The 288358-nt window shown below is 40.2% G+C and overlaps 1 protein-coding gene across 1 annotated transcript; it reads left to right on the top strand.

Moving 5' to 3' along the window:
- Nucleotides 1-75784: 75784 nt before the first annotated feature.
- Nucleotides 75785-203984, top strand: CHAF1B (chromatin assembly factor 1 subunit B). Its single transcript, XM_053705943.1, has 14 exons — nucleotides 75785-75878; nucleotides 80046-80169; nucleotides 114914-115046; nucleotides 121448-121565; nucleotides 128956-129059; nucleotides 129423-129519; nucleotides 130381-130465; nucleotides 138783-138876; nucleotides 139170-139239; nucleotides 139326-139414; nucleotides 158649-158811; nucleotides 158900-159331; nucleotides 201115-201212; nucleotides 202637-203984. Exons 2-14 carry the CDS (start codon nucleotides 80047-80049, stop codon nucleotides 202768-202770), a joined length of 1740 nt encoding a protein of 579 aa, XP_053561918.1. The 5' UTR covers nucleotides 75785-75878; nucleotide 80046; the 3' UTR covers nucleotides 202771-203984.
- The last annotated feature ends 84374 nt before the right edge of the window (nucleotides 203985-288358 follow it).

Raw genomic sequence — 288358 nt, 5'->3', positions numbered from 1 at the left:
GTTATGCTCTATCGGAAACACGAAAGAAAAAATTTGGGTTCAGTGTCCCTTTAAATACCAAAACTGAGCCAACTAATAGTTAGCTGGAATTTACATAGCACCTTGCAGATATAACGTTACATAAAAGGAAGGGAGATGCCTGTAATATAAAGTGGAGTGTGAAAGAACAAAGAGGGAGGTGAAATATAATATTTGAAATGATGGATAAGAGGAAACTAACCGTCTCTCAGGCTACTTTAGTGTGATTATATTCTCTGGTATAGCTTTGCTGCCATCTGGTGGTCTAGAGAGGTGAATAGCACGTTACCAAAAATTAAGAAAAATTCTTCTTGTGAATTATATAACAGAAAAAAAGTAGGTAACGTTAGTATCGAAAAAGTTGAATATTAATAAACAAAGGAAGGTTAGTGTTTTAATAGTGGATGCATAAATGAACAAATAACCTCTTCTGCATTTAGGCATGTTATGGAACTCTGTACATGGAACATATCATTTTATCCCCCCGCAGCTCCGGACGATAGCCGCGAGGTAAAGAACAAAATGCCATATAGATACTGTATATATGCCACCTTTGCCAATAATAATATAGCGACCATCAGGAAAACCATATGAAAAGAGATAATATATCTCCTATTACCACTACGTTAAAATTTAAGGTTGTAAGCTTTAAAGGGACACTCAAGTCAAAATAAACTTTTATGATTCAGACAGAACAGCAGTTTTAAGACACTTTCCAATTTACTTCCATTATCAAATTTTGCACAGTATTTTTATATTCACACTTTCTGGGGAACAAGATCCTACTGAGCATGTGCACAAGATCACAAGGTATACGTAGACTAGTCTGTGATTGGCTGATGTCTGTCATATGATACACGGGAAAAATTGGAGAAAAAATCAATTTGTCAGATAAAAAAAATCAGCTGCTTATTTGATATTAAGAGTAAGTGCTATTGCATTGTCTTTTTATTATGTACTTGTTAATTATGTAATTCTACTGCATTGAGTGGTCCTTTAAGAACAGTTTGTTATTACATGGAAATAATAAGTTTTAAATTAAAGAAGAATGTAAAAAAAAAAAAAAATTAATAAAATATATAATAAATTAATAACAAATAAAACACTGTAACTACACCTCCCTCCTGCAGCTGTGGCTCTCTGGGCTGTTTTACAATCGACAGTGTGTGTTCAGCATGTGACAAGAAACTCCCTATGCTGTCAGCCAATGAGTCCTTTTCTTTTTCTTAAAGGGACACTGAACCCAATTTTTTTCTTTCATGATTCAGATAGAGCATGCAATTTTAAGCAACTTTCTAATTTACTCCTATTATCAATTTTTCTTCGTTCTCTTGCTATCTTTATTTGAAAAAGAAGGCATGTAAGCTAAGAAGCCAGACAATTTTTGGTTCAGACCCTGGACAGCACTTGTTTATTGGTGGGTGAATGTATCCCCCAATCTGCAAGAACAACACAGGTTGTTCACCTAAACTTACATTCTTGCTTTTCAAATAAAGATACCAAGAGAATGAAGACAATTTGATAATAGGAGTAAATTAGAAAGTTGCTTAAAATTGTCTGCTCTATCTGAATCACGAAAGAGAAAATTTGGGTTCAGTGTCCCTTTAAGGATGTCTGTTCTTAAACATTCATATTGAAACTGAATAGCTGACGACGTCAGAAGTCTCTGATAGGGACAGGCTGAGGATGTGCAGTGCTCTCAGACATTGGATCATTTTGACATTATTTTCTGTTTTTTTTGGGGGGGTTTTAAGCATTTTTATTAATATTTTAAACTAACCCTCACCCCCTCTCCTAAAAAATAACTAGTAACCTACCTGACTGTCCCACTTTACAAAAACATTTTATTTATTTATTTTATTGTCGCCCAAAAAATCTGGTGCAACGCTACACCTAATGCTCCTATTGAGAAGCCTCCACTGATGTGTACATATGTATATGCACACATACATACACGTACATATGAACACACAAACACATATACACTACACACCTTTGAGCCCTTTCCAGTCAAACACTTGTCAAATACCATATCCCTTTAAAATACTTTTAACAAACTATCATTATTAATAAATATATATATATCAAAATATGCAAGATACATCAACTATGCAGTAATGCACATGACCCCCTGTTTCAAACCTCTTAAAGCGTGAGTGAGACGGCAGATAGAATAGCAGTCAAGCAGGGCACAAAAGCGGGTAAAGGTAGTGGCAAAGGGACAGATAAATCAACTGGGTGTGTTAGAGACAGGCATAGATCGTCAGGCAGTATAGAACAACTTATGTCCAGAATAGCCCAGACCGGCCGGGACAATGGGGACACTGTGGGAAAAAAAGCTATGAAAGCTTACCAACCCGGCGACTGGCTTGAAGCCGAACCCCCGGGTGTAGCTAGGCCTCGATTCCAGGTCCACACACCTCCTCCTGAGACTGCCAAATGTTTAAGCCCGATGATCCGTCTTCCTTAGCCGCTCTAGCCCCTTAACGGCACAGGGAACACCCCCTCTATTCAATACTGTCAGCTTCCAGCTCTCGATTGGACATAGCGCCCGCAGTGACTGTTCTTCGATCCAGGACTTGTAGTAAATGAGAGGTGCCTGGCAAAGGGAGAAAGTTTGTTTGTACAAAGCAGAAACAGCCGGCACCCTCTTCAACTAATAAAAAGTAAAACTTTAATGGTTACATTTAAAATAACAGCCAGGTAGCGTCTGACATGTTTCGGCTGGAATACCCTTAATCATAGACTTTTTATCAGTTGAAGAGGGTGCTGGCTGTTTCTTCTTTGTGTATATGTATATGTATATATATATATATATATATATATATATATATATATATATATATATATATATATATATATATATATGTGTGTATGTATATATATATATATATATATATATATATATATATATATATATATATATATATATATATATAAATAATTTATACTGTGTGAAGAACAAAACTATTTTTAATACACCTTCTGCTTAGCACACCTTTGGGTTAGTGCGCGAGTGAAAGCCAGGACCTGAGTTTTGTAGCTTGCATCTAGCGCCTCTAGCGACTCTATACAACCTCCACATTTTAGGGCACCAGAGGCTTTTGTTCCAGAGCTACCATTTATGCTTCAACTTGTAATATGAACACACAAATAAGAAGGCCATGGATTTAAATTGAGAGGTGTTCTCTAGACCATAATTAAAAAAGAGGTCAACATTCACTATTATATTAAATATCTCATTAAAAAAATGAAAATATATCATGAAGGGAGCATTAACAGTACGATAAAGTCAAAAGCCCCCAAAAAGACTGTACAATAGGTACTTGATTTCGTAATCTATATTACTTGGGTCCTACAGCCAAATAGTTAAAAACTATTCCATAGGTCTGAACTAATAAAATTAAGTATAAAATGCTTGAAAGCACAACAAAGATTGTATGATCTACATGAGGTACATACACTATAATGACTAATAGACTGTAGCTGGTGTAGAACAATGTGTTGTTCTAACAAATAACTTAATCTATTTAGTATCTCCAAATTATCTGCATTACTCATACTGGTTCAGTGTTTAATAACAGCACAATGAGTCACAATAAGCCACAGGAAAATAGAGAATATAAACACTGATGACTATGTGATTATAGATTCAAAGATAGTGTATCTGGAATATTATAAGAATAGAGTTAGATCACATGATTTATTGGGGGATAGTAATGAAATAATTCTAGTTGAGGATGTTGTTTCTTAATTAAGGACTCTAGAGAAGCTTTTAATTGCTGATACAAAAGGATTTGATCCTCCTAGATAATTATGTGATGTATAATATTATCCCAAGAGGGTTGAGAATATTCAAATACCCTGCTTTTAAATTGAAAGAAGTGGAATTTTCCACTAACTGGGATACTATTTTGCATGAGTGCTCGATGAAATGAATCAAGTTGCTAATCAAATATAGAGAATCGAGTGTAGAAAATTTGAAAAGTAAAATTGAAGAAGTAAATTAAAAAAATCATTCCACATTTGAAAGATGAAAAACTAGGAACTCTAACACATAATGGCACGTACTAGTAAAGTAGACAATTAATTAAGAGCTAATAAGGCTTTAAAACTAAAAATGTATGTAGAGGATTACAAAAATGACATTTTCCATTTAAAAAAATAACGCCTAGATTTAGAGTTCTGCGGCCAAAGGGGTGCGTTAGCTATGCGTCTATTTTTTCCTCCGCACCTTTTAAATAACGCTGGTATTTATAGTTCACAGAAGGGCTTGCGTTAGGCTCCAAAAAGGGAGCGTAGAGCTTAATTTACCGCCACTGCAACTCTAAATACCAGCGTTGCTTATGGACGCGGCCAGCTTCAAAAACGTGCTCATGCACGATATCCCCATAGGAAACAATGGGGCAGTTTGGGCTGAAAAAAAACCTAACACCTGCAAAAAAGCAGCTTTCAGCTCCTAACGCAGCCCCATTGTTTTCTATGGGGAAACACTTCCTATGTCTGCACCTAACACCCTAACATGTACCCCGAGTCTAAACACCCCTAACCTTACACTTATTAACCCCTAATCTGCCGCCCCCGCTATCGCTGACCCCTGCATATTATTTTTAACCCCTAATCTGCCGCTCCGTACACCGTCGCAACCTACGTTATCCCTATGTACTCCTAATCTGCTGCCCCTAACCCCCGCCGACCCCTATATTATATTTATTAACCCCTAATCTGCCGCCCCCAACGTCGCTGCCACCTACCTACAATTATTAACCCCTAATCTGCCGACCGGACCTCGCCGCTACTCTAATAAATGTATTAACCCCTAAAGCTAAGTCTAACCCTAACACCCCCCTAAGTTAAATATAATTTAAATCTAACGAAATAAAATAAATCTTATTAAATAAATTATTCCTATTTAAAGCTAAATACGTACCTGTAAAATAAACCCTAATATAGCTACAATATAAGTAATAATTATATTGTAGCTATTTTAGGAATAATATTTATTTTACATGCAACTTTGTATTTATTTTAACCAGGTACAATAGCTATTAAATAGTTCATAACTATTTAATAGCTACCTAGTTAAAATAATTACTAAATTACCTGTAAAATAAATCCTAACCTAAGTTACAATTAAACCTAACACTACATTATCAATAAATAAATTAAATAAACTATCTACAATAAAAAAAAAACACTAAATTACAAAAAATAAAAAAAGATTACAAGAATTTTAAACTAATTACACCTACTCTAAGCCCCCTAAAAAAATAACAAAGCCCCCCAAAATAAAAAAATGCCCTACCCTATTCTAAAATAAAAATTGTAAAGCTCTTTTACCTTACCAGCCCTTAAAAGGGCCTTTTGCGGCTTTGTTATTTTTTTAGGGGGCTTAGAGTAGGTGTAATTAGTTTAAAATTCTTGTAATCTTTTTTTATTTTTTGTAATTTAGTGTTTGTTTTTTTGTAATTTAGTGTTGGTTTGTTTTTGTAGTTTAGTTGATATAATTGTAGATAATTGTAGATAGTTTATTTAATTTATTTATTGATAGTGTAGTGTTAGGTTTAATTGTAACTTAGGTTAGGATTTATTTTACAGGTAATTTTGTAATTATTTTATCTAGGTAGCTATTAAATAGTTATTAACTATTTAATAGCTATTGTACCTGGTTAAAATAAATACAAAGTTGCCTGTAAAATAAATATTAATCCTAAAATAGCTACAATATAATTATTATTTATATTGTAGCTATATTAGGGTTTATTTTACAGGTAAGTATTTAGCTTTAAATAGGAATAATTTATTTAATAAGATTTATTTTATTTTGTTAGATTTAAATTATATTTAATTTAGGGGGGTGTTAGTGTTAGGGTTAGACTTAGCTTTAGGGGTTAATACATTTATTAGAGTAGCGGCGAGGTTTGGTCGGCAGATTAGGGGTTAATACTTGAAGTTAGGTGTTGGCGATGTTAGGGAGGGCAGATTAGGGGTTAATACTATTTATTATAGGGTTTTTTAGGCGGGAGTGAGGCGGATTAGGGGTTAATAACTTTATTATAGTAGCGGTGAGGTCCGGTCGGCAGATTAGGGGTTAATAATTGTAGGTAGGTAGCGGCGACGTTGGGGGGGGGCAGATTAGGGGTTAATAAATATTATGTAGGGGTCGGCGATATTAGGGGCAGCAGATTAGGGGTACATAGGGATAATGTAGGTGGTGGCGGTGTGCGGTCGGCAGATTAGGGGTTAAAAAATTTTAATAGAGTGGCGGCGATGTGGGGGGCCTCGGTTTATGGGTACATAGGTAGCTTATGGGTGTTAGTGTACTTTAGAGCACAGTAGTTAAGAGCTTTATGAACCGGCGTTACCCCAGAAAGCTCTTAACTCTTAACTTTTTTCTGCGGCTGGAATTTTGTCGTTAGATTTCTAACGCTCACTTCAGCCAAGACTCTAAATACCAGCATTAGAAAGATCCCATTGAAAAGATAGGATACACAATTGGCGTAGGGGGATCTGCGGTATAGAAAAGTCGTGGCTGGAAAGTGAGCGTTAGACCCTTTCATGACTGACTCTAAATACCAGCGGGCGGTAAAAACCAGCGTTAGGACCCCCTAACGCTGGTTTGGACGGCTAATGCAGAACTCTAAATCTAGGCGTAAGAAAACATAAATAAACAAAAATAGAAACTAAATTATTCATAGTAATAAAAAGGTTAAAATGATTGAGCCAATTAAGGGAAGAAACATTACACTTGACAATAAAGAACGTTATAATAGGGAAGTTATCCCCAGTACTAGCAATAAAAGTGGTCTAAAAGACAGGGGGAATATAAAGAATATAGCTATCTATGTGCATCCTAATAATTTTGAACCATTCTCTTCTAATGCAGAGGATAGTATCAATCGATGGACTACAGAAGGGGCAAAGCCAAAAAAACTTATAGGCCAGAGTCTATAAACCCTAGGAACCAGAGTGGTCAATCACCTCCGAATCACTCTCCTTTTTTAGCCAATGTGAGACCCCAGTGAGAACCCCCAAAAAGATATCAGGATCCCTCAGGGATGTGGAGCCAAAACAGGGGGGGGGCAAGAGAACCAATCAAAAGGGGACAAGAACCCAGATAGGATGTAGAGGAGGACAATTGGTACAGAGAAAGAAAGAATGCAAGAAGGAATTAGAATTTGCAAAAATAGTAGACATGTGCGTTTTGTTTTGGACAACTTTGGAATTCATCCGAATTTCCAAATCGGCACATCCCGAAAAATTCCAAAAAATGTAATTATGTTTATTGAATTCCGAAAATGAATTATGTTTTCGAATTTTGTGATCCATTATTCATATTCAGAATTTTTCATGGTTCCTTCCTAAACCGCAGTTCCTCGACACTAACTCTAAGTCTATGATAAAGGTATTAACCCCTAAACCACCGTTCCCCGACATCGCCAACACTAACTAAACCTATTAACCCCTAAACCGCCATTCTGAAACATCGCCGACACAAACTAAACCTATTAACCCCTAAACCGCACCCCCCACATCGACTACATGAACTAAACATATTAACCCCTAAATCACACCCCCCCACATTGCCAACACTAACTAAACCTATTAACCCCTAAACCGCCGTTCCGAAACATTGCCGACACAAACTAAACCTTTACCCCTAAACCGTAAACCCCCCCCAGATCGCCGCCACTAACTAAACCTATTAAGCCCTAAACCGCCATTCTGAAACATTGCCGACACAAACTAAACCTATTAACCCCTAAACTGCACCCCCCACATCACCGACATGAACTAAACCGCACCCCCCACATCGCTGACATGAACTAAACCTATTAACCCCTAAATCGCACTCCCTCCACATCGCCAACACTAACTAAACCTATTAACCTCTAAACCGCTGTTCCGAAACATCCCCGACACAAACTAAACCTTTACCCCTAAACCGCAACCCCCCCACATTGCCGCCACTAACAAAACCTATTAACCCCTAATCATCGCAGACACTAACTAAAGCTATTAACCCCTAAACCACCGTTCACACAAATCGCCAATACTAACTAAACTTATTACCCCTAAACCGCAGGCCCCCACATAACCAGCAGCCTAAATTAAACTATATTAACCTCTAAACCTAACACCCCCTAACTTTAAACCTAACCATAAACCTAAACATAACACCCCCTAACTTTAACATAATTAAAATATAACTAAATTAAAGTTACAATTATTAACTAATAATACCTATTTAAATCTAAATACAAAGTAACTTACCTATATTAACCCCTTAACCTAACATCCCCTAACTTTAAACCTAACCTTAGCCCTAAACCTAACACCCCCTAACTTTAAGAAAATTAAAATATAACTAAATTAAAGTTACAATTATTAACTAAATAATATCTATTTAAATCTAAATACAAAGTAACTTACCTGTAAAATAAAATCTAAGCTAGCTACAATATAACTAATAGTTATATTGTAGCTAGCTAAGGTTTTATTTTTATTTCACAGGTAAGTTATTTATTTTAACTAGGTAGACTAGAATTACTACCTAGTTAAAATAAATACAAACTTACCTGCAAAATAAAACCTAAGCTACTTTACACTAAAACCTATCATTACAAAATAAAAAACCTACTGAAATTACAGAAACAAAAAAAAAAACTACCATTACAAAAAATAACAAATGAAATTAAATTATCCAAAACAATAAAAAATATTCCTATTCTAAAAAAACACCCCAAAATAAAAAAAGATTGTGAGAAAAAGAGCTGTTTAATTTAGGGCAATGCCCTACAAAAGGCCCTTTTAAGGGCTATTGGTAGTTTATTATAGATTAGGATTTTTTTTTATTTTGGGGTGTGTTTTTTTAATGGATATTAAAATAGGAATAATTTTTATTATTTTTGATAATTCGTTTGTTATGTTGTGTAATGTTTTTTTTTTTTTCGGGGTGTTTTTTTTTTTAGATTAGGGGTTGGGCATTTCTTAAAAGAGCTGAATGCCATTTAAGGGCAATGCCCATAAATGCCCTTTTCAGGGCAATGGGTAGATTAGATTTAACTTTATTTGTATTTTGTGAGTTTGGGGGTGGGGGTTTGTAATGTTAGTGGGTCTTTGTGTTTTTCTTTTTTAGCAAAAGAGCTGTTAACTTTAGGGCAATGCCCTACAAAAGGTCCTTTTAAAGACCCTTGGTAGTTTACTATAGATTATGGATTTTTTTTATTTTGGGGTGTTTTTTTAAAAAAAAGGGGTATTAAAATAGGAATAATTTTTATTGTTTTGGATCATTTCGTTTGCTATTTTTTTTAATGGTAGGTTTTTTTATTTTTTATAATTTTAGTGTTTTTTATTTTTTGTAATAGTAGGTTTTTTATTTTGAAATGTTAGGTTTTAGTGTAAGGCAGCTTAGGTTTCATTTCACAGGTAAGTTTGTATTTATTTTAACTAGGTAGTTAGTAAATAGTTAATAATAACTATTTTTACTAACTAGTCTACCTAGTTAAAATAAATAACTTATCTGTGAAATCAAAATAAAACCTAAGCTAGCTATAATATAACTATTAGTTATATTGTAGCTAGCTTAGGTTTTATTTCACAAGTAAGTTACTGTGTATTTAGATTTAAATAGGTATTATTTAGTTAAGGTCTATTTAAATTATGTTAAAGTTAGAGAGTGTTAGGTTTAGGCTTAGGGGGTTAATATAGTTTAATTTAGGTTGTTGTGATGTTGGGGCTGGCGGTTTAGGGGTTAATTAATAGGTTTAGTTAGTGTTGGCCATGTGTAGGGAGCTGTGGTTTAGGGGTTAATAGGTTTAGTTAGTGTTGGCAATGTTTTGGAATGGCGCTTTAGGGGTAAATAGGTTTAGGTAGAGTTAGTGATGTGTGGGGTGCAGTTTAGGGGTTAATAGTTTGTTAATGTCGGCGATGTTAATACTTTAGTTATTTATTTAGTGTTGCCGATGTATGGGAATGGCGGTTTAGGTAGCGTTGTCGATCTGAGGGGGATACGGTTTAGGGGTTAATAGTTTAGTTGATGTCGGGGAACTGCGGTTTCGGGGTTAATAACTTTATTTAGTTATTTACTTAGTGTCGGCGATGTGGGGGGTGGCGGTTTAGGGGTTAATAGGTTTAGGTAGTGTTAGTGATGTGGGGGGACGGAGATTTAGAGGTTAACAGCTTTATTTAGTGGCGGCGGTTTAACATAATTTTGTTTCGGCAATTGCCGGAACATTAGTTAGAAATAAAGATTCAGTCTGACATTAATAATAATTTGGTAACGGTTTCGAATGCATCCAAATTTCAAAATTCATAACAACACAAATAAATTCCGAAACCGTATTACTGACACATACCGAATTATTACGAATGTCTCAAACCAAATTTTTTCACGACCTGAATCGAAACGAAACAAACCAAATTTTTCAATCACGCACAAGTCGAAAAAAGAGATATTTTTAACTTATACCATAGAGAATTGAATGATAATGAAATCAAATTATTAGGGAAAGGTTTAAAATTCGCTCCAAAACAACCCCCGAATAAATTCTAAATGTATGTGGATCTACAAAAATGAATACGTAAACTAACACTCGAGAAAAAAAAATTACCTTAAAGATCAGAATTCTAGATCCACTATGCAGATCGAATCAGCAGATATTAAATAAATGTCGGTATTAAGATCATTAGAGGAAGAACAATATGAGACTATTAAGAATTTCCAGGTGAATGAATCAGACTTACTAGACTTGAGTGTATATGAGTATCAGCCTGAAATACTACATAGTGGACTCAAACGAAAATTGACGTTTTTTTCCTGTACATGCTCAGGGGGAACACATTAGAGTCTTTAATGAATTAGGATGCAAAGAAAAGAAAAGTTCGCCAAACAGTCAAAGTAAAATAAAAGTCTATTGTATATGGAAAATACAATCCGTGGAGTAGTACAACAGCAACCGGACATGCAAACACACACCCTGGCGCAGCACTGGATGGCTTACGCGTTTCGGCTTACACAGCCGTAGTCATAGCCTGATATGCTGTAATACTAATGAGTTTAAAACAACCCTAAAGGTTCCTAATTGGTTAAAAATTACAAGGCCCTTTGTAAGTGATGTCCAATAGAAAGTAAAAAAATATGACATGTATATTATACGTTGTGCCCATAATACCATAAACACTATCTGCATTTGCAAACTACCACATAGGATTAATGTCAATAGAAGGCTGGGCAATAAATACCTCCAAATTACCTGTAATATGCAGCACAAAGCAAAGGCAGATATAAAGCACACTGGGAATACAAAACATAACAGAAAATAAATGATGGAGATAATTATGTAGATAATATATATATATATATATATATATATATATACATATATATATATATATATATATATATATATATATATATATATATATATATATATATATATATATATATATATATACTACACTACATATTAATTTGGTAGGAGATACCACTTAAGAAATGTGTATATGTGTACTACAACATTTGGCCGATTTTTTTTCTCCGCTCGGGAGGCCATCTCTTGGTTACAATCCTTGCACTTTTGAGACTGTCTCACTGTGAATTGCTTTACTTAGCTGCTTACTTTATACAGCAGTCTTAAAGGAGTTTCTGGGTTCCCTTTTTTTAAATTTCTCTTTAATGAATTAGTCATAAAAGATTTCAACAAAGTATTTAACCAGAAGGCAGACATTTTTGTACATAAGTATAATGGCAACATGCCAGTACCGGAAAGGTCATCTTTGAGAGATCTGTCCAAAGATAATAGCATAATTATCAGGCAGGCGGAGGTGGGATTGTCATACAAGATAAGGAGGACTACATTAAGGAAGCTTAGAAGCTCCTAAACTACGGATCAACCTATATCCGGTTGGCACAGGATCCAACCAATGAATACAATAGAGATCTGAGGGGAATACTGACACAAGCCAAGGATCAGGGCATTATAAATATAGATACATTTAATTTCATATACAACCCTTATCCACCAATCCCTAACTTTTACCACCTCCCAAAAATCCACAAAGACCCCTGCAACCTACCGGAAAGGCCTATAGTGTCAGATTTAGAATCATTGACCAGTAATCTATCAGTATATATTGGCTGGTATTTATTTTGGGTGGAATATCCCAGAGATGCATACAACATTTTTGATGGAAACTATAAATGTTGTACTCAAGTACAATTATTTCCAGATTGTTGTCAGAATATGGCCGGGTTATGATACTATATATTTAATAATTATCCTTTGAAATAAACCTCCAATAAACATGCATATACCAAACAATACAATTAATGTAAATTCCTAAATTCTTTATATTAGTTAAAATTTATAGACACATTGAAATATATTTGTAGAAAACCAGATATGAATCAAAACTATACACGTTTAAACTGTTATAATATGCTATGCAAAGATCATAAAAATTACCTTATTTATTAACCTTATTCACAATTGCATTTCATTCATACCACAATGAGATACCAAGGTATGGTTTGCTTAACTTCCAGACAAATATATTTAGACAACTTAGCTCACAAAATATTCTATTTAACTCTAATTAAAACACCAGGAGTTATATATATTCTTAATGTAAACAGACAGTTTATATGCCAATCTATCTAAGCTGAAACAAATTCTTTAGCAGCAATAAGGTAAATATTAAAATATATTTATATGGCTACAGTTATAAATTACTTGGCAAACAAAAGACAAGCTTAAAACTATGCAAGACTATGGATGCAAGCTGAAATACAAGTTGCTCTTCTAAATCTATTAACTGCAGTTTAGTTATAGTTACTAAATACCTTTGATTTAAATATTATATATATATTTAACAATCGCATATACTTCACCCAAAATGACCAAATTGATAATTCAGCTTCCAAAACTTCTTTGTTTCACCTCATATGAAAAATAAGGGTATTTGCAATCTGGATAAGAAAAGGTAGACCAATTTGCTTAAAGTAACTGTGTTCCAACGCATCCAATTATTCAGTTACTAGTCCTCCAGCAAAAGTCAGCAGCCTCCGCTTGCATTCAGCTTATATTCTCTTAATCATTGCTGAAACAATATGATTGGCCCTTCAGATCTGAACATCTCATAGGTCAACTTGGGAGACGCCTCCCTGAGCTTTAATACCGTCTCTGATCTATAGGTGGCAGCAGACACCCAGGAATGCAGCCCCATCATCAAACATTGTTAACAATTTAATACATTCTTATAAAGTGATTATTTATCATACTATAACTTTTGCATTAATAAAACTCTCTTTTCAGCATCTATATTTCATTTAGCATAACAGAAAATGTACAATTTGATACCAAACATCATTATTTTATCAATTTCTATGTTAAAATAGAAAATATCCACATATGTCTGTTTATGACTACTATTCATAGGACATCTTGTCTGAAAAACAAGGGACAGATATTATTTAGAAATTAGTCTAACATTTATACATTTATTATATAGATACTTATTTAGAGATCCCATCTCCACATCAGCTCCTCCTGTAATTTTCACTAGATTTCTGGAAAACAGAGAAAAATGTTTATCTTGAAATCAATGGGTCAGTATTTATATATACCAATGTAGTTATTATTCAATACAGCAAATATTTATTTAATATGTTGCTATTTGTCACTGCTTCTTAGGTCCACAAATACACATTTCTATACAGTATTTAAAATTATACAGGCAGTATTTTAAAAATGAATTTGATAGTTAAAATACAAGACATGTGCTTTTGCTTAGCTAGCAATACAGACATGTATCTGAGTTTCAGGGGTAATTAACATGTAGTTGGTAAACAGCTGCAACTCCTTGAAAATGTTTGTAAATTCAGCCATTTCCCCAGACATGGGCCTCTATTTAACAAGGTCTGGCGGACCTGATCCGACAGTGCGGATCAGGTCCGCCAGACCTCGCTGAATACGGAGAGCAATATGCTCTCCGTATTCAGCATTGCACCAGCAGCTCACAAGTGGGGGGGTGTCAATCAACCCAATTGTACTCGATTGGGTTGAATTCCGGCGATGTCTGTCTGCCTGCTCAGATCTTCACGTTTGATCTAAGATTTACAATTTACAAAATATAGATGGCCATCTCTTTTGAAGTAATTTGCCTTTCTTTGAAATGACTGTCTTAAATTTACTAGACCAACTGTCTTTTCTAAGATTACTTTGAAAACAATTTCTTTTGATGAATTGGGACACAGGCCTGTGATGCATTCTGATAGGTACCATGTTTATCTTTGTTTGAAAAGATCTAATCTCCTTAAGTGGTGAGGTAAAGATCTGAGATGTGTATTTAAATTGATAAAAACATGGCTTCATATATAAACAAATTATTTTGTTTTATTATATATATATATATATATATATATATATATATATATATATGTTAGTACATATATATATATATATATATATATATATGTCATTCACCTGTACCCTGACATAATTATCCCTTCTAATTCAAATAGATGTAGGACACATGTATTTGAATTGGCTTAAAGTCAGTGGTACTTGGTGAGTGTATTGACGGTATCCATCATAGACAGTCTTCTGTGAGGGGAGTGCGTTATTTTTGAGCCCTTATCCTCATCAGCTAGGCATCTTTAAACTACAATATTTCTTTAGTGCATTTGGGGATATGACACTTCATTCTCCCTCTATGACTTGTAGTTGGGATCTAGGATGGCACGCTCGCAACTGATTAATGTGGACCCACTTATTCATAAAACTATAATTTTTGGGTACCTAATTTTATAGGCGACTGGAGATATTTTGTCAGTAATGACAAAAGGACCTTTCCACGATGGAAGAAATTTCTTCTCCTTAACCTGATCTCTTCCAAAGTTATAAAGATAAACTCTATCATTTATTTCATATTCCTTTTTGGACGTTTTGAGATCATAATAGGTTTTAGTGGTAGTTGCAGCTTTCTCTAAGTTCCTTTGAGCAAATGCGAAGGCACATTGCAGGTGCTTTCTTAGGTTCTCCACATATTGATGTGTACTGGCAGTGTTTATCAAGTTCTGGTCTGATGTACATTACAGTAGATGCTGAGGTAGAACCATTCTTCTACCAGTCATCAGTTCAAAAGGTGAAATCTTGGTAGCACTACTTGGAGTTGCTCTTAATGCCATTAGACTAGAGGTAGTTTTACATTTCAGTCTTTACCTGTTTCACTCACAAACTTTTGGAGTATTTTTATAATGGACTGGTTGTAACACCACCACTTGAGGCAGCTCTATATGCAATATGGAGCTTTCTTTTAACCTCTAGTATTTTCCACATTTTGGTCATCACTTCACTAGTGAAGTGGGTTCCCCAATCTGATTCGATTCTTTGGGGCAAACCAAATCTGGAAAACACGTGGTTGATGAGCAAAGCTGCGCATGTTTCAGCACTATTGTTAAGTGCACTGATGCACTTTATCCATTTAGTGAACAGGCATGTCACTGTTAACACGTATTTGTTACCTCTTGATGACCTAGTTACTGGACCAATAAAATCAATTTGTATATCTGATCATGGCATTACCATCCCCTTTTCTGCAATGGTGCCCTATGCGTTGGTGCAGTGGGTTGAACTGTGGACAGATTAAACAACCTTGACAGTAAGTTTGAACATCTTTCAACATGTGTGGCCAGAAGGTGTAATCATGCAATATTTCATACTTTAATTTGGCCCCATGATGGCCAGATGTGGGAGCATCATGGGCATGTTGAAGCATTAGACCTCTGAACTTGGTGGGTACCACTTATTGCTGGATGCCAGTTTTGGAGGTTCTAGTTAACAAACCATCCTGTAACTTGAATTGTGATCTGGAATTCATTAGAATTCTAAGATCTTCCTTGCCAATATAATCATCTTTTGAGATAGGGTTACTTTCAGGATCTTCTATGTGTTTATAGAAGATGCCTACAATGGGGTCTTCTTTTTGACTAGTGATCAGGTCCTCACTAGGAGAATCCTGACTCCATTGTACCAGGTTAGGCTCACTCTGTTGTTTTGCCTGGTTTCTGGTAATGGCTTCTACCTGAATTGCACCCATTAAGTGGTTGATATAAGGAGTTCTCCAGTTATGGCTCCTTGTTTGTCTAATGAATCCGCAAGATCATTGCCTTCCTTATCTGGACCTAGAACCCTGGACTGACCCTTGGTCTTTTTCCAGTGGATGGTTAAATCATTGGACACCACCAGATTATCAATCTCGCAGAACAACTTGCCATGCTTGACTGGTTTGTTGTTACTTTTCTGCATGCCATTTCTTTTCAAGTTGAGAAAACTTTTTTAGGAGGTGAATAACCTCCTAATGGAAGTATACACATATAGCACTCAGGAAGTTCAATGAGACAATAATATGATCTTCCATGAGATCTCTGACTGTGATATACAGCTTTTACACTATTGCCAATCTCATACAAGAAATGGACAGGTGAAAATAATGATTAAAATATAACTTTTTAAAAAAAAAAAAAAAAAAGATTTTTATTGAGGTTATGTATATAACAAACAATAAACAAAAGTTCAGTAGCATGTATACATTAGGTACAGTAATAATTATTTAGCTTTCACATTCATATAGAAAGAATTGAATTACCATGTGTATGACAGCGCATAATTAAAAAGACAGAACAGTACTTTTGAACAAAACACTAAACATGCATATGGGAACCTCATTTTCTATTTTTTTTGTAGGAAATGAAAGCACCTCCACAAGACCTGCAGGCCACTCATGGGCCTAAGTACTTTAAATGAATAGGAAGAGGGGCTCTAAAGTTACATACGGTCACTTTCGGACCCTGAAATTAAGTTAATATCTTATGACGAGTTGTGTCACATGAAATTATATTCAAGAACAGCAATATGTACAACAATATATGGATGTCATAAGTAATGAGAGTATAGGTCATTACATAGAGTGTTGCAAAATTAAGATTACATAGGTATGGTCAGAACTCTTACTTGAAAATATATACAGTATGAAACCTCACATTATAGAATTTAGGGCTAGGAAAACTTATATCAAGCAAAGCTCCACTTTACTTACTGATCTAATGGGCCACGAAATGTACTTATGAACAATTAACACATCTGTATTACCATCTAATAAGAGTAAAAAGAATAAAAGGACATTGCATAGCACAGCTCTCTTCAGGTCACCATCACTCCTCCAAGTTAAATACTGCATAGCAAACATATCTATTACAGACTTAGAAGTTTCTGTTCTAGTTAATGTGCTTGTTATAAAGCTATGGAACTTAGTAGCTCAGTCTAGACTACTTATTAAGTAATGCTAATGTAAGCAGAAGTATATGTCAGAAAAGCTCTCCTAGACAAACATAGTGAAACATACATTATTGGACAAGGTTATCAAGCTGTTCATACCCATACATTAAACTACTCTGATCAGGACTAGTAAGCGTATAAAACCTCCTGCACTATGCAAGCATATAAACAGAAACTGCCTGAGGTAAATAAATTAATGTACAATATACCAAAGGACGAGTGCTAATTAACAGTGTTGTGTCAGGTAGTCAATGCATGTTTAGACCAAATCTAGTGTTCTATGCTTATGGGCAGGTTATAGTGCTATCTTTAGATATACATTCATATATGCACAATCCAAATGAGCTGGTATAAATCAACTTATCAAACATAAAGGTAGCAGTACTTCTCTAGGCAGAACAAAACAAGTGACTTTGTATAGAACAAACGTTAAAATGCTGAATATAGATAGTAAAGTTCTGCGGCTTTAGGGCTTGAACTCGTCTGTGAACTTCAGACCACCAAGTCGTCATAAACAGTTCCACATTGAAGAACAGCATATTAAAAAGTCTCCTTAGAATGATTTTGAGGAGCATTCCGGGGCAAATAAAGTTTGCAGCCTTACCCCACTCCAGCCCTGTGGGCTGCTGTAGGTTGCGATATATGTGTCCCAGGCAGGCTACTTTCACACTGCTGCACAGCACAGATTTCTGATATGTAGGCTGTGAATAAGTGCTGCGACTCTGATAACATTTCCCCTACCCCGCTCTCACCCATGGCCCCTACTATAAGGGCAGTAGATAACGATTCTCCACAAGACTGGTCACACATAATTTCACTCTGTCTCACCGAAGGTCTCAGACTGCCCTCCGTCGCAACCACTGCACCAGCGGCTTCCTTCAAAAGTGTGTTGTCGACCAAAGCGGGTGGGTTTATTGTCGCCAGAGGCACATATTCATTGGGATTCATCCCCCCTTGAGGCGGCATAGGGTTTCTCTGTAGGGAGTTACACTCCTCAGTTGCATCTGTGTTTCCCCATGCTAATTTCAGTTGAGTCACCATGAGGTCAAGACGATCCGACAGCCACTTGTCCAAAGTAGTCACCAGGGATTTTTCTGTGCATCAAAGGGAAGGAAAAATAACACGTATTGGTTATTGAGGTTGGAAAGTATGCAGCCGATACAGCTGTTCGTCCTGTGTCTGCAGGATAATGGGGAGGGCTAGATGAGGGCTCAGGCCGCAAGCAAGCCTCCGCTACGCACCACATCAATCCAGATCTTCCGGGCTGAAATCTGTATATAAAAGGTAGCTTTTCCTGTGCAGTCAGTCTTGAGCTGTAAAATATTTTGAAAATTTCCTCAGATTGTAGATTTTTAGAGCAGTAAATAGTGGTTTTATCTGCTCCTGTGGTCAGCCTTTAAAAAGAAGCAGCCATCTTGGCCACTGCTTCAACACGCCCCCCCTTAAAATATAACTTTTAATAGAGTTGTGTTTAAAATAGGGAAGAAAAACTTTAATTTAAAAACACACACACAGAATCAATGTGTTGCAATAACACATTCATAAATATAATTGGATATGTTGCAACGTGGTTGTCTGGAGGGGCAAATAAGTATTTGTTGATTAACTATCACAACTAGGAAGATGTATATGTGGCTGACCACAGTGTTTGCTGAGTACCTTAATAATACTGAGTCTAGTTCAGTATAATATAAACCACAGTGTATAATGTCACTGATCTCAACACGAGTAACAGTGATGATCAATGTAGTAAGTCACATGAGTGTGATTTGGTAACCATAATGAATACTGTTATGATTGCAGTGTTTGAGAGTAAAAATCTGAAAATATCACTGAGTCTACAAAGAGATTTTTATATATCAGATGTAAGCCTGTTATAAATAATAATTTGTTTTTCTATAACTCATGTGAAGGTAAACTACTAATGTACACTCAACTGCGTTCAAGTGAACTTGGGTATTGAAAAATTATGAATTGTAGCTTGTATACTGTATTGCTTATTATAGCTATAAATACAGTTGTTCATTAATTGTAACAATCTTTACTGGTCATAATAAAGATACAACGTTGATGCTTATTGTAGCTATAAATACAGTTGTTCATTAATTGTAACGTTCTTAACTGGTCATAATGAAGATGCAACGTTGTTACTAGATACTGTGCAGAAATTTGCACAAATGTTTATGAGTTGCTTATGTCTATAAAAAGCGTAATGCTGTGACCTAGCACAATCTGCTGAATGTTTAAGATTTAAAAATGATCTACCTCTTTGCGATAGTAATAGCAGATGTTTATTTTATCTATACGCAATGCTGGTTTTAGCTTTTAGCCATAATGATCACACTTGATTGTTGTTACTATTATTGTGCCCAGATTTGCTTAAAGTATATTCTGAATTAGATATATGTGTTAACGTGAAAATCACGAAATAGCAGCAAAAAAGTAGCAGCAAAGTCTGGCAACAAATACCACATATGAGAACAAATAGCTCTTTTGTACTTTGTAATAAAATAGTGTCAAAGTGGTCTGGCCAGAGTTATTGAGTGTAAGAGCATTTACTTCTTAACACAAATATAGACAATTTTGTAAATCTTTATGATGAAATTCACACTTGTTTATTTTTGCTGTGTAACATTAGGCAACAGTGTTTTGTGTTTCTTTATGATAAAGTTAACTCTTATTTATTTGAACTTTGCAGATGTCTGCACAATCACTTGGTAGTTTTTGCTTAGTGAGAATCGTAACACTGTACAATAGTGGTTGAAACGTTTGGAACAAACTACTGAAAAATAATAGTTGTTGTTTGTTATAATTGTTTTTCAGATTAATGCCAGTAATGTCAATACACTTTGACAATATTAAAACTAGTATTCAATATTAGGCTGATTTTGAATATTGCGCTTACACTGTTTTAGTGTTCAATATTAGGCTGATTTTGGATATTACGCTAACACTGTTTGATGGTTTAATAAATTAGTTGTTAATAAATTCACAACATCATGAAATACTTTCTGCGATAATATCCAATGCTCATAAGGTTAATATCTGAAACCTATTGAAAATATCACTCATAAGGTCAATATGTTTTCCGGAATATCTCTCACATTCCTTTTATGTCGCTCAGTCTAATAGTTTAGGATATGTATCCTACACACATATGTGACTATGAATTAAGGTTAAATATCAACTGCAAATATCAAGAAAGTAAATGATTTTTGAACTCCTCCGGTTCACAACAAACACATTTCCGTGTGGGGTCAGCAACAGATTGCTGCTACAGCTTGCAAGCTGTGATAGTTTGAGTAAGTTAAACGCCCCTGTGTATTACAATTAAGTTAGCACCAAAAACTATTGCAAAGTATATAAAGATTGTTATTACAGAGCGCAACACTTGATTGAGGTGGCGGTTAAAAGCTTAGGAGTTACATTAACTCCTCAACAGGTCTCTTTTTTTCCAAGTTGGCAGGTATTCAACAAAACTGTCATGCACATAATTTGAGTCAGTAATGATCACAAATTCGTGAATATCATGTTCAATAGCCATTTCAATGGTTTTTAGAACAGCAGTGAGTTCTGCAACTTTACTGGATCTTGGTCCAATGTTGAAACCTACAGAAATGTTTGGGAATCCATTTGCCCAAGTTATACCAATGCCAGCGACTAATCTGCGCTCATTTTCAATAGTGGCATGGTAAGAGCAGCCATCAACATATACCCAAGGTAATGTTTGACACTGGTCCTCATTATACATTTTATATGGGGAAACTCTTCCCCAGGATCCTTAGCAGTACAGTCGTGGAGCTCAGTGAGTCCCTGTGCAACTGGATTCTTTTTATTCTGCTTGTTGCAAATTTCTAAGGGCCAGCCTTGTAAGGAAAGAGTCCACGCTGTTATGCGACTATTAGACAAATTCCCATCTCTTATTCTCTTACTTTGCAAATATAGCAAAGGCTGGTGGGCCGTTTGTACAATAATTTTCTCGCCCTGTATATAGCTGCGGAAATTTTGTAGAGCCCATACAGTGGATAAGAGGGCTTTTTCACATTTGCTAAATTTTATTTCTACTGGGGATAGAGTTTTGCTTGCATAAGCAATGACTTTGCTTAAATTATCATGCTTTTGGTATAAAACAGCACTCATGCTTACATCTGTATAACCTGTTTCTAAGAAGAAAGGTTTACCTCCCTCAGGGTATTCTAAGCAAGGTACTTGAGTGAGTTTCCTCTTCAGCTCTCTGATGGCTGTCTCTTGAGTCTCACTCCAGTGCCATTTCACATAATTCTTTAGAAGAAGTAGAAGTGGTTTAGCTAATTCTGCATAATTATCAATGAATATGCATGAATAATTTGTCATACCCAGGAATGATCTCAATTCTTTTAAGTTAGTTGGGATTTTAGAATTTGTTATAACTTCCACCTTTTTCTTCTGAGGATTTAGCCCTTCAGAAGTAACATCATGTCCTAAGAAGTTTACACAAGTGCGGCACCATTGAGCTTTTTGTAGGGATAATTTGACACCTGCCCTTTTAAGTTGGCTGAGGACGAGTTTAAGCTCTGCAATGTGTTTTTCAAAGTCTGTGCTTTTGATTAAAACATCATCAACATAAGATAAGGTTCCCCTTCCCAGTGCATCAGGCATAGCCTTATGCATGAATACAGCAAATTCATGTCCAGAATGTATGTATCCAAATGGAAGTCTCTGGAATGCATACTGGACCTTTTGGAATGAGAATGCCAGCTTATACTGGTCCTCCTCATGTACCTTTATGGTCCAATACCCCTGTGCACAATCAATGGCAGTGGATATTTTGGATCCCTGCATCTGCGCTAGGCACTGGTCAATATATGGCACAGGCCAGCCAGACATGTACACAACGCCATTGTCCATTGGGTTTAAGAATACCTAGAATAGGATTGTTATACGAGCTGTGCACCTGTCTGTTAATACCTCTTTCTTCCAGGTTCCTTATGATTTCTGCGAGAGAATAAAAAATGAGGCTAAAGGAAGTCTGTATTGTTTAACAAAGACAGGGGGTGCATTGGGATCTGTTTGGATTCTTGCAATGTGCAAGTCTGTAGTACCACAGTCATAAGAATCCCTAGCAAAAATATCCTTGTACTCCATCAGGAGCTCTCGTAGCTGTTGGCGTTCATCATCGAACAGCCATTAGCTAAAGATATTTGCTCTTCGACTATTTGCTGAAATCCTGGAAAGATTTCAGGCTGTCCTATTTCATAGGCTTCTTCCAACCTACTAGTGAGATCCCCTTGATTATAATTTACATTGCCCCCATGACTCTGGGTATTGGGGTAATCTTGCTGTTTGATCGGCTGATCAAACACTAGAGAGGCTTCTTCAATTTTACAGATACCTTCCTCTGAGCTGAAGGGATAAATAGACTGAATAGTAAATAGTCCCTCTGGCATAGATGCAAAGGATTGTTCTATTAATTGTTCTTCAGTTAAGTATCCTTTAGGTATGAGCCCAATTATATTATTTTAGAATCCAAAAGTGTAATAACTTGATTCCAGCGCGTATCCTATGGTAGTTCCCTTGGATAAGGTTATATACTGTGGGGTCATGTTATGCACAATAACATGTATTGGAATAGTTCCAATATTTACCATAGGAGTATAGGTTATTGTAATACCCAGATTTTGTATTCTATAAGAGAGGCAAATTAGTGTTTCAGAAGTTTTTAATGTCTGACCTCTCTTTACCTGTAAGGGTAAGAGGAATCTATTAGCCCCAGCAGGGATCATAACATCGTTAGACACCTGCAAATTCACAGCATATGGCAATTGCTGGTTTGATTTCAGGGCTGCGTTTTCATCCTGAAATACTTCAGGGTCCCCCCTTAACCTGCTCCAGAGGCAAGAGTTAATCAAATCTATTTGTATGGCATATCTATGTAAGAGATCATTGCCAATGTATATTTGATTATGGGGAGTATTTAAAACTAAAAACATGTGCTTTGCTGATTTATTACCTATATATATAGATAATAAGCACTTTGCTGTGACGTTATACCTTTCAGACTTGTCATCCAAGCCATGGACATAGTGGTCTTGGGGAGAAAGATATTTAATCACTTTAGGTTCAGTTATCTGCGCTAATAAGCCTTCGCTTATATAGCTAGCTTCCTGTTTTAAGTTCAATTTAGCATATTTGGTTTTACCAAGGTCATGCACTTTAGGGGATTTAGGGTCCCCCTTGTGGAGAGATATTGTTAATACATCGCCATCTAAGGAAATATTGGCTATTTTTCCAGGCGGAATTTTAAAAGTATGATCATCAGAGCCACTTAGGGGAGTCTGATCATTTATCTGCAGGATAGTTACTTCAGGTACAGAGATATTCCTGAAATGAATCTCTACAGCATCTGGCTTTTCTTCCACCACGTGACAGTGATGTCTGTGTCAGGGTTTTTCCCTGTTGTGTTTGCCATGTGCTGCTGGCAGCCATTTTACTCACCTCTCTTCCTGACTTGGTGCATTGTGGGGGATGCTGCTAACTCCCTGCACTTCCTTTTATGGCCAGACTGTTGTGCATCATCCATGTGAGACAGGATGCAGTCTCAGAATTGTGATGTCATCATTTATTATTTAAAGGGCCTCTGTTCAGTATGCTTTGCCTTTGCGTTGTCTCAGACCTGTTTGTGAGAGTTCCTGTGTATTACCTGGCTGCCTGACGTCCTTCCTGGTTCCTGATCCCTGGCTTGTTCCTGACTCTGCTGTTCTCCTTGTTCCTGATTCCGTCTCGTCCGACTATTCGCTTTGGCTCCTGACTCGGCTCGTCTGACTACCAGCTCTGGTTTTGACTCCTGGCTTTTTATTTAACTTGTGGACATTTTATAATTTTTTGCTATTAATAAAGGTGTGATTATTTTTGCACTTCTCGTCTCAGTCTGATTCCTGGCACCCTGACATTACACAAAGGCCATGAATCCTGATGCTGCTAATTATCCACCTTTACCTGCCATAATTTCCAGGATGGATGTACAGGATCACCGCTTGGAACAATTTGCACTAGCCCTGCAAACCCTGCTGACTCGCACTGCACATTTGGACCAAAGTGTCCTGCATGTTATGGCTGCTCCTGTTTCCGCTGCTGCACCTTTGCCTACCAGGAGCATGTCCGGTTCTGCACCTCTACCTCAGCGATATGGAGGCGATCCTATTCAGTGCAGAGGGTTTTTGAAACAGGTGGGCATTTACTTTGCGATGTTACCTCAGACGTTTCCCTCTGACAGAGCTAAGGTTGGATTTCTCATTTTGTTACTCTCTGACACAGCTCTTGCCTGGGCTAATCCCTTGTGGGAGACTAATAAACCTGTGATTTCAAATTACCCTGAATTTGTGGCCTCCTTTCGAAGGGTATTTGATGTTCCGGCTCGCTCCACCTCTACTGCTAAACGACTCATGTCCATTCAGCAAGGTACAAGATCTGTTGCTCAGTATGCTATTGAGTTCTGTACGCTTGCCACAGAGGTAGGTTGGAAGAATGAGGCCCTTGTTGCCGCCTTCTTTCATGGGCTCTCTGATGCAATTAAAGACGAAGTTGCTGCCAGAGATTTACCAGAGGATCTCGAGGCATTGGTGTCTTTTTTGATCCTAATTGACATCAGACTCAGAGAGAGGCCCTCTTTCAAGGAGCGCTTGCGGAAGCCTCCTGTTCCGTTGTCTCCTACGTGTTCATTCCCACCCATGCCTCCCTCTCCTCCCATGCCTCCTGGTCCCGAGTCACCAGGTACTGCTGAGCCGATGCAGTTGGGATTCACGCGTCTCTCCGCGGTGGAGAGGGCCTTTAGGAGGAGGGAGGGGCTCTGCCTCTATTGTGGGTTACAGGGCCACCTTTTGAAGTCTTGTCCTACACGGCCGGGAAACGCTCACACCTAAGGTCCTGTCGGGGGCAGACCTTGGGTGGTTTATCCTTGTCCCCGGAACCACTTAAGGAGAAACCTTTGGTCACGGTTGTCCTTTCCTGGGTGGACTCCTCCATAGACACTCAGGCTCTTGTTGACTCCGGTGCTGCTGGCTATTTCATTGACAGTGCTTTTGTATCAAAGCACTCCATTCCTGTTTTGCCTCGGTCTGTTCTGCTTGCTATTGAGGCCATTGATGGCAGGCCTCTTCAGCCCGCACTCATTACTCAACTCTCTGCATTTTCCAGTTGTTCTGGGTTATCCCTAGCTCCAAAAGCTCAATCCCAGTCTCGACTGGCGCAGGTCTGAAATTTTGTTGTGGTCCCCGCAATGTATTTCTACTTGTCTTCGGAAACCAGTTAAAGTCTTGTGCACTTCTTCGGTATCTCAATTGCCAGAGGAGTACCGAGAGTTCCGAGATGTGTTTGACAAGGTGTGTGCCGGTACGTTGCCTCCTCACCGGTCTTACGATTGTGCAATAGACCTGCAACCCGGAGCCATTCCTCCTCGGGGCCGGGTGTACCCTCTGTCTGTTGCAGAGAATTGTGCTATGGAGGAGTATGTTGCTGATGCTCAGGAGCGGGCATTATGAGTATCTTGTAATGCCCTTTGGCCTATGTAATGCTCCTGCTGTTTTTCAGGAATTTATTAATGATGTCCTACGAGATATGTTGCAACAGTGTGATGTGGTGTACTTAGACGACATCCTCATACACTCACCCACACTTGAGGCTCATCGTTTTGGTGTTACACGGGTACTTCAGAGACTACGTGAGAACGGCCTGTTTTGTAAACTTGAGAAATGTGAGTTCCATCAGACTCAAGTAACCTTCCTAGGTTATGTTATCTCTGTTGCAGGGTTCTCCATGGATCCTGACAAGTTATCTGCAGTTCTGAAGTGGCCTCGCCCAGTTGGTCTTCTGTCTATTCAACGTTTTTTGGGGTTCGCCAATTACTATAGAAAGTTTATTAAAAACTTTTCTTCCTTGGTCAAACCTATCACAGACATGACCCGTAAAGAGAATGATCCACTCCATTGGTCACCTACTGCCATTGTGGCCTTTGATAGTCTTAAGACTGCCTTTGCTGCCGCTCCAGTTCTGGCTCATCCTAACCCTGTCCTGCCTTTCGTTCTTGAGGTCGATGCGTCTGAGACTGGAGTAGGTGCCCTCTTGGCTCAACGTCCTACGCCTGACGGTCCCTTGCATCCGTGTGGTTTCTTCTCTAAGAAATTGTCTCCAGCGGAGTGCAATTATGAAATTGGCGACAGGGAATTACTGGCCATAATTTTGGCACTCAAGGTATGGAGGCATCTTCTCGAGGGTACTAGCGTGCCAGTGCTCATTCTTACTGACCACAAGAATTTAACTTATCTATCTGAAGCAAAACGTTTGTCGCACGAAAGGCCAGATGGGCGCTATTTTTGTCTCGATTTAATTATGTGGTCTCCTACCTGCCTGGTAGTAAGAATGTTAGGGCTGATGCCCTCTCTCGAAAATTTTCGCCTCTGTCCAAAGAGGAGTCTGTACCTACTCCTGTTATACCTCCTGACCATATTTTGGCTACCATATGTACTAATTTGACTTCTCCCTTGGGGGAGGAGATCCTGGCTGCACAAACCAATGCACCGCCTGAGAAACCTAGTGGTAAGTGTTTTGTTCCTGAGAATCTTCAAACTAAACTTTTGCACACTTACCACTATCCTAAAGCCGCAGGTCACCCAGGCAAGAACCAAATGATTTGGTCTGTCACTCGACAATTCTGGTGGCCAGGTCTTCATTCTGATGTTGCTGCGTATGTTGCCTCCTGCTCAGTTTGTGCACAGAATAAGACTCCTCAACGTCTTCCTGTGGGTCTTCTTCAACCTATTGCTAATGGTGAGCGTCCTTGGACACATCTTTCCATGGACTTCATTGTCGAGCTCCCTGTTTCCAATGGCAATACTGTTATCCTTATGGTGTTTGACCGTTTTTCTAAAATGTCACATTGCATTCCCTTGATGAAGCTGCCTACCGCTCAGGAGCTTGCTTCAATTTTTGCCTGGGAGGTCTTCCGTTTACATGGGTTACCCAAGGAGATAGTGTCGGACCGGGGTAGCCAGTTTGTCTCCAGATTTTGGCGTTCCTTTTGTGCTCAAATGGGGATCCAGCTTTCCTTCTCCTCAGCATATCACCCTCAATCCAATGGGGCTGCGGAACGGTCTAATCAAGCTCTGGAACAGTTCCTCCGTTGCTATGTCTCAGATCACCACAATAATTGGTCTGAACTGTTACCTTGGGCAGAGTTTGCTCGTAATAGTGATATTAATGCTTCCTCCAAGTTATCCCCGTTCATGGCGAATTATGGGTTTCAACCATCCTTGTTGCCCGATTCATTCATGTCTCAGGGTATTCCGGCTTTGGAGAAGCATCTCTGGCAACTCCGTTCCACGTGGGTGCAGATTCAGAATTGCCTTCATCATTCTATGCAGCACCAAAAGTTCCAGGCTGATCATAGGCGTCTGCCCGCACCATCCTACCAGGTTGGTGAGAGAGTTTGGCTGTCCTCCCGCAACTTGAACCTTCGTGTGCCTTCCAATAAATTGGCTCCCCGTTATGTTGGTCCTTTTCGAATACTCTGACGGGTTAATCCTGTGGCCTACGCTCTTGACCTTCCTCCGGCTATGCGCATCTCCAATGTTTTTCATGTCTCCCTCTTGAAATCATTGGTTTGTAATCGGTTTACCACTGTGTTGCCTCATCCCCATCCTATATTTGTTGACAACCATGAGGAGTATGAGGTCAGCAGCATTATTGACTCTCGTATGTCCAGGGGCCGTGTACAGTATTTGGTTCACTGGAGGGGCTACGGTCCAGAGGAGCATTCTTGGGTTCCCTCCTCTGATGTTCATGCTCCCGCCCTCCTCCGTGCCTTCCATGCCCGTTTCCCCAATAAGCCTTTTGTCCTCCCGCGGGGGAGGGGTCGTTGAGGGGAGGGTACTGTCAGGGTTTTTCCCTGTTGTATTTGCCATGTGCTGCTGGCAGCCATTTTACTCACCTCTCTTCCTGACTTGGTGCATTGTGGGGGATGCTGCTCACTTCCTGTACTTCCTTTTATGGACAGACTGTTGTGCATCATCCATGTGAGACAGGATGCAGTCTCAGAATTGTGATTTCATAATTTATTATTTAAAGGGCCTCTGTTCATTATGCTTTGCCTTTGCGTTGTCTGAGACCTGTTTGTGAGAGTTCCTGTGTATTACCTGGCTGCCTGACGTCCTTCCTGGTTCCTGATCCCTGGCTTGTTCCTGACTCTGCTGTTCTCCTTGTTCCTGATTCCGGCTCGTCTGACTATTCCCTTTGGCTCCTGACTCGGCTCGTCTGACTACCAGCTCTGGTTTTGACTCCTGGCTTGTTATTTGACTTGTGGACATTTTATAATTTTTTGCTATTAATAAAGGTGTGATTATTTTTGCACTTCTAGTCTCAGTCTGATTCCTGGCACCCTGACAGTCTGGTGTGAGACATAATGGATCGCTCATAATTAAGAGGTCTTTTTACTTGTGACCAAATTATATTATTTATGCAATCAATTATGGTGCTTAATCGCTTCAGGAGATCAATACCAATGATTAAACGATCAGTTGGCAGATCCACTATAATGACAGGGTGTCTTATGACCCTGTTCCCTAGCTTTAGCTTTAACCATGCCGTACCCCAAACTTTGAGGGGATCACCCCCAACACTTATTAGCAAACCATCAAATTCCCTTAGCTTAGGTTTGTGGGGCGTTCGCTCATTTAGCTGTGTGTAGTACCTGTGGGATAGAATAGTTGCCTGAGATCCAGTATCAATTAATCCCATGATAGAGTTTGAAACTGAATCCTGGAGCTCAGCTAATACATAATATCTCCCTGCAGTTTCTACCATTTCACACATAAAATTGGCATGATCATACATCTGTGGGCTTTGCCATGTGTTACCTGAATCCACTGCGTTACCTGATGCAGAAGAAACTTCATTCTTACCGGTCCCCTCTATAATAGGGTCGACTGGGTTCTTGTGTACTGCATCTGTGGAAATAAGGTTAAGATAATGCTGCAAAGTAAGAGATTGGTTAGAGCTTTCAGGCCGAGGTTGCTCGTCATCACAGCTAAATCGTCCGTTTCCGGTCTGTAGGGAGAGAATATGATTAGTACCATTATTGACATTTATCATTTCATTTGGAATATCTCTTCCCCCTCTTTCAGATAATATCTGAGTACTTATGATTGTGCCTGTGGCCCCCAAAAAAAAAGTATTATTCGGTGGCTGAGCCGTAAACGCTTGACTCAAATTAGCGTATTGTTCGCTCAACTGATTTAACTGGGTACTAAGCTGATCTACTTGATCGTACAGGTTACCTCTACCCCTGGGCCTATTTCTTGATGCCCCATTGTAGTGATTCCTGAACCATTGGGTCCCCTCAGAATCAGGGCTGCTATTTCTATCCTGGCGTGGTTGCCACTGGGGTTCAGCTTGTCTTACATTATTTTCTTGGTGTGCACTATTTAACTGGGGCGACTGGTTACCCTGAGAATATCTGCACCACTTATTGTATCTACTTTTACGAGGATACCTATTACCGTGTGGGTATTCTCTTTGGGAATAATTATTTACCTGGGTATGCCCCCCATCTTGAGCATAGTTTCTCTGCCCCTCAGCCCGTGTTGGGGGAGGGGCAGAGTTAAAATTTTGTGGGGATGGCCTGTTTTCTCGGGCCACTTCTGCATACGTTTTCTTTTTGGACTCTAAATTTAGGGGGCTAGGTGACACCCTAGTTTCGGCCACTACTGTAGGATTGGGCTTTCTCTTCCTTTTATCCCCATGGTCATTTGTTTGCTGTATGGCATATAATTTTGTACTTTCCCTAACGAACAATTTTCATCAAAGTCTCTAGCTAAATTTACTTTGATATGAGGGGGTAGGGCTTCGTAAAATAAATTAACAAATTCTGAGCTCTCAAATTTGGGATAATTTTCAGCCATATTGTAAGCTCCTTTCAGTGTAAAAAGGAATTCAATTGGGCTCTGATTGGAGCCACCTTTCAAATGATATATTGCTGCCTTAGCCGCGGTTGCTGTACGGTATGGGCCAAATTCTCTTTTACACCGTTGCTTTATTTCACTCTAAGATCTGACATTCATATCTTTTAGTGAAGCAAAGTATTTATGATGCTTAACCTCAAATACCCATGGCAGAAATTCAATTTTAGATTAACCATCATTTATATTTAATACAGCTAAGGCATTTACATAAGCCTCTAAATGATCAATTATGGAAGTGGTCACCCCTTTGGAAAATGGGTGTGCTGCTCTACTTAGGACCTTGATTATCATAGGGGTGTCATAGACTTTATTAAGTACATTACCGGATTTCATTGGGAACTTATTATTTGGGTTAGAGCATCTTTTATCTGTCCTATCTTTACTATGCTGAAATTTCACCCGTTCATTTTTATATGGGCTGTCTGAGAAGCTAGTCCCCAATTCTGACTCGCTATAGTAACTGACCTCTTCCTCTGAGGTGTAATAATCATCTTGTCCTCCAGAGTTAGGTAGTTGCCTAAGGGGAAAAGTTATCTCTGGGCCTGAATTATGGCTATAATTTGGGGACTTTTGTCTATCCTCCTGCCTGGTATTTTGAAACTCATTTCTGACCCAATCCTTAATTGAGTTAATCATTTCAGCAATAGTGTTATTATTCAAAGGTTCCTTATTACTGCTGATTTGTCTTTTTAATTAATTTATTTCTTGTTCATATCCTTTTTCAGCCCCACGATTTCTAACTTTTAAAGTTTTATTTTCGTTTTGTCATTTTTCATAGTCTTCTTCTAAAGCTTTAAATTCAGCCACTAATTTCTGATTATATTTATTTAAGTCAGAAACCTTTTTATTAGCTTCTAGAACCTCTACCTTTCCGTTAATAAAGGCCTCTTCAAATTCTCGTAATGAATATTTTCATCCCTTAGCTGTCCTAATTGTCTGTCTTGTCCTGCCATTTGGCTAGACATCTCACAGCTCAAATACATTAGGATCGGCCAAGTTTTGAAAATTAATTTGTCACACCCTCTAAATTCCAAGCATTTACTAAGTTGCAGTAAAATTTGGTATAATTCACCATCTTTAACCCACATATCTTTAACTAAATCTTTAGCCTTAGCTTTATACCCCTTAATATACATGGAGACATCGTCCCCAATATCAAGCCTGCTCACAAGGTGGCTCATGGCTTCGAATCTAAGAGTTTCTGCATGAGCCATTTCATGAACAGAGGATCTTGGGGAGGGCTTTCATCATATACAGAAACGCTAGTGTTGCTTTTTGTTTAAGACATAGTTTTTTTTTTTTTTAGTATGGTATTTAATAAAATAAAAACGCTAATACAATTTTGACCAATAATTCAGCTTCCAAAACTTCTTTGTTTCACCACATATGAAAAATAAGGGTATTTGCAATCTGGATAAGAAAAGGTAGCCCAGTTTGCTTAAAGTAACTATGTTCCAATGCAGCCAATTATTCAGTTACTAGTCCTCCAGCAAAAGTCAGCAGCCTCCTTTTCTTCTCTTGCATTCAGCTTATATTGTCTTAATCATTGGTGAAACAATATGATTGGCCCTTCGGATCTGAACATCTCATAGGTCAACTTGGGAGACGCCTCCCTGAGCTGTAATACTGTCTCTGATCTATAGGTGGCAGCAGACAACCAGGAATGCAGCCCCATCATCAAACATTGTTAACAAATTAATACATTCTTATAAAGTGATTATTTATCATACTATAACTTTTTGCATTAATAAAACTCTCTTTTCAGCATCTATATATAATTTAGCATAACAGAAAATGTACAATTTGATACCAAACATCATTATTTTATCAATTTCTATGTTAAAATAGAAAATGTCCGGGGGGCGGAGCCAAGCCTTGCTGGGACATGGCTGCTTTTCTGTGAAGCTCCGGAGCTGTTGCCGCTCACATAACAGGAGCCGATGTGATGGGGACCTAATCTAGCACTTGCTTATACCTACAACGACCCCTACCAGTCAAGGGGATACCCCGACCCCTTAATTTACCTCCCTCCCTCTTCTCTTTCCACCTGAACTTAATGAGCCTCAGAGCGCCACGAAAGTCCGGTCGCCATCTTGGACCGGATCATTCTCTGCTTACAGCCTTCAGTCCTCACCTTAATCAAGCCTAGCCCAGCATCATCAGCGGAGCGCTCGGTGCAGACCCCGGCCTCACTCATCTCCCGGTGGTCACGGGTGCCCGCTGTTAAATTGTACACGCTGCACCCACGTGGTGCGCCTCTCAGAAGAAACAAGGGGACCGACGGCGACAGTCAAGGCTCCAACATCCAGACTACGGGTAAAGTAGTAACGTACTGACACAGGCTCTACACCATAAAGGGGGTCAGGAGGGAGGGAGCTCCTTGCTTGCTGGGCTATACACAAAGGAAGAACCCATAAAGGCCTGTCACCCCTTATATGGCCTCGCAGACAGATGACTTTCTCAGAGGCTTAATTTATTATTAACGAAGCAACATTAGGATATCAAACTAAAGCTGCAAACCTACTCCATTCACACAGCTAGATGAACTACATCCCATAAACAACCATATAATCAGTTGCCAGACTGAGGCCTAACAGTTCCGAATATTAAAGGAGAAGGAGACATCTCTTTTTGCAGAGTCATTATATATCCAATAGGTTTGGGTCTAATATAGACCAAATTAGAACCTTCTCACATATTATTTCTACTGAGCCGCACGCAGGGGGCAAGCTCACAACAACCTGACAATCCTTCCTCAACTTCCTAAATTAACGGCCCTTACAGAGGTCAAAACCATAAATAATAAAGCCACACTGTGTTACCATACTAAAGCTGCCAACCCACTTTATACATGCAACGGGTTGAACTATACTTTACAAACAGCCATAGAATCTGCTGCAAGACTGAGGCTTACTGACTTCAGACACCCAGAGAAAAGAAAAGACACGCTTCTTTACATAAAGTTACCCCTAATTTAAAAGGGAGCAGGCCTAGTACAGAACAAATTAGAACTTTCTCAAATAATTCCTGTCTAGGAGGTATAGGACATTGGGGACCCTGCACTGTTCACTTCAGGCAGACCAGGATGTCACAGCGCAAGGGGCCTAAACCAGAGAAGGGCAACAAATGGTAGCAACCACACCCTCAGTATCTGCCTTTTTCCAACCTTCAGATTCCAACCCAGTAGAACTCTCTCATTCACAAGAATTACCTTCTACAGAGATGCAAATAGAATATACCCCTTCACAATATAAATCATTACTGACTCTACCGTCACAAATTGCAGGTCTCCCCTCTAAATCAGATTTCGAGTCATTGAAGTCCTTTATAAAGGGCGAAATGAGAGACCTGAAAAAGGACCTGAATGATATGAGCTCCAGACTTGATTATATTGAAGAGGGTCAGGAAGCGCTCAACTCTATGGTTAGCACTAACTCCCAACAACTCTCCATATAGGACTCAATGGTACATACCTTACAGGAAAAACTTGAGGACCTCGACAACCGTGGGAGGAGAAATAATCTTAGGATTAGAGGAATACCTGAGGAGGTATCACCAGAGCAACTGAAACCCTATGTTACAGACCTGTTCCACTTTCTAAATCCCAGATCATCTCCACTACTAAACGACGACATTGAACGGATCCACAGAGCGTTGAGACCTCCATCTAAGCCTCCTGCCCCACCAAGAGACGTGATCCTCAGGTTTTTGAGGTTTACTACCAAAGAAGAGATCTGGCAAGCTGCGAGATCTAGAAGATCTATAAATTTTAGGGATCACACCTTACAAATTTTTCAAGACCTTTGCCCACAAACTATACAGAGAAGAAGAGAGGTCAGGTTTCTCACTAAAGCCTTGCAAGACCACAACATTAGATATCGTTGGGGATTCCCATTCAGTCTGATCATTAACCACAACGGATCACAAATCATCTATAGAACTTTTCAAGACCTGGACAACGTGTCCAAGAAACTGAATATCAACATTGAACCTCCAGATGAAGATGTCCTGGAAACTGCTACAAGACCCACAGACAAAATTAAAGACCCACCCAAAGAGCAACGCTCCCAATGGAATAAAATCCAATCCAAGAGAAGGAAGACGGACAATGCAGTTTCAGGTCCACCATGTCCTCAGGACCCTTAAACATACTACTAACTGGCAACAAATACCAAACCCCAAATTCCATGCTGCCAGAGTTAACTGGATGTGTCAGGGAGCTTCTCCTGACCTATACTCACCCGGACTGTTCCTGGTCGTAGGTAGTGGGTAAGAACTTCCATTTAGTCAAAACAACTGTGAGTTTGTCTCTGAGACTTTTGTTGCTGTGACCCTGTTGAATATTGTTGCTTGCTTCTTATCTTCCCATTTATAGCCTCTTTGCATGGATAATCGGACTAGTTTCATGAATAATGGACAAAACAAAGCTTAATACATGTCATGTTAGTAATGTTGGGACTAAGTACTGACAATATCAGCTAATAATGATGCTATGATTTTGACCATTACGATCTCCATGTCTTATTCCTGATGTCTTCACTCCCCTTCCATATCTCCCTTCCCCTCTCTTCTCATACCCCCCTCTCTCCTCTTCCCATCCCCTTTTCCTCTTCACAGGTCCCCGCCTGAAACTCCTACTTACTTTTTGGTAATTGATTTAGAGCAATATGCAACACCAGTTACTCCCCAAACAAGGTGTATAGTTTTACAAATACACTTTATGTTGGATTAGTTAAAATTATTTACATTGTTTATGCGATATCTCTTGCCTTTTACTGGACAAAGTTCAGATCTACCATGATATACAAAATAGAATTGTGCCTGTCATTTGTATTGTTACACGTACAGAAATACTCTAATGTCGATGGATAAATCACATTTTAAAATACTCTCTCATAATGTAAAGGGGCTCAATATCCCACAAAAGAGAACTATTGCTTTTAAAGATTACAAACGACTTAAATGCGACATTGTGATGTTACAGCAGACCCATTTTAAAAGGGGACGGGAGCCCCGAGCTTCCTTTAAGAAATTTGGGTCAGCTTATTTCTCTTCCAATAACTCCAAACATAATGGGGTATGCACAATGATTAACAAGAATTTTCCTTTCCAGGTGACCTCAATAGATAAGGACAAACAGGGCAGGTACTTAATTATCTCAGGGCTATTGAATCATAAACCCTTAACCTTAGCCAATGTTTATGCCCCCAGTCTGAATGCCCCTATTTTCTTCAACCAGCTTTGCAATAAATTACTAGAATCCACTAGGGGTGGTTTGGTCATTGGGGGTGATCTCAATGCTGCCCTAGACCCAACACTAGATTGCTCAGCTGGCAAATCAGCCATTCCCACTAAGACCCTGAAACTAATTAGGTCCAAGTTTACCACACTAGCCATACACAATGTCTGGAGGCTCCACCACCCGTGTGAAAGGGATTTCACCTTTTACTCACACCCACACCCACACCAAAACTATTCAAGAATAGACTATATACTTACAGATGTTAACAGTTTAGCACATGCAAGCCACTCGGAGATACACCCCATAACATGGTCTGACCATGCTATGGTCAGCTGCACATTTAGTCTCCCTATAGACGCCAAACAATCACGGTCATGGAAATTAGACGAATCCCTTTTAAAGGACCCATTAATAAAGATTCACCTAACTAAGGCTATTGAAGATTACTTCAAGATAAATAACACCCCAGATGTGTGTCAGCAAAACATATGGAATGCCCATAAGTGCGTTCTTAGGGGTGAGTTGATTGCTCTAAAAGCAGCCAGATCTAAGCAACAGCAATGCTACTTAACGTCACTACTTACTGACTTATACAAACTCCAGGAAATACATAAAGTATTTCCAAAAGACCGTTCTCTCCTAGATAGTCTAGAACATAAGCGACTGCAGCTCAATTGTTACTTAGGAAAAGAGGCTAAACGCAATGCTCTCTTCCTTAAAAAAACATATTTTGAAGGTGCTAACAAACAAGGTAGGCTCTTAGCCAGGCAGCTCAGAAGAAAAACTCTCAATAGATACATTCTTCACATTAAGGACGAGACAGGGAAAGACTGGCACTCATCAAAAGATATTGCAGATTGCTTTAGGTGCTACTATCACTCATTATATAAGTTGTCAGTAGACATTCATCCTCCAGCACAGGTGGCCATTCAAGACTATCTGACTCAGTTACACCTGCCCCAAATCAGCGATGAACAGAGGACTAATTTAGACGCCCCCATATCAACTGAAGAAATCAAACTAGCCATAAAATCACTAAAATCAGGTAAATCTCCAGGCCCAGATGGATTTAGTAACACCTACTACACAACCTTCAAAGATATCCTGATCCCACACCTTCTGACATACTTTCAAAGTATAGAACAAGATAAGGTCTCTCCCCTACGGCCCTACAAGCTAACGTTACACTAATTCCAAAGCCAAATAAATCTTCTCTATCTATCTCTAACTATAGACCGATTTCCCTTCTGAATTCAGATGTGAAGATTTTCGCTAAAATCATTGCTAACAGACTCAACTTAATATTGCCTACTATTATACATCGCGGCCAAGTTGGCTTTGTACCATATCGAGAAGCAAGGGACAACACAGTGCGTAACCTGCACTTGCTATGGTATGCTAAGACAAATCATATCCCCTCTCTCTGGGTTTCCACTGATGCTGAAAAGGCCTTCGACAGAGTCTGATGGCCTTTTCTAAAAGCAACACTACAGGCATATGGATTTGGCGATACAATATTACATAAGATCTTTGCGTTATATAATGAACCCAGTGCTAGAATTGCCCTTAATGGAGTCCTATCACCCCCATTCCAGATTACAAATGGTACTAGGCAAGGTTGTGCCCTATCCCCCTTGCTCTTCACTTGTCTCATTGAAACTTTAGCTACTAAAATTAGATCCAATAACAAAATCCAGGGCCTGAGGGTGGGGGGGGGGATTACAAATTGTCACTTTTTGCAGACGATATCTTGTTTTCTTTATCATCACCAATGGAATCAATTCCCCACTTACTTGAGGAATTGGAGACATTCCATAACCTCTCTAATTATAAAATTAATCAAAATAAATCCAAGATGCTAGGGGTGGCCATCGACTCTAAAACGAAAGATTTGATCACTCAAATTTGCCCATTTAAATGGAGTAAAGATTCATTAAAATATCTGGGAATTCACTTAACAGACTGCCCTGATCTACTGCACAAGCTGAATTACTCAAACATAAAAACAGATTTAACGAGAGACCTCTCGTCCTGGACCAGGAAACGCCTTTCCTGGTTAGGGAGGATAAACTCAATTAAAATGAATATCTTCCCAAGATTGCTTTACATCATGCAGACCCTCCCTATCCAACTCCCTAGCACATACATCCCACAGATGCAGCAGCTGTTCAGCTCGTTCATCTGGAATAGACGTCCCCCTAGGATAAATAAACTTACAATGTTCCGCCCCACGTCCCAAGGAGGCCTAGGAGTCCCGGACATTGATTCGTACCGTAGGTCTATATTCCTCCAAAGAATTCTCGACTGGAGAATCCATAGGGAACACAAAAGATGGGTCCCATTAGAAGAAGCACTTAACCCTAGTCTTCATCTTCCTTCTTTATGTTGGAACCCAGATTTCCAGGCATTTTTTAAACGAATCAATAACCCAATTACCCAGGAAACATTGAAAATCTGGGAATCATCCAACAGGATGAACCCATATATCTCTTCTTGCCCAGGCCCTTTGACATCACTCCTACACAACACTGAATTCTCCTTACTCAACCTAGCTAAGGGCTTAGAGACACAATATAAAGATTCTGACGTCCAACTCCTGACTTTAGCTACTAATGACCAGATAAAATCCCAAGGACAATTAATTGATACAGGCCACGATTGGGCCAGAAATTGGTTCACGTATAGAAAGGTACACCACTACATCACAACACATCAGCAACACCTTAACATGTTGCGACCACTAACCAACATCGAGAAGATATACACCTCAACACCACCGGTTAAGCATAGTCTTTCATATATTAATAGCATTATTACCCAGTGGCCTCCAAGCAACCTGCCACGCTCCATAGAGATGTGGGAGAGGGAACTAGGGATCGTCATTACACCTCAGACTGCGACAAATATCTTTCATAACATCAAGTCAGTCTCAGTGTCTGCATCTATTAAGGAACTCAACTATAAAATACTACATGGGTGGTACCTGACTCCTAGGAGACTCCACAAGCTCTTTTCGCAGACCAATAATCGCTGCTGGAGGTGTGGACATGTTGGTAGTGGCATGGGTCACATGTGGTGGTGGTGCTCCCAGATAAACTCACTGTGGTGAACAATGATTTTAGAAATAGAACACATTTTTCAAACAAAAATTCCATTGGACCCTCTTGTGTGGTTACTAAATAAACCATTTAAACTACTCCAACTTCACTTCAAACCTCTGCTAAAAATTATGACGAATAGCCTGAAAGTCCTAATAGCGCAAAATTGGAGATCATCAGAGATTCCCTCGCTGGCTATGTGGCGTAGCAAGGTCACAGATTTGATTGATCTAGAGGAATATGGCTCCTTTTTACATGATAAAAGGGAACAATTTATAGAACATTGAGCCCCAAACTAGCCCACCCGACACATGTAGAGTCCTTCTGGCCAGTAAATAACGTTAGATTCTGTCCAAACACAAGCGCAGCCTCTGAATCACATTTCTAGGTAGACTTATGTACATGAAGAGATAAGCATTGAGATGTCCTTATTTATCACTGTCAGATTGATATTGTTTTAGAAAAACGGTTAAAACAAGAATCTAAGATGCACAGTAATTATTTTTTTTTTCTTGTGAGATTGATATTGCAACTGTTATTATTGCATTTCATCTTGTTCATGTTTTTGATTTGACTGTATCATGGATTCTTAATAAAAAGTATTGAAAAAAATAGAAAATATCCACATATGTTTGTTTATGACTACTATTCATGGGACATCTTGTCTGAAAAACAAGGGATAGATATTATTTAGAAATTAGTCTAACATTTATACATTTATTATATAGATACTTATTTAGAGATCCCATCTCCACATCAGCTCCTCCTGTAATGTTCACTAGATTTCTGGAAAACAGAGAAAAATGTGTTTATCTTGAAATCAATGGGTCAGTATTTGTATATACCAATGTAGTTATTATTCAATACAGCAAATATTTATTAAATATGTTGCTATTTGTCACTGCTTCTTAGGTCCACAAATACACATTTCTATACAGTATTTACAATTATACAGGCAGTATTTTAAAAATGAATTTGAGAGTTAAAATGCAAGACGTGCTTTTGCTTAGCTAGCAATACAGATATGTATCTGAGTTTCAGGGGTAATTAACATGTAGTTGGTAAACAGCTATAACGCCTTGAAAATGTTTGTAAATTCAGCCATTTCTCCAAACATGGTGTCTGTATATCACTGCATGGGGTCATACATCTGATAATCTTGTTCTTAGATGTTCTATTAATCAGTAAAGGGGATCTTCATGTTTGATCTAAGATTTACAATATACAAAATATAGATGGCCATCTCTTTTGAAGTAATTTGCCCTTCTTTGAAATGACTGTCTGAAATTTACTAGACCAACTGTCTTTTCTAAGATTACTTTGAAAACAATTTATTTTGATGAATTGGGACACAGGCCTGTGATGCATCCTGATCTAGGTACCATGCTTATCTTTGTTTGAAAAGATCTAATCTCCTTAAGTGGTGAGGTAAAGATCTGAGATGTGTATTTAAATTATTTGGGATTTAAGCACAATTTCTGACATCAGAATAGTAATATCTGATAAAAATATGGCTTCATATATAAACAAATTCTTTTGTTTTATTATATATATATATATATATATATATATATATATATATATATATATATATATATATATATGTCATTCGCCTGTACCCTGACATAGTGAACATATTCTATAAGCAAATTCGAGGGACAGCCATGGGCACAACCATGCCTCCCTCCTATGCACACATATATATGGGAAATTTTGAGAATACGATGATATGGAATAATAATCCCTTCAGGGAAAATCTGCGGAGATATTATAAATATATTGATGATATCCAAATCATTTGGAAAGGGACTAAAGAACAAGCCCTGTTGTTTGTTAATTATATTAACCAAAATTATTTTTATTTAAAATTTACAGATAATATAATTCCAGACAATATGGACTTTTTGGATGTCACATTTTTTACCAAGGAAGGGAGGATAGCCGTAAAGAACTTTAGGAAGGCTATGGATAGCAATGGCTTTCTGAATGCGACAAGCAGTTATATGGATAAATGGAAATCAAATATCCCATATGGAAAGTTTTGTAGGATACGAAGGAACTGTACATATGAGGATTACCACAGGGAAGCAAATATTTTAAGATACAAGTTCCTGCAAAAGGGTTATAATATGGCTTTGGTAGATCAAGCCAAAGATACGTATTTTGGAGTGGCTATGTCTGACATTTTAAGCATTCGCAAAAAACCTGTTTGGGGTAATAAGAAGTCGGATGATTGACTGATCAGATGGTTCAAGCCTAGGGCAGCGGCACACTTCTAGGCAACGTTCCCCCCTCCGGATATTCCGGGTAACTTTAGCACCTCTGGACTGCTCATCTCTAAAGCATTCATCTGCATCCTCAATTTTTAATATTACAATTGATCGTAAATATCTAAATATGACATCGTCAGCAACAATGATGATAGCTGGGGCGCTTACACACCGTCTGAACGCCATCTACCTAAAGCTGGAAAATATTCTACAGTCCTTGATGGACAGAGCACTACCGGATCAGTTTTAAGACAATTAAAAGAAGACTATAAAAGGTGATACTACCCCTCTAGCAAAGTCGAACCTGCAAAACAAGGATCACCCTTCAAATTAACCACGAGGCTCATTATGGAACAGCACCACAGTAACGGATCACATTCCAACACGGATCAATGGATCAGGACAGAAGCGATCCTGTCTTGACGCCTTCAACTAAAATACTGGCAGAAGTACAACAGATATCACCATCTTCTCATGAAGGAAGCGGCAACCAAGGTAAACAAAAAGTCTATTCTAAACCACTCATCCTCATGGCCATAAAACTGGATCTCGCTAAAGCTGGTGTACACCCTTGGGTTGTACATCCCTCACAGACCATTTCTTTTGACAACACTCTTGATCCCTCATATTACCAAACAGTATCTCCCAAACAGGATCGATATAGTGGTCGCTTCTATACCTTGCAGAATGTTACAGAAGAGTACTATTCTATGGCGACTATGCTACCAGATAAACTTCCCTTTTTTATAACAGATGGAGCACATAGCCCGACAAATATATCTACTCCTGACAGACTTTGGACCCAGGATTGGCAATTTAACAACGATCCAACCACCCGCTCTTTGGTTGTCTTACATTGTCATACTGGACATTTATCTTTGAAACATCTCCACTTACAAGTGAGTACAGAGGGGGAATATTTATGTGGAACTTCCACAAGCCATGCTCACTCCTACAGGGATACTGTAATGGAACTGGGGTGACAGGATTGTTTTTGTCCTACACTATTCTCAGGACCTTTTTTGCTGACTCTTCTTGCTATATGCTGACAATATCTTTCAGTTTAGGGCACTAGTTTAACATTGAATGCCATCACATTCTTATAATTTAATGTTTGCTGTTTTTTCTTTTTATGGGTTAAGCTAACAGTGGTTAATATATTTGCTGGTTACCCTTGCATACATAGTGTGGTACTTGTTCTCAACCGCTCAGTTTTGTGACTGCTTAACAGACCTTGTTAAAGTTATATTTTTAGTTACTGCTTTCTATTTGCTAGAGTAAATAGCAGGAACATTAAAATGCCAGGTTAAACTCTTATCTCACTAGTTATAAATATTACAGTTTAGTCTGCCTATTATAGTAAGCTTGATCGAATAGATCCTGTTTGTTCAATGTTGTTCCACAGTTCTATAAGTGGTACTGCTATATCAAATTCTACATATTCCCTTGTTTTTCCATGAGGAACACACAGATCTTGGAGCTGAACCTATTATAATGCATGCACAGTAAATACTGTTGTTCTTCCAGTACCCTAAACCATACTTAAGTATTTTCTACATGGGGTTTGTGGCAGGATACCCCATATAACTCATTTAAAGCTAAGGTCCCTAAAGCCATTATACTGTTGTTCCTATATACAGGGCAGATAACATGCTGGTGTCTCCATCCATTTAAAGAGGTTGAAGCCATTACATACTTAGGTATAATACTACATAAAAATCCAAAAAATTGGTATCGGCTTAATTTCTCGCCATTGTTTCTAAAGGTTAAATCGGATTTGGAGTTATGGATAGCATTTCCATTATCCATTACGGCTCGCATTAATTTAATTAAGACAATAATTTTCCCTTATTTACTTTATCCTCTTCAGAATCTTCCGCTCTTTATTCTTAGTAAGGATCTGCGTAAATTATATTCCTGCTGTTCCAAATTTATTTGGAACAACAGGAAATCGCGTATCTCTTTAGACAGACTCATGCAAAACTTTGAAGCAGCTGGCCTTGCTTTTCCTAATTTTAAATTATATAACTGGGTTTGTCTAATTAAAACGGCAGTGGATTGGATTGTAGAAAAGGAGTTAGTGTCATCTTTAGAGATGGAGACTTATATGGTTTCTCCCTGTGCTTTAAAAGCAATATTACATTGCCCTCTACAACTCTTACCACATAATGTATCTTCTTTAATCTCTATTAGAAATGTTGTGGCGGCTTGGCAGAAGTGTTGTACAACATTGGAAGTGGATTTTACATTCTCGGCATTCTTACCGATTATTGGAAATCCTCAATTCTCTCCAGGGCTTAAACAATTAGTATTCAGAGAGTGGGCTGAAAAAGAGCTCAAATACATTTGTCAGATTCTTCCTCAAGACGGGCAAATAATTTCCTTTGGTATTCTTTCTCAACATTTTCAGTTAGCTAGATCTAACTTCTTTGCTTATCTACAGGTGCGCCATTTTATTAACACAAGAAAGTGGGATATGAGTAGATTGAATGCATGGTCGGATCTCAATTTATGTTTTCAAAAATTTGCGTCAGGAAACTCGCCCATTTCTCTCATGTATGACATTATGCTCTCCAAACAGACTTTGATGTTTTTAGATAAGTTGACTTTATCTTGGACCCCCTCTTTTCCTTCAATTGACCCTGGTAAAATTAAACGTAGCATGGTAAGTGTAAAAAAATGTGAAATTCCCAGGAGTTGGAGAGAATCTCATTTAAAACTTATTAATAATTACTACATATCCCCCATAAGATTATCTAAGTTTTATTCTATCTGCAACCTAAAGTTGATACCTTGCATATGTTTTGGTATTGCCCAAAAATTATACAACTGTGGCGCAAGATGGAATATTGGTTCAATATACATTACAAGACAACTATCATATTATCACTCGATGAGATAATCTGGTTGGATGTTGCCAGCAATAGGGGCTTCCATGTTCATATCTTAAATACTATTATCCTAACTGTTAGACATCAAATTCTTAAACATTGGAAATCTACTGCAGCTCTTGGATTATCTCAGATCCTGCAGGAGATTCAAACTCAAATCATATACGAATCATTTCATCTAAAAACTACATCAGAAAAGAGAATAAAAGCTTTTATGGTAGGATGGCTACCAATTATTAAATCCTACCCCTTAGCTATACAAAAAGCTATTCTGACCCCATTTCTGTCCTCAAATTCCTTTATGGATCTTGTAGCTCTAGATCTTTTCCCACATTCATGGATAACTAATTACAGAGAAGCATAAGGCGAACTGTAGTATTGGGATGTATGATAACAGGAAAGGTGGAATTGCTGAGAGAGCGGTAGATAGGGGGAAGAGAAGACGAGAGAGGAAGGAGGGGAGAGAGGGGGGGTACGGATGGAAGGATGAGAGAGAGGAGAGGGAGAAGGGGAAAAAAAAGGAATAAAAAGATAATACAGAGAAGATAAGGATTGTCCTTAGTGGGTTTCCTTTTTTTTTTTCCTTGTGTGTTAGCATGTGGTTAGGTTTAATGATGAATGGTGTTTTATTTAGTTCAGTAAAAGTCCAACACTTGGTACAATTCCGCTATATGAGAGTACCTTTCTTCTTTGCCAGTTAATTTACTTATGGAAAAGTAATCTTTTTTCTGTTGCTCGTTTTGTGTTTTATGCTTTTCTGTTTCTGTGACACCTGACCCTGTGTGGTTTGTAAAGGTGGAAATTTGATTGATTGTAACTTTTATTGGATATATAAATAAATGATTTAAAAAAAAAACAAAAAAAACATGCTGGTGTCTCCCTTGTGGCCAGCGGCCGGGGCCCTGGAGGGGGACAATAATAAGAAATGGTTCATATATTATAGTAGGAGCTATGCTTCCAGAACAACCTAATATATCGCTTTAACATTTATACATTACATAGCTGGTACCCATTTATACTACTAATGTAGAACATAACATTACATCAAGATAGATAAGACACAACTGCTTGCATTAAATTTAGAAGTCAATATCAAGCTGTCACCTATTACTTGTTATATATCATAAATTTCCTTAATATAACCCTTAAACACATAATATAAACACTTGTACACCTGAATCTAGAAGGTTTATTGAGGGTTGATATCCCTACACAATCCCTATAACTGAGCTTTCCAAACTTTTCATGTTGGTGACACACTTTTTAGACCTACATCATTTTGCAACACAGTAATTAATTCAGTTGTACTAGCATAAAGGAGGTTAAACTAACTTGTTTTAAGAGATACGGACACATACATAAATTATATAATAATGAAATTTGCAAGTAACAGTATGTATGTGCAAGAATTAAAAAAAAGTTTAATAACACCAATAGCTACTTACTATTTTAATGGGATGTATGAGGTTGATGGGATGAAGAGTTTCTAAATATTTGGTGGAATATTAGATAAAGACACTCACATTTCATCATCAAGCATTTTTAAGTTTCCACTTCCTATCCATATATCAAGAGCAGGAGCAGCAATGCACTACTGGGAGCTAGCTGCAAAAAAACCCCCACTGACTTCTGACTTCAGCTCAGCGTTTAAGCTGCTGCCCTCAGAGCTCGGTGAGTCCAACTGACTACTGCCCACGCTGCAAACACACTGCTGTCCCACTCAATGACTACACATGCAGTCACGAGCCAATTAAGGAGACTACACGTGCAATCAGGAGCCAATGTGCCGCCAAAGCCGCCAATGCGAATAGTTTCAGTTCCCACTGAGCTCCGCTAATTGGTTAAGATGATCTGTGACCCACAAGGTATCAATCATGTGTCAACCATGTGATATGCGTAGCAGACAGGCGGAAACTCAGAAACCAAAAAAATAAATAAATGTAAAAAAAATTGTGCTGAAGCAGGGACACACCTAAACACTGCTGGCGACACACTAGTGTGTCCCGACACACAGTTTGGAAAGCACTGCCCTATAATATCTTTTTATCGTCTTTAGTTACAAGGACCCAAACGAGACCCACAGTCCTGATGCAGGGGACTAAGATGAATAATTATGCTCTCCGTATTAATACCTGTTTTAATGTTTACTGTATAATCATATGTACCAGTGTTGGCACGTGCATCCTTAAAGCATAACAGCTTATGTTACTTTTACATTTACCTTCCTACAGATGCAACCTTTCTTTTCATGTTTATTTTTCTTTCTGCTTAACATAAACCCCTGGACTCTGAATACAACAACTCAACTGGTCCAAGAGTGACTTATTCTATTGAAATTAGGGGAATGAAAAAAAGAGGACTTTATCCTTTCTTGCGCATTTCAGACCGAATATGATGTGAATATTTGGTATATTGTTTTCACCTTGTATTGTATAAGATTTTTTGTTTGTCCTCAAAAAAAAAGAAAAAAAAAAGAAGTTGGATGATTAAGTTCACTTCAATGAAGGGACCAAAACAGCTAGTTTCATTTTAACCCCTTAATGACCACAGCACTTTTCCATTTTCTGTCCGTTTGGGACCAAGGCTATTTTTACATTTTTGCGGTGTTTGTGTTTAGCTGTAATTTTCTTCTTACTCATTTACTGTACCCACACATATTATATACCGTTTTTCTCGCCATTAAACTAACTTTCTAAAAATACCTTTATTTTCATCATATCTTATAATTTACTATAAAAAAAAATATAAAATATGAGGAAAATTGAAAAAAACACACTTTTTCTAACTTTGACCCCCAAAATCTGTTACATATCTACAACCACCAAAAAACACCCATGCTAAATAGTTTCAAAATTTTGTCCTGAGTTTAGAAATACCCAATGTTTACATGTTCTTTGCTTTTTTTGCAAGTTATAGGGCCATAAATACAAGTAGCACTTTGCTATTTCCAAACCACTTTTTTCCAAAATTAGCGCTAGTTACATTAGAACTAGGGTTGCACCGATACCATTTTTTTAAGACCAAGTACAAGTACCGATACTTTTTTTCAAATACTCACCGATACCAATTACCGATACTTTTTTTATGTCATAACAGTACCAAGCACAATACAGACTAATGATTTATCACTTCTTTAGAATTATGAACTGTATCTTAAAAGACATTTTGAAATAATAAAACAGTTTTATGTGCTTGTTGTCACAAAGTTCACAGAACATGTTTATAAATAAAATTATTACAATAAAATATATTAATAACAACAACAATAAATAACAGCTGCTGGGGCTGGAAAGCTACAATTTAAAGGGGCGATTACTGGATGCAATTGGGTTGTAGGGTGCCTATATAACTGATAAATCTGACATTTGTATTTAATACAAAGTAATATAATTTAATTCTTCCAGCTGTAAAGTAGCAGCTTTTAAAGCACTGCTCTGACGTAAAATAATACAAATAACAGCAATTTGTTTTGGCAGAACAGAAGTGAACAAATTTTAGTTAAGTCTCCACTCCCGCTTAAAATGAAATGGGAACATACAGTTTGAAAAACGCCACAAGATGGCATATGGGTAGGAATTGGAGGTATCGGTTTAAGTATCGGTGCATTTGCATGAGTACAAGTACTCATGCAAATACTTGGTATCGGTACCGATACCGATACTAGTATCGGTATCGGTGCAACCCTAATTAGAACACTAATATCTTTCAGGAATCCCTGAATATCCCTTGACATGTATATATTTTTTTTTAGTAGACATCCCAAAGTATTGATCTAGGACAATTTTGGTATATTTCATACCACCATTTCACCGCCAAATGCGATCAAATACAAAAAATCGTTCACTTTTTCACAAATTTTTTCACAAACTTTTGGTTTATCACTGAAATTATTTACAAACAACTTGTGCAATTATGGCATAAATGGTTGTAAATTCTTCTCTGGGATCCCCTTTGTTCAGAAATAGCAGACATATATGGCTTTGGCATTGCTTTTTGGTAATTAGAAGGCCGCTAAATGCCACTGCGCACCACAAGTGTATTATGCCCAGCAGTTAAGGGGTTAATTAGGGAGCTTGTAGGGTTAATTTTAGCTTTAGTATAGTATAGTAGACAACCCCAAGTATTGATCTAGGCACATTTTGGTATATTTCATGCAACCATTTCACCGCCAAATGCGATCAAATTGGAAAAAAAGTTAAATTTTTCACAATTTTAGGTTTCTCACTGAAATAATTTACAAACAGCTTGTGCAATTATGGCACAAATGGTTGTAAATACTTGTCTGGGATCCCCTTTGTTCAGAAATAGCAGACATATATGACTTTGGCGTTGCTTTCTGGTAATTAGAAGGCCGCTAAATCCTGCTGCGCCTCACACGTGTATTATGGCTAGCAGTGAAGGGGTTAATTAGGGAGTTTGTAGGGAGCTTGCAGGGTTAATTTTAGCTTTAGTGTAGAGATCAGCCTCCCACCTGACACATCCCACCCCCTGATTCCTCCCAAACAGCTCCCTTCCCTCCCCCACCCCACAATTGTCCCCGCCATCTTAAGTACTGGCAGAAAGTCTGCCAGTACTAAAATAAAATGGTTTTTTTAAAAAAAATAAAAATTTTTTTTAGCATATTTACATATGCTAGGGTGTAGGATCCCCCCCTTAGCCCCCAACCTCCCTGATCCCCCCCAAAACCGCTCTCTAACCCTCCCTCTCCCTCATTGGGGGCCATCTTGGGTACTGGCAGCTGTCTGCCAGTACCCAGTTTGCAAAAAAAAGTGCTTTTTTTATTTTTGTTTGGCTTTTTTCTGTAGTGTAGCTTCCCCCCCCACACAGACAAACCCCCACCACCTTGCTGATCTTTTTTTTTTTTTAAATATTTAGACATTTATAAGCTTTTTATTAATACATTTTCTTTCATGTAATTAGCAAGAGTCCATGAGCTAGTGACGTATGGGATATACATTCCTACCAGGAGGGGCAAAGTTTCCCAAACCTTAAAATGCCTATAAATACACCCCTCACCACACCCACAATTCAGTTTTACAAACTTTGCCTCCGATGGAGGTGGTGAAGTAAGTTTGTGCTAGATTCTACGTTGATATGCGCCCCGCAGCAAGTTGGAGCCCGGTTTTCCTCTCAGCGTGCAGTGAATGTCAGAGGGATGTGAGGAGAGTATTGCCTATTTGAATGCAGTGATCTCCTTCTACGGGGTCTATTTCATAGGTTCTCTGTTATCGGTCGTAGAGATTCATCTCTTACCTCCCTTTTCAGATCGACGATATACTCTTATATATACCATTACCTCTGCTGATTCTCGTTTCAGTACTGGTTTGGCTTTCTACAAACATGTAGATGAGTGTCCTGGGGTAAGTAAATCTTATTTTCTGTGACACTCTAAGCTATGGTTGGGCACTTTGTTTATAAAGTTCTAAATATATGTATTCAAACATTTATTTGCCTTGACTCAGAATGTTCAACTTTCCTTATTTTTCAGACAATCAGTTTCATATTTGGGATAATGCATTTGAATTAATCATTTTTTCTTACCTTTCAAAAATTTGACTCTTTTTTTCCCTGTGGGCTGTTAGGCTCGCGGGGGCTGAAAATGCTTCATTTTATTGCGTCATTCTTGGCGCGGATTTTTTTGGCGCAAAAATTCTTTTCCGTTTCCGGCGTCATACGTGTCGCCGGAAGTTGCGTCATTTTTTTGACGTTATTTTGCGCCAAAAATGTCGGCGTTCCGGATGTGGCGTCATTTTTGGCGCCAAAAGCATTTAGGCGCCAAATAATGTGGGCGTCTTGTTTGGCGCTAAAAAAATATGGGCGTCGCTTTTGTCTCCACATTATTTAAGTCTCATTATTTATTGCTTCTGGTTGCTAGAAGCTTGTTCACTGGCATTTTTTTCCCATTCCTGAAACTGTCATTTAAGGATTTTGTTCAATTTTGCTTTATATGTTGTTTTTTCTATTACATATTGCAAGATGTTCCACGTTGCAACTGAGTCAGAAGATACTACAGGAAAATCACTGCACAGTGCTGGAGCTACCAAGCTAAGTGTATCTGCTATAAATTTTTGGTATCTGTTTCTCCAGCTGTTGTTTGTATTGCATGTCATGACAAACTTATTAATGCAGATAAAATTTCCTTTAGTACTGTTATATTACCTGTTGCTGTTCCGTCAACATCTAAATTTCAGAGTGTTCCTGATAAACATAAGAGATTTTATTTTTTAAATCCATTTAGAAGGCTATGTCTGTTATTTCTCCTTCTAGTTTACATAAAAGTCCTTTAAAACTTCTCTTTTTTTCAGATGAATTTTTAAATGAACATCATCATTCTGATACTGATAATGGTTCTTCTGGTTCAGAGGTTTCTGTCTCAGAGGTTGATGCTGATAAATCTTTGTATTTGTTCAAGATGGAATTTATTCGTTCTTTATTTTAAAGAAGTATTAATTGCTTTAGATATAGAGGATTCTGGTCCTCTTGATACTGAATCCAAACGTTTAAATAGGGTTTTTAAATCTCCTGTAGTTATTCCAGAAGTGTTTAATCTCCCTGATGTTTTTTCTGAAGTAATTTCCAGGGAATGGAATAATTTGGGTAATTCTTTTACTCCTTCTAAACGTTTAAGCAATTATATCCGGTGCCATCTGACAGATTAGAGTTTTTTGGGACAAAATCCCTAAGGTTTGGGGCTGTCTCTATTCCTGCTAAAATGTACTACTATTTCTACGGCAGATAGTACTAAATTTAAGGATCCTTTAGATAAGAAAATTGAATCCTTTCTAAGAAAAGTTTACTTATGTTCAGGTAATCTTCTTAGACCTGCTATATTTTTACCGGATGTTACTGCAGCTTCAACTTTTTGGTTAGAAGTTTTAGCACAACAAGTAACAGATCATAATTTTATAGCATTATTATTATTCTATAACATGCTAATAATTTTATTGGTGATACCATCTTTTGATATCATTAGTGTTGATGTCAGGTATATGTCTCTAGCTATTTTAGCTAGAAAAGCTTTATGGATTAAACTTGGAATGCTGATATGTCTTCTAAGTCAACTTTGTTTTCCCTTTCTGTCCAGGGTAATAATCATTTTTTCGTTCTTTTTTTCATAATAAGGAACAAAAGCCTGATCCTTCATCCTCAGGAGCGGTATCAGTTTGGAAACTTTTTCCAGTTTGGAATATATCCAAGCCTTATAGAAACCTATAGTCAGCTCCTAAGTACCCATGAAGGTGCGGCCCTTTTTTTCCAGTTCAGCTGGTATGGGGCAGATTACGTTTTCTTCAAAGGAATTTGGATCAATTCCGTTCTCAATCTCTGGTTTCAGAACATTGTTTCAGAAAGGTACAGAATTGGCTTCAAGTTAAGGCCTCCTGCTAAGAGATTTTTTTCTTTCCCGTGTCCCAGTTAACACAGCAAGGCTCAGCATTTCTGAAATGTGTTTCAGATCTAGAGTTGGCTGGAGTAATTATGCCAGTTCCAGTTCTGGAACAGGGACTAGGGTTTTATTTTATCTCTTCATTGTACCAAAGAAGGTCAATTCCTTCAGACCAGTTCCGGATCTATCAATATTGAATCGTTATGTAAGGATACCAACATTAAAGATGGTTACTGTAGGACTATTCTGCCTTTTGTTTAGTAAGGGCATTATATGTCTACAATAGATTTACAGGATGTGTATCTGCATATTCCGATTCATCCAGATCATTTTTAGTGTCTGAGATTCTCTTTTTAGACAAGCATTACCAGTTTTGTGGCTCTACCATTTGGCCTAGCCTCAGTTCCAAGAATTTTTTTCAAAGATTCTCGGTGCCCTTCTTTCTGTATTCAGAGAACGGAGTTTTGGTATTTCCTTATTTGGACGATTATCTTGGTATTTGCTCAGTCTTCTCATTCGAAGAATCTCATGCGAATCGATTTGTGTTGTTTCTTCAAGATCATGGTTGGAGGATCAATTTACCAAAAAGTTCATTGATTCCTCAGTCAAGGGTAACCTTTCTGGGTTTCCAGATAGATTCAGTGTCCATGACTCTGTCTTTAACAGACAAAAGACGTCTAAAATTGATTTCAGCTTGTCGAAACCTTCAGTCACAATCATTCCCTTCGGTAACCTTATGCATGGAAATTCTAGGTCTTATGACTGCTGCATCGGACGCGATCCCCTTTGCTCATTTTCACATGCGACCTCTTCAGCTCTGTATGCTGAATCAATGGTGCAAGGATTACACAAAGATATCTCAATTTATATCTTTAAAAACCGATTGTTCGACACTCTCTAACGTGGTGGACAGATCACCATTGTTTAATTTAGGGGGCTTCTTTTTGTGCTTCCGACCTGGACTGTAATTTCAACAGATACAAGTCTCACAGGTTGGGGAGCTGTGTGGGGATCTCTGACGGCACAAGGAGTTTGGGAATCTCAGGAGGTGAGATTACCGATCAATATTTTGGAACTCCGTGCAATTTTCAGAGCTCTTCAGTTTTGGCCTCTTCTGTAGAGAGAATCGTTCATTTGTTTTCAGACAGACAATGTCACAACTGTGGCATACATCAATCATCAAGGAGGGACTCACAGTCCTCTGGCTATGAAAGAAGTATCTCGAATTTTTTTGGTTTGGGCGGAATCCAGCTCCTGTCTAATCTCTGCGGTTTATATCCCAGGTGTAGACAATTGGGAAGCGGATTATCTCAGCCGCCAAATGTTCCATCCGGGCGAATGGTCTCTTCACCCAGAGGTATTTCTTCAGATTGTTCAAATGTGGGAACTTCCAGAAATAGATCTGATGGCGTCTCATCTAAACAAGAAACTTCCCAGATATCTGTCCAGATCCCGGGATCCTCAGGCGGAGGCAGTGGATGCATTTTCACTTCCTTGGAAGTATCATCCTGCCTATATTTTTCCGCCTCTAGTTCTTCTTCCAAGAGTAATCTCCAAGATACTGAAGGAATGCTCGTTTGTTCTGCTGGTAGCTCCGGCATGGCCTCACAGGTTTGGTATGCGGATCTTGTCCGGATGGCCTCTTGCCAACCATGGACTCTTCCGTTAGACCAGACTTTCTGTCGCAAGGTCCTTTTTTCCATCAGGATCTGAAATCCTTAAATTTATAGGTATGGAGATTGAACGCTTGATTCTTGGTCAAAGAGATTTCTCTGACTCTGTGATTAATACTATGTTACAGGCTCGTAAATCTGTATCTAGAGAGATATATTATAGAGTCTGGAAGACTTATATTTTTTGGTGTCTTTCTCATCATTTTTCTTGGCATTCTTTTAGAATGCCGAGAATTTTTTTCAGTTTCTTCAGGATGGTTTAGATAAGGGTTTGTCTGCAAGTTCCTTGAAAGGACAAATCTCTGCTCTTTCTGTTCTTTTTCACAGAAAGATTGCTATTCTTCCTGATATTCATTGTTTTGTACAAGCTTTGGTTCGTATAAAACCTGTCATTAAGTCAATTTCTCCTCCTTGGAGTTTGATTTTGGTTCTGGGAGCTCTTCAAGCTCCTCCCTTTGAACCTATGCATTCATTGGTCATTAAATTACTTTCTTGGGAAGTTTTGTTCCTTTTGGCCATCTCTTCTGCCAGAAGAGTTTCTGAATTATCTGCTCTTTTCTTGTGAGTCTCCTTTTCTGATTTTTCATCAGGATAAGGCGGTGTTGCGAACTTCTTTTGAATTTTTACCTAAAGTTGTGATTTCCAACAACATTAGTAGAGAAATTGTGGTTCCTTCATTATGTCCTAATCTTAAGAATTCTAAGGAGAAAGCATTGCATTCTTTGCATGTTGTTAGAGCTTTGAAATATTATGTTGAAGCTACTAAGTCTTTCCGAAAGACTTCTAGTCTATTTGTTATCTTTTCCGGTTCTAGAAAAGGCCAGAAAGCTTCTGCCATTTCTTTGGCATCTTGGTTGAAATCTTTAATTCATCTTGCCTATGTTGAGTCGGGTAAAACTCCGCCTCAGAGGATTACAGCTCATTCTACCAGGTCAGTTTCTACTTCCTGGGCGTTTAGGAATGAAGCTTCGGTTGATCAGATTTGCAAAGCAGCAACTTGGTCCTCTTTGCATACTTTTTCAATTCTACCTTTTTGATGTATTTTCTTCTTCTGAAGCAATTTTTGGTAGAAAAGTACTTCAGGCAGCGGTTTCAGTCTGAATCTTCTGCTTATGTTTTTTATTAAACTTTATTTTGGGTGTGGATTATTTTCAGCAGGAATTGGCTGTCTTTATTTTATCCCTCCCTCTCTAGTGACTCTTGTGTGGAAAGATCCACATCTTGGGTAATCATTATCCCATACGTCACTAGCTCATGGACTCTTGCTAATTACATGAAAGAAAACATAATTTATGTAAGAACTTACCTGATAAATTCATTTCTTTCATATTAGCAAGAGTCCATGAGGCCCACCCTTTTTGTGGTGGTTATGATTTTTTTGTATAAAGCACAATTATTCCAATTCCTTATTTTATATGCTTTCGCACTTTTTTATCACCCCACTTCTTGGCTATTCGTTAAACTGAATTGTGGGTGTGGTGAGGGGTGTATTTATAGGCATTTTAAGGTTTGGGAAACTTTGCCCCTCCTGGTAGGAATGTATATCCCATACGTCACTAGCTCATGGACTCTTGCTAATATGAAAGAAATGAATTTATCAGGTAAGTTCTTACATAAATTATGTTTTCTGTAGTGTAGCGGTTCCCACCCGCTCCCTCCCCGTGCACGCGCCCGCCCCCGCCCTCCCGTGCACGCACGCGCGCGCGTCCGTGCGCGCCCCCGCTCATCCCCGCCCACGATCCCGCCCCCCCTGCACATAACCAGGGCCATCGATGGCCGCCACCCGCCTCCCGGTCCGGCTCCCACCCACCAACGCAGGGAGCCACCGATCTCCGGTGCAGAGAGGGCCACAGAGTGGCTCTCTCTGCACCGGATGGCTACCAAAGGTTATTGCAGGATGCCTCCATATCGAGGCATCACTGCAATAACCGGAAAGCAGCTGGAAGCGAGCAGGATCGCTTCCAGCTGCTTTCCACACCGAGGACGTGCAGGGTACGTTCTCAGGCATTAACTGCCTTTTTTTTGAGGACGTACCCTGCACGTCCTCGGTCGTTAAGGGGTTAAATAAACATTGGAACATTTTGTTGGAAGATCCGGTATTTAATGATAACATAGGAAATAGGCCTCAGATGGTATACAGGAGAAATAAGAACCTTAAAAATATTTGTCTAGTCCAAAAAAAACTTTAATGATTCAGATAGGGCATGTAATTTTAAACAATTTTCCAATTTACTTTTATCACCAATTTTTCTTTGTTCTCTTGGTATTCTTATTTGAAAGCTTAACTTAGGAGGTTCATATGCTAATTTCTTAGACCTTGAAGGCCGCCTCTTAAGAATGCATTTTAACAGGTTTTTCATCACTAGAGGGTGTTAGTTCATGTTTTTTCATATAGATAACACTGTGCTTGTGCACGTGAAGTTACCTGGGAGCCATCACTGATTGGCTAAACTGCAAGTCTGTCAAAAGAACAAATAAAGGGGCAGTCTGCAGAGGCTTAGATTCAAGATAATCACAGAGGTAAAAAAATATATAAATATAACTCTGTTGGTTATGCAAAACTAGGGAATGGGTAAACAAGGGATTATCTATCTTTTAAAACAATAACAATTCTGGTGTAGACTGTCCCTTTAACGGTTCAAACAGGAACATACAAATGTGGAAGGCAAGGCTACATTATGTGTGCACATATAGCCAAAGGAGAGTCAGTCCAAAATTGGGATGGGTCCCAGAGCTATAAATTAGAATTCAGAGGAACTTGTCAAGTTACATATGAAGTCTATCGATTGTTATGTGAATGTGGAAAAATCTATGTGGGGCGTACAAAAAGTAGGGTGAAACGGAGATGGTATGAACACATGGAAAATATCCAACTGGGTTTTCGAAAAACATAGTGTTTCCAACCATTTCCATATTAAACACAATCGAGCTAACCCTAGGAGGTTCATATGCTAATTTCTTAGACCTTGAAGGCCGCCTCTAAACTGAATGCGTTTTGACCAGTTTTTCACCACTAGAGGGCGTTAGTTCATGTGTTTCATATAGATAACATTGAGCTCACGCACGTGAAGTTACCTAGGAGTGAGCACTGATTGGCTAAAAGGCAAGTCTGTCAAATAAACTGAAATAAGGGGACAGTTTGCAAAGGCTTAGATACAAGGCAATTACAGAGGTAAAAAGTGTATTATTATAACTATGCTGGTTATGCAAACCTGGGGAATGGGTAATAAGGGATTATGTATCTTTTTAAACAACAAGAATTCTGGTGTTGACTGTCCCTTTTATGATCAGGATCCTTGAATAAGTAGCATCAGGACCATGTGGAAGTAGAAGGTTATTGCTCTTGAGGAAATGTGAGACTAAATGGATGCATAGGTTGGACGGTCTTCACCGCAAAGGCCTCAATATCGACCTAGATTTACAAGCATTCATGAATTGAGTGTGATAATAATGTTGTTACAAAACTAGGATGATACAAATTGCAGCTGAAATAAAATCAACTAGCGATACAAATTAAATAACCACATATGTTGGAATAGATTTTATTGTTTTATACTTACACTTATTACTATGTTTTGGTTAGCATACTTTGATAGATGCACTTACATTTTATGTATATGTAAGGGTTTATATAGAGAGAAGTAGACTCATATCACAATGATTAACATAAGTTCTCACCATGTATTTTTGTTATCATATATATATTTTACATATGCATAATGGTATAGAAAATTGTTGAGTTATGAATAATATAAGGTTTACACATTGTGATTATCGCCCAATAGTAATATGGATACGCCAGCCAAGGTGTTATTTACACGCATATAGGGGTGGGATATCACAATGGGTTTAAATAGCGTCCTAATACCCTTAGGGTCCAGCCTGCTTTCATTTGTTAACCCTTGAGCAAGTCCACCTGAAATGCGTAAAGTAGTTGGAGCCTAAGAACGGTGTGTATGAGAACATTCGTAGCGGTGACGGTCCTGTGATACGGTAATACCTTTTCAGCTCAACCAGAAGCCGTTGGTCAGCACACAAGAGAATAGTCTGTCAAGGGTGGAATGTATGGTGGTCATCTACATGAAAAGTTATTTTATACTTTTAATCATGTAAATGCAATATAGTGTGTCTGTGCAATATCAATAAAACAACGCTGTGAATCGCAGCTGCGCTCTATTGTTTTTTCTATTGATTCAGAACGTGTCTGAGACTTAATGCTGCTGAAGTTTGTCTTTTTGAGGAGCAGCCTCACATCCAGTGGAGTTTTAATGTTTTTTTTTTTTTAAATTTTTTTTTTTATTGAGACAACATATTAAACAACAGTATGCCAATAGATATAAAATTGGAGGTACAATGTAATGTCATTGAATAATACAATTAAATGTCAAATATTGCATACTTTTATATAACAAAAAAAGAAAAAGTGAATAAGAAGCATGGAAATAAGGATGAAAGCAAGTCTATACGGTAAATGGGTCTCTTTTCTGGAAGTAACGCTTTGTAAATACAGGTTTAGATATTGAGTCTGTGTTTAAAGATGATATTGGTACTCAGCATGATAGAGACATAGAATACAGGGATTTATGTAAGACGGACATAATGGGTTATAGAGGGGAAGAGAGAGGAGAAGAGAAGCAGGGAGAGAGGAGAGAGAGAGAGAAAAAAAAAAAAAAAAAAGGGGAGAGGGGGTGAAGGAACGGGAAAGCAGAAGATGATTAATGAGTCTATGGTGTGGTTTAAGGGCTTGAGGACCAGTTGGGGAACCTAGTGAGCCATGGGAGCCAAATTTCATAGAAGGCATTAGTGCTATCATGTACTCTGAACGAGTATTGTTCCATTTGGCCAATGTAATGTGTAGATGAGATTACCTGAGAGAGAGTTGGCGACCTCTCCTCTCTCCAAGCTCTAGCTAGGGTCAGTTTTGTGGCCATGAGGACATACATCGTGAGTGCTTCTCCAGAGGTGGTAAGGTCAGACATTCGCATGTGTAAAAGGGCAACCTCAGGGGTAAATGGGGGGGTGAGGCCTAATGCCCGAAGGAGTGTAAATACTTTCTTCCATAATGGCTGAATTATTGGGCAAGACCACCATATATGGAGTGGGGAACCAAGCATCTTGCATCCTCTCCAGCACTCTGGAGATTGGGAGTGATAGATCTTGTGTAGGATGGTTGGTACATGGTGCCAACGGACCAAAATCTTATAATGTAGTTCCCACAGTGTGGCACAATGGAGGATCTTTTTGGTTGTTTTAATTCTGGCATGCCAATCCTCTAGAGTAAGGGTGAGACCGATTTCTCTCTCCCACGCCTGATGCTGTGAGATTTTTTGCGAAGGAGCCGGGTTAATAAGTAAATTGTAGTGAAGGGTCAGGAGATGTCGTAGAGCGTGAGCTCCCCGCCACGCTTTCTCCCATGTGGTTAAAGGGCGTAGAGTTTGTTTAGGGTAACCCCAAGTGCGTAAGCGAGTGCTCAATCGGAATCCCTCAAAGTGTAATTTAGGTGGAAGTTGGAATTTCGCACACATTGCTGGGTGTGAGAGCCATGTGTCTAGCTCATAGAGGTCGGAGACCTGTAGTGCGTGTACCTGTGGCCATAGGTCATGGTGGGAGTCTGGAAGGCAGAAGAGAGCGGCAGAGATTGTCATGGCTGGAGAGGGGTGGGGGGAGATGTCTGATTGGTGTCTGATTTGGTCCCAAAATCGGAGTGTGTGTCTGAAAATAGGATGCAGGCCATCAACGTCTCGTCTGTGATGGGGGGGGATCCAGATTATGTCGGGGAGGGTTATATTTGAGGGCAATAATGAGGATTCTAGAGAGTACCAGCAGAGATGTCTCTCAGGATCATTCCAGCGAAGGATATGTGAGAGTCTTGCGGCATTGTAATATGTGATCATATTCGGGAGAGCAAGGCCTCCCTGTAAGATCGGTTTTTCGAGTGTGCGGCCCGAAGTCCTAGGACGACGGTCTCTCCAGACATACGAAGTGATTAGACTTTGAAATCTATTAAGGAGTGGTCTCGGGATGTTGTAAGGAATAGATCTAAACAGATATGTGACCTTGGGGAGGAAGGACATCTTTATCGCGGCAATACGGCCTGTCCAAGAGATCTCCCTAAACTCCCATGAATCTAGCAACTTCCTAAATTCCGGAAGTCTATCTGTATAATTCTGTGATATCGTGGTCAGGGGATCTGGGCTGAGGTGAACTCCTAGAATCTTAAGCGAAGAAGATTTCCATTGGAAGTGATAGGTGGACTGTAGGATAGAGAGGGTTTGCGGAGGGATGTTTATGGGAAGGGCCTCAGTTTTAGTTACATTCAATTTATAGAAGCATAGTGAACCGAATTTCTCGAGGAGAGTAAAGACTGCAGGGAGAGAGGTGTCAGGAGAAGTGAGGAAGAGAGTGATGTCATCTGCATAGAGGGAAATTTTATGGGTATGTGGACCTATTGTTAATCCTAATGTCTGAGGGTCTGATCTGATAGATTGAGCTAAGGGCTCTATAGTGAGGGCAAACAACAGTGGGGATAGGGGACAGCCCTGTCGGGTACCATTTGCAATCGTGAATTTGGGAGATTGGAACCCCACCCCGCGAACAGTAGCCGTGGGGCGGTTATAGAGATTTTGAACCGCACCTACAAAGGAGGTAGGAAAACCAAAAATGGTCATAGCCTCCCAAAGGAACTCCCACCTGACCCTGTCGAACGCTTTTTCTGCGTCTAGTGACAGGGCCAGGAAGGGGATTTGCCGGGAGTCCGCAAGATGTAGAATATCCAGGATTCGTCTAGTTGCATCGACTCCTTCTCTATTCGGGATAAAACCAACTTGATCGTTCGCTATAAGGGAGGGAATAACTTTTGCAACCCTATTGGCAAGGAGTTTAGCATATATTTTGGTGTCAGTGTTAATCAATGAGATTGGTCGATAGCTGCTGCACAAATCAGGGGGTTTACCCAGTTTTAAAATGGTAACTATTGTAGCTTCTAAAAATTCAGTTGCTAGAGGGGTACCTGATAGTACGTCTTGGAAGAACTTACCGAGGATAGGGAGGATCTGAGGTAAGAAAGTCTTGTAAAACCTTGCTGTGAATCCGTCTGGGCCAGGGGCTTTCCCTAATTTTAGGTTGCGTATAACGTTTGAGATTTCTTGTGTGGTGAACGGGGATGTCAGAGGGGAGGAGTCCTCGGGAGATAATGTGGGGAGGGCAAGGGATCTAAGGAACTCAGAGATATGTTGGACTGAAGAGGCCGGAGATTCCAGATTGGACTCTATATTGTAAAGGTCAGAGTAATATTGCCTGAAGGTGTTGCCAATTTCACAAGGGGCAGTAGCCTGTGTCCCTAGGGGAGTGCGTATGGACATGATTCTGGCTTGGGCTGTGCGGTTTTTAAGTTTGTTGGCTAGAAGCGTGGAGGCTTTGTTAGCAAAATGGTAATAAATCCTTTTATACTTCTCTAACATGGATTGGGTTTTCTTGAGTTCAAGAGTTTGGATTTGTTTCATAGTGTCTGAGATTTTGTCATTGAGAGAGGGGGAGTATGTGTGAGATAGATCTGCTCTAAGTTGGCGAAGCTGGATATTCAAAGAGGATAAGGAGGACTTGCCTTTTGCCCGAGCCTCCCATTCGAATTGGATGAGGTGGCCTCTCACCACTGCCTTCAGGGCGGCCCACTGGTTTTGTGCTGAGGTCTGATCATTGTCATTAAGGGAGATATAATCTGTGATTATGTTCTGTAGGGAAGTCTTAAGATGTGGGTCTGTAAGAGTCCAGTCCTGTAGGCGCCAAGTGAGAGGAGGTGGGCGGGTGTATGGGCCTATTTGCATGTGGAGTGAGTCATGATCTGACCACGAAACTGGGGAGATAGTAGTAGAATAGACATTGTCAAGGAACTTGGCACATACAAAAAAGTAGTCTATGCGCGTATGTGATCTATGTGGAAAGGAGTAGAAAGTGAATTCCTTATCTTGTGGGTGTAGAGCACGCCAAACATCATATAAGTCATGTAGTGCTATTAGTGATTGGAGGGCTGAGGATAGGGAGTGGGTTGCTCTATCATTTCTAGAGAGTGGAGGTCCTAATCTGTCTAATTGTATATCCCATATGAGATTGAAGTCCCCTCCTATTATGAGGTCTCCCTGCTGTATAGAAGCTATAGACTTAAGTAAAGTTCTAAGGAAGTTGACTTGTTTACTATTCGGTGCATATATGTTAAGGAGGGTAACTAGGTGGGTATTTATTCTACAGACAGCAATAATATAGCGTGCTTGAGGATCTAACTCGGTATAGATCTGATCATAATGGACATTCTTGCCTATATAGATAGCTACCCCTCTAGATTTCGATGGGAATGTTGCATCTAGAAGTGTTGGGTAGTGTTTGGAGGTGTATCGTTTGAAATATACGTGAGTCCAGTGTGTCTCCTGAATGAAGGCGATGTCTACGTGGTTTTTACGTAAATAGTTAAAGAGGAGGCTTCGTTTGGTAGGGGAGTTCAAACCCTGAACATTAAGAGTTAGAAGATGTAGGCCTTTCATGGTGCATTTGGGTTGTGATCAGTGGATGGGGGTAGAGGGAAGAGAGAGAAGGACAAAGAAGGGGAGAGAGAAAAAAAAAAAAAAAAAAAAAAAAAAAAGGGGGGGGGGGGAGGGGTCGGGTAGAGTCCGAAAAATGTGGATGAGTACCAATTATAGAGATAGGGAGCAAGAGTTAACTTCACTTATAAAGATATATATTTCGGGAAAAGGGAAACAGCGGGCCAGAGCCGCTTTGTATAAAAGGAGGAAAGGGATATGGGTAGGAAGGGGTGAGGAGATATGTTAAGAGGCCTTGAGTTGAGCTATCGTAAATAGAGGAGTATATGGTGAAGGGAGAGGGGGGGATTGAGGAAGGGGGGGGGGGGCGGAGCCTTGAATGTATATTCAGTGGGGGGTTAATATGAGGACGGGTAGACGGAGCTGTAAGTCGTGGAAGTGAGAGGTGGGGACAAATGGTGGAATAAGTATTGGGGGAGGGAGGTAGATGGGAGGAAATAGGAGAAGAGAAAAAAAGTGCAATCCTGTAGAAAGGGGTAGAAATAGTGGCAGTGTTCGAGTAGGAGGTAAGAAGGAGGCGTGGGAGGGAGGGCCGAGAGGAAGCGGGGGTTTGAGTCCCCCAATGTTGGATGGAGAGGTGGGTGAGATGATTCAGTAGAGGGTGATGATGTGTAGAATATTGAGAACTGGATAAGTAGATATTTGTATAAGGACTATCCTATATAGAAAGGTATGATTTAGCGTATGTGGTGAGAGGATAAGTAGTAAGGGAGGAAGAGGAGTTGGATGGAGGTAAATGTAAAAAGAACATGAAGGTTAATGGAGGTATCATGACAGTTGTGGATATGAGAATAAGAGCTTGAGGGTGGTATAGAAAACTTATAAGAGAGAGTAAACATGGCCTTGTTGACCTGGACATTTAACCTAGAGCATAAATTCTGATAACAACTTTTTAGTTAGCTAAGTGCAATGGTGATAGAGGAGAATAAAGGACAAAAGGATACTAAGAGAAGGGTGAGCTAATAATATTAGACCAATAATACCTGTGTTAAGTTTGTATACATTGAATCCTAAATTTCCTTTAGAGAGAACAAAGACTGAATGCAATAACTTAATGAGCAAAATCAACAAGATAAATAACATTTCGGACATTTAACAAATCACAAGTAATAAGAGCTTGAGGGTGGTATAGAAAACTTATAAGAGAGAGTAAATATGGCCTTGTTGACCTGGACATTTAACCTAGAGCATAAATTCTGATAACAACTTTTTAGTTAGCTAAGTGCAATGGTGATAGAGGAGAATAAAGGACAAAAGGATACTAAGAGAAGGGTGAGCCAATAATATTAGACCAATAATACCTGTGTTAAGTTTGTGTACATTGAATCCTAAATTTCCTTTAGAAAGAACAAAGACTGAGTGCAATAACTTAATGAGCAAAATCAACAAGATAAATAACATTTCGGACATTTAACAAATCAAAAGTAAACTTGCGATATATAAACTTGTCATAATAAGACTTTATCAGAACTGTGTAGGAAAATAAGGAGCCGTGAGCCAAGAGTAGAGTAAGATATGTACCCGTGTGTGGGCTCTAGGCTTACCTGTCCGTCGAATGTTCATAATAAGCGTCCAGGTAGGGAGACCTAGGATAGGGGGGTGAAAAAAGAGTAAGATGTGTACCCGTATGTACACCCCCAATCCCAAAATAACCCCTGGAGGTAAGTCCAATAGTGGAGTTTTAATGTTGACATATAAACATACATTTTAGTGGGAGAAAGATTCAGGAGCAGACACGGACGCAGGGAACTGTGTTTTCTATTGAGCTAAATGTGACCATATATAAACACTGTTTTATTATTGTCATTATCAAGGATTTGTATTAAGGAGTTCTTTCTTTTCTTTTACAGTTTTCTCTTATCAGTGACATCAGCATTTTTGGTTTGGCGTGTATAGTCTGGCTGTGCTATTGATTAGATTGTGAATTACTTATACTGTACTAAACTAAGTCTAAGGGGTAGATTTATTATGCAGCGAATGCTGATGTTTCTGCGGAAGCCTTCCGGCTCGCCAGAAACATAAGTTAAGAAGAAGCATTCGTAAGACCGCTACTCCTTAACTCATCTGCCACCTCTGAGGTGGCGTACTGCAATCATGATTGACACCCCCTGCTATCTGCCGATTGTCTGTGAATGTGCAGGGGGCAGCATTGTAAAAGCATTTCACAAGAATGCTGTTGGCTTTTATTGATGTTGGGCAGACATGATCCGCTACAGTGGTTCATGTCTGCCCGACACTTGATAGTCATCGTACACAACATAATCAATACATCAATATGAAGTGGAATATATTTAGTTATCCTGTAACAGTATCTTTTCATAAGAAACCCCAAGGGGATATCTTATTAAAACAAGAACCCAGTGTTTATTGTTTGTCTTATTTCCTAGAGGCAGAGGGTTTTCAACAGAATCCATAATTCAACCCCCTTCTACAATATTAGGTCCCAGACACCAGATCTCATCGCATAAGAAGTCTTGGGGGTCTATTTATGTAGGTGCGGACAGACATGATCCTCTATAGCGAATCATGTCCGCCGCACATTTATCATTGCACCAGCAGTTCTTGCGGCCAATCTGACGCTAGCAGGGGGTGTCAATCAACCTGATCGTATTGGATCTGGCTGATTGCTGTCCGCCACCTCAGAGGTGACGGGCGAGTTAAAGAGCAGCGGTCTTAGGACCACTGTAGAGAGGGTCGGAAGCAGCATCCACTGCTTCATAAATAGACCCCTTAGACAGCTCACAACCCTCTCCAGACTTACTCACTGAGACACAAGGAGATAAGTGAAAGGCAAAGAAATTCTGGAAACTCTAATAGTCCTGCACTTGTACCTCTTCATACAGCAAAGGACGCCCCTTCAAAAAACTCCTGGTTGTCTCCTTCAGACCGGCTGTCACCATCTTTCGTCTCTACTAGAAAAACACCATAGCCAGAATTGTTAAGCGCCAGAGCCTATGTGATTGAATCTCATTTCACCTGGGTCACCAGGACCTCCATCTAGTGATGACTCCTCCTTGGCTCCAACCCCATCAATATCATGTCATCCCTCCTAGCAAATAACAACAGCAAACAGCTATCTGCAAGCACTGGGGGAATTCTATATAGGAATGCATTGCACACCACAGAAGAGGGCTCTTAAAGGGCCATAATACCCAAATGTTTAAACACTTGAAAGTGATGCAGTATAGCTGTAAAAAGCTGACTAGAAAATATCACCTGAACATCTCTATGTAAAAAAGAAAGATATTTTACCTCAAATGTTTCTCAGTAGCCACATCCCATTGTAAAGGACTTCTAAGCAACAAATCAGTATGTATGTCCCGGGGCAGCGGAAGGAGCAAGCTTACGTGCACTCTCATCTTATTTGCCTATTCAGCTTAAGGAAGTTTACAATGAAATCTCATGAGAGTTAAGTCAAATCTCATGAGACCACAGTAAAAGAGTTCATGACCTCAGCACTGCTGATGCTGATTGGCTGCTGTTTATTTCTTCATTTTTTTTATTTTTTTTACCTGCAGCTGGACAGCAGCTGAGTATAACTTTTTACACAGAACTTACTCTGCTGAGCTGAGGAAATTGTGAGGTAAAATATATTCCTTTTTACATAGAGATGCTCAGGTGATATTTTCCTGTCAGCTTTTTACAGTTATATTGCATCAGTTTCAAGTGATTTAGCATATGAGTATTATGTCCCTTTAAGTATTATCAGAATTTTCTACAGTCTCACAAAACTTTCAAATTAAAAGCTCCAAAACCTCAAACAATACGATAATATACTTCATCTATCAGCACAAATGGTTAATTGTCAGTAGATATAAGGTGTACAGTAGTATTTCACTGCTGAACCAAGGGGATATGCTCATTGTCAGAGGCCTCACTGCAATGCCAAAGCAGTAGTCTCTAATGCTCCAGAATACTGCAGTTATTAAAGGGACAGTCCAGACCCAATACTTATTGTTACATACCAGACACGCATAAGCTTGTAAGAAGTACATGAAACTTTTAAATAATCATTGTTTGTTAGCAGTTTAAAATATCCTCCAAGCTCCGCCCACAGTTTTCTTTTTTTATGTCCAGTTAGCTGTTTTCTTGTATAGCAGTGTACGTTTAATATTTTTCAGTTAAAATTGCACATGCACAAATCAGCATTTAACAGTAGGAAAACTTATTTAAGAGTAGATAGTGATTTGAGAAACTTAACATACCAAAATATACACACAATTGGTGGGCGGAGCTTGGTGGCCATTTTTGGCTCCTAACAAACAAATATTTAAATGTTTAATGTACTTTTTACAAACTTTTAGATGTGGGACCAGTTGCAGGATGCTTCTCTGGTATGTAACCATAAGTAATCAAAATTATGTATTGGGCCTCGACTGTCCCTTTAACTAAAGTTCAACCTGTCAATTAGACTGCTGACTGTATCGTCAATCCTGAGATATCAATCTGGTTGTTACCTTCTGCCATGGAGCCACCAGTATCAGCGACCAGTCCTGGTCTCCTCCAGGAACTTCCCCTACATTTTACTGTGTATGCCAATAAATAAAGGAAATGTGTGCATATGAATTAAACAAATGCAAATTTGCAAAAACCAGGTGCTAGCATTGGATGATGTGGCCAGCTTGTTCCAAAGCTCACTGTACTGTGACATTTTACATTTTGCAAATATTAGGTGGGTTGAGTGCCGGCATTAGCTATGGAACATGTTTGTTCTGGAGACTGCTGCACTGTGCAAATCGGCAAACAGTAGAGGCGCTGAGTGTAAGCAATGTCTTTAGCAGCAAACTAAATACACCTCTGCCGGCTATGCAGTGGCAACTCAAATAAAAAAGATCACAAAGACAACATAGGCAACATCTCTATGTATCTGTTATTCTTTTATGTTAAATTCTCATTTTCTTTTACTTTTATATCATTGTTGCATTGCAGTTACATCCATTACATCTTCCTGTGATTGTGTATATAATTGTTTTTGTTAAAAATCAATTTACGTTTAAAGGGACTTTGTACACTAGATTTTTCTTTGCATAAATGTTTTGTAGAGGATCCATTTATATAGCCCATCTGGGAGTATTTTTGTAACAAGGTATAGTTTTGCTTATTTGTTAATAACATTGTGCTGATTTTCATATTTCTAACCAAGCCCCAAAGTGTTTGCGGTATACACACGTTTACAGACTCCTGCTGGCTCTTTTTTGTGTAATCTGTCTTTTCATATGCTGGGGGGGGGGTCTGCTCTTCTTGTTTACCCAGCCCCTTTCATTGTGTGTCCCAGCCTAACCTCATCAACAGTGCTACAATGAGAGCTTCTAAGTAACTTTTTAAAAGATTTTATACTGGATTTTATATCAGTATCTGTGCATATTCTTCTTTACAGTAATCTATATTACATGCAGTTATATGAAAATTGGTTTATGCTGTCCCTTTAAAGGAACTGCAAAGTCAAATTAAACTTTCATGATTAAGAGAATAAAATCTTAAACAACGTTCTAAATTACTTATATTACCAAATATGCTTTGTTATCTTGGTATCCTTTGGTGAATAACAGGTTCATGAACAGAAATGCTCCCCGGACCCCCGGATGGTCTCAGGTTAAATACTTGAGCCACTGATTGCAAACACAGCTGCCTGTGAGTGCCAGTGAGCACACATGGCTGTGAGTTTTGCTAGTGGCTTGGGGTGTGCACTCACTCTCTCTGGTTTGAGAATGAAGTAAAAATATGCAACTCATTGACGTTTGCAACAAAGCTGTTCTAGCATATATCAACATATACCCTTCAATGTCCGTGTATTTTATTTCATAAGCCTCCCAATCTGCTGACAGCGGCTAAGTCAGAGTTACATGGGAAATAATCAAATTGCATATGTATATAGGTTAATAAAGATTAAAAAACAAAACCTTGGTGACACATTTTTGTGAAATAATATACTAAATAAAGGATTACATTGTACTGAAATCAATATTATTTTTAAAATAGTATGAATCTTTTTTTCTATACTGACAAAATATGTGTTTATGTAGAAGTCCTCCACAAAAAAACTTCTTAAAGGGCAAGAAGCAGCTTTACTAATCACTCCCATTGCGCATGCACCGTTCTCATAACACTTCCCTTCTTTGATACAGCCTTTCGCTTTCTTATTGTGTATTACCAAGATGAAGATACCACATCTATATAAACACACATTTTGTCAGTAAGTAAAATAAGATTGATACTATTTTAAAAATAATATTGATTTCGATACAATGTAATCCTTTATTTAGTATATTAAAAACGTGTCACCAAGTTGTTTTTATTAACCTATATACACAATTTGCTTCTTAGCCATGTAAAGCTGATTTAGCTGCTGTCAGCAGATTGGGAGGCAGGCTTTTGAAGTAAAAAACACGGACATAGAAAGGTTATATGTCGAAATATGCTACCAGTCAAAATGTGTTCAGCCCATGCGCAGAACAGCTTTGTTGCAAATCTTTGATGAGTTGCATATTTTGACAAAACACCGGCCGCCACATAAATTAAATATGAGCTTCCTCTCTATGAATGAGTCCTCCTTGGTTAGTCTGTGCCAGTGGATATGTGCAGCCTTCCTGTACAAATATGGCAGCAGGTTTTTCTGTACAGAATTACAATATGGCAGCAATCCGGGAAAGGTCAATCCTTACACTTTCTTTAAGCTTGATTTGCAGGGGTAAGACAAAGAGGCCGGACATGATGCTAATGGAGTTATGCCAGTACTGATTGTAGACTCCTGATGGACCCTCTTGACGTGTGGGTCCGGTCTCCACTGAGACCTCTGAGACCCCTATAGTTAAACTCCTGCACTAGAGAATAACTTTTTTTTTTTAAAGCATTTAACATAAACAAAATAGCGATCACAATTAAAAAAATAACAAATTTGGTTCAGAGTAACAAAACAAAAGAAAAACAGGAAAACAAAGTTGTCTTTGTATATTACATTCTACTGATAGTTCCCTCATAATGGTGGCTAGAGAGGACACAATAAAACTAAACCCTTGTCCAAATTTGATATTTAATAATATTTCCCTTTATATGATCTTCTACAGAATCTAAACACCGACACCAAAGAACAAATGTATTCTCTTAGATCTATCTACCCTGAAGTTATAATGTTCATTGACTAATTGTGGCCACAGGACATTCAAATACTTAGTTGTGACCTTGAGTATTGTATTGCTTTTATCTCCTCACTCATAGAAAGCTTTGTTTTTAAAGAGACGTATTGTATAAGTGATACTTTTATTGGCTAACAAAAAGGAATTTGTTTGCAAGCTTTCAGGGCACTATTGCTCCTTCATCAGGCTTGTTTATTTGAAGGTGAAGTTCAAAATATTTATATTTACCACTATATTCTCTTCAAACCCCTTGCGAGAGATCCCTAGGCTTTTATCCTTATTAGACACCTTCAACGATCTCTCTTATTATAGACTAAATCAAAACATATAGAAAATCTATACGTATGGTATCTTAGAGAATATTTCTAGGACCCTACGAGATAAATATAATTTTGTTATTAATAATGCATATATCTCCCATTTAGGAGTTAAGTTGTCTAATTCCATTCCTAACTTAATAGCGGATAACTGTAAGCCCCTCCTGACTGAACTGCATACATGACCAAGCAGTGGAACTATAGATGTATCTCCTGGCTGGGTCGTATAGGAGCCCTTAAAATGAGCTATCTCCCCAAACTAACGTACATTATGAGGTGCCTACCCGTCAGAGTGCCTAGATCCCTCCTCACCCAGTTTCAAAGTGCATGCACCAAATACATATGGCAGAATAAACCCCCCAGAGTCGCTCATAAACTTCTACAGTACCCCGGAATGCATGGTGGGGTGGCTTCTCCATCTATTTCCAGGTATTATGAGGCTGCCATGCTCACGCACATTTCCCAGTGGGGGTTAAAGGACTCTGATAGTAAGTGGAGGTCGATTGAACAGGCCTCCCTGCCTTTTGACCTCACCCTGAGGGATTTGATAAGGACTCCTCCGCATTGCAGGGAATCCCTCCCAAGAGAATCAGTTGGTTCGGGAAAGCCTAGCTATTTGGGAGCAGCTGAGACATTATCCTCAGGTGGCCCCTCATCCGTCCCCTATCACTGCCGTTACTGGCCTCCTCGACTCACACCCAACCGCATGGCTGAGACTGGGCGTCTCGAGAGTGGCAGACCTCTGGTCGTCGTCCACTCGTGATTCATTTGTCCCTTTCGATTTTATAGGGGGCTCCTCGCCCTCTCCACCTTACATGAACTTTGAATATGTCAGGGTCATCAGCTTTTTGACAAGCTGGGGATTCAAGCCGTCTCTTTCTCGTCCATTAACCATCTGGGAGTGCAGATGGCAGCAGGGGTTGAGATTGGGAAAGCCCTTATCTCTTCATTACTCTATCATGGAAGGTGCGGGTCCGGCGGATAAAGCAATACATATCCTTAAATGGGAGCAGAAGCTTGAGTTTACTGCCCCCGCTAAAGAATGGCACCGTACATTACTTCTCACGAATAAAACCCTTCATTGCGTTACTATGTATGAGACTTACATTAATTTGCTCACACAATGGTACTATGTTCCTGTTAGACTTGCTGCAATCTTCCCTGGGGCATCTCCTACTTGTTGGAGGGATTGTGCAAGGATAGGCGACATGACCCATATTTGGTGGAGCTGTCCCAAACTGAGGCCCCTCTGGAGTAAGTGCTTTACCACACTTGTGAACATGGGTATCTCTCTCCCCAGAACCCCGGTAACTGCCCTATTCCACATAGATACTTGCAAATTACCTAGACACTACGCTTCACTATGTATATACCTTTTTTCAGCTGTTAAGCTTAACATTGCCAGAGCCTGGAAGAGAGCTAGCCCCCCTCTTGGTCTGACATTATTCTAACCATGGCTTACATTTACTCTATGGAGAAGAATATTTATTACACTATGGGTAGAGTTGACTTCTTTGAATTAATTTGGGCAGAATGGAAGAATAAGTTCGACACTTTGTGGCTCCCTAGCTTTGAGACCTAAGATAACCTCTCTCTTCCCTGTAGGAATAGTCCGCTGTCCCACGCCTATTCTGCTAAGCCTGGAGTCCCTACTGGGTTCCTAACCTTCGCCCTAGGTCCTGTTCCCCTCCCTCCTTTCCAGGTGTTCCCCTCCCCCCTCTCCCTTTCCTATTCACATCAGATTAATGGGAACGACTTTGATAACCCCCCATACTGGAGACAGGGGTAGTGTATGTATGTTTATTTGTCTTACACATTGTATTTCCTTAAGTTTCCACTGTTTATGTTATGATGTTGAAATTGTACACACTGGTCGTACTACTGCTGAACTTGCTTATTTTATTTGAAAATCTAATAAAAATCTTTTAATTTTTTTTTTTTTATTTTTTTTTAATATTTTACAGAAATAAAAAATAAATAACATCTTGCCTAGTGACAGTTATCAAGTAAACATTACAGGTTGCTGCTCCTAGTCACATAACTACAGAATACAAACGATGTGATGTGCATTATACAGGATCAAAGCTAGCTGTATTAGCCATCTACTCCACCTGTGAAACCACATCTAGCACAAGTTAACCACTGAATATTTCTAAGTGCCTTGGGTAAAATATTTCTGGCCCTTACTTCAGAGGTTAAGACTTCATATTTTTTAATTTTTGCAAGTGCATTTGGTAAAATATTTCTGTCTTCTAGTGCCATAGGGGTTAACTTTAAGACTTCATATTTTTTTTCTAATATTTCCAAGTGCCTTTGTCAATATATTTCTAGATCCTAGTATCAAACATCCGAATTTGGATCTGAGCTGCCCTGAATTTGGATCTGAGATATCTGGTTCACTTAGTAAATAGCTGATACCAGATTTGCAGCATTGGAAGCTACATAATTTCCTTTTGGCCTCCCAGGAAACATGGGATAAGTGCAGGTTTTTACACTAAAGTAAGGTGTCTTTAAAGGGACATGAAACCCAAAATTTTTCTTTCATGATTCAGATAGAGAATACCATTTTAAAAAGTTTTCAATTTACTTCTATTATCAAATTTGCTTCACTTTCATGTTATTCTTTGTTGAAGAGATATCTAGATAGGTAGCGTGCACGTCTAGAGCACTGCATGACAGGACAGTGCTGCCATCTAGTGCTCTTGCTAATGTATAATTGTTGCAAAACTGCTGCCATATATAGTGCTGCAGACACGTGCACACACCTGAACTTATAGTGCATGTGCATACCTCCCAACATTTCAAAATTCAAAAGAGGGAGAGCCCCCCCCCAAGGCAAAAATTTTAAATGTGGTGGGCAGGAGCGGGGGCGGGGCTTAAAAATATCATAAGACCAAAGTAATATAAATAAAATTCTAAATAAAGTCATATCTCTTAATACTCTTAGGCAGCAAATCAAACACAAGCTCAAACCACTGGTATAGCTATGTGAGCTCTGTATTTAATTAAAGGGACACTGAACCCAAATGTTTTCTTTTGTGATTCAGATAGAGCATGCAATTTTAAACAACTTTCTAATTTACTCCTATTATCAATTTTTCCTCGTTCTCTTGCTTTCTTTATTTGAAAAAAAAAGGTATATAAGCTATTTTTTTGGTTCAGACCGTGAATTTACCCACCAATCAGCAAGAACAACACAGTGTGTTCACCAAAAATGGGCCGGCATCTAAACTTACATTTTTGTATTTCAAATAAAGATGTCAGGAAAATAAAAAGAATTTGTTAATAGGAGTAAATTAGAAAGTTGCTTAAAATTGCATGCTCTATCTGAATCACGATAGAAAAAATTTGGGTTCAGTGTCCCTTTAACCTTTGCAGAGACAATGCTAAATATTTTTTAACTTAATTGGACATTTAATAATAGATTATTTAAAACTGCTCTCTGCTTTCCTCATTAATATTCTAGATTCTGGCCTTTAAAGTCAGCAAAAATGCACAGTAGCACACTACATAGCATACACTTACACATGCAGATACACACACACTACATAGCATACACTTACACATGCAGATACACACACACTACATAGCATACACTTACACATGCAGACACACACACACTACATAGCATACACTTACACATGCAGACACACACTACATAGCATACACTTACACATGCAGATACACACACACACACTACATAGCATACACACACTACATAGCATACACTTACACATGCAGATACACACACACACTACATAACATACACTTACACATGCAGATACACACACACTACATAACATACACTTACACATGCAGATACACACACACACTACATAGCATACACTTCACATGCAGACACACACTACATAGCATACACTTACACATGCAGATACACACACACTACATAACATACACTTACACATGCAGATACACACACACTACAATACATACACTTACACATGCAGATACACACACACTACATAGCATACACTTACCGATGCACATACACACACTACATATCATACACACACACTACATAGCATACACTTACACATGCAGATACACACACACTACATAGCATACACTTATACAGACAGATACACACACACTACATAGCATACACTTACACATGCAGATACACACACACTACATAGCCTACACTTACACATGCAGATACACACACACTACATAGCATACACTTACACATGCAGATACACACACACACTACATAGTATACACTTACACATGCAGATACACACACACTACATAGCATACACTTACACATGCAGACACACACTACATAGCATACACTTACACATGCAGATGCACACACACTACATAGCATACACTTACACATGCAGATACACACACACAATACATAGTATACACTTACACATGCAGGCACACACTACATAGCATACACTTACACATGCAGATGCACACACACTACATAGCATACACTTACACATGCAGATACACACACACACTACATAGTATACACTTACACATGCAGGCACACACTACATAGCATACACTTACACATGCAGATACACACACACTACATAGCATACACTTACACATGCAGACACACACTACATAGCATACACTTATACATGCAGATACACACACACACTACATAGCATACACTTCACATGAAGACACACACTACATAGCATACACTTACACATGCAGATACACACACACTACATAGCATACACTTACACATGCAGATACACACACACTACATAGCATACACTTACCGATGCACATACACACACTACATATAATACACACACACTACATAGCATACACTTACACATGCAGATACACACACACACACTACATAGCATACACTTACACATGCAGAAACACACACACTACATAGCATACACTTACACATGCACACAATGCATAGCATACACATATACATGCAGATACATACACACACTACATAGCATACACTTACACATGCAGACACACACTACATAGCATACACTTACACATGCAGACACACACACTACATAGCATACACTTATACATGCAGATATACACACACACTACATAGCATACACTTATACATGCAGATACACACACACTACATAGCATACACTTATACATGCAGATATACACACACACTACATAGCATACACTTATACATGCAGATATACACACACACTACATAGCATACACTTATACATGCAGATATACACACACACACTACATAGCATACACTTATACATGCAGATATACACACACACTACATAGCATACACTTATGCATACAAATACACACACACACTACATAGCATACAGTTATACATGCAGATACACATACACACTACATAGCATACACTTATACATGCAGATACACACACACTACATAGCATACACTTATACATGCAGATACACACACTTATACATACAGATACACACTACACAGCTTACACTTATACATGCAGATACACACATACACACACACACTACATCATATATGGGTATCTGTAACTCATTGTATGGGGTCCTGGGGTTGGCAAGCACATTAGCTGTCAGTCTGAGGCTGCCACTGATCGTTACCCTAGTGCAGAGCTTTCCAAACTTTTTATGTTGGTGACACACTTTTTAGACCTACATCATTTCGCGACACAGTAATTCAGTTGTACTAGCAAACAGGAGGTTAAACGAACTTGTTTTAAGAGATACGGACACATACATAAATGATATAATAACGAAATATATTTACAAGTAACAGTATGTAATTATGTGCAAGAATTAAAAAAATGTTTAATAACACTAATAGCTACTTAATATTTTAATGGGATGTATGAGGTTGATGGGATCAACACAATTTCTAAATATTTGGTGGAATATCAGATAAAGACACTCGCATTTCATCATCAAGCATTTTTAAGCTTCCCCTTCCTATCCATATATCAGGAGTAGCAATGCACTACTGGGAGCTAGCTGCAAAAAAACCCCACTTTGACTTCTGACTTTAGCCCAGCGTTTAAGCTGCTGCCCTCAGAGCTCTGCGAGTCCGACTGACTACTGCCCGCGCTGCAAACACACTGCTGTCCCACTCACTAACTACACGTGCAGTCACAAGCCAATTGAGGAGACTACACGTGCAGTCAGGAGCCAATGTGCCGCCAATGGGAATAGTTTCAGTTCCCACTGAGCTGCGTCAATAGGTTAAGCTGATCTGTGACCCACTAGGTATTAATCACGTGTCAACCACATGATATGCGTAGCAGGCAGGCGGAAAGTCAGAAACCAAAAAAAAATTGTTGAAAAAAATTAAATTTAAAAAAATTTGTCCTGAAGCAGGGACACACCTACACACTGCTGCCGACACACTAGTGTGTCCCGACACACAGTTTGGAAAGCACCGCCCTAGTGTTAGCACTGCTCATTGTATAAAACTGAAGGCATGCTAGTATTATCACCAGGGGTTAGACAGCATCACTATCAGAGGTTAGAGGTCACCATTACCTGAGGTCAGAGGTTATACAGCCTTCCTACTCCTGCTTAACCCAAACACCATCATTTTTCAACACACCATTACTTTTTTATAACCCTGTGTACAGTTATGCTTTGTCCCACATTCCCAAGAAAGCCCAAAAAGCAAAATCTATAACTTAGGTTTATGCTGCATATTGTCTAAAGCAGCTGAATTGCAGCATTTGTAAGTTACAGAACTCATAAGGAGCTACGGACAAGCACAAGACTTAGAAAAACCCCGCAAGAACAGAAGTGTACTTATATCAGCATTTGAAGTACGTCTGTGGATTCGCTGTCTCCTCCCTGTCACCAGGTGGCGCTGCAGTGCGTTCGTGTAACCATTAGGTCACTGTGTGCTAGATACGGGGCGCGCGCGGGAAAACCAAAAGTTACTTCAGCGATTAACACTGACACAGCGTATCCTCCCTGGCAGGTAATTATCCCGGTAGTTACCGCTGTTCGGTACCGTAATATACCATGTTGTCACTAGTCAATGAATATCAAAGTTACACGGCGCTGGGGCTCATGGTTAATTGCTAGTGCCTGCAGCCGATCGTTGTTTTAGGTAGCAGTAATAATGTGGTGCTTGTCATTTAGGTATATGTGACACTGTATTATAGACCTGTACAACTTTATTGTTCTCTGTGGTTATGTGATACGTGTAATGTTGTGTTTAGTGATTCCCGGTCTTTTTCTCTTCATGTTACGGATTTAGTGAGATCTGAACACAAAACAGTATGATATATCCACTGGGCAAGACCAGTTTGCACAATATAAAAGTTTAGTTAACACAGAAATCCCCTCACATTAAATTGTTTACTGTGTAAATCAATAACAATATATCACAGCCAAGGTAAAATACCAAACAAAAAATAAAATACAAAGTGATACCGTGTAACATTGTGAACTCAAAAAAAGAAACAAAAATATACTCGGTCCTGGTATTTGTATTTGAGAAAAAGCTATTTAAAATCAAACAGATTTCTCCTCAGAGTTAATTGTTTACATATACAAATTCAGTCAAGGATCACAAGAGGTTACATATTAAAAACCTTTTTAACGTGTATATATACTTTTGCTTTAAACATTTTTTTTTTAAATTATGCAATTAAACTTTTATACATATTTATAAACTCATGCATTATTAGTTTGCTCCTGTTAGTTTTTGTCGGTTTTATGTATCTGATGAATTGGTGACAATTTACCCAGCATTCCAGAATAAAGTGGCACTTTACAAATTATTTATATCTCTACCAACACATCCCCTCAATATACATGCAAAACAAATATATGGGAAAATACAATATGTTTGTATATTAAATGCTTTTTGCACATCTAGCAGAGCAAAGCTATCATTCTGTAGGTGAAGCAAAGACCCTCTAAGTATATCGCCAGTTATAGGGTTAACATGATACAACAGGGTTATAAAGATGTGTGTGCAATGAGGCAGTATAGCTGCTGCTTCAACAAATGATACCAAGAGAATAAAGCAAATTTGATAATAGAAGTAAATTGGAAATTTGTTTAACACCTGATTTATCTGAATCATGGAAAAAAGTTTCCTGTTGCTTTAGGTTAACGCTGTTTAAATTGAAAGCAATACTGCAGTATATTTTTGTACTGGCTGATCAGGACAACTGTCACTGCTTTATTGGTGGAGGAGGACACACCTCCTGCAAGTATTACAAGAAAGTGTTGGTTTATTGAGGACAGAAATGAGAGTTTGAAGGGACAATAAAGTCAACATTTTTCTTTCATGATTCAGATAAGCATGCCATTAAAAAAAAAAAAAAATCAAATTGCGCCTAGTATTTGTATGTGCACACTTTCTGAGGCACCTGCAAATACTGAGCATATTGTAAGAGTTCAGTATATACAGTACATATGAGTCAGTGATTCACTTATGGCTGTTACAGGGGGCAGGGAAATGGAAGACGTTTTAACTTTTTATTATGCATTTCATTATTCCATTCTAACAAATTTAAAGGGACATTATACACTAGAATTTTCTTTGCATAAATGTTTTGTAGATATTCCATTTATATAGCCTATACTGCTTTTTTTTTATTAAAAAAAAAAAAAAAGTATTTTTGCTTATTTTTAAATAACGTGCTGATTTTCAGACTCCTAACCAAGCCCTAAAGTTTTAGGAGAATACTGATGTATACCTACTCCAGCTTGCTCCTTTTTGTGTAAAACGTCTTTTCATATGCAAGTGGAGAGGGGGTGTCTGATTTTTTTGTTGTTGTTGCTATAGAACCACTTTCAGTGGGTTTTCCAGCTACCTTTTCAACAGAGCTAAACTGTGAGCTTCTAAGTAAGTTTTTAAACAGTTTTATACTGGATGTTTATATCAGTATATGTGCATATTATTTTTTTTATAGCAGTGTCTATTACAGGCAGTTAAATAAATTGTATTCTGTCCCTTTTAATGGTCATTTTAATACAATACCATCTTAAAGGGATATCAAAACCATATTTGCTCTCATGATTCAGACAGAAGTAAATAGGTAAGTGTTTTAAAATTGTATGCTCTGTTATCAGATAGATCACTACTGTGAGCTAGCTGATTGGTTGCACACATTCCTCTTGTCATTGGCTTACCGGTGTGGTCCCATTTGTGCATTGCTGCTCCTTGAGCAAAAGATAATAAAACACTTTTGATAACAGAAGAAAATAGCATACACTAAAAAAAAAACATTTGTCCCGCCTGAACCGTGAATGGGGAAAAAAAATGGGTTTCATGTTCCTTTAAAACATGAAGCAATTGAAAGGGACACTCAAGTCAAAATAAACTTTTATGATTTAGATAGAGCAGCAGTTTCAAGACACTTTCCAATTTACTTCCATTATCAAATTTTGCACAGTATTTTTATATTCACACTTTCTGGGGAACAAGATCCTACTGAGCATGTTCACAAGATCACAAGGTATACATATACTAGCCTGTGATTGGCTGATGTCTGTCACATGATACAGGGGGGGGGGGCGTAAAATGGGAGAAAATATACATTTGTCAGAAGAAAATCAGCTGCTTATTTGATATTCAGAGTAAGTGTTCCTGCATTGTCTTTTTATTATGTACTTGTTAATTATGTAATTCTATTGCATTGAGTGGTCCTTTAATGACCTTTCACTAAAGCACTATGCAAACATGTTAACTTTTTTTGTGCAAAATGTATGTTAATACTGCTTATTTTGGTTTGAAACTAATGAGTGCATTGCTGCTCCTGAGCCTACCTATGTATGCTTTTGAACAAAGGATATCAAGACAACAAAGCAAATGAGATAATTATATTACACCACTAAATGCAGTAGATTTGCATAATTCCCAAGGCAGAACATACAGTGATCTAAGATGTAATCGTAGAAAATGCAGCATGTCTGCAGAAAGAAAAGGACACCTTGCAGGAACTGTTGGTGCTTTAACTTTATATTGCTGCTCCACATCAGGCTGTTCTATTCAAACAGAGCTGTGCTCTGGCTGCACTGTATACATTTTCCTTAACACAGTGCATCCAGAGCATAGTGCTGTTTGGAGTGAACAGTAAAATATTCAATCGCACGCATTGTTGACTGGAGATTTTGTCCAAACCTGCCCCCAGCCTTTCCCAGTCTGCAAAGCTGTTTATTCATATGAGCATCTTTTTTTATTACTACATCTATGTTAGACCAAGAGAAAAGGAAACGGTTATTCAAGAGGCATTTAAAAATGTTTTATTTTTTTGCAGCTAATTTGCAATGCAATTTTTAATTACTGAACTATATTATACAATGTTAAAAATTGCTTTATTCGTCAGTTAACCAACACATTGCAATTGAACTGGTGCCTAAGTGTAACTGCCTTATTTAAAATTTAATTTAATTTAAAAATGACCTGCAGAATTTTTTTTACAAAACAAAAATCATCACAGAAAGTGAAGACCAGTTCTGCCTCTGGGTGCATAATCAACAAATACATAAGACAATGCAATAGTACTGAGTTTGAACTACAAATAAGTAGCTTTTTTTCTAACTATTTTCAATGTTATGTCCATTTCCGCCACTCCTGTATCATGTGACAGTCATCAGCCTATCACAAATGCATATACATATATTCTTTGAATTATTGCACATGTTCCGTAGGAGCTGTTGGTTTAAAAAGTGTAAGTATAAAAACACTGCACATTTTTTACACTAGCATGTTCCTTTTAATTAAAAGCCTTAATTTTGTATGGCAATCTCCTAGATCCTTAACAAATCTATCCAGCTCTGCTCTTGTGAAAGAGCAACAATTATATATTAAACTGTTTAAATTGAAACAAAAAAGAAATGCTTCTTTTTCAAAACTGATACTGCTGTAAATACTATGAATACAGTGGCTGATGGGAGAAACTTGCAAAGTGAAGGGGCAAGCTTCAACACAAAAATTGGTTTATTTAGCACAGCAACATAAATATGTAATTTGAAACTCTTTTGGATGGAACAAATAAATAATTGTTGTCTCTTTAAATATGACAAAGAAGGTACTTGAGATTATCATGCAAGTGAAGGTTCTTGACCGTCAATTAAACTAATAGTTATGCTTTCTATATGTGTTTTCCTTTATTTTTTTCCACAGAATGAAGGTCATTACATGTGAGATTGCTTGGCACAATAAGGAGCCTGTGTATAGTGTGGATTTTCAGCATGGCACTGATAACAAAAACAGAATGGCGTCTGCAGGGGTGGACCTTGCTGTGCGAGTGAGTTTGTAATTATGTTGTTAAGCTCCTCTGATTTGAACTAATATCCTGAAGTGTTTTACAGTATTTACACATACTTGAATTATGAATGTGTCCAAAAAGATATGCATGTTCTCTGCAGAGAGATGTTGTTTATTTTGTGTATATGTATGTATGTATGTGTATATGTATGTATGTATATACACACACCATTCAGTAGATTGCAATTCTCACAGCTTGTTGAACATAGGTTTGGAATTTGACTCGCTGTGTGTAACAGCAGAGATTTACCCCTTGTGCCAAATGGATATGGGTACTACATCACACAGCACTTTGCCTAGTAACAAAGGTGACAATAGGAGCCACAATCAAGGGCAGAAGGTATCTTCCTTTATATGCTAAGGATGAACTGATTGTGCTCTGTTACCATATGAAGGCATTTCCGATAGAGGCAGTCACTTCCTGTATCGGATACTGCCTTTGTTTGGAGGGGTGTGATTGGAGGCGGTTGGGAGGGATGGAGCATGTCCCTACACTATGGAACAGTATTTTCCAGGGGTAGGGAAGTTCCCTTACCTACAGAAAATATGCTAAAAACGGTTATGGGTTTTGGTGGACAGGGAATCCCTACACTACAGAATACCCTTTGCAAGAGGAGAGGAAGAGTCCCTACACTACAGAAAAAAGTAGACGCAACTGTTAAGGGGGAGGGTGGGCAGGGATACCTACACCACAGAAAAAAATAGAACTGGTGATTGTGGGTGGCAGGAGGGATGGGGCAGTTCCCCCTACACTGCAGAATAAGGTTTAGCAGGTAGGAGGGAGAGTCGGTTCCCTACACTACAGAAAGAAAATGAAAACGGTTAGGAGGAGGGTGTACAGATATCACTACACTATAAAAATAAAATAAACTGCTGAGGGGGTGGAGAGGGATTCCTACATTACAGAAAATGGGGACTAATAAAATAAAAAAATACAAATTTCCCCTATTTTTATGTATGTATCACACAACTTCTTTTTTGGAAAGCTTTAATTTCAGAAAAGGCCTTTTTGTTTGGAATGTTTTGCTGCCCAGTGGGGATGTCTGCTGACACCAAAGTTTGCAGTTATTGGCCTGTAATTGGACTCCCCTCTAGGAAAAGCATAATTTTTTTTTTTTTTTTTTGTAAAATGTAATTTGTTTTTCCTTGCGGCAATAAAAATTGAAAAAAAAAAAGGTTTGACTTGAAGATGACCCCCCCCCCCCCCCAAAAAAAAAACAAAACAAAAAAAAACTCCTTTAGATCAATTGTCCAACCTCCTCTAGAAAGCACTTTAATTTGGAATCTCCGGTATCATATTGCCCAGAAAATCCTGGTTTTGTGAAGTCTGGTGGTATAAAATATAAATGTCACTAATTTCACTTTAGCAACTACTACATGACTGAAAAAATATTTGGGGTCTCAATCTTATTATGGCATTGTACGTAAGCAATCTATAGAATTCTATTGGTCTGCCAACTCTCCATATTTAACCTCCCTTTTTTTTTTTTTTGGTTGCATTTTTCAGATAACTCGTTTGAATAAATTATTTCCAGAAGTTTATCCCATGTAAGAATATATGTGTTGACAATTCCCTGGTGCTATTCAAAGGCAGACTAATTCTTAAAGGGACACTGAACCCAAATTTTTTCTTTTGTAATTCAGAAAGAACATGCAATTTTAAGCAACTTTCTAATTTACTCCTATTATCAATTTTTCTTCGTTCTCTTGCTATCATTATTTGAAAAAGGCATCTAAGCTTTTTTTTGGTTTCAGTACTCTGGACAGCACTTTTTTATTGGATGAATTTATCCACCAATCAGCAAGGACAACCCAGGTTGTTCACCAAAAATGGGCCGGCATCTAAACTTACATTCTTGCATTTCAAATAAAGATACCAAGAGAATGAAGAAAATTTGATAATAGGAGTAAATTAGAAAGTTGCTTAAAATGTCATGCTCAATCTGAATCACAAAAGAAAATTTTTGGGTACAGTGTCCCTTTAAACAAATATATCTCCTCCAAAAGATCACATTACAGGGTCATTGAGAAAGTTCAGTATGAGAAAAACTAAACCTGTTCTACATGTGATGTGTACTTATTTTGAAGATGTCCAATAAATAAGTGCTTTTATTACTTTGAGTCCTGTGGTTGTCTGGAGGCTGGATGCTTTTTTTTTTTTTTTTTGGGATGTTTTTTTGCAATTAACTTAGCCATACTTTGCCATATAAAATTGTAGTCCATTTGATTAAAATGGCAGTTTTTAATTTTTGTACTGTACAGATTAGCTGTATCATCTAAGGAAATGTAATGTGAAACACGACCACTTCAGGGGTCCTTTGTGTTCAATTTTAATGTGCTCTCTTTGTTTTCGTTACAATTTCATGTTTGTTCATCCAGAAGGGAATGATGGGAGTGGGAATTAACATGGAGGGAAATTTTTCTGAACATTTATTTAATCCTAGGGGTTTAAATTACGGACAAGTGCTGAGTTTGCACCATGGTCTATTGATTATTATACCCCAATTTACCTCCTAATTTTACTCCAACAGCTGTAGCTATCTAGCAGCACCCTTCAATATATTTACTATATTATACAAACCAGGGAGAGATGTGTTTTTAAATTTGTCAGTCGAGCAGCAGATTTCTGTAATTTCTCCCAAAGCGGTGTGGACATAAAAGACCATTCCCCTGACTACCTATTAAGGTAATCTGGACCCATTCCTCTTATCCGCTTAGTTCTGTTCAGCCTTCAAGGTGGACAGGACTAGGAGACCATCTTCGATCCTGGGCCGTGGGTGGCTGCCAGAACTTACCTGGGGACCGATTGTTGTTTCTCCTTCAGATTCGTCCTGGCTGGTGGGAGCGGCTGTAAAGGTTTTCCTTAGAGAGGCCTTTGATGGGAGCCGTCATTTTCCGTGATGTCACCGGAAATTACGTCACGGGGTTTCTGTCCTCGGAAGCGTGCGCACACTTCAAATTGATCTCGGCGTGGGCCTGGCAGTATAAGTTGCCTTCGTTGGTGTGCAAATCTTTCCTGAAGCGTTGCTGGATGATCTTAGTTGCCTACCTTCCCATTGTGAGTCCCTAGGCTATATGCCGGTTGTGCTGTTGTGTCAGAGCACTTTTTTTTTTATATAACTTTGTAAATTTTGGGCTTCTTTATTGTTTAAGTAGTTTTGCCTTACTTTTTTATTTTTAGCCCTGAGCCCGAGCCTGTCTGTGCATATGTGATAAACCCTGTTGGCAGAACAAGAAATTATGTAAAGATTGCCTTTTTCAACTTTTTGGTGGAAGTGCTAATGCAGCCGCATTTTCTGGTGAACATGGTTCTGAGGGTAAGAAAGGCACTTTGGCTACGTTACTGGGAGGCCGTTCTCCGTTCCAAGATTAATTTGCTGGGCCTATCATTTGAAGATAACATGTTATTTGTTAAAGAGCTTGATACCTTGATTTCAAAGCGTTCAGGGGGGAAAAGTTAATTTCTTCCCCAGGCACCAAGATTTAACAAGTCTTTTTCTTATGGCCATAGATAGAAAAATCAATATCAACATTTTAAAACTTCTTTCAGAAGGGAGTCCTTTCGTAACCAAGACTGGAAAACACAGGTACAGGTGAGAGGTAGAGGTCGTACCAGGGCGACGGATTTTCATCAGAACAAGAAACAATGAAGGTACGCCTGTCCAGATGCCTTTGGGAGGAAGGCTTTCAAGATTCGTTGACATCTGAACAAAGGTATTTTCAGACAGATGGTTGTTACAGATCCTCAAGTGTGGGGATCTACACTGGAGTTCAAGAAGAAACCTCCAATTCCTTGCTTTGTATTGTCATCACTCCCAGAGAACAAAATGAAACCTCAGGTAATTCTGGAGTTTGTTCAGAAACTTCTGGAACAGTAGGTAATTCAAGAGGTTATGTCATGCCTTCGATTTCAAGGTTTCTTTTCTCTGTTTCTAGTGAGAAAGAACACGTTCTGGATCTCAGGCATTTAAATTCCTTTCTGGAGGTCAAGATGTTCAAAATGGAATCACTCATTAGTTATAAATGCAGTGCTTCCTGTGGCATACCTGTTATCAGTGGATCTAAAGGATGCCTATTTCCACATTCCTATCAGAAGTTTACAGGCAATTTCTAAGATTTGCCGTTGGAAGAGGACACTACCAGTTCACTGCTCTTCCATTTGGCATATACACATCACGTCGAGTATTTACAAAGACCCTAGTTCCTCTTATTGCAGAACTAAAGGTCAGGGGTCTATTTGTGATACATTATCTAAACGACATTCTCTTGATCTCCAACACTGTTCAACAGGCAGAGTGTCACAAAGAACAGCTACTTCATACCCTACAGGAGTTTGGATGGTTGAAAAATATACAGCTTCAGCCAATTCAGTCCATTTTCCTGGGTGCACAGTTCGATACGAAGAATGCGCTAGTCTGTGTCCCTGCAAAGAAGGAAAAATTTGATAATTTTCTTTAAAATGCTTCAAAAATCATCTTGTTTAACAGCTCAAATATGGATGCAACTATTAGGTCACGTCTTCCTTCATCCATTTGGTGAAATTGAAGATGGAGAATGCGTCATTTTCAAATTCAGTTTTTGAAGATTTTACTTAAGACACCTGGGACTCAGTCAGCAGATTCAATTTCTAGTGGAGTTAAGAAGATGTCTACATTGGTGGTTTCAGAAAGAGAACCTTTCTCGAGGCTTCCCTCTGGTGGAACCAGATTGGATAATTATACAGACAGATTCCAGCAAGCTTGGCTGGGGAGCTATGTGCCATAATCCCTGTGCGTATTTTTCCTGGCAAAGAAGTCTTCAATCCCTTCGTGCAAATGTTCTGGAAATAAAAGCAGTCTATCAGGCATTACTTCACTTTCGGAAACAACTCCAGGGAAATTCAGAAAAAGTTCTAACCGACAAAAAGGTCCTACATTTGCTTTCAGGGAGGAACAAGGAGTTTACAAGCTCTCAAGGAAGTATCACCCATTTTCATTTGGGCACAGAAGAATCTGAAGTGGAAATCCGCCTCTCACCTTCCCGGTCAACACAATGTACAGGCAGATTATCTAAGCAGAGTTGATCTTTCTCAAACAGACTGACAGTTAAACACAAATCTTTTCAGAATGATTGCGACAGATGGGGTCTGCCAGAAATAGATCTGATGGCTTCCAGACGCAATTACCAGTTGCCTCTATTCTTCAGTTGCCAGCCAACACCACAAGCTCTGGGAATGGATGCTTTCTCTCAGGCATGGAGATTCAACCTAAAATGTCTTTCCACCACTCCATCTTATTCCTCATCTACTCAGGATTCAGAGGGAAATATTGGTGGCAGTGATTCCCTTTTGGCCTTGCAGACGATGGTTCCCCCTTCTACTGCATCTTTCAGTGGAACCTCCATGGCTCCTTCCAATTCTACATCCAGCACCTCAACGCTTAAACCTGACGGTATGGTTGCTGAGATCACAAGATATAGACAACTGTATAGGTTTGATTCAGTTATTCAAACTTTAATACCGACTATAAAGGTTGCTTCTTCAGCCTATTACAGAGTATGGAGTACATTTTCAGCATGGATGATTCAGCATAATACTTCTACTGCCAAAATAAGATTACATCACTTATTGGATTTATTACAAGAAAGATTCTTGAGGTCTTTGCGCTAGGACATTGAAGGTTCAAGTGTCTATCTCGGCCATTTCTGGTGTCAAGTGGGCACACAGACCATTGGTTCATCAATTCTTTCAGGCCTTGGCTCATATTCAACCATTTTCAAAATCTATCATTCCAACATGGGACCCTCCTTTGGTCTTGGAAGCTTTAATGGAAATACCCTTTGAACCCGTTAGAGAAATCTCTCTCTGGTTTCTCACATTAAAGACCATCTTTCTGATTGCAGTTACATCTGCAAGAAGAGTCTCTGAATTACAAGCCTTATCTGTCAAGGAACCTTTTCTATCTTTTCATAAAGAAAAAGTTGTTTTGCGCACAGTTCCTGAGTTTTTACCAAAGGTAGTCTCTGATTTTCATAAATTGCAGGACATTGTGTTACCATATTTTTTGTCCAGAGATGCAAGATTCCCCAGGAAGCCATTATACCTACTTGATGTGGTACATTGTCTTTACACATGTTTCTAGGACAAAGTCTATTTGGAAAACAGTTTGTGGTACCAAGGGGTCTACGACAAGGTCAAGCTCCTGCAAAATCAACTTTGGCAAGTTGGGATCGTTCATACCATCTTTTGAGCCTATAAACAAAAGAATCAACCAGTTCCAGTTGGGCTTAAAGGTATAGTAAACAAAATTTTATTTTTTGATTCTGATAGAGCATGCAATTTTAAGCAACTTTCTAATTTACTCCTATTAATTTTTCATTGTTCTCTTGCTATCTTTATTTGTAAAGCAAGAATGTAAGCTTAGAAGCCGGTCTGTTTGGCTGAGAACCTGGGTTGCACTTGCTAATTGGTGGCTAACAGTTAGCCACCAGTCAGCAAGTGCAACCCAGGAGCTCAACCTAAAATGGGCCAGTTTCTTATCTTAGATTCCTGCATTTTCAAATAAAGATAGCATGAGAACGAAGAAAATTGATAATAGGAGTACATTAGAAAGATGCTTTCTCTATCTGAATCATGAAAGAAAACATTTGGGTTTACTATCCCTTTAAGGCACATTCTACAAGGCCAGTGCCAACATCATGGGCTTTGCAAGCAGATGCTTCACCTATGGCGGCAGTCTGGAGTTCTCCACATACTTTTATTTTACATTACAGACTAAAAGTCTTGTCTGGTTTCCTAATAAAGTTCTTATGCAGCATTTTTTTCTTTGGCTTATTTTTATCCCACCTAATGTTTACTTATTTATATTGCTTTATGTTTTTCTCACTGGTAAGCATTACCTGGGAGGGCTAAGATAACTAGAAATTAACAAATATAAGCAATTTCTATATCTTGACTCATATCCCTGGGTAATGCTTACCAGGTTTCCCTTTCCTTTTTACCTTTTCCACCTTTAAGGCTGGACATCTCTAAGAGGATAAGGGTAATGACTCCAGATTACCTTTTATAGGTAATTAGGGGAGTGGTCGTTTCTGTCCAGGCCTCTTTGGGAGAGGGCTTCTCACTGGTAAGCATTACCCAGGGATATGAGCCAAGATATAGAAATTGCTTATATATGTTAATTTCTAGTTATAATAGGTATTTTTGTAAAAATTATGTTGTAGCACACTTTTGGATGTTTACCTCAAAAACAGTATTATATGAAGATCATCCAAAAATGTTAAAAATCTAGTTTATTTCAATATATATGACCACTTTTCTTATTTTTTTCTTAGATAAGATTCCATAGCTTCATAACGTGGTATATATTCCAGTCAGGAGGAGGTCGTCAAGAACCCTCATAGATCTTTAGTCCCTCGCACTTCCTTGCCCTCTCCAGTTTGTTCTTGTTCTCTGAGGATAGAGGTTGAAGAGTTCAGCGGTTGCTTAAAGGGACAGTCTAGGCCAAAATAAACTTTCATGATTCAGATAGAGCATGTAATTTTAAACAATTTTCCAATTTACTTTTATCACCAATTTTGCTTTGTTCTCTTGGTATTCTTAGTTGAAAGCTAAATCTAGGAGGTTCATGTGCTAATTTCTTAGACCTTGAAGCCCACCTCTTTCAGATTGCATTTTAACAGTTTTTCACCACTAGAGGGTGTTAGTTCACATATTTCATATAGATAACACTCTGCTCGTGCACGTGAAGTTATCTGGGAGCAGGCACTGATTGGCTAGACTGCAAGTCTGTCAAAAGAACTGAAAAAAGGGGCAGTTTGCAGAGGCTTAAATACAAGATAATCACATAGGTTAAAAGTATATTATTATAACTGTTGGTTATGCAAAACTGGGAAATGGGTAATAAAGGGATTATCTATCTTTTAAAACAATAATTCTGTTGTAGACTGTCCCTTTAAATCAACTGTGGTGGTGGTGGGGGGGGGGGTCACATCTCCCTTGTCATGCTAGAAGTGTCTCTCATCCTGTTCTGAATAGAGAAGAAAAGCTGTTTTCTATCATGTTCATATTCATGGAGTGAACATTTAAGAAGCAGACTGCTTTAATCTGTTCAGTCATTAGAATAGGTTCTTCATCAAGACATATTTGACCAGCTTATTCTAAACTGGGTTCTTCCATGTTTAGATCTTATAGTGTACAAGCTGAATCACAGCTTCATGCATATTGTGCCGTATAAAGACCCTCCAGTGCTTTATGATAGATGCCTTTGTTTGTCCCCTGAATATTTCATTTAGCATTCTTGTTTTCCCAATTTGTTCTTTTTTCAATTTGTTTCTTTTTTCAAGAATCAAACAGGATTCAGCTTCAGTAATTCTCATAGCTCAGGCCTGGGCCTGCAGAACTTAATATGCTGACCTAATTCAGAAGTCTTCTTTTCCTTCATGGACCCTTCCCCTAAGGAAGGATATATTCTGTCTCAAGGATCTCTGTTTCACTCGGATCTCAATTTGCTGAATTTCACGGTGCGAAGGTTAAACGCTTAGACCTCAAAATCAGGAGTTTCTGTGACTCTGTCTATACTTTGCTTCATGCAAGTAAGCCAGTTAAGCAAAGAATTTAAAAAAAAAAAATTTCTCTCGGAAATCCTTTAAAATTCCCAGAATAGTTCAGTTTCTTTAGGATGGACTAGATTTGGCCTAGATCGGCTAGTTCTCTAAAGGGTCAGATATCTGGCATCCTGGCTCAAACAGATTATTCGCAAGGCTTAGTTGGTTGCAGTAAAACCACCATGGAAAGAGTAACTGCTCATTGTACAAGATTAGTATATACTTCCTGGGCTTTCAAGGATGATGCTTCCTTGGAACAGATTTGCAAGGCGGCAACTTGGTCTTCAAATAATGAAAATAAACATAGAAAAAATACGGCAAACCCATACACATAGCGCTAGGAGATACAACAATACAGTCCCTCCAATACTCTCAATCTGCTCTGGATATACACTGGTGGGGTATACATTATAATCTTAGCAAGCAAACAAACCGTATGTAACCCAATTGTAGGTGAAACACCATACGGCTGCACAGTTTATGTTATGCAAAGTCCGGTATACGCTGGCCTGCCATATACATAAAAGACCCTTCAAAAGAGACTAGCAAGTCCCCATACCTCATTAGAAACCGCCTCAGGCTCTGAGACCATATACAGTTGTTCTAATGTTACAAAGCAGGTGCACCATACATAGTTAAAAAAAAAAACATTTTTATACGCTGATGCATACACCCCTAAAAGTGGTAAGCCAACCAGGCACCACCTCTTAAGGAGACAAATCCCCATTATAAGTCAGTTAAAACATGTGCCCTGCTACCCGATCCATCAAGCTGAACCGAGTTCTAGAGAGCCTTAGCCTGATAGTATCACAATATACGTACTTAGACGCAAGGAACAAACCATAGCACACACAATGATTGTATCCACAAGTGTCAAAGGCTAACACTATAGTAACCTGCCTATACAACATTTAGACCAGGGTTATACATTTAGCAACGAAAAGGCACTATATCACTATTCCTGATGCTCATTTATCTCGCATCTGACAACCTGACATTGCGTGCAGTAGTCACGCTGGACCCTTCCTTCAAAGAAAACCACAACCACGTATACAAGCATGTGCACATCTTAGTATTGCACTCGTAACACTTTCAAAAGACTCAACTACGCATGTACCTTACCAGCATTTGACAGTAGTTACAACATTGCAAATCCACACTGCCGTTAATACGTGCCCCACATGGTATAAGCTCAATAGATAGTCTAACTTTCCAGTCCACAAATATAGATTAAACTCGGGCAGTATGTAAGCAGACCGCACTATAGCAAGATTATTGTCCCATGTCAGCTGCATGTCTTATGCGTTACACACCCACCGTTGACAACATGTGGCGCCCACGTGGCGCCCACAGCCCTAGCAAAAACATAAACAACCCCCATGTTTTGGGCCACAATATTAAGAAGCAGACAAATTATATTACCTCACAACGGCGACTAGCAGCCGCACACAACACCACCGGCAAAACAAAATGCCATTAACAGTAACCGGAAACTATTTAAGCCCTGATCACCAGGCTCTCATTGGTTGGCAATAGGGGTGTGTTAAAAACACACCTGTAGCAGCTGTATCAACTACAGAGAAGTGCAGACAGTGCTGGATACTCTAACTCAATTATAACCATGTTCAGCTGCTACCACAACAGCAGACACTATAGATGCTTAGAATTGGCAAGTGCCACAGATGTATATAACATAGTAGATAAAGAATGGAAGCCATAATAAACCAGAGGTAACTGCATTCAGCTGCTGTATAAACCAGAGTATACAACAAAATAAGGATGGGATCGCATATTCTCATTATAATGCAGAGCAAATTAACGTTCCTCAAACGACCATAAATACATAGTCAAAGACATGACTAACAGTGTACAGATGTGAAAACCCAGAAATTAACGTTCATCAAACGACTATAAATACATACACTATGGATGCTTAGAATTGGCAAGTGCCACAGATGTATAAAACATAGTAGATAGAGAATGGAAGCCATAATAAACCAGAGGTAACTGCATTCAGCTACTGTATAAACCAGATTATACAACAAAATAAGTATTAGATTGCATATTCTCATTATAGTGCAGAGCAAATTAACGTTCCTCAAATGACCATAAATACATAGTCAAAGACATGACTACCAGTGTACAGATGTGAAAACCCAGAAATTAACGTTCCTCAAACGACCATAAATGACTATGTATTTATGGTCGTTTGAGGAATGTTAATGTCTGGGTTTTCACATCTGTACACTGGTAGTCATGTCTTTGACTATGTATTTATGGTCATTTGAGGAACGTTAATTTGCTCTGCACTATGAGAATATGCGATCTCATCCTTATTTTGTTGTATACTCTGGTTTATACAGTAGCTGAATGCAGTTACCTCTGGTTTATTATGGCTTCCATTCTTTATCTACTATGTTATATACATCTGTGGCACTTGCCAATTCTAAGCATCCATAGTGTCTGCTGTTGTGGTAGCAGCTGAACATAGTTATAATTGAGTTAGAGTATCCAGCACTGTCTGCACTTCTCTGTAGTTGATACAGCTGCTACAGGTGTGTTTTTGACACACCCCTTTTGCCAACCAATGAGAGCCTGGTGATCAGGGCATAAATAGTTTCCGGTTTCTGTTAATGGCATTCTGTTTTGCCGGTGCTGTTGTGTGCGGCTGCTAGTCGCTGTTGTGAGGTAATATAATTTGTCTGCTTCTTAATATTGTGGCCCAAAACATGGGGGTTGTTTATGTTTTTGCTAGGGCTGTGGGCGCCACATGTTGTCAACGGTGGGTGTGTAACGCATAAGACATGCAGCTGACATGGGACAATAATCTTGCTATAGTGCGGTCTGCTTACATATTGCCCGAGTTTAATCTATATTTGTGGACTGGAAAGTTAGACTATCTATTGAGCTTATACCATGTGGGGCACATATTAACGGCAGTGTGGATTTGCAATGTTGTAAATACTGTCAAATGCTGGTAAGGTACATGCGTATATACTTAGGGGGTACTAGTGCAATACTAAGGTGTGCACATGACTGTAGACCTAGTTGAGTCTTTTTAAAGTGTTACGAGTGCAATACTAAGATGTGCACATGCTTGTATACGTGGTTGTGGCTTTCTTTGAAGGAAGGGTCCAGCGTGACTACTGCACGCAATGTCAGGTTGTCAGATGCGAGATAAATGAGCATCAGGAATAGTGTCTTTTCGTTGCTAAATGTATAACCCTGGTCTAAATGTTGTATAGGCAGGTTAATATAATGTTAGCCTTTGACACTTGTGGATACAATCATTGTGTGTGCTATGGTCTGTTCCTTGCGTCTAAGTACGTATATTGTGATACTATCAGGCTAAGGCTCTCTAGAACTCGGTTCAGCTTGATGGATCGGGTAGCAGGGCACATGTTTTAACTGACTTATAATGGGGATTTGTCTTCTTAAAGGGACATTAAACACTAAATACATGCTAGTTAGAATGATGCATTCAAAGAAAAGATTAGTCCATGACTAACATTTAGATGTATTTTTTAAAGTTTCATTAGTTGTTTAAAAAGTGACAAAATAAGTGTAAAGTTTTAGTGTCTATAAAACACTGGGAGCTGCCATGTTGTAACTTGTGTTACCTTCTTTGCTGTAGCCAATTAGGGTCAGTTATAAATAGGTCACTAGAGTGTGCAGCCAATGGTTGTGCTGGATTTAAGTGTTCTGCACTCACAATTTCAGAATGGAATTACAGGCAAAGAGGACAAAATAAATAATGAAAGTATATTACAGAGTTGTTTTTATTATATACAATTTATCATTTTATATTACCATCTCAAAGTGTTTAATGTCCCTTTAAGGGGTGGTGCCTGGTTGGCTTACCACTTTTAGGGGTGTATGCATCAGCGTATAAAAATGTTTTTTTTTTTTAACTATGTATGGTGCACCTATCTGCTTTGTAACATTAGAGGGAGAGGGGGGATATATAAGCGCCTACTGTGTACCTGTAGCCTAGGGGAGGTGCGTCTAGCAAGCACCCAAAAATACAATAGATATAGGAAAATACCCAGGCGCCAACTGTACGAAGGCAGGTAAATGCATATACTGATGAATTAAATAAAAACAATTTATTACATCCAGTTGTGTTATATACAGTACAATAGAATACAATATGAACCAAATTTCATGGATCCATGATGGTTTTACAATAAAAAATATAGAAATAAAACAATGTATTGTCACATAAAATGTATAATATAGAGGATTAAAATAAAGTATTGGTTTAAAACAATATGAGCCTTCTAATAGAAATGTATCAACCGCAATAGAATACTCAATGGAATATAAAGTCAATTTGTGATACTGCTGGTGTTAAAGGATGAAGAAATAAATCAGCTGAAAGTAGTGATCTCCAATATGTGTGGACTGTGTTGATCCAAAAATGACATACTTATAAATCAAATAGAAGAAATCCAAGTGATGTGTATTAAAAATATCAAAAAAATGTCAATATCAAAAATTATGCGAAATATGCTTGTGCAAAAAATATGAAAAATATATTGAGGTAAGATTCAAATGTGGAAAAGCCAAATGTCAACCGGTGTACAAATGAACGAAGTTAAAAAATCAAACGATGTAAAAGTCAGAACCAAATGCGAAAAAAATAGTGCTTCAAATTCCAATGTCTATGTCTAAGCAAACACCCCAGAGTAGATGAGGAACCGTGATATATGCAAAAATAAAAAGTTAGTCTAAAAGTATTATTAGAATCCTAGTCCCCTTGATAGATGAAAGTCCCACCACCATCGTTTGATTTTTTAACTTCGTTCATTTGTACACCGGTTGACATTTGGCTTTTCCACATTTGAATCTTACCTCAATATATTTTTCATATTTTTTGCACAAGCATATTTCGCATCATTGTTGATATTGACATTTTTTTGATATTTTTAATACACATCACTTGGATTTCTTCTATTTGATTTATAAGTATATAATTTCTCCTGTTAAGTGTGGTCAGTCCACGGGTCATCATTACTTCTGGGATATTAACTCCTCCCCAACAGGAAGTGCAAGAGGATCACCCAAGCAGAGCTGCTATATAGCTCCTCCCCTCTACGTCACACCCAGTCATTCTCTTGCACCCAACTAATAGATAGGATGTGTGAGAGGACTGTGGTGATTATACTTAGTTTTTTATATCTTCAATCAAAAGTTTGTTATTTTAAAACAGCACCGGAGTGTGTTGTTCCTTCTCAGGTAGAATTTGAAGAAGAATCTACCTAAGTTTTTGTATGATTTTAGCCGGCGTAGTTAAAATCATTTTGCTGTTCTCGGCCATTCTGAGGAGTGAGGTAAACTTCAGATCAGGGGACAGCGGGCAGGTTAACCTGCAAAGAGGTATGTAGCAGTATATTATTTTCTGAGGAATGGAATTGACTGAGAAAATACTGCCAATACCGATATAATGTAAGTTCAGCCTTAAATGCAGTAGTAGCAACTGGTATCAGGCTGTCATGTATGTATATTTACACTTCAGTATTCTGGGGAATGGCACTTCACTGGGATTATACTGTATGCATGAAACTTTTAGCCTAACTTGCAGTGGGAACGACTAGCAGCAGGCTTTCTAATGACACTTCATTTTATTTGATGTTAAACGTTTTTGCTGGCATGTTAAATCGTTTATCTGAGGTACTGGGTGAAAAATTGTTTTTGGGCACTGTTTTTCCACTTGGCTGTCGTTTATTTTAAGTTTAGTCAGTTTACTGATCTTCCCTCACTGTTGTGTGTGTGAGGGGGAGGGGCCTATTTTGGCGCTTTTACTACGCATCAGAAATTCAGTCACAAGTCTGTTTTCTTCCCTGCATGATCCGGATCGTCTCTACAGAGCTCAAGGGTCTTCAAAAATTATTTTGAGGGAGGTAATCACTCACAGCAGACCTGTGAGATTGTGCTTTGACTGTGATAAAAAAACGTTTATTTTACTGTACATTTTTTCTGCTGTTTAAGGGTTAGTTATCCATTGCTAATGGGGGCAATCCTTTGCTAAATTGTGTTTTGTACCGGGAAAAATTTGATTTTATAGTTTTTCCTGTTCATTGCTACTCAACTGTCATAATTTTTTTCTGTGCTTCTTAAAGGCACAGTACGTTTTTTCTATTACTTGTAAATTGAGTTGAAAAGTATTTCCAAGTTTGCTAGTTTAATTGCTAGTGTGTTAAACATGTCTGACTCAGAGGAATATCTCTGTGCTATATGTGCTAAAGCCAAGGTGGAGCCCAATATAAATTTATGTACTAATTGCATTGATGCTACTTTAAATAAAAGTCAATCTGTACAAATTGAACATCATTCACTAAACAGCGAGGGGAAAGTTATGCCGACTAACTTGCCTCACGTGTCAGTACCTGCATCTCCCGCTCGGGAGGTGCGTGATATTGTAACGCCGAGTACTTCAGGGCGGCCATTACAAATCACATTACAGGACATGGCTAATGTTATGACTGAAGTTTTGTCTAAATTACCAGAACTTAGAGGTAAGCGAGATCACTCTGGGGTGAGAACAGAGTGCGCTGATAATAATAGGGCCATGTCAGATACTGCGTCACAACTTGCAGAACATGAGGACGGAGGGCTTCATTATGCAGGTGACGGTTCTGATCCAAATAGAGTGGATTCAGATATTTCAAATTTTAAGTTTAAACTAGAAAACCTCCGGGTACTGCTAGGGGAGGTATTAGCGGCTCTGAATGATTGTAACACCGTTGCAATCCCAGAGAAATTATGTAGGCTGGATAGATACTATGCGGTACCGGCGAGTACTGACGTATTTCCTAAACCTAAGAGGCTTACAGCGATAATTACTAAGGAGTGGGATAGGCCCGGTGTACCCTTTTCCCCCCCTCCTGTATTTAGAAAAATGTTTCCAATAGACGCCACCACACGGGACTTATGGCAGACGGTCCCTAAGGTGGAGGGAGCGGTTTCTACTCTGGCTAAGCGTACCACTATCCCGGTGGAGGATAGCTGTGCCTTTTCAGATCCAATGGATAAAAAATTAGAGGGTTACCTTAAGAAAATGTTTGTTCAACAAGGTTTTATATTGCAACCCCTTGCATGTATTGCGTCTGTCACGGCTGCGGCCGCATTTTGGTCCGAGTCTCTGGAAGAGACTCTCGACTCAGTAACTATAGATGAGATTTCAAATAAGCTTAAAACCATTAAGCTAGCTAATTCATTTATTTCAGATGCCGTAGTACATTTAACTAAACTTATGGCTAAGAATTCCGGATTCGCCATTCAGGCACGTAGAGCACTGTGGCTAAAATCCTGGTCAGCTGATGTTACTTCTAAATCTAAATTACTTAACATACCTTTCAAGGGGCAGACCTTATTCGGGCCCGGTTTGAAAGAAATTATCGCTGACATTACAGGAGGTAAAGGTCATGCCCTGCCTCAAGACAGAGCCAAACCTAGGGCTAGACAGTCTAATTTTCGTACCTTTCGTAACTTCAAGGCAGGAGCAGCATCAACCTCCTCTGCACCAAAACAGGAAGGAGCTGTTGCTCGCTACAGACAAGGCTGGAAGCCTAACCAGTCCTGGAATAAGGGCAAGCAGGCCAGAAAACCTGCTGCTGCCCCTAAGACAGCATGAATTGAGGGCCCCCGATCCGGGAACGGGTCTAGTGGGGGGCAGACTTTCTCTCTTCGCCCAGGCTTGGGCAAGAGATGTCCAGGATCCCTGGGCGTTAGAGATCATATCTCAGGGATATCTTCTGGACTTCAAATCCTCTCCTACAAAAGGGAGATTTCATCTTTCAAGGTTGTCAACAAACCAAATAAAGAAAGAGGCGTTTCTACGCTGTGTACAAGATCTTTTACTAATGGGAGTGATCCATCCGGTTCCGCGGTCGGAGCACGGACTGGGGTTTTACTCAAATCTGTTTGTGGTTCCCAAGAAAGAAGGAACCTTCAGACCAATCTTGGATTTAAAGATCCTAAACAAATTCCTAAGAGTTCCATCGTTCAAAATGGAAACTATTCGGACAATCTTACCCATGATCCAAAAGGGGTCAGTACATGACCACAGTGGATTTAAAAGATGCCTACCTTCACATACCGATTCACAAAGATCATTACCGGTATCTAAGGTTTGCCTTCCTAGACAGGCATTACCAGTTTGTAGCTCTTCCATTCGGATTGGCTGCGGCTCCAAGAATCTTCACAAAGGTTCTGGGCTCTCTTCTAGCGGTACTAAGACCACGAGGAATTTCTGTGGCTCCGTACCTAGACGACATTCTGATACAAGCGTCAAGCTTTCAAACTGCCAAGTCTCATACAGAGTTAGTACTGGCATTTCTAAGGTCGCATGGGTGGAAGGTGAACGAAGAGAAGAGTTCTCTCTTTCCACTCACAAGAGTTCCCTTCTTGGGGACTCTTATAGATTCTGTAGAAATGAAGATTTACCTGACAGAAGACAGGTTATCAAAGATTCAAAATGCTTGCCGTGTCCTTCATTCCATTCAACACCCGTCAGTGGCTCAATGCATGGAGGTAATCGGCTTAATGGTAGCGGCAATGGACATAGTACCCTTTGCACGCCTGCATCTCAGACCGCTGCAATTGTGCATGCTAAGTCAGTGGAATGGGGATTACTCAGATTTGTCCCCTACTCTGAATCTGGATCAAGAGACCAGAAATTCTCTTCTATGGTGGCTTTCTCGGCCACATCTGTCCAGGGGGATGCCCTTCAGCAGGCCAGACTGGACAATTGTAACAACAGACGCCAGCCTTCTAGGTTGGGGCGCTGTCTGGAATTCCCTGAAGGCTCAGGGATCATGGACTCAGGAGGAGAGTCTCCTTCCAATAAACATTCTGGAATTGAGAGCAGTTCTCAATGCCCTTCTGGCTTGGCCTCAGTTAACAACTCAGAGGTTCATCAGGTTTCAGTCGGACAACATCACAACTGTAGCTTACATCAACCATCAAGGAGGGACAAGAAGCTCCCTAGCGATGATGGAAGTATCAAAGATAATTCGCTGGGCAGAGTCTCACTCTTGCCACCTGTCAGCGATCCACATTCTGGGCGTGGAGAACTGGGAGGCGGATTTCCTAAGTCGTCAGACTTTTCATCCGGGGGAGTGGGAACTTCATCCGGAGGTCTTTGCCCAAATACTTCGACGTTGGGGCAAACCAGAGATAGATCTCATGGCGTCTCGCAAGAACGCCAAGCTTCCTTGTTACGGGTCCAGGTCCAGGGACCCGGGAGCGGTTCTGGTAGATGCTTTGACAGCACCTTGGACCTTCGGGATGGCTTATGTGTTTCCACCCTTCCCGATGCTTCCTCGATTGATTGCCAGGATCAAACAGGAGAGAGCATCAGTGATTCTAATAGCGCCTGCGTGGCCACGCAGGACCTGGTATGCAGATCTAGTGGGCATGTCATCCTGTCCACCTTGGTCTCTGCCGCTGAGACAGGACCTTCTGATTCAGGGTCCTTTCAAACATCAAAATCTAAATTCTCTGAAGCTGACTGCTTGGAAATTGAACGCTTGAGTCAGTAATTGATACCTTGATACAGGCTAGGAAACCTGTTACCAGAAAGATTTACCATAAAATATGGCGTAAATACCTACATTGGTGTGAATCCAAGAGTTAATCATGGAGTAAGGTTAGGATTCCTAGGATATTGTCTTTTCTACAAGAAGGTTTAGAAAAGGGTTTATCTGCTAGTTCCTTAAAGGGACAGATCTCAGCTCTGTCCATTCTTTTACATAAACGTCTGTCAGAAGTTCCAGACGTTCAGGCTTTTTGTCAGGCTTTGGCCAGGATTAAGCCTGTGTTTAAAACTGTTGCTCCACCATGGAGTTTAAATTTAGTTCTTAACGTTTTACAGGGTGTTCCGTTTGAACCCCTTCATTCCATTGATATCAAATTGTTATCTTGGAAAGTTCTGTTTTTAATGGCTATTTCCTCGGCTCGAAGAGTCTGAGTTATCGGCCTTACATTGTGATTCTCCTTATCTGATTTTTCATTCAGACAAGGTAGTTCTGCGTACTAAACCTGGGTTCTTACCTAAGGTGGTCACTAACAGGAATATCAATCAAGAGATTGTTGTTCCATCATTGTGTCCTAATCCTTCTTCAAAGAAGGAACGACTTCTGCACAATCTAGATGTAGTTCGTGCCCTGAAATTTTATTTACAGGCAACTAAAGATTTTCGACAAACTTCTTCCCTGTTTGTCGTTTATTCTGGACAGAGGAGAGGTCAAAAAGCTTCTGCTACCTCTCTCTCTTTTTGGCTTCGTAGCATAATACGTTTAGCTTATGAGACTGCTGGACAGCAGCCTCCTGAAAGAATTACAGCTCATTCTACTAGAGCTGTGGCTTCCACTTGGGCCTTTAAGAATGAGGCCTCTGTTGAACAGATTTGCAAGGCTGCAACTTGGTCTTCTCTTCATACTTTCTTTCATGTAATTAGCAAGAGTCCATGAGCTAGTGACGTATGGAATATACATTCCTACCAGGAGGGGCAAAGTTTCCCAAACCTCAAAATGCCTATAAATACACCCCTCACCACACCCACAATTCAGTTTTTACAAACTTTGCCTCTGATGGAGGTGGTGAAGTAAGTTTGTGCTAGATTCTACGTTGATATGCGCTCCGCAGCAAGTTGGAGCCCGGTTTTCCTCTCAGCGTGCAGTGAATGTCAGAGGGATGTGAGGAGTATTGCCTATTTGAATGCAGTGTTCTCCTTCTAAGGGGTCTATTTCATAGGTTCTCTGTTATCGGTCGTAGAGATTCATCTCTTACCTCCCTTTTCAGATCGACGATATACTCTTATATATACCATTACCTCTGCTGATTCTCGTTTCAGTACTGGTTTGGCTATCTACTATATGTAGATGAGTGTCCTGGGGTAAGTAAGTCTTATTTTCTGTGACACTCTAAGCTATGGTTGGGCACTTTGTTTATAAAGTTCTAAATATATGTATTCAAACATTTATTTGCCTTGACTCAGAATGTTCAACTTTCCTTATTTTCAGACAGTCAGTTTCATATTTGGGATAATGCATTTTAACATTTTTCTTACCTTAAAATTTGACTTTTTCCCTGTGGGCTGTTAGGCTCGCGGGGGCTGAAAATGCTTCATTTTATTGCGTCATTCTTGGCGCGGACTTTTTTGGCGCAAAAATTCTATTTCCGTTTCCGGCGTCATACGTGTCGCCGGAAGTTGCGTCATTTTTTGACGTTATTTTGCGCCAAAAATGTCGGCGTTCCGGATGTGGCGTCATTTTTGGCGCCAAAAAGCATTTAGGCGCCAAATAATGTGGGCGTCTTATTTGGCGCGAAAAAATATGGGCGTCACTTTTGTCTCCACATTATTTAAGTCTCATTTTTTATTGCTTCTGGTTGCTAGAAGCTTGTTCTTTGGCATTTTTTTCCCATTCCTGAAACTGTCATTTAAGGAATTTGATCAATTTTGCTTTATATATATGTTGTTTTTTCTCTTACATATTGCAAGATGTCTCACGTTGCATCTGAGTCAGAAGATACTACAGGAAAATCGCTGTCAAGTGCTGAATCTACCAAAGCTAAGTGTATCTAACTGTAAGGACTATCTTACCTTTTGTTCAGCAAGGGAATTATATGTCCACAATAGATTTACAGGATGCATATCTGCATATTCCGATTCATCCAGATCATTATCAGTTTCTGAGATTCTCGTTTCTGGACAAGCATTACCAGTTTGTGGCTCTGCCGTTTGGCCTAGCTACAGCTCCAAGAATTTTTACAAAGGTTCTCGGTGCCCTGCTGTCTGTAATCAGAGAACAGGGTATTGTGGTATTTCCTTATTTGGACGATATCTTGGTACTTGCTCAGTCTTTACATTTAGCAGAATCTCATACGAATCGACTTGTGTTGTTTCTTCAAGATCATGGTTGGAGGATCAATTTACCAAAAAGTTCTTTGATTCCTCAGACAAGGGTAACCTTTCTGGGTTTCCAGATGGATTCAGTGTCCATGACTCTGTCTTTAACAGACAAGAGACGTCTAAAGTTGATTACAGCTTGTCGAAACCTTCAGTCACAATCATTCCCTTCGGTAGCCTTATGCATGGAAATTCTAGGTCTTATGACTGCTGCATTGGACGCGATCCCCTTTGCTCGTTTTCACATGCGACCTCTTCAGCTCTGTATGCTGAAGCAATGGTGCAAGGATTACACGAAGATATCTCAATTAATATCTTTAAAACCGATTGTTCGACACTCTCTAACATGGTGGACAGATCACCATCGTTTATTTCAGGGGGCTTCTTTTGTGCTTCCGACCTGGACTGTAATTTCAACAGATGCAAGTCTCACAGGTTGGGGAGCTGTGTGGGGATCTCTGACGGCACAAGGAGTTTGGGAATCTCAGGAGGTGAGATTACCGATCAATATTTTGGAACTCCGTGCAATTTTCAGAGCTCTTCAGTTTTGGCCTCTTCTGAAGAGAGAATCGTTCATTTGTTTTCAGACAGACAATGTCACAACTGTGGCATACATCAATCATCAAGGAGGGACTCACAGTCCTCTGGCTATGAAAGAAGTATATCGAACTTCCAGAAATAGATCTGATGGCGTCCCATCTAAACAAGAAACTTCCCAGGTATCTGTCCAGATCCCGGGATCCTCAGGCGGAGGCAGTGGATGCATTATCACTTCCTTGGAAGTATCATCCTGCCTATATCTTTCCGCCTCTAGTTCTTCTTCCAAGAGTAATCTCCAAGATTCTGAAGGAATGCTCGTTTGTTCTGCTGGTAGCTCCGGCATGGCCTCACAGGTTTTGGTATGCGGATCTTGTCCGGATGGCCTCTTGCCAACAGTGGACTCTTCCGTTAAGACCAGACCTTCTGTCACAAGGTCCTTTTTTCCATCAGGATCTGAAATCCTTAAATTTAAAGGTATGGAGATTGAACGCTTGATTCTTGGTCAAAGAGGTTTCTCTGACTCTGTGATTAATACTATGTTACAGGCTCGTAAATCTGTATCTCGAGAGATATATTATAGAGTCTGGAAGACTTATATTTCTTGGTGTCTTTCTCATCATTTTTCCTGGCATTCTTTTAGAATTCCGAGAATTTTACAGTTCCTTCAGGATGGTTTAGATAAAGGTTTGTCCGCAAGTTCTTTGAAAGGACAAATCTCTGCTCTTTCTGTTCTTTTTCATAGAAAGATTGCTATTCTTCCTGATATTCATTGTTTTGTACAAGCTTTGGTTCGTATAAAACCTGTCATTAAGTCAATTTCTCCTCCTTGGAGTTTGAATTTGGTTCTGGGAGCTCTTCAAGCTCCTCCGTTTGAACCTATGCATTCATTGGACATTAAATTTCTTTCTTGGAAAGTTTTGTTCCTTTTGGCCATCTCTTCTGCCAGAAGAGTTTCTGAATTATCTGCTCTTTCTTGTGAGTCTCCTTTTCTGATTTTTCATCAGGATAAGGCGGTGTTGCGAACTTCTTTTGAATTTTTACCTAAAGTTGTGAATTCCAACAACATTAGTAGAGAAATTGTGGTTCCTTCATTATGTCCTAATCCTAAGAATTCTAAGGAGAAATCGTTGCATTCTTTGGATGTTGTTAGAGCTTTGAAATATTATGTTGAAGCTACGAAATCTTTTCGTAAGACTTCTAGTCTATTTGTTATCTTTTCCGGTTCTAGAAAAGGCCAGAAAGCTTCTGCCATTTCTTTGGCATCTTGGTTGAAATCTTTAATTCATCTTGCCTATGTTGAGTCGGGTAAAACTCCGCCTCAGAGAATTACAGCTCATTCTACTAGGTCAGTTTCTACTTCCTGGGCGTTTAGGAATGAAGCTTCGGTTGACCAGATCTGCAAAGCAGCGACTTGGTCATCTTTGCATACTTTTACTAAATTCTACCATTTTGATGTATTTTCTTCTTCTGAAGCAGTTTTTGGTAGAAAAGTACTTCAGGCAGCGGTTTCAGTTTGAATCTTCTGCTTATGTTTTTCGTTAAACTTTATTTTGGGTGTGGATTATTTTCAGCAGGAATTGGCTGTCTTTATTTTATCCCTCCCTCTCTAGTGACTCTTGTGTGGAAAGATCCACTTCTTGGGTAGTCATTATCCCATACGTCACTAGCTCATGGACTATTGCTAATTACATGAAAGAAAACATAATTTATGTAAGAACTTACCTGATAAATTCATTTCTTTCATATTAGCAAGAGTCCATGAGGCCCGCCCTTTTTTTGTGGTGGTTATGATTTTGTATAAAGCACAATTATTCCAATTCCTTATTTTATATGCTTTCACACTTTATCACCCCACTTCTTGGCTATTCGTTAAACTGAATTGTGGGTGTGGTGAGGGGTGTATTTATAGGCATTTTGAGGTTTGGGAAACTTTGCCCCTCCTGGTAGGAATGTATATTCCATACGTCACTAGCTCATGGACTCTTGCTAATATGAAAGAAATGAATTTATCAGGTAAGTTCTTACATAAATTATGTTTTTTCCAAATTTTACAAATTTGACACTTTTGCTTCTTCGGAGGCTGTTTTTGGGAGAAAGGTTCTTCAGGCAGTGGTTCCTTACGTATAAAGATCCTGCCTGTCCCTCCCGTCATCCGTGTACTTTAGCTTTGGTATTGGTATCCCAGAAGTAATGATGACCCGTGGACTGACCACACTTAACAGGAGAAAACATAATTTATGCTTACCTGATAAATTCCTTTCTCCTGTAGTGTGGTCAGTCCACGGCCCGCCCTGTTTTTTATGGCAGGTCTAAATTTTTAAATTATACTCCAGTCACCACTGCACCCTTTAGTTTCTCCTTTCTCGGTCGAATGACTGGGTGTGACGTAGAGGGGAGGAGCTATATAGCAGCTCTGCTTGGGTGATCCTCTTGCACTTCCTGTTGGGGAGGAGTTAATATCCCAGAAGTAATGATGACCCGTGGACTGACCACACTACAGGAGAAAGGAATTTATCAGGTAAGCATAAATTATGTTTTTTGGATCAACACAGTCCACACATATTGGAGATCACTACTTTCAGCTGATTTATTTCTTCATCCTTTAACACCAGCAGTATCACGAATTGACTTTATATTCCATTGAGTATTCTATTCCGGTTGATACATTTCTATTAGAAGGCTCATATTGTTTTAAACCAATGCTTGATTTTAATCCTCTATATTATTCATTTTATGTGACAATACATTGCTTTGTAACATTAGAACAACTGTATATGGTCTCAGAGCCTGAGGCGGTTTCTAATGAGGTATGGGGACTTGCTAGTCTCTTTTGAAGGGTCTTTTATGTATATGGCAGGCCAGCGTATACCGGACTTTGCATAACACAAACTGTGCAGCCGTATGGTGTTTCACCTACAATTGGGTTACATACGCTTTGTTTGCTTGCTAAGATTGTAATATATACCCCACCAGTGTATATTCAGAGCAGATTGAGAGTATTGGAGGGACTGTATTGTTGTATCTCCTAGCGCAGTGTTTTTCAACCAGTGTGCCGTGGCACACTAGTGTGCCGTGAGAGATCCTCAGGTGTGCCACGGCAGACTGACAACAGTGTGACATATTTTTTAAACTTTGCTTGTTTTTTACTCCCAGTGCAGGGGTAGTTTGTAGGAGGCATGGCATAACAGCGCAATACATACAGTATGTGTGTGTTTGTGTGTATGTGTATATATATATGCTGTATTAGGCTACAATGTGTGATTTTTTTTAAAATTTTGGGATGGTGGTGTGCCACAGGATTTTTTATAATAAATGTTTTTATTGAGTTTTCCAATTTCTTGTGTACAAAACAAGTTATCTGGATACACATATACAAGCATCTTACAATAAACATGAACATATGTATATTTGTGGAGCAACCAGTTCGCCCTAGAATGGTAGAGTATTGTGATTATCTACCGACCTCATATAAATGTAGCATCTGTAAGGTATATAATGACCTTGGTGCAAATTTAAGTAACATTAGTAGGGTCTATCTCCCACAGGAATATGACCTCTAGTATGAAATCTTTTTTTCCTAAGTAAGTATAATGCATTTTTTCTAACTTTAGGACCATGGTAACTTCTTTGATCCATTGTGTTAATGTTGGGATTTCTTGTTTCTTCCATAGCCTAGGGATTAGTCTTTTCGCACAGCTCAACATACAAGACAGTAGTTTTCTTCTATATGCACAGCCAAGGTTGGGTAGTTGATTCAGGAGAACTATAGTGGAGTTTAGTGTGAGATTGAGTTGTAATTTATTTTTTATATATGTAGTGATCTGGTCCCAGAACGGTTTCAGTTTGGGGCATGACCACCACACATGGGTCATGTTTCCTATTTCTCCGCATAGTCTCCAGCATAAAGGGGACGATGATGGAAAAATCTTGTTTAATCTATGTGGAGTGAGATACCACCTGGAGAGAATCTTATAATTAAGTTCTACTAAAGTGGATGAAATGGAGGATTTCCTAGTAGAGGAAAATGTGTAAGCCCATTGAGTGTCAGTAAATTCTAATTGCATCTCCCTTTCCCATTGCTTTGTGTAGGACGGTGTTGTTTTGGGAAACCTTTTACACAATATAGCATATATCAAAGAGACATGTGATCTTATTATGCTCGTAGTTGTACATAGTTTTTCAAATGGTGTAAAGGGTCTTAAGAGTTCGTGTTTTTGTGTATCTGTCATGACTGAATGTTGAGCTTGTAGATATAAATACCATTTGTCAAAAGGGGTCCCTATTTCCTCTTTTAATTCCTGTTGATTCCTGAACAAGCCCTCCCTTGTAAGTGTGTGTATTGGGACACTTGCGTGTGTAGGGGTAGAGTGCGTCAGGCCCTCTAATTGATCTGGAAAGAAGTAAGGATTTTGAAACAGGGGGGATAGGGGAGAGATTGTAGTTGAAAGGTTATTCTGTTCTTTAAGTGTTTTGTCCCAAATATCTAATGTGGCTTTTATTAAGATATTAGTCCCTACCTGATTTGGTCTATGTTTTTTCAATAGCCAGGGTAAAGTGGATAAATTTAGTATTCCTGTTAATTGAGATTCCATATGAACCCATGGTTTTGATGGGCTGTTGTGGCACCAAGCTACAATTCGTGCTAATAGGGATGCTGTATAATAATTTCTAAGGATTGGGACACTCAGTCCCCCATCCTCTTTAGCTAGGTACAAGGTTTTTCTTGCCACTCTTGGTCTACTGTGTGACCATATAAACGACTCTAGTAACTTTTGATGAGAATTAAAGAAGTGCTGGGGTAGATTAATAGGCAGCGTTTGAAACAGATAAAGGTATTTCGGTATGATAGACATTTTGATCGCATTTATACGGCCTATCCATGATAGGTGTCCCTGTTTGTGCCATGTGTTTAGTAGTTGACTAATTTCTAAGTATATAGGCACAAAGTTCTTTTCATATATCTCTGATGGCTTGTTTGGGATTATTGTCCCTAGGTATTTAACTGAGTGGACTACATCAAATTGTGTATGTGTAGTCAGATACTGGGTAGATGGCCGGTTTAGATTGATGGGCATCAACATAGACTTATCCAAGTTAATTGAGAAATTTGAGACCTGTTTATATTCCTGGAAAGTTTGTAGTAATTGAGGTATTGAGGATTTAGGCTCTGTCAGTGTGAAAATTATGTCGTCTGCGAAGAGTAAACATTTCTGGGTGTGTGGGCCATATGTAAAGCCTTTGATTTCAGGGTGTGTCCTGACCATGGTCGCAAGAATTTCTACCGTTAAAATAAATAGTAGGGGCGAGAGGGGACATCCCTGCCTTGTACCATTCCTAATTGGAAAGGTTTGTGACTGGGTGCTGTTGACTATCACTTTAGCAGAGGGGGTTGAGTAGAGAGCTTTAATCCTATTTATGTAACTGTCGGGAAAGTTAAATTTCGTCAATGTCGCCCACATGAAGTCCCAGTCGACCCTGTCAAATGCCTTCTCGGCGTCCGTGGAAAGGAAAGTCATTGGGGTATTGTTGTCCGTCGCGTATTGTAATGTATGTAGTATTCTGGTAGTGTTGTCTTTTGCTTCTCGTCCTTGCACAAATCCTACTTGATCGGTATGGACAATTTGGGGTAGTATATTGTTTAGTCTGGTGGCTAGTAGTTTTGCATATATTTTCATGTCTATATTGATTAGGGAGATTGGGCGATAGTTTTGGACTTTGTCGTCTGCTTTTCCTGGTTTTGGGATTACGGTGATGGATGCTTCTAATAGTGGTTGAGAGAATTTTGAGCCCTTATCTATATCTTGGTATAGTGTTAAGAGATGTTTACTTAATTGGAAATTGTATAGTTGATAAAACTTAGATGTAAGGCCATGCCACAGGATTTTTTAATGTAAAAAAGTGTGCCACGGCAAAAAAAAAAAGGTTAAAAATCACTGTCCTAGCGCTATGTGTATGGGTTTGCCTTATTTTTATTTGTATTTTTTCTATGTTTATTTTCATTATTTGTGGGTTTATTTTTCTACCTGCAAACAATTTGGTGGTGGGATTACGTATTGATGCTGTGTTTTGTGTTTTTAAATCTGCTATTTTTTCTTCTTTGTTTAACAGTTGTTCATCTGTCTTGATGAAGGCTTCTATGTAAGCCGAAACGTCGACCTATCCTTATGACTTTCTAACGTTGTTGTTATAAACAATAAACTAACTTTGATGTATATAAATCCTGAGAGTGCCCTCCCTTTCCTAGCTCATATATATATATATATATATATATATATATATATATATATATATATATATATATATATATATATATATATATATATATATACGCACACACACACACCGTATTGTTCTGAGTATAGGCCGACCTGATCATAGGCCCCACCCTTAAAGTTTGGTGCCATTTTAAAGAAATTCAATTTTTAATTTTTTTAAAGAAAATATACACATTAGTAGAACAGTAGGGATAGGCTATTGAAGCAGGAAGAAAAACAATAGATTAGCACTAAACAGGCAACTTAGGCAAGCAGCACATTTCTCCAACATAGGTGTGTCCGGTCCACGGCGTCATCCTTACTTGTGGGATATTCTCCTCCCCAACAGGAAATGGCAAAGAGCCCAGCAAAGCTGGTCACATGATCCCTCCTAGGCTCCGCCTACCCCAGTCATTCTCTTTGCCGTTGTACAGGCAACATCTCCACGGAGATGGCTTAGAGTTTTTTAGTGTTTAACTGTAGTTTTTATTATTCAATCAAGAGTTTGTTATTTTGAAATAGTGCTGGTATGTACTATTTACTCAGAAACAGAAAAGAGATGAAGATTTCTGTTTGTATGAGGAAAATGATTTTAGCAACCGTAACTAAAATCCATGGCTGTTCCACACAGGACTGTTGAGAGCAATTAACTTCAGTTGGGGGAACAGTATGCAGTCTCTTGCTGCTTGAGGTATGACACATTCTAACAAGACGATGTAATGCTGGAAGCTGTCATTTTCCCTATGGGATCCGGTAAGCCATGTTTATTACGATCGTAAATAAGGGCTTCACAAGGGCTTATTAAGACTGTAGACTTTTTTTGGGCTAAATCGATTCATTATTAACACATATTTAGCCTTGAGGAATCATTTTATCTGGGTATTTTGATATAATAATATCGGCAGGCACTGTATTAGACACCTTATACCTTAGGGGCTTTCCCAAAGCATAAGCAGAGCCTCATTTTCGCGCCGGTGTGGCGCACTTGTTTTTGAGAGGCATGGCATGCAGTCTCATGTGAGAGGAGCTCTGACACTTAGAAAAGACTTTCTGAAGGCGTCATTTGGTATCGTATTCCCCTTTGGGCTTGGTTGGGTCTCAGCAAAGCAGATACCAGGGACTGTAAAGGGGTTAAAGTTTAAAACGGCTCCGGTTCCGTTATTTTAAGGGTTAAAGCTTCCAAATTTGGTGTGCAATACTTTTAAGGCTTTAAGACACTGTGGTGAAAATTTGGTGAATTTTGCACAATTCCTTCATGTTTTTTCGCAATTGCAGTAATAAAGTGTGTTCAGTTTAAAATTTAAAGTGACAGTAACGGTTTTATTTTAAAACGTTTTTTGTACTTGTTATCAAGTTTATGCCTGTTTAACATGTCTGAACTACCAGATAGACTGTGTTCTGAATGTGGGGAAGCCAGAATTCCTATTCATTTAAATAAATGTGATTTATGTGATAATGATAATGATGCCCAAGATGATTCCTCAAGTGAGGGGAGTAAGCATGGTACTGCATCATTCCCTCCTTCGTCTACACGAGTCTTGCCCACTCAGGAGGCCCCTAGTACATCTAGCGCGCCAATACTCCTTACTATGCAACAATTAACGGCTGTAATGGATAATTCTGTCAAAAACATTTTAGCCCAAATGAACACTTGTCAGCGTAAGCGCGGCTGCTCTGTTTTAGATACTGAAGAGCATGGCAACGCTGATACTAATATCTCTGAAGGGCCCCTAACCCAGTCTGATGGGGCCAGGGAAGTTTTGTCTGAGGGAGAAATTACTGATTCAGGGAACATTTCTCAACAGGCTGAACCTGATGTGATTGCATTTAAATTTAAGTTGGAACATCTCCGCATTCTGCTTAAGGAGGTATTATCCACTCTGGATGATTGTGACAAGTTGGTCATCCCAGTGAAACTATGTAAAATGGACAAGTTCCTAGAGGTGCCGGGGCTCCCAGAAGCTTTTCCTATACCCAAGCGGGTGGCGGACATTGTTAATAAAGAATGGGAACGGCCCGGTATTCCTTTCGTCCCTCCCCCCATATTTAAAAAATTGTTTCCTTTGGTCGACCCTAGAAAGGACTTATGGCAGACAGTCCCCAAGGTCGAGGGGGCGGTTTCCACTTTAAACAAACGCACCACTATACCCATAGAGGATAGTTGTGCTTTCAAAGATCCTATGGATAAAAAATTAGAAGGTTTGCTTAAAAAGATGTTTGTTCAGCAGGGTTACCTTCTACAACCAATTGCATGCATTGTCCCTGTCGCTACAGCCGCATGTTTCTGGTTCGATGAGCTGATAAAGGCGGTCGATAGTGATTCTCCTCCTTATGAGGAGATTATGGACAGAATCAATGCTCTCAAATTGGCTAATTCTTTCACCCTAGACGCCACTTTGCAATTGGCTAGGTTAGCGGCTAAGAATTCTGGGTTTGCTATTGTGGCGCGCAGAGCGCTTTGGTTGAAATCTTGGTCGGCTGATGCGTCTTCCAAGAACAAGCTACTTAACATTCCTTTCAAGGGGAAAACGCTGTTTGGCCCTGACTTGAAAGAGATTATCTCTGATATCACTGGGGGTAAGGGCCACGCCCTTCCTCAGGATCGGCCTTTCAAGGCAAAAAATAAACCTAATTTTCGTCCCTTTCGTAGAAACGGACCAGCCCGAGGTGCTACGTCCTCTAAGCAAGAGGGTAATACTTCTCAAGCCAAGCCAGCTTGGAGACCAATGCAAGGCTGGAACAAGGGAAAGCAGGCCAAGAAACCTGCCACTGCTACCAAGACTGCATGAAATGTTGGCCCCCGATCCGGGACCGGATCTGGTGGGGGGCAGACTCTCTCTCTTCGCTCAGGCTTGGGCAAGAGATGTTCTGGATCCTTGGGCGCTAGAAATAGTCTCCCAAGGTTATCTTCTGGAATTCAAGGGACTTCCCCCAAGGGGGAGGTTCCACAGGTCTCAGTTGTCTTTAGACCACATAAAAAGACAGGCATTCTTACATTGTGTAGAAGACCTGTTAAAAATGGGAGTGATTCATCCTGTTCCATTAAGAGAACAAGGGATGGGGTTCTACTCCAATCTGTTCATAGTTCCCAAAAAAGAGGGAACGTTCAGACCAATCTTAGATCTCAAGATCTTAAACAAGTTTATCAAGGTTCCATCGTTCAAGATGGAAACCATTCGAACTATTCTTCCTTCCATCCAGGAAGGTCAATTCATGACCACGGTGGATTTAAAGGATGCGTATCTACATATTCCTATCCACAAGGAACATCATCGGTTCCTAAGGTTCGCATTCCTGGACAAGCATTACCAGTTCGTGGCGCTTCCTTTCGGATTAGCCACTGCTCCAAGGATTTTCACAAAGGTACTAGGGTCCCTTCTAGCTGTGCTAAGACCAAGGGGCATTGCTGTAGTACCTTACTTGGACGACATTCTGATTCAAGCGTCGTCCCTTCCTCAAGCAAAGGCTCACACGGACATCGTCCTGGCCTTTCTCAGATCTCACGGATGGAAAGTGAACGTGGAAAAGAGTTCTCTATCTCCGTCAACAAGGGTTCCCTTCTTGGGAACAATAATAGACTCCTTAGAAATGAGGATATTTCTGACAGAGGCCAGAAAAACAAAGCTTCTAGACTCTTGTCGGATACTTCATTCCGTTCCTCTTCCTTCCATAGCTCAGTGCATGGAAGTGATCGGGTTGATGGTAGCGGCAATGGACATAGTTCCTTTTGCGCGCATTCATCTAAGACCATTACAACTGTGCATGCTCAGTCAGTGGAATGGGGATTATACAGACTTGTCTCCGAAGATACAAGTAAATCAGAGGACCAGAGACTCACTCCGTTGGTGGCTGTCCCTGGACAACCTGTCACAAGGGATGACATTCCGCAGACCAGAGTGGGTCATTGTCACGACCGACGCCAGTCTGATGGGCTGGGGCGCGGTCTGGGGAGCCCTGAAAGCTCAGGGTCTTTGGTCTCGGGAAGAATCTCTTCTACCGATAAATATTCTGGAACTGAGAGCGATATTCAATACTCTCAAGGCTTGGCCTCAGCTAGCGAGGGCCAAGTTCATACGGTTTCAATCAGACAACATGACAACTGTTGCGTACATCAACCATCAGGGGGGAACAAGGAGTTCTCTAGCGATGGAAGAAGTGACCAAAATCATTCTATGGGCGGAGTCTCACTCCTGCCACCTGTCCGCTATCCACATCCCAGGAGTGGAAAATTGGGAAGCGGATTTTCTGAGTCGTCAGACATTGCATCCGGGGGAGTGGGAACTCCATCCGGAAATCTTTGCCCAAGTCACTCAGCTGTGGGGCATTCCAGACATGAATCTGATGGCCTCTCGTCAGAACTTCAAAGTTCCTTGCTACGGGTCCAGATCCAGGGATCCCAAGGCGGCTCTAGTGGATGCACTAGTAGCACCTTGGACCTTCAAACTAGCTTATGTGTTCCCGCCGTTTCCTCTCATCCCCAGGCTGGTAGCCAGGATCAATCAGGAGAGGGCGTCGGTGATCTTGATAGCTCCTGCGTGGCCACGCAGGACTTGGTATGCAGATCTGGTGAATATGTCATCGGCTCCACCTTGGAAGCTACCTTTGAGACGAGACCTTCTTGTTCAGGGTCCGTTCGAACATCCGAACCTGGTTTCACTCCAGCTGACTGCTTGGAGATTGAACGCTTGATCTTATCGAAGCGAGGGTTCTCAGATTCTGTTATCGATACTCTTGTTCAGGCCAGAAAGCCTGTAACTAGAAAAATTTACCACAAAATTTGGAAAAAATATATCTGTTGGTGTGAATCTAAAGGATTCCCTTGGGACAAGGTTAAGATTCCTAAGATTCTATCCTTCCTTCAAGAAGGATTGGAAAAAGGATTATCTGCAAGTTCCCTGAAGGGACAGATTTCTGCCTTGTCTGTGTTACTTCACAAAAAGCTGGCAGCTGTGCCAGATGTTCAAGCCTTTGTTCAGGCTCTGGTTAGAATTAAGCCTGTTTACAAACCTTTGACTCCTCCTTGGAGTCTCAATTTAGTTCTTTCAGTTCTTCAGGGGGTTCCGTTTGAACCCTTACATTCCGTTGATATTAAGTTATTATCTTGGAAAGTTTTGTTTTTAGTTGCAATCTCTTCTGCTAGAAGAGTTTCAGAATTATCTGCTCTGCAGTGTTCTCCTCCTTATCTGGTGTTCCATGCAGATAAGGTGGTTTTACGTACTAAACCTGGTTTTCTTCCAAAAGTTGTTTCTAACAAAAACATTAACCAGGAGATTATCGTACCTTCTCTGTGTCCGAAACCAGTTTCAAAGAAGGAACGTTTGTTGCACAATTTGGATGTTGTTCGCGCTCTAAAATTCTATTTAGATGCTACAAAGGATTTTAGACAAACATCTTCCTTGCTTGTTGTTTATTCTGGTAAAAGGAGAGGTCAAAAAGCAACTTCTACCTCTCTCTCTTTTTGGATTAAAAGCATCATCAGATTGGCTTACGAGACTGCCGGACGGCAGCCTCCCGAAAGAATCACAGCTCATTCCACTAGGGCTGTGGCTTCCACATGGGCCTTCAAGAACGAGGCTTCTGTTGATCAGATATGTAGGGCAGCGACTTGGTCTTCACTGCACACTTTTACCAAATTTTACAAGTTTGATACTTTTGCTTCTTCTGAGGCTATTTTTGGGAGAAAGGTTTTGCAAGCCGTGGTGCCTTCCATTTAGGTGACCTGATTTGCTCCCTCCCTTCATCCGTGTCCTAAAGCTTTGGTATTGGTTCCCACAAGTAAGGATGACGCCGTGGACCGGACACACCTATGTTGGAGAAAACAGAATTTATGTTTACCTGATAAATTACTTTCTCCAACGGTGTGTCCGGTCCACGGCCCGCCCTGGTTTTTTTTAATCAGGTCTGATAATTTATTTTCTTTAACTACAGTCACCACGGTATCATATGGTTTCTCCTATGCAAATATTCCTCCTTAACGTCGGTCGAATGACTGGGGTAGGCGGAGCCTAGGAGGGATCATGTGACCAGCTTTGCTGGGCTCTTTGCCATTTCCTGTTGGGGAGGAGAATATCCCACAAGTAAGGATGACGCCGTGGACCGGACACACCGTTGGAGAAAGTAATTTATCAGGTAAACATAAATTCTGTTTTTCTTAAATTGCTCTGTGCGCAACAGGGTATTGTGGATGAGGCGGCGCCAGCGGCTGGGACTCCGTGACCATCACAGTCGGACCAGCACCATGTATAACAGCATGATTGTCAGAGCGGAAATAATACTATTAAAAAGAGTCTCTGATTTTAACACCGGTAACTTGTCCCATGCAGCGGCTGCCGCTTAAGATGAACGCTGGCTTTAGCAGTTAAAATACTGTTTCTCCTCCACCCTCCATACTCTGTTGATATGAAAATAGTGGTAGGAGAACAGGGAGTGACTTGCCGGAGAAAAGGGTTAAAGCTTTAGTAAACCTAAATTCTTTGTCATGATTCGGATAGAGCATGCAATTTTAAGCAACTTTCTAATTTATCCTATTGTCAATTCTTCTTCGTTCTCTTGGTATCTTTATTTGAAAAAGTAGCAATATAAGCTAAGGAGATGGCCCATTTTTGGTTTCAGCACTCTGGCTAGCGCTTGTGATTGGTGGCTACATTTAGCAAACCAATAAGCAAGTGCAACCCATATTCTATACCATAAATGGGCAGACTCTTAAGCTTACATTCCTGCTTTTCAAAGAAATATACCTAGAGAACGAAAAAAAGATATTGGTAAATTAGTGCACGCAATTTTAAGCAACTTTCTATCTGAAACATGAAAGAAAAAAATTGGGTTTACTATCTCTTTTAAGAAGGAATATAAGCCATAACTAATCGGCAAGATTCGTATAAAAAAAAATCAGCTTCTTACCAGATAACTGCAAACGAATACGGTGCTAACTTCATAAGACTCCTACACTGCAGCTCACATGCGACATCGTGTACGCCACCCACTTCCTCCCTCCTCATTCATAAGCCGTGCCAGCACTTCCTTACAGAAGACTTTTACACCTATACCGTAAAAAAAAACACAAGTATCAGTAAATAAAACTTCTTCTCAATACACTGTTGAGCATAAGGCACCACCGGTCCGTCCTCAGTGTGAGTGCGACATAACCGACGGATAACTTACCGACTCGTCTGATTATAGGCCGCACTTCCCTTTGTGTTTGTTACTGGCAATGTAGTTCCAACACAGTTTATATAAAGAATATATGTAATTTTATATATTAGGGCATCATCATGAATTTCAGTATTGCATTTTATAGCAATAGTTTTTTTTATTTTTTTATTTATTTAGTAATAAAAAAACATTTCATGTTTCTCTAAAAAAAAGCTCATCATGAGCTTCATGGTAAGTCTACAATAAATACAAAACTGATTTTGTAACGCTATCTTTGTTAGATGTGGAAAATAGAAAATGGACCAGAAGGAAAAGCTATTGTAGAATTCTTGGCTAGCCTTGTTCGCCACACCAAAGCTGTCAATGTTGTTAGATTTTCCCCACATGGTGAGATATTGGCCTCTGGAGGTGATGGTAAGTAGGATTATTGGTCTACACTACATTTAAAAGATAATTGGAGGAGGGCTGTACAGGTACATATTCCCAAATCCAGAATTCCAAAATCCAAACTTTTTTTTTTAATTTTATTTTTTTAAAACAAAATTATCAAACTATTTTTCCCTGCCTGTAAGTCACAATCTTCTCTGTCTGTGACTTTTTTTCCGTTTTTTGTGTTATAAAACGCAAGTAAATCTATATTTATTTGAAACAACAAATATTACCTCTCTGATTACATTACTGTACTATCTCTGAGGGTAATGTGCATACAAACGTATTAAACAAAATTATATAAAAACTACCTTTAGCTTACATGAATAAGCTGTATTATGACGTGTAAATATTGCCTAAATGACATAAGAAATTGTTGTTACAATTGGTTCCATTCTCTCTTCAAAACTGCCCCATTTTGCAGATGCAAATATTCCAAAATTCAAACCCTTTCCGGTCCCATGCAGTTTGGATAGAAGGGTTTTCTACCTGTAAAAGGAAAAAAATAAAACCTATATTATATATAACCCACTTTCTTTGATTGCTCATGTACCCACCAATTTAGTACCCGTGTAAAAATATATATAGAGAGAGAAGTAAAAATGTTACTAGTCCACTCAATGTTCAAAATAGGAAAAAGTAACATTTGTGTTTTAGTAGTCTGCTTCAATTCCTTCCTACTCAAGGACCAATGAAAAATAAATAAAAAACATAATTTATGTAAGAACTTACCTGATAAATTCATTTCTTTCATATTAGCAAGAGTCCATGAGCTAGTGACGTATGGGATATACATTCCTACCAGGAGGGGCAAAGTTTCCCAAACCTTAAAATGCCTATAAATACACCCCTCACCACACCCACAATTCAGTTTAACGAATAGCCAAGAAGTGGGGTGATAAGAAAAAAGTGCGAAAGCATATAAAATAAGGAATTGGAATAATTGTGCTTTATACAAAAAAATCATAACCACCACAAAAAAGGGCGGGCCTCATGGACTCTTGCTAATATGAAAGAAATGAATTTATCAGGTAAGTTCTTACATAAATTATGTTTTCTTTCATGTAATTAGCAAGAGTCCATGAGCTAGTGACGTATGGGATAATGACTACCCAAGATGTGGATCTTTCCACACAAGAGTCACTAGAGAGGGAGGGATAAAATAAAGACAGCCAATTCCTGCTGAAAATAATCCACACCCAAAATAAAGTTTAATGAAAAACATAAGCAGAAGATTCAAACTGAAACCGCTGCCTGAAGTACTTTTCTACCAAAAACTGCTTCAGAAGAAGAAAATACAACAAAATGGTAGAATTTGGTAAAAGTATGCAAAGAGGACCAAGTTGCCGCTTTGCAAATCTGATCAACCGAAGCTTCATTCCTAAACGCCCAGGAAGTAGAAACTGACCTAGTAGAATGAGCTGTAATCCTATGAGGCGGAGTCTTACCCGACTCAACATAGGCAAGATGAAATAAAGATTTCAACCAAGATGCCAAAGAAATGGCAGAAGTTTTCTGGCCTTTCTAAAACCGGAAAAGATAACAAATAAACTAGAAGTCTTTCGGAAAGACTTAGTAGCTTCAACATAATATTTCAAAGCTCTAATAACATCCAAAGAATGCAACGATTTCTCCTTAGAATTCTTAGGATTAGGACATAATGAAGGAACCACAATGTCTCTACTAATGTTGTTGGAATTCACAACTTAGGTAAAAATTCAAAAGAAGTTCGCAACACCGCCTTATCCTGATGAAAAATCAGAAAAGGAGACTCACAAAGAAAGAGCAGATAATTCAGAAACTCTTCTGGCAGAAGAGATGGCCAAAAGGAACAAAACTTTCCAAGAAAGTAATTTAATATCCAATGAATGCATAGGTTCAAATGGAGGAGCTTGAAGAGCCCCCAGAACCAAATTCAAACTCCAAGGAGGAGAAATTGACTTAATGACAGGCTTTATACGAACCAAAGCTTGTACAAAACAATGAATATCAGGAAGAATAGCAATCTTTCTGTGAAAAAGAACAGAAAGAGCAGAGATTTGACCTTTCAAGGAACTTGCGGACAAACCCTTATCTAAACCATCCTGAAGAAACTGTAATATTCTCGGTATTCTAAAAGAATGCCAAGAAAAATGATGAGAAAGACACCAAGAAATATAAGTCTTCCAGACTCTATAATATATCTCTCTGGATACAGATTTACGAGCCTGTAACATAGTATTAATCACAGAGTCAGAGAAACCTCTTTGACCAAGAATCAAGCGTTCAATCTCCATACCTTTAAATTTAAGGATTTCAGATCCTGATGGAAAAAAGGACCTTGAGACAAAAGGTCTGGTCTTAACGGAAGAGTCCACGGTTGGCAAGAGGCCATCCGGACAAGATCCGCATACCAAAACCTGTGAGGCCATGCCGGAGCTACCAGCAGAACAAACGAGCATTCCTTCAGAATCTTGGAGATTACTCTTGGAAGAAGAACTAGAGGCGGAAAGATATAGGCAGGATGATACTTCCAAGGAAGTGATAATGCATCCACTGCCTCCGCCTGAGGATCCCGGGATCTGGACAGATACCTGGGAAGTTTCTTGTTTAGATGAGAAGCCATCAGATCTATTTCTGGAAGTTCCCACATTTGAACAATCTGAAGAAATACCTCTGGGTGAAGAGACCATTCGCCCGGATGCAACGTTTGGCGACTGAGATAATCCGCTTCCCAATTGTCTACACCTGGAATATGAACCGCAGAGATTAGACAGGAGCTGGATTCCGCCCAAACCAAAATTCGAGATACTTCTTTCATAGCCAGAGGACTGTGAGTCCCTCCTTGATGATTGATGTATGCCACAGTTGTGACATTGTCTATCTGAAAACAAATGAACAACTCTCTCTTCAGAAGAGGCCAAGACTGAAGAGCTCTGAAAATTGCACGGAGTTCCAAAATATTGATCGGAAATCTCACCTCCTGAGATTCCCAAACCCCTTGTGCCGTCAGATACCCCCACACAGCTCCCCAACCTGTAAGACTTGCATCTGTTGAGATTATAATCCAGGTCGGAAGAACAAAGAAGCCCCCTGAACTAAACGATGGTGATCTGTCCACCATGTCAGAGAGTGTCGTAAAATCGGTTTAAAGATATTAATTGAGATATCTGTGAGTAATCCCTGCACCATTGGTTCAGCATACAGAGCTGAAGAGGTCGCATGTGAAAACGAGCAAAGGAGATCGCATCTGATGCGGCAGTCCTAAGACCCAACATTTCCATGCATAAGGCTACCAAAGGGAATGATTGTGACTGAAGGTTTTGACAAGCTGATATCAATGTTAAACTTCTCTTGTCTGACAAGGACAGAGTCATAGACACTGAATTTATCTAGAAACCTAAAAAGGTTACCCTTGTCTGAGGAATCAATGAACTGATTGGTAAATTGATCCTCCAACCATGAACTTGAAGAAAACAACACAAGTCGATTCGTATGAGATTCTTCGAAAATGAGAAGACTGAGCAAGTACCAAGATATCGTCCAAATAAGGAAATACCAAAACCCTATTCTCTGATTACAGAAAGAAGGGCACGAGAACCTTTGAAAAAAATTCTTGGAACTGAGGCTAGGCCAAACGGTAGAGCCACAAAACTGGTAATGCTTGTCTAAAAAGAGAATCTCAGACACTAAAAGTGATCTGGATGAATCGGAATATGCAGATACACATCCTGTAAATCTATTGTAGACATATAATGCCCTTGCTAAACAAAAGGCAGGATAGTCCTACAGTAACCATCTTGAATGTTGGTATCCTAACATAACGATTCAATAATGATAGATCCAGAACTGGTCTGAAGGAATTGACCTTCTTTGGTACAATGAAGAGATAAAATAAAACCCCAGCCCCTGTTCCAGAACTGGAACTGGCATAAATACTCCAGCCAACTCTAGATCTGAAACACATTTGAGCCTTTGCTGTGTTAACTGGGACACGGGAAAGAAAAGAATCTCTTAGCAGGAGGCCTTAACTTGAAGCCAATTCTGTACCTTTCTGAAATAATGTTTCTGAAACCAGAGATTAAGAACGGAATTGATCCAAATTTCTTTGAAGAAAACGTAATCTGCCCCATACCAGCTGAGCTGGAATAAGGGCCGCACCTTCATAGGTACTTAGGAGCTGGCTATAGGTTTCTATAAGGCTTGGATATATTCCAAACTGGAAATAGTTTCCAAACTGATACCGCTCCTGAGGATGAAGGATCAGGCTTTTGTTCCTTGTTGTGAGGAAAGGAACGAAAATGATTATTTACCCTGGAAAGAAAGGGAAAGCAAAGTTGACTTAGAAGACATGTCAGCATTCCAAGTTTAATCCATAAAGCTTTTCTAGCTAAAATAGCTAGAGACATATACCTGACATCAACTCTAATGATATCAAAAGATGGTATCACCAATAAAATTATTAGCATGTTATAGAATAATAATGCTATAAAATTATGATCTGTTACTTGTTGCGCTAAAGCTTCTAACCAAAAAGTTGAAGCTGCAGCAACATCCGCTAAAAATATAGCAGGTCTAAGAAGATTACCTGAACATAAGGAAGCTTTTCTTAGAAAGGATTCAATTTTCCTATCTAAAGGATCCTTAAATGAAGTACTATCTGCCATAGGAATAGTAGTACATTAGCAGGAGTAGAGACAGCCCCATAACCTTAGGGATTTTTGTCCCAAAAAACTCTAATCTGTCAGATGGCACAGGATATAATTTGCTTAAACGTCTAGAAGGAGTAAATAAATTACCCAAATTATTCCATTCCCTGGAAATTACTTCAGAAATAGCATCAGGGAGATAAAACACTTCTGGAATAACTACAGGAGATTTAAAAACCTTATTTAAACGTTTACATTTAGTATCAAGAGGACCAGAATCCTCTATTTCTAATGCAAATAACACTTCTTTAAGTAAAGAACGAATAAATTCCATCTTGAACAAATACAAAGATTTATCAGCATCAACCTCTGAGACAGAAACCTCTGAACCAGAAGAACCATTATCAGTATCAGAATGATGATGTTCATTTAAAAATTCATCTGAAAAAAAGAGAAGTTTTTAAAAGACTTTTATGTATACTAGAAGGAGAAATAACAGACATAGCCTTCTTAATGGATTTAAAAAATAAAATCTCTTATGTTATCAGGAACACTCTGAAAATTAGATGTTGACGGAACAGCAACAGGTAATGTAACAGTACTAAAGGAAATTTTATCTGCATTAATAAGTTTGACATGACATGCAATACAAATAACAGCTGGAGAAACAGATACCAAAAGTTTATAGCAGATACACTTAGCTTGGTAGCTCCAGCACTGTGCAGTGGTTTTCCTGTAGTATCTTCTGACTCAGTTGCAACGTGGAACATCTTGCAATATGTAAAAGAAAAAAACAACATATAAAGCAAAATTGATCAAATTCCTTAAATGACAGTTTCAGGAATGGGAAAAAAATGCCAGTGAACAAGCTTCTAGCAACCAGAAGCAATAAATAATGAGACTTAAATAATGTGGAGACAAAAATGACGCCCATATTTTTTAGCGCCAAAAAAGACGCCCACATTATTTGGCGCCTAAATGCCTAACAGCCCACAGGGAAAAAGTCAAATTTTTAAAGGTAAGAAAAAATGATTGAAACAAATGCATTTATCCCAAATATGAAACTGACTGTCTGAAAATAAGGAATGTTGAACATCCTGAGTCAAGGCAAATAAATGTTTGAATACATATATTTAGAACTTTATATAAAAGTGCCCAACCATAGCTTAGAGTGTCACAGAAAATAAGATTTACTTACCCCAGGACACTCATCTACATGTTTGTAGAAAGCCAAACCAGTACTGAAACGAGAATCAGCAGAGGTAATGGTATATATGAGTATATCGTCGATCTGAAAAGGGAGGTAAGAGATGAATCTCTACGACCGATAACAGAGAACCTATGAAATAGACCCCGTAGAAGGAGATCACTGCATTCAAATAGGCAATACTCTCCTCACATCCCTCTGACATTCACTGCACGCTGAGAGGAAAACCGGGCTCCAACTTGCTGCGGAGCGCATATCAACGTAGAATCTAGCACAAACTTACTTCACCACCTCCATCGGAGGCAAAGTTTGTAAAAACTGAATTGTGGGTGTGGTGAGGGGTGTATTTATAGGCATTTTAAGGTTTGGGAAACTTTGCCCCTCCTGGTAGGAATGTATATCCCATGCGTCACTAGCTCATGGACTCTTGCTAATTACATGAAAGAAAGGTTATTTAAATTTGTTTCAAAATATTGTACTTCATATTCTCCGTTTAGTTGATGGTAGATTTTGAAGCCATTTATAGAATGCCTATTTCTTTTGTTACTCAGATGCTGCAATATTATTGTGGAAGCTCAATGACAGCAAAGAGCCAGACCAAACTCCATTTCAGGAGCAAGAGGAAGTTGAACCAAATAAGGAAAACTGGACTGTAGTTAAAACTCTGAGGTAGGTACCGGTCTCATTCTGTTGCGTAACTATTTGAATCTCTTGCTACAGTAATAACTTTTTCTCCTGTTAAGTGTGATCAGTCCACGGGCCATCATTACTTCTGGGATATTACTCCTCCCCAACAGGAAGTGCAAGAGGATTCACCCAGCAGAGCTGCCATATAGCTCCTCCCCTCTACGTCACTCCCAGTCATTCTCTTGCACCCAACGACTAGATAGGATGTGTGAGAGGACTATGGTGATTATATTTAGTTTTATACCTTCAATCAAAAGTTTGTTATTTTATAATAGCACCGGAGTGTGTTATTTCTTCTCTGGTAGAATTTGAAGAAGAATCTACCAGAGTTTTTACTATGATTTTAGCCGGAGTAGTTAAGATCATATTGCTGTTTCTCGGCCATCTGAGGAGAGGTAAACTTCAGATCAGGGGACAGCGGGCAGATTAATCTGCAAAGAGGTATGTAGCAGCTTTTATTTTCTGACAATGGAATTGATGAGAAAATCCTGCCATACCGATATAATGTCATGTATGTATATTTTACACTTCAGTATTCTGGGGAATGGTACTTCACTGGAATTACACTGTGTACATAATTTGCAGGGACTAGCAACAGGCTTTTTAATAACTCTTAATTTATGTTAAACGTTTTTGCTGGAATGTAAAATCGTTTTCATTTTCTGAGGTTCTGGGTGAATAAAATGTTTGGGCACTATTTTTCCACTTGGCAGTTGCTTGATCTAATTTCTGACAGTTTACTGATCTCTCTCACTGTTGTGTGTGAGGGGGAGGGGCCTTTTTTGGCGCTTTTGCTACGCATCAAAAAATTCAGTCAGAAGCTCATGGTATTTCCTGCATGATCCGGTTCATCTCTACAGAACTCAGGGGTCTTCAAAACTTGTTTTGAGGGAGGTAATCATTCACAGCAGAGCTGTGAGATTGTAGTTGACTGTGATAAAAAACGTTTATTCTTTAACTTTTTTTCTGCTATCAGGGTTAGTTATCCTTTGCTAATGGGAACAAACCTTTGCTAAAATTGTGTTTTTTTACAAAAATTGATGCTATAACCTTTTCAGTTTATTAATTTTCAACTGTCATAAATCTTTCTGTGTTTCTTATAGGCACAGTACGTTTTCATAGTATTTTACTTGAATAGTATTTCCAAGTTGCAAGTTTAGTTGCTAGTGTGTTAAACATGTCTGATTCAGAGGAAGATAGCTGTGCTATTTGTGCTAATGCCAAAGTGGAGCCCAATAGAAATTTATGTACTAACTGTATTGATGCTACTTTAAATAAAAGTCAATCTGTACAAATTGAACACATTTCACCAAACAGCGAGGGGAGAGTTATGCCGACTAACTCGCCTCACGTGTCAGTACCTGCATCTCCCGCTCGGGAGGTGCGCGATATTGTGGCGCCCAGTACATCTGGGCGGCCATTACAAATAACATTACAAGATATGGCTACTGTTATGACTGAAGTTTTGGCTAAATTACCAGAACTAAGAGGTTCTGGTAATTTGTGAGAACAGAGTGCGCTGATAATGCTAGGGCCATGTCAGATACTGCGTCACAACTTGCAGAACATGAGGACGGAGAGCTTCATTCTGCGGCTGACGGTTCTGATCCAAACAGATTGGATTCAGATATTTTAAATTTAAGCTGGAAAACCTCCGTGTATTACTAGGGGAGGTGTTAGCGGCTCTGAATGATTGTAACACAGTTGCAATACCAGAGAAAATGTGTAGGTTGGATAAATATTTTGCTGTACCAACGAGTACTGACGTTTTTCCTATACCTAAGAGACTAACTGAAATTATTACTAAGGAGTGGGATAGACCCGGTGTGCCGTTCTCACCCCCTCCGATATTTAGAAAGATGTTTCCAATAGACACCACCACACGGGACTTATGGCAAACGGTCCCTAAGGTGGAGGGAGCAGTTTCTACTTTAGCTAAGCGTACCACTATCCCGGTGGAGGATAGCTGTGCCTTTTCAGATCCAATGGATAAAAAGTTAGAGGGTTACCTTAAGAAAATGTTTGTTCAACAAGGTTTTATATTGCAACCCCTTGCATGCATTGCGCCGGTCACGGCTGCGGCGGCATTCTGGTTTGAGTCTCTGGAAGAGACCATTAGTTCAGCTACTCTGGATGACATTACGGACAAGCTTAGAATCCTTAAGCTAGCTAATTCATTCATTTCGGAGGCCGTAGTACATTTAACTAAACTTACGGCTAAGAATTCCGGATTCGCCATTCAGGCGCGCAGAGCACTGTGGCTAAAATCCTGGTCAGCTGATGTTACTTCTAAGTCTAAATTACTTAATATACCTTTCAAAGGGCAGACCTTATTTGGGCCCGGTTTGAAAGAAATTATCGCTGACATTACAGGAGGTAAAGGCCACGCCCTGCCTCAAGACAGAGCCAAACCTAAGGCTAGACAGTCTAATTTTCGTTCCTTTCGGAATTTCAAAGCAGGAGCAGCATCAACTTCCTCTGCTCCAAAACAGGAAGGATCTGTTGCTCGCTACAGACAAGGCTGGAGACCTAACCAGTCTTGGAACAAGGGCAAGCAGGCCAGGAAACCTGCTGCTGCCCCTAAAACAGCATGAATTGAGGGCCCCCGATCCGGGATCGGATCTAGTGGGGGGCAGACTTTCTCTCTTCGCCCAGGCTTGGGCAAGAGATGTCCAGGATCCCTGGGCGCTAGAGATAATATCTCAGGGATACCTTCTGGACTTCAAATACTCTCCTCCAAGAGAGAGATTTCATCTGTCAAGGTTGTCAACAAACCAAACAAAGAAAGAGGCGTTTCTACGCTGCGTACAAGAGCTTTTGCTAATGGGAGTAATCCATCCAGTTCCACGGTCGGAACAGGGACAAGGGTTTTACTCAAATCTGTTTGTGGTTCCCAAAAAAGAGGGAACTTTCAGACCAATCCTGGATTTAAAGATCCTAAACAAATTCCTAAGAGTTCCATCGTTCAAAATGGAGACTATTCGGACAATTTTACCCATGATCCAAAAGGGTCAGTACATGACCACAGTGGATTTAAAGGATGCTTACCTTCACATACCGATTCACAAAGATCATTACCGGTACCTAAGGTTTGCCTTCCTAGACAGGCATTACCAGTTTGTAGCTCTTCCATTCGGATTGGCTACAGCTCCAAGAATCTTCACAAAGGTTCTGGGTGCTCTTCTGGCAGTACTAAGACCGCGAGGAATCTCGGTAGCTCCGTACCTAGACGACATTCTGATACATGCCTCAAGCTTTCAAACTGCCAAGTCTCATACAGAGTTAGCACTGGCATTTCTAAGGTCGCATGGATGGAAGGTGAACGAAAAGAAAAGTTCTCTCTTTCCACTCACAAGAGTTCCCTTCCTGGGGACTCTTATAGATTCTGTAGAAATGAAGATTTACCTGACAGAAGACAGGTTAACAAGACTTCAAAGTGCTTGCCGCGCCCTTCATTCCATTCAACACCCGTCAGTGGCTCAATGCATGGAGGTAATCGGCTTAATGGTAGCGGCAATGGACATAGTACCCTTTGCACGCTTACACCTCAGACCACTGCAATTGTGCATGCTAAGTCAGTGGAATGGGGATTACTCAGACTTGTCCCCTTCTCTGAATCTGGATCAAGAGACCAGAAATTCTCTTCTATGGTGGCTTTCTCGGCCACATCTGTCCAGGGGGATGCCATTCAGCAGGCCAGACTGGACAATTGTAACAACAGACGCCAGCCTTCTAGGTTGGGGTGCTGTCTGGAATTCTCTGAAGGCTCAGGGACAATGGAGTCAGGAGGAGAGTCTCCTACCAATAAACATTCTGGAATTGAGAGCAGTTCTCAATGCCCTCCTGGCTTGGCCCCAGTTGACAACTCGGGGGTTCATCAGGTTTCAGTCGGACAACATCACGACTGTAGCTTACATCAACCATCAGGGAGGGACAAGAAGCTCCCTAGCAATGATGGCAGTATCAAAGATAATTCGCTGGGCAGAGTCTCACTCTTGCCACCTGTCAGCAATCCACATCCCGGGAGTGGAGAACTGGGAGGCGGATTTCTTAAGTCGTCAGACTTTTCATCCGGGGGAGTGGGAACTTCATCCGGAGGTCTTTGCTCAAATACTTCGTCATTGGGGCAAACCAGAGATAGATCTCATGGCGTCTCGACAGAACGCCAAGCTTCCTCGTTACGGGTCCAGATCCAGGGATCCAGGAGCAGTCCTGATAGATGCCTTGACAGCACCTTGGACCTTCAGGATGGCTTATGTGTTTCCACCCTTCCCGATGCTTCCTCGATTGATTGCCAGAATCAAGCAGTAGAGAGCATCAGTTATTCTAATAGCACCTGCATGGCCACGCAGGACTTGGTATGCAGACCTGGTGGACATGTCATCCTGTCCACCTTGGTCTCTACCTCTGAAACAGGACCTTCTGATACAGGGTCCTTTCAAACATCAAAATCTAACTTCTCTGAAGCTGACTGCTTGGAAATTGAACGCTTGATTTTATCAAAACGTGGGTTTTCTGAGTCAGTTATTGATACCTTAATACAGGCTAGGAAGCCTGTTACCAGAAAGATTTACCATAAGATATGGCGTAAATACCTATATTGGTGCGAATCCAAAGGTTACTCTTGGAGTAAGGTTAGGATTCCTAGGATATTGTCTTTTCTACAAGAAGGTTTAGAAAAGGGTTTATCTGCTAGTTCATTAAAGGGACAGATCTCAGCCCTGTCCATTCTGTTGCACAAACGTCTGTCAGAAGTTCCAGACGTTCAGGCTTTTTGTCAGGCTTTGGCCAGGATTAAGCCTGTGTTTAAAACTGTTGCTCCGCCATGGAGTTTAAACCTTGTTCTTAACGTTTTACAGGGCGTTCCGTTTGAACCCCTTCATTCCATTGATATAAAGTTGTTATCTTGGAAAGTTCTATTTTTAATGGCTATTTCCTCGGCTCGAAGAGTCTCTGAGTTATCAGCCTTACATTGTGATTCTCCTTATTTGATTTTTCATTCGGATAAGGTAGTTCTGCGTACTAAACCTGGGTTCTTACCTAAGGTAGTCACTAACAGGAATATCAATCAAGAGATTGTTCCTTCTTTGTGTCCAAATCCTTCTTCGAAGAAGGAATGTCTTCTGCACAATCTGGATGTAGTTCGTGCCCTAAAATTTTACTTACAGGCAACTAAGGAATTACGACAAACGTCTTCCCTGTTTGTCGTTTACTCTGGTCAGAGGAGAGGTCAAAAGGCTTCTGCTACCTCTCTTTCTTTTTGGCTTCGTAGCATAATTCGTTTAGCTTATGAGACTGCTGGACAGCAGCCTCCTGAAAGAATTACAGCTCACTCCACTAGAGCTGTGGCTTCCACTTGGGCCTTTAAGAATGAGGCCTCTGTTGAACAGATTTGCAAGGCTGCAACTTGGTCTTCGCTTCATACTTTTTCCAAATTTTACAAATTTGACACTTTTGCTTCCTCGGAGGCTATTTTTGGGAGAAAGGTCCTTCAGGCAGTGGTTCCTTCTGTATAAAGAGCCTGCCTATCCCTCCCGTCATCCGTGTACTTTTGCTTTGGTATTGGTATCCCAGAAGTAATGATGACCCGTGGACTGATCACACTTAACAGGAGAAAACATAATTTATGCTTACCTGATAAATTCCTTTCTCCTGTAGTGTGATCAGTCCACGGCCCGCCCTGTTTTTTTTAAGGCAGGTAAATATTTTTTAAATTATACTCCAGTCACCACTACACCCTTTGGCTTCTCCTTTCTTGTTGGTCCTTGGTCGAATGACTGGGAGTGACGTAGAGGGGAGTAGCTATATGGCAGCTCTGCTGGGTGAATCCTCTTGCACTTCCTGTTGGGGAGGAGTAATATCCCAGAAGTAATGATGACCCGTGGACTGATCACACTACAGGAGAAAGGAATTTATCAGGTAAGCATAAATTATGTTTTTGAACATGAAATTAAGGATTGTTTAGTAAAATGCTGTTAATCTTGTTTTTCCTAGTTATGCCAACAAAATTTGTATTTGAAGTTTGAGTCGCTTTTTAAAGTAGTAATTGCTAACTTTGTTTCTTTGAAAGATTTAAGTCTCTCTTAATGGAAGTTGCTGCACTTCATTTGACAAATTACTTCACTTAAAGGGACATGAAACCCAATTTGTTTTCTTTCATGATTCAGATACAGCATGTGATTTTTGTTTGATTATTATTGTTTTAAACAACTTTACAATTTACTTCTATTTAATTTGTTTTGTTCTTTTCGTATATTTTATCTTTAATGTTCCTTTAAATCATAGGCAAACCATTATTTTTGTTATTACTAAATACATTTTATTATGATTAGAAGGATGCTGCAAATATTTTATTTATTCAATAAAACGTTCATTGTAAATCAGTTGGCATAATTGTTGATGCAATATACACATTTCAGTTTTGACTTAACCAATTCACACTAAGGGGGCCTATGTAACAAATGTATGTCCAACATGATCCGATCAGCGGATCATGTCCGTCAGACATCACTGAATGCGGAGAGCAATACACTCTCCGCATTCAGCATTGCACCAGCAGGTCTTGTGAGCTGCTGGTGCAACGGCGCACCCTGCAGATTTGCGGCCAATCAACCCGATTTGTATTTGATCGGGTTGATTTTCCGCGATGTCTGTCCGCCTCCACAGAGCAGGCAGACAGATTATAGAGCATAGGTCTTTAGACCGCTGCTTCATAAAGACTCGCCTGAAACAGGGCCCTTCAAGCTTGATAAATGGGCCCCTTAGTGTTAAGTAAAAAGCTTTCACTAAAACGGCGATAGCGTCCATAAGCATTTTTGTTAGTGTTTTTTGTAGAAAAGGTTAAAAAGATAGTAAACACCAAAAATGTTATTGTTTAAAAAGAGATAATCCCTTTTTTATTTCCCGTTCCCCAGTGTTGCATAATTAACACTGTTATAGAAATATACTTTTTACCTCTATAATTACCTTGTAGCTAAGCTTCTGCTTACGGTCTCCGTATCTCAGATCTTTTGACAGACTTGCATTTCAGGTTATTAGTGCTGACTCTTAAATAACTTCATGTGCACGAGCACAAAGTCATCTATATGAAACACATGAACTAACGCCCTCTAGCGGTGAAAAACTGTGAAATGCATTCAGATAAGAGGCTACCTTCAAGGGCTTGAAATTAGCATATGAGCCTACCTAGTATTAGCCTTCATCTAAGAATAACAATAGAACAAAGCAAATTTGAAAGTTGTTTAAAATGACATCTCTTATCTCAATCATGAAAGTTTAATTTGGATTTTACTATCCCTTTAAGTTGATGTATTATGCTAAGAAATGTCACTTTGGGCCATCTTCTTGTCAAGTTTTGATGCGTTATTTCCAGGGGTCACTTGGAGGATGTATATGATATCTGCTGGACACTTGATAGCAACTTTATGGCATCTGCATCTGTGGATAATACAGCGATTATGTGGGATGTTAATAAAGGTACATCATATTGAAAATTTTTATCATAATTTATTAAAGGGGAATAAATAACCATTTTAACGGATTTACACAAGATTTGTTATTATACATTATTTTTTAAAATGCCCTTTTGAAATAAAACAAATATAAAATATACGTTTGCTCTTATCCATGACAGTGCACTCATAGTCATAACATCACTATTGGGAGATAAGGTTTTATTAGGGGAATGTTTCCAGTAATATGAGCCCAGTAAATATTTTTTTGTAGGTTAGATTAGATTTTCATCTTTATTATATAAAAATGTGATTATTCACTGATGAATGTTAACCTATTTTCTCTAAATATTGTTGTCAAAATTATGTTCGCTTTTTCTTTCTGCAGGTCAAAAGCTTTCTATATTTAATGAACACAAAAGTTATGTTCAGGGTATAACCTGGGATCCTCTAGGGCAATATATTGCAACGTTAAGCTGTGACCGGTATGGCTTTTATTTATTTGTATTATAAATATATATTTTTTTAAAGGATGTGGTTATGTAAAATATTTATTTTTTCAGGTTTCCACCAATTGCGTTTTTTAAGGTTTATGAACAATTTTTTTTGCACATTGTAAAGCCAAAAACAAGTTTCTTCCTATTTAATATTTACTTCACTAGTAAAGGGACTGTCTACACCTTAGTCATCTTAGAGTCTTACTTTAGATTAAGTTGCACGTATCCTCCTGCACCCTTTTTATATCATGCATCGGTAACTAAAAAAGTTATTTTAAAATGACTATTTTTTCTGGTCACTTTGAAATGGCTGCAAAGCTCCACCCACTGATGACATCACAATCTGGGCTATATCTACACTCTGCTGAAAAGCATTGACAGTCTGTTGATTCCAATTAGTGAGTCTCTTGTAACTAGTGAAGCATTTAATGCAGCCCAGATCGTGATGTCATAAGTGGGCAGGACTTGACAGCCATTTCAAAGGACCATTACTGCTGCATGATATAGAAAGGGGTGCAGGACAATATTTGCAGTTTAAATTTAAGTAAGACTTTAAGATGACTAAGGTGTAGACTCCCTCAAACTTCAAAAGTCGTCTTTCAGCAAGCACTGAGATTTTAAAGGAGCTTGTCTATTGATTTGTGCTCTAAAATGTTTTACTTTACACTAAAGCAAGTGTTGTGGTGTTTTTTTTGTTTTTCCTGGGGGGGGTGGGTTAAAAGGAAATATACAGTTCAATATAAGGGCAAGATGCACAACTGCTGTTATGATAGGCGGCTATCAAAAGAATAAATTTTGTGGAACTTATCAGTGAAGTACAATATTTGATACCCTTTTTGTTTTATTTAGTGTTATGAGAGTATATAGAACAGAGACAAAGCGTGTAGCATATAATGTTAGCAAGATGACATCAAGCACTGGAGCAGAAGGAGAGGTAATTGTTTTAAGCTATCTTGTGTTTCTTCATGTGTGATGCTTCTTATTACTTTTGTCCTGTGCACTGCTCTTTTTTTTATTTTTTATTTCAACTTCATTTTATTATTGCACAAATGTGTGCCTCAAACTCTATTAAATATTGTTAAAGGGATATGAAACTTAAACATTTTCATGATTTAGACAGAGCATGCGATAATAGTTTCCAATTTATGTCTTATCAAATTTGCTCCGTTTTCATGATATTCTTTGTTAATGAGATACATAGGGTGGGTGGTTAGCATGTGTTAAGAAATGCATAGCTTGCTGCCACCTAGTGCTTTTGCAAATGTATAACATTGTTAAAAGTATTCTTGCAAAACTACTGCCATATTGTTCTCCAGACACTTGCACGCCCCTGAGTCTACATATCTGCTTTTCCACAAAGGACACCAATAGAATGATGTTAATAGAAGTAAATTAGAATTTATTTTTTTTTTTGTACATTCTATCTGAATCATAAAAGAAAATGTTGGTGTTTTTATGTCCCTTTACTATCTTGCAGTGTCTAGTAGTAAGCATATACACTGTGCGGCCACTTTTATTAGGTACAGCCCTGCTGTGCACACAAATGGTTTGTTCCACTACATTGCACATCACGTTGCCACAGTTTTGGTATAAATACAGCAGAACAACCTTCCTAGTATCAGTTAAACATACAAACCTCAGCGAGAATGGGGAAGAGCAGTGATCAAATGGACTTTGAATGTGGCATGATAGTAAGTGCAAGATGTGCTGGCCGAAGCGTATATGAAACTGCAGTACTCCTGAACTTTTAACGTACCACAGTTTCAAGAGTGTATTGAGAATAGTGCAATGAACAAAAAACATCTCGACAGCGGCAGTCCTGTGGAAGAAAATCGCTTGTTGATGAGAGGCTAGATTTGTGCAAACAGACAGGTCACAATTTCATGAATCCCTTTAGAATGCAACCTTGATGCAGAGAAAAACATATTGCAACACATCTCTAGGCGCACCTTGTTGCGGATAGGTTACAACAGCTGGCGGCCACAGAGAGCACACCTTCTGTGAGCACTGGACCATTGAAAACTGGAAAATCACTTGGTCTAACGAGTTGAAAGGTGTGTGTGGGGGGGGCAATGTTATGGTGGGGGGAGTGTTTTCCTGGCACTTGTGTCCATTGATACCCCTAGATTCACGTCTGAATGCCACAGCGTACGTAAACATTGCTGACCAAGTGCATCCGATGACTACTTCCAGCAGGATAATGCGCTGTTGCACAAAGCCCACATCACCATGGGATGGTTTCTGGAACATGACAATGACTTTTTCTCCTGTTAAGTGTGGTCAGTCCACGGGTCATCATTACTTCTGGGATATTATCTCCTCCCCTACAGGAAGTGCAAGAGGATTCACCCAGCAGAGCTGCTATATAGCTCCTCCCCTCTACGTCACCTCCAGTCATTCTCTTGCACCCAACGAATAGATAGGATGTGTGAGAGGACTGTGGTGATTTAATTAGTTTATTACCTTCAATCAAAAGTTTGTTATTTTATAATAGCACCGGAGTGTGTTATTCATTCTCTGGTAGAATTTGAAGAAGAATCTACCTGAGTTTTTTCTATGATTTTAGCCGGAGTAGTTAAGATCATATTGCTGTTTCTCGGCCATCTGAGGAGAGGTAAACTTCAGATCAGGGGACAGCGGGCAGATTAATCTGCAAAGAGGTATGTAGCAGTTTGTTATTTTCTGACATGGAATTGATGAGAAAATCCTGCCATACCGTTATAATGTAAACTCAGCCTTAAATGCAGTAGATGTAGCTGGTATCAGGCTGTCATGTATGTATATTTTACACTTCAGTATTCTGGGGAATGGTTCTTCACTGGATTTATACTGTATGCATAGACTTAACCTAATTTGCAGGGACTTGCAATAGGTTTTAAATAACAATTAATTTATTGAGGTTAAACGTTTTTTTGCTGGCATGTAAAAACGTTTATTTCTCTGAGGTACTGGGTGAAAAAATGTTTTGGGCACTATTTTTTCCACTTGGCAATAGTTTTGTTTAAATTAAAGCAGTTCACTGATCTCTCTCACTGTTATGTGTGAGGGGGAGGGGCCATTTTTGGCGCTTTTACTACGCATCAAAAAACTCAGAGGTTCATTTTCTTCCTGCATGATCCGGTTCATCCTACAGAACTCAGGGATCTCCAAAGCCTTTTTTGAGGGAGGTAATCATCACAGCAGAGCTGTGAAGATTGTAGTTGACTGTGATAAAAAACGTTTATTTGTGTATTTTTTCTGCTGCCAGGGTTAGTTATCCTTTGCTAATGGGAACAATCCTTTGCTAAAATTGTATATTTCTTACAAAGATTTGATGCTATAACTTAATTATTTTCAACTGTCATAATTTTTTCTGTGCTTCTTATAGGCACAGTTCGTTTTCATATTATTGTAAACTACTTGAAAAAGCATTTCCAAGTTGCTAGTTAATTGCTAGTGTGTTAAACATGTCTGATTCAGAGGAAGATACATGTACTATATGTGCTAATGCCAAAGTGGAGCCCAATAGAAATTTATGTACTAACTGTATTGATGCTACTTTAAATAAAAGTCAATCTGTACAAATTGAACATATTTCACCAGACAACGAGGGGAGAGTTATGCCGACTAACTCGCCTCACGTGTCAGTACCTGCATCTCCCGCTCGGGAGGTGCGTGATATTGTAGCGCCGAGTACATCTGGGCGGCCATTTCAAATCACATTACAGGATATGGCTACTGTTATGACTGAAGTTTTGGCTAAATTACCAGAACTTAGAGGCAAGCGTGATCACTCTGGGGTGAGAACAGAGTGCGCTGATAATATTAGGGCCATGTCAGACACTGCGTCACAGGCGGCAGAACATGAGGACGGAGAACTTCATTCTGTGGGTGACGGTTCTGATCCAAACAGACTGGATTCAGATATTTCAAATTTTAAATTTAAGCTGGAAAACCTCCGTGTATTACTAGGGGAGGTGTTAGCGGCTCTGAATGATTGTAACACAGTTGCAATACCAGAGAAAATGTGTAGGTTGGATAAATATTTTGCGGTACCGGCGAGTACTGATGTTTTTCCTATACCTAAGAGACTTACTGAAATTGTTACTAAGGAGTGGGATAGGCCCGGTGTGCCGTTCTCACCTCCTCCGATATTTAGAAAAATGTTTCCAATAGACGCCACCACACGGGACTTATGGCAAACGGTCCCTAAGGTGGAGGGAGCAGTTTCTACTTTAGCTAAGCGTACCACTATCCCGGTGGAGGATAGCTGTGCCTTTTCAGATCCAATGGATAAAAAATTAGAGGGTTACCTTAAGAAAATGTTTGTTCAACAAGGTTTTATATTGCAACCTCTTGCATGTATTGCACCTGTCACGGCTGCAGCAGCATTTTGGTTTGAGTCTCTGGAAGAGACACTTGAATCATCTACACTAGATGAGATTACACTCAAACTTAGAACCCTTAAGTTAGCTAACTCATTTATTTCAGATGCCGTAGTACATTTAACTAAACTTACGGCTAAGAATTCCGGATTTGCCATTCAGGCACGCAGAGCGCTGTGGCTAAAATCCTGGTCAGCTGATGTTACTTCTAAATCTAAATTGCTTAATATACCTTTCAAAGGGCAGACCTTATTCGGGCCCGGTTTGAAGGAGATTATCGCTGACATTACAGGAGGTAAAGGCCATGCCCTGCCTCAGGACAAAGCCAAACCTAGGGCTAGACAGTCTAATTTTCGTTCCTTTCGTAATTTTAAAGCAGGAACAACATCAACTTCCTCTGCACCAAAACAGGAAGGAGCTGTTGCTCGCTACAGACAAGGCTGGAAACCTAACCAGTCCTGGAACAAGGGCAAGCAGGCCAGGAAACCTGCTGCTGCCCCTAAGACAGCATGAATCGAGGGCCCCCGATCCGGGACCGGATCTAGTAGGGGGCAGACTTTCTCTCTTCGCCCAGGCTTGGGCAAGAGATGTTCAGGATCCCTGGGCGTTAGAGATCATATCTCAGGGATACCTTCTGGACTTCAAATCCTCTCCCCCAAGAGGGAGATTTCATCTGTCAAGGTTGTCAACAAACCAAATAAAGAAAGAAGCGTTCCTACGCTGCGTACAAGATCTTTTATTAATGGGAGTGATCCATCCAGTTCCGCGGTCGGAACAAGGACAAGGGTTTTACTCAAATCTGTTTGTAGTTCCCAAAAAAGAGGGAACTTTCAGGCCAATCTTGGATTTAAAGATCCTAAACAAATTCCTAAGAGTTCCATCGTTCAAGATGGAAACGATTCGAACAATTTTGCCCATGATCCAAGAGGGTCAGTACATGACCACAGTGGATTTAAAGGATGCTTACCTTCACATACCGATTCACAGAAATCATTACCGGTATCTAAGGTTTGCCTTTCTAGACAGGCATTACCAGTTTGTAGCTCTTCCATTCGGATTGGCTACAGCTCCAAGAATCTTCACAAAGGTTCTGGGTACTCTTCTGGCGGTACTAAGACCGCGAGGAATTTCGGTAGCTCCGTACCTAGACGACATTCTGATACAAGCTTCAAGCTTTCAAACTGCCAAGTCTCATACAGAGTTAGTACTGGCATTTCTAAGGTCGCATGGATGGAAGGTGAACGAAAAGAAGAGTTCTCTCTTTCCACTGACAAGAGTTCCCTTCTTGGGGACTCTGATAGATTCTGTAGAAATGAAGATTTACCTGACAGAAGACAGGTTAACAAAGCTTCAAAATGCATGCCGGGTCCTTCATTCCATTCAACACCCGTCAGTAGCTCAATGCATGGAGGTGATCGGCTTAATGGTAGCGGCAATGGACATAGTACCTTTTGCACGCCTACATCTCAGACTGCTGCAATTGTGCATGCTAAGTCAGTGGAATGGGGATTACTCAGATTTGTCCCCCACTCTGAATCTGAATCAAGAGACCAGAAATTCTCTTCTATGGTGGCTTTATCGGCCACACCTGTCCAGGGGAATGCCATTCAGCAGACCAGACTGGACAATTGTAACAACAGACGCCAGCCTTCTAGGTTGGGGTGCTGTCTGGAATTCTCTGAAGGCTCAGGGGCTATGGAATCAGGAGGAGAGTCTCCTTCCAATAAACATTCTGGAATTGAGAGCAGTTCTCAATGCCCTTCTGGCTTGGCCCCAGTTAACAACTCAGGGGTTCATCAGGTTTCATATTGTAGAAATTGTGTGATTGGTATTACTCAAAGCGCCAGCACAGCACCTATTTGCCTGGGAGAGGTGAGACCTAGCTCTCACCTAAAGAGAATTAAGATAATGAAGAGGTGCCCAGGCGCCAACTAACGGAGGCTAGGTGTACTAAAGGATCTAGATATGATTTGTTACAATCAATATAAAATTTATTACATTCAAATAAAAATTCTTTAAAAATCTAAATGCAGTAAATCCACCGGACTGTCTTTGAAAACTTCTACTTAAATTTTGTGATCACTTTTTTTCTAAAGGACACTTATTTTTTCTTATCACATTTATCCTTGATATCCCCTGGTCCAACCAGACCTTATTGGAACAGACTATCAGCTAGAGGTCACATTGTACAAGCCAGCACTATATCTGTAAAAATCCTCAATTGTTTTTAATCATGTTTTAAATGTCGTTTATATTATTATGTATGTCACTAACCATGGATCCATGAGTATATGTATACACTGATTTTTAAAGAATTTTTATTTGAATGTAATAAATTTTATATTGATTGTAACAAATCATATCTAGATCCTTTAGTACACCTAGCCTCCGTTAGTTGGCGCCTGGGCACCTCTTCATTATCTTAGTTCATCAGGTTTCAGTCGGACAACATCACGACTGTAGCTTACATCAACCATCAGGGAGGGACAAGAAGCTCCCTAGCAATGATGGAAGTATCAAAGATAATTCGCTGGGCAGAGTCTCACTCTTGCCACCTGTCTGCAATCCACATCCCGGGAGTGGAGAACTGGGAGGCGGATTTCTTAAGTCGTCAGACTTTTCATCCGGGGGAGTGGGAACTTCATCCGGAGGTCTTTGCCCAGATACTTCGACGTTGGGGCAAACCAGAGATAGATCTCATGGCGTCTCGTCAGAACGCCAAGCTTCCTCGCTACGGGTCCAGATCCAGGGATCCGGGAGCAGTTCTGATAGATGCTTTGACAGCACCTTGGACCTTCGGGATGGCTTATGTGTTTCCACCCTTCCCGATGCTTCCTCGATTGATTGCCAGAATCAAACAGGAGAGAGCATCAGTGATTCTAATAGCACCTGCATGTCCACGCAGGACTTGGTATGCAGATCTAGTGGACATGTCATCCTGTCCGCCTTGGTCTCTACCTCTGAAACAGGACCTTCTGATCCAGGGTCCATTCAAACATCAAAATCTAACTTCTCTGAAGCTGACTGCTTGGAAATTGAACGCTTGATTTTATCAAAACGTGGTTTTTCTGAGCCAGTTATTGATACCTTAATACAGGCTAGGAAGCCTGTTACCAGAAGGATTTACCATAAAATATGGCGTAAATACTTATATTGGTGCGAATCCAAGAGTTACTCATGGAGTAAGGTTAGGATTCCAAGGATATTGTCTTTTCTACAAGAAGGTTTAGAAAAGGGGTTATCCGCTAGTTCTTTAAAGGGACAGATTTCAGCTCTGTCCATTCTTTTACACAAACGTCTGTCAGAAGTTCCGGACGTTCAAGCTTTTTGTCAGGCTTTAGCTAGGATCAAGCCTGTGTTTAAAACTGTTGCTCCGCCATGGAGTTTGAACTTAGTTCTTAATGTTTTACAGGGTGTTCCGTTTGAACCCCTTCATACCATTGATATCAAGTTGTTATCTTGGAAAGTTCTGTTTTTAATGGCTATTTCCTCGGCTCGAAGAGTTTCTGAGTTATCTGCCTTACATTGTGATTCTCCTTATCTGATTTTTCATTCAGACAAGGTAGTTCTGCGTACTAAACCTGGGTTCCTACCTAAGGTGGTCACTAACAGGAATATCAATCAAGAAATTGTTGTTCCATCTTTGTGTCCTAATCCTTCCTCGAAGAAGGAACGTCTGCTACACAATCTAGATGTAGTCCGTGCCCTGAAATTTTATCTACAGGCAACTAAGGATTTTCGTCAAACGTCTTCCCTGTTTGTCGTTTATTCTGGTCAGAGGAGAGGTCAAAAAGCTTTGGCTACCTCTCTCTCTTTTTGGCTTCGTAGCATAATACGATTAGCCTATGAGACTGCTGGACAGCAGCCTCCTGAAAGAATTACAGCTCATTCTACTAGAGCTGTGGCTTCCACTTGGGCCTTTAAGAATGAGGCTTCTGTTGAACAGATTTGCAAGGCTGCAACTTGGTCTTCTCTTCATACTTTTTCCAAATTTCACAAATTTGACACTTTTGCTTCTTCGGAGGCTGTTTTTGGGAGAAAGGTTCTTCAGGCAGTGGTTCCCTCCGTATAAAGAGCCTGCCTGTCCCTCCCGTCATCCGTGTACTTTTGCTTTGGTATTGGTATCCCAGAAGTAATGATGACCCGTGGACTGACCACACTTAACAGGAGAAAACAAAATTTATGCTTACCTGATAAATTCATTTCTCCTGTAGTGTGGTCAGTCCACGGCCCGCCCTGTTTTTTATGGCAGGCTAAAAAAATTTTTGGATTATACTCCAGTCACCGCTACACCCTTGGGCTTCTCCTTTCTCGTTGGTCCTTTGGTCGAATGACTGGAGGTGACGTAGAGGGGAGGAGCTATATAGCAGCTCTGCTGGGTGAATCCTCTTGCACTTCCTGTAGGGGAGGAGATAATATCCCAGAAGTAATGATGACCCGTGGACTGACCACACTACAGGAGAAATGAATTTATCAGGTAAGCATAAATTTTGTTTTTTTGCTGCAGTGGATCTCAATTGTATTAAACATTTTTGGGATGAGCTGGAAAGGGCTATTCTCACTGCAGGCCTACATCTCAGTGGACTCTCCAAGATTTGCATGATACACTCATGTCTGCATGGTACACAATACCTCCACAATGTTTTCAGAATCTTGTTGAATCTATGCCTAGACAAATTCAGGTTGTTTTGAAGACTAAAGGAGGCTCAGAACACTACAAGGTAGCCATACCTAATACAGTGGCCTCACAGTGTATATGTAGCTGCCAATACTTGGCCATATGTTTTATTGATACTGCACATTGTCTTCTACAGCAGACCTACTTTTGTTGAAAATTATTTGTGTATGTTCTAGGTAAATATTTTATAAACAAATCTTATTCTTTAGGTTAAAACTTACCGGATGTACCATGATGATAGTATGAAGTCCTTTTTTAGGAGACTCACATTTACTCCTGATGGATCTCTGCTTCTCACTCCTGGTGTGTACCCTTTTATAAGTAGATACCTTACATATCTACCTTAATCACTGCCTGGGTGTTATATACATTTAGCTTTATGTATGAGTGATTGAGATTGCATCTAGTTAGATTGAAAAATCATTTCATTATATTTTAAATGAAAACTATATGTACAGTTCTCCAGTATCAGTGCCTTCAAAGCAGTCATTGTATTGAGTTGGGAGATATTTTAGTTCCTATAACTTACAAATTGTACTTGTACAAGTGAATTTTCCAACATGTATCTTACTCTAGAAATCCTTTCTCAATTTTAGCTGGTTGCGTTGAAGCTGGGGAGAATGTAATTAATACAACATATGTCTTTTCAAGGAAGAATCTCAAGAGGTAAGAAGATGTTTTCTAATTTTTTTTTTTAATTTTTTGTTAGTTAATTTCTCAAACCATACTTACTACTTTATTCCCCCTATCAGGCCACTAGCTCACCTTCCCTGCCCTACAAAGGCTACACTAGCTGTGCGTTGCTGTCCGGTCTACTTTGAGCTTCGACCACAGAACAAAGGTACTTTTTTTTTTTTTTTTTAAATATTTGCATTTGATTTATCATTTATTGATTTTTTTAAAAAAAATAAGTTTTAGGGCTAAATTAAGATTCTTTGTGATGGACGTCCTTTAATGATGCTCAGTGTTGGAACAGTGCTAGATACTGTACATATAGTTTCTTTAAAAATAATTGATTAGGGTTTAATAAATGACATTGGATAGATTTACAAACTGCAAATAATTATTCAGTAACACAATGTTCTGATTGTCACACTACGAATGTATTGAAATAGACAAATTTTCATTTTGATAAAAAAAAAAAATTGCTGTCCCCTTGTATATAGAAAATTTATTTTTCTTCATAAATGGGAAGAGTCCACAGCTGCATTCATTACTTTTGGGAATTCAGAACCTGGCCACCAGGAGGAGGCAAAGACCCCAGCCAAAGGCTTAAATACCTCCCCCCACTTCTCTCATCCCCCAGTCATTCTTTGCCTTTCGTCACAGGAGGACGGCAGAGAAGTGAAGATCGGAGTAGTCTCTTATGGAGGGTAGTACTCTTCTCATTGGGACTGGAGTTTTAAGTAGTCCTGTCAGCCTCTCAGTGAGAGCCTGGGCAAAAGTTGAGTCCGGAGATGCAGGGAGTCTTTCTGTGAAACCATCCCGACTCATATTAACAGCTCCACAAGCAATCGGCGTTGACGAGTTTCGCTGCCTGCTTTCTTCTCTCACGTCCATGTCAGAAGCTATGCTACTATCTGTCACACTTGAAGGGCCGTGTTCCTGTTCCATTGCGTAGATTCTTTTTACTTTCGTCATGATTGTATTGTAATACGAAGTTTTCTCGAGAGGCTACCACCTTTCGGGACGAACTATAACTCAGGGTCTCAGTGAGGCTCCTTTTGTATCTTGGAATCAAGGGTTAATATCCCCTGAGGGGGGGTTATTGAACAGGGTTTTTTTTTTTTAATCATGTTTGTGATTCGACCTGCTTATGTGTAGGTGTTACTTAGGCTCATGGCTTGTGGAACATATCAGCCTTTGGAAGTGACACAGCCTTTACCGTCGGCATGCTTTTTCTGGACTGTACGGTTCACCTGGTGATCAGGGCGTGGTTACGTTTCGGCTCTCCATTTCCGCATTCCTGACCATGTGGCGACGGAAAAATTCTGGTTCGCTGATGTCTGGTTCATAGGAGTTGGTGAGTGCCATCTACATTTTTTTTATTTGGTCTGTTTTTTGTATTCAATATCCAGTTTTGGAGGATTCTGATAATGTTGAAACTGACATCTCTAATTCAGATTCTGCTTCTTGTGAAGAATACGAATTGGCCCGGATGATACATGCCTATCAGTTATGTTCCAAATGCCGTTTTAGAGTGCTCAATTCCTTTCCTCGGGATCGGGGAATCAAGGGGTTGTTGAGCTGTCCGCCTCTGGGGGTTCTGTACCCCGAATGGTGAGTTCCCTATCACCATCTGTTACTACCCATGCAGGTAATCTAGACTTTGCTTATCCTTCTCTGAAAGGTGACTTGTTCCCTCCGGAAGTTCGGGCACGGTTCCGCATGTCCATAATTATGGCGCTGGCGCATCTGCAGCTCCAAGAAGTGTGCTTAAGATATTGTACGTGTTTCGTTACCCGGAGCTCCTCAGGCGTGGGATGGCCTGGTCCGCCCTTCCGGAGGAACGACTGTCCCTGAGGCTTCAAGGGGTCAACCTTCGGGCCGGGGTCGTCTTTTGCTCTGGTGAAGGTATGCTGTGACTTTCGTTATAGACTGGCGAGCCTTCGTGTCCTACTGAGGCACGTTTTGGCGTTTCAGTATCCCATCCTTAATGGATCTGGGAATTCTCAGTCTTCTCCTTCGAATGTCGGGCAGAATTAGATATGATAGAAGCAAGAGAAACACTATCTCTCTAGACAGTGTGAGTTAATAGGTGCGCCAAGTATTAAAAAAAGGGTTTACAGATCAGAGATTGTATAACAAGTGTGAACAGTTAGTATACTGCAATAGCAATACAAATAGTAATAAAATGTATTGACCTAAATGATAAAAAATAAAAACTATAAAAACACAATCAATTAAAATATAAATATTGTACAAGTAGAAAAGAAATGTATCTGGGAGTAAGTTAGATGGTAAATAAATCCATAAAATCCCTTTATAATCCTTTTTAATTAGGCAAAAATGGCTTGAAAATCCAAAGGGTATGAAAAAAGATATACAGGCAGCTTTTCAGAAGTGAGATGGCCACTCACTATGATGGTTTACCTAAAAATACACAGAAAAGAAGGCGCCCATAGCGTAATAGGTTTCAAAAGTATATAATGTGTACAAAGGTGAATAATTCGCACTCACATTTATGAAAGCACTATCAAGTGCTATACGGACTGGCCAGAAATTCAAGAGTAAACGGGCTAACTCTTCTCCTGTGACAACAATAGGTGTAGAAGTATTCTCTTCTTCCTTGGAATAAATCTGAGCAGAACATCCATAGCGCAATATGTTTATGTATGATGCATAGATAATAAACAAAACAAATGCACTCACATTTGGTGAAGCACTACCAAGTGCTTTATTCGCAGGCCAGGTAGCGATTCTAGAGTAAACTGGCTAACTCGTGTTCTTGATTAACTGTTTTATCAGATGTTTTCACTAAACACTGCTCTCCTTCCCTCAGCACACTTGGAAGTGCTTCACCAAATGTGAGTGCATTTGGTTTGTTTGTTTATACATCATACATAAACATATTGCGCTATGGATGTTCTCCTCTGATTTATTCAAAGGAAGAAGATAATACTTCTACACCTATTGTCACAGGAGGAGAGTTAGCCAGTTTACTCTTGAGTTTCTGGCCAGTCTGTATAGCACTTGATAGTGCTTTCATAAATGTGAGTGCAAATGATTCACCTTTGTACACATTATATACTTTTGAAACATATTACGCTATGGGCGCCTTCTTTTCTATGTATTTTTAGAATTAAATATGATGATGAAGTAATCTGGTATCCTTTTCCAGTTCTGAGCTTGGAAGAACTGGATCCCTGTTGGGGTGTTCCTGCGGGACTGTCTGTTCTTCTTGGGCGTTCACCTACGGGGGTTGCCTTAGCTTTATTTTAATCCGGCTAGGATGATTTTTTATTTGGTTGAGCTCAGGTTAATTGTATATTTCCTGTGGGAATTTTTTTTCTGGAATCGATACTCGCGATTTTTGATCGCACTGTTTACTTCTACAAAAGTTTATTCTAGTGTGAGGACATGTTAGTCCTACGTTTGTCTGTTTATTTCTCCATCTCTGGGGGTGACTATATGGGGCCTTGACAGTGATGCCCTTGGTTTCAGGCGGGTCCTGATTGGGTTCAGATCCTTCTGTCTTGCGGCCTTTTTCAGACAAGTGGCGCCTGTTCTACCTGGCTGGTCCGGTTAGGGCGCCGATTGCTTAACATTTTTATTTGTGTTATTTCTTATTTTTTTTTTTTTTTCCCAAGTCTTCAACTAAGCATTCTAAGAGGACCTGAGGGTCAGTGAGGCATGGGGGATTGGTTCAGTCCTTATTTGCCTTTCCAGCTGGTCGACTGGGACTCAGGGAAGTTCCGTTGCTACACACTCAGTTTTCGATATTTTGTTGGGACTTAAGTGTTCCTTCCCCGCGTGGGTTGGAGCTTTGGAGGACTTGGGCCTCCTGGCCGCCGTTTTCTGGCTGTTTTGCCTTTTAGGGGCTGTTTGGAATTGTTCGTTTTTTTTTTTGTTTTTTTTTTACTTGTTCCTTTTGAAGTTTTCTTCCTTCGGGTCGAGACATCTGGACTTTGTCGGTTACCCCTTAGCGACTTTGACCGTCTTATGGGGAGGGCCGTGTGGCTTTTTCCTACTTCAGGGAGTTTGTTGTTTCCCTATCAGGGACGTTAGGCTGTGTTGTCTCCTTCTCCGAGCTTTGCTTAGGGTTTTTTTCTACCGGGGTTTGGGATGCTCTGCATTCTTTTTCCTTGGGTATGGTCCTCCGGTTACGTACTCTGAGGAGATATGGGGACTAGCCTTTGTTCTACTCGCTCTTCAGGTGACCTTGTTCTCAATGTTCTCCCTTGGTCTCTAGAGTCTTGACGTGCCTCTGTCGTACCTTAGCTCCTTTTTGGAGTGTGGGACTCCTGCGGGTTAGTCTGGTTATTCCCCTGTGAGGTCTGAGTCTTCAGACGGGGTATTTGTGTTCCCTGGGTGGTTGTTTGTTTTAAACTATTCTGGGGCTCGGGCCTATAGTTTTTGTTTGGGATCTTTCTGGATGTCCAGAAACTTAGATCCTGTGGCTGGTTCAGGCAAAATCAATTTTTTTCCAGGGAATATAGGCTATGGCCTAAGGACTGTCTAGTTGAGCCTGCTAACAGCTTGCTCAGGTTTCTGTGTGCTTTCGGATACGCTCCTTATGGCTTGCCTTGTCCTTTGAACAACGTATGCTCCCCTTCAAGGGGAGTTCTTTCTGTGTTCTTCAGGACGTCTGGATGATTTTCATTCGGCTTTTGTTTTCATCAGGCTATGTCCCGTGTCTTGTGGGCATGTGTGCTGTTCTTATATATGCTTTTCCTTTGGGGGGGTAGTTTGCCTCCTTATGGAGGGGGGGGTTCCTCTCTCAGGAGGGTTGCTGTCCTGTGTGCAGGAGATTGGAACAGGGTTTTTATCCTGTATAGGAGAGCAGTCTGCTCTTCTGGGGTTGTTCTGTTCCATCTGTGGAGATAAAGTCTCCATGTTGAGACTGTCATAGAGGGTTGTACTAGGTCTTCATAAAGATCTACTGTATTTTTCTATGTTCGTCTCCTATGGGGTTCTCCTTGGGAGTACCTATTTGAAGGAGCTTTTTGTGTTGGCACCCGAGCTCTGTTTGGGTGGCCAAGTTCACCCAATTCCGTCCTTTCCTGGGCGCTGATGATTGTGGTCCTTTCTGTTCCCTTGTTTTTTAGACCTGCCTGTCGCTTGGGCTGGTCCGGTGTTGGAGCAGGATCCGAGATTTGTTACTCGTCAAGTTTTTTGAGGTTCTGTGCTTTCTCCATGTTCAAGATATGTGAGAAGGACCGAGTGGCTTTTGGATAGCCTGTGATGTGCCCACTGTTTAGTGGATGTTTAGCAGTCTGACGGTTTAGTGTGATATCTATCTTCAGCTGCTTTTAACTTGCTTGCATGTATTCTATTTTCAGAGTTATCTTGGAATTACTGTGGGGTGTGGTGTTGACTCAGGTATTCGCTTATCTGGATTTTTGCTGCACGTATTTCGATGCCTGAATATTTTGATATTCTGAGTTATCTTGTGACTTGAGGACTTTGTCTTCAGTTGTTTTTAGGGTGCAGTTGCACTGCATTTAGAAGAGGGTTTTCTTTTCTGTTCAGATTCCTGGTCTTAACCTCATGGTTTCTGTACAATCTGGGGTCTGGCTGTTGCCTTCCTTGTTTCTTGAGACCGGTTAGGGTCTCTGTGACCTTGGCTCGTTTCTCGAGGTTCCTTATTTTTATTTGGAACTTGTTGCTCCCTATTTAGGGTCCCTTCGGGAATCCTTGATTATTTTTTTTTTCTCCATGTCTTTTTCCTTTTGGGAGTTTACAGTAGTTGATCCCTTTCTCTAGTAAGTGGTGTGTTGTTGGGGACTGACTGCTGGGCGACGGTGTCTCTAGCAAGGCTTATGGACTATCTGCGGGTCAGTATCCTTGGAGGTTTTTTTCCTTTTTCAAAGTTTCCTCGGCTTCGGATGAAGCGGGTTTTTTGTGCGTAGGGATTGTAGGCCTGGTGCCCTCAGAATGGGCTGCCTTTTGTACCCTCCCGTTTTGGCGTTCAGTGTCCTCTATAGCAGTGGTCGCCAACCAGTGGTCCATGGACCACTGGTGGTCCACAAGAAGATTTTGTTGGTCCTTGACACCGTCAAACAGGAATGAATCTCCTCTGATGGTGTCACCCCTGTCGTGCCGCAACTCCCTACAGTGTCTGGCTGGACATCAGTGAAAACCAACGGAGGAGGTGTTAAATTACAATCTCCCTACGCACAATGTGTAGTACTGCGCAACTTGCGTAGCTAGGTGGTATTTTTATCTTCACCCGCCCGGTGCGCTGCTCAGAGGAAGACGATTCCATTCTAAAGCCAGCAGAGGTTGGTATAGTCTTGGCTTGAAATAGTGGAATTAAAGTATATAAAAAAGAAAATCTTAAAAAAAAAAAAAAAATTCTCATATTTCATTTATTTTCTTCCCTTTACCTGTCTCTTTGTAGTAGTTTTCCTATTTCCTTCAGATGGACTTACATCACTGTTCGTCTTCCTCCCCTCCATCTTCTTCTTTTATTTATTATTTTTCAATCTAATAATTTTCCTGTGCACAAAGCCATTCCACCTGAATTCCAGTAATTGCCATCCAGCAGATCAACCATATCCCACCAGTATTATAGTAATTGACCGTAACATCAGTCGTGGTTAGCTCACATCCATATTGAGAACTTTCTGATATAAACTTAATTTATGACTCCGATGTCTGTAAATGATTATAACTAGTTTTGAATAATTCCTAACTGGGGAGGTGATTTGGAAGTCTTGTGGCCCTTTCTCTTGTTAAGTGTAGTCAGTCCACGGGTCATCCATTACTTATGGGATTATATCTCTTCCCCAACAGGAAGTTGCAAGAGGATCACCCAAGCAGAGCTGCTATATAGCTCCTCCCCTCACATGTCATATCCAGTCATTCTCTTGCAACCTAACTAAAGATAGGTCGTTGTGAGAGGTCTGTGATATTTTTAAACTTAGTTTATTTCTTCAATCAAAAGTTTGTTATTTTAAATGGCACCGGAGTGTGTCGTTTGTTCTCAGGCAGCATTAGAAGAAGAATCTGCCTGCGTTTTTCTATGATCTTAGCAGACGTAACTAAGATCCACTGGCTGTTCTCATACATTCTGAGGAGTGAGGTAACTTCAGAGAAGGGGAATAGCATGCAGGGCCCCCCTGCAAACGAGGTATGTGCAGTAAATTATTTTTCTAAGGAATGGAATTGACTAAGAAAATACTGCTAATACCAATGTAATGTAAGTTCAGCCTTAAATGCAGTGGTAGCGACTGGTATTAGGCTGATGAGTGTGTGCACACTGAAGTATTTTTCTAGGGAATGGAATTTGACTCAGAAAATACTGTTAATACTGAAGTAATGTATGAGCCTCCACTGCAGTAAATGCGACTGGTAGCAGGCTTATTAATAACACTTCATAGCTTTTAAAACATATGTTCAAAACGTTTACTAGCATGTTAATCGTTTTTTGTGAGGTACTTGGTGATAAAACTTATTGGGGCATGATTTTTACCACATGGCTATCTTTGTTTTCTGCATAGAAACAGTTTACCGAGCTTCCCCACTGTTGTAATATGAGTGGGAGGGGCCTATTTTAGCGCTTTTTTTGCGCAGTAAAATTTCAGTCACAATCTTCCTACTTCATCCTCCATGATCCAGGACGTCTCTAGAGAGCTCAGGGGTCTTCAAAATTCGTTTTGAGGGAGGTAATCAGTCACAGCAGACCTGTGACAGTGTGTTTGACTGTGATAAAAATGTTAATTATATAATTGTTATCCGTTTTGGGTATTAAGGGGTTAATCATCCATTTGCAAGTGGGTGCAATGCTCTGCTAACTTAATACATTTACTGTGAAAATTTGGTTGCTATAACTAATTTGGTTCATTGTTATTTCAACTGTGACAGCTTTTTGTGCTTCTTAAAGGCGCAGTAGCGTTTTTTATATTGCTTGTAAATTTATTGTAAAGTTTTTCCAAGCTTGATAGTCTCATTGCTAGTCTGTTTAAACATGTCTGACTCAGATGAATCTCTTTGTTCACTATGTTTAAAGGCCAATGTGGAACCCAATAGAAATTTGTGTACTAATTGCATTGATGTCACTTTAAATAAAAGTCAATCTTTACATGTAAAGAAATTATCACCAGACAACGAGGGGGAAGTTATGCCGACTAACTCTCCTCACGTGTCAGTACCTTCGCCTCCCGCTCAGGAGGTGCGTGATATTGTGGCGCCAACAGGGAGGCCCATACAAATCACTTTGCAAGACATGGCTACTGTTATGACAGAAGTATTATCTAAATTGCCAGAATTAAGAGGCAAGCGCGATTGCTCTGGGTTAAGGACAGAGCGCGCTGATGATGTGAGAGCCATGTCCGATACTGCGTCACAATTTGCAGAACATGAGGACGGAGAGCTTCATTCTGTGGGTGACGGATCTGATCCAGGAAAACCGGATTCAGAGATTTCTAATTTCTTCTGTTAAGTGTGATCAGTCCACGGGTCATCATTACTTCTGGGAATATTACTCCTCCCCAACAGGAAGTGCAAGAGGATTCACCCAGCAGAGCTGCATATAGCTCCTCCCCTCTACGTCACTCCCAGTCATTCTCTTGCACCCAACGACTAGATAGGATGTGTGAGAGGACTATGGTGATTATACTTAGTTTTATATCTTCAATCAAAAGTTTGTTATTTTAAAATAGCACCGGAGTGTGTTATTACCTCTCTGGCAGAGTTTGAAGAAGAATCTACCAGAGTTTTGCTATGATTTTAGCCGGAGTAGTTAAGATCATATTGCTGTTCTCGGCCATCTGAGGAGTGAGGTAAACTTCAGATCAGGGGACAGCGGGCAGATGAATATGCATAGAGGTATGTAGCAGTTTTTATTTTCTGACAATGGAATTGATGAGAAAATCCTGCCATACCGATATAATGTCATGTATGTATACTTTACACTTCAGTATTCTGGGGAATGGTACTTCACTAGAATTACACTGTAAGAAATACATAAAGCTGTTTAATAACTAGAGATTATGTTTAACGTTTTTGCTGGAATGTAAAATCGTTTTCATTTGCTGAGGTACTGTGTGAATAAATGTTTGGGCACTATTTTTCCACTTGGCAGTTGCTTAATCTGTTTTTCTGACAGTTTCTGTTCTCCCTCACTGCTGTGTGTGAGGGGGAGGGGCCGTTTTTTGGCGCTTTTACTATGCATCAAATATTTCAGTCAGCAACTCATTGTATTCCCTGCATGATCCGGTTCATCTCTACAGAGCTCAGGGGTCTTCAAAACTTATTTTGAGGGAGGTAATTTCTCTCAGCAGAGCTGTGAGAATTATAGTTTGACTGAGATAAAAAACGTTTATTCTGTAATTTGTTTCCTGCTTTCAGAATTTATCTTTGCTAATGGGATTAAACCTTTGCTAAAGTTGTGTTGTTTACAAGGATTGAGGCTATAACTGTTTCAATTTATTAATTTTCAACTGTCATAGATCTTCTGTGCTTCTTAAAGGCACAGTACGTTTTAATATTATTCTAATTGAATTGTATTTCCAAGTTGCAAGTTTATTTGCTAGTGTGTTAAACATGTCTGATTCAGAGGATGATACCTGTGTCATTTGTTGCAATGCCAAAGTGGAGCCCAATAGAAATTTATGTACTAACTGTATTGATGCTACTTTAAATAAAAGTCAATCTGTACAAATTGAACAAATTTCACCAAACAACGAGGGGAGAGTTATGCCGACTAACTCGCCTCACGTGTCAGTACCTACATCTCCCGCTCAGAGGGAGGTGCGTGATATTGTAGCGCCGAGTACATCTGGGCGGCCATTACAAATCACATTACAGGATATGGCTACTGTTATGACTGAGGTTTTGGCTAAATTACCAGAACTAAGAGGTAAGCGTGATCACTCTGGGGTGAGAACAGAGTGCGCTGATAATATTAGGGCCATGTCAGACACTGCGTCACAGGTGGCAGAACATGAGGACGGAGAACTTCATTCTGTGGGTGACGGTTCTGATCCAAACAGACTGGATTCAGATATTTCAAATTTTAAATTTAAACTGGAAAACCTCCGTGTATTACTAGGGGAGGTGTTAGCGGCTCTGAATGATTGTAACACAGTTGCAATACCAGAGAAAATGTGTAGGTTGGATAAATATTTTGCGGTACCGACGAGTACTGAGGTTTTTCCTATACCTAAGAGACTTACTGAAATTGTTACTAAGGAGTGGGATAGACCCGGTGTGCCGTTCTCACCCCCTCCGATATTTAGAAAAATGTTTCCAATAGACGCCACCACAAGGGACTTATGGCAAACGGTCCCTAAGGTGGAGGGAGCAGTTTCTACCTTAGCTAAGCGTACCACTATCCCGGTGGAGGATAGCTGTGCTTTTTCAGATCCAATGGATAAAAAGTTAGAGGGTTACCTTAAGAAAATGTTTGTTCAACAAGGTTTTATATTGCAACCCCTTGCATGCATTGCGCCGATCACGGCTGCAGCGGCATTCTGGATTGAGTCTCTGGAAGAGAACATTGGTTCAGCTACTCTGGACGACATTACGGACAGGCTTAGAGTCCTTAAACTATCTAATTCATTCATTTCGGAGGCCGTAGTACATCTTACTAAACTTACGGCGAAGAATTCAGGATTCGCCATTCAGGCACGCAGGGCGATGTGGCTAAAATCCTGGTCAGCTGATGTTACTTCTAAGTCTAAATTGCTTAATATACCTTTCAAAGGGCAGACCTTATTCGGGCCCGGGTTGAAAGAGATTATCGCTGACATTACAGGAGGTAAAGGCCATGCCCTGCCTCAGGACAAAGCCAAAGCCAAGACTGGACAGTCTAATTTTCGTTCCTTTCGTAATTTCAAAGCAGGAGCAGCATCAACTTCCTCTGCACCAAAACAGGAAGGAGCTGTTGCTCGCTACAGACAAGGCTGGAAACCTAACCAGTCCTGGAACAAGGGCAAGCAGACTAGGAAACCTGCTGCTGCCCCTAAAACAGCATGAATTGAGGGCCCCCGATCCGGGATCGGATCTAGTGGGGGGCAGACTTTCTCTCTTCGCCCAGGCTTGGGCAAGAGATGTTCAGGATCCCTGGGCGCTAGAGATAATATCTCAGGGATACCTTCTGGACCTCAAATACTCTCCTCCAAGAGAGAGATTTCATCTGTCAAGATTGTCAACAATCCAGACAAAGAAAGAGGCGTTTCTACGCTGCGTACAAGAGCTCTTGTTAATGGGAGTAATCCATCCAGTTCCACGATCGGAACAGGGACAGGGGTTTTACTCAAATCTGTTTGTGGTTCCCAAAAAAGAGGGAACTTTCAGACCAATCCTGGACTTAAAGATCCTAAACAAATTCCTAAGAGTTCCATCGTTCAAGATGGAGACTATTCGGACAATTTTACCTATGATCCAAGAGGGTCAATAAATGACCACTGTAGATTTAAAAGATGCTTACCTTCACATACCGATTCACAAAGATCATTATCGGTACCTAAGGTTTGCCTTCCTAGACAGGCATTACCAGTTTGTGGCTCTTCCATTCGGATTGGCTACAGCTCCAAGAATCTTCACAAAGGTTCTGGGTGCTCTTCTGGCGGTACTAAGACCGCAGGGAATCTCGGTAGCTCCATACCTAGACGACATTCTGATACAAGCTTCAAGCTTTCAAACTGCCAAGTCTCATACAGAGTTAGTGCTGGCATTTCTAAGGTCACATGGATGGAAGGTGAACGAAAAGAAAAGTTCACTCGTTCCACTCACAAGAGTTCCCTTCCTGGGGACTTTTATAGATTCTGTAGAAATGAAGATTTACCTGACAGAGGACAGGCTAACAAGACTTCAAAGTGCTTGCCGCACCCTTCATTCCATTCAACACCCGTCAGTGGCTCAATGCATGGAGGTAATCGGCTTAATGGTAGCGGCAATGGACATAGTACCCTTTGCACGCTTACACCTCAGACCACTGCAACTGTGCATGCTAAGTCAGTGGAATGGGGATTACTCAGACTTATCCCCTTCTCTGAATCTGGATCAAGAGACCAGAAATTCTCTTCTATGGTGGCTTTCTCGGCCACATCTGTCCAGGGGGATGCCATTCAGCAGACCAGACTGGACAATTGTAACAACAGACGCCAGCCTTCTAGGTTGGGGTGCCGTCTGGAATTCTCTGAAGGCTCAGGGACAATGGAGTCAGGAGGAGAGTCTCCTGCCAATAAACATTCTGGAATTGAGAGCAGTTCTCAATGCCCTCCTGGCTTGGCCCCAGTTGACAACTCGGGGGTTCATCAGGTTTCAGTCGGACAACATCACGACTGTAGCTTACATCAACCATCAGGGAGGGACAAGAAGCTCCCTAGCTATGATGGAAGTATCAAAGATAATTTGCTGGGCAGAGTCTCACTCTTGCCACCTGTCAGCAATCCACATCCCGGGAGTGGAGAACTGGGAGGCGGATTTTTTAAGTCGTCAGACTTTTCATCCGGGGGAGTGGGAACTTCATCCGGAGGTCTTTGCCCAAATACTTCGACGTTGGGGCAAACCAGAGATAGATCTCATGGCGTCTCGACAGAACGCCAAGCTTCCTCGTTACGGGTCCAGATCCAGGGATCCAGGAGCAGTCCTGATAGATGCTCTGACAGCACCTTGGGACTTCAGGATGGCTTATGTGTTTCCACCCTTCCCGTTGCTTCCTCGATTGATTGCCAGAATCAAACAAGAGAGAGCATCAGTGATTCTAATAGCACCTGCGTGGCCACGCAGGACTTGGTATGCAGACCTGGTGGACATGTCATCCTGTCCACCTTGGTCTCTACCTCTGAAACAGGACCTTCTGATACAGGGTCCCTTCAAACATCAAAATCTAACTTCTCTGAAGCTGACTGCTTGGAAATTGAACGCTTGATTTTATCAAGACGTGGATTTTCTGAGTCAGTTATTGATACCTTAATACAGGCTAGGAAACCTGTTACCAGAAAGATTTACCATAAGATATGGCGTAAATACCTATATTGGTGTGAATCCAAAGGTTACTCTTGGAGTAAGGTTAGGATTCCTAGGATATTGTCTTTTCTACAAGAAGGTTTAGAAAAGGGTTTATCTGCTAGTTCATTAAAGGGACAGATCTCAGCTCTGTCCATTCTGTTACACAAACGTCTGTCAGAAGTTCCTGACGTCCAGGCTTTTTGTCAGGCTTTGGCCAGAATTAAGCCTGTGTTTAAAACTGTTGCTCCACCATGGAGTTTAAACCTTGTTCTTAATGTTTTACAGGGCGTTCCGTTTGAACCCCTTCATTCCATTGATATAAAGTTATCTTGGAAAGTTCTATTTTTAATGGCTATTTCCTCGGCTCGAAGAGTCTCTGAATTATCAGCCTTACATTGTGATTCTCCTTATTTGATTTTTCATTCGGATAAGGTAGTCCTGCGTACTAAACCTGGGTTCTTACCTAAGGTAGTTACTAACAGGAATATCAATCAAGAGATTGTTGTTCCTTCTTTATGCCCAAATCCTTCTTCAAAGAAGGAACGTCTTCTGCACAACCTGGATGTAGTCCGTGCTCTAAAATTTTACTTACAGGCAACTAAGGAATTTCGACAAACGTCTTCTCTGTTTGTCATTTACTCTGGGCAGAGGAGAGGTCAAAAAGCTTCCGCTACCTCTCTTTCTTTTTGGCTTCGTAGCATAACTTGTTTAGCTTATGAGACTGCTGGACAGCAGCCTCCTGAAAGAATTACAGCTCATTCTACTAGAGCTGTGGCTTCCACTTGGGCCTTCAAGAATGAGGCCTCTGTTGAACAGATTTGCAAGGCTGCAACTTGGTCTTCGCTTCATACTTTTTCCAAATTTTACAAATTTGACACTTTTGCTTCCTCGGAGGCTATTTTTGGGAGAAAGGTTCTTCAGGCAGTGGTTCCTTCTGTATAAAGAGCCTGCCTATCCCTCCCGTCATCCGTGTACTTTTGCTTTGGTATTGGTATCCCAGAAGTAATGATGACCCGTGGACTGATCACACTTAACAGAAGAAAACATAATTTATGCTTACCTGATAAATTCCTTTCTTCTGTAGTGTGATCAGTCCACGGCCCGCCCTGTTTTTAAGGCAGGTAAATATTTTTTAATTTATACTCCAGTCACCACTTCACCCTTGGCTTTTCCTTTCTCGTTGGTCCTTGGTCGAATGACTGGGAGTGACGTAGAGGGGAGGAGCTATATGCAGCTCTGCTGGGTGAATCCTCTTGCACTTCCTGTTGGGGAGGAGTAATATTCCCAGAAGTAATGATGACCCGTGGACTGATCACACTACAGAAGAAAGGAATTTATCAGGTAAGCATAAATTATGTTTTTAAATTTAAGCTTGAGAACCTCCGCGTATTGCTAGGGGAGGTATTAGCGGCTCTGAATGATTGTAACACGGTTGCAATTCCAGAGAAATTATGTAGGCTGGATAAATACTATGCGGTACCGGTGTGTACTGACGTATTTCCTATACCTAAGAGGCTTACAGAAATTATTAGCAAGGAGTGGGATAGACCCGGTGTGCCTTTTTCCCCCCCTCCTATATTTAGGAAAATGTTTCCAATAGACGCCACCACACGGGACCTATGGCAGACGGTCCCTAAGGTGGAGGGAGCAGTTTCTACTTTGGCTAAGCGTACCACTATCCCGGTGGAGGATAATTGTGCATTTTCAGATCCAATGGATAAAAAATTAGAGGGTTACCTTAAGAAAATGTTTGTTCAACAAGGTTTTATCTTACAGCCCCTTGCATGCATTGCGCCTGTCACTGCTGCGGCGGCATTCTGGTTTGAGTCTCTGGAGGAGGCCATTCGCACAGCTCCATTGGATGAAATTATGAACAAGCTTAAAGCACTTAAGCTAGCTAACGCATTTGTTTCTGATGCCGTCGTACATTTAACCAAACTTACGGCTAAGAACTCTGGATTCGCCATTCAAGCGCGCAGAGCGCTGTGGCTTAAATCATGGTCAGCTGATGTGACTTCTAAATCTAAATTGCTTAATATTCCTTTCAAAGGGCAGACCTTATTCGGGCCCAGCTTGAAATAAATTATCGCTGACATTACGGGAGGTAAGGGCCATGCTCTGCCTCAGGACAGGGCCAAATCAAAGGCCAAACAGTCTAATTTTCGTGCCTTTCGTAACTTCAAGGCAGGAGCAGCATCAACTTCCTCCGCTCCAAAACAGGAAGGAGCTGTTGCTCGGTACAGACAGGGCTGGAAAGCTAACCAGTCCTGGAACAAGGGCAAGCAGGCCAGAAAACCTGCTGCTGCCCCTAAGACAGCATGAAGAGAGGGCCCCCTATCCGGAAACGGATCTAGTGGGGGGCAGACTTTCTCTCTTTGCTCAGGCTTGGGCAAGAGATGTCCAGGATCCCTGGGCGTTGGAGATCATATCTCAGGGATATCTTCTGGACTTCAAAGCTTCTCCTCCACAAGGGAGATTTCATCTTTCAAGGTTATCAGCAAACCAAATAAAGAAAGAGGCGTTTCTACGCTGTGTTCAAGACCTCTTACTAATGGGGGTGATCCACCCAGTTCCGCGGACGGAACACGGGCAAGGATTCTATTCAAATCTGTTTGTGGTTCCCAAGAAAGAGGGAACCTTCAGACCAATCCTGGACTTAAAAATCCTAAACAAATTCCTAAGAGTTCCATCATTCAAAATGGAAACTATTCGAACCATCCTACCCATGATCCAAGAGGGTCAGTACATGACCACTGTGGACTTAAAGGATGCCTACCTTCACATACCGATTCACAAGGATCATTATCGGTACCTAAGATTTGCCTTCCTAGACAGGCATTACCAGTTTGTAGCTCTTCCCTTCGGGTTAGCTACTGCTCCAAGAATCTTTACAAAGGTTCTGGGCTCACTTCTGGCGGTACTAAGACCGCGAGGCATAGCGGTGGCTCCGTACCTAGACGACATTCTGATACAAGCGTCAAGTTTTCAAACTGCCAAGTCTCATACAGAGATAGTTCTGGCATTTCTGAGGTCGCATGGGTGGAAGGTGAACGTGGAAAAGAGTTCTCTATTGCCACTCACAAGGGTTCCCTTTCTAGGGACTCTTATAGATTCTGTAGAGATGAAAATTTACCTGACAGAGGCCAGGTTATCAAAACTTCTAAATGCTTGCCGTGCCCTTCATTCCATTCCACACCCGTCAGTAGCTCAGTGCATGGAAGTAATCGGCTTAATGGTAGCGGCAATGAACATAGTACCATTTGCGCGACTGCATCTCAGACCGCTGCAATTGTGCATGCTAAGTCAGTGGAATGGGGATTATTCAGATTTGTCCCCTCTACTAAATCTGGATCAAGAGACCAGAGATTCTCTTCTATGGTGGTTTTCTCTGTCCCACCTGTCCAAAGGGATGACCTTTCGCAGGCCAGATTGGACGATTGTAACAACAGACGCCAGCCTTCTAGGTTGGGGCGCAGTCTGGAATTCCCTGAAGGCTCAGGGATCATGGACTCAGGAGGAGAGACTCCTCCCAATAAATATTCTGGAGTTAAGAGCAATATTCAATGCTCTTCTAGCTTGGCCTCAGTTAGCAACTCTGAGGTTCATCAGATTTCAGTCGGACAACATCACGACTGTGGCTTACATCAATCATCAAGGGGGATCCAGGAGTTCCCTAGCGATGATGGAAGTCTCAAAAATAATTCGCTGGGCAGAGTCTCACTCTTGCCACCTGTCAGCAATCTACATCCCAGGCGGGGAGAACTGGGAGGCGGATTTTCTAAGTCGCCAGACTTTTCATCCGGGGGAGTGGGAACTTCATCCGGAGGTCTTCGCTCAACTGCTTCATCGTTGGGGCAAACCAGATCTGGATCTCATGGCGTCTCGCCAGAACGCCAAGCTTCCTCGCTACGGATCCAGGGACCCGGGAGCGGTGCTGATAGATGCTCTGACAGCCCCTTGGGTCTTCAACATGGCTTATGTGTTTCCACCATTTCCGATGCTTCCTCGACTGATTGCCAAAATCAAACAGGAGAGAGCATCGGTGATTCTGATAGCGCCTGCGTGGCCACCCAGGACCTGGTATGCAGATCTAGTGGACATGTCGTCCTGTCCACCGTGGTCTCTGCCTCTGAGGCAGGACCTTCTAATTCAGGGTCCTTTCAACCATCCAAATCTAATTTCTCTGAGGCTGACTGCATGGAGATTGAACGCTTGATTCTATCAAAGCGTGGCTTCTCGGAGTCGGTTATTGATACCTTAATACAGGCTAGGAAACCTGTTACCAGAAGAATTTACCATAAGATATGGCGTAAATATTTGTATTGGTGCGAATCCAAGAGTTACTCATGGAGTAAGGTTAGGATTCCTAGGATATTGTCTTTTCTACAAGAGGGTTTAGAAAAGGGCTTATCCGCTAGTTCGTTAAAAGGACAGATTTCTTCTCTGTCTATTCTTCTGCACAAACGTCTGGCAGCAGTTCCAGACGTTCAGGTTTTTTGTCAGGCTTTGGCTAGGATTAAGCCTGTGTTTAAGACTGTTGCTCCGCCGTGGAGCTTAAACTTAGTTCTTAACGTTCTGCAAGGTGTTCCGTTTGAACCCCTTCATTCCGTTGATATCAAGCTGTTATCTTGGAAAGTTCTGTTTTTGATGGCTATTTCCTCGGCTCGAAGAGTCTCGGAGTTATCCGCCTTGCATTGTGATTCTCCTTATCTGATTTTTCATTCAGACAAGGTAGTTCTGCGTACTAAACCCGGGTTCTTACCTAAGGTAGTTTCTAACAGGAATATCAATCAAGAAATTGTTGTTCCATCATTGTGTCCTAACCCTTCTTCTAAGAAGGAACGACTTTTGCATAATCTGGACGTAGTCCGTGCCCTGAAGTTCTATTTGCAGGCAACTAAAGGTTTTCGTCAAACTTCTTCCCTGTTTGTCGTTTACTCTGGACAGAGGAGAGGTCAAAAAGCTTCGGCTACCTCTCTCTCTTTTTGGCTTCGTAGCATAATACGTTTAGCCTATGAGACTGCTGGACAGCAGCCTCCTGAAAGGATTACAGCTCATTCTACTAGAGCTGTGGCTTCCACCTGGGCCTTTAAAAATGAGGCCTCTGTTGAACAGATTTGCAAGGCTGCAACTTGGTCTTCCCTTCACACTTTTTCAAAATTTTACAAATTTGACACTTTTGCTTCTTCGGAGGCTGTTTTTGGGAGAAAGGTTCTTCAGGCAGTGGTTCCTTCCGTTTAAAGTTCCTGCCTTGTCCCTCCCATCATCCGTGTACTTTTAGCTTTGGTATTGGTATCCCATAAGTAATGGATGACCCGTGGACTGACTACACTTAACAAGAGAAAACATAATTTATGCTTACCTGATAAATTTATTTCTCTTGTAGTGTAGTCAGTCCACGGCCCGCCCTGTCTTTTACGGCAGTTCTAAATTTTTAATTAAACTCCAGTCATCACTGCACCCTATGGTTTCTCCTTTCTCGTCTTGTTTCGGTCGAATGACTGGATATGACATGTGAGGGGAGGAGCTATATAGCAGCTCTGCTTGGGTGATCCTCTTGCAACTTCCTGTTGGGGAAGAGATATAATCCCATAAGTAATGGATGACCCGTGGACTGACTACACTACAAGAGAAATAAATTTATCAGGTAAGCATAAATTATGTTTTTAAATTCTTTTTTCCCCACTTTCTGCCTCTCTGTTTCCAGCTCAAACGTTGGCACTCACACATCATCTGTCATTTGGAAGTATTCTCTGTTCTCTCATTCAGTTAGTTAATTCCCAAAAATAATTCTTAAAAATGAGTAAATATATACATAATGTAAACTTAGCTATGGTTATACTAGTTATGTACAGTATGTGTTTGTGTATGTGTGTGTGTGTGTGTGTGTGTATTTGTATGTATATATATATATATATATATATATATATATATATATATATATATATATATATATACATACACACACACACACATTATACAGGTTTGTACTTTTTCTAAAAAAAAATAAATCATCTTAGTGGTCCATGGAATTCAAAATTGTGAGTTTAGTGGTCCCTGAGGTCTGATTGGTGACCCCTGCTCTATAGCTTGGGTATTGTTTCCCAAAAGTAATGAATGCAGCTGTGGACTCTCTCCATTTTTGAAGAAACTTAAATTATGTTTATCTAATTTTCTTTTCTTCAGATGGAAAGAGTCCACAGCTCCCCGCCCGTGTTTTTTCTGTGGGGCGTCTGTTATTTTTATTCTTCTGGCACCTTTTCACCCTGATATTTCTTCTACTGGGAGTGGGAGGGGTATTTAAACATTTGGCTGGGCGTGTCTTTGCCTCCTCCTAGTGGCCAGGTTCTGAATTCCCAAAAGTAATGAATGCAGCTGTGGACTCATTCCATCTGAGGAAAAGAAAAGTATCAGGTAAGCATAATTTAAGTTTTACTCTTTGATCTTCTTAGGTGATTCTGGTGAGGCTCCATGTCAGGGTCTCCTTACTCAGCCATATCGCATTGTGTTTGCTGTTGCCTCTGAGGATGCAGTTCTATTTTATGACACTCAACAACTGTTTCCCTTTGGTTATGTGTCTAATGTGCATTATCATACCCTGAGTGATATTTCATGGTGAGTTATTTTTGTTACACCATTAAAGGTTTTTTTTTTTTTTCTTTTAAGTAACTCACACTGGTTCATTGTGTCTTGCATTTGATAGGTCCAGTGATGGAAGCTTCTTGGCAATATCTTCTACTGATGGTTACTGTTCATTTGTTAGTTTTGAGAAAGGTGAGCTTGGTGTGCCACTAAAGGATAAACCAGTATTGATTATGAAAACCCCCTCAATCATGGAAAAAAAGATAAAGAAAGCTCAGGCTCGGAAAGTTTCTTCCCCAGTGCCAAGACCAGTAGAACCGACTCCTGCTAGCAGACCCGTTGAGCAGTCCAATCCCTGCACACCTGTTAATGTCAAAACCGCAAATACTCCTGTCACTAAGGATTCCCCTTCAACACCAGTAGCTATTAAAATTATCCCTGCAACTCCAACTTCAGAGGACAAGAAAAATGGACAAAATAAAGCCGGGCAGCCTAGAAGGATTACTTTAAATACTTTGGAAGCATGGAGCAAACCAACCACACCCTCCCCAAGGTAACCATAAAGCTTGAGAAGTAAATAAAAGCAATTAGTCCTGCTTTTTAAGTAAGCCCATGTTTAAGCAGCAGAAACAAATCCTGGTTTTAATTTTGAACCACCTTTTTTTTTTTTTTTTTTTTTTTTTTCTTCTCCCTCCTTTTTTTTCTCTCCCATATTACTGTTTCATCAGTATCATTAAAATGCCACTTTGTGGGTGAAAATATTCTAGTTAAAACATTTTTATAAAAATGTTTAGCATGTTTTCCATGTATCTCACACAACTACATTTGTTTTTTCCTCTTAACTGATTTGTTTTCCTTCCATAAGACAGGGAGAGTCCACAACTTAATTCCTTACTGTTGGGAAATACAACTGGCCCCAAGGAGGAGGCAGACATCCCAGCCAAAGGCTTAAATATCCCTCCCACTTCCCCCAGTCTTTGCCTTTTGTCAATATAGGAGGTGGCAGAGAAGTGTCAGAAGATTTGGATAGTCCTGTAATGGGTATGTTCCCTTCAAGAAAAGACTGGAGTTTTAAGTAATCATGTCTACCTCTCAGTGAGAGTATTGATGAGTTAGCCCATGTCAGAGGCGTCGCTGCAAGACTGTCACACTTGAGAGGCTGTGCCTGTTCCACAGCATGGATCCTGAAAGTAAGAGTTTTATATATGCTCTTTTGCTATACAGGGTCACAGTGTGGCTCCTGTATGCCTCAATAGGATCAAGGGTTAATATCTCCTTCAGGGAGATTTTTTTTGAACTGCAAGGGGTTATTTATAACTGCTTTTATGTGAGTTTTTGGGCTCATAGACTGTGTGCTTTTGGCTTGGAACAAACAGTTTTCACTTTCGTTTTGGTGTGTTGCGCAGCTCATAATAGCTTGGCGCCTTTTTCATAGCAGGGGAAGTCCTGTCCTACACAGTACGTGACCGGGTGCGGTTTTTTCGTTTTTCCTACGATCCTGCTGCGAACATCACTCCTAAGGAGAGCGTTTTCTCTGTTAGCTGTCTGGGTCTAGGAGGTGGTGAGTGCCCCGGCCATTGGGATTATATAAGGTGCCGTTTTTTTTTAATAAAGTGTACCTTTTGTCTGTCCTTCTGTGAATATATCCTAGCTATGGAGGACTCTGATATTACATTAGGTTTCGCTCCTTCTGTACTGATTAATCATTCCTATTTCTATTGTGAGGAGGCTGTATTTTGCCCGCCTGCTCAATTTTGTTCCATTTGCCTAAGCACTGTTCTAAAGTCTAAGAAGGGGAGACAAGCCTGCTAATACTCATAGCACTAATAGCCTCTCTGAGCCATCTACCTCAGGAATCTGGGTCCCGAGAGATTACTACCCTTTCTACTCTACCTGCTCCACATGCAGTTCTCCGCGGCTCATCTAATCCTTCATCTGGAGGGGGCTTTTTTCCTGCAGACATTCTTTACCGCACAGTTACAATCGGCGGTGTCTGCGACCCTGAGTCAGGGATGTGCAATTTCTATTGTCCGATGCCCCGGACATGCAGTTTCTGGCTCCGTGCATGTGTTTTATTTTTACATTTAGCCCTGCTGTGGGCAAGCAGACCACATAAGGGATAAAGCTTATTTTATTTATTTTTCTTCTGTGCTATAAGCACTAGGAGCGTGGTTACACAGTGCAGCCAGGTACGGTGCTTGCATAATGCAGGCAAGGCAGCTGGGGCTCTCCTTGTGAGTACTAAATGTCACAGACCGGCTCCTGCAGACCTGCACACTGACACTTGCCCCTCCCTCCATAGGGCAACACTGGAGTGCTATATTTTCTAAAATGTATGAAGTGTTAAGCATATGGAATGCCAGGGTTTTGTGTTTACTATATTTGGGGGATGGAATGCCAGGCTTTCAGATGAGTAGAGTCTATATGGTTGCATCATTTTGAACACTGTGTATTGGGCACAGGTTATGATCATTTCTTGACTCCAGAAGGCACCATAAAAAAAGAAAGGGGTTCATGCACTATAGTATTAAAATTTGAAATTTATTTTCTTTCATGTAATTGGCAAGAGTCCATGAGCTAGTGACGTATGGGATATACAATCCTACCAGGAGGGGCAAAGTTTCCCAAACCTCAAAATGCCTATAAATACACCCCTCACCACACCCACAATTCAGTTTTACAAACTTTGCCTCCTATGGAGGTGGTGAAGTAAGTTTGTGCTAAGATTTCTACGTTGATATGCGCTTCTCAGCATTTTGAAGCCTGATTCCTCTGAATACAGTGAATGTCAGAGGGATGTGAAGGGAGTATCACCTATTGAATGCAATGTTTTTTTCTCACGGGAGATCTATTTCATAGGTTCTCTGTTATCGGTCGTAGAGATTCATCTCCTACCTCCCTTTTCAGATCGACGATATACTCTCATATTCCATTACCTCTACTGATAACTGTTTCAGTACTGGTTTGGCTATCTGCTATATGTGGATGGGTGTCTTTTGGTATGTTTTCATTACTTAAGACACTCTCGGCTATGGTTTGGCACTTTATGTATTTATATAAAGTTCTAAATATATGTATTGTATTTATATTTGCCATGGTTCAGGTTTCAGTATATTTCCTTTTGCAGACTGTCAGTTTCATATCTGGGTAAAGCATTTTTTAGGAAAAATGTATTTCTTACCTGGGGTTTAGTCTTTTTTTTCAATTGACTGTCATTTTAAATTTGGCGCAAAGTTACGTTCGATGACGCAAATTCGTAATTTCCGGCATGTCTGTCGACGCCGAGTCCTTTCACAAGGTTGCGTCTTCAATGACGTGAGTGTGTCATTTCCGGATGTTGTTAGCGCAAATTATTTTTCAATGTTTGTTTGTGTCGTCACACTTGCCGCCAAATATTTTCATTATTTTAAACCCCATTCCTATATGCCTCTTGCCTTTTTTCTCTATCGGAGGGCAATACTGTTTGCATTTTTTTCCCATTCCTGAAACTGTCATATAAGGAAATTGATAATTTTGCTTTATATGTTGTTTTTTCTTACATTTGCAAGATGTCTCAATCTGATCCTGTCTCAGAAATCACTGTTGGAATCCTGCTGACTTATATCAGTTCTACCAAAGCTAAGTACATTTATTGTAATCTTGTGGAGATTATATCTCCAGCTGTGGTTTGTTATAAGTTGTCATGATAAACTTTTACATGCAGAAAATGTGTCCATCAGTAAGGGTACATTGCCTGTTGCTGTTCTTTTAACATCTAATGTACAAGATATACCTGTGAATTTATATGAATTTATTGCTGATTTTATTCAGAAGGCTTTGTCTGCCATCCCACCTTCTAATAATTGTAAAGGTCTTTTAAAACTTCTCATAAAGTTGATGAAATTTCAAATGACCGACAACATACTGAATTATCCTCCTCTGATGAGGATCTATCTAGTTCAGAAGATCCTTCCTCAGATATTGACACTGTCAAATCTACTTTTTTATTTAAATGGAGTACATTTGTTCTTTGTCGAAGAAGTGCTGATTATATTGGATAATGAGGAGACTAGTCCTCTTGATATTAAACTAGTAAACGTTTAAATTCTGTTTATAAACCTCCTGTGGTTATTCCAGAGGTTTTTCCAGTTCCTGATGTTATTTCTGATATGATTTCTAAGGAATGGAATAGGCCTGGTACTTTTATTCCTTCTTTAAGGTTTTAAAAAATTGTATCCTTTGCCAGCAGTTAGATTGGAGTTTTGGGAAAAGGTCCCCAAAGTTGATGGGGCTATCTCTACTCTTGCTAAACGTACTGCTATTCCTATGGAAGATAGTACTTCTTTTAAAGATCCTTTAGATAGGAAACTTGAATCTTATCTAAGGAAAGCTTATTTATTTTCAGGTCTTCTTCTTCTTAGGCTTGCAATTTCTTTGGCTGATGTTGCAGCTGCTTCAACTTTTTGGTTGGAAACTTTAGCGCAACAAGTATCGGATCATTATTTATCTAGCATTGTTAACTTGATTCAACATGCTAATAATTTCATTTGTGATGCCATTTTTTTGATATCGTCAAAATTGATGTTAAATGAATGTCTTTAGCTATTTTAGCTAGAAGAGCTTTGTGGCTTAAATCTTGGAATGCTGATATGACTTCTAAGTCCAGATTGCTATCTCTTTCTTTCCAAGGTAATACATTATTTGGTTCACAGTTGGATTCAATAATTTCAACTGTCACTGGGGGGGGAAGGGAGTTTTTTTGCCTCAGGATAAAGATCTAAGGGTAAATCTAAAGCTTCTAACCGTTTTCGTTCTTAAGGACCAGAAACTTAAGGAATCTGTTTCCAATTGGAAGCCTTCTTCAAATTGGAATAAATCCAAGCCATTTAAGAGCTCAAAGTCAGCCCCCAAATCCGCATGAAGGTGCGTCTCTTATTCCAGCTCAGCTGGTAGGGGGCAGATTAAGATTTTTTTTTAAAGATGTTTGGATCAATTCGGTCCAAAATCATTGGATTCAGAATATTGTCTCTCAGGGGGTACAGAATAGGATTCAGAGTAAAGACCGCCTGTGAGAAGATGTTTTTTCTGTCATGCATTCCAGCAAACCCAGTAAGGCTCAGGCTTTCCTGAAGTGTGTTTCAGACCTGGAGTTATCTGGGGTAATCATGCCAGTTCCGTTTCAGGAACAGGGTCTGGGGTTTTATTCAAATCTATTCATTGTCCCAAAGAAAGAAAATTAATTCGGACCAGTTTTGGATCTAAAATTTTGAATCGATATGTAAGAATACCAACTTTCAAAATGGTGACCATAAGGTCTATTCTGCCTTTTGTTCAGTAAGGGCTTTATATGCCCACAATAGACTTACAGGGTGCATATCTTCATATTCCGATTCATCCAGATTGTTCTGTTCCTGAGATTCTCTTTTCTAGACAAGCATTTCCAATTTGTTGCTCTTTTTTGGCATAGCAACAGCTCTAAGAATCTTTTCAAAGGTTCTCAGTGTCCTATTCTCTGTTATCAGAGTGGGGTGTTGCAGTGTCAACTTATTTGGGCGATATCTTGGTACTTGCTCAGTCTTTACGTTTTGCAGAATCTCGCACGAATCAACTACTGTTGTTTCTTCGAAGACATGGTTGGAGGATCAATTTACCAAAAAGTTCCTTGATTCCTCAGACAAGGGTAACCTTTTTAGGTTTCCAGATAGATTCAGTGTCCATGACTTTGTCTCTAACAAACAAGAGACGTTTGAAATTGGTTGCAGCCTGTCGAAACCTTCAGTCTCAGTCATTACCTTCAGTAGCTTTGTGCATGGAAGTTTTAGGTCTCATGACTGCAGCATCGGACGCAATCCCCTTTGCACGTTTTCATATGACACCTCTCCAGCTTTGTATGCTGAACCAATGGTGCAGGGATTATACAAGGATATCACAATTAATATCCTTAAATACCAATGTTTGACTTTCTCTGACTTGGTGGTTAGATCATCATTGTATAATTCTAGGGGCCTCTTTCGTTTATCCAAACTGGATTGTGATCACAACAGATTCAAGTCTTTCACGTTGGGGAGCTGTTTTGGGATCTCTGACAGCATAAGGGGTTTGGAAATTTCAAGAGGCGAGATTACAAATAAATATTTTGGAACTCCGTGCGATTCTCAGGGCTCTTCAGTTTTGGCCTCTGTTGAAGAGAGAACCGTTCATTTGTTTTCAGACAGACAATATCACAACTGTGACATGTCAGTCATCAGAGTGGGACTCACAGTCCTCAAGCTATGAAAGAAGTATCTTGGATACTTGTTTGGGCGGAATCCAGCTCCTGTCTGCGGTTCATATCCCAGGTATAGACAATTGGGAAGCGGATTACCTCAGTCGGGAGAATGGTCTCTCCATCCAGATGTGTTTTTTCAAGTTGTTCAGATGTGGGGGCTTCCAGAAATAGATCTGATGGCATCTCATCTAAACAAGAAACTTACCAGGTACCTGTCCAGGTCCAGGGATCCTCAGGCGGAAGCATTGAATGCGTTGACACTTCCTTGGTGTTATCAACCTGCTTATATTTTCCAACCTCTAGTTCTTCCAAGTGTGATCTCCAAAATCATAGAGCAATCGTTTGTGCTGCTCGTGGCTCCAGCTTGGCCTCACAGGTTTTGGTATGCGGATCTTGTTCGGATGTCCAGTTGCCAACCTTGGCCACTTCCATTAAGGCCAGACTTTCTATCTCAAGGTCCGTTTTTCCATCAGTATCTCAAATTATTATATTTAAAGGTATGGAAATTGAACGCTTAGTGCTTAATCATAGAGGTTTTCCTCACTCTGTGATTAATACTATGTCGCAGGCTCGTAAATCTGTTTCTAGAAAGATTTATTATCGAGTTTGGAAGACTTGCATTTCATAGTGTTCTTCTCATAAATTCTCTTGGCATTCTTTTAGAATTCCCAGAATTTTACAGTTTCTTCAGGATGGTTTGGATAAAAGTTTGTCTGCAAGTTCCTTGAAAGGACAAATCTCTGCTCTTTCTGTTTTATTTCACAGAAAGATTGCTAAACATCCTGATATTCATTGTTTTGTGCAGGCTTTAGTTCGTATCAAGTCTGTCATTAAATCAATCTCTCCTCCTTGCAGTATTAATTTGGTTTTGAAGGCTTTACAGGCTCCTATGTTTGAGCCTATGTATTCTTTGGACATTAAACTACTTTCTTGGAAAGTGTTGTTTCTTTTGGCCATCTCTTCTGCTAGAAGAGTTTCTGAATTATACGCTCTCTCTTGTGAATCTCCTTTTCTGATTTTTCATCAGGATAAGGCAGTTTCGTGGACTTCATTTAAATTCTTACCTAAGGTTGTGAATTCTAACAACATTTATGGAGAAATTGTTGTTCCTTTGTGTCCTAATCCTTAGAATTCTTTGGAGAGATCTTTACATTCTTTGGATGTGGTGAGAGCTCAAAAATATTATGTTGAAGCTACTAAAGATTTCAGGAAGACTTCTGGTCTATTTGTTATCTTTTCTGGTTCTAGGAAAGGTCATAAGGTTTCTGCCGTTTCTTTGGTTTCATGGTTAAAGCTTTTGTTTCATCAAGCCTATTTGGAGTCGGGTCAAGCCCCGCCTCAGAGAATTACAGCTCATTCTATTAGATCAGTTTCCACTTCCTGGGTTTTTAAGAATGAAGCTTCAGTTGATCAGATTTGCAAAGCTGCTACTTGGTCTTCTTTGCATACATTTACTAAATTCTGCTATTTTGATGTATTTGCTTCTTCAGAAGCAGTTTTTGGTAGAAAAGTTCTTCAGGCAGCTTTTTCAGTTTAATTCTTCTGCTTTTGATTTAAGGTTTTTCCTTTCATTTATGAGAATAAACTTATATTTTGGGTTGTGGATTAATTTTTTCAGCTGAAAATGGCTGTTTTTATTTTTATCCCTCCATCTCTAGTGACTCTTGCGTGGAGTTCCACATCTTGGGTATTGCTATCCCATACGTCACTAGCTCATGGACTCTTGCCAATTACATGAAAAAAACCATAATTTCTCCTGTTAAGTGTGATCAGTCCACGGGTCATCATTACTTCTGGGATATTACTCCTCCCCAACAGGAAGTGCAAGAGGATTCACCCAGCAGAGCTGCCATATAGCTCCTCCCCTCTACGTCACTCCCAGTCATTCTCTTGCACCCAACGACTAGATAGGATGTGTGAGAGGACTATGGTGATTATATTTAGTTTTATACCTTCAATCAAAAGTTTGTTATTTTATAATAGCACCGGAGTGTGTTATTCCTTCTCTGGTAGAATTTGAAGAAGAATCTACCAGAGTTTTTACTATGATTTTAGCCGGAGTAGTTAAGATCATATTGCTGTTTCTCGGCCATCTGAGGAGAGGTAAACTTCAGATCAGGGGACAGCGGGCAGATTAATCTGCAAAGAGGTATGTAGCAGCTTTTATTTTCTGACAATGGAATTGATGAGAAAATCCTGCCATACCGATATGTCATGTATGTATATTTTACACTTCAGTATTCTGGGGAATGGTACCTCACTGGAATTATACTGTGTACATAAGAATTTAGCCTATTTTGCAGGGACTAGCAACAGGCTTTTTAATAACTCTTAATTTATGTTAAACGTTTTTGCTGGAATGTAAAATCGTTTTCATTTTCTGAGGTACTGGGTGAATAAAATGTTTGGGCACTATTTTTCCACTTGGCAGTTGCTTGATCTAATTTCTGACAGTTTACTGATCTAGGTTGTCAACAAACCAAACAAAGAAAGAGGCGTTTCTACGCTGCGTACAAGAGCTTTTGTTAATGGGAGTAATCCATCCAGTTCCACGGTCGGAACAGGGACAAGGGTTTTACTCAAATCTGTTTGTGGTTCCCAAAAAAGAGGGAACTTTAAGACCAATCCTGGATTTAAAGATCCTAAACAAATTCCTAAGAGTTCCATCGTTCAAGATGGAGACTATTCGGACAATTTTACCCATGATCCAAAAGGGTCAGTACATGACCACAGTGGATTTAAAGGATGCTTACCTTCACATACCGATTCACAAAGATCATTACCGGTACCTAAGGTTTGCCTTCCTAGACAGGCATTACCAGTTTGTAGCTCTTCCATTCGGATTGGCTACAGCTCCAAGAATCTTCACAAAGGTTCTGGGTGCTCTTCTGGCGGTACTAAGACCGCGAGGAATCTCGGTAGCTCCGTACCTAGACGACATTCTGATACAAGCTTCAAGCTTTCAAACTGCCAAGTCTCATACAGAGTTAGTACTGGCATTTCTAAGGTCGCATGGATGGAAGGTGAACGAAAAGAAAAGTTCTCTCTTTCCACTCACAAGAGTTCCCTTCCTGGGGACTCTTATAGATTCTGTAGAAATGAAGATTTACCTGACAGAAGACAGGTTAACAAGACTTCAAAGTGCTTGCCGCGCCCTTCATTCCATTCAACACCCGTCAGTGGCTCAATGCATGGAGGTAATCGGCTTAATGGTAGCGGCAATGGACATAGTACCCTTTGCACGCTTACACCTCAGACCACTGCAATTGTGCATGCTAAGTCAGTGGAATGGGGATTACTCAGACTTGTCCCCTTCTCTGAATCTGGATCAAGAGACCAGAAATTCTCTTCTATGGTGGCTTTCTCGGCCACATCTGTCCAGGGGGATGCCATTCAGCAGGCCAGACTGGACAATTGTAACAACAGACGCCAGCCTTCTAGGTTGGGGTGCCGTCTGGAATTCTCTGAAGGCTCAGGGACAATGGAGTCAGGAGGAGAGTCTCCTACCAATAAACATTCTGGAATTGAGAGCAGTTCTCAATGCCCTCCTGGCTTGGCCCCAGTTGACAACTCGGGGGTTCATCAGGTTTCAGTCGGACAACATCATGACTGTAGCTTACATCAACCATCAGGGAGGGACAAGAAGCTCCCTAGCAATGATGGAAGTATCAAAGATAATTCGCTGGGCAGAGTCTCACTCTTGCCACCTGTCAGCAATCCACATCCCGGGAGTGGAGAACTGGGAGGCGGATTTCTTAAGTCGTCAGACTTTTCATCCGGGGGAGTGGGAACTTCATCCGGAGGTCTTTGCTCAAATACTTCGTCATTGGGGCAAACCAGAGATAGATCTCATGGCGTCTCGACAGAAAGCCAAGCTTCCTCGTTACGGGTCCAGATCCAGGGATCCAGGAGCAGTCCTGATAGATGCCTTGACAGCACCTTGGACCTTCAGGATGGCTTATGTGTTTCCACCCTTCCCGATGCTTCCTCGATTGATTGCCAGAATCAAGCAGGAGAGAGCATCAGTTATTCTAATAGCACCTGCATGGCCACGCAGGACTTGGTATGCAGACCTGGTGGACATGTTATCCTGTCCACCTTGGTCTCTACCTCTGAAACAGGACCTTCTGATACAGGGTCCTTTCAAACATCAAAATCTAACTTCTCTGAAGCTGACTGCTTGGAAATTGAACGCTTGATTTTATCAAAACGTGGGTTTTCTGAGTCAGTTATTGATACCTTAATACAGGCTAGGAAGCCTGTTACCAGAAAGATTTACCATAAGATATGGCGTAAATACCTATATTGGTGCGAATCCAAAGGTTACTCTTGGAGTAAGGTTAGGATTCCTAGGATATTGTCTTTTCTACAAGAAGGTTTAGAAAAGGGTTTATCTGCTAGTTCATTAAAGGGACAGATCTCAGCCCTGTCCATTCTGTTGCACAAACGTCTGTCAGAAGTTCCAGACGTTCAGGCTTTTTGTCAGGCTTTGGCCAGGATTAAGCCTGTGTTTAAAACTGTTGCTCCGCCATGGAGTTTAAACCTTGTTCTTAACGTTTTACAGGGCGTTCCGTTTGAACCCCTTCATTCCATTGATATAAAGTTATCTTGGAAAGTTCTATTTTTAATGGCTATTTCCTCGGCTCGAAGAGTCTCTGAGTTATCAGCCTTACATTGTGATTCTCCTTATTTGATTTTTCATTCGGATAAGGTAGTTCTGCGTACTAAACCTGGGTTCTTACCTAAGGTAGTCACTAACAGGAATATCAATCAAGAGATTGTTGTTCCTTCTTTGTGTCCAAATCCTTCTTCGAAGAAGGAACGTCTTCTGCACAATCTGGATGTAGTTCGTGCCCTAAAATTTTACTTACAGGCAACTAAGGAATTTCGACAAACGTCTTCCCTGTTTGTCGTTTACTCTGGTCAGAGGAGAGGTCAAAAGGCTTCTGCTACCTCTCTTTCTTTTTGGCTTCGTAGCATAATTCGTTTAGCTTATGAGACTGCTGGACAGCAGCCTCCTGAAAGAATTACAGCTCATTCCACTAGAGCTGTGGCTTCCACTTGGGCCTTTAAGAATGAGGCCTCTGTTGAACAGATTTGCAAGGCTGCAACTTGGTCTTCGCTTCATACTTTTTCCAAATTTTACAAATTTGACACTTTTGCTTCCTCGGAGGCTATTTTTGGGAGAAAGGTCCTTCAGGCAGTGGTTCCTTCTGTATAAAGAGCCTGCCTATCCCTCCCGTCATCCGTGTACTTTTGCTTTGGTATTGGTATCCCAGAAGTAATGATGACCCGTGGACTGATCACACTTAACAGGAGAAAACATAATTTATGCTTACCTGATAAATTCCTTTCTCCTGTAGTGTGATCAGTCCACGGCCCGCCCTGTTTTTTAAGGCAGGTAAATATTTTTTAAATTATACTCCAGTCACCACTACACCCTTGGCTTCTCCTTTCTCGTTGGTCCTTGGTCGAATGACTGGGAGTGACGTAGAGGGGAGGAGCTATATGGCAGCTCTGCTGGGTGAATCCTCTTGCACTTCCTGTTGGGGAGGAGTAATATCCCAGAAGTAATGATGACCCGTGGACTGATCACACTACAGGAGAAAGGAATTTATCAGGTAAGCATAAGTTATGTTTTATGTAAGAACTTACCTGATAAATTCATTTCTTTCATATTGGCAGGAGTCCATGAGGCCTACACTTTTTTATGGTTATGATTTTTTTTGAATAAAGCACAATTATTTCCAAAATCCTTTGTTGATGCTTTATTACTCCTTTCTTTATCACCCCACTACTTTGCTATTCGTTAAACTGAATTGTGGGTGTGGTGTATTTATAGGCATTTTGAGGTTTGGGAAACTTTGCCCCTCCTGGTAGGATTGTATATCCCATACGTCACTAGCTCATGAACTCTTGCCAATATGAAAGAAATTAATTTATTAGGTAAGTTCTTACATAAATTATGTTATTAAAGTCTAAAACTGGTTCACGTCATCGGCCAGGAAACTGAGGGGGGGGGGGTATTTTACACGGGTTAGATGTTTTCACCGGGTGGTTTTCCTCTTCCCTATTTGGGATTATTTTATTAATGTTTTAGACTTTCCCTTTCTTTATTCTTGGTGCATTGTGGTGGATATATATAGTACCAGTTTTTTTGTTTCCTAAGCATTATACTTCTACAGTGCCAATATTTAATTACTATATAATAACTCCAGAAAGACCATGAGCATGTGGCAATTCCCTTTAAATTTTTGCTCCATAATAGACTAGCTAGAACATAGTGTAGTTTCTATATTACAAGGCTCCTTTCGTTCAAGTATTTAAAAAGTTAATTTATAACAGAATTGTTCGACCTAAAACCTGAGAGCCAGAATGCAGCTTCCCCAAATATTTTATTTGGCTGCCCTAATGTAGCCCAGCAGGTGATACTTTCGGTGGTGAACTTGCCCTGAGTGGTCGCAACGTGCACGCACATTGCCGACAAGGCAGCCGGGGGATGATCTTGTGAATACTAAATGTCAGACTGGTTCCTGCAGACAAGCACGACACTCTCCCCTCCCTCCATAGAGTGACACTGCCTTAATCTAGCCCAGCAGGGGATACTTCAGGTGGTGAGCTTGCCCTGTGCGATCGCAACGTTTTTAAAACATTTGCTCATGTAGGAAGAACCAGCTGTACATATGTATTTTTAGGTACTTTTTTTGTTGCGCGCCAACACTGTCAGTATTTAGCGTGCATAGCACGGCTCCATATAACATGTTCTCGGTCCGCACAGCTGCAGTATGATGATAGGGCTGTGGATGAGGGAAATACAGAACGTTTAGAACCTTGTTGTACGCTAGTGCCATCCATCCCTGGTGAGCCGTTTGGGGTGCCAAGAAGGCACAAGGTCTGTGGACTCAGGAGGAGTCCTCCCTTCCGATCAATTTTTTTGAACTCCAGGCAATCTTCAATGCCTTGAAGGCCTGGCCCCTTCTGGTTTCGTCCCAGTTTATCAGACAATATATTCCAATCAGACAATATAACCTTGGTTGCCTACATCAACCATCAGGGGGAAACGAAAAATTCCTTGGTGATAAGAGGTATCTCAGATACTAGAGTGGGTGGAGACTCACAGATGTACGCTGTCAGGGATTCACATTCCGGGTGTGGACAACTGGGAATCGGACTTCCTCCGCAGGCAATCCTTTTCAAGGGAATGGTTGCTCCACCCCGAGGTGTTTGCAGAGAGATGCAACGAGTGGGGGACACCGGAAATTGATTTCATGGCATCCAGCCTCAATACCAAGCTACCCAGGTACGGTTTGAGGTTGAGGGATCCTCAAGGGAAATTGATAGATGCCCTATCAGTACCATGGAGGTTCAGACTCTTATATCTTTTCCCTCCATTACAGTTTCTCCCTCGTGTGGCTCGCATCAAGCAGGAGTGAGCATCAGTGATTCTGATTGCTCCATTGTTGCCCCGAAGGACGTGGTTTGGGGATCTGGTCGGGATGTCTTCATCTCCTCCGTGGAGGTTACTTTGTCGCAGAGATCTGCTGATACAGGGTCCTTTCGTTCATCAAAATCTAGATTCCCTGAGAGTGACTGCGTGGAGATTGAACGCTTAGTCTTAGCCAAGAGAGGGTTCTCTGAGAGTGTTATCGACACTCTGGTTCATGCTCGTAATCCAGTTACTTGTCATATCTACCATAAAGTGTGGAGGACTTACTTGTAGTGGTGTGAAGAGCTTGGCTTTTTCTGGCATAAGGTTAAGGTTGCCAGAATTGTATCTCTTCTCCAGGTCTATTTGCTAGTTTTCTGAAGGGACAGATATAGGCCCTGTCAGTGTTACTGCACAAGAAATTGTCTGAGCTTCCGGATGTGCAGTCCTTCAAGGCTCTGACTAGGATCAGACCTGTGTTTAGATTTGGGGCTCTGCCTTGGAGCCTAAATCATGTTCTCTTAGTGTTTTGCAGCAGGCTCCGTTTGAGACTATGCATACTGTTGACATTAAATTATCTTGGAATGTTCTTTTTTTGCTGGCTATTGCAGGCTGTGGTGCCCTCAGAATAGGGTACACCTCCCCCTTTTTTTTTTTTTTTTTCCTCCAGTTATTCATTCAATGTCCTCTGGGACTTGGGTATACTGTAGTTTTTCCAACAGTAAGGAATGAAGTTGTGGACTCTCTCCCTGCCTTATGGAAGAAAAACATAATTTATGCTCACCAGATAAATTATTTTCCTTCATGGCAGGGAGAGTCCACGACCCCGCCTGTAATTAATTTATTTTTTGATGTGCGGCTGGAGCAGCTTTCAAGATTAAAAGGTAAGTATTTTAACAAAACAAGTGAAATGTAAAGTTTGATGAATGAAAGTGCCCCTGTTTTTAATGGAGTTTTTAAAAACCGGGCACTGATTCTTCAAACTTGACATTCACTGTAACCCTTTATATTGTCCTGCATTTCAAGAACACATCACAAGTAGAAAGCTGTTGAGACATCTCAGAACTGTGAAACCTTGCACACAACTAATATATTCCTTTGTTCAACCCAAACACTGACGACATGGGGTACTTTATTTTATCTGTAAATGTTTGTCTAAAAGCTAAAGAATTTACTTTTTATTGACTACTGCATTGTACAGCATTTAACTCTCATTGGTGTATGGTCTAAGCCATTAAGTGGGCATTCTCACCAGTTCTCATTGGAAACTTTCCCTTTATTCTATCATATGTGGGACCATTTTCTAATGAAGTTTCCTGTGAGTATTAAAGATCTGACTAATATTTAGGTACAAATTGATTGCTCTAAACATACCATTTTACAAGATGGCCTTACATGATAAATCATTACACAAAGGTATGTGTGGATACCCCTACTAATCACTGAAATCATAATAGACTAACATTCTCCGTATAATGTGTCTTACTGAAGAGCTCAGTGACTTTGACTGTGACACTGTCATCGGATGTCACAAGCAAGGTTCATGAATTAATGGTTTGACAAAACTTTGTGTGGATGAACTTGTGGCCTGCATAAAGCCATGACCTCAAATCCCATTGAACATCTTTAGAATGAATTAGAACGCCGATATTGAGCCAGACTACATTGTCCTTACCTCAGTGCCTGACCTCACAAATATTCTTTTGGCTGAATGGGAATGAATTCCTACAGCAACACTTCAGAATCTTGTGGAAAGCCTTTCTCAAGTAGCTGTCACCTACATTTTGCCATGTAATGTTTATCAAGGAGAGCTAATGATAGGCCTCCACTGAGTTAAAAGATGGCATGAAATTAAATGCTTTTCATCCAAGAAAAGACATGCACCTTGTCAAAAAATGTAGACGTAGGTTATTGAGCAACAGTTCAAAAATAGAAGTCTCTAATCCATTAAAACACTTTATACAAATCACAAACAGAAGGGCTCAACACTCTACAAGCACCTTGTCCTCTTCCACCATCGGGTCTTTTGAAACGTCTAGATGACAATTTTTTTTTGCCAAAGTGATCTGGCACCTTGTATTTGATAATTATCACTGTGTTGGTTTAAGGTACATTTAGTATTCATAAAGATATTTTTCTCACAGTATTTGTCCTAAGCCTAGTGTGTAAAATTGATAACATAATATGTATATTTCTTGAGCAGTCTTGCAGGAAGCTGAGCTCTTGAGTTACACAGTATGAGTAGTAAATGTATTTTTAAAAGGACAATGCCTATTTGAATCTGTTTCTTCTGCTCCAATCGCATTGGAGTGAGAATAATGTACCATGTTTAATATGATGTCATCTTAAAAGCAGTAAAAAAATAAGTTTATTTCTAATGGCAGTGAAAGTTCATGAATTCCATTCCTAACCTATGGGAAATACTCACCTGGCCACCAGGAGGAGGCAAAAACACCCTAAATAAAGCATTTGAAATATCACTTCCACTACCCTCTCAGGAGTTATTTACCTTGTTCATGGAGGTAGGTAGAGAGGTGCTCTGCTGAAAAAAAGCCCTCTGGTGGCACAGAGACAGGGCTACAGGCTGCAAATCAGGAATCCCAAGATCAATCCTGAGGCAGGCCATGATTTTATTGTCCTCAATGGATTGTCTCCAAGAGAGGACAGGGGAGTTGTTGGATGCCATCCTTGAGGGACAATCTGGGCAGTCAAGGGACCTTTAAGTTAGAGGCCTCACTCCTTCTGGAGGCCCATATCACAGTCAAGCGGCACTGGGTCCTTCGACTGGATTGGTTATTTGTGTTACAGGGCCCGGTTGGCATCACACCTCCCAGAATTGTATACTGTTCTTCATGGCTCCTACTCCATATTGGCTTTGAGTGACCGGGGAATCTGGGATTAATAGCCATCGTGCACTGTCAAACAGCGGTCTTACTATGCAATTGACCTTCAGCGGTGGGTGTTTCAGGCAATTTAGCACCATCCCACTTCAGTCTTTCTCAGAGTGTGCAACAGCTCATTGCTGATCCTGATGAAACAGCAGCTTTGGAGTCCTGGCGGAGCATTGATTTACGGTAATAGCTGTGGGACTTTACAGACATTCTTATACTGTTTATACTGCACACATTAGTGTAAATTTATATCCCCATACCATAGCCATTATGGGTGACTCTATGATTAAGGCTAGTCAGGAGGATAATTGCCCCTACTCCTTTATTTGAATCCAATAAATGTATGCTTTGCAGACCACATACTGTTACCCTCCTGCTCAATTATGCAATTCATGCCTTACATCTGTTCTGCAGTCTCATTCAGGGGACCCCGATATTCAGATGTCTGTGGTGTCCCCACCATCTCACTCCCTACCATCTCACTCTATCCCTGGATGTTCTGCGGACTCTCAGACCTCAGTATGCCAATACTTCAGTCGCAGACAGTGGCCCCTATTACTACAAATGCTGTTTTCTGTGACCCAGTTTATCAAAAACACAGGTTGGAGCTTTTTTCATGATTTTGCAGCCCAGTTACAATCTGTGGTTTCTGCTGCCCTGAGTGCCATGCCATTTGCAAGGAAGAGGAAGGTTGAGTCTACAACCAGCAGTCCTACTGGAGCTACAGCTGACAGCCATATACAACCTTCTGATTTTGACGACTCCTTGGCTAGATCTGAAGGAGAACTTTCATCCTCTAACTCTTCTAGAGAATCTGAAAGGGACTCTGGGGATATTACCTTTAGATTAAAAATTGAACACTTAAGCTACTTAGAGGTTTTAAGCATATTTAGGTGTACCTGAGTCTAAGCCCACAGAGGAAAAACAGGTACATATATTGGATATTGTCTTTAAACCTAAGTTGAAAACCTCTGTAGTGTTCCCGGTGCCTTCATTGGTGACGAACATTTTATCTGAGGAATGGGGAAAACCTGGTGTTCCTTTTTTCCCCCTTCACTTACGTGGCCTCTGTCAAGGTGAAACTCACAGCTCTCTCTGGCGATGCATCTCGTATTCTTTAATGGGCAAAGACGTACCAATGTCAGATATCAGCCATCCACATTCCAGGTGTGGAGTACTAGGAAGCAGATTTAGAAATCCTCGGGTGGAGCAAGCAGACACCTTAGCAGTTCCTTGGAATTTCAATCTAGTGTATCTTTTCCCTCCAATTGTTCTGCTCCCTCGAGTAATTGATTGAATCAAACTGAATTTTATTGATTTTGTTGGCGCCTGTGTGGCCACACAGGACTTGGTATGCAGACCTCGTCAGAATGTCTGCTCCTCTGTGACGGCTTTTTCCAAAATCTGGAGGCTGACTTCATGGAGACTGAACAAATAATTTTGTTCTACAGATGATTCTCTGAGGCAGTGATTGTTACCAGACTTAATTACCAGAAAGTGTAGAGGGCTTATCTGTTTTGGTGCATTGAATTCAGGTTTCCTTGGCACAAGACTTGCTATCTAATCTATCTAATAAAAAAAAAATTGAGAGGGAAAACTGTACATCATGGCATAAATGATAGGCTAATTACATTTTTAAATGGTCAATGCGATTTCCTTCATTAAGTTGTAAGTTATGATAGTCTTATTTTCTTATCTGTATATTTATGGAAACAAGTAACGACTAGTTGGTAGACAGTTGGTTCTTTCGGCCTCTAACCTACTGATACGGATTGCGCACTTTGTTATTTTCAGTCCGGTCTCAGGAACAGGTAGGAGCTGCGGCGAGGTGACAAGGCAGTTTACTTTTTATAAGCTGTCTGTGACTTGTGGGTTCTTGCCAGAAAATAAGAACGGTGTAAGAGGGAAAGAGAACTTAGAGAGCTTCTCTCTTGTGAAACAGTTTTCAACAGATTTTGTTCAATAAAAACATTTTGTTCAATAAAAACGGATAGCTGTGTAAATTGAGTTCTTAAAGACACAGTACTCAACATATTTATTTTACAGTTTAATTTCTGTGAGTAAGTCAAATTTGCTTGTTTACTTTAGTAAGATGGATGAACACAGTGCATGCCTTATGTGTTTAAATGCCATTGTGGAACCCCTTGTTACACTTTGTCCCTCATGTATAACTAGGGCATTACAGTGTAAAGAATTTTCTTATCTGATGATAATGATTGTACTCAGAATGATGAGGTTCAGGATAAAGCTCAACCCATAATGCCCACACAAGCGACGCTGTGTTGATCAGTGTCTGCATCATTCACTCTGTAAGATATGGCTACAGTTATGTCCTCAACCCTTACAGAGGTGTTATCCAAGTTGCCAGTACTACAGGATAAACGTAGTAGAATAGAGACCCAGGTAGTCCAGGCGAATTCTGATTCCTTTTTGGCGATCTCCGATCTTCCCTCCCAGGACTCTGAAGGGGGGGGGGGGGAGGGAGGTTTTATCAGAAGGAGAACTGTCTGACTCAGGTAGTGCATTACCCAAGACAGATTCGGACGTGATGTCCTTCAGATTTAAGCTTGAACACCTTTGCCTGTTATTGCGGGAGGTTTTGTTAACCCTGGACGACTGTGACTCTATTGTAGTCCCTCCAGAGAAATTGTGTAAGATGGACAGATATTTGGAGGTTCCTACTTACGCTGATATTTTTCCGATTCCTAAAAGAATTTCGGAAATTAACAAGGAATGGGAAAGGCCAGGTATACCATTCTCTCCTTCCCCTATATTTAAGAAAATGTATCCTTTACCTGATACCGTTAGGGATGTTTGGCAAACGATCCCAAGGTGGAGGGAGCTATTTCTACTCTAGCTAAACGTACAACTATTCCTATTGAGGACAGTTGTGCTTTCAAAGACCCTATGGATAAAAAGTTGGAGGGTCTTCTAAAGAAGCTGTTTGTTCATCAAGGGTTTCTGTTGCAACCAACGGCCTGCATCGTTCCAGTTACAACTGCGGCTGCCTTTTGGTTTGATGCCCTAGAAGAGTCTCTTAAAACTGAGACTCCTTTGGAGGAAATATTGGATAGAATCAGGGCCCTTAAGCTAGCCAATTCCTTTGTTACGGACGCCGCCTTTCAGATTGCCAAGTTGGCAGCTAAGAATGCTTGTTTGGCCATTGTAGCACGCAGAGCATTATGGTTGAAATCCTGGTCTGCGGATGTATCCTCTAAATCTAAGCTATTAGCTATTCCTTTCAAAGGAAATACTTTATTTGGGCCTGAATTGAAAGAGATTATCTCTGACATTACGGGAGGTAAGGGTCACCTCCTCCCTCAGGAAAAGACGTCCAAACAAAGGAGACAGAGTAATTTTCGTTCCTTTCGAAATTTCAATGGTGTCCCTTCTTCCTCTTCCGCTAAACAGGAAGGGAACTTTGCACAGTCTAAGTCCGTCTGGAGACCCAACCAGGCTTGGACCAAGAATAAACAACCCAAGAAGCCCGCTGCTGCTCCCAAGACAGCATGAAAGGACGGACCCCGGTCCGGGACATGACCTAGTAGGGGGGCAGACTTTCTCTCTTTGTCCAGACTTGGATAAGAGATGTTCAGGATCCCTGGACACTAGAAATCATGTCCCAGGGGTACCAACTGGAGTTAAAAAATTCCCTTCCAAGGGGAATGTTTCTTCTTTCACAATTGTCTGTAGACCAGATAAAAAGAGAGGCGTTCTTACGTTGTATAAAAGGCCTCTCTACTGTGGGAGTAATTTGTCCCGTTCCAATACAGGGACAGGGGATTTACTCAAATCTTCTTGTGGTTCCCAAATAAGAGGCAACGTTCAGACCCATTTTAGATCTCAAGAGTCTAAACAAGTTTCTCAGAGTCCCATCTTTCAAGATGGGAACGATTTGGACAATTCTTGCATTGATTCAGGAGGGTCAATATATGACTACCGTGGACTTAAAGGATGCATATCTTCACATTCCTATCCACAGAGATCACCAGTTTCTAAGGTTTGCCTTCCTGGACAAACATTTTCAGTTTGTGGCTCTTCCCTTCGGGCTGGCCACGGCACCCAGAATCTTCACAAAAGTTCTAGTGTCCTTTGCTAGCGGTTCGCAGACCGCGGGGCATTGCAGTGGCGCCTTATCTAGACGATATACTAATCCAGGCGTCGTCCTCAACTGACAAAGTCCCATACCGACATAGTTCTGTCCTTTCTAAGGACTCATGGGTGGAAGGTGAATCTTGAAAAGAGTTCACTAATTCCACAGACAAAGGTCCTTTCCTGGGAACTCTAATAGATTCTGTATCCATGAAAATCTTTTTGACGGAAGTCAGAATGTTAAAGATTCTGGAGACATGCCGAACCCTTCAGTCCACTCCTCGGCCATCAGTGGCTCAGTGCATGGAGGTAATTGGATTGATGGTAGCGGCAATGGACATCATTCCATTTGCGTGTTTTCATCTCAGACCTCTACAACTGAGCATGCTCAGACAGTGGAATGGAGATTATGCAAATTTGTCTCCTCAGATAGATCTGATCAGGAGACCAGACTCTCATTTGGTGGTTGTCGCCGGATCATCTGTCCCAAGGGACGTGCTTCCTCAGACCTTCATGGGTGATAGTGACAACGGATGCCAGTCTACTAGGATGGGGGGCAGTCTGGAATTCCCTGAAGACTCAGGGAGTGTGGACTCGAGCGGAGTCTCTACTTCCCATAAATATTCTGGAGTTGAGAGCAATATTCAATGCGCTTCAAGCATGGCCTCAATTGGCATTGGCCAAATTAATCCGATTTCAGTCGGACAACATCACGACTGTGGCTTACATCAATCATCAGGGAGGAACGAGGAGTTACTTGGCGATGACAGAAGTATCCAAGATAATTTGGTGGGCGGAAGCTCACTCCTGTTATCTGTCAGCAACTTACATCCCAGGAGTGGACAACTGGGAAGCAGATTTTTTGAGCAGACAGACGTTTCATCTGGGGGAATGGGAACTTCACCCGGAGGTCTTTGCTACCCTTATTCTCAGGTGGGGTGGTGGAATTGGATCTGATGGCATCTCGACAGAATGCCAAGCTTCCAAGGTACGGATCCAGGTCCAGGGATACTCAGGCCGAACTAATAGATGCCTTGGCAGTGCCTTGGTCGTTCAACCTAGCTTATGTGTTTCCTCCGTTTGCTCTCCTTCCCCGGGTGATTGCTCGAATCAAACAGGAGAGGGCGTCAGTGATTCTCATCGCTCCTGCGTGGCCTCGCAGGACTTGGTTTGTCGATCTGGTGGACATGTCCTCTCTGCCGCCATGGAAGCTTCCATTGAAGCAGGACCTTCTCATTCAGGGACCCTTCCTTCATCCGAATTTAGTTTCTCTGCAGCTGACTGCTTGGAGATTGAACGCTTGATTTTATCTAAGTGAGGGTTCTCTGATTTGGTCATCGATACCTTGATCCAGGCACGTAAGCCTGTTACTAGAAAGATTTACCATAAGATATGGCGTAAATATCTATTGGTGTGAATCCAAGGGCTACTCATGGAGTAGTCCTATAGCTTTGGTATTGTATCCCACAAGTAAGGATGAAATCCGTGGACACGTCATATCTTGTAAAAGAAAAGGAAATTTATGCTTACCTGATTTATTTATTTTACGATATGACGAGTCCACGGCCCACCCTGTTGTTTTTCTAAAGACAGGTTTTTATTTTTTGTTAAACTTTAGTCACCTCTGCTCCTTGGCCTTTCCTTTCTCTTCCTAACTTCGGTTGAATGACTGGAGGGGGAGGGAAGGGAGGGGCTATATATGCAGCTCTGCTGTGGAGCTCTTTGCCACTTCCTGCTGACCAGGAGGCGATATCCCACAAGTAAGGATGAAATCCGTGGACTCTTCATATCGTAAAAAAGAAATACATTTATCAGGTAAGCATAAATTTCCTTTTTCTTTCGTGATTCAGATAGAGCATGTAATTTTAAGCAACTTTCTAATTTACTCCTATTAAAATTATTTTGTTCTCTTGCTATCTTTATTTGAAAAAAGAAGGCATATAAGCTAAGGAGCCAGCCAATTTTTGGTTCAGACCCTGGACAGCACTTGTTTATTGGTGGGTGAATTTATCCACCAATCTGAAAGAACAACCCAGGTTGTTCACCAAAAATGGGCTGGCATCTAAAAGAAAAATTGATAAAAGGAGTAAATTAGAAAGTTGCTTAAAATTGCATGCCCTATCTGAATCTTGAAAAATATTTTTGGGTTCATTGTCCCTTTAAGGTTGTCTCCTAGTATCTTTTGTGTAAGTGGAGTATTTGGGAAGTAGTCTGTCAGCAGTATACATATATTGATAAGAAGAAAAGTTTCGTTTTTTTTAATCTATCCGCTACAGTAATTTATAGGGTTCTAGATGGGAAATGTCTCTGAGAAAGCTATCAATATAGCTTGCAACTCAAGTGTCCCGTTAAAACTGGGCAATATCTTGTCTGTTATGTATTGTATGGTGAACCTTAATAAAAATGATTTAAAAAAAACAAAAAACTGGGCAATATATTGTAATCCCCCATTTATGTTCACTATGAATGTGGGTGTAATAATTGTTACCAAATGCAGTTGTGACTCTCCCCCCCCCCCCCCCCCCCCCCCCACAGTTTTATTCTAGGATTCTTTTTTAAATGCATTTAACCGTTTTTACATTTGTTAGAAAACGTCTGCATCATTTAAGGGACCTAAAATAAGTTGGGATAGAGACAAAATATACTTTACCTTCAAATTTATACTGCAGCGACTCATCATTATCCCTTTCTTAAAGTTTCTGAATTGTACAGCTCTCTCCACACAATTCCTTTTATGGCTGTATCTATATCTACCATTGATTTGGCAGAATGCAGATGTGAACACTCATCTGCTGGAGCATGCCTAAAAGAAAATAAGCTGCTGTGAACTCAGTTGAAATACAAGTGTTTCTAATGCTAAACACTGATAAGGGGGTGGATCAGCCCACTCCAGACAGCATGGCTATGTGAGTAATTTCCATCTTAAAGGGAGGTGAGTCCACGGCTTCATTCATTACTGTTGGAAATTAAGAACCTGCTTAAATACCTCCCCCAGTCATTCTTTGCCTTTCGTCACAGGAGGACGGCAGAGAAGTGAAGAGGATCGGAGTAGCCTCTTATGGAGGGTAGTACTCTTCGCATTGGGACTGGAGTTTTAAGTAGTCCTGTCAGCCGCTCAGTGCGAGCCTTGGCGAAAGATAGTCCGGAGATGCAGGGAGAGTCTTTCTGCGAAACCATCCCGACTCATATTAATAGCTCCACAAGCAATCAGCGTTGACGAGTTTCGCTGCTTTCTTTTTACACTCAAGTCCATGTCAGGAGCGAGGCTACTAACCTGTCACACTTGAAGGGCCGTGTTCCTGTTCCACGGCGTAGATTCTGGTAAAAGTTTCATTTTTTTATTGCATAATGATACCACGGAAGACAGGGTCACAGTGTGACGCCTTTTATCTTTAAATAATCGAGGGTTATTATTCCTGGAAAGGGGATTATTATTAAACAGGGGGGGTTTATACATGATATTGTTTGTGTCATTGCTGCGTTATGTGCGAGATGAGGCTCTGGCAATGTGTGGAACTTTCAGGTGACTTATGGGAGTATTGGGCGGCCCTTTTTTGGCGCGTTTTTTTCCTTAGGCAGGGGTGGTCCTGCCAGGCATTCCATGTGACCAGGTGAGGCTAGCTCTCTTCCTCTATATCAGCGGCGCAGAAGACGAAACTGTTTCTGTAGTCCGGGTCATAGGAGGTGGTGAGTGCCCCGGCCATTGGAGGTTATAAAGGTGCCTATTTATTAAGTTAATCTATTCCGTGATAACATCGCAAACTATGGAGAACTCTGACGCGTTAGAGGGTTCTCCCTCTTTTACAAGGTCTCATTTCTGTGTTTGTGAGGAGGTTCTGGTAGAACAGCCTGCTCAACTATGTTCCACATGCCTTAATAAAGTTACAACATCTAAAAGTAAACGGATGTCTAGTACTACTGAGCTGTCCACCTCTGAGGGTTCCCCGTCCCGTGAGGTGCATTCCCTGCATTCATCTCCAATTGCACATGCAGCGCCCCAGTGTCCAACCATTACTCCTGCGGGAGAGATTTGTTGGCCGTCAGATTTTGCGGTTCACCTGCAAACGGCAGTATCGAAAGTGATCCATGCCTTACCACGTTCTGCTAAGTGCAAGCGTAGGGCATATCATGGCGGCCCGGCCCAGGGGTTGTATATGCCGATGGAAATATCAGAGGCGTTATACGATGACGAGGCCCACTCCAACTCTTCGGAGGAGGCCCCTTCTGGGTCGGAGTCCGTGTCATCTAAACCTCCGGCTGCGGTGGAGCCTAACTTTAGGTTTAGGATAGAGAATTTGCGCTTTTTGCTGAAGCAAGTGCTTGCTACTCTGGAGGTTCCGGAACCGAAACTTCTGGAGGAACCTGCAATTCCTAAGCTTGATAAGGTATATGAGGCCAGGGTGGTGCCTCAGGCCTTTTCGGGTTCCTGTTAAGATGGCTAATATTATTAAGAATGAATGGGAGCCATTTGGTTCTTCCTTTTCAAAACTGTTCCCTGTTCTGCACTCTCAGCTTGAGCTGTGGGGTACTGTCCCTAAGGTGGATAGTGCTATATCCACGCTCGCAAAGCGGACAACTATTCCCCTCGAGGATAGTTTGTAGTTTAAGGAGCCCATGGATATAAAGTTGGAAAACATTAAGGAAGATGTTTCAACACACTGGGTTTGTTTTTCAGCTGGCGTTGCCGGAGCTGTGACATATTGGTGTGAATCCCTGTGTGAAAGTCGGGGGGGGGGGGAATTCCATTGACGAGATACAGGATAAGATTAAGGTGCTGAAGGTTGCCAATTCATCTGATGCCAATATGCAAATTATTCGCCTGAAAGCTAAGGTGTCAGATTTTTCCATTTTAGCTTGCAGGGCTCTGTGGCTAAAGTCTTGGTCTGCGGACATGACCTCTAAGTCGAGGTTGTTGTCCCTGCCTTTTCAAGGAAAGATTCTGTTCGGTCCTGGATTGTATTTGATCATATCCACGGTTTCGGGAGGCAAGGGAGCTTTCCTACCGCAGGATAAGAAGGCTAAGCCTAAAGGATCTACTTTTTGTCCCTTTCGTGTGGACAAGGCCCAGCGCCAGCAGCCCTCCGCAAAAGCAGACCAGTCCAAGGGAACTTGGAAGCCAGCTCATTCTTGGAACAAGTCTAAGCAGAGCAAGAAGCCCGCCGAAACAAAATCGGCATGAAGGGGTTCCCCCCGACCGTTCTCTGGACCAAGTAGGGAGCAGATTATCTCTCTTCTCAAAAGCCTGGTTACAGGACGTTCAGGACCCTTGGGTTCTGGTGGTTGTCGCCCAGGGTCACAGGATAGGGTTCAGATCCCATCCGCCATGGGGCAGATTCCTTCTGTCAAACCTGTCTTCAAGACCAGAAAAGAGAGAGGCCTTTCTAGTGTATGTGAGGGATCTCTCCTCTGTCGGCGTTATCATACCAGTACCTCTAGCAGAAAGGGGTCTAGGGTACTATTCAAATATTTTTGTGGTTCCAAAGAAGGGCACATTTCGCCCGATTCTGGATCTAAAGTGTTTTAAACAAGTTTCTGAGTGTTCCATCGTTCAAAATTGAAACGATCAGATCTATTCTGCCCCTAGTTCAAGAGGGACAGTTCATGACAACTATAGACTTGAAGGACGCTTATCTTCGTGTGCCAATCCTCAAGGACCACTTTAAAGTGAAGCTAAAGTTTTGTTAACCAGCAATCATATTTATGATCCTTTTACTAAATCAAGAACAGTCGCTAGGTTTATTTAAAAAAATTATTTATTTGGGTATTTTTCAAACTATATTTCTATTACCGTTCCCTGTTGATTCTCCTCCTATCCTCCATTTCCGGGTTTCTGTGACGTATAAAGCGGTCCCACCCGCTCTATATGTGTCTACTAAGCTTGTGCACATCGAGCATGGAACAATCGCGCATGCGCATCATTTTTTTACATTGATCTTTGCATTGATCATTGATTGTTTTAGACTTAACAATAAAAAAAAGAGATGCTTGCGGTAATCGGAGCGCTACAAATGCTTCAAATTAGTTGCCGTCTGAGTTCCTATGCTGTACAAAATCTGCCCACAAACTCAAGTTTTTACTGCGCATGCGCAAAACGTGGACGCGCGCTTGGCAAATGCGAAGTAGAAGATGTCACGCATGCGCATCAAGAGCCATGTAATGATGACGTAAATTGACGGCCGCCTAACGGCCAAAGAATCAATTGGATGGCTCAACAACGTGATCGTTGTTTATAAAAAAAAAAAGAATTGCACGGGTTGATTTTCAGAAAAGCCGAATACACGAAAATAATATCCGATATCTCAGGTAATATAAAGATTTGTAAAAATTGCTGAATGAAAGTTATATTTATTTTGCTTGATAACAGTAATTATGTAGAATAGAGCCTTTCACTTTACCTTCACTTTAAGTTCCTAAGATTTGCGTATCTGGACGACATCCTAGTCCAGGCTCCGTCGCTCAGACTTGCAGAGGATCATTTGAGGGCTCTTCTTCTTTTGCTCCAATCTCACGGTTGGAAGATAAACTCAGGAAAGAGTTCCCTGGTTCCAAGCAACAGGGTGGAGTTCCTGGGCACGATATTAGACTTTGTCCATGAAAATATTTCTCACAGACCATTGATGCAGGAAGACTGTGTCCTCTTGTCTTGCCCTTCAGTCCTCCTCAAGCCCCTCGGTGGCTCAGTGTATGGAGGTGATCAGAATCCAGATTTCCAGCATAGATGTCATTCCATTCGCCAGGTTCCATCTCAGACCTCTTCAATTGTGCATGTTGACAGTGGAACGGCGATCATTCAGATCTATCACAGCAGATATCCATGGATGCTCGGACTCAGATCTCCCTCTCTTGGTGGATCCGTCCGGAGCAGCTGTCCATGGGGACCTCCTTCTTGAGACCGTCCTGGGAGATTGTGACCATGGACGCGAGTCTGGCAGGATGGGGAGCTGTTTGGAGTGCCAGGATGGCACAAGGAAAATGGTCCCGGGATGAGTCTCTCCTGATAAATATTCTTGAACTCGGAGCAATCTACAATGCTCTGAAGGCATGGCCTCCTCTGGGGTCGTTCAGCTTCATCAGATTCCAGACCGACAACATTACCTTGGTGGCTTACATCAACCATCAGGGGGGTACGAGCAGCTCCCTAGCCATGAGGGGGCTGTCTCGGATCTTGGAATGGGTAGAGTCCCACAGCGCTCAGCGATTCACATTCCAGGAGTGGACAACTGGGAAGCAGACTTTCTCAGCAGGCAAACATTTCATCCGGGGGAATGGTCTCTTCACCCCGAAGTGTTTGCAGAGATTTGTCTCAGGTGGGTCTCATGGCGTCCAGACTCAATTGCAAGCTACCCTCGAGGTCCAGGGATCCCCAGGCAGAGCTGATAGATGCCTTAGCTGTGCATTGGGGTTTAGCCTAGCTTATATTTTACACTGTTACAACTTCTACCTTGTGTAGTGGCACACGTCAAACAGGAGCGAGCTTCAGCCATTCTGATTGCTCCATCGTGGCCGCGGAGGACGTGGTTTGCGGGTTTGATTGGGATGTCCTTCTCTCCGCCGTGGAGGTTACCCTGTCGCAGGGATCCACTGGAACACCGGCCCCTTTCAACATCAAAATCTCGATTCTCTGAGGCTGACTGCGTGGAGATTGAACACCTAGTCTTGGCCAAGAGAGGCTTTTCTGAAAGTGTGATTGATACTTTTAATTCAGGTTAGGAAGCCAGTCACTCATCGCATCTACCATAAGGTGTGGAGGACTTACTTGTCCTGGTGTGAGAAGCATGGATATCCTTGGCATAAAGTGAAGGTATCCAGGATTCTGTCCTTTCTCCATTACGGTTTGGAGAAGGGTCTTGCCACCAGTTCCTTAAAGGGACAGATTTCGGCATTTTCAGTCTTGTTGCATAGGAGACTCGCGGAGCTCCCTTCATCCAATCTTTTGTTCAGGCTCTGTCTAGAATCAGGCCCGTCTTTAGACAGTCTGCTCCCCAATGGAGCTTAAACTTGGTCCTTAATGTATTGCAGAAGGTTACGTTTGAGCCTATGCATTCCATTGACATTAAGATTCTGTCCTGGATGTTTCTTTTCCTGTTGGCATTGCATCGGCACGCAGAGTATCTGAACTGGCTGCCTTGCAATGTGAGCCTCATCTGATTTTTCATGCGGATAAGGCTGTGCTTCGCACTGGTTTGGGGTTTCTTCCCAAGGTGGTGTCTAACCGTAACATCAATAAGGAAATAGTAGTTCCTTCTTTGTGTCCTAACCCTTCTTCTAAGGAGAGGTTACTTCATAACCTGGATGTGGCTTGTGCCCTGAAGTTCTATCTCCAGGCTACAAAGGATTTCAGACAGTCTATATCTCTTTTTGTGGTGTATTCAGGGAAGCGCAAGGGGCAGAAAGCCTCTTCTATTACTTTGTCGTTTTGGTTGAGGAGCTTGATTTGCTTGGCCTATGAGACAGCGGGACATAAGCCTCCTCAGAGGATCACGGCTCATTCAACTAGAGCTGTGGCTTTGTCTTGGGCCTTCAAGAATGAGGCCTCTATGGAGCAAATTTGTAAGGCGGCTACCTGGTCCTCCTTACACACTTTTACAAAGTTTTACAAATTTGACGTTTTTGCTTCTGCGGAAGCTGTTTTTGGGAGGTTTTTCAGGCTGTGGTGCCCTCAGATTAGGGTCTGCCTTTTCCCTTCCGGTTTCATTGTGTCCTCCTAGATCTTGGGTATATATTCCCAACAGTAGTGAATGAAGCCGTGGACTCTCCTCCCCTTTAGATGGAAAAAATAAATTATGCTTACCTGCTAATTTCATTTCCATCAAGGGGAGGAGAGTCCACGGCTCCCGCCCGTATCTCCGATGGACGGACCAAAATCTAATTCAACTTCCGGCACCATTTATACCCTAATATTTCTCCTACTGTTCCTTGTTCCCTTGGCACAATGACTGGGGGATGAGGGAAGTGTGGGAGGTATTTAAGCCTTTGGCTGGGGTGTCTTTGCCTCCTCCTGGTGGCCAGGTTCTTAAAGTGAATGTAAATTTTGATGCTAAAGTGCCCGATTTTTAAAAATTCGATTAAAAACAGGGACACTTTAATTCATCAAAATTTTCATTTCACTCCTGTTGTGAAAAAAAAAACTTACCTTTTAATCTTGACAGCCGCTCCAGCTTCCTCCACCCGACACAAAGCCTCTTCCTGGGTCTGAAATGATGAATCCGGCTTCCTCCGATCACGGCATTGAATCAGACAGATTCCCCTGGGGGGGAAGCTGTGATTGGAGGATGACCTATCCATCATTTCTGACATCAGAAATGGCTTGCAACAACCGGAGGAAGCTGGAGCTGCTGTCAAGTTTAAAAGGTAAGGTTTTTTTTTTTTCACAACAGGAGTGAAATGTAAATTTTGATGAATTAAAGTGCCCGTTTTATCAATTTTTTTTTAAAACCGGGCACTTAAGCATAAAAATTTACATTCACTTTAATTACCAACAGTAATGAATGAAGCCATGGACTCTCCTCCCCTCAATGGAAATTAAATTATCAGGTAAGCATAATTTCTTTCATGTAATTAGCAAGAGTCCATGAGCTAGTGACGTATGGGATATACATTCCTACCAGGAGGGGCAAAGTTTCCCAAACCTCAAAATGCCTATAAATACACCCCTCACCACACCCACAATTCAGTTTTACAAACTTTGCCTCCGATGGAGGTGGTGAAGTAAGTTTGTGCTAGATTCTACGTTGATATGCGCTCCGCAGCAAGTTGGAGCCCGGTTTTCCTCTCAGCGTGCAGTGAATGTCAGAGGGATGTGAGGAGAGTATTGCCTATTTGAATGCAGTGATCTCCTTCTACGGGGTCTATTTCATAGGTTCTCTGTTATCGGTCGTAGAGATTCATCTCTTACCTCCCTTTTCAGATCGACGATATACTCTTATATATACCATTACCTCTGCTGATTCTCGTTTCAGTACTGGTTTGGCTTTCTACAAAGATGTAGATGAGTGTCCTGGGGTAAGTAAATCTTATTTTCTGTGACACTCTAAGCTATGGTTGGGCACTTTGTTTATAAAGTTCTAAATATATGTATTCAAACATTTATTTGCCTTGACTCAGAATGTTCAACTTTCCTTATTTTCAGACAGTCAGTTTCATATTTGGGATAATGCATTTGATTTAATCATTTTTTCTTACCTTCAAAAATTTGACTCTTCCCTGTGGGCTGTTAGGCTCGCGGGGGCTGAAAATGCTTCATTTTATTGCGTCATTCTTGGCGCGGACTTTTTTGGCGCAAAAATTATTTTTCCGTTTCCGGCGTCATACGTGTCGCCGGAAGTTGCGTCATTTTTTTGACGTTATTTTGCGCCAAAAATGTCGGCGTTCCGGATGTGGCGTCATTTTTGGCGCCAAATAATGTGGGCGTCTTATTTGGCGCGAAAAAATATGGGCGTCGCTTTTTGCCACATTATTTAAGTCTCATTTTTCATTGCTTCTGGTTGCTAGAAGCTTGTTCTTTGGCATTTTTTCCCATTCCTGAAACTGTCATTTAAGGAATTTGATCAATTTTGCTTTATATATATGTTGTTTTTTCTCTTACATATTGCAAGATGTCTCACGTTGCATCTCAGTCAGAAGATACTACAGGAAAATCGCTGTCTAGTGCTGTATCTAACAAAGCTAAGTGTATCTGCTGTAAACTTTTGGTAGCTATTCCTCCAGCTGTTGTTTGTATTGATTGTCATGACAAACTTGTTAAAGCAGATAATATTTCCTTTAGTAAAGTACCATTGCCTGTTGCAGTTCCTTCAACATCTAAGGTGCAGAATGTTCCTGATAACATAAGAGATTTTGTTTCTGAATCCATAAAGAAGGCTATGTCTGTTATTTCTCCTTCTAGTAAACGTAAAAAATCTTTTAAAACTTCTCTCCCTACAGATGAATTTTTAAATGAACATCATCATTCTGATTCTGATGACTCTTCTGGTTCAGAGGATTCTGTCTCAGAGGTTGATGCTGATAAATCTTCATATTTATTTAAATGGAATTTATTCGTTCTTTACTTAAAGAAGTACTAATTGCTTTAGAAATAGAGGATTCTGGTCCTCTTGATACTAATTCTAAACGTTTGGATAAGGTATTTAAAGCTCCTGAGGTTATTCCAGAAGTTTTTCCTGTTCCTAATGCTATTTCTGCAGTAATTTCCAAAGAATGGGATAAATTGGGTAATTCATTTACTCCTTCTAAACGTTTTAAGCAATTATATCCTGTGCCGTCTGACAGATTAGAATTTTGGGACAAAATCCCTAAAGTTGATGGGGCTATTTCTACCCTTGCTAAACGTACTACCATTCCTACGTCAGATGGTACTTCGTTTAAGGATCCTTTAGATAGGAAAATTGAATCCTTTCTAAGAAAAGCTTATCTGTGTTCAGGTAATCTTCTTAGACCTGCTATATCTTTGGCTGATGTTGCTGCAGCTTCAACTTTTTGGTTGGAAACTTTAGCGCAACAAGTAACACATCATGATTCTCATGATATTATTATTCTTCTACAGCATGCTAATAATTTTATCTGTGATGCCATTTTTTTATATTATCAGAGTTGATGTCAAGTTTATGTCTCTAGCTATTTTAGCTAGAAGAGCTTTATGGCTTAAAACTTGGAATGCTGATATGGCTTCTAAATCAACTTTACTTTCTATTTCTTTCCAGGGTAACAAATTATTTGGTTCTCAGTTGGATTCCATTATTTCAACTGTTACTGGTGGGAAAGGAACTTTTTTACCACAGGATAAAAAATCTAAAGGTAAAAACAGGGCGGCTAATCGTTTTCGTTCCTTTCGTTTCAACAAAGAACAAAAGCCTGATCCTTCATCCTCAGGAGCAGTTTCAGTTTGGAAACCATCTCCAGTCTGGAATAAATCCAAGCCAGCTAGAAAGGCAAAGCCTGCTTCTAAGTCCACATGAAGGTGCGGCCCTCATTCCAGCTCAGCTGGTAGGGGGCAGGTTACGTTTTTTCAAGGAAATTTGGATCAATTCTGTTTACAATCTTTGGATTCAGAACATTGTTTCAGAAGGGTACAGAATTGGTTTCAAGATGAGACCTCCTGCAAAGAGATTTTTTCTTTCCCGTGTCCCAGTAAATCCAGTAAAAGCTCAAGCATTTCTGAAATGTGTTTCAGATCTAGAGTTGACTGGAGTAATTATGCCAGTTCCAGTTCCGGAACAGGGGATGGGGTTTTATTCAAATCTCTTCATTGTACCAAAGAAGGAGAATTCCTTCAGACCAGTTCTGGATCTAAAAATATTGAATCGTTATGTAAGGATACCAACGTTCAAGATGGTAACTGTAAGGACTATCTTGCCTTTTGTTCAGCAAGGGAATTATATGTCCACAATAGATTTACAGGATGCATATCTGCATATTCCGATTCATCCAGATCATTATCAGTTCCTGAGATTCTCTTTTCTGGACAAGCATTACCAGTTTGTGGCTCTGCCGTTTGGCCTAGCTACAGCTCCAAGAATTTTTACAAAGGTTCTCTGTGCCCTTCTGTCTGTAATCAGAGAACAGGGTATTGTGGTATTTCCTTATTTGGACGATATCTTGGTACTTGCTCAGTCTTTACATTTAGCAGAATCTCATACGAATCGACTTGTGTTGTTTCTTCAAGATCATGGTTGGAGGATCAATTTACCAAAAAGTTCATTGATTCCTCAGACAAGGGTAACCTTTCTGGGTTTCCAGATGGATTCAGTGTCCATGACTCTGTCTTTAACAGACAAGAGACGTCTAAAATTGATTGCAGCTTGTCGAAACCTTCAGTCACAATCATTCCCTTCGGTAGCCTTATGCATGGAAATTCTAGGTCTTATGACTGCTGCATCGGACGCGATCCCCTTTGCTCGTTTTCACATGCGACCTCTTCAGCTCTGTATGCTGAATCAATGGTGCAAGGATTACACGAAGATATCTCAATTAATATCTTTAAAACCGATTGTTCGACACTCTCTAACATGGTGGACAGATCACCATCGTTTAATTCAGGGGGCTTCTTTTGTGCTTCCGACCTGGACTGTAATTTCAACAGATGCAAGTCTCACAGGTTGGGGAGCTGTGTGGGGATCTCTGACGGCACAAGGAGTTTGGGAATCTCAGGAGGTGAGATTACCGATCAATATTTTGGAACTCCGTGCAATTTTCAGAGCTCTTCAGTTTTGGCCTCTTCTGAAGAGAGAATCGTTCATTTGTTTTCAGACAGACAATGTCACAACTGTGGCATACATCAATCATCAAGGAGGGACTCACAGTCCTCTGGCTATGAAAGAAGTATCTCGAATTTTGGTTTGGGCGGAATCCAGCTCCTGTCTAATCTCTGCGGTTCATATCCCAGGTATAGACAATTGGGAAGCGGATTATCTCAGTCGCCAAACGTTGCATCCGGGCGAATGGTCTCTTCACCCAGAGGTATTTCATCAGATTGTTCAAATGTGGGAACTTCCAGAAATAGATCTGATGGCGTCCCATCTAAACAAGAAACTTCCCAGGTATCTGTCCAGATCCCGGGATCCTCAGGCGGAGGCAGTAGATGCATTATCACTTCCTTGGAAGTATCATCCTGCCTATATCTTTCCGCCTCTAGTTCTTCTTCCAAGAGTAATCTCCAAGATTCTGAAGGAATGCTCGTTTGTTCTGCTGGTAGCTCCAGCATGGCCTCACAGGTTTTGGTATGCGGATCTTGTCCGGATGGCCTCTTGCCAACCGTGGACTCTTCCGTTAAGACAAGACCTTCTGTCACAAGGTCCTTTTTTCCATCAGGATCTGAAATCCTTAAATTTAAAGGTATGGAGATTGAACGCTTGATTCTTGGTCAAAGAGGTTTCTCTGACTCTGTGATTAATACTATGTTACAGGCTCGTAAATCTGTATCTAGAGAGATATATTATAGAGTCTGGAAGACTTATATTTCTTGGTGTCTTTCTCATCATTTTTCTTGGCATTCTTTTAGCATACCGAGAATTTTACAGTTTCTTCAGGATGGTTTAGATAAGGGTTTGTCCGCAAGTTCTTTGAAAGGACAAATCTCTGCTCTTTCTGTTCTTTTTCACAGAAAGATTGCTATTCTTCCTGATATTCATTGTTTTGTACAAGCTTTGGTTCGTATAAAACCTGTCATTAAGTCAATTTCTCCTCCTTGGAGTTTGAATTTGGTTCTGGGAGCTCTTCAAGCTCCTCCGTTTGAACCTATGCATTCATTGGACATTAAATTACTTTCTTGGAAAGTTTTGTTCCTTTTGGCCATCTCTTCTGCCAGAAGAGTTTCTGAATTATCTGCTCTTTCTTGTGAGTCTCCTTTATTGATTTTTCATCAGGATAAGGCGGTGTTGCGAACTTCTTTTGAATTTTTACCTAAAGTTGTGAATTCCAACAACATTAGTAGAGAAATTGTGGTTCCTTCATTATGTCCTAATCCTAAGAATTCTAAGGAGAAATCGTTGCATTCTTTGGATGTTGTTAGAGCTTTGAAATATTATGTTGAAGCTACGAAATCTTTCCGTAAGACTTCTAGTCTATTTGTTATCTTTTCCGGTTCTAGAAAAGGCCAGAAAGCTTCTGCTATTTCTTTGGCATCTTGGTTGAAATCTTTAATTCATCTTGCCTATGTTGAGTCGGGTAAAACTCCGCCTCAGAGAATTACAGCTCATTCTACTAGGTCAGTTTCTACTTCCTGAGCGTTTAGGAATGAAGCTTCGGTTGACCAGATTTGCAAAGCAGCAACTTGGTCCTCTTTGCATACTTTTACTAAATTCTACCATTTTGATGTATTTTCTTCTTCTGAAGCAGTTTTCTTCTGTTAAGTGTGATCAGTCCACGGGTCATCATTACTTCTGGGATATTACTCCTCCCCAACAGGAAGTGCAAGAGGATTCACCCAGCAGAGCTGCATATAGCTCCTCCCCTCTACGTCACTCCCAGTCATTCTCTTGCACCCAACGACTAGATAGGATGTGTGAGAGGACTATGGTGATTATACTTAGTTTTATACCTTCAATCAAAAGTTTGTTATTTTATAATAGCACCGGAGTGTGTTATTCCTTCTCTGGTAGAGTTTGAAGAAGAATCTACCAGAGTTTTTACTATGATTTTAGCCGGAGTAGTTAAGATCATATTGCTGTTTTTCGGCCATCTGAGGAGAGGTAAACTTCAGATCAGGGGACAGCGGGCAGATTAATCTGCAAAGAGGTATGTAGCAGCTTTTATTTTCTGACAATGGAATTGATGAGAAAATCCTGCCATACCGATATAATGTCATGTATGTATATTTTACACTTCAGTATTCTGGGGAATGGTACTTCACTGGAATTACACTGTGTACATAAGACTTTAGCCTATTTTGCAGGGACTAGCAACAGGCTTTTAATAACTCTTAATTTATGTTAAACGTTTTTGCTGGAATGTAAAATCGTTTTCATTTTCTGAGGTACTGGGTGAATAAAATGTTTGGGCACTATTTTTCCACTTGGCAGTTGCTTGTTCTAGTTTCTGACAGTTTCTGATCTCTCTCACTGTTGTGTGTGAGGGGGAGGGGCCATTTTTTGGCGCTTTTGCTACGCATCAAAAAATTCAGTCAGCAGCTCATTGTATTTCCTGCATGATCCGGTTCATCTCTACATAACTCAGGGGTCTTCAAAACTTGTTTTGAGGGAGGTAATCATTCACAGCAGAGCTGTGAGATTGTAGTTGACTGTGATAAAAAACGTTTATTCTGTAATTTTTTTTCTGCTATCAGGGTTAGTTGTCTTTTGCTAATGGGAACAAACCTTTGCTAAAGTTGTGTTGTTTACAAAGATTGATGCTATAACTTTTTCAGTTTATTAATTTTCAACTGTCATAAATCTTCTGTGCTTCTTATAGGCACAGTACGTTTTCATAGTATTTTACTTGAATAGTATTCCAAGTTGCAAGTTTATTTGCTAGTGTGTTAAACATGTCTGATTCAGAGGAAGATACCTGTGCTATTTGTGCTAATGCCAAAGTGGAGCCCAATAGAAATTTATGTACTAACTGTATTGATGCTACTTTAAATAAAAGTCAATCTGTACAAATTGAACAAATTTCACCAAACAGCGAGGGGAGAGTTATGCCGACTAACTCGCCTCACGTGTCAGTACCTGCATCTCCCACTCGGGAGGTGCGCGATATTGTGGCGCCCAGTACATCTGGGCGGCCATTACAAATAACATTACAAGATATGGCTACTGTTATGACTGAAGTTTTGGCTAAATTACCAGAATTAAGAGGCAAGCGTGATCACTCTGGGGTGAGAACAGAGTGCGCTGATAATACTAGGGCCATGTCAGATACTGCGTCACAGCTTGTAGAACATGAGGACGGAGAGCTTCTGTCTGCGGCTGACGGTTCTGATCCAAACAGATTGGATTCAGATATTTCAAATTTTAAATTTAAGCTGGAGAACCTCCGTGTATTACTAGGGGAGGTGTTAGCGGCTCTGAATGATTGTAACACAGTTGCAATACCAGAGAAGATGTGTAGGTTGGATAAATATTTTGCGGTACCAACGAGTACCGACGTTTTTCCTATACCTAAGAGACTTACTGAAATTATTACTAAGGAGTGGGATAGACCCGGTGTGCCGTTCTCACCGGGTCTATCTCCCCTCCGATATTTAGAAAGATGTTTCCAATAGACACCACCACACTGGACTTATGGCAAACAGTCCCTAAGGTGGAGGGAGCAGTTTCTACTTTAGCTAAGCGTACCACTATCCCGGTGGAGGATAGCTGTGCCTTTTCAGATCCAATGGATAAAAAGTTAGAGGGTTACCTTAAGAAAATGTTTGTTCAACAAGGTTTTATATTGCAACCCCTTGCATGCATTGCGCCGGTCACGGCTGCGGCGGCATTCTGGTTTGAGTCGCTGGAAGAGACCATTAGTTCAGCTACTCTGGATGACATTACGGACAAGCTTAGAATCCTTAAGCTAGCTAATTCATTCATTTCGGAGGCCGTAGTACATTTAACTAAACTTACGGCTAAGAATTCAGGATTCGCCATTCAGGCACGCAGAGCACTGTGGCTAAAATCCTGGTCAGCTGATGTTACTTCTAAGTCTAAATTACTTAATATACCTTTCAAAGGGCAGACCTTATTTGGGCCTGGTTTGAAAGAAATTATCGCTGACATTACAGGAGGTAAAGGCCACGCCCTGCCTCAAGACAGGGCCAAACCTAAGGCCAGACAGTCTAATTTTCGTTCCTTTCGGAATTTCAAAGCAGGAACAGCATCAACTTCCTCTGCTCCAAAACAAGAAGGATCTGTTGCTCGCTACAGACAAGGCTGGAGACCTAACCAGTCTTGGAACAAGGGCAAGCAGGCCAGGAAACCTGCTGCTGCCCCTAAAACAGCATGAATTGAGGGCCCCCGATCCGGGATCGGATCTAGTGGGGGGCAGACTTTCTCTCTTCGCCCAGGCTTGGGCAAGAGATGTCCAGGATCCCTGGGCGCTAGAGATAATATCTCAGGGATACCTTCTGGACTTCAAATACTCTCCTCCAAGAGAGAGATTTCATCTGTCAAGGTTGTCAACAAACCAAACAAAGAAAGAGGCGTTTCTACTCTGCGTACAAGAGCTTTTGTTAATGGGAGTAATCCATCCAGTTCCACGGTCGGAACAGGGACAAGGGTTTTACTCAAATCTGTTTGTGGTTCCCAAAAAAGAGGGAACTTTCAGACCAATCCTGGACTTAAAAATCCTAAACAAATTCCTAAGAGTTCCATCGTTCAAGATGGAGACTATTCGGACAATTTTACCCATGATCCAAAAGGGTCAGTACATGACCACAGTGGATTTAAAGGATGCTTACCTTCACATACCGATTCACAAAGATCATTACCGGTACCTAAGGTTTGCCTTTCTAGACAGGCATTACCAGTTTGTAGCTCTTCCATTCGGATTGGCTACAGCTCCAAGAATCTTCACAAAGGTTCTGGGTGCTCTTCTGGCGGTACTAAGACCGCGGGGAATCTCGGTAGCTCCGTACCTAGACGACATTCTGATACAAGCTTCAAGCTTTCAAACTGCCAAGTCTCATACAGAGTTAGTACTGGCATTTCTAAGGTCACATGGATGGAAGGTGAACGAAAAGAAAAGTTCACTCGTTCCACTCACAAGAGTTCCCTTCCTGGGGACTCTTATAGATTCTGTAGAAATGAAGATTTACCTGACAGAAGACAGGTTAACAAGACTTCAAAGTGCTTGCCACACCCTTCATTCCATTCAACACCCGTCAGTGGCTCAATGCATGGAGGTAATCGGCTTAATGGTAGCGGCAATGGACATAGTACCCTTTGCACGCTTACACCTCAGACCACTGCAACTGTGCATGCTAAGTCAGTGGAATGGGGATTACTCAGACTTGTCCCCTTCTCTGAATCTGGATCAAGAGACCAGAAATTCTCTTCTATGGTGGCTTTCTCGGCCACATCTGTCCAGGGGGATGCCATTCAGCAGGCCAGACTGGACAATTGTAACAACAGACGCCAGCCTTCTAGGTTGGGGTGCCGTCTGGAATTCTCTGAAGGCTCAGGGACAATGGAGTCAGGAGGAGAGTCTCCTACCAATAAACATTCTGGAATTGAGAGCAGTTCTCAATGCCCTCCTGGCTTGGCCCCAGTTGACAACTCGGGGGTTCATCAGGTTTCAGTCGGACAACATCACGACTGTAGCTTACATCAACCATCAGGGAGGGACAAGAAGCTCCCTAGCAATGATGGAAGTATCAAAGATAATTCGCTGGGCAGAGTCTCACTCTTGCCACCTGTCAGCAATCCACATCCCGGGAGTGGAGAACTGGGAGGCGGATTTCTTAAGTCGTCAGACTTTTCATCCGGGGGAGTGGGAACTTCATCCGGAGGTCTTTGCTCAAATACTTCGTCATTGGGGCAAACCAGAGATAGATCTCATGGCGTCTCGACAGAAAGCCAAGCTTCCTCGTTACGGGTCCAGATCCAGGAGCAGTCCTGATAGATGCCCTGACAGCACCTTGGGACTTCAGGATGGCTTACGTGTTTCCACCCTTCCCGATGCTTCCTCGATTGATTGCCAGAATCAAACAGGAGAGAGCATCAGTTATTCTAATAGCACCTGCATGGCCACGCAGGACTTGGTATGCAGACCTGGTGGACATGTCATCCTGTCCACCTTGGTCTCTACCTCTGAAACAGGACCTTCTGATACAGGGTCCTTTCAAACATCAAAATCTAACTTCTCTGAAGCTGACTGCTTGGAAATTGAACGCTTGATTTTATCAAAACGTGGGTTTTCTGAGTCAGTTATTGATACCTTAATACAGGCTAGGAAGCCTGTTACCAGAAGGATTTACCATAAGATATGGCGTCAATACCTATATTGGTGCGAATCCAAAGGTTACTCTTGGAGTAAGGTTAGGATTCCTAGGATATTGTCTTTTCTACAAGAAGGTTTAGAAAAGGGTTTATCTGCTAGTTCATTAAAGGGACAGATCTCAGCTCTGTCCATTCTGTTTCACAAACGTCTGTCAGAAGTTCCAGACGTTCAGGCTTTTTGTCAGGCTTTGGCCAGGATTAAGCCTGTGTTTAAAACTGTTGCTCCGCCATGGAGTTTAAACCTTGTTCTTAACGTTTTACAGGGCGTTCCGTTTGAACCCCTTCATTCCATTGATATAAAGTTGTTATCTTGGAAAGTTCTATTTTTAATGGCTATTTCCTCGGCTCGAAGAGTCTCTGAGTTATCAGCCTTACATTGTGATTCTCCTTATTTGATTTTTCATTCGGATAAGGTAGTTCTGCGTACTAAACCTGGGTTCTTACCTAAGGTAGTCACTAACAGGAATATCAATCAAGAGATTGTTGTTCCTTCTTTGTGTCCAAATCCTTCTTCGAAGAAGGAACGTCTTCTGCACAATCTGGATGTAGTTCGTGCCCTAAAATTTTACTTACAGGCAACTAAGGAATTTCGACAAACGTCTTCCCTGTTTGTCGTTTACTCTGGTCAGAGGAGAGGTCAAAAGGCTTCTGCTACCTCTCTTTCTTTTTGGCTTCGTAGCATAATTCGTTTAGCTTATGAGACTGCTGGACAGCAGCCTCCTGAAAGAATTACAGCTCATTCTACTAGAGCTGTGGCTTCCACTTGGGCCTTTAAGAATGAGGCCTCTGTTGAACAGATTTGCAAGGCTGCAACTTGGTCTTCGCTTCATACTTTTTCCAAATTTTACAAATTTGACACTTTTGCTTCCTCGGAGGCTATTTTTGGGAGAAAGGTTCTTCAGGCAGTGGTTCCTTCTGTATAAAGAGCCTGCCTATCCCTCCCGTCATCCGTGTACTTTTGCTTTGGTATTGGTATCCCAGAAGTAATGATGACCCGTGGACTGATCACACTTAACAGAAGAAAACATAATTTATGCTTACCTGATAAATTCCTTTCTTCTGTAGTGTGATCAGTCCACGGCCCGCCCTGTTTTTTAAGGCAGGTAAATATTTTTTAAATTATACTCCAGTCACCACTACACCCTTGGCTTCTCCTTTCTCGTTGGTCCTTGGTCGAATGACTGGGAGTGACGTAGAGGGGAGGAGCTATATGCAGCTCTGCTGGGTGAATCCTCTTGCACTTCCTGTTGGGGAGGAGTAATATCCCAGAAGTAATGATGACCCGTGGACTGATCACACTACAGAAGAAAGGAATTTATCAGGTAAGCATAAATTATGTTTTTGGTAGAAAAGTACTTCAGGCAGCGGTTTCAGTTTGAATCTTCTGCTTATGTTTTTCATTAAACTTTATTTTGGGTGTGGATTATTTTCAGCAGGAATTGGCTGTCTTTATTTTGTCCCTCCCTCTCTAGTGACTCTTGTGTGGAAAGATCCACATCTTGGGTAGTCATTATCCCATACGTCACTAGCTCATGGACTCTTGCTAATTACATGAAAGAAAACATAATTTATGTAAGAACTTACCTGATAAATTCATTTCTTTCATATTAGCAAGAGTCCATGAGGCCCGCCCTTTTTTTGTGGTGGTTATGATTTTGTATAAAGCACAATTATTCCAATTCCTTATTTTATATGCTTTCGCACTTTTTTATCACCCCACTTCTTGGCTATTCGTTAAACTGAATTGTGGGTGTGGTGAGGGGTGTATTTATAGGCATTTTGAGGTTTGGGAAACTTTGCCCCTCCTGGTAGGAATGTATATCCCATACGTCACTAGCTCATGGACTCTTGCTAATATGAAAGAAATGAATTTATCAGGTAAGTTCTTACATAAATTATGTTTTTTTTTTTGTTTGTTTTTTTAAATACTTGCCAGTAATTTTTAAACTGTTGTGCAACACAAGTTTACTGCTCAAATACTCCATTCATAAAATGTATTCATTAGAAACTGTAAAGTTTTAATGTGGGTATTACAATTTTATTTTTTGTGCTTGTAATATTTTTTTTTTTATAAAATTGTTTGCACTGGCCCACCTTACATAGGTTCTTCAGCTGAACTGTATGCATACTCCAGAACTGACATTCCTTATAAATAATAGAAATGTCCATGTTGATATCTTTAGGGCCAGCATAGCCCGTATGAATTGTTTCCATTGAAAATGTTGCTATGTACTGTATACTGAAAACTCTCCATTTCTGTCTTTTTAGGAGAATCACTCTTATTCCTGTGAAGACCAATTCTCCAAGTTCTTCACAGCCCACTCAGGCGTCCTCTTCTACTCCGCTGTCTGATGCTCTCTCCAGTGGTAATATACTTGTGTACAATGTGATGACATATTTTCATTGTGTAAAGGAACATTCTTATACAAAAATGGTATGCTCTAATTTGTTTAGTGCACTGGTTTTCAAAACTGTCTTCAGTCCTCCCCAACAGGCCAGGATTTTAGGATTACCTTGGATGAGAGCAGGTAAAAGAACCATGTTTACTAATCAGCTTCTTATTTCACCGGTGCTCCAGCTTATCTCTCCTCAAAATGTGGCCTGTTAGGGAGGCCTGAGGACAGGTTTGAAAACCAATGGTTTAGAGCATGTAATTATTGCATTCTGTACCCTCTGTGTTTAATTGACCAGTGGGGTTAAACACTCTTGTAAAGAACTGCTCCAGATGTGCAAGCATTGCTCATGTTAAACACTCAGGTATAGTCCCGCTTTGAAGGTGCAAGCCTTGCAGCTCCTGAGCATAACAGGACTGGTGAGTCAATCAGGAGCACAATAATTTTACTATTCACCAGTCACAGGCTGCATTCTTTTCAGGATCTCCAGTGCTTACAGCTCCTATGTGAGACATTTACCTAGGTAGTTGACCCATTTGTGTCAGTCAAACACAATTTTCTTGGGTCTATAATGCAAAAAGTATGTGCTCTAGCAAATTTGATTGTATATACATATGTTATAGCCAAAAATATTTGTGTATTTGAGTATTCAGTGGCACTTTATTCTGTATGGCTGAGTACATAAACAAAGGTACACGGGATACATAGTGACAATGCAGGTGAAGTAAAAATGTACAGATTTGACAATGCAGGTTGAGATACTAGCAGATGTCCTACATCCTAGATTTAGATCTGCATACTTGAATTGTAATTTGAAGAAATTAGATTTGTTCAACTAAAAGAATCAGACTTTGTAAAATAAAATTATTCAGTTCCGACAGCTTTTAGAAATGATTTGGTTCAGTTTAGACTTTTCCTATTGCTTCTAGATTTCACAGGCAAATAGAAATATACCAATTGATAACATCACTTTGCACTGCTTTAAAGGGTTACAAAGCCCAGTATTATCTTGGTATCCTTTGTTGGAGCAGTATTGCAATATAGGAGATAGCTGAGCAGTTCTCAGCCCCCACCAATCAGCAGCTAGCTCCCAGTGTAGTGCATTGCTGCTCCTGTTCCTACCTAGGTATACTTTACAACAAAATACCAAGAGAATTAAGCAAATTTAGTAATAGAGGTGAAATGAAAAGCTTTGCTTTTTGTTTTTTTATTGCATGCTTTGTTTGAATCATGAAAGTTGAGGTATGACTTTACTGTCCCCCTTTAAAGAACGGTCTTCATTTTACAAGTTGGTCAATGATGGATCACACAAATGTAGTCTTACTCATTGTAACTGCTCTTAGCCAGTGATGTGTTGTATTTGTACCTCTGTCTTTAATTGATAATGTTTGTTTCAGAAAATAATTCTCCAGTTGAAGACACCTCTTGCAAACCTCCAGAATCCAAACGTAAAAGAACTGATCCCCTGTCTGACAAGTCTGATGAAAACCTGAGCAAAGACGCTTCTAACGAAGAGCAAAAAAAGATTTAGGATGTTTTGTTTATCTTTGTAGTGCGGTCAAGTTAGCTACAAATGTACCTCAAACAGGTGTCACCCAGGTTATGACCCTTTGCATGCCCAATATGTTCTGCTCATCTGAAAAAAAGAAATTGCTTTGGGTATTTGATATTGGTGTTTGTCTGCCATGCCAGATTCCTAAAATCAGATGATGCAGATATTTGGGTCTTTGCTTTTCAGTGACTTTGTCCCTCTATACTAATGAATTTCTCCAAAGGGTACTTAGCTGCATTTCTAAGAAGAGTTGATATATATTTTTCTGATTAAAACTGTGTCCTTCAGTCTAGTCTATATACTGAGGCTGCACATATAAGATAATTCCAGATGCTGTACCACCATAAGATATTCAAGCTATAGCCATCTTGATTTTATTCAATATCTGCAGCTTGTGTATCTGACAGAGGGTTGAGATGAAACTATCCAGGAAGGTTGTGTTCTTTATCCAGTTAATATATTAAAGCAAAATTCTAAATCTTGCTCACAAATATAAATTAATATCAGCTTTTGGGTCATTTTCATTTCCTGTGTGATGGGAATTTTAAAAATAGCCTTCAAATAAGAACAAATGAATGAGATTTGTATTGAGATTACAATATGTTTAGCATATTCTAATGGCTCTTTGCAACATCGGTCTAACGAGTACCATGTGGACTGTTTTTTTTAATTGGGTTATTTAAATATATAAAGCTTTATTTCAAACTGTAATGTCACCTAGAATATATTTTCCATTCTTTATAGCCCATTTAGTGTACTTTTAATTTATTATATGTAACTGTTTATGGGAGGTTGTATTAGCCATTAAATATCTGGTTTTCTCTTCTCTGACTTCTATTATAGAGAATATAAATATACAATATAGCCACAGGTAGTGGCATTACTGTATTTTCGGCACCAGATTTATTTGTGTGAAGGAGCAACACGCAAAGATCTGTACAAGTCCAGAACTTTGTGTGTTGCACTTTCACACAAATGTCCCGAAAACGACCCAAATGCTGCTACCCGGGGCCATATTCAGCATTTTTCTAAAATAAATAACCGAATGTACATGTCTAGTAGAATTTTTTTTTTTTGCGGAAGCCTTAACTAATTGGTATGTTCACTTTAAATGTTACTGTTGCTCACTTGGAAGGAAATATGTTGTCTGTTTCTTTATTGTTGTCAATACATTTTGTTACGTGTTTAATATATCTGTGTTGTATTTTTGTATTTACTCGATATGAGAATGTATTCTGGTTTTACATTCAGGATTGAAAGACTCCATTAATTATTGGTGTATTTTTTTATTTTTTAAATTGAGGAAAAACAGTAAAAATATCCATCTATACACATGGCACAACACATATACATATCTGATTTATATGCTGAGTAAATACAAAGGTATCGAGCATATTGTGTAGTAAGTTGGTATGTGTCTACACTTTACATATAATGATCCTCATTTTACATAGTCTGAGAATTAAATTAGGATGCATAAGTGAACCACACAATGACAAAAAAACATTAAGTTTCTCAGCCATTATTTCCCTCCCTTGAATTAATGGCTGCCACTCTTGGACCTCATCACGTATCATAATTTGAATGTTTTGTAAAAATAAAAGGCCACTGTCACCGCCACTCTGTGGCTCTCACTGCATTAGCCAGCGATGGTGCTGATCGTTGGTAGCGTGGGAGGGATATAAGGGAGGCGGGTTGGCGGCCCATTGCTGTAGGGGGCAGGAGGGGTGTGTGAGAGGAGCGGGTGGGACTCCTTACACTTTGGAAAAAGTGGAAAGGAGGGAGAAGGGGATAATAGTAACATTATCTAGGAGGGGGTAAGGGAATGAGTGGGGGCAGCTACATTACAGAAAAAATGGTTTGTTTATAGATAAAATAGGAAACTGGGTACTGCAGACAGCTGCCAGTATCTAACATGGTGGCTAATAGGTAGAGGGGGGAGGAGGTAAGGGAGGATACTACCCTGCAGATTTTTTATATATATATATATATATATATATATATATATATATATATATATATATATATATATGTATATTTTCCTTCTTAATACAGGGAGAGTCCACAACTGGATTCCTTACTTGTGGGAAAGGCAAAGACACCCCAGCCAAAGGCTTAAATACTTCCCTCATCCCCCAGTCATTCTTTGACTTTCGTCACAGGAGGTTGGCAGAGAAGTGTCAGAAGATTTCTGAGTAGTTCCTTAGGAAGGGTATCTGCCCTTTGCTATGGGACTGGAGTTTTATGTATTCTTGTCAGCCTCTCAGTGAGAGCATTGATGAAAGTTAGTCTTTCTGCGAAACCATCCAGACTCAGATTAACAGCTTTTAAGCAATTAGCGTTGACGAGTTTCGCTGCCTGCTTTTCTTTGCTCAAGTCCATGTCAGAAGCATGGCTACAGTCTGTCAAACTTGAAGGACCGTGTTTCTGTTACACGGCATAGATTCCGGTTAGATTGTTTCATATTTTTTTTTTCACATAAATGTTAACGCTAGAAGACAGGGTCACAGTGGGACTCCTTTATCTTTATGGAATCAAGGGTTAATATCTCCTGAGGGTGCTTGTTGAACAGTGGGGTGTTAATCATATAAGTTTATGTGATATATGCTGCTTATGTGTGTAAAACATTTTGGGCTCGTAGGCTGATATGAAACTTACAGGTTGCTTCTTAACTTTGAGAGCTGCGCAGTTTTATTAAGCTTGGCGCGCTTTTCCTTTAGCAGGGGCGGTCCTGCATTGCGCACCGTGTGACCGGGAGTGTTCACGGTTTCCATTTCTTATTCCTGGCCGAGTGACTACGGAGAGGAGCGAATTGTTTTTACACTGTCTGGGTCATAAGAGCTGGTGAGTGTCCCAGCCATTGGGGGTATAGGTGCCGGTTGTTTTTTCTTTGAATAATATAAAAGTTACCTAGTCATGGAGGATCCTGTTGATTTAGAGGTTGACTCATCTTTGATAGAATTAGATACCTGTGTATATTGTGAAGAGCCCCGGGTAATCCAGCCCTCTCAATTATGTTCCATATGCCGCATCAGGGTGTTTTCATCCAGTGTTGGGATGTTATATGCCACTGAGCCTTCCACCTCTGAGGACTCTTCGTCCTGTCAGACGTGTCCCCTACATTCAGCTGATCCTACACATGGAGTTTCCCCTTGTACCACTAATCCTGCTCCTGGACGGGGGCTTTTTCCACCAGACGTTACTGCGCAGTTCCGTATGGCAATGTCTGTGGCCTTAGCCGGTTTGCCTTGTATGGCTATGCGTAAATGAAGGGTTAATCCATGCAATCCTGCCCAGGGGCATCATGTAAATTAACGGTTGTATCCGATCAGTCATCTGAGGATGCGGTTCTCTCTGAGGCTTCAGAGTGCGGACCTTCTGGGTCGGAGCCTGCTGCTTCTTTTCTTTATAAATTTTGAGTCCACAGCTGCATTCATTACTTTTGGGTAATTCAGAACCTAACCACCAGGAGGAGGCAAAGACACCCCAGCCAAAGACTTAAATACCTCTCCCACTTTCCCTATCCCCCAGTCATTCTTTGCCTTTCGTCCCAGGATGTTGGCAGAGAAGTGTCAGAAGTTTTCGATAGTCTCTTATGGAGGGGTAGTACTCTTCGGCATGGGACTGGAGTTTTAAGTAGTTCTCACTCTCTGAGTGAGAGCATGGGTGAAAGTTAGTCTGGAGATGCAGGGAGAGTCTCTGCAAAACCATCCCGACTCATATTAACAGCTCCACAAGCAATCAGCGTTGACGAATTTTGCTGCCTGCTTTCTTCTCTCACGTCCATGGCAGTGGCATTGCTATTATCTGTCACACTTGAAGGGCCGTGTTCCTGTTCCACGGCGTTGAATCTGGTAAGATCGTTTAATTTTACTTTCATTATGATTGTCTTGTGTTACAAGGGTTTTCCCAAGAGGCTACCACCTAACTTTAACTCAGGGTCTCAGTGATGCTCCTTTTGTATCTTGGAATAGAGGATTAATATCTCTTGAGGGGGGTTATTGAACAGGGTTTTTTTTTTTTAATCATGTTTGTTATGTGATTCAACCTGCTTATGTGTAGTGTTACTTAGGCTCTTGGTTATGGAACATAACGGCCTTTGGAAGTGACGCGGCCTTTGCAGTTGAGCGTGCTTTTTCTGGACCGAACGGTGCACCTGGTGACCGGGCGTGGGCACGTTTTGGCTCTCAATTTCCGCATTCCTGACAGTGTGGCAACAGGAAATTTCTAGTCCGCTGGTGTCTGGGTCTTAGGAGGTGGTTAGTGCCCCAGCCATTGTGGGTGTCAGGTGCAGTTTACAGTTTCATCTTTGGTCCGTTTTTTGTATCCAATATCCCAGTTATGGAGGACTCTGATATTGTGGAGACGAAGGTCTCTGACTCAGATTCTGTTTCTCGTGAGGAATAGGAATTGGCCCGGGTGATACATGCTCTTCAGTTATGTTCAGAATGCCGTATTAGAGTGCTCAATTCCTCGGGATCAGGGAATCAAGGGGCCTCAGCTATCCATCCATCTCTGGGGGTTCCGTTCCCAGAGTACTGATTTCCCTACCACCAACTCTTACTACACATGTAGGTAACCCAGATTTGGCTTATCCTTCTCTGGAAGGTGGCTTGTTCCCCCCGGAGGTTATGGCACATTTTCGCATGTCCATTGTTATGGCACTGGTGCATTTGCAGCTACCAGAAGGGGGGTGTTTACGATATTGTATGTGTTCTGTTGACTGGGGCTCTTCAGGCATGGGATGGCCTGCTCAACTCTCCGGGGGAACGACTGTCCCTGAGGCTTCAGGGGGTCAACCTTCAGGGTTGGGGTTGTCTTCTGCTCCGGCGAAGGTATGCTGTGCCTTTTGTTATAGACTGGCGCTCCTTCGTGTCCCTTTGAGGCACATTCTGGCGTTGCTGGAGGATCCCATCCTTAACGGATACGGGAATTCTCAGTCTTCTACTTCGAATGGCTTGCAGAATTAGCTATATGAGGATGGAGTAATCTTCTTATAGCCTTGTTTGAGTATTCTTTCCAGTCCTGAGCTGGAATAACATGATCCCGGTTCTGCGGGTGTGTCCTCCTTGGAGATAACCTACAGGTTGCCTTAACTTTTATTTTAATCTGGTTAGGATGATTTTTATTTTGATCTCATGTTTATGCTTTTCCTTCGGGCATTTTTCTGGAATCGATACTAGCGATTTTGATTGCTCAGTTTACTTCTACAGAAGTTTGTTTGCTGTGAGGACATGTTAGTCCTATGTTTGTTTGCAGTTTATTCTCCATCTCTGGGGATGACTTCGACCTTGACCGTATCAACCCTGAGTTTCAGGCTGGTCCTGATTGGGTTCGGACTCTTCTGTCTTGTGGCCTATTTCAAACACGTGGCGCCTGTTCTGCCTGGCTTGTACGGTTGAGGTGCCGAGTGTTTTCACATTGTGTGTTATTCCTTGTTTTTCTTTTAGAAGTTCAGCTAAGCATTCTGTGAGGACCTGAGAGCCCGCAAGGCATGGGGGATTGGTTCAGTCCCTGTTAGCCTCTCTAGCTGGTCGACTGGGACTCGGTGAAGTTCCGCTGCGTCACACTCTGTTTTCGTCATTTTGTCAGGAATGGGTGTGTTTCCTTTCCCGCGTTGGTTGGAAGATGGAGGACTCGTGTTCCCTGGGGTGTTGTTTGTTTTAAACAATTCTGGGGCCAGGCCTATAGTTTGATTTGGGATCTTTCTGGGTGTCCGTAAACTTATGATCCTGTGGCTGGTTTGGGGCGATCCAGTTTTTTCCAGGGAACATAGGCTATGGCCTAAGGACTGGCTAGTTGAGCCTGCTTGCAGCTTGGCTAGGTTTTCTGTGCGTTTTCGGATACACTCCTTTTGGCCTGCCTTGTCCTTTGAGTGATGTATTCTTCCCTTTGGGGGGAGTTCTTCTGTGTTCATCAGGACGTCTGGATGAATTTCATTTGGTTTTATTTTCAGACTATATGGATCATGTCTTGTGAACATGTGCACTGTTTTTATGTACCCTTCCCTTTAGGGAGGTTTTGTCCTTATGGAAAAGAGGGGTTTTCCTCTCTCTGAAGGGTTGTTGTCCGGTCCTGTGTGCAGGAGATTGGAACAGGTCTTTTTATCCTGTAAGGGTGAGCAGTTTGCTCTTCTGGGGCTTGTTTTGTTCCATCTGTGGAGATTGGAATCTCTATGTTGAGAATGTCAGTTAGGCTGGGTCTTTATAGGGATATCTCCTAAGTGGTTCTCTTTGGGAGTACCTATTTGAAGGAGCTCTTGGGGTGGCAGAGTTCACCCCATTCCGTCCTTCCCTAGGGAAGGGATAGGTGGTTTAGCTCCACCGTTTCAGAAGCTGAAGGTTGTGGGTTTGAATCCAGGCAACAGTTTCTGCTTTCTAATCTGAGGCATGCTTCTGGTGTCAGCTAGCTTTCCCAAGCGGAAGTTTTATAAGTTGGCGATTGGGGTCCTTCTGTTCCCCTGTTTTTCAGACCTGCCTGTCACTTGGGCTGGTCCGGTGTGGAGCTGGATCTGCAATCTGTTGGTTGTCCTCGGGTCTTTGGAGAAAGCACATAACCTCAAGGAGGCTTACCAAACCTCAAATTCAAGATATTTGAGAGGACTGTTGGCTTTTGGTTAGCCGGTGATGTGCCCACTGTTAGTGGATGTTTAGCAGTCTGTCGCTTAGGGATATCTTTTTCAGCTGCTCCTACTTGCCTGCAAGTATTCTATTTCAGAGTCATCCTGGTATGACTGTGGTGTGTGGTGTTGACTCAGGTGTTCTCTTATCTGGCTTTGCTGCACGTGTTCGATCTCTGAATATTTTGATATTCTAAGTTGGCTTGTGATTTGAGGTCTTCAGTTGTTTTAGGGTGTGGTTGCACTGTATTTAGGAGAAGTTCTTCTTCTTGGTTTCAGGTTCCCGGTTTTAACCTTGTTTTCTGTGCGATCCAGGGTCTGGACATTGCCTGTCTTGTTCTCAAGACCGTTTCAGGTCTCTGTGTAGAGTAGGTTGCGGTTAGAAACGCCCACGAGGTGTGGGGCTTCCGTGTGCGTGCCTTTCCACTGCGCTTCCGTGTTTATAGATTACTGGAGCAGGAAATTTCAGTCTCTGCCTAGAAGCGCATGGTTCTTACTAATACATGCGTTTCTAGATAGAGCTGTGACGTATTCCTGTTGAGTCCAGATCGTTTCCTAACAAGTAAAAAGGCGCATTATCTAATTGCTTTTAGTCTTTCACGTACGTTTTTACTTGTGCAGAAAAAAGTTACTTTTAAAATTTAATGGCACAGTAAGTTTTTTAGTTACAAAATTTAAGTTTTATTTCTTAATTGTGACATTGTGATCAGAATGGACCAAAGGACCTTGCAAGATGTCACTTGATCCTTGTGTTTTGATGCAAACGTGGAACCACCAATCTTTTCTGTTCCTCTTGTATTGAGAGGACTCTAAGCTATAGAGAAGATTTTTTCAGAGCCAAAATCTTTCTAAAGAGGATGTTGTCCAGGAGTCTAATGGCGAGGTTCAATATATGCCGCATCTATCTCCTCAAGTGTCCCAAATTTTGCTGCCCTCACAAGCAGTGCCCTGTGCTTCCGCAATAGCTCCTACTGGAGTTACTTTGAGACATTGCTTCTCTCATGTCTTCATTTTCTGATGCTTAATCTGCTTTTCCAATGTTGCAGGTTAAGCGTAAGAGGAAAGTCGGATCTGTAAGCAAGGTTTCTGAGTGATTTCAGAGGTCCCCTCCCAGAGGCCTGAGGGAGGTGGATACTGTAGTAGCATCTGAAGGTGAAGTTTCAGATTCAGAAAGTGTAATTCCCCCTGCCAATACTGAGGTTGTATCTTTCAGGTTTAAGCTAGAACACCTCCGTCTGTTATTTAAGGAGATTTTAGCTACTTTGGACGACAGCGACTCAACGGTAGTTGTCCCTAAGAAGTCCAGTAAGCTGAACAAATATTTTGAGGAACTTCTATACCCTTCGAGGATAGTTGGGAAAGGGATGTACACCAGGGCTTACAATGGCAGCTAGCTGGGTTCTTTGCTACCGTCATTAGTGCGATGGCATATTGTTTTGATGCGTTGTCTGATGCTACTAAGTCAGAAACTCCCATGGATAAAATACAGGATAGGATAAAAGCTTTCAAATTGTCTAATTCCTTTATTTCAAATTCTTGCCTTCAAGTTATCAAATTGGGAGCATAGGTTTCTCTGTTCCAGCTCACAAAACCTTTATGGTTAGAGCCTTGTTCTACGGATGCACGCTCTAGGTTTAAGCTTTTAGCGATTCCTTACAATGGGAAGACCTTGTTGGGACCTGGCTTGACGGAATTAATCTCTTTTGAAATTTAAAGAGTTTTGAAGAAAAAAAAAATATCCAAATGGCCTGCTGTTGAATCAAGGACAGCATGAAGGACATGCCCCCGATCCAGGATCGGATCTTGTAGGGGGCAGACTTTCCGTCTTCGCTCAGGCTTGGGTTCGAGATGTTCAGAATCCATGGGCAATAGAAATAGTCTCCCAGGGATACAATTTGGAGTTCAAAAGTTTTCCTCCCAGAGGCAGGTTTCTGCTTTTAGGATTATCTGCAGATCAGACAAAAGGAGAGATGTTTCTTACATTGCGTAGGAGACCTCTCAGACCTGGGAGTGATTGTTCCAGTTCCAATACAGGGTCTGGGTTTTGTATCTCAATTGGGTTGTGGTCCCCAAAAAAGAGGGAACCTTCTGACCACTTTTTAGATCTCAAGAGTCTAAACAAATTTCTTGGTATACCGCCCTTCAGGATGGAAGCTATTCGTTCCATTCTTCTCTTGATCCAAGAGGGTCAATTTATGACAACAGTGGATTTAGAGGATGCGTACCTTCATGCGCCATTCTCATGAATCGTCTCGATTCTAAGGTTTGCCCTTCTGGACAAACGCTTAGGTTTGTGGCTCTTTTTTTCGGTCTTGCAACAGCTCTGAGTTGTCACAAAGACTCTGGGATCACTGTGGGCGGTGCTTCGGTTTCGGGGCATTGCAGTGGCCTCCTGTCTGGATGACACCCTAGTCCAGGCGCCATCCTTACAGCAAGCAAGATTTCACACGGACATGGTGTTACCCTTCCCGCGATTTCACGGGTGAAAGGTAAATTTGGAAAAGAGTTCCTTAGTCCCATACAAAACTTTCTAGGAAACCTAATAGATTACATATCAATGATGATTTTTCTGTCACGAAATCAAAGATTATCGATACTTGTCTTGTCATTCAGTCCACTCCTCATCGACCTTCAGTGGCTCAGTGCATGGAGGTAATCGAGCTGATTGTGGCGACAATGGTCATCCCGTTTGCATGGTCCCATCTCTGACCTCTGCAGTTAGGCATGCTCAGGCGATGGATCGGAGATTATACAGATTTGTCTCTTCAAATACTACTGGAGCAGGAGACAAAGGATTCTCTTCAATGGTAGTTGACTCTGAATCATCTCTCCCAGGGAACCTGCTTTCGCAGACCATCTTGGGTGATTGGGACAACAGATGCCAGCATTCTAAGGTGGGGAGCAGTCTGGGGCTCCTTAAGGGCTCAAGGGGTTTGGATTCAGCCAGAGTCTGTTCTTCCTATAAACATTCTGGAGCTGAGAGCGATTTACAATGTTCTTCTGGCCTGGCCTTGGTCCAGTTTATCAGGTTCCAGTCGATCAAAATGACGTCAGTGGTTTACATCAATCATCAGGGAGGAACGAGGAGTTCCTTAGCGATGATAGTGGTATCCAAAATAATTCAGTGGGCGGAGGCCCATTCTCGCTGCCCTGTCGGTGATTCACATCCCAGGGGTGTGGAACAACTGGGAGGCGGATTTCCTGAGCAGGCAGACCTTTCATCCAGGGGAGAACTCCATCCGGAAGTGTTCTCCAGGTTTTTCCTCCTCTTACTTTTCTTCCTCGGGTTATTGCTCGAATCAAGCAGTAGAAGGCTTCGGTGATCCTCATATCACCGACTTAGCCTCGTAGGATTTGGTATGCAGATCTGGTGGACATGTCATCTCTGCCACCTTGGAGACTTCCGTTGAGGAAGGACCTTCTAATTCAAGGGCCCCTCCTTCACCTAAATCTGGTTTATCTGAAACTGACTGCTTGGAGATTGAACACTTAATATTATCCAAGCAGGGATTTTCTGATTCGGTCATTGTGACCATGATTCAGGCTCGTAAACCTGTCACTAGTCAAATTTATCATAAGATATGCCGTAAATATCTCTGTTGGTGTGAATCCATGGGCTACTCATGGATTAGATAGGATTCCTAGAATGTTGTCTTTTCTACAAGAAAGGTTTATCGTCCCCTAAAGGGTAGAAACTCTTTTTTGTTACACAAACGTCTGGTAGATGTCCCAGATGTACAATCATTTTGTCAGGCCTTGGCCAGGAGCAGGCCTGTGTTCAATCCAGTTACTCATCCATGGAGTCTGAATTTAGTTCTCAGAGTTCTTCAAGGGGCTCTGTTTGAGCCTATTCTTTCCTTTAGATATTAGGTTGTTATCTTGGAAAGTTTTATTTCTTGTTGCTATTTCTTATGCTCGGAGAGTGTCAGAGCTCTCGGCATTAAGTATGAGTCTCCTTATCTTATTTCCATTCAAATAAGATAGTTTTTACGTACTAAATTAGGATTTCTTCCTAAGGTTGTGTCTGATCGGAACATTAATCAGGAGATTATTGTTCTTTTCTTGTTTCATAATCCTTTTTCTCAGAAGGAAAGACTTCTGCTCAATTGGGACGTGGTCCGTGCTTTAAAGTTTTACCTGCAGGCGAGTAGGGACTGTTGTCAGTCTTCTTCTTTGTTTGTGGTTTTCTCAGGAAAACGCAAGGGACAGAAAGCTATGGCTACTTCTTTCTTTTTGGCTGAAGAGTATCTTACGTTTTGCATATGAGACTGCTGGACAGCAGTCTCCAGAGAGAGTTACAGCTCATTCCATGAGGGCTGTTGCTTCCTCATGGGCATTAAAAAATGAAGCTTCTGTGGAATAGATTTGCAAGGCTGCAACTTGGTTTTCTCTTCATTCTTTTTCGAGGTTTTACAAATTTGATACTTTTGCTTCGGCTGAGGCCATTGGGAGAAAGGGTTCTTCAAACAGTGGTGCCTTCTGTTTAGGTTCCCTGTCTGGTCCCTCCCGTATCATCTGTGTACTCTAGCTTGGGTATTGAATCCCATTAGTAATTGAGATGATCTGTGGATTCATTGTGTCTTAAAAAAGAAAAGAAAATGTATGCTTACCTGATAAATGTATTTCTTTTTTGACACGATGAGTCCACGGCCCGCCCTGTTCTTTTACACAGGTTGTGGGTTATTGTAAACTTCAGACACCTCTGCACCTTGGCTTTTCCTTTCTCTTCCTAACTTCGGTCGAATGACTGGAGTGTGAGGGAAGGGAGGAGCTATTTAACAGCTCTGCTGTGGTGCTCTTTGCCTTCTGCTGACCAGGAGGTGAATATCCCGTTAGTAATTGAGATGATCCGTGGACTCATCGTGTCAAAAAAGAAATAAATTTATCAGGTAAGCATAAATTTTCTTTATTAAGATTTCCAGTTCTGGGCTCTTTTGAGGGTTTGTTGTTGCCCATCCCTATTTGGCCAACTTTTTTTTGTGCACCTGCCTATCATTTTACTATTTTGTTTGGGGATAGGTTAATAGAGGAAACTTCTTTTTATGAGGATATTTCCTCACGTGGGATATTTGTATACGATCTGTATATGAGCTTCCTATAAAGCTTTCTTGTCTTGTTGCGAGGGAGGTTCCCTCGATATTTTCCAGAAAGAATTAAGATATTGGAGCTTATAATTCTTTGATCTGTGACTTAACAGTTGTCTAGCCCCAAGTCTAGGGCTTCCAGGTTTTCTGTTCAGGCCTTGATCTGCTCTGACAGAATGGGATTCGGAATCTAATTTCCCTTCTGCCTGAAGGATTTATTTTTATTCCACTGTTCCGTTTGAGAGAACAAATCTGAGATACATTTTCTTTTTTTTTGTGTTTCATTGCGGTTGTGTCCAGCGTCAGAGACCTCCTAAGCCTGAGCAATCCAAGTGTGTTTTTTTTTTTTTTTGGAATCTGACTCAGTCCTGGATTAAGTCCAAGCAGAGCAGAGGCCTGTCGACCTAGGTTGGCAGAAGGGACCATTCCGGGTCCTATCTTGGATCGTGTTTGGGTCAGGCTATCGCTTTCTTTTCAGTTGCTTGTTTCAGGGATATACAGGACCATGGGTATTGAAGGTCATAGTTTGTCCTTGATGCTCAGCCTCCCAGGATTTTTCTTTCTCTTGACCCTGTCTTCTAGACAGAGAGGGAAACCTTTCAAGTGGGTGCCGGTTTTGTTCTCCTTTGGAGTCATTGTCCCGGTGTCTATCACGTTGTGAGGTTTGAGATATTATTCAAACAGTTTTGTTTGTGGTACCACAGAGGGAGGGATCTCCCGTCCTATTTGGGGGTTTTTCCCCCCCCAAAAAAAAATTATTTTTATTACAGGAAACAGATTCAACACGAGAAAAGTAATCAAGACAGAACCCTGAGAAATTGAATACAGAAAACACATACATTTTCCCTGTTTCACCTCCAGTTGGATAGAGTATGCTGTAGGGGCTCGCCAAGTCTTTTTCAACACATGGGGTGGTATGGGAATTTCTCAAGAATGTCCAATAGATTATTGCAAATCAAAACAAAGTCCTTTATGGTCTACCTCTGAGTGTCGTGTCCGTTTCCAGTTTAAACATAAATACATAACAATTTAAATAATATAACAATCAACTAGTGGGAGGGGGTCAGGAAAGAAGGGGAGAGAGGGGGAAAAAAAAGGGGGTCACTTTGTTAGAAGAGCATTTCTTTGGTTGGGAGATAGTTTGTATCTTGGTTCTCCCCTTGCTCAATCATGGTTTGCCACTCCCCCAATATTAAGCTGAAGCATCACCTCCAAGTGGAGGAAAGGCTGCAGGATTTGCTTTTGCAGAGCTGTACTAAATGTAATAAAAGCGCGCCATTTTTTCAAAAAGGGTCGCAATCTGCGAGCCTTGTCCAGCCTTACATCATATTCCTCCACGTAAAGCTGTCTTATCAGCTGATGTTTAAACTGAGCTATTGTTGGGGGTTGTTTAGATGCCCATGTAACCAGAATACAGTGTCTCGCTAATAGTGTATACATTGTAAGTATCCGTTGGTATTTTTATGGGTGTCATCCCACTTAAAAAGATATCTCGGCTGTGGTCAGATTTATCTCAATGTTGAATGTGATCTTTATCCAATATTGAAAATGACCCCAAAAAGTCTGACAATCGGGCATGCGAAAAAGTAGTGCTGAAAAGAGGGGACCACCCTGCTACATTTAATACATTGATTGGGGTATTGGTTACTCCATTTTGACAACCTGTGTGGTGTACTATAGTCCTTGTGTAGCAGTCTAATTTGTGCTTCTCTATAAGCGACTGCGAGTGTTGCTTGCTTTGTGAGGTCTAAACTATCCTTCACGTCCTGCACAGTCACCTCTGTAGGGATGTCAGTGGCTAATTTCGTCAGTAAGTTGGTTTGGATTAGAGGTTCATTCTGTTTAATTAGTTGTGTATAGAAATGCAATAGGGAGAAGCACCCCATGAGGAACAAAGTCTGGGCAATGGCAAAGGGTGGCCTGTCCCAGAAGCTGGTATTAGACATCTGCAAGCACATAATACCGTAATTGCAGGTATGCGTAAAAATGCAGATTTAGAATTTGGTCTTCAGCTCCCGGAAGGATCGCATAGTATGGTGTAGCGGGTCCAATACATCCTCCACCACTCTAATGCCGAGAGTCCTCCAGATGTGAATTGGCTCATGTTCATTCCCTGCTGGAAAGTCCATGTTGGGGGTGGGGTGGTCCACTTTTATATATTTGTGGATCATGCGCCATGCCTTCAACGGATCACGATATAATGATAACCGGAGGTGGCAGAGACGTCGTTTTTGCATAAGGAAGGTAGGCCGGCGCCTAATGCGCTATCACCGCCTCCTCTAACTTTGCGTCGCAGTAATGGATCGTATTAAGTTGCCTGTCAGTAACTAGCCTGGCCAGGGCCGCCTAATTGTACAGTTTTAGATTTTGAAGGCCGAGGCCTCCTCCAAGTTATGGAAGATACAATTTGCAGCTATCCGTGGTTTGCCTCCCTTCCAGATGAACCGTGACACAGTGCGCATAGCACACCCAGATCCTCCTTAGTCATAAAAAACGGCAGCATAAGCAGCGGGCAGAGAATCTTGGGTAGGACTGTCATTTTGATCACACTGATGCGTCCCGACAAACCCAAAGGGAGGTTAGCCCAGTTCGTTAGTTGGGAGGCAAGATTCAAACATTTGTCAGATATGTTCCGATTATACATTTTGGACGGGTCTCTGTGAAGTCTAATGCCCAGATAGGTAAGTCCCTCAGAGCATAACTATCCATTCGTGGAAGACTCAGAGTTCGGGTGTCTATGCAGCCATAGCACCTCCGACTTGGAGGTGTTTCTCCTGTATCCCGAGAAGTTGCTGAAATCTGCTATCGTGTGTAATATGCGTGTCTACAAAGAGTAGCATTTCATCAGCGTATAACGCCAGATGTAGAGGGACCCCTCTCACTGTAATCCCTGGAAATATTTGTCATAACTTCAATGCAAGTAGCTCTAATGCCAAGTTGAACAATAATGGCGATAGAGGGCAGCCTTGCCTGGTGCCTCTCTGAAGCTGAAAGTCAGATGAGAAAAGCCGTTGGATATGACTCGTGCCACAGGAGATTTATACATTTTTCCAATGATTTCCAGAAAAGGGCCCTTAAAACCGAATCTTTGCATGGTGTTCAACAGATGAGGCCATTCCACTCGGTCGAAGGCCTTCTCTGCATCCAAGGATAACAGGAAGGCCTCCGATTAGTCCCTCAAGTCCCCTCCCCTGAGACCAGTAATGATCTATAACCTGCAGAACTCTGCAAAGGTTTACCACAGACGAACGCCGTTTGATTCGGGTGCGACAAGTCTGGGAGAATCACTTTTAATCTGTTCGCCATGATTTTCATGAACAACTTGTAATCTGTGTTCAACAGTGATATTGGTCTGTAAGACTGACAGGGAGTGGTCCTTACCCGGTTTGAGGATGAGGGTGATGTGTGCAGATGTGAAATTTCTGGAGGGGGATATCTCTGTCAGTAAAAAGGTATTGTATAGTCTAGTTAATGTGGGTGTGAGCTGAGGCTGAAGGATCTTGTGAAATTCAGCCGGTAAACCGTCTGGTGCCTTACCTGTCGGAAGGGAACCCAAGGTGAACGTCAATTCTTCATTGGTTATGGGGGCATTTAAATTGTCAATCTGGTCCTGTATCAGTTGGGGAGGCTGCAATGATTGCCAGAACTGGGTCTGGGCACCCTCGGGCGCTGCGTCCTGTCGAGTATATAATTTTGCGTAGTACTGTGCGAAACAATGCGCAATATCTGCTGGTTTAGTGTAAGTCGTGCCTTGTGCTCTGAGTGCCGCTATTTTAGTCCTTCTGTCTGCGGTTTTGTTAAGGTTGTTAGCATCTTGCCTGCCCTGCCACCAAATCTATAAAATTTGCCCGCCGTCTTCAACAGCCCAGCTGCGGCCTGTTGTTTCGTGAAAGCCTCAAGATCTGCCTTTGTCGCTATGTAAGTTTCATATGTTGCTTTTGTCTTGGTTTGTAAGTACGTTTGGTAGGTTTGTCCCAGTGGCATTTGTAAGGATTTGTATCTGTACTGTGTCTTATACCGTAGTTTGGAGACGTACGAGATTATGGAGCCTGTTAAGACTGTTTTTGCCGTTTTCCAAAAAAGTTGGGTGTTATCTATGTGGGCTGCATTGTCAGTGACAATGTCTGTCCAGGTGTGTTATAAGAATTTAGTGAATGCTTCTGAGGATGTCAGATATGTGGTGAATCTAAGTGTGTTCCTATTAGTCCGTGGCCCCTGCGCCCCCAGTGTTAATTCCACTTGAGCATGGTCAGATAGTAAGATGTTGTGTATCCTACATTGATGGACCTGGTTAACTAGTTCATTAGCAATCAAGAATAGGTCTATTCTGTATAGGGTATGTTTAGCTGTAGATAAGTGTAGTCCCTACCCTCTGGGTGCTGCAGTCTCCAAATGTCGCAGGTACCTAGGTCTGCATCAAACATACCAAAAAGTTTGTTTCATATCTAGCTTTATAGTTTATTTTTGGATCTACTATGGAGTGGGGTTCTAGCCAGAGCTTATCCAAAGTATGTGTGGGGTAGATGTTGAAATTGCCACTAATTATCAGGTTCAAACCTGTGTGTGGAGCTAAGTGTTTTATCAAATCCGACCAGAAACATACCATTCTGTGATTGGAAGCATAAAGATTGCAAAACACATACCTAACAGAGTTTACCGTCGCATTTACTATCATAAATCTTCCATCCGCATCTGTGTAGGTATTAGCTATACTGACCGATTCCCTCTTCCCAAACGCAATAGCTAGACTGCAGCTCGCACTAGTGTAAGATAAGAACACTACCTGCCCCACCCAGTCCCTCTGCAATTTTTGGTGTTCCGAATCTGTCAAGTGTTCCAATTTTCTAAGGTGAGTAAGAATTGAGTTAAGTTTTATAGGTGAGCTGAGTTCTCCCACATTCCTCGTTACTATTTTAAGTGGCATATCTAGTTAAAAAGGATGTGAGGGGGGGCGGAGCCTGGAGCCGAGCAGAGATGGAGGTCTGATTCTTTAGCTCTGTGAGACGTCGCCATAAAAAGCTAATTCAACTGTCAATAGAACACTGCAGACTTAGCCACATGAACCCTCGGCTATAGAAGAGGCACAGGACTGCCCGGCACAAAAGTTTGAAAGGCGGAGTAAAAGGAGAAACTTTCAAACAGGTGCGGCACTAATATGTAACGGCCGCCATATTAACCATGCGGCACTACTCCACACTGCTACCAGAGACCGGAACGCACCCTGAGAGCCTATTGTGAAATGTGGAACTGAAATAGGAGAAGTGGAGAGAATCGGAGAGTAACAGGCTTCAGGTATTGTGAACTGTGGTTATAAACTTTCACGAAAGTTGGCGGACACTTTTCTAAATGTACACAAAAGATGTATCATGCTAGAGTAGCAGCTCAGTGAACTGAAGGGCCGCACAGATTATCAAACAAACACAGCATTACTACTCACGCAAGTAACAACTCCTGCATATATAAGATGAACAGAGGGGAAAACTTTATTCTCTTATTCTGGGACTTCAGGTATATAACATAATAGCATAGCGCCATGCTGCAGTGAAAAGCAACACACGATACACAATGATGCTGCATGATATAAAGATCCGGTTCTGAGGGAACATTAGCATTACTAATATAACGAACAGAGCCACTACCACTCCAGGCTGATAATTAAAATCCAAGTAAGGGTCAAGCATATATAAGGCCTCTGCAGTATAATTACTTATCATATTGAAAAGGGGACTCTTATAAATTCCCTGTAAACTCACAGCGGAAAGATTGCTGCTAATAGTTTTCTGAAACTAGCTCTGTCCCACACTGCCGTATTCACAAGAGATCTAAGCCATTAAAGGCATATACCCTCACTTACAGTAAAATGTCTGCCAGGAAACAGAATAAACCACCTGCAACAAGCAAATCTCAGGTCTCAAGACTCTTTTTCAAATCTAAAGGAGATAAAGTAGCAGGACAACAGCAATCTACTATAGAGGAAGATGCAGGATCAGACTCAGACTCTAGATCAGCAGAGGGGGATACCACGCCGGTGACTAAGACAGATCTCAAATTACTTGTCTCAAAACAGGACATCAACTTAAATTTTGAAAAATTATGGGACAAATTTGACAGCTTCCAAACTACTATCACCAATAATCTTGCCGAAATTAAATCTGACATGCTAGATTTGGGTAACAGAGTAGCCTCGCTAGAGGAACATGAAGATACTACCACAGAAGAAATTTCTGCATTGAACCAACAAATTGACTCCCAACAACAAGTAATATCTGAAATAGAAGATAAATTGGAAGATATTGAAAACAGGAATCGGAGGAACAACTTGAGGATCAAAGGGATCCCAGAATCAGTATCTTCTTCAGAATTACAGAACTATTTACATCAACTATTCCAAGCTATCACGGGAGAAACGGGTGATGAGAAGCACCAAATGGAGAGAGCCCACAGATCACTTAGAGGAAAACCTAAAGAGGACGCCCCACCAAGGGACGTGATAATCAAGATGTTTCGATTCCCTGAGAAAGAGGCAATATTATCTGCAGCAAGGAAACACCCAACCTTCAAATTCCAGGGATATGTTATTCAATTTTACCAAGATTTGTGCCTGCGCACACTACAGAGGAGAGGTACACTGAGACCACTGACTTCTTTACTGAGAAAACATCAGATAATTTATAGGTGGACTTTCCCATTTGGCCTGCATATCCAGTTTGAAGCAGATATATCACTCTCAAAGATCCATCAGAAATACCAGATGTCTGCAAGAGGCTCAGACTGGAGGTACCTGACATGCCCTCCAATACATTCCCCGAAGAGGATCTACAAAAGAAGCACAAAACTCCTCATATTCAGAATCAGAAATGGTCCAGAGTATCAAAGAGGGGTACCAAGACCTGAGAAATATCGATTTTCATCATACATCTCTCTGCTTTCACAGCACTCTAGGAGGTGCTGACACGAGGAAAATTCTTCCCTACTTTATAAGAACGTCAAAGCTCAGTTTTGTTTATATCAAAGGGGAAATTAGATGGTTACAACCATATCGAGCTCCCATCTCTTAAATCATCAATGAGGGAACTTTCAACAAAGGGCAGCTGGACATAGATATCACTCCCTTTTCTCCAAGAACTGTTGGACACAATATTTTTTTCAATACATTATGAAAACCTTGGAGTAAGGGTCACAGTGACTCACATAGGTTGGTTACCTAAACATATAAGACATAAGTTAATGTCTCCACAAAGTTTTGAGGTTCATGATTGATGTTATGTTCAAATCAAAATAATGCTTTAACCTGTTTTTCTTTACAGTTATAGAAATACATCATACAGTATATTATAGTACAGTTGATATGAGGCGATGTCTCGCATTGCTTATTGATAATTGTTCTTTGTTTTTTTCTTATTACCAAAGTTTTGTTTCAGAATCGGATAAATGGCGAATAGCATTTACCGGTTAAAAGTTACAAATTTTTCACTAGTTAAATTTTGTTTTTTTTGTTATTATGTCGCCATATCTAATTATGTTTGTAATTGCCTTATTATCCAGAAGGAGGGTCAGGGTCAGCAGAGCCGGGGGGGTGGTACAGAACTACGTCTAGGATCTCAGGATACTCTTGGAGGAAGGAGCATGTATAGCGACGACACCAGGGTAAGATAACAATGACGAATCATATACATCTAATATCACATAATGTAAGGGGTCTCAACACAGATGTTAAACGCAGATCAGCCATGACCCAATATGATAGACTAAAAGCAAATCTGATTTTCCTCCAGGAAACACACTTCACCAGCTCCATTATTCCTAAATACTGGTCTAGACAGTTCCCCCAACACTTTCACTCGGTAACAGATAGCAAGAAAAGAGGGGTCTCCATACTAATACACCACTCACTAAACTTCAACACAGAAGAGGTACTGAAGGACGCGGAAGGTAGATACTTAATAGTCAGGGGGTCAATTCAAGGGACAGAGATAACGCTTTGTAACATTTACGCCCCAAACGAAAAGCAGGACATCTTCCTGACTCACATAGCACACTTACTCACACAATGGTCCCAATCAAGAATTATATTGGGGGGGGGACTTTAACTTGCCTATTCAAATTATTGAGACAGAGGGGTCGTCTGTACTAACACACAAACAAAGACATCACAATGCTATGGTTAGATCAATCAAAAGAGCCTTGTTGGCCCAAAATGTTATTGACTCTTTGCTCACAAAACATACTCCAAGCTAGATTATGTTTACCTCAGCCAAATACTTATACCTAACCTACAGTCCTCTTCCATACATGCATGCGCATGGTCTGACCATTCTATTGTTAGTATTAAATTGACAGGAATTCTTAGACATAGCAGTAATCGTTCATGGACATTTGACCCAAACATACTTAGAAATCAGACTACACAGGACTCAATATTAAAAGCCCTAACTGAGTATTGGTCTATAAACACAGACACAACTAATAATCCACTTTATACTTGGGCAGCACATAAACCATTTATTAGGGGTTTGCTCATACAAGCAAAAGCCACTTATAATAAAATGACGAGATCAAAAACAGATAAATTACAAACAGAGATAAATGACCTGACTACACAACATCAACGTACTTCTTCTACAAAAACATTCAAACTCCTCCAGGAGAAGAGAAGGGAACTGTCTGGGATCATGTCAGCCGCCTCTCTTAGAGCATCACAGAGACTAAAGGCACATTACTATATTTACTCAAACAAGCCAGACAGATACCTAGCACATAAGCTACAGGAAAAAATTAGATCTTTCTCGATCCCCTCTATCCAGACCCACGTTGGTTCATACACATCAAATCCACAGGAAATTACGGATACTTTTGCAAAGTACTACCAATCATTATATGATGGTAAAAAAACTAATCCATCGGCACATACTAAAGTACTTAGAGAACAATTCTTAGCAGCAGCCCACCTCCCAGTAATCGATGATGAGGCCTTAAAGGAATTAAATGCAAATATAACGACAAAAGAGATCTTAGAGGCAATTAAAAGTCTAAAGCCAGGAAAAGCAGCAGGCCCGGATGGGTTTCCAGGGGAATATTATAGATTATTTAAGATGGCATTGGTACCACATCTCCACAAATTTTGTAATGATATTATGTTAGGTAAAAACATCCCTATGGATATACTGCGTGCTAAGATAATAGTTATCCCCAAACCTGGTAAGAACCCGAATTTATGTAATAGCTACCGCCCTATTTCATTAATAAATCAGGACATAAAGATCTTTACTAAGATACTGGCCAACAGACTGAAAATACATCTCCCCTCTCTGGTGCATCCAGACCAGGTGGGATTTATTATAGACAGAGAAGCACCTGATAACATTAGAAGGACAGTGGACCTGGTTGATCACCTAGATAAGACCAAAACGCCTTCTCTGCTCCTTTCACTGGATGCAGAGAAGGCGTTTGATAGAGTGGACTGGGAATACATGTTTGAGGTATTAGCTGGTTTTGGACTCAGGGGCCCCTTCGTGAAAGCCATCAAAAATATCTACTCCTCCCCTACAGCTGTGATTAGAGCGGCGGGGTATCAATCGAACCCTATAGATATCCGTGGAGGTACTAGGCAAGGTTGCCCCCTTTCTCCGCTGATCTTTGCACTATGCATAGAGCCCCTAGCGGCAACAATCAGACTCTCCCCAGATATACATGGAGTTAAGATAAACCAAAAAGTTTATAAACTCTCGCTTTTTGCGGATGATATTCTTTTGACACTAACGAAACCCTTGATTTCACTACCAAATTTGTATAAAATTCTGCAAGACTTCTCAGATGTGTCGGGATATAAAGTCAATTTAGATAAATGCGAAGGACTGCCCATAGCTCTCCCGACCCATACTTCTAAATCAATAGAAACGAATTTCACTTTTACCTGGGCTAGAAAAGCGATACAGTATTTAGGAGTCAAAATACCTAAAGACTATAAGGATTTGTATAAGATTAACTATATCCCTCTTTTTAAAAAAATTAGGTCAGACCTACACAGATGGAAGAGTAAACAATTCTCATGGTTTGGACGCCTTTCGGCAATTAAAATGACTATTCTTCCACGCATATTATACCTCTTTAGGGCTTTACCTGTCAAAGTCCCAGTCCCAGATATACTCAAATTACAACAAGACCTAACGGGATTTCTAAGAGGCAGTAAGATAGCCAGAATTGCTTCCAGAACTTTACAACTACACAGACAGGTGGGGGGGGGGTGGGTATGCCGAACTTGATGGAGTACTATCAAGCAGCTAGATTAGCTCAAGATCTACTACTGAACAAAAACTCAAACGACATTATATGGACTACACTGGAGGCTGAAGTAGAAAAAACTGATAAGTCTTCTGATATACTATGGAGACCCACTAAGAGATACACAAATACCAACACCACCTTATCAGCCTCTGGGGACTCGGTGAAGACCTGGACAGCGTTGACCAGTGCTCTTCACCTATTACCAATAGACTCAATAGCCAGACCGATTAAAACTCTGCTCCCGAATGATCTACATTTACAACTGGAAAAATGGGAGAATAAGGGACTTTACAGAGTGGCCGACTTTCTAGTAGAGGGTAATTTCATTACATTTGCACAAGCCCAAGATAAATTAGCTCCCTACAAACTTCACTGGTTTCTATACCTGCAGATCTCATCTGCGGTACACAAATACCTACATTTTCCTCTTACAAGAAAATTAACAACATTGGAACAATTTATAATTAACAAGAAAAGGGATAAAAAGATGATTTCCTATCTATATATAGCTATACAAAAGGCAAGATACACCTCAAACACTCCATTAGTTGATAGATGGGTAAAAGATATTGGTGCAGATTTAAAAATAGAGGACTGGATAGCCATCACACGAGACGTTGGTAGAGGTATGATTAGTGCTGACTTCAAAGAGAACTGTATTAAAACCACTTTCAGGTGGTACTTGACCCCGACTAAAACCTCTCACTATTCGCGTGGTTCCACCAACCACTGTTACAGAGGGTGTCGAGAAGTAGGTACATACATTCATATGTGGTGGGAATGTCCTAAAGTGCGGCTGATATGGTCTGAGCTCTCGTCTCTACTGAGTACTCTGCTATCAGAAAATATAAATCTCTCGATGGCGCAGGCCTTACTGAACGAACACATCCCAAGATTTAACTCTGCCATAAACACTTTTATAAGAACACTATGCACAGCCACAAGGATATGTGTAGCTAAGTATTGGAAGGTGGGGGTACCAACTTGGACTGAGATAATGGAAAAGTTTAAAGTTACATACTCCATGTCGGAACAGGCCTCCTTGATTCAAGGTTCGACAGAGAGTTTTCAGAAAATTTGGTTTTATTGGATTATGGGAGACAGAGGAGAGAGAGGAGGTGTAGAGGAAGCTGAACCTACTTAGAAATTAAGACAGGAGGGGTGTGGAAGGGACTGACAGGGAGAAGGGATCTAGCCTTCCCCGGCTCTGCTAAACTCTAATAATGTTAAAAAAAATTTTTTTTTTTGAGATACTGTTACTGACCTTACCTTTTTTCCTTCTTGTTTACAAGCTATAAGTATTGTGTCAAAGATAGGCAAAATGTATAGGCTAAGACATATGTATTGGTTACAGGTTTCTGTTATGTTGATTTTTACTTTTGAGTTCTTAAGTTTAAATATCTACTTTGGTGGTCATATATACTAGATAGCAAAGAGTAAATTGACCACAGAAGACAACAACTTATTGAGATTGGGCTTCCAGAGCCCCAGGAATTGCTGGACTTAATTATCGAGCATGCCCTAGTGCTCCATCAGTTATATGGCAGGACAAGAGTGTATAGGAGCCAATTCAGACAGATATTTTGTAAGCTATACTTTACATGTCAATGTTGTTGTACATTTTATGATGTTAATTACTTGAAAACTAATAAAAAATTATTTCAACCTCAAAAAGGATGTGAGAATAGCCCAACATTTGACACAAATAAAAAAAAGGGGGGAGAAGGGAAGGAGGGTAAGGGAACAGCAAGTACATCTCAAGCACAATATACATAATGTGCACAATGTTTGTCTGACATTTCTTTTTCTCAATAAAAGGGGAGGTGGCTGAATATCTATTGTGTCCTGTGGCCCTACTTCCCTCAGACAGCCGTACAGAATGCTTACACAAGGTGAGACTTGATTTGGTTCCATTATCTGTCATAGCTTTGGTTCTAAGTGGTGCTTGTAGTATCCCTTCCCTGTGTAGATAATAGTTATACCCCTTCCAAGCCCGGCTCTTACGCCGCCTGAGATGCACCTAATGTGAGATTGTCTCATCCCCATTAAGGAGACACGGGGGTGGAGTGATAGTAACCAAAATACGTGATAATTGGGTGGAGATGTGAATCCCCAGGTATCGTTTACAAGCAACCTATAGTAAAAGGTTTGCCCTGCTCATCGGGGCAGTGGAATTATTACTACCCCATAGGCGAGTGACCTGTCATCCATCCCAGAACTGTTAAATCTATTGTACGGCCTTGTATTACCTCTCATATCTCCAGGGCTCCCAGTGCCCTCTTTTAGGCTACGACCTTTGTGTATAGTGATCCTCGTAAACAATTTCCAAAACAAAACTTTAAAACCCATTAACATCATTTATAACAGTATTTGTTACCTTTGCTTGCCCAGAACTAAACATTTGTAACAATAATAAGAAATTACAGCAGATTAAGAACAAATAACTTTTCAACATTACCCTGGAGACACAGTCCAACCTCCCTCCAGGATCCTGTATCCTCCCAGAGCTAGATATCCCAATGCTCGGGTGGACAGGTATACAAAGAAGAGACTCAGCCATTCACAGCGTCTTTTGTTGCCCAAAACAAGAAAAACGGCTTTCCCGCTTCTCAGCCTGATCTTTTCATGTTGGTTGATGTTGAGTTTCCGTTGCCAGGTAGCTTTTCAGAGCTTGTGGTGAGTGGAAGAACCATGTGGAGTTTGCAAGCGTAGCTGCGCCGGGAATAATAGCGCCACCTGTGTTCCTTGCCCATGTAATTGTGAGCAGAGCGGGCAAATTCTTTTCTCTGCCTCGTCACCTCCATTGAAAAATCCTGAAACAGAAGCAGCTTTGAACCTTCATAGAGTAACTCTTTGTGTGAACGATAGGCTCTCAGAATCTTCAGCTTTTCCTGGAAGTTCAAGCATTTAAATATAACCTGTCTAGGCCGGGCCCTTGCATTGTCCAAGTTCCTTTCCTGGCCCACACAGTGTGCCCTCTCCACATCAATTGGTAGCACGTCAGCATGTATACCTAACATCTTAGGGAACGTAAGTGCGGTGAATTCAAGCAGGTCTCTACCTTTAATTGATTCCGGCACCCCTACAATCCGCAGGTTATTGCGGCGGCTTCTATTTTCCAGATCATCTATGCGATCTTGCAGTACTTGTTTTTTTTCACTAGCTGTTTGACTGAAGTGTCCGAGGCAAATTGTCTGTCTTCCACCTCAGAGATACGGGTCTCGGCCAAGCTCAGCCGTGAGGAGAATTGCCGCACCTCACTGTGTCCACCCCTGTTTGCAGGGAGTCCATCTTTGGGAGAAAAAAAGACTTTAATTCTTGTAGTATAGAGGTCTGTTCTAGGCCCGGGACCACAACGAGAGCAGACAGAAGTTGAGCCTTCTGGGTGTATATCAGCTGAGTGTTGCCGTCATTGTTTTTTGATCTGCGAGACATTTCAGTTTTGGTGGAGGGGGAGAGTTTGTAGAAGTATTTATCAACTTTCAATTGGAATGGGAGTAAATCAATGCACAATGCGCTGCACACCGTGGATGGTCAGGGAGTTGTGCTCAACTAGACCGATGCTAGACCCAAGCAGGCCCCCTTAGTGATATCATTGTCCCAAACAGTGGGGTGGCGGGGGTAGTCAGCCTGATATTCTGCTATGTCAGGGCAGCTGTATTCAGCTTTTGTTACTGGTTGTAAAAGAATGTTATGTTTTATTAGCAGCTGGGTCTAATTATACTGCTTCTTTGCGAATGTGCAGGAATGTCCCACTGTCAGGCTGAATATGACTGTAGCCCAAGCCACGTGGCCGCTATTGGTGCGGTGGTGTGTGAGCACTCCGTTATCTATAATGTCTCTTAACAGCCCGCAATAAAGGCTTCCCAGTCCTACCAGCCTGTATAATACTTTAGTAGATGGAAGTATCTGCACTGTCTACAGATTATTATTCTGCAGGTGGTCTTTGGCGGCTTGTAGCCGTTATGTCCCTTTCACTCCCCTCTTACAGCTCACCTCTTCCTGTTACGGCTGTTCCTTCCACTCTGCGATCCAGATTGGAGTGGATCCCCTGTCTGATGATCCGGTAGCCCTGCGGTCATGTGATCTCCAAGCCCTGGTGTCTGTATGGGACTATGAGTCGTCACCGCTAACATGCATTCCCCGGCATTAATGAGACCAAGATGGTGCCCTGCTGTTTATTGCACCGTTCCTTCTGTAGCTCCCGGGGGCCAGAACTGATGACACTAATTCTGCACACAGTGGTAGGCAGCTGGCGTGTGAGTCTTTCACCCGGCAAGGTCTATTGTGTGGGGCTAGGCAGCTCAAAGATGTGTGGGGTAGTTTGTACTGCGTTTTACGGAGCTCTATTGAGATGTGACTGCCCAGTAAGCCTGCCCACCGGAAGTCCTATTTGGGTCTAAGTTTATAAGCAAACTTATCTTGTCTCCTTGTTCCGGAAGAAGACTATATAGTCCACTCTACCCTTAGTGGGGGAAGAGCAGTGCAGGCCCACTGTTGAGGAAGGATCTCATACTTTTCATTCCTCCACAGGGAACACTCCGGTTCCTAAGGTTAATATCTCTGGTCATACTTGCTTCTGCTTATAGAACCTTTTAGGAGTCCAGGGATTCTTTGGCAGTACCAAACTCCAGATCTAGTGGTAGCTTCTCTTGTCTTGACGATTCTGGTTCAAATTGCCTTCGTCTCATCTGATAGATACCACAAGGGTTTTGCATCTGTCTTCCCTGTTTGGGAATAATAGAATACTTGACCAGAGTTTTTCTGGTGTAGGACTCAAGGGTAGGTTCCTGGATGCCATTTTAGTCTTCATGGACATGAGGACTTCTCTATCAGATTTGTGAAGCTCTAAGTTAGCTTCACCAGGTCGTACCCTCCAGACCTCCTTTCAGGCATCGATAGCTCTGTGTTGGTGGTATGGATTTGTCATGTGGTCAGTTTCGGACTTCACTCCTTTTGTCAGGGCCCATTTCAGCCGAAGGCAGAGGTGCAACGTTTTTTTAATCTGTCTTAACGGATTTACCTGGACTACTGACTGAGAGTATTGCTCTCTAGTAGTTTTGTCCAGATCTCCTTGTCCTGAGAGACATCCTTTTTAAATCACCCAGGGCAAATTTGACTTCGGTCGCAAGTCTGCCAGGATGGTGAGGACATGCTAGAAGGGCATGGGGTCTGTAGACTCAGGAGGTTTTCCTCCATATTTCCTTATGGATCTTCAGGCAATCCTTTTTTGTTCTGAAGTTTAGTCTACTGGGTTAGCCCCAGTTTTAGTTTGTAATTTTGTCTTCTGAGGGGTACAAGAGTCTCCCTAGCGGGAAGGGTGGTATCTCTGGTTTTTTGGTAGTGGGCGGAGGCCCATTACTGTTTGCTATTAGTGATCCTCTTGCCAGGGGCGATCATCCAATCTGGATGTCTTTTTCAGCCATCTCACTTATATGGGGATAAGGTCTCCTGAGGGGGTTTTCAGAAGGGGACTCCGGATGCAGTTTTCAGGACGTCCCGTTCTCGGTTTAGTGAGGATGTCATTTTTCTCTTCCATGAGGGTTGTCTAGTCGCAGGGATCTGTTGGAACAGGGCCCCTTTGCTTCAGATGTTATGGTCCTCTCCTTCCAGCACGTAGCTGGCTCCTTGTCATCTGTCTTAAGGTATGGATGACCCCCTTTTGGGAAGAGTGTGGTTTGTCCTAGCACACTATCAAGTCTGCCAGGTTCCTTTCCTCCAGGATGTTCTGGAGAAGGGCCTCTTAGTTGGTTCCTTGTTCTGACAGTTTGTCCCTGTCGTTTTACAATGTGGAGCCTTGCTGAGCTTCCAGATATTCTGTTTCTTTTTGTTATGGTTCTGTTTACAATCAGACCAGATCAATGGGGTGCTCCTCCGTGGAGCTTAAATCTTGGTCTGCCAGCTGCATCGGACTAATTTTGAACCTATGCATGATGTTGACATTAAGTTGTTATCTTGGTAGGTTCATTTTCCTTCTAAATACAGGGAGAGTCCACAGCTGCATTCATTACTTGTGGGAATACAGAACCTGGCCACCAGGAGGAGGCAAAGACACCCCAACCAAAGGCTTAAATACCTCCCCCACTTCCTCCATCCCCCAGTCATTCTTTGCCTTTCGTCACAGGAGGTTTGCAGAGAAGTGTCATAAGTTTTCAGAGTAGTTTCTTATGGAGGGTAGTACTCTTCGAGATGGAATTGTAGTTTTAAGTAATCTTGTCAGCCTCTTAGTGAGAGCATTGACAAAAGTTAAAGTCTGGAGATGCAGGGAGAGTCTTTCTGCGAATCCATCCAGACTCATATTAACAGCTCCTTAAGCAATCAGCGTTGACGAGTTTCGCTGCCTGCTTTCTTTACTCAAGTCCATGAGAGAGGCGCTGCTACAATCTGTCAAACTTGAAGGACTGTGTCACTGTTCCACGGCATAGTTTCCGGTAATATTGTTTCACTAGTTCATACACTTGTTAACGATAGACAGGGTCACAGCGGGACTCCTTTATCTTTATAGAATTATAGGGCTGATATGGAACATACAGGTTATTCTTTGGAGATCTGCTCAGTTTCTTTTTATTAAGACGGCATGCTTTTTCCTTAGCGGGCTAGGTCCTGCATGAGCACCATGTGACTGGTCATGTTTTTTTCCCATCTTCCGATTCATGACCTGGTGTCTGCGGAGAGGAGCATCTTCTCTTTCTGTCTGGGTCATAGGAGGTGGTGAGTGCCCCAGCCATTGGGGGTATAAGGTGCCAATTGTTTTTCCTTTTATATAAATTAATATAGACAAGTTATGGAGGATTCTGATATTTTAGAGGATTCCTCTGATACAGATTTTGATACCTGTGTATATTGTGAGGAGGCAAGGGTAATCCAACCCTCTCAATTATGTTCCGTATGCCGCAATAGAGTGTTAGAGACCACTGAGCCATCCGCCTCTGAGGATTCCTCGTCCAGTGAGATGTGTTCCCTAGATTCTGTTCTTGCATATGCAGTTGTCCTGGGTTCTGACCCTCCTTTGCCTGTAAGGGGTTTACACCAGAGGTTACTACGCAGTTCCGCATGGTCATCTCTACTGCCTTAGCTATCTTACCTATCCCTGATACGCGTAAGCGAAGGGGTAATCCGGGCTCTCCTGCCCATGGACACTCGTGCAAAATAACGGTTGTGTCCGATCAGTCCTCTGGGGATGCGGTTCATGGGTCGGAATCTGCTGACTTGGGTCCTCTGACTGCGGAGGGCTTTGCATTTAGATTTAGAAGGGTGTGCCTGCGGTTAATCCTGAAAGAGATTTTGGCAATGTTAGAAGTTCCCAGTACTGATCCTTCTGTTGCATCTTAGTCCTCTAAATCTGATAACGTTCTTAACTAGACGTGGGAAGGAGGGGATCCTATTCCTTGTCGTCTTGTTACCTTTATTGTTTGTTTATTTAGAATCCCAGTTCCGACCACTAGGGGGGATTGTGTCGTATTACAGGCCGGATCTGTTTTTTGTTTGCACTCTCCTTTTTCAGGGTGGTTGCCTGTTTTTCTTTGCTTTGCTATCCTGTTTTGGATAGTTTTTTGTTTTTTAGAGCTCTGGGTGGTTATAGAAACTCTTCTTTGAAGGATGGTTCGTCACATGGGATTTTTGGTACTATCGACTTTGATATTCGAGACACCTATATAAGGGACAGTATACTATAAAATTGTTTTTCCCTTAATGTGTTTCCAATTACTTTTTTTACCCGCTGCAGAGTATAAAATGTATGAAATTTGCTTTTTTAAGTCTTATTTGTGTATATGAATTAGCTGATTTTGTGTTTTGAAGTCACAACCTAATAAAATGGGTTGAGCTTGTAGGTATAATCAGATCTCATTACTTTATCACATTGTGTAAATATACCTGCTTCTTTATCTTATATATGTCCATAAACCAATCACCAATACTTGTAAAGAACAATGGAAAATTAACATTTTATAACCTTATCTCTTCTATAACCCCCTGGGAGTGTAATTTCTTCTACTGGCTGTGTCAATACAGCTGGGCCTCGTGGCCAAAAACTTTCAGGATGGGTGGGGACACCACAAGCTAAATAAACTAATTCAAATGCCAATATAAGGTTAATGGAAATACTTGTAAACAATTTAATACACTCCAGCAGGTAAAGTAGAGCGTTGGGAACAAATTAAAGGGGAGAAAAAATTTGAGTAAACTGTCCCTTTAAGTCCGAGGTTGTGCACTATAAAAGTATCCATTATAACCGGGTGATGTTCCCACGGTTTTCTAGGATTGAATGTTAAGCTTCAGAGCTTATTTCTGTTTTGTTATTCTCAGTTTCCTAACGCTGCTGGGACTTTAGAATTTACTTTTTATTATGTTTTTAATGACAGGCGTGCTGTACCCTTGATGACGGGCAGGACCTGTTTTGTTAAGTCTGTTCTTTATTTCTACTTCAAAGAAGGAGCTCTTCTGGTCCAGACAGAGCAGGTCCGTCTATACTGGAGGACAGGCAGGACCTGTCTTAGGTCTTTTTTGGATGGGCGCTTGATGCTGGATCATTGGGGACTGGGGGTCCTGGAGGACGGAGTTGAGCCTTTCCTTCCGGCCTTCTGGACTAGGTGACTTGGTGTATTGTCTCGGTACCCTTAAAGGGACAGTCAAGTATAAATTAAACTTTCATTATTCAGATAGGACTTTTAATTTTAATTGACTTTCCAATTTACTTTTATCATCAAATTTGCTTTTTTCTCTTGGTATTCTTAGGCTCATATGCTAATTTCTAAGCCTTTGAGGGCTGCCTCTTATCACATTCTTTTTAAATCTCTTTTCAACACAAAGAGACAGAAAGTACACGTGGGCTATATAGATAACACTGTGTTCAGGCACAGAAAGTTATTTTAAGATCTAGCACAATACAATGCTAAATTTAAGACAATAGATAATAAACAGTCACAGTCATGTGATCAGGGGGCTGGAAGAAGGTTCCTAGATACCAGGTAATCACAAAGGTAAAAAGTACATTAATATAACTGTGTTGGTTATGCAAAACTGGGGAATGAGTAATAAAGGGATTATCTATCTGTTAAAACAATAACAATTCTATGGTTGACTGTCCCTTTAACAGTGTCTTTACACTGTTGGTGTGGTCCAATAAGGGAGGGGTTTTCCCGTTCTTTATGGGTCTGATAATTTTCGGCAGAGCTTATTAGATCTCTTTGGTCAGTGAGAATTCATGGTTCTTTTTACTGGGATTTAGGCTGAAGCTATCTTTCTGGCTTAGAGCAAGTACAGTTTACCCTGGTTATCTCTGTGGCTTTGCAACTCAAAGGTTGAGGGTTTGAATCCAGCTACTGTTGCTGGATACCCATTTATTACATTTTTGTTTAAGCAACCTCATTTGGATCCTAAGCTTTCTTGGGATCTGAGGTTTAATGTGTCAGTAGCCTGTTTCTAGGTGTTGCAGTGATTCTCGAGTCTTGACGGTTCTGTTTTTTCTCGTAGTAGAGTTTGTTGGGATTGCTTCCTACTGATTCCACCGTCTGAGGTGGACCTAGACCTGAGTTCTGGTGTTGGCACCAGGTTGGCTCATTTGGATACAGCTTGGTCTTTGAGACAGGAGGGCTGTTTACCTTTGAACCTGTGAAGTTAGAATACTTCATTGGTTTCTGCCCTTCAATTCACCTTCAGGCCTCCATCGGCATGGTGGGGAGGGTGATGGATACAGCCCAAGGTGCTTCTTTGACTGGCCCATGCCACATCTTCGACAGGGCATTGGGGTTTCTGTTTCTGTCTGAGCAGTTTTATTTCTTTGGATATTGGTTGGGATTCGTTCTCCAGTGTTAGGTTTTGATTTCCTGGTGTTGGGGGATTTTTTATCCTAGTACACCGGGGCAGTTTGGTTTTGGTCTCTTTCCCGTCAGCAGGGTGAGAGTGGTTTCCCGTCCAATTATCTTGGGGGTTTCTTTTTCCAGTCAAGCATTTTGCTCTGAGGTCTGGTTTGCTGGTTTCATACCAGTCGTGACCTCTTGGTAAGTGAATTATTTATGACTTAGTAAGTCCCTCCTGTTTAGACGGGAGGGTTCCGAATTGGTGGAGGCTGGAGGCCCACCACGGCTCTTGCTGGCAATTCATTCTCTGACAATGCTCTTTCGGATCGAATGTTACTTTGATCGTCTTTTTGTTCTGTCTATCCAGAGGTTATCGACTGTGGATCTGAGAAAAGCAGATTGAGTTCTCATCTGAGGTCCACTGGACTTCGTGGCCTCAAGGATGGTTTTCCAGTTTAGCAAGCTGTAGGCTTGGAGTTCTGAATCCTGCTGTTACAGTTTTCTGAAATTCTGAGGAGATTTTTTGTAACCTTTTTTTCGGCCATGTCTCTACTTTCGAGGATGGCTCGATTCTCTCTGGAGTAGGCGTCTGGGAAACTGTTGCTCATTTTATTGCCCATGAGTGCGTCATCACAGTTTAGAGGTTTCGCAATATGGGAGTTCGCTGAGACCTAGCTGAGAGGAGGTTTTCTTTTCTGAAAGGTTTTCGGTCTTTCGTTTAGTTTTGTTTCTGGTTACTCGTCTCCTAATTTAATCGCGGACGTTTCTCCTCTTGTGTCGAGAGGAACCAGCTTGTCTGGATTTTCTTCTGGATCCTAGAGTTCCTTCCTCCCCTCTAAAAGGAGCTGGTGAAGGGTTTGTCTAGCTAGTTCTTGTTCAAGGGTCAGCCTGCCAGGATCATCTGGGTTGGCCTAGCTGTCTGGCAAGCGTAAGGTTGCAGATGGACCCAGCGATGGTTCCTTTTCTCTGGTATGTTTCCCCAGGTAGTTTTTGCTATCTGTTGGTACTTGGTTCCAGAAATCATTGGTCTTCCAAGTGTTCACTTCTTTTGCTAGGGCACTGCCTGCGTCAGGACTGGCAAGTCTACTTCCTGCTCCTTTGGGGTTGAATCTATCCTTCAGGAATTACATTGGGTTTCCTTTGTACCTGTATGGGAGGTGGTTGTTGAAACGTATTCAAGAACCTATTTCTTTGGTAGTTGTGTTTCCACGTGTCATAGTTCTTCCAATACGTTCTCCTTTTTGGGTTCTCCCTGCTAATGGGGCTATCCATTTTTTTTTTCTCCCTTAAGGGTCGTGGATCCTTTGTCCAAATGGCAAGAGGTTCTTCCTTCCTTTTTGGGGATTCTTACCTTGTAGTTTCTGTCAGACTTTATTAGAATATTCTATTTTTTACTTTAGGTAATTTATTTCTGGGGAGTGCAAAGTTTGGAAGTTAACTTTCTCCTTATTGGTGGAGGTGTGTGTTTAGCTGGCTTTAGGAGACGGGGGACACAAGCCTCCTCAGAGGTCTATGTCTCTGTTTGAGTGAAGTGACATCCTTGTGGGTCTCTGACATGAGTCCCTATGGTTCTGTTTGTTGGGTGCCTCTTATTTGTCCCTCCCATTAGCATTCAGTGCCCCCTGTAACTTGGGTATAATTTTCCCACAAGTAATGAATGCAGCTGTGGGCTCTTCCTGTATTTAGAAGCAAAACATAAATTATGACTTGCCAGATAATTTCCTTTCCTTCAATACAGGGAGAGTCCTCAGCTCTCACCTTATTTTCGGCCATGTCTCTCCTTTCGAGGATGGCTCGATTCTCTCTGGAGTAGGCGTCTGTGAAACTGTTGCTCGTTTTATTGCCCATGAGTGCGTCATCACAGTTTAGAGGTTTCCCAATATGGGAGTTCGCTAAGACCTAGCTGAGAGGAGGTTTTCATTTCTGAAAGGTTTTCGGTCTTTCGTTTAGTTTTGTTTCTGGTTACTCGTCTCCTAATTTAAGCGCGGAAGTTTCTCCTCTTGTGTGGAGAGGAACCAGCTTGTCCGAATTTTCTTTTGGATCCTAGAGTTCCTTCCTCCCCTCTAAAAGGAGCTGGTGAAGGGTTTGTCTAGCTAGTTCTTGTTCAAGGGTCAGCCTGCCAGGATCATCTGGGTTGGCCTAGCTGTCTGGCAAGCGTAAGGTTGCAGATGGATCCAGTGATGGTTCCTTTTCTCTGGTATGTTCCCCAGGTAGTTTTTGCTATCTGTTGGTACTTGGTTCCAGAAATCATTGGTCTTCCAAGTGTTCACTTATTTTGCTAGGGCACTGCCTGCGGCAGGACCGGCAAGTCTACTTCCTGCTCCTTTGGGGTTGAATCTATCCTTCAGGAACTACATTGGGTTTCCTTTGTACCTGTATGGGAGGTGGTTGTTGAATCTTATTAAAGAACCTATTTCTTTGGTAGTTGTGTTTCCACGTGTCATAGTTCTTCCAATACGTTCTCCTTTTTGGGTTCTCCCTGCTAATGGGGCTATCTGTTTTTTCTTTCTCCCTTAATGGTCGTGGCTCCTTTGTCCGAATGGCAAGAGGTTCTTCCTTCCTTTTTGGGGATTCTTACCTTGTAGTTTCTGTCAGACTTTATCAGAATATTCTATTTTTTACTTTAGGTAATTTATTTCTGGGGAGTGCAAAGTTTGGAAGTTAACTTTCTCCTTGTTGGTGGAGGTGTGTGTTTAGCTGGCTTTAGGCGACGGGGGACACAAGTCTCCTCAGAGGTCTATGTCTCAGTTTGAGTGAAGTGACATCCTTGTGGGTCTCTGACATGAGTCCCTATGGTTCTGATTGTTGGGTGTCGGCTTGGTCCTCCTAACATTTTTTTTCTTAAATTTTTGCTTCTATGGAAGCCTTTGGGGAGTTGGTTTTATTGTAGGCTGTGGTGCCCTCAGATTGGGCCGCCTATTATTTGTCCCTCCCATTAGCATTCAGTGTCCCCTGTAGCTTGGGTATAATTTTCCCACAAGTAATGAATGCAGCTGTGGACTCTCCCTGTATTTAGAAGCAAAACATAAATTATGACTTACCAGATAATTTCCTTTCCTTCGATAAAGGGAGAGTCCTCAGCTCTTGCCCGTGCTCTCCGGTGGGCGGCCTTAAATTTAATTTGTTTTTTTTTCTGGCACCTTTTTCACCCTGATATTTCTCCTACTGTTCCTTGTTCCCTCGGAAGAATGACTGGGGGATGGAGGAAGTGGGGGAGGTATTTAAGCCTTTGGCTGGGATGTCTTTGCCTACTCCTGGTGGCCAGGTTCTGTATTCCCACAAGTAATGAATGCAGCTGTGGACTCTCCCTGTATCGAAGGAAAGGAAATTATCTGGTAAGTCATAATTTGTTTTTTGTCTACATAGGGCTTCTGCGTGCAGAGGTCTCTGAGTCTGCAACCTTGCAATGCAACCTTCCTTATCTGGTGTTTCTTGATAATAGGGCTGTTCTGCAAACCTAGTTAGACTTGCCTTCTAGGGTCATATTATTTTGCAACTTCAATCAAGGCATTGTGGTTACTTCATTATGTCCTATTCCTTCTTCCTTGAAGGAAGGTTTTCCACATAGGATGGGTTTGCGCCTGGAAATTATTCAGACTGTTTAGGCATAGACAGATTTTTTTTTCTCTGTTTATTATCTTTCCGGGATTTGCAAGGGTCAGAGGGCTCTTGACTTCCTTATCTTTTAGTTGAGGAGTTTCTTTCGCCCGGCATATGAGATAGCGGGCCTCGAGGCTCCTCAGAGAGTTTACGGCTCATTCTACGAGAGCAGTGTCGTCTTTTGGGCTCCTTAAAAAAAGAGCCCTCTATGGATCATTTTTTTAGTGCCGCTGCCTGGATCTCCTTACATTCTTTTTCTAATTTTTAACACAATTATTTTGCTTCTGTGGGAGCAGCCTTCGGGAGATAGGGTTTTGCAGGCTGTGGTGCCCTCAGAAGGGGTCCGTCTCTCCATTTTTACCCTCCCGTTAGCATTCAGTGTCCTTTAGAGCGTGGGTATAATTTCCCACAAGTAAGGAATGCAGCTGTGGACTCTCCCTGTATTAAGAAGGAAAATATAAATTATGCTTACCTGATAATTTCCTTTCCTTCTGTAAAGGGAGAGTCCACAGCTCCCGCCCGTGTTCTCTGATGGGCGGCCCTAAATTTTGACTTATTCTTCTGGCACCTTTTTCACCCTGATATTTCTCCTCCTGTTCCTTGTTCCCTCTGCAGAAATGATAAGAAAAGAAAGGGCGCCTCCATGAGCGTGTATGCCACAAAAATTGTGTGTTCACGTAGGTTGAAAGGTCAACATAACGGTTATTGTGCAGACACCGGAACATGCTTTCAACAATATGCAGCTATAGGCTGTTAGTGTTCTACCACGCACAACTATTGATTGTAGGCGGATTATTCAATAATTTAAATATATCAGATTAGAGAACCAAATATAACAAATTACATCTGGAAGATAATGTGTAGGTTATTGAAAGGCTAGATTGAACATACATAAGAATAAAGACTTCCATTTCAAAAAAGGTTAAACTATTATAAGGTACATTTGTTCAAGTGTGTCATTTAGATACAGAGAGTTTTTTAATTTTATTATATTTTTTAACTTTATCTCACTATGTATATATATTTTTTGAGTGAAGAATCTGGTGTTACAGATTCATATGTAAACGATTGTCATTTATTCAATGTTATTGTGTGTCCATGTTGTTGTATCAATTCATTGTAGAACTAATTACAATAACACCTGTAGAAAAGGGTGTCACCTGGGTGTAGCCTGCAACTTCACTGGCTAAGGGTTACATAAATAGGAGACTTCAGTCACATATCAGTATTACCTGCCTGAGGAAACAGCGTGGTTAGCGCTGAGAAACGCGTAGCGTGTTTTACTGATAGATTTTATCTATTTGTTTGTGAAATTGTTTTTACTTTTTTAATATAAAACTCTTCTTTGAAAACTGAAGTCTCAATTCCATCATTTGACCACTATATGATTTGGGAACAACAAACTATCCTGGCTATTATGTGCGCTGGGCCACTATAATATACCCAGCATGCTACAACTGCACTTCAGTGTGCTTCATACTTTGTGAGTATCCATCTGTTGGGAACAGTTAGTGGGCCATTTACTACTTAACTCATCTGCACTAGGAGTCGCCCTCTGTGTCTTTTCCTTGTTCCCTCTGCAGAATGACTGGGGGATGAGATAAGTGGGGGAGGTATTTAAGCCTTTGGCTGGGGTGTCTTTGCCTCTTCCTGTTGGCCAGGTAAGGAATGCAGCTGTGGACTCTCCCTGTACAGAAGGAAAGGAAATTACCAGATAAGCATAATTTAAGTTTTTATACTGGCAGACTTTCTGCCAGTAGTTAAGATGGGGGTGACCTTTGTGGGGTGGGGGGAGGGAAGAGAGCTCTTTGAGAGGGATTAGGGAGGGATCAAGGGGGAGGCTGATCTCTACACTAAAGCTAAAATTAAACCTACAAGCTACCTAATTAACCCCTTCACTGCTGGGCATAATACAAGTGTGGTGCGCAGCGGCATTTAGCTGCCTTCTAATTACCAAAAAGCAATGCCAAAGCCATATGTCTGCCCTTTCTGAACATAGGGGATCCAGGAAAAGCATTTAGAACCATTTGTGCCATAATTGCACAAGCTGTTTGTAAATCATTTCAGTGAGAAACCTAACGTTTGTGAAAGTTTTTATTTGATCGCATTTGGCGGTGAAATGGTGGCATGAAATATACCAAAACGGGCGGTAGATCAATACTTTGGGTTGTCTACTAAAAAAAATATATATATACATGTAAAGGGTTATTCAGAAATTCTTGAGAGATATCAGTGTTACAATGTAACTTTTGCCAATTTTGAAGAAAAAAAAAAAGGTTTGGAAATAGCAAAGTGCTACTTGTACTTATTGCCCTATAACTTGCAAAAAAAAGCAAAGAACATGTAAACATTGGGTATTTTTAAACTCAGGACAAAATTTAGAAACTATTTAGCATGGGTGTTTTTTTGGTGGCTGTAGATGTGTAACAGATTTTGGGGGTCAAAATTAGAAAAAGTGTTTTCTCTTGTTAAGTGTATCCAGTCCACGGATCATCCATTACTTATGGAATATATTCTCCTTCCCAACAGGAAGTTGCAAGAGTCCACCCACAGCAAAGCTGCTATATAGCTCCTCCCCTAACTGCCATATTCAGTCATTCTCTTGCAAGCCTCAACATAGATAGGAGGTCGTGAGAGTCTGTGGTGATTTATACTTAGTTTATTCTTCAATCAAAAGTTTGTTATTTTTAAATGGCACTGGAGTGTGCTGTTTTTCTCAGGCAGTATTTGGAAGAAGAATCTGCCTGCGTTTTTCTATGATCTTAGCAGACGTAACTGAGATCCATTTGCTGTTCTCACACATTCTGAGGAGTGAGGTACTTCAGAGGGGGAATGGCGTGCAGGTTTTCCTGCAGATAAGGTATGTGCAGTAAAATATTTTTCTAGGAATGGAATTGACTAAGAAAATACTGCTGATACCGAAGTAATGTAAGTAAAGCCTTAAATGCAGCGATAGCGACTGGTATCAGGCTTATTAATAGAGATACATACTCTTATAAAAATGTGTTTTAAAACGTTTGCTGGCATGTTTAATCGTTTTTTAACGTACATTGGTGATAACACTGTAATGTTGGTATAGCCTTAAATGCAGTAAAAGCGACTGGTATCAGGCTTATTAATAGAGATACATACTCTTGTAAAAATGTGTTTTAAAACGTTTGCTGGCATGTTTAATCGTTTTTAACATATGTTTGGTGATAAAACTTATTCGGGCCTAAGTTTTTTCCACATGGCTGGCTTAAATTTTGCATAGAAACAGTTAACTGAAGCTTCCCACTGTTGTAATATGAGTGGGAGGGGCCTAATTTAGCGCTTTTTTTGCGCAGTTAAAATTACAAAATGAATTATCCAGATTCCCTCAGCAGTCCCATGAATACTACAGGACATTTCTAAAGGGCTAAAAAGACTTCCAAAATCGTTTATAGGGAAGGTAATCCACAGCTCTGCTGTGGCAGTTTTGTTGTGTCTGTTTTTAAAAACGTCTATGTCGTTTTTTTTTTTTATCTGTTTTTTTGCATTAAGGGGTTAATCATCCATTTGCAAGTGGGTGCAATGCTCTGTTACCTTATTACATGTACTGTAAAAATTTCGTTTGTTTTACTGCCTTTTTTCACTGTTTTTCATACCTCAGGGTCCTTTCAACCATCTAAATAGAATCAATCTGAGATGGACTGCCTGGAGACTGAACGCTTGATGTTATCAAAGCATGGCTTCTCCGAGTCAGTCATTGATACCTTAATACAGACATGAAAGCCTGTCTCTAGGAAAATTGAACATAGATATGGTGTAAATATCTGATTGTTATGAATCCAAGGGTTACTCATGGAGTAAAGCCTGGATTCCCAGGATATTATCTTTTCTCCAAGATGTTTTTGAGAAAAGGGTTGTCAGCTAATTCCTTAAAAGGGACAGATTTTTACTCTGTCTATTTTTTTGCACCAGCGTCTGGCAGGTATTCTAGACGTTCAGGCATTTGGTCAGGCTTTGGTTAGATCCAAGCCTGTGTTTAAAACTGTTACTCCACAATGGAGCTTAAACCTGGTTCTTAAGGCTCTTCAAGAAGTTCCGTTTGAACCTTTTTTGTTCCATAGATATCAATCTTTATCTTGGAAAGTTCCTTTTGGGTAGCTATTTCCTCGACTCGTAGAGTCTCCAAGTTATCTGTGTTACAATGTGATTCTCCTTATCTGGTCCTTCGTACGGATACGGTAGTCCTGCGTACCAACCTGGGTTTTTTCCTAAGGTGGTATCTAACAAGAACATCACTCAAGAGATAGTTGTTCCATGCTTGTATCCTAATCCTTCCTCAAAGAAGGAACGTCTATTACACAATATTGGACGTGGTTTGTGCTTTAAAGTTTTACTTACAAGCTACTACAGTTTTCATCAAACGTTCACCTTGTTTGTTGTCTATTCTGGACAGAGGAGAGGTCAAAAGACTTCAGCAGCCTCTGTCTTTTTGGTTAAAAAGCATAATTCATTTAGCTTATGAGACTGCTGGACAGCAGCCTCCTGAAGGGATTGCAGCTCATTCTACTAGAGCTGTGGTTTTCACTTGGGCCTTTTTTAAATGTGGCTTCTGTTGAACAGATTTACAAGACGGAGTCTTGGTCTGCGCTTCATACTTTTTCAAATTTAACAAATTTGATACCTTGCTTCTTCGGAGGCTATTTTTGGGAGAAAGGTTTTTTTTTACAGGCAGTGGTAACTTCCGTTTAAGTACCTGCCTTGTCCCTCCCATCATCCGTGTACTTTAGCTTTGGTATTGGTATTCCATAAGTAATGGATGATCCGTGGACTGGATACACTTAACAAGAGAAAACATAATTTATGCTTATCTGATAAATTTATTTCTCTTGTAGTGTATCCAGTCCACGGCCCGCCCTGTCACTTTAAGGCAGGTAATTTTTTCATTTGAACTACAGTCACCACTGCACCCTATGGTTTTTCCTTTCTCTGCATGTTTTCGGTCGAATGACTGAATATGGCAGTTAGGGGAGGAGCTATATAGCAGCTTTGCTGTGGGTGGACTCTTGCAACTTCCTGTTGGGAAGGAGAATATATTCCAAAAGTAATGGATGATCCGTGGACTGGATACACTACAAGAGAAATAAATTTATCAGATAAGCATATATTATGTTTTTTCAATTTTTTCATCATATTTTTCATAGTTAATTATGATATGATGAAAATAATGGTATCTTTATAAAGTCCATTTAAAGGCGAGAAAAACAGTATATAATAAATGTGTGGGTACAGTAAATGAATAAGAGGAAAATTACAGCTAAACACAAACACTGCAGAAATATAAAAACAGCCCTGGTCCTTAACGGTAAGAAAATGTAAAAATGGTCTGGTCACTAAGGGGTTAAATATTTAAAATGATGCATTATGTCAAATGCATATTTAAATTAAAATGTAATTAATGTTGCTTGTGTTTTATTATTTGTTATTAAAGACAGTATAACTAAAATTACAGTTCTGCATACCTTTTATGTATAAATATAATTAACATACTGTATATATATCACTAATAAATACAACAAGCTAACATAAATACATTTTTATTTATATGCAATAATTAAAACAATATGCAATATACATGACCATGCATACCATTTTAAATATTGAATATCAATGGGAAGGCCTAACTACATTATATATACAATGTTTAAAATAAAATGCATTGTCATGTATAATGCATATTAGTTTAAGTATTAGATATAAATTAAAATATAGATATTCCTGGTTGTTGTATTTATTATTTTAAATATAAATATAATTTTAAAATATTATAGAAGAAATGAGAGAGTAGTATATACCACTTATAAACTTCACGGTGCCTCTCTCTTAACAAATTATATCTTACTAAAAAGGAGAGAGAAAAATATTAGAGAATACAATAATCCTCTAAAAAAGAAAGGGAATAAAAACGGCACACATATGAGGTGAATTCAACAATTTATTAAACTCATATAGCATTTACAAAAGAAGCTTGCCCAAACATGCCCCGCCATCTCAAAAATAGAGCAGAAACATGCAACCACACCACTATATACAAATTAAAACCAGAACTACATCTCATATCAATATAATACAAGCCTGTATCATTAAATCACACAATTAGTACCATTTCTTGTATCGGATAGCTATAAAATCCAAAACAGGTAGAGCTCTAATATATCACAAAGTATACAGGTGATCTTACCACAGATATACCAAACTTTATATAGCAAGCTATCAGTTCCACTCCACTTTATATTCACACAGGTAGTGAGCCACGCCTCACACTTCTTATATGTATATACAGATTTCACTTATTGGAGTACTACAACATAGCCATTCACATGTAATAAGTGTGAAGCGTGGCTCACTACCTGTGTGAATATAAAGTGGAGTGGAACTGATAGCTTGCTATATAAATTTTGGTACATCTGTGGTAAGATCACCTGTATACTTTGTATATGCTCATTATGCAATTTGCTGCCTAAGGTACATCTCTTGGTAAGAACGGGTATATAATATCCATTACGAAGATTTCTGCATTTGCAAACAAAATATCCAGTGTGAGGCGTTGTTTATTATCTGTGTGAACACATGGTGTAGCAGAATGGCCTGCTTGGTACATCTATGGTAAGATCAGATATGTATCCCACACACGCCTAAAAGTTGCAATCATTTGCTTAAAAGTATATATTTTGATTCAAACGGATACATTGTATTCAGTATGCAGATTGCTTTGTCTTGCTAACAGCACGGCCTGTCCAATCAGGTGATTTTTGGAGGCTGACCCCTCCCATTTCTACATTCATCATAGGGAGGAGGTGAATGAACTTTTGTTAGCATTGCATGAACTTTATATTTGCTTGCTTGCTCATGTATATGTATATGTTTCTCTGTCTTGTCAAGGTATTTGAAATATTATTAAATAATATATAGAGGTATATTTGTCTTTATTTAATAGATCTGTGGATATGAACATGGTCTGTAGGACAAAGGATTAGATCTCCCCCACTCCAATTGCACAGGAGACATTCTTGGCTGAAAGGAGAACAAAGGATTATCTCTGGGAGATATCACACACTCAATATGTTAAATTATGCAATTGTATAATTTAGCAAGGAACTAAAATATAACATAGTTTCAGGATACAGGCAAATATATGGAGACGAAATGTCTGAATTACCCTTTTGGAACTGATCAAAATCATGGAGAGTTGTCTGTAACTTGTTGAAAATTAGTGATCTGATTTTGGCTGCGATATACCTAAAAAAAAAGTTCACTTCAGCAAGGAGCTTAAAACTTATCCTTGATTTGTGCAAAAAAAACCTTCTTTCAAATGAGATGACCTAAAGACCGCTACGAATTGGTTCAAAATTGGTGAAGTATATTGTATTTTAAATTGGTAGTTATAAGCCTAGGTATTGTTCAAATCTGTGTCTGAATTGGCTAAGTAACTCATCTATACAAGTTCTGATATGGTCGGTTAATTTTGTATTAGGATAAATTGCATTTAAATAACAGAATATATATATTATCCTATTGTTTTATAAACACTGTTTAGAATTGTATTGCTTGGATGTTAAAGGTTTTTAGTCCCATTGTGTTAAATAAATAAGGCTGAATTGTGAAGGTATATTGTTCTGGGTTTTGTAAGAAGGATAGCATATCTTAAGAGTTGATTTTAACGCATATAAATTTTATTTAGTTTCCTTTTATTGCAAATATAGTTCAATATGTTCATGGATATTAACTAAATAAAAGAATTCAGGTATTTATATTAATTGTATGGTCTAGTAGATGCATGGTTAATTAGGGTTTCTAATTTTTTTTTTTTTTGTATTGTGTTTGTAACCCTGCCATAAACTGATTTATTATTTGGATAGCACTACTAAGATTCTTATAAATATACTGACATAATAATTGGAGGCACTGCTGAGATTTATTAATATTCCATCATAATTGATATAATATATTTGTAAGTAAATAGGAATTATTATAAAAGAGAAAAAAAAAATAAAAAATTCATATTTCGATATTAATATTTTGAAGATATAATTTTTTTGAAAGGTTGAAATATTAATTTTCATATTTCGAGATTGATATTAATATCTTGAAATATTATTAAAGATTAATTTTTGAAAGATTAATAAAAATATTAATTTTTCATATTTAAAAATTAATCAAAAATATTAATTTTTCATATTTTCAAAGTTAATCAAAAATATAAATTTTTCATATTTCGGAATATTAATTTTTCATATTTCAAAATTAATAATATTTTTTTTTTGAAATATAAAATTTTTCTCTCTTTTTATTGGCAAAATTTGTATTAGCATTTTAGTTAAATAAATACTAAACCAATACAATAATGTCTGTAGCCAGAAGTGACTCATTTAATTCTATACATAGCAATGAAATTGGTCCCATAACCATACCTATTACTAAAGGTCAGGTCCTTAAGAAAGATATCTTAAGTTACCTTAAAGGGAAGTTTAATATTGCGGGTGAATTAAATGATTTTATGGATATGCTTGAAACTAGGGCTAAAAATATTACCGTTAATAATAATATGTGGAATGAAGAGAATGAATTCTTCCAGGAATTATTAATGATTAATCAATGCGAAGCTCCCAAAAAGCGAGATGAACTAATACTAAAATCCTGGCCCCTTTTAATATGCATAATTGATGAAATGTCGTTTTGTGTCACAGACAAACGATTGCAAATACAGGAGCTAGAAAATAGTATTCGTTCCTCGCGCAGACGCGAAGAGGGTTTAAAAATAGCCAAAAATAAAATGGATGAATTTGCCCAAAACCTAGCCACCTTAGATAAGCACAATATGGACTTAATCGCGCAGATACAAGATTTAAATAAACAGCTTGCGCAAAGCCAGAGAGAATTAAGCGATTTAAAAAGGTCATATCGCCATAATGAAAACCCCTATATTAGCAGTGAGAATAATACAGATAATGCTAACTCCTTTAGCGAACGCGTAAGGGACGAGGTACGAAAATATATAGAACAACATAGACAAATGACCCCTAACGGGTCAGAAGTAGATTTCCCAAATAGACAATCCCCTCAGGATGTAAATCCAGAGGACAGCTGTAGCGCAGCTGATGCGGGGGAGGGAAACTCTAACAGAGAATCCCAAAATAAGTCTGATAAAGTCTATGATTCCCATAAAATAATCACTTTCGTACAACGCGCAGTACCTATATTCTCCAATAAGGGAACAACATCTGTAATTGATCATTTACAGGCTTTTGAAAATGCGTTAGCTATAATGAATGTTACAAGTGAGAAATTGAAAATTGAATTTCTACCTTGGGTATTTGACAGTAAGCATCACAAATTCTTTGCCTCACTAAAGGATATGAATATTCATTCCTGGAATGGGGTAAAACAACAATGCAGAAAAGAATTCGGGCAATATCGCACTAAAACTGCCGCGAAAATAGCGGTATATGGTTTAAAGTGTCGTGCAAATCAGAGTCCAGTCGAATTCCTTTCTGTATTGAAAAATGCGTACAGTATGGCTGAAGATAATCCCAGATTTGATGGCTCAGAATTTGTAAATTTATTTTTTGAAGCATTGCCTACACCCATCAAAATCAACTTAGCTAGAGATTTTGATGAGGACTGCTCATTGGAATGGCTGATCAAAGAGAGTACGAAGTTATACTCTATTCAGCAGTCCAGTGAGCAGGGGGTTAAAAAGGAGTCAAAACCCAAAATTGTGGCAGAAACTAGGGTGTCACCTAGCCCCCTCAATTTGGAGTCTAACAAGAGGACTTATGCAGAGGTGGCCAGTCAAAACAGGCCATCTCCACAGAGGTTTAATTCTGCCCCTCCCCCTACACAGGTTGAGGCGCAGGGAGACTATAACCAAAGTGGGGGACATAATCAGGTGAATAATTACTCACAAAGAGAATACTCACCAAATAATTGGTATCCGCGCAAGGGTAGATACAATAGACGGCGAAGATATTCTCAGGGTAACCAGACACCCCAGAGATATAATGCTCCCCAAAGTACTAACGCTGAACAAGCTGAACCCCAGGGGCAACCACGCCAGAATAGAAATAGTGGCCCTGATTCTGAGGGAACCCAATGGTCCAGGAATCAGTACAATGGGGCACCAAGAGATAGGCCCAGGGGTAGAGGTAACTTGTACAATCAGGTAGATATGCTGTTTACCCAAATAAATCGGTTGAGCGAACAAATCGCTAATATGAGTCAAAAATCTACGGCTCAGCAACCGAACAATACTTTTTTAGGGGTACAGCCAGTGGTCAGCAGTGGACCACAGGCACAGTCATAAATACTGCAGTATCACCTGAAGGGGAGGGGAGAGATATAAAAAATGTAGTAATAAATATCAATGATACTAATCATGTTATCTCCCCACAGACCGGAAACGGACAAATTAGCTGTGACAATGAGCGACATCAGCCGGAAAAAGTTAACAAATCTCTTCCTTTGCAGCTCTCTCTTAACCTTGTTTCCACAGATGCAGTACAAAAGAATCCAGCCGACCCTGTCATAGAGGAAACAGGTAGGTATGAAGCTTCTTCTGCATCGGAAAGCATGGCAAACTCAGGTAATACGTGGCGAAGCCCACAAATGTATGAGAATGCAAATTTTATGTGTGAAATGATAGAAACTACAGGGAGATATTATGTACTAGTTGAGCTGCAAGATTCAGTCTCCAACCCTATCAGGGGATTAATTGACACTGGGTCACAGGCAACTATCTTATCCCACAGGTACTACACACAGCTAAATGAGCTAACACCCCACAAACCCAAAATAAGAGAATTTGACGGTTCTCTAATAGGTGTTGGGGGTGACTCCCTAAAAGTCTACGGTACTGCCTGGTTAAAATTTAAATTGGGGAACAGGGTCATAAGACACCCTGTCATTATAGTGGATCTGCCAACTGATCGTTTAATTATTGGTAGTGATCTCCTGAAACGATTAAGCACCATAATTGATTGCATAAATAATGTAATTTGGTCGCAAGTTAAACGGCCTATCAATTATGAAAAATCTGGTACATCTCGCACCCGACACAGCTGTCACGTGGTGGAAGAGAAACCAGATGCTGTGGAGATTCATTTCAGGAATAACTCTACACCTGAAATCACTATTCTACAAATAGATGATCAGACTCCTTTTAGTGGCTCTGATGGTAATACTTTTAAAATTTCGCCCGGAAAAATAGCGAATATCTCCCTAGATGGCGATATATTAACCATATCACTCCACAAGGGGGATCCTAAAATCCCTAAAGGGGGAGACCATGCTCAATACCTCACAGGGATTGAGAGAGTTAAAGAGGATCTATTTATCCCTATACAAGTGCATGACCTTGGTAAAACCAAGTATGCTAAAATAAATTTAAAACAGGAAGCTAGCTATATAAGCGAAGGTTTATTAGCGCAAATAGCTGAACCTAAAGTGATTAAATATCTTTCTCCCCAAGACCACTGTGTCAACGGCCTGGATGACAGGTCTGAAAGCTATAACATCACAGCTAAGTGCTTATTATCTATCTCTATTGGTAATAAGTCAGTGAAGCACCTGTTTTTAGTTTTAAATACTCCCCATAATCAAATATACATTGGCAATGATATTTTACATAGATATGCCATACAAATAGATTTGATTAACTCTTGCCTTTGGAGCAGGTTAAAGGGGGACCCTGAAGTATTTCAGGATGAAAATGCAGCCCTGAAATCAAACCAGCAATTGCCATATGCTGTGAATATGCAGGTATCTAGCGATGTTATAATTCCTGCTGGGGCTGATAAATTTATTTTACCCTTACAGGTAAAGAGAGGGCAGAAATTAAAAACTTCTGAAACACTGATTTGCCTCTCCCATAGAATACAAAATCTGGGTGTCACAGTGACTTACACTCCTATGGTGAATATTGGAACTGTTCCAATACATATTATTGTGCATAACATGACCCCACAGGATATAACATTATCCAAGGGAACTACCATAGGATATGCACTGGAATCAAGTTATTACACTTTTGGATTCCAGAATAATGTAATTGGGCTAATACCTGAAGGATACTTAACTGAAGAACAATTAACAGAACAATCCTTTGCATCTATGCCAGAGGGTCTATTTAATATTCAGTCTATTTATCCCTTCAGCTCAGAGGAAGGCATCTGTAAAATTGAAGAAGCCTCTCTAGTGTTTGATCAGCCAATCAAACAGCAAGATTACCCCAATACCCAGAGTCATGGGAGCAATGTAAATTATAATCAAGGGGATCTCACCTCTAGGTTGGAAGAAGCCTATGAAATAGGACAGCCTGAAATCTTTCCAGGATTTCAGCAAATAGTCGAAGAGCAAATATCCTTAGCTAATGGCTGTTCCAGCAATGATGAACGCCAACAGCTGCGAGAACTCCTGATGGAGTACAAGGAAATTTTCGCTAAGGATTCTTATGACTGTGGTACTACAGACTTGCACATTGCAAGGATACAAACAGATCCTAATGCGCCACCTGTATTTGTCAAACAATACAGACTTCCCTTAGCCTCATATGATTCTCTTGCAGAGATCATAAGGAATTTGGAAGAAAGAGGTATTATCAGACAGGTGCACAGCTCTTATAATAATCCTATTCTAGGTGTCCTTAAGCCCAATGGACAATGGCGTTTGTGTGCTGATTTAAGACAGCTAAACAAACGAGTATACATGTCTGGCTGGCCTGTACCATACATTGACCAGTGCCTAGCACAAATGCAAGGATCCAAAATATTCACTGCCATTGATTGTGCACAGGGATATTGGACCATAAAGGTACATGAGGAGGACCAGTATAAGCTGGCATTCTCTTTCCAAAAGGTCCAATATGCATTCCAGAGACTTCCATTTGGATACATAAATTCTGGACATGAATTTGCTGTATTCATGCATAAGGCTATGCCTGACGCACTGGAAAGGGGGACCTTATCTTATGTTGATGATGTTTTAATCAAAAGCACAGACTTTGAAAAACACATCACAGAACTTAAACATGTCCTCAGCCAACTTAAAAGGGCAGGTGTCAAATTATCCCTGCAAAAAGCTCAATGGTGCCGCACTCGTGTAAACTTCTTGGGACATGAAGTTACCTCTGATGGATTAAATCCCCAGAAGAAAAAGGTGGAAGCTATAGTGAATTCTAAAAACCCAACTAACTTAAAGGAATTGAGATCATTCCTGGGTATGACGAATTATTCTCGCAAATTCATTGATAATTATGCGGAATTAGCTAAACCACTACTACTTCTTCTAAAGAAAGATGTGAAATGGCACTGGGGTGAGTCTCAAGAGACAGCCATCAGAGAGCTGAAGAGAAAACTCACTCAAGCACCTTGCTTAGCGTACCCTGAAGGTGGTAAACCTTTCTTCTTAGAGACAGGTTACACAGATATAAGCATGAGTGCTGTGTTATACCAAAAGCATGATAATTTGAACAAAGCCATTGCTTATGCGAGCAAAAATCTATCCCCAGTAGAAATAAAGTTTAACGATTGCGAAAAAGCCCTCTTATCTACTGTATGGGCTCTACAAAATTTCCGCAACTATATACAGGGCGAGAAAATTATTGTAGAAACGGCCCACCAGCCTTTGCTATATTTGCAAAGTGAGAGAATAAGAGATGGGAATTTGTCTAATAGCCGCATAACAGCGTGGACTCTTTCCTTGCAAGGCTGGCCATTAGAAATTCGCTACAAGCAGAATAAAAAGAATCCAGTCGCACAAGGACTTGCTGAGCTCCACGACTGTACTGATAGAGATCCTGGGGAAGAATTATCAGAAGATGATTTTCTGGAGGAACAATTGCTTTCCCCATATAAAATGTACAATGAGGAAAATTGCCAAACATTACCTTGGGTGTATGTTGATGGTTGTTCTTACCATGCCACTATTGATAATGAGCGCAGATTAGTCGCTGGCATTGGTATAACTGGGGCAAATGGATTCCCAAATATATCTATAGGTTTCAACATTGGACCAAGATCCAGTCAAGTTGCAGAACTAACTGCTGTTTTCAAAACCATTGAAATGGCTATTGAACATGGTATTCATGAATTTGTGATCATAACTGACTCAAATTATGTGCGTGACAGTTTTGTTGAATACCTGCCAACTTGGAAAAGAAATGGCATGCAGAAAAGCAATAACAAACCAGTCAAGCATGGCAAATTGTTCTGCGAGATTGATAATCTGGTAGTATCCAATGATTTAACCATACACTGGAAAAAGACCAAGGGTCATTCCAGAGTTTTAGGTCCTGATAAGGAAGGCAATGACCTTGCGGACTCATTAGCCAAACAAGGAGCCATAACTGGAGAACTCCTTAATATTGAACACTTAATGGGTGCAATTCAGGTAGAAGCCATTACCAGAAACCAGGCAAAACAACAGAGTGAGCCTAACTTGGTACAATGGAGTCAGGATTCTCCTAGTGAGGACCTGATCACTAGTCAAAAAGAAGACCCCATTGTAGGCATCTTCTATAAACACATAGAAGATCCTGAAAGCAACCCCATCTCAAAAGATGATTGTATTGGCAAAGAAGATCTGAGAATCTTAATAAAATCTAAATCACAATTCAAATTACAGGATGGTTTGTTAATTAGAACCTCCAAAACTGGCATCCAACAGTGGGTAGTACCCACCAAGTTCAGAGGTCTAATGCTTCAACATGCCCATGATGCTCCCACATCTGGTCATCGCGGTGCCAAACTCACGTACGAAATATTGCGTGACTACGCTTTTTGGCCACACATGTTGAAAGATGTTCAAACCTACTGTCAAGGGTGTTTAATCTGTCCACAGTTCCAACCCACTGCACCAACGCATAGAGCGCCATTGCAGAAAAGGGGGATGGTAATGCCATGGTCAGATATACAAATTGATTTTATTGGACCGGTAACAAGGTCATCAAGAGGTAACAAGTACATGTTAACAGTGACATGCCTGTTCACTAAATGGGTAGAGTGCATTAGTGCACCTAACAATAGTGCTGAAACATGTGCAGCATTGCTCATCAACCATGTATTTTCCAGATTTGGTTTGCCCCAAAGAATCGAATCAGATCGGGGGACCCACTTCACTAGCGAAGTGATGACAAAAATGTGGAAAATACTAGGGGTTAAAAGAAAGCTCCATATTGCTTATAGAGCTGCCTCAAGTGGTGGTGTAGAGCGTTACAACCAATCCATTGTTAAAATCCTCAAAAAGTTTGTGAGTGAAACAGGTAAAGACTGGGATATAAAACTACCTCTAGTCTTAATGGCATTAAGAGCAACTCCAAGTAGTGCTACCAAGATGTCACCTTTTGAGCTGATGACTGGTAGAAGAATGGTTCTACCTCAGCATCTGCTGTACCGTACATCAGACCAAAATTTGATAAACGCTGCCAATACACATCAATATGTGGAAAACTTAAGAAAGCACCTGCAATATGCCTTTGCATTTGCTCAAAGGAATTTAGAAAGAGCCGCAACTGCCACTAAAACCTATTATGATCTCAAAACATCCAAAAAGGAATATGAAATAAATGATAAAGTTTATCTTTATAACTTTGGAAGAGATCAGGTTAGGGAGAAGAAATTTCTTCCCTCATGGAAAGGTCCTTTTGTCATTACTGACAAAATATCTCCAGTGGCCTATAAAATACGGATCCCCAAAAATGAAGGTTTCATAGATAAATGGGCCCATATCAATCAATTGCGAGCGTGTCATCCCAGATCCCAACTACAAGTCATAGAGGGAGAATGAAGTGTCATATCCCCAAATGAACTAAAGACATACTATAGTTTAAAGATGCCTAACTGATAAACATGAAGGTTCAAAATTGACAGACTATCTACATAGAAGACTGTCCATGATGTGTACGGTCAACATCCTCACCAAATACCACTAACTTTGATCCAATTCAAATACATGTGTCCTACATATTTTTGAATTGGAAAGGGGGATTTATGTCAAGGTATTTGAAATATTATTAAATAATATATAGAGGTATATTTGTCTTTATTTAATAGATCTGTGGATATGAACATGGTCTGTAGGACAAAGGATTAGATCTCCCCCACTCCAATTGCACAGGAGACATTCTTGGCTGAAAGGAGAACAAAGGATTATCTCTGGGAGATATCACACACTCAATATGTTAAATTATGCAATTGTATAATTTAGCAAGGAACTAAAATATAACATAGTTTCAGGATACAGGCAAATATATGGAGACGAAATGTCTGAATTACCCTTTTGGAACTGATCAAAATCATGGAGAGTTGTCTGTAACTTGTTGAAAATTAGTGATCTGATTTTGGCTGCGATATACCTAAAAAAAAAGTTCACTTCAGCAAGGAGCTTAAAACTTATCCTTGATTTGTGCAAAAAAAACCTTCTTTCAAATGAGATGACCTAAAGACCGCTACGAATTGGTTCAAAATTGGTGAAGTATATTGTATTTTAAATTGGTAGTTATAAGCCTAGGTATTGTTCAAATCTGTGTCTGAATTGGCTAAGTAACTCATCTATACAAGTTCTGATATTGTCGGTTAATTTTGTATTAGGATAAATTGCATTTAAATAACAGAATATATATATTATCCTATTGTTTTATAAACACTGTTTAGAATTGTATTGCTTGGATGTTAAAGGTTTTTAGTCCCATTGTGTTAAATAAATAAGGCTGAATTGTGAAGGTATATTGTTCTGGGTTTTGTAAGAAGGATAGCATATCTTAAGAGTTGATTTTAACGCATATAAATTTTATTTAGTTTCCTTTTATTGCAAATATAGTTCAATATGTTCATGGATATTAACTAAATAAAAGAATTCAGGTATTTATATTAATTGTATGGTCTAGTAGATGCATGGTTAATTAGGGTTTCTAATTTTTTTTTTTTTTGTATTGTGTTTGTAACCCTGCCATAAACTGATTTATTATTTGGATAGCACTACTAAGATTCTTATAAATATACTGACAGTCTTGTTCCAAACTGTATACATTTACTCTGTGATCACAGGTTATTATAAATTCGATTCATAAGAGGATTATTTCATCTGCATTGTATCCTGCCGTTTGTTCAAGCAAGGCTATGTATGCCTGTGATGCGTCTAAATTTATCTAATTTACTTTTGGTAAATGCTTCTGGGCATCACAATTTTATTTAGGAAAAATGTCCCTTTCACATCAATACAAACGATTAGAGACAGAGAGGGCAGATACCTTCTCCTAACTGGCCTACTATATGGGAGACCTATCACATTGGTTTCAATATATGCCCCTAACACCGCACAACATTCCTTCATGAAAAAAATTAAAAACCTAGTCCTAGACCACCAGAAGGGCACACTCATAATATGAGGAGACCTGAACATTGCGCTCAACCCTAATTTAGACTGCTCAACACTTCATTCCTCCACACCACTATCGAGGGTTTCCAAAGTTAAATCACACTTAGAGAAAATTGTGGCCCAGGACGTATGAAGAACCTTGCACCCGCAGACTAAAGACTACACCTATTACTCATATCCGCACAAAATTTACACCAGAATTGACTATGTGTTTGCAGATGTTGGGGGCCTATCTCAATTTAATTCAGCCACGATATCCCCAATCACATGGTCTTACCATGCCTCCATATTATGTTCAATGACTTGGCCCTCTAAACTAATAAGAGACTTCCTTTGGAGACTCGATGAGCACTTACTGACAGAGCCTGGGGTGACCCCCAAATTGATAGAATCTCTCACAGAGTACTTCGTTCATAACTTTCAAACTGAGACTCACGTTCATACTCTTTGGGAGGCACATAAGAGCGTCATTAGGGGGGACTTGATAGCCCTTAAGGCACACCTGAATAAAACCAAAAGAGAATATATTACTTCTCTGATCTCACAAATACTCCACTTGGAATCCCTGCACAAGAAATCCCGACCGATAGAAACCTTTTAGACGAAATCACAACACTCAGACAGACTCTAGCTTCACACCTCGACAAGACACATAAAAGACAAGCTTTATATGATCAACAAAAGAATTATGAAGGAAGAAATAAGTCAGGCAGACTGTTAGCGAGATACCTCAAACAGAAAACACACCAAAAATACATCATGCAGATCAAGGATAACAGAGGCATCCCCCAGTTCTCCACCTCTAACATTTCTAAAGCCTTCAAATTCTTCTTCCAGAAATTATATAACATACTTCCCACTGACTCTGGAAACCCACACCAAAACTCAACCAGGGCACAAATGATAGAAGGCTACCTTAACAAACTACACATGCCACAAATAAATGATCTACAGAAAGAAAAACTAGAAAACCCCATTTCTCTGTACGAACTCCAACTAGCCTTGAAACACCTGCCCACAGGAAAAGCGCCAGGCCCAGACGGCTTCAGCAACAAATTCTACTCAACCTTCCAAGATATACTTACTCCTCACATGTTAAAATACTTTCAATCCATAGACGAAAGCAAATCGTTCCCCTCATCCGCACTGGAAGCCCACATAATTTTAATCCCTAAACCGAACAAACCCCAAGACCTACCCAGTAACTATTGCCCAATATCGCTATTGAACACCGATGTTAAAATATATGCTCGCATATTAGCACACAGAATGAACGAAGTCCTCCCGGACCTGATCCATTTTGACCAGGTCAGGTTCGTACCGGGAAGGGAAGCGAAAGACAACACGGTCAGGGTCTTAAATTTGATACACTATGCTAGAATTAAAAATATTCCCTCTGTGATACTATCCACTGATGCAGAGAAGGCCTTTGACCGTGTTGCCTGGGACTTATTGCGAGCCACATTGGCCCATATGGGACTAGACACGAGGATTCTCACGAGGATCTTTTCTCTATACTCCCGTCCTACGGCCAGTCTGTTAGTTAACGGGTCACTATCCCCCCCATTCCATATCAACAACGGTACACGCCAGGGCTGCCCCCTATCCCCTCTTTTATTCACCTGCGTCATTGAAGCATTAGCAATCAAGATTAGGCAGCACCCTCAGATAACAGGCATCAACATCAAAAACCACAAATATGTTTTGTCATTATTTGCCGATGACATGCTCCTCACTCTTACCGACCCCGAACATTCAATACCTCACCTTCTCAACGAATTCACTACTGTCATGAATTCTCCGTTCATCGCCGTGTCACCGCGGCTCCCGGAGCTTCTCAGTGTGGATGACGTCACGTCGCTTAGCAACGTGACGCATCCTCTGACACACCCCTCTGTATTCGTCACCGCTCCTGCCTTTAAACTCCGGCGGGAGATCGTACTCGGGGCCTGTTTGTTTGATTCCCCGGCATCTGTGAGTACTTGAATATATTGCTTCTCTTGTGTACCGACTTCTGCCTGCCTGACCTAGCTCTTGTCTAATCCCTTCTACTGTTGTTTGAATACCGACTCCTGCCTGCCTGACCAAGCTTTTGCCTTACCCTATTACTGTTATTTGGATATCGACTACTGCCTGCCTGACCTAGCTTTTGCCTGATCTCTGCTTCTGATTTTTGGATACCGACTTCTGCCTGCCTGACCTTGCTTATGCCTTATCCTTAAACCTTCTCTTGGATATATATCTTCTTGTTTGTTACAAGCCTGCTTAAAGGGACATTTACTTTTACAAGCTGCAAAAGAGAACTTTGTCTTTTTGTTTGTTACAAGCCTGCTTAAAGGGACATTTACTTTTACAAGCTGCAAAAGAGAACTTTGTCTTTTTGTTTGTTACAAGCCTGCTTAAAGGGACATTTACTTTTACAAGCTGCAAAAGAGAACTTTGTCTTTTTGTTTGTTACAAGCCTGCTTAAAGGGACATTTACTTTTACAAGCTGCAAAAGAGAACTTTGTCTTTTTGTTTGTTACAAGCCTGCTTAAAGGGACATTTACTTTTACAAGCTGCAAAAGAGAACTTTGTCTTTTTGTTTGTTACAAACCTGCTTAAAGGGACATTTACTTTTACAAGCTGCAAAAGAGAACTTTGTCTTTTTGTTTGTTACAAGCCTGCTTAAAGGAACAATTATTATTTCTTGAAACCTATCTTGTCTGTTTCCTGAGTGGGTCACGTCCTGGTTATTTCTCAGTGTGCTAGCGTGTGTTTTTCTATTCACACTAGCAGTTGGGTTACACCCCGGACTGATTCCTATACGGCTGACATTACAAACAGGCCAAAAATGGACCCCACTGAATTATCCATGGCCGTGGCCCACCAGGGACAGTTACTAGGATCTCATGCCACTCACTTACAATCCCTGGACACTAAACTTGATCAAATAACTGCTTTATTACAAAATTTGGTTGCTACTACACCTCCCAATCCTAATCCCAATCCTAATCCTAATGAGGCATTACCCCCTTCGATTTCAAACAACCAGTCTCAGGTACAACTGAGTCCCAGGATACCCCTTCCAGATAAATATGATGGGAATCCTGAAGAATGTAGGGGCTTTCTCAATCAATGTCGTCTCCATTTCCGAAATAGCCCTACTCTGTTTGCTACTCCCTCTTCTAGAATAACATTTCTTATATCCTTAATGAAAGGAAAAGCTTTGGCTTGGGTATCACCTTTGCTTGAAAAGAATGACCCTATACTTCTGGATGTTGATACTTTTCTCTCTGTATTTTCAAATGTATTTGATAAACCTGGAAGGTCATCCGCTGCTGAAGCTACTCTCTTGGATTTACGTCAAGGTAGTCAACCAGTTTCTCAATATGCAATTGAGTTCCGCACCCTGGCCTCTGAAACTACCTGGAATCAGGGAGCTCTTAGAGCCGCTTTTCGTAAAGGACTTTTGGAGCGTCTCAAGGATGAATTGGTGTATCGGGAGCTTCCAGAATCCTTGGAAGCCTTAATAAATCTTTGTATCAGTCTCGACGCCAGATTTCGTGAACGCCAACAAGAAAAGGATAGAACACAGAGGTCATCATCTCGAACTCCTTTTCGTTTGGCTCCTCGTTTTTCTAATCCAGTCACTCCTGCCTCTCCTACTCCAGATCAGGCTGAACCCATGGAAGTGGGAAGTATAAAATTAACAGAGACTGAACGCTTGAGAAGACGTTCTCTTGGCTTGTGTTTGTACTGTGGCCTTAAAGGGCATTTATTAAGGGATTGTCCTACCAGGCCAGTAAAAGCCAGGGCTTAACTCTAGTCCAGGGAACTGGGTTAAGCCAAAACAGTAGTCATTCCCTATACAAGAAACTTTTTGTTCCAGTAACCCTTCAAACCGGACATAGTAAGATTCATACCCAAGCTCTTATCGACTCTGGTGCTGGAGGAGTGTTCATTGATTCCACATTCGTCTCTACTCACTCTATACCTTTACTAAAGAAAGAGTATTCAATTTCAGTTTCTACGGTCAGTGGAGATCCATTGGGTTCCGGATACATTCAGTTTGCTACTCAACCTTTACTTCTCACTGTAGGAATACTTCATTCCGAGACAATCTGTTTCGATGTCATTCCCACTCCTCAATTTCCCATTATCTTGGGACTACCCTGGCTCCAAGTGCATAATCCTACTTTTTCTTGGACTTGTGGCGAACTCACCTCCTGGGGATCTACATGCCTGACTAAATGTCTTCAAAAGATCACCAAGTTACCACTCACTATTGCTCTCACAATCGAAACTCCCGATTCTCTACCTATGCCTTATCATGATTTTGTGGATGTTTTCTCCAAAAAGGAAGCTGAACGTCTTCCTCCTCACCGCCCTTTTGATTGCCCCATTGATCTCCTTCCTGGGGCTACCTATCCTCGAGGCAAGACATATCCACTTTCTAAACCTGAAAACGTGGCTTTGGAAGAATATATTAAGGACAATCTGGCTAGAGGATTTATTCGACCCTCCTCTTCCCCTGTAGGGGCTGGTTTCTTTTTTGTAGGAAAGAAGGATGGTGGATTACGACCCTGTATTGATTACAGAGGATTAAATCAGATTACCATCAAGAACAGTTATCCTCTACCCCTTATTCCTGAACTTTTTATTTATCTTCAGGGAGCTACTATATTTACTAAACTTGATCTACGTGGTGCATACAATCTTATCCGTATACGACAAGGAGATGAATGGAAGACTGCTTTTAACACTCGATTTGGGCATTACGAGTATTTGGTCATGCCTTTTGGGCTATGCAATGCTCCAGCGGTTTTTCAACATTTTGTGAACGAGATCTTTCGTGATTTTTTGAATATTTTTGTCATCATATACCTTGACGATATCTTGATTTTTTCTCAAAGTCACCAAGATCATGTGCACCACGTCAGGAAAGTACTTCAACGTTTAAGAGATTACCATCTGTTTGCTAAACTGGAGAAATGTTCTTTCCATCAAAAATCCATACCCTTTCTGGGTTATGTAATATCGGCATCTGGATTTGAAATGGATCCTACTAAACTTTCTGCCATCTTGGAGTGGCCTAGACCTGATTCTCTGAAGGCTTTGCAACGTTTTCTGGGCTTCGCCAACTATTACAGGAAGTTCATCAAGAATTTTGCTACTATTACTTCTCCCCTTACTTCTCTCACTAGAAAGGGGCAAAATTGCAAAAAGTGGCCTCCTGAGGCTATAGAGGCTTTTGAGTCTCTCAAAGAAGCTTTTTCTTCTGCACCTATTCTCCGTCACCCAAATCCAGATTTTCAGTTTATCCTGGAAGTTGATGCTTCTTCTGTTGCTGCTGGAGCTGTTCTCTCTCAACGAATACCAGAGACTGGAATGATTCATCCTGTTGGATTTTTCTCTAAAAAATTCACTCCTTCTGAATTTAACTATGACGTAGGCAATAAAGAGTTGCTTGCCATTAAAATGGCCTTGGACGAATGGAGGCATTGGCTGGAGGGTACTTCTTTGCCGTTTACCATACTCACTGATCATAAAAACCTTCTTTATCTCCAAACGGCCAAACGATTGAATTCCAGGCAAGCACGCTGGTCGTTATTTTTCTCCCGGTTTCACTATAATTTGTCTTACATACCTGGTTCAAAAAATATTAAGGCAGACGCCCTTTCCAGACAATTTCAAGATACCCCAATTCCTGAATCTGGTACCATTCTCCAACCTCATGAAGTCATAGCCCAGCTAACAACTTCTTGGTTACAAGAATTACAGTCCGCTCAAAGGAATCTTCCTTTGTCCTGTAAACCTCCTGATGGTTTACTCTTTGTTCCTGAACGCCTTCGTTCCAAGCTTCTATTTTGGGCTCATGATAGTCCCCTTTCTGGACATCCTGGTATCAGTATCACCATTCGAAATCTCAAACAGCATGTCTGGTGGCCTACTCTCTCTCAAGATGTTAAAGATTACGTCTCAGTATGCACACAATGTGCCATAAATAAGACTCCTCACCAACTTCCTTCTGGGTTGCTCCAACCATTGCCCATACCTCATCAGCCTTGGACGCATATATCCATGGACTTCATTACCGACCTTCCTTTGTCATCTGGAAACAACACTATTTGGGTAGTGGTCGACAGGTTCACTAAGACTGCTCATTTTGTTCCCTTACCAGGATTACCGTCTGCTAAAAGACTTTCTGAACTTTTTATTTTGCATATTGTAAGAATCCATGGATTTCCTCTGGATATTGTTTCAGATAGAGGGGTACAGTTCGTTTCCCGATTTTGGAGGTCACTTTGTAAACATTTTGGAACTTCAATTTCCCTGTCTACTTCTCATCATCCACAATCTAACGGCCAGACTGAAAGGGTAAATCAGTGTCTTGAAACATATCTCAGACATTATGTGGATCATTTTCACTCTAACTGGACTTTTTACCTTCCTTTGGCTGAATTGGCTCATAACGCCCGGTATAATTCCTCCCTTCAGACATCTCCTTTTCAGGCGGCTTACGGATTTCAGCCCAGAACATTTCCTTTGCATACTTCTTCCACAGAAAATCCTGCTTCTGATCTTTCTGCCCGAAGATTTACCCGACATTGGCGAAGAATACATCGTATCCTCTCTGTAACTTCTAAACGTTACAAGTTCTTTTCAGATCTTCGACGGAAGAAGGCTCCCAAGTATCGTCCTGGCGATAAAGTTTGGATTTCCTCTCGTTTTCTTCGCCTGAAACAACCTTCTACCAAACTGGGACCACGATACGTGGGTCCTTTCCGAATACTGGGTCAAGTGTGTTCCACTGCTTACCGAGTGGCTTTACCTAAGACTCTCAAAGTCCATCCGGTATTCCACGTTTCTCTTCTAAAACCCATGATGTCCAACAGGTATTCTAAACCCCTTTCTAAACCTCCACCTCTGTTTGTCCATGGACATCCTGAGTTTGAGATCAGTCATATTCTGGATTCCAAACTCCGTGGCAAGAAATTGTATTATCTCATTCATTGGAGAGGTTATCCAGTCACGGAACGTTCCTGGGAGCCAGCTCATCAAGTAAATGCTCCTGCTTTAATAAAGGCCTTCCACAAGTCTCATCCTGCTAAACCTGGTCCTATTCCCCGGAGGGGTTCTTGAGGAGGGGGGTGCTGTCATGAATTCTCCGTTCATCGCCGTGTCACCGCGGCTCCCGGAGCTTCTCAGTGTGGATGACGTCACGTCGCTTAGCAACGTGACGCATCCTCTGACACACCCCTCTGTATTCGTCACCGCTCCTGCCTTTAAACTCCGGCGGGAGATCGTACTCGGGGCCTGTTTGTTTGATTCCCCGGCATCTGTGAGTACTTGAATATATTGCTTCTCTTGTGTACCGACTTCTGCCTGCCTGACCTAGCTCTTGTCTAATCCCTTCTACTGTTGTTTGAATACCGACTCCTGCCTGCCTGACCAAGCTTTTGCCTTACCCTATTACTGTTATTTGGATATCGACTACTGCCTGCCTGACCTAGCTTTTGCCTGATCTCTGCTTCTGATTTTTGGATACCGACTTCTGCCTGCCTGACCTTGCTTATGCCTTATCCTTAAACCTTCTCTTGGATATATATCTTCTTGTTTGTTACAAGCCTGCTTAAAGGGACATTTACTTTTACAAGCTGCAAAAGAGAACTTTGTCTTTTTGTTTGTTACAAGCCTGCTTAAAGGGACATTTACTTTTACAAGCTGCAAAAGAGAACTTTGTCTTTTTGTTTGTTACAAGCCTGCTTAAAGGGACATTTACTTTTACAAGCTGCAAAAGAGAACTTTGTCTTTTTGTTTGTTACAAGCCTGCTTAAAGGGACATTTACTTTTACAAGCTGCAAAAGAGAACTTTGTCTTTTTGTTTGTTACAAGCCTGCTTAAAGGGACATTTACTTTTACAAGCTGCAAAAGAGAACTTTGTCTTTTTGTTTGTTACAAACCTGCTTAAAGGGACATTTACTTTTACAAGCTGCAAAAGAGAACTTTGTCTTTTTGTTTGTTACAAGCCTGCTTAAAGGAACAATTATTATTTCTTGAAACCTATCTTGTCTGTTTCCTGAGTGGGTCACGTCCTGGTTATTTCTCAGTGTGCTAGCGTGTGTTTTTCTATTCACACTAGCAGTTGGGTTACACCCCGGACTGATTCCTATACGGCTGACAACTACCTTTAAACACCTATCTAACTTTGTTATTAACATGTCCAAATCGGAAATTTTAAATGTTAACATGAAGGGCCCTTCACTGGAAGCCACACGTGAGGTTTCACCAATTACCTGGTGCACTCACTCACTGAGTTACTTGGGTATTCACCTGACCTCTTTACACAACGACTTATTTCACCTCAATTACATCCCCATCAAGCACAACATAATACGTGATCTCTCTTCATGGGGAGCTAAAAAATTAATGTGGCTGGGACGCATCGACACCATTAAAATGAACATATTCCCACGTATCTTATACCTTCTCCAGACACTACCGATCCCTCTCCCTAAGGCGTATCTCCCATCCCTTCAGAGAGCATTCAGTGACTTCATCTGGCGCCGTAGACCGCCCAGAATTAGTAGACAAACCATGCTGATATCCAAAACACAAGGGGGTTTGGGGGTCCCCAACCTTGCCGCCTATCGCCAGGCTATCTTTTTACAACGCCTAGTAGACTGGAACATCCATTATAACCACAAAAGGTGGGTCACACTAGAACATCTAATAACGGGTAAACCACACTTAGGGAGACTATGCTAGAACAACCCTCACTTATTCAAATCTATCAGCACAACCAACCCAATAATCCAGGAAACCTTTCGGGTCTGGGAACATACAATCAATACAACTCACTTAATTTCGTCAATCCCCTCGCCCCTGACCTCACTGATAGAAAATGGAGAATTTACGACTATACCCTACACTGCACAAACCACCACAAATGCCACAAACAGAGACCTCACAATACACAATCTCACTAACAACGAAACCCTACTCTCACGAAATGACTTGGTAACAAAGGGCCTTGACTGCTTTGCAGACTGGTTCACCTACGCTCAAGTAACTCACTTTATCACCAAACACCAGGGCCATAGGAATATGGTCAGACCCCTGACCACTTTCGAATCCCTTTGCATCCAAGACCCCCCTACGACACACACTATCCATTATATATAAGATCCTAACTCATACCCCTCCAGGCCATATTCCTCCTTATCTTGAAAGCTGGGAAAGGGACCTAGGAGTCATCATACTACCCCACATGAGTAGACTAATGTTCCAGGGCACAAAAAAATCCTCTATTTCATCCTCAATACAAGAAGTTAACTTTAAACTTCTGCACAGATGGTACCTAACCCCGACAAAATTACACCGTCTTTTCCATACCCAAAGCAATAAATGCTGGCGTTGTGGCCATTTTAATAGTGATACTGCCCACATGTGATGGTGGTGTAACAGCATTCAGAACTTTTGGAGGAATGTTATCTCTGAAATGGAGGCCATATTAACAACTCAATTCCCGATCGACCCCCTGATATGGCTACTACACAAGCCCCCTACCACACTTAAATATAAACCTTACATACATCTACTCAATATTATGACCAATGGGGTCAAAGTCCTGATAGCTAAGAACTGGAGGAGTAGAGAGGTCCCATCTCTGCGCATGTGGTCCACGAAAGTTTTGGAAATATTCGAATTAGAAGAATACTACTTCCTCAAAAACGACAAAATTGACTCCTATGCGAAGCTCTCTCAACTTTGGGCCACTTACATCCAAAACAAACATAAGGGAACCAAATAACCACCAAAGAACAGCCAGGACACTATATATATAGCCCATTTGTATGACTTGCTAGCAAAGTGATCCAAAAACCCTATTTTATCTAAAACACTTATATCTGGTGCGCGGGCGGAGCGGGACCGTTCATCTATTGTTTAATGTAAATAGTATCACAATAATTTCTTAAAAGGAGAGTCATGGTGAAATGTCCCTTGTGCAGAGTCCTTTCAGTTTCTTGCGACCCTATAACCGGACTTTCTCACAGACTTTCAACCTACAACTGATATCGCAGAACAATCTGTTTGGACACTCTGGAAAGGCCTGCCATTTCTGTGCCGGTTGGCACTTTTCATTTCTACCTTATCCTTAAAATTCACAGCTGTTGTTGTAATTGGCGATCAGGAGCTGCGTCTCCAATCCTTTGTAACCTTATTTCCTTTCTTACAATAAAGCTGTTTCAAAAAAAAAAAAAAAAAGAAAAGAAAATAATGGCATCACACAGTACAACTGTAATCATAATCTGATATTAAAAATAATCAGTAAACATTGGAACATTCTCACTAAGGATCCCATATTGGGTAACTTGATTGAACCAAAGCCTTCAGTGGTCTTTAAAAGGGCCAACAATTTAAAGACTATTTTAGCACCAAGTAAAATAGTCAAACATAAGAAACACATTATGTCCAGGACCCTAATGACTAAAAAGAGAGGGCCTAATACTTTGTGATGTAAATGCAATGTAAAAAGATGTAAAATGTGTGTCCATATTAGACACAGTACACACGCCTTCCAATCTTTTGTTACTAAAAGGGTTTATCCTATAATTGGTCACATATCCTGTGCGTCCAATTATGTGGTTTACCTTCTGTCCTGCATCTGTGGCATCCAGTATGTAGGGCGCACCTGTAGGCGCCTCTGCATCAGATGGTCTGAGCATTATCGTTATGTGAAAAATAACAAGTTACATAGTATACCAAGACACTGTCATGTTAAACATAATGGTGAAATTGTTTCTCTATTTCACCTATGGAACATATTCCAAAGTCACATCTCCATAATCGGTTCTTTAGGTTAAGACAAAGAGAGACCTACTGGATCCATAAACTTAAGACACTGCATCCATTTGGTCTTAAATGAATAAATATATCTTGGATTCCAGTTACCATTATTAGCTTTAGTTATATTGGTGGGACCCTTTCATATATATATATATATATATATATATATATATATATATATATAATTTATATATATATATATATATATATATATATATATATATATATATATATATATATATATATATATATATATATATATATAGTATTTATACTATCCTATTGTATTATTCTATGAGTTAGTTAACTTATTGTCGAAGTTGTTACAAACCCCAATATTTAAGTGGGTGGTGTTTGTCTATTTATAGGGTCCCTATATCATGTATAAATCTATTCAATACTCTGGCCGTGGTTAGTCCTTGAACAGTTTATCCTAATATTTAAATATTTATTGCGTATTCATATGATTTTTTTAATTATTGTTGACTTTATAGATCTTGAGTTGTTCCACATGGTTTGTGACTTATTCCCCACTCCATTAAGATTGGTATAGTTAATTGATATTGACTTATTATCCAATAGTATTATGTTAAACTATCTCCGTACTATTGGTTTACTATTTTGTAAGAGACTAGGGGTTAGCGTGCCATCTATGTATTTAGATACATTAGCAACACCCTCTGTCATATGTTAGTATAGGGTCCCTTTTCTGTTTTACTATATTGTGTATTTCTGAGGTATAAGTTATAATACTGGTTGTATAATAAATCATTTTTTATTCTAGCATTGCAAGATTATCATATGTTTGAGTTTTATCATTTTGGCTACATAAATATGTATATTAAGTATTTATGTTATTTATCATTGTCCTGTCAATGACACAACATCCAGTAGGGGTGTGTGCTTGTATTAACCTCTGATTGGGTAGTGAGAGGTATATGTAGAGTAAGGGGTTTTAATGTTTTTACAGCCTGATGAAACGGCATTGTTGGCCGAAAAACGCGTTGCTGTGTTTTAAACTTATTATTATGTTTTTTTTAATATGTTTTTTATTGAGGTGAGAAACATGCTACCACATACATGTCATATTATAAGAAGTATATCAGCATAGGTAAAAAACAACAAGAAAAAAAAAGCAAAATCACAAATGATATACTTTGAGAAATATAGTCATATCCATTACATCACAGAATTTTTTTTTTAAACTTGCATGGTAATTACCTCACTTTTTCAGATTTATTGTTACTTGTAAACATTCTGCATATATGCATAGCTAAATATATAATGCATCAACCTAAGGAATCCCCTTATATCTTAAATCATTCTATAAGTACATGTAGCTTATGATACAACATAACTAAACCTAAGAGATACTCCATTATCCCTTATACAGCTTATGGGAGATATTCTATAGCCGTAAACAGCCAATTTTGCAAAAAAAAAGAAAAGGGACTCTCATGTCTCCTAGCTATTTTCCGGCATCCTATTTACATAGTTAGCCTAATACATATAAGGTCTTGTTCACCTCGCAGGGCGTTACGTTAAAAAAGAAGAACAATTTTATAATTAATTCATTAACCCCATGTAGGTATTTTTTTTTTTTTTTTTCATCTAGATTGAGAGAAAGCAGGTTACAGACGATTCTACAGCTCTCTAAACCAAGGGGAGAATTAAAGGAACAACCCCAGGAGGGGAGGGGGGAGGAATGAGAGGGAGCAGACGGAGGATGTGGGGGGAAGGGGCTGGGGGAAAAAGAAGAAGAAAGGGGAGGAAAAAAAGAAAAAAAAAAGGAAAAGAAAAATTGGCTTTGGGAGTGAAGGGGAGACCTGGAAGTTCCCCTCACTTCCTATTTGACAATTTCAATATCTTACCAAATTCCCAAGAGAACCAAATCTGAGTTCCTATATGGATAAATTAGATGGTCTATTTCTTCTTTTGGGAAGATCTTTATAAACGCTGACCATTTTTGAAAAAAAATTATTAATATCCTGTGATTCAAATAACTTAGAATCATGCTGTTCTAGTATACATTGCTTTTTTATACAATTTCTGATCTCTGGAATACTGGGAGTTGTATTTTCCTTCCATTTCTTGAACAATAAATATCTTACTGCCAGTATCGTAATGTTAACAATAAATTCTTTATCTAAAGAAAGTCCTTCTTCTGTTGTAAGAAATATTATTTTTAAATATGAAAGCATGGCATGGGTAATACGTATTTTTCTACTAAGCCAAAATTCCACCTTCCTCCACATTGCTCTGACCTTAGGGCAATCCCATAACATATGCTTAAGATTAGCTGCAACAAATGAGCATTTTGAGCACTTATTAAATTGAGTATTACCCCATCTACAACCCTTTTCTGGGGTAATATATGTCATATACAATAGTTTCAAGTGTGATTCCCTCCATGTGGAGGAGAGTGTTGTCCGTCCAACCAGTGCTATAGATGTTTGGGAATATCCCTCGTCTAAGCATGTTGGCTCTATAATTGTTTCCCATTTTGATTCTATTTTTGTTATGTTAATTGGGCCTTTTCTTGCATTCAGCAATTGATAACAGGGAGAAATTGACATCTGGCCTTTTTTGGCCAGCAGTAACCATTTCTCTAATACTCCTAGCGACCAGTTCCATCCTGATATATTTGTTATTTTCCATATGTAGTGTCTTAACTGGAGATAGATAAAGAAATCTTTTTGTGGGATATTAAACTCATTTCTAAGGTCATTAAATGATTTAATGCAATTCCTCGTTGCATCTATTAATTTTGCCACTCTTTCGAGACTTTTTTTTGCCATCTTTGGAGAGGAGATATTTGTAGTGCTAATTCAAATTGCGGGTTTCCGATTAAGGGTAAGTAATTTGAAATATTTTCATTAATTCTTAACATATTACAAATTTTTAGCCATGCTTTTATTGGAGCAATAAGAGAATGAAATTTCTTAATTTCTTTTGGTATATTAGTAATTCTATTATGTATTAGAGCTATGGGAAGATATGGGAAACTGATATTCCTCTCAAGCTCATTGTCTGTTACGTAGTCTTTATGATTGATCCAGTCTATTACTATGCGAGCTAAAAAGGCAAGATTATATAAATGCAAATCTGGTAAAGCACAACCTCCACATTTCATGGGAAGAGATAATTTTTCAAGAGAAATTCTAGGTTTCTTGCCTTGCCATATACATTTTCTAAGTGTCGTGTTTAGGAGTCTTATATCTTTTTGCTTTAATAGAATCGGTACATTTTGGCAAACATATAGAATTTTTGGCAATAATATCATTTTATATAAAGCAATTCGGCCTGATAGTGAAATGGGGAGGTTCTGCCACATCTTCAGTGCATTTCTAGTGGCTTCCAGAATTGGAGAGATATTAAGAGAGTACCACTGCTCTGAATTTGAGGAAATTATAATACCTAAATATTTGAATGAATCAATTGCAATCTTAAGCGGTATATTCTCTATAGGTTGTTTTGGGTATATTAACCAATAAAGTTCCGATTTATTGGTATTTATCCTATATCCTGAAAATGAGCTAAACTGAGATATAATAGATAATAATTTAGGGATATTTTTTTGAACATTGCTCATATAGATTAAGATATCATCGGCATATAATGATATTTTCAATTCTTTCTTCCTTATTTTTATTCCTTCAATATTCTGCCTAATTAATATTGCTAGGGGTTCAATTGCAATATTGAACAGCAATGGGGATAGAGGACAGCCTTGTTTTGTACCTTTCGCAAGGTGTATGTCTGTTGATTGCCTTGTGTTAACTAGTAACTTAATATGTGCTTTTTTATAAAGATTATCTATAAATTTAGGAAATTGATCTTTAAACCCAAATTGAGATAGTGTATATAATATATGGTCATGATGAATCGAGTCGAATGCCTTTTCGGCATCAACTGAAATTATTGCTTTGTCTGAATCATCCTGGCCACCACCTTGTTCTATAGTCGGTTCTTTCTTAACATAATCAATGGTAAGAAATAGCTTGAGGATTTTAGCTGAAGAGTTTCTATTTGTCAAAAATCCTGCTTGGCTTTTATGTATTATATGTGCGAGAGGGGCTTGTAATCTCTGTGCAAGTATAGATGTCAAGAGTTTGTAATCTACATTTAGTAGAGCAATAGGTCTATACGACTCTTTTTGCAATTTATCTTTACCTGGTTTCAAAATCAGAGTAGTGTAAGAAGCAGAAAAACTGGCTGGTGGTAAGCTACCTTCTCTATACATATCATTAAATAATTTTGTTAAGTATGGAACTATAGTCGGCAACAGTAATTTGTAAAATTCACTAGGCAAGGCATCTGGACCCGATGCTTTATTAATAGGCAAATCCTCTATCCCCTTTTTCACTTCTAGCTCTGTAATAGGAAGATTTATTACTTCATTTATTTCTTCTGAAATTCTTAAATATGAGATTTTCTTCCAAAAATCCTCTCTTTCAAGATTATTTGATACATTTGGAGAGTAGAGATCTTTTTAATATTTTTAATATTTTGACATTATATTTAAAATCTCTTCTGGCTCTGAGACTAATTTATCATCTTTCTGGATGTATTCGATAGGGGAATTTCCTCTATCTTGTTTAACTAATCTGGAAAGTAATTTTCCTGCCTTATTCCCATATTTATATAATTGTGATTGAAGTCTTAGTTCTTGTTGGGTGGCTTTATGTAATAGAAAAGAGTCTCTATCTTTTTTTGCTTGTGTGTACACATTCCAGGATAAAGCTGTTTTGTTAATTATATAATTATTGTAGGCATTTGATAAAGATTTCATAATAATTTCTTCTTTTTTTTTTATAGTTCTTAGTTCTATTAATATTATAAGCCAGAATCTCTCCCCTCATCACTGCCTTTGCGGTTTCCCAGAATATCATTGGGCGATCTTTATATTCCCTATTAAAATAAGCATATTCTTCGAATTTTAAGTTTACTATTGTTTTGAATTCTGGGCCTGTGGTGAGATATTGGGGAAAATGAAAACGATTATTTCTGATTTTAGCATCTTGTAAATATATTTCAAATGTTATTGGAGCATGGTCCGATATTGTGATCCGCAGGATTCTAGCCTTAATCTGTGAGTTTAGTAATTTCTCGTCAACTAAGAATAAATCAATTCTCGTAAGAGATTTGTGTGCTTTAGATAGACAAGTATAATTTCTACTCTCTGGATTCTGGGATCTCCATATATCTTTTACTCTTAAGTTAGTAAATAATTTGTTAAAAATTTTGGCTCCTAAATTATCTTTTTTTGTTTTCAGTATTTTAAGGTTGTGTCTAAATTTATCTAAGACATAATAAGGTGACATATTAAAATCTCCTCCGATTATTAACATCCCCTCTATTTTGGAAAGGATCTTATTTTGTAAAATATCCCAGAAGGCATAGTCTATGATATTTGGTGCGTACACATTGCAAAGTGTATACACAGCATTACCATATTTTATTTTTACAATTAAAAATCTCCCCTCTGGGTCTGATTCAATAAGCGTGCTTGTTGTTTTTATTTTTTTACCTATTAAAATTGCTACTCCCCGTTTCCTTCCTAATGCTGGAGTAGCTATAACTTCTTTCACCCAGGATTTTTTTAATTTATGGACTTCTTCTAATTTTATGTGGGTTTCTTGAAGAAAAGCAATGTCAACCTTCAACTTTTTAAGATGTGAAACAATTGTATTCCTTTTTATTGGGGAAGTTAGACCACCAATATTCCAAGAGATCATTTTACAAATGTTTGCTGCCATTTATCATTAAAATAGTTGTAATATTTTAAAATACAACCAAGATCAAGTGAGAGGGGAAAAAGAAAAAAAGGGAGAGAAAAAAAAAAAAAGGGGGGGGAGGGGAAGACTATTCCAGCCCCCCTCTTCCCACCCCCCCCCCCCATCTGCCAATCTCCCAGTCCCCCCAGTAAGACTCCCCCCTAGGCTGTGCTCTCTAGGATCCGGTCCAATGCGAGGTAAACTTAGGATCAGATTAGTCCTAACCAAGGCGTTATCCCTTTTTACAGACTGAGTGTTCGTTAGAAAATTCATAGAAAAAGTTCCTATTTAATTTTATACAGTTGGTTACTATTTAATCTTTTAGCTTGTGCTTGGGGAATTGTTTGTTTTATATATTTCTCAGCTTCTTTAGCGGTTTCAAAAAATTGCACTTCATTAGCTATTGTTATTTTAAGTTTAGATGGATATATTAAAGTAGCTTGATATCCTTGATTTATCAAGCGTGTACATATAGGTGCTAATTCTCGTCTTTTGGCTGAGGTTTCTGCCGAAAAGTCTTGAAAGAGCATAATTTTAGTATTATCCAGTATAGGGGGTTGTTTTTGCCGAAAATGTTGAAGTAAAGTAAGTTTGTCTTGGTAATTGAGAAGTTTAGCTATTATAGGTCTGGGTCGCTCTTTGCCTCTCTCTGGGTTATACCATCCTAATCTATGAGCCCTTTCAACTATTATGCAAGGGTAAGTTTGAGGCAGCTGGAGAAGTTGTGGAATAGTTTCTGTAATTAATTTATTTAAGTCCTCATACTGTTTATTTTCGGGAACACCAATTATTCTGATATTGTTTCTTCTTGCTCGGTTTTCCAAGTTTTCTATTTTTAGTTGCATTCTCAGTACCTTGGCATTTAGACATGTGCGGTTCGTTTCGGATTTATTCGGAAATTCAGAAAATTCGGTAAATTCGGAGATTCGGATCGATTCGGATTAAAATACTTCCGAATCTACCGAATGAATCCGAAATAGCTGCCGTATCTCCGAATAAATCCGAATTAGCTCGGTAAAATTCGGCATTTCCCCATAGGAAACAATGGGAGTTTCGGCTGAAAAAAAACTAACACCGCAGCCCCATTGTTTCCTATGGGGAAACACTAAGTCTGCACCTAACACCCTAACATGTACCCCGAGTCTCTAAACACCCCTAATCTAACACTTATTAACCCCTAATCTGCCGCCCCCGCTATCGCTGACACCTGCATTATTTTATTAACCCCTAATCTGCCGACCGAATATCGCCGCCACCTACATTATAGCTATTAACCCCTAATCTGCTGTCCCTAACACCGCCGCCACCTACATTATAGTTATTAACCCCTAATCTGCCCCCCCCAACGTCGCCGCAATCTAACTACAAGTATTAACCCCTAATCTGCCGACCCGATAAAGCCGCCGTCTACATTATAGCTATTAACCCCTAATCTGGTGTCCCTAACACCGCTGACCCCTACATTATAGTAATTAACCCCTAATCTGCCCCCCCCAACGTCGCCGCAATCTAACTACAAGTATTAACCCCTAATCTGCCGACCCGATATCGCCGCCGCCTACATTATAGCTATTCACCCCTAATCTGGTGTCCCTAACACCGCCGACCCCTACATTATAGTTATTAACCCCTAATCTGCCCCCCCAATGTCGCCGCAATCTAACTACAAGTATTAACCCCTAATCTGCCGACCCGATATCGCCGCCGCCTACGTTATAGCTATTAACCCCTAATCTGCTTCCCTAACATCGCCGACCCCAACGTCGCCGCAATCTAACTACAAGTATTAACCCCTAATCTGCCGACCACAAATCGCCGCCACTATAATAAATGTATTAACCCCTAAACCGCCGCACTCCCGCCTCGCAAACACTATAATACATTTTATTAACCCCTAATCTGCCCTCCCTAACATCGCCGCCACCTACCTACAATTATTAACCCCTAATCTCCCGCCCCCAACGTCGCCGCTACTATAATAAGGTTATTAACCCCTAAACCTAAGTCTAACCCTAACACTAACACCCCCTAACTTAAATATAATTTAAATAAAACGAAATAAGTTTACTATAGTTAAATAAATGAATCCTATTTAAAACTAAAGACTTACCTGTAAAATAAACCCTAAGATAGCTGCAATATAACTAATAGTTACATTGTAGCTATTTTAGGATTTATTTTTTATTTTACAGGCAACTTTGTATTTATTTTAACTAGGTACAATAGTTATTAAATAGTTAATAACTATTTAATAACTACCTAGCTAAAATAAATACAAATTTACCTGTAAAATAAATCCTAACCTAAGTTACAATTACACCTAACACTACACTATCATTTAATTAATTAAATAAATGAATCATATTTAAAACTAAATACTTACCTGTAAAATAAACCCTAATATAGCTGCAATATAACTAATAGTTACATTGTAGCTATTTTAGCATTTATATTTATTTTACAGGCAACTTTGTATTTATTTTAACTAGGTACAATAGCTATTAAAGTGAAGGTAAAGTTAATATATTTCCAATTCATCAATGCATCCACTATAATAATAATAGTATGATCGCTAACTCTATTTGATACATTTATTTAAATAATTAAACTTTTACTCACTATCTTTTGTTCCTACCGTTACACTGCAAACTCCTCCCATCCCCTACTTCCTATCTTTCTGTTCGATGATGTATAGAGCGGTTCCACCCGCTCTATACGTCACCGAAAATGCGCGTTCACAATGCCCTGTTTACTGCGCATGCGCTTCGCGCCGATACCGGCATCCAATGCGCATGCGTTAATCTAGCAAGAAACATAGTACTCAATGAATAACACTAATATATTCATTCAGTACTATGTTAATTGACAAGTAAGGCAATGTGCTTCTCCGTTACGGTCCATAACTTTCTCAGCGGTCCATGAAAGCAGATGACAAATATTTTTTTCCCTAAGAATCAAATGCGCATGCGCGAAACGGGAGCGCACTCCAAAACTAATACTGACTCCAAAATTATTGGGCATGCGCAGAATAACATGTGTGGGGATGACGTGGTTTGATGGCCGCCTATCGGCCAGAGTTTCAATTGGGTATGTAAAACATGTGACCAGGAAATTGGAAAAAAAAAATATAACGGGCTGAATTTGCAGAAGAAAAAAAAGATATTTATTACGGGGATAATTGTTTTTACAGACACATAAAAAAAAAATGATGAATGAAACTTATATTATTTATGGCAAAAGATTATTACTGTTGATTGCAAACAAGGTAAGTTAACCTTCACTTTAAATAGTTATTGACTAATTAATAGCTACCTAGTTAAAATAATTACAAAATTACCTGTAAAATAAATCCTAACCTAAGTTACAATTAAACCTAACACTACACTATCATTAAATAAATTAACTACAAGTACCTACAATTATCTACAATTAAATAAACTAAAGTACAAAAAACCCCCACTAAATTACAAAAAAACAAAAAACACTAAATTACAAAAAATAAAAAAATATTACAAGAATTTTAAACTAATTACACCTAATCTAAGCCCCTAATAAAATAACAAAGCCCCTCAAAAAAAAAAAAAAAAATGCCCTACCCTATACTAAATTACAAAAGTTAACAGCTCTATTACCTTACCAGCCCTGAACAGGGCCCTTTGCGGGGCATGCCCCAAAGAAAACAGCTCTTTTGCCTGTAAAAAAAAAAAACACAATCCCCCCCCACATTACAACCCACCACCCACATACCCCTGCTCTAACCCAAACCCCCCTTAAATAAACCTAACACTACCCCCCTGAAGATCTCCCTACCTTGAGTCGTGTTCACCCAGCCGGGCCGAAGTCTTCATCCGATGGGGCAGAAGAGGACATCCAGACCGGCAGAAGTCTTCATCCAAGCGGGGCAAGAAGAGGTCTTCCATTCATCATACAAGTACCAAAATACAAACAAACACTAAATTACCAAAAATAATAAAATATTACAATAATTTTAAACTAATTACACCTAATCTAAGCCCCCTACTAGCTATTAATATAGCTACAATATAACTAATAGTTACATTGTAGCTATTTTAGGATTTATATTTATTTTACAGGCAACTTTATATTTATTTTACAGGCAACTTATGTACTAGGTACAATAGTTATTAAATAGTTAATAACTATTTAATAACTACCTAGCTAAAATAAATACAAATTTACCTGTAAAATAAATCATAACCTAAGTTACAATTACACCTAACACTACACTGTCATTAAATTAACTAAATAAATGAATCCTATATAAAACTAAAGACTTACCTGTAAAATAAACCCTAATATAGCTACAATATAACTAATAGTTACATTGTAGCTATTTTAGCATTTATATTTATTTTACAGGCAACTTTGTATTTATTTTAACTAGGTACAATAGCTATTAAATAGATATTTACTGTTTAATAGCTACCTAGTTAAACTAATTACAAAATTACCTGTAAAATAAATCCTAACCTTAGGATTTAGAGAAGATGCCGCCTGGATGAAGACTTCTGATGGATGGAAGACCTCTTCTTGCCCCGCTTGGATGAAGACTTCTGCCGGTCTGGATGTCCTCTTCTGCCCCATCGGATGAAGACTTCGGCCCGGCTTGGTGAACACGACTCAAGGTAGGGAGATCTTCAGGGGGGTAGTGTTAGGTTTATTTAAGGGGGGTTTGGGTTAGAGTAGGGGTATGGAAGACCTCTTCTTGCCCCGCTTGGATGAAGACTTCTGCCGGTCTGGATGTCCTCTTCTGCCCCATCGGATGAAGACTTCGGCCCGGCTTGGTGAACACGACTCAAGGTAGGGAGATCTTCAGGGGGGTAGTGTTAGGTTTATTTAAGGGGGGTTTGGGTTAGAGTAGGGGTATGTGGGTGTTGGGTTGTAATGTGGGGGGGTATTGTGTTTTTTTTTTACAGGCAAAAGAGCTGTTTTCTTTGGGGCATGCCCCCGCAAAAGGCCCTTTTAAGGGCTGGTAAGGTAATAGAGCTGTTAAATTTTGTAATTTAGTATAGGGTAGGGCATTTTTTTATTTTGGGGGGCTTTGTTATTTTATTAGGGGGCTTAGATTAGGTGTAATTAGTTTAAAATTCTTGTAATATTTTTTTATTTTTTGTAATTTAGTGGGGGGGTTTTTGTACTTTAGTTTAGTTTATTTAATTGTATTTAATTGTAGGTACTTGTAGTTAATTTATTTAATGATAGTGTAGTGTTAGGTTTAATTGTAACTTAGGTTAGGATTTATTTTACAGGTAATTTTGTAATTATTTTATATAGGTAGCTATTAAATAGTCAATATCTATTTAATAGCTATTGAACCTAGTTAAAATAAATACAAAGTTGCCTGTACAATAAATATAAATGCTAAAATAGCTACAATGTAACTATTAGTTATATTGCAGCTATATTAGGGTTTATTTTACAGGTAAGTCTTTAGTTTTATATAGGATTCATTTATTTAGTTAATTTAATGATAGTGTAGTGTTAGGTGTAATTGTAACTTAGGTTATGATTTATTTTACAGGTAAATTTGTATTTATTTTAGCTAGGTAGTTATTAAATAGTTATTAACTATTTAATAACTATTGTACCTAGTTAAAAAAAATACAAAGTTGCCTGTAAAATAAATATAAATCCTAAAATAGCTACAATGTAACTATTAGTTATATTGTAGCTATATTAATAGCTAGTAGGGGGCTTAGATTAGGTGTAATTAGTTTAAAATTATTGTAATATTTTATTATTTTTGGTAATTTAGTGTTTGTTTGTATTTTGGTACTTGTATGATGAATGGAAGACCTCTTCTTGCCCCGCTTGGATGAAGACTTCTGCTGGTCTGGATGTCCTCTTCTGCCCCATCGGATGAAGACTTCGGCCCGGCTGGGTGAACACGACTCAAGGTAGGGAGATCTTCAGGGGGGTAGTGTTAGGTTTATTTAAGGGGGGTTTGGGTTAGAGTAGGGGTATGTGGGTGGTGGGTTGTAATGTGGGGGGGGGGGATTGTGTTTTTTTTTTACAGGCAAAAGAGCTGCTTTCTTTGGGGCATGCCCCGCAAAGGGCCCTGTTCAGGGCTGGTAAGGTAATAGAGCTGTTAACTTTTGTAATTTAGTATAGGGTAGGGCATTTTTTTTTATTTTGGGGGGCTTTGTTATTTTATTAGGGGGCTTAGATTAGGTGTAATTAGTTTAAAATTCTTGTAATATTTTTTTATTTTTTGTAATTTAGTGTTTGGTTTTTTTTGTAATTTAGTGGGGGGTTTTTGTACTTTAGTTTATTTAATTGTAGATAATTGTAGGTACTTGTAGTTAATTTATTTAATGATAGTGTAGTGTTAGGTTTAATTGTAACTTAGGTTAGGATTTATTTTACAGGTAATTTTGTAATTATTTTAACTAGGTAGCTATTAATTAGTCAATAACTATTTAATAGCTATTGTACCTAGTTAAAATAAATACAAAGTTGCCTGTAAAATAAATATAAATGCTAAAATAGCTACAATGTAACTATTAGTTATATTGCAGCTATATTAGGGTTTATTTTACAGGTAAGTATTTAGTTTTAAATATGATTCATTTATTTAATTAATTAAATGATAGTGTAGTGTTAGGTGTAATTGTAACTTAGGTTAGGATTTATTTTACAGGTAATTTTGTAATTATTTTAACTAGGTAGCTATTAATTAGTCAATAACTATTTAATAGCTATTGTACCTAGTTAAAATAAATACAAAGTTGCCTGTAAAATAAATATAAATGCTAAAATAGCTACAATGTAACTATTAGTTATATTGCAGCTATATTAGGGTTTATTTTACAGTTAAGTATTTAGTTTTAAATATGATTCATTTATTTAATTAATTTAATGATAGTGTAGTGTTAGGTGTAATTGTAACTTAGGTTAGGATTTATTTTACAGGTAAATTTGTATTTATTTTAGCTAGGTAGCTATTAAACAGTAAATATCTATTTAATAGCTATTGTACCTAGTTAAAATAAATACAAAGTTGCCTGTAAAATAAAAATAAATCCTAAAATAGCTACAATGTAACTATTAGTTATATTGCAGCTATTTTAGGGTTTATTTTACAGGTAAGTCTTTAGTTTTAAATAGGATTCATTTATTTAACTATAGTAAACTTATTTCGTTTTATTTAAATTATATTTAAGTTAGGGGGTGTTAGTGTTAGGGTTAGACTTAGGTTTAGGGGTTAATAACCTTATTATAGTAGCGGCGACGTTGGGGGCGGGAGATTAGGGGTTAATAATTGTAGGTAGGTGGCGGCGATGTTAGGGAGGGCAGATTAGGGGTTAATAAAATGTATTATAGTGTTTGCGAGGCGGGAGTGCGGCGGTTTAGGGGTTAATACATTTATTATAGTGGCGGCGATTTGCGGTCGGCAGATTAGGGGTTAATACTTGTAGTTAGATTGCGGCGACGTTGGGGGGGGGCAGATTAGGGGTTAATAACTATAATGTAGGGGTCGGCGGTGTTAGGGACACCAGATTAGGGGTTAATAGCTATAATGTAGGCGGCGGCGATATTGGGTCGGCAGATTAGGGGTTAATACTTGTAGTTAGATTGCGGCGACGTTGGGGGGGACAGATTAGGGGTTAATAACTATAATGTAGGGGTCGGCGGTGTTAGGGACTCCAGATTAGGGGTTAATAGCTATAATGTAGGCGGCGGCGATATCCGGTCGGCAGATTAGGGGTTAATACTTGTAGTTAGATTGCGACGACGTTGGGGGGGCAGATTAGGGGTTAATAACTATAATGTAGGGGTCGGCGGTGTTAGGGACAGCAGATTAGGGGTTAATAGCTATAATGTAGGCGGCGGCGATATCGGGTCGGCAGATTAGGGGTTAATACTTGTAGTTAGATTGCGGCGACTTTGGGGGGGGCAGATTAGGGGTTAATAACTATAATGTAGCGGTCGGCGGTGCTAGGGACAGCAGATTAGGGGTTAATAGCTATAATGTAGGCGGCGGCGATATCGGGTCTGCAGATTAGGGGTTAAATAATGTTATTATAGGGTTTGCGATGTGGGGGGGCCTCGGTTTAGTGGTTCATAGGTAGTTTATGGGTGTTAGTGACTTAGTGTACTAAGACATACCGAATTTCGGAACCGAATAGAACCGAATTCAGCCGAATCTGAATAAATCCGAAACGAATTTATTCGGATCCGAATAAATCCGAAACAAATTTATTCAAATTTTGCCGAATCCGATTCGATCGGAAACGAAATTCGAAAAGTCCGAATCGATCCGAACCGAAAACGAACCGAATTTTTTAGCCGTGCACATGTCTATTGGCATTTATTTCTTCTAAACTAGAATTTTGATTCAGAGTAGTATCCTCTAAATCAGAGATTCTCTGTTCTGCCTCATAGATTCTTTTAGAAAACTGCTGTATTTCTGTAGATAAAGAATTAATGTCATGTTTAATTTCTTCTCTCAATTGCTCGAATTTAGGGGAGAGGGCTTCCGAGATTTTGGTAACTAGTGTTTGTATATCAAGTTGTTTATTTACATTTGATGGACAAATTGGGCGGGATTCTGCTGCAATATCTTGAACATTCTTATTTTTCCTCTCTCTTTGTTTTGTTGCCATAGCTGAGGGAGAAGTTCTAATTTGTGCAGTAATGTATTTGTCCATAGATTGTGAAAAAGAAAAATATTTATATGACTGTGTCGTGAATTGAGTGATGTTTAAATAAGGGGAGAGGAAAGACATTTTCCAATCTCCCTGGATAAGTGAGAAAGAGGTAGGTAATAAAGAAATAGGCGAAGAGAAAAAAAAAAAAAAAAAGGGGGAGAAGGGGTGAAGTGCTGGGAAAATATCCAGTGAATTAGGTGAAAATTGGAGAGGTGTTATAGTGACTTATATAAGAATGTTGCAATGAAAAAAAACAAGGGGAATAAAAAAGAAAAAAAGGGCAAGACGCCCGTGTATTCAGAACTTCTCAGTCATGTAATTTTCTATTAGGGGGAAATATTTCTAATTAGATTATATTATTTAATCTTATTTTGAGTATACTAAGATAATGGAATTACCTTTATTTATATTTTTTTCTAGAATCCCGCAAAAATTTAATTGAACTTATATAGAATTATGTTAGCTTACCTTATACCAAGTTTAAATAATTTCAACATGTTTATGAAGATCTCATAGGAATCACTGTTAGTAGTTTTCCTTTACTTAATACAAAAATACTTCAATTGCCTTGAGCAATCACAATTTTATACTGTTACCTACTCCCTTTCTAATGGGCCCAAGCTTATAAGCACTATGAGCTATTTATCAATTCCTATAAGGGTTTCAATAAATTGGTGCCCTCTTGGATTTTACTATATAAAGGACCCTTAGGGGGCTACTTATCAAGCCGTCTACATTTCTGGCTTCGCCGGCCCAATACGTCCGCCTAAGCTCGCCTACCTTCGCCGCCGCGGACCTTGAATACGTTCGCCTAAGTTATCAAATAAAGCTGTCAAAAAGCCGCGGGGCGATGAGCAGCGGACTGTGACAGTTATCACTCATCCGATCTCGCTGCCCTTCGGCTTTTTCCCAGCTTTATTGCTAGCCTGTCACTAAGCACTCACACTAAACTGCACTGTTCTACCCCCTATACCGGCGCCCCCGGAGCCCCCCGCAACTAAATAAAGTTACTAACCCCTAAACCGCCGCTCCTAGACCCCGCCGCAACTCTTATAAATGTATTAACCCCTAAACCGCCGCTCCTAGACCCTGCCGCAAGTCTTATAAATGTATTAACCCCTAAACCGCCGCTCCCGGACACCGCTGCCACCTACATTATACCTAGTAACCCCTATCCTGCCCCCCTATACCGTCGCCCTCTATTATAAAATTATTAACCCCTATCCTGCTGATCCCGCACCTCTCCGCAACTAAATAAATAGTTTAACCCCTAAACCGCCGCTCCATGAACCCGCCGCAACCTATAATAAATTTATTAACCCCTATCCTGCCCCCCACTACGCCGCCGCCACTGTAATAAAATGATTAACCCCTAAACCTAACCCTAACCCTAACGCCCCCTAACTTAAATATTAATTAAATAAATCTAAATAAATTAACTCTTATTAACTAAATGAATCCTATTTAAAACTAAATACTTACCTTTAAAATAAACCCTAAGATAGCTACAATATAAATAATAATTATATTCTAGCTATCTTAGGATTTATTTTTATTTTACAGGTACCTTTCAATTTATTTTAACCATGTACAATAACTATTAAATAGTTATTAACTATTTAATAGCTTACCTAGCTAAAATAAAGAGAAATGTACCTGTGAAATAAATCCTAACCTAAGTTACAATTACACCTAACACTACACTATACTTTAATAAATTATTCCTATTTAAAAATAAATACTTACCTGTAAAATAAACCCTAAGATAGCTACAATGTAATTAATAATTATATTATAGCTATCTTAGGATTTATATTTATTTTACAGGTAACTTTGTATTTATTTTAGCTAGTTAGAATAGTTATTAAATAGTTATTAACTATTTAATAACTACCTAGCTAAAAGAAATACAAAATTACCTGTAAAATAAATCCTAACTTAAGTTACAATTAAACCTAATACTACACTATCATTAAATTAACTAAATAAACTACCTACAAAGAACTACAATGAAATACAATTACATAAACTAACTAAAGTACAAAAAATAAAAAAAGCTAAGTTACAAAAAATAAAAAATTAAGTTACAAACATGTTAAAAATATTACAACAATTTTAAGCTACTTACACCTAATCTAAGCCCCCTAATAAAATAACAAACCCCCCCAAAATAAAAAAAATCCCTACCCTATTCTAAATTACATAAATTTCAAAGCTCTTTTACCTTACCAGCCCTTAAAAGGGCCATTTGTGGGGGCATGCCCCAAAAAGTTCAGCTCTTTTGCCTGTAAAATAAAAATACAACCCCCCCCCAACATTAAAACCCACCACCCACATACCCCTAATCTAACCCAAACCCCCCTTACAAAAACCTAACACTAATCCCCTGAAGATCATCCTACCTTGAGTCGTCTTCACTCAGCCGAGCCACCGATGGAACTGAAGAGGACATCCGGAGCGGAAGAAGTTAATCCTCCAAGCGGCGCTGAAGAAATCTTCCATCCGATGAAGTCATCATCCAGGCGGCGCTGAAGAAGTCTTCGATCCGGCCGATGTCATCTTCAAAGAGGCGCTGAAGCTCCTTTAAGGGACGTCATCCAAGATGGCGTCCCCTCAATTCCGATTGGCTGATAGGATTCTATCAGCCAATCGGAATTAAGGTAGGAAAATCTGATTGGCTGATGGAATCAGCCAATCAGATTGAGCTCGCATTCTATTGGCTGTTCCGATCAGCCAATAGAATGCGAGCTCAATCTGATTGGCTGATTGGATCAGCCAATCGGATTGAACTTGAATCTGATTGGCTGATTCCATCAGCCAATCAGATTTTCCTACCTTAATTCCGATTGGCTGATAGAATCCTATCAGCCAATCGGAATTGAGGGGACGCCATCTTGGATGACGTCCCTTAAAGGAGCCGTCATTCGTCGTAGTCCGTCGGTGAAGAAGGTGGTTCCGCGTCGGCGGAAGGAAGATTGAAGACCCGGCTTGGAAGATGACTTCGCCCGGATAGAAGACCTCTTCAGCGCCTCTTTGAAGATGACATCGGCCGGATCGAAGACTTCTTCAGCGCCGCCTGGATGATGACTTCATCGGATGGAAGATTTCTTCAGCGCCGCTTGGAGGATTAACTTCTTCCGCTCCGGATGTCCTCTTCAGTTCCATCGGTGGCTCGGCTGAGTGAAGACGACTCAAGGTAGGATGATCTTCAGGGGATTAGTGTTAGGTTTTTGTAAGGGGGTTTGGGTTAGATTAGGGGTATGTGGGTGGTGGGTTTTAATGTTGGGGGGGGGTTGTATTTTTATTTTACAGGCAAAAGAGCTGAACTTTTTGGGGCATGCCCCCACAAATGGCCCTTTTAAGGGCTGGTAAGGTAAAAGAGCTTTGAAATTTATGTAATTTAGAATAGGGTAGGGATTTTTTTTATTTTGGGGGGATTTGTTATTTTATTAGGGGGCTTAGATTAGGTGTAAGTAGCTTAAAATTGTTGTAATATTTTTAACATGTTTGTAACTTAATTTTTTATTTTTTGTAACTTAGCTTTTTTTATTTTTTGTACTTTAGTTAGTTTATGTAATTGTATTTAATTGTAGTTATTTGTAGGTAGTTTATTTAGTTAATTTAATGATAGTGTAGTATTAGGTTTAATTGTAACTTAGGTTAGGATTTATTTTACAGGTAATTTTGTATTTCTTTTAGCTAGGTAGTTATTAAATAGTTAATAACTATTTAATAACTATTCTAACTAGCTAAAATAAATACAAAGTTACCTGTAAAATAAATATAAATCCTAAGATAGCTATAATATAATTATTAATTACATTGTAGCTATCTTAGGGTTTATTTTACAGGTAAGTATTTATTTTTAAATAGGAATAATTTATTAAAGTATAGTGTAGTGTTAGGTGTAATTGTAACTTAGGTTAGGATTTATTTCACAGGTACATTTCTCTTTATTTTAGCTAGGTAAGCTATTAAATAGTTAATAACTATTTAATAGCTATTGTACATGGTTAAAATAAATTGAAAGGTACCTGTAAAATAAAAATAAATCCTAAGATAGCTAGAATATAATTATTATTTATATTGTAGCTATATTAGGGTTTATTTTAAAGGTAAGTATTTAGTTTTAAATAGGATTCATTTAGTTAATAAGAGTTAATTTATTTAGATTTATTTAATTAATATTTAAGTTAGGGGGCGTTAGGGTTAGGGTTAGGTTTAGGGGTTAATCATTTTATTACAGTGGCGGCGGCGTAGTGGGGGGCAGGATAGGGGTTAATAAATTTATTATAGGTGGCGACGGTGTAGGGGGGGCAGATTAGGGGTTAATAAATGTATTATAGGTGGCGACGGTGTAGGGGGGGCAGGATAGGGGTTAATACATTTAATATAGGTTGCGGCGGGTTCAGGGAGCGGCGGGTTAGGGGTTAATACATTTATTATAGTTGCGGTGGGCTCCGGGAGCGGCGGTTTAGGGGTTAATATGTATAGAGTAGCTTGCGGTGGGCTCCGGGAGCGGCGGTTTAGGGGGTAATAACTTTATTTAGTTGCGGCGGTGTAGGGGGGGTCAGATTAGTGGTGTTTAGACTCGGGGTACATGTTAGGGTGTTAGGTGTAGACAGCTCCCATAGAAATCAATGGGATGTCTGTCAGCAGCGAACTTGTACTTTCGCTATGGTCAGACTCCCATTGATTCCTATGGGATCCGCCGCCTCCAGGCTGGCGCTTTGAAAACCAGGTACGCTGCTAGTTTTTTGATAGCTAGCAAAAGTAGTGAGAATGTGCCGCACTTGTGTGCGGAACATCTGGAGTGACGTAAGAATCGATCTGTGTCGGACTGAGTCCGGCGGATCGAAGCTGACGTCACAAAATTCTACTTTTGCCGGTCTCGAGCCTTTGATAACTAAGGCGTATCAGCCTCGCCACAAATACGCTGCGGAATACGCAGCGTATTTGAGGTTGACGGCTTGATAACTACCCCCCTTAGACTCAGGTAAAATACGTATCAATACAAAAATAAACTTGCAAGGATAGTATATTTAAACTTAAGCAGTGAAAAAAACAAAAATGAAAATTATATATCAACCTAAAATTAAGTTTCAACCATTTTATAATACATTTTTTCTTTTTAAGTAGGGCATAGTCGATAAAGTAATACACTTTTCAGTTACATTACACTGAGTATATGTGCCGTAGAATTCCCTCTACTATTATACTTATATAGAGTTTTATTAAACTACCTCAACATGTGCCGCTATAATTCTATCACTCTTATTTAGTATAGTTTCAACACCTATGTGAAGGCAGTTCATGCAATTAAATTTAAAGATTTAGATCAGGAAAGGCCTAGGCTCTGCTATAGGCAATATCTGATGTCTGAGCCTGTTTTTCTTTTTGAGTAGGGTGTAATCAATAATGCAATACACTCTTAATTACACTGAGTATTTATACAGTGCTATTTCCTTTAGAGTTATATTTGTGAAACTTGTATAGAGTTTGATATAAAGGCCCCCTACATATTCAATTCCACAATTTGAATAGAAAGACCCTAAGGTCCGCAACATATATTTCAGTTATTTTACTCACTTTAATTAAGTATGTTCAAGTGAAGATAAATTACTTTTATGTATTATGTATCAGTTTCTGTATTTCTAAAAGAGAAAGGGTAAGGAAAGTCTGATGATTTAAGACTATATCCTAAGATACACAAACATACATTTTCTCTTTTTGTACTCAACATATATTGAAAACTCTATATTTTTCCTCTTTTTCCCTTTACCACACTGGATCTTATATTTCAACTATAGTCCAATTCAATCAGCAAATATCCTGTTTCAATACAATTCTCTTGTCAGTTTTTTCCCTTTTCTTTTTCTTTCCCTCTTTCTTCGTTTTCTTCCTGCAATAAACAGTTTATGTGCTCTTGCCACAGAGCTAGACCCAAAGCAGTTCTATAGTACAATTTGTGGTATGTGACTCGCTGTTATGTAAAGGACACCAAGCTCCCGAAATAGACACAGGATGAAAAGGCAGAGCAAACAATAAAACTAGCAAGCAAGAAAGTGATAGGTGAAAAGTACCTGACCCGGTTTTACGGGATCTGCTAGTCCCAAAACAGCAGCGATCAGAGTATTCACTCTCTGAGTTGCGGGCTAGTTTCCCCCGCGCAGCATCGGTGGGGGGGTGACCCTGAGAGGGTAAAATAGGCACCCGGGCTTGCTAGAGACGCAAGCCACTACACATCAGGAAGGCGTCCGTTCTTCGCAGCTTTTCCCCTCCTAATGCTTTAGGCGCAACAAACGTGTCAGTATCGTCTGGCCTCGCTTCCACCAAGCTGTAGGAGTATCATTCCGCCTCCAGGTAGATGCCGGTTCCGGGCATAGATATACTTCCACACTTCTCGTCTCAGGCAATGGGGCAATCACACTAGGGGATTTACCAGCCACCAAACCTCGACACCAGGTGATTAGCTTTTCTGAGCGTTTGGCGTATCTTTGTAGAATTCTTTTTGCACACCTTCTTTGCTATTCCTCGGAGGAGAAGGAGAAAAAAAGAATGCGGTGTTTACCGGACTAAGAAAAGCTCTGCTCCCCCTCGCGCAGCACCGGTGGGAGGGGGGGGTTAATATAGCATTCCTGGTAACACAAAAGTATCAAGTTTAGGAGTGTTCAGCTTCTCCAATTTATGTTAAAACCAGGATAGTAATAGTTCTTTATAGCATAGCTACTGTTTTTCCTTCCCCAGTTTTTACTTTCTTTCTTTACGTAGGAACCGATTCTTCTTAGTAGCAGAAAAAGAAACAATTGTCTCAGTCTGTAAGTTGCTGCACACTGCAGGTAGGTGCGTTGGTTTTGCACCTGTGGAGTGTTTGGAGCTGATATTAATTTGCTAATTGAGCCACCCACACCCCAGGGTTTAGGCACTGACCATCTGCCAAACAGCTCTCAGGGAGCAGGGAGCAAGCGCTCTCACATCCTCACTCCTGTGCTCCACCCAACACACTCCTCCTAGGGCATGTCATCGTTTTAAACTTATTTTAATAAACTTCTTTTATCCATTCACCTTTGCTCTGTGAATATATCCACTTCTGGTGTTGTGGAGCTTGCCGAGTCTATACTGCTCCCACAAGAGGTGCTTCCAGACCCTCATACACACCCTCTCCTTTGATCCAGTTGATTGGTGCAGACCTCCGAAGGCGTTGGGAGCTTGTTGCTTCCTGGCTGGCGAGACGTCTCCACGTGATTGGTCTTCGTAAATCTAGGTTTAGTCTGTTGGGCGGCTAAGAGGTCTGGCCTGCCGTAGATGGAACTATTTGTGAGTTGCCATTTGTCTGTTGTCTCTGTCTTCAGATCTGACGATACTGTTCGATGTGGTGCCTCCTTTTCTGTCTTTTCAGGATCTTCATTTGACTACTTCGTTTGGGAGAGCGGCCGCAATTCCGAGTTCCTGTTTATCACCACATCTCGCTTTGATCTACATCCATACGAGCGCACCTCTA

This window comes from Bombina bombina, chromosome 3 (assembly GCF_027579735.1).
Source record: "Bombina bombina isolate aBomBom1 chromosome 3, aBomBom1.pri, whole genome shotgun sequence".
Taxonomy (NCBI): Eukaryota; Metazoa; Chordata; class Amphibia; order Anura; family Bombinatoridae; genus Bombina; species Bombina bombina.
Note: the sequence above shows the minus strand (reverse complement) of the source record. Positions and strands in the feature narration are given on the sequence as shown.

What these genes read in the sequence shown, in the direction of transcription:
- CHAF1B (XM_053705943.1), top strand. Translation starts at nt 80,047, where the DNA reads ATGAAGGTCATTACATGTGAGATTGCTTGGCACAATAAGGAGCCTGTG. An exon ending in ACTGTAGTTAAAACTCTGAG is followed by an intron (nt 121,566 to 128,955) that starts GTAGGTACCGGT and finishes CGTTATTTCCAG; the next exon opens with GGGTCACTTGGAGGATGTAT. An exon ending in GCAACGTTAAGCTGTGACCG is followed by an intron (nt 129,520 to 130,380) that starts GTATGGCTTTTA and finishes TGTTTTATTTAG; the next exon opens with TGTTATGAGAGTATATAGAA.